The sequence below is a fragment of the Hetaerina americana genome, unplaced genomic scaffold (assembly GCF_022747635.1).
Source record: "Hetaerina americana unplaced genomic scaffold, ioHetAmer1.1.p SCAF_37, whole genome shotgun sequence".
In the NCBI taxonomy this organism is placed as follows: Eukaryota; Metazoa; Arthropoda; class Insecta; order Odonata; family Calopterygidae; genus Hetaerina; species Hetaerina americana.
The window spans coordinates 763581-1051938 of NW_027286952.1; the positions used below are offsets into that span (position 1 = coordinate 763581).

The 288358-nt window shown below is 38.8% G+C and overlaps 9 protein-coding genes and 1 long non-coding RNA gene across 16 annotated transcripts in view; 2 read left to right on the forward strand and 8 right to left on the reverse strand.

The window, feature by feature from the left end:
* Positions 1–26547, reverse strand: part of LOC139691493 (uncharacterized) — a 38183-nt gene extending 11636 nt beyond the window's left edge. Inside the window, exons 1-7 of the mRNA XM_071589342.1 lie at positions 25933–26547; positions 25738–25862; positions 15671–15961; positions 13017–13151; positions 9068–9182; positions 6116–6256; positions 5613–5797 (exon numbers count right to left, since the gene is read on the reverse strand). Coding sequence (XP_071445443.1) covers positions 5613–5797; positions 6116–6256; positions 9068–9182; positions 13017–13151; positions 15671–15898 — 804 coding nt within the window. The 5' untranslated portion in view covers positions 15899–15961; positions 25738–25862; positions 25933–26547. The remainder of the gene's footprint in view (positions 1–5612; positions 5798–6115; positions 6257–9067; positions 9183–13016; positions 13152–15670; positions 15962–25737; positions 25863–25932) is intronic.
* Positions 26548–40089: 13542 nt separating this feature from the next.
* Positions 40090–41588, reverse strand: LOC139691522 (uncharacterized). Its single transcript, XM_071589381.1, has 2 exons — positions 41434–41588; positions 40090–40522 (listed from the first exon to the last, which is right to left on the reverse strand). The coding sequence occupies exons 1-2, from the start codon at positions 41548–41550 to the stop codon at positions 40241–40243; spliced, it is 399 nt and encodes a 132-aa protein (XP_071445482.1). The 5' UTR covers positions 41551–41588; the 3' UTR covers positions 40090–40240.
* Positions 41589–56195, reverse strand: jumu (Forkhead box protein N4 jumeau; the record flags this gene model as incomplete). The annotated part of the gene is made up of 5 exons (XM_071589343.1): positions 41589–41627; positions 41728–42071; positions 47432–47703; positions 51893–52200; positions 55314–56195. Coding segments are annotated over 5 exons (1845 nt in total), but the record flags the coding sequence as incomplete, so codon positions are not given.
* Positions 56196–63711: 7516 nt separating this feature from the next.
* LOC139691541 (aminoacylase-1-like) lies at positions 63712–99822 on the reverse strand. The gene is made up of 8 exons (XM_071589414.1): positions 99635–99822; positions 99320–99489; positions 98880–99051; positions 94117–94263; positions 92302–92489; positions 72545–72774; positions 64243–64303; positions 63712–64133 (listed from the first exon to the last, which is right to left on the reverse strand). Exons 1-8 carry the CDS (start codon positions 99705–99707, stop codon positions 63990–63992), a joined length of 1185 nt encoding a protein of 394 aa, XP_071445515.1. The 5' UTR covers positions 99708–99822; the 3' UTR covers positions 63712–63989.
* Positions 99823–112492: 12670 nt separating this feature from the next.
* Positions 112493–186295, reverse strand: LOC139691535 (inactive histone-lysine N-methyltransferase 2E-like). 5 transcript variants are annotated; one of them, XM_071589401.1, is made up of 18 exons: positions 171198–171236; positions 170434–170498; positions 169043–169429; positions 166866–166941; positions 161767–162059; positions 159556–159603; positions 159226–159467; positions 155297–155619; positions 154033–154341; positions 153725–153952; positions 150934–151136; positions 146921–147254; positions 143826–144136; positions 141723–142465; positions 134566–135329; positions 130616–130835; positions 123173–123331; positions 112493–114323 (listed from the first exon to the last, which is right to left on the reverse strand). In XM_071589401.1, the coding sequence occupies exons 3-18, from the start codon at positions 169183–169185 to the stop codon at positions 113680–113682; spliced, it is 5040 nt and encodes a 1679-aa protein (XP_071445502.1). In that variant the 5' UTR covers positions 169186–169429; positions 170434–170498; positions 171198–171236; the 3' UTR covers positions 112493–113679. The 5 variants fall into 5 exon arrangements, with proteins under 5 accessions (XP_071445502.1, XP_071445504.1, XP_071445501.1 ...); XM_071589403.1 differs by lacking the exons at positions 170434–170498; positions 171198–171236 and adding an exon at positions 186071–186295 and having other exon boundaries at positions 141723–142462; XM_071589400.1 differs by lacking the exons at positions 170434–170498; positions 171198–171236 and adding an exon at positions 186071–186295.
* A 1618-nt stretch (positions 186296–187913) lies between these two features.
* On the reverse strand, positions 187914–191115 carry LOC139691513 (uncharacterized). The gene is made up of 4 exons (XR_011701601.1): positions 190926–191115; positions 189872–189956; positions 189603–189790; positions 187914–188141 (listed from the first exon to the last, which is right to left on the reverse strand). It is a non-coding gene; the product is annotated as an uncharacterized lncRNA (long non-coding RNA).
* An 86-nt stretch (positions 191116–191201) lies between these two features.
* Positions 191202–213591, forward strand: LOC139691512 (WD repeat-containing protein 89). 2 transcript variants are annotated; one of them, XM_071589368.1, is made up of 12 exons: positions 191202–191322; positions 191459–191551; positions 191637–191766; positions 191873–191983; positions 192173–192282; positions 192364–192557; positions 197796–197927; positions 201502–201672; positions 202751–202842; positions 204576–204678; positions 209562–209669; positions 212325–213591. In XM_071589368.1, exons 2-12 carry the CDS (start codon positions 191521–191523, stop codon positions 212379–212381), a joined length of 1239 nt encoding a protein of 412 aa, XP_071445469.1. In that variant the 5' UTR covers positions 191202–191322; positions 191459–191520; the 3' UTR covers positions 212382–213591. The 2 variants fall into 2 exon arrangements, with proteins under 2 accessions (XP_071445469.1, XP_071445471.1); XM_071589370.1 differs by having other exon boundaries at positions 191207–191366.
* A 2547-nt stretch (positions 213592–216138) lies between these two features.
* puml (pummelig) lies at positions 216139–241188 on the reverse strand. Of its 2 annotated transcripts, XM_071589397.1 has the most exons (8): positions 240894–241188; positions 240495–240571; positions 234296–234541; positions 228378–228552; positions 227328–227482; positions 223324–223441; positions 219559–219745; positions 216139–217525 (listed from the first exon to the last, which is right to left on the reverse strand). In XM_071589397.1, the coding sequence occupies exons 1-8, from the start codon at positions 240935–240937 to the stop codon at positions 217403–217405; spliced, it is 1125 nt and encodes a 374-aa protein (XP_071445498.1). In that variant the 5' UTR covers positions 240938–241188; the 3' UTR covers positions 216139–217402. The 2 variants fall into 2 exon arrangements, with proteins under 2 accessions (XP_071445498.1, XP_071445499.1); XM_071589398.1 differs by lacking the exon at positions 240495–240571.
* A 7452-nt stretch (positions 241189–248640) lies between these two features.
* On the forward strand, positions 248641–270193 carry LOC139691533 (neuralized-like protein 2). Its single transcript, XM_071589399.1, has 4 exons — positions 248641–249228; positions 255012–255210; positions 268667–268975; positions 269617–270193. The coding sequence occupies exons 1-4, from the start codon at positions 249001–249003 to the stop codon at positions 269733–269735; spliced, it is 855 nt and encodes a 284-aa protein (XP_071445500.1). The 5' UTR covers positions 248641–249000; the 3' UTR covers positions 269736–270193.
* A 6875-nt stretch (positions 270194–277068) lies between these two features.
* The window catches only part of dpa (disc proliferation abnormal), a 32468-nt gene continuing 21178 nt past the window's right edge, over positions 277069–288358 (reverse strand). Inside the window, exons 9-15 of the mRNA XM_071589396.1 lie at positions 288120–288296; positions 287078–287165; positions 285701–285861; positions 283287–283404; positions 280112–280353; positions 278444–278666; positions 277069–277291 (exon numbers count right to left, since the gene is read on the reverse strand). Coding sequence (XP_071445497.1) covers positions 277196–277291; positions 278444–278666; positions 280112–280353; positions 283287–283404; positions 285701–285861; positions 287078–287165; positions 288120–288296 — 1105 coding nt within the window. The 3' untranslated portion in view covers positions 277069–277195. The remainder of the gene's footprint in view (positions 277292–278443; positions 278667–280111; positions 280354–283286; positions 283405–285700; positions 285862–287077; positions 287166–288119; positions 288297–288358) is intronic.

The window sequence follows — 288358 nt, forward strand, 5'->3', positions numbered from 1 at the left end:
GCAAAGTGGGATTGGGCTAGGTTACACTTCTTGTCTGTGGGAGGAAAATCACACCAGTGATTTCATCCCCAAAATTCTACATCGTGAAGAAAAAGGGAGGAGGATGGACAAGAAGGAAGAGTTGGAGATCCGGAGAACAATGAAGAAACATCCTTTACTCAATGACATTCTGTTTGAAAACGTATCACCTCTCCTGGAAGCCTCCCTAGCAATAACAGAAAAACAGAACCTCTAACCCCTTCCCCCTAACTCCCATTGACTCCTAACCCGTACCTTTATCCCCATTAGCCATTGACTCAAATTATACCGACCAATGAAATTTTTCCCCTCTCTTAACCCACCTTCCAATCCCCCCCCACTCACTAACGCTTTTCCTGGTGTTTCCTACCCTCTCCCACATTCTTTCGTACCTACCCCCGTACTCCCCTCCCCGCCCCCTCTTCCCACAACTCCCCCACCCTTTCCAGAAGAGGGTATATATACAATGATTGTGACTTTAAACTTTGTACCTGAGGATGACGCCGTAGCGTCGAAACTAGTCGTACCTGTAATAAAGTGGTGGATTGAAACAAAGTGTTTCTTTTTCATTTATTAAAAGACCACATATTTACTCAAATTGATACTTTTCTGTTTAGCACCAAAGCAAGATAATTTGCCCTGCATCAACACACTATCACTACCTGTTAATAGCATTATCAAAAGAATTCAAAATGGTATATGAATTTGAAAAGAGATGAATGCAAAACTAACTCAAATGACACTTATTTCTGCCGAAAGTAATGAGAATTATCGTTTTGAAGCGATATAATCAACGAGAAACATTTCCAGTTACTCACTTTTTGGGAAATATTCTAGGGAAACCATTTCTCTTATCTGAATGAAAATAGTTTTGACAGAAGAATGAAATTAAAAATAATTAATGGATTTGGCTTTCACCAAAACGTTTCAGACTACAACAGAGATTGCTCTGATTGATAACTCGGTTGGTTTTCGAATACTTCCTGAAAAATTTATACTTGTTCTGAAATTATCATGAATTCCAATTAAAACCCAATTACCCAATGGGCACATGATGAAACTATTACCAGTGTTTAATGAAATGTATCATTTAAGATGAGGTTGCATGGTGCAACATGATGAACAATTACGGTGGTGAAAAGTGAGAAAGAGCAATGACAATTAGGGGATAACTAAACTCATCCCCTAGCGCCCTGACTAATGCTATGGCATCACATATACCCATCCCCCTCCTCAATGCAAACTAATCTTCTCCCAAATACGTACTCATTTGCTCTCTCCTCCAGCCTCTTATTCATGACTCCAAGAAATAAATGCCTTTGCCACATGTGAAATAAAACTTAACAGTCCACAAACACTTTACTTTTCCCTTTTTTAGGATGTGTATCAATCTATTACAACAATGATTAGACAGAGTCTTAGTCTGTCTTGAGTCAGCCATCAGCCGGTTCAGACATGTTCATTCAATCTCTCTGTGCTCTCTGGGATCACGCTGTCAAAGTGTAATTCATGAAGTTCTTTCACACTACACCTTCATGGGCAAAAACTTTGTTCAAATACCCAACGAAATCTCTCGCATTAGGCTGTGCTGATTGTCAAAAACGATTCCTTGGAGAGAGTTTACAAGTGCCTCTTCACATTGGAGGGATCATTAACGAGCGGGCAACTGCGGCATTTTGGAGGATACGATGAGTGCCAAATGAATCACAGATCCACTTGATGCCAATTGCATTTTGTTGGTGCATCTAAGCAATTGCCATCAGAGGACCTTAAATGTTTATGAAGTGAAATTAAAACAGATTTGAAAATTGCTGAAAAAAATCTTGGTGACTCAATTAATGCATTGTACAACAGGTTGGATGATTTAACTGCAATTATTACTATTCACACTAGATATATTGGATGAATGCTTTATGGGGTTTGATAATCTGCCCAACGAGAATCTTATGCTAAAAGGGCAAGCGCAGGGATTACAAATAAATGTGATGACATTGAGACTATGTGCATCAAACTAATTCTATTGACATTTCCGGATACCCATCAACTGCCAAGGAAATTTTGCCAGCTCTTAGGAATCAAAATGGAGTCAAGTTGAACGTGGATTTCCTTGATATTGAAAGCTGTTTTCATTTAAATGAAGGATTGATTGAACAAGGGTGCACATGAAATTCATTTGAAGATGAACATGATGACTTTCTCGCTTAAAGAAGAGTAAAAAAACAAGACTCACCGAAGGGTCTTCTTGAAATCATCATCCTGGACAATGATTTATCTGGATTTGCATCAATGAAGTTTTACGTCAAGGCAGGTAGAAGTTTACAATGCATGTGCGAGCAATTATCCATAAAAAGTTTTGCAGCCCCTTAGAAGCAACTTTGACCTTCTCTTGGAGGAACCATACCAAATGTGCACTTGGCTCAATTCTACTGTCTCCCTCCCTCCCCCCCCATGATGGACACTACAACCTTGAAGTGGCGGAAGGGCTTGTGCTTCCCGATGACCCCTAGAGCTAGAGACGGGAGTTATTATCACCCATTCATGCCGTCCACTGCCTACAGTCCACATTTCCTACCGTGTGGAATTTGCCCTTCTTACTTTTCAGTTCTGCATGAGCTGTCTTGGTATGGCGGGGTAGGTCTGCCATAGAAATGGTTGTGGTTCATTTTTTCCCCCTTCTTTTTCAAAACCCAAGAAATATTTTATTGGGTGAAATTAACACTTGTTTTGAATCAAGTCTTCCTTCAGCATGTATGTGAATTTGAGCATTAATTGCTCTTTTTTGGTGAATAGTTTTTCCTTTTCCCTTCCTCTCCCTTATCCCTAACCCATTCCACCCGGTGCTTGCCCCCCATGCCATAAATCTTTCTGGTGGATCACGGGGCAGATGTAGAACAGAATAAAAAAAAGCTAGCTCATGGATTATTGTTTGATAGTATACCATTTTAGGTGAGATTTGGTCGGGTACAAAACTGAACACCAATACCTTTGTTAACCATGCCTAACAAGACAAGCCAGACACCTCATATTACAGCAAACCCTTCTTTAATTCTACATACATTTTATCTCCCTTCGTCCCATCCAACATCCCCATCATGTTTCCACCTCTTCCTCCATTTTCTAACATCCTCCCTCCCATTCACAGTCTTCAACATCCAACTGCCAATCACTATGCTTTGCATCCATCTCTCCTGCCTCCTGAAGATTTCTACCAACAATCCCCTTGTGCCTTTTGCTGGCAGTCGATCGGAATGCTCCGTATCCACCTTTCCTGCCTCCATAGTATCCCAACTCCCAACAATCCCCTCTCCTCCCCTCTCAGCGAGCCTAGCACTTCCTCATCTGTTTTCTTCTCTGTCCACTTCACCTTCTCCATCCTTCTCCGCATTCACATTTCAAGGGCCTCCAACCTATGCCTACCATCCCGCTTCAAATGACCATGTTTCCGCACCATACATAACTATGCTCCACATCAAAGTTCTGATGAGCCTTTTCTTAATATCCTTATTCAAAGTCCCCGTCATGAACACCCTTCTCCTTGAGGATAATTCTTTACCTAACGCAATTCATTCTTCTCCTTACATCCACACTACTTTGTTCATTTTGGTCCATAACGCTTCTGAGATACGTAAACTGTTCCACCTGCTTTAGTTTGTGCCGTCCTATTTTAACGTTTAAATTAGCCTTTCTCTTTCTGGAAACTTCACAACCTTTGCTTTATTTATATTGATTCTCATCCCACATCTGTTGCACTGAATTTCCAATGCACTCAGCAATTCTTATCTACCAATGGCCGACCAAAAAGCTTAAGCTTGATCAACACTAAACCTAACTGAATTTATGGATTGCCAATTGACTTTCAACACATTTCCATTTCATTCCATACCTCCTTAACCATTTCTTCCACATATACATTGAAAAGCAGGGATGATGATGAGGTAACCCTATCTTGCTCCTATTCCTAAACCTGCCCATCCTGACTGCCCATTTGCCAAACACTCCTGAGCAGTTTGATGAATTCACATGTTGTGTCCACGGTATTCAATGTTCCTCTCTAGTAGCAACTGCATGACTGCCATGGGATCACACTGGCCCCTCCCCTTCCTGAACCCAAACACATCATCTCCCAAGTAATCATTTGCCCTGTTCTTAATCCTCTCGTTGATGATTATTAGAACCACTTTTGCTGCATTCATAATCACACTTCTTACTACATAAACCTCACGTAGAGCTGGGGGGCTGAGCTTTTCCTTTACTTCAGATGGGAACTAATGCTGATCTGGGAAAATCTTTTGGCCAAATCCCTTAACTCACTAATGTAGCAAATTATTCCATAAAAACTATTCCTTCCACATTTTCCTAAACCCTTAGGTAGTTCTGCAAAATGTTTTCTATCCCCATGCCATGGATTTCATTATCCTTAAATCCCTTTCCATCTTACCGTCAAACATGCCTTGACCTAAGTTATCCCCATCTACATCTCATTCTCTTTCTACATCTAACTGCTCTAACTCCAATCTCCAACTGACACGATTACACCAACATTGAAGCTATCCACTATTCCATGAAAACGGTTTGAGTTCATCCCCAGTGGCAACTACGTACTATTGTTCAGCCCTGTTGCCTTTGCCGACAACGCAAGCTCATGCGTCACAGACATCAAGGGTTCACTTGTATGGCACCTACAAAGTTGCCGCCACCAAGTGCCAGGGATACAGAATACCAGAAAATTCTTGAAGCATACTGGAAAGCTGGCTTCGGACGAAAGTATTTGCCAAAGGGTTGGTACTCACATATCCATCCACTGTGTTTGGCGAAAGACATTTTACCTCAGCAGAACATGTATTTGACAAAAACATTAATTCATCGTGTTTGAGATGTCACTTGCTTTCTTAACAAAAATTTTAAGTTTGTTTGTTAAAGAAGAATGAATTATTGGATATTTGTGATTCAAGACCCTATTAAACAATGTTCTAGATTGCCGAAATAGTTTCTAAATTGCCTAAAAGTATAATAATGATACAAAATTGCATATTTTTACTATGGTTTACCGTGGCTACTGTTGTACGACTACTGTGCCAACCACTAACTTTAGGTGCATTCTCATTTGAAATGTAAGACAATTACCCCTTATTCGGTATGCCCTACTATTAATGGTTATGTGAAATAGTTTATTATTACAGATATAACTTTTTCAAGCAGCAGTTAAATTAGGAATTAAGTGATTTTCTACAGGAATCAATGGCAGGATTGTAATAATATTCGGTAAAAATATGGAATCAACCCATCACTAGTAATGGCAGGTCAAATTTCACTATCACTTGCACATGGCAAAAATGTCTTCCATTGGTAAAGAGATTAAGGGACTTGCCAGAAAATTTCTTAAATGTTTCAAGCAACCAAACACTCCAAGCATTACACAGCTATGTTTTCAACATTAGGAGCTCGGCCATTTCTTTCAAGGTGGACTTTGCAAGGTAAGCAAGTAAGGTTAAGGTCAACATTTGGTTGACACCCTCAGGAAAAGGAGCATACTCTTGCAGAGTAAAACACACTCTCACGAGCATGCCCTCAAATGGGTGCGGAGGAAAACTTACAGTCCGTTCTGTTGCTGGCTCCAAAAGCTCCACTCGGGAGCCCTCTTGAGGCCTCACCGTAGACAGCGAGGAGGCCATTCGGACCATGGAAAGCTGGCTCAAGATGAGGACGACTCCTACACCAAACAGTGTCACACACAACCAGGCCACAGTCCTCATGATGATACTAGTGAAAAATCCATCATCTACGACAAGAGGAATTGGTTAGATTCTTTCTGCTGGTTATCCATGTTTCAATATAAGAGAATCCAAAAGTTCAAATTCGCTCGGTGCAAATGTTAATTCTTAATGCCACTCATCTAAAAGTGACTTGCTCCTGTCACTCCCGTAAGATGCCTGGCCATTTTTTGCAATAGATCGTGTAATATAGGATGTTAATTCATGTTTAAATCTCATGGCTGAAATCATTTCTGACCACAACAACTCCAATTTCAAGTCATTTTATACACTCCATATAAATAACAGTAGTTGGATTTTAACTTATTCACTACACTGGTGCTTACCCGATGAGGATGCAGTCAAATCTTTGATTGAGGTGGTGACCAAACTCAGCAACTGCTGCATATGAACCACAGCCACTTTCAATATGGAAATCCTGAGGGCTGGGTTCCCTGATTTCACCAAATGATGCTCATAGCACTCCACTGCCCCAAATAAGACGACACATTACTTATTTAATGCACATATTTATTAAAACAATTGTAAATAAATTCAATCATTGATTTTTTTTAATACAGACCACAGATGAAAGTGAAATGTTAAATTATGAGCTAATATAGTAATATTAGACCTATTATGGCGATAAAAACTGAAAGATGCTTTAATGAGGGAAACACCCCATGGATAAAAATTAAAAATGATAGAAATAATCACGGTTTTGTTAATGCAAGATACAAGGGTTGCTATATATATATATACACGAGGGTCATCCGGAAAGTAGTACCCGTTCGTGAAATAAAGACACAAAAGTAAATATTAACAAACATAAAAAATTTTATTTGAAAGAGGATACTTTAAACTACTTCTCAACATAATCTCCAAGCAAATTAAGGCATTTGTCATAACGTGTGACAAGTTTCTGTATTCCTGCTGCATAGTCCTTCGCCGCCAGCTCATTGAGATACGCGAGGGACCCATCTTGCACAAATTTTTGCATAATGCAGATGGTGTTTAACAATTTCATGAACAATTGTTCGAGAAACATTGGGAAAATGCTCACAGATGTCATCAATTGTGACGCGCCGATCGTTCCTCACGAATTCGTCAACTGAGCTCACCAGTTGGTCTGTAATGACAGACGGTCTCCCCGAACGCTCATCGTCGTGTGTGTTCCCCCTCCCCATGTTGAAGTTGCGACACCACCGCCGAACAGACGACTCGTCCATTACATTGTCTCCATACACCTCCTTTAATTGGCGATGAATATCACATGGGCGAACGTTTCTTGCATTGAGGAATTTAATCACTGCCCTCACTTCACAACTGGCGGCGTTCTCAATTTTTTTAAACATTGTAAACAATCACAGAAACAACACAGGCAATGCTAGCGTCACGCAACTTGGCTCAGAGAAGGCAGACAAGCCACTGAAGCTATCTGACCTCGTCCAGCGGCTACTCGCGTCGTCAGCACTTCATGCGGCACGAACGGGTACTACTTTCCGGATGACCCTCGTATTTTGAGACTTGACGACATTATGTGCTTCAGGCAACATCTGATGTTTCCATCTGAAAGTTTCACCCTTTGAACGCTAACTTACTTCAGAGCATTTTGTCGTTTGATCATAACTTGTGTCGTTTACAGGGGCTTGAAAATTTTGACACAGCAAAAAAATGGAGTTAACTCGTGAACACTTTCGTGCGATGATTTTTAACGACTTTTGACGTGGATTATCAAGACAGGAGTGCATCGATCAACTTACTTCCAATTTTGGCGATGAAGTCCTATTCCTTGCCACTGTGAAACGCTGGTATAAAAAATACCATCATGGCCACCATTCGCTCAGCGACGAAAGTCGTGAAGGTCATCCAAAATCAGTAGTTGCGCCAGAAAACATCAATGCTGCGCAAGAACTAGTGAAGGAAGATTGTCATGTGACTTATCGTGAGATTGAGGCATTCTTGGGGATCAGTATGACGAGCATCAATAAGATATTGCATGAACATTTAGCTGCAAAAAAAATTTGTTCTCGTTGGATCCCACATAATTTGACAAAAGCCCAAAAAGATGCTCGTGTCAATGGGTGCAAAGAAATGCTCAGCAAATACAATCGCAGTGCATCAAAAGCTCTGCATAATATCTACACAGGTGACGAATCTTGGATCCATACGTATGAGCCCGAAACAAAACAGCAATTCACTGTATATGTCTTCCAAGACGAGCCAAATCCAACAAATGTGATTCGTGGCCCAAGCACATCGAAGCAAACGATCGCCTGTTTCTTTGGAATAACTGGACACGTGGCAACCATACAATTAGAGCAACCTAGAACCGTGAATTCTGAATGGTGTACGAGCCATTTGCTTGCCAGAAGTGCTTGGTGAAATACGGAAAAAGAAGCGGCAACGAAGGATCATTCTTCATCATGAAAACAACGCAAGCTCTCACAGATCGGCGGAAACAACTACCCATTTGACCGGCCAAAATATCGAATTGATGGGTCATCCTCCTCACAGCCCTGATTTAGCACCAAATGACTTCTTTTTATTCCCGTTTATTTAGAAAAAATTGTGGACAACGTTTTCCGGTGCCTGCATAAGCCATTTATGTATTCAGAAACCACATTTTGGAGGTACCTCAAACGGAGTGGAAAAAGTGTAACGAAAATTGGCTCAAGCACATGCAAAAGTGTATTGATTATCATGAAGAATACTTCAAACTACAATAAAGCCATATTCAACAATAAATTACTGTCTTTTCATCATTAGACAAAGTATAAATAGCAACCCTCGTATCAATGATTTCCAGGGTGAGATTTTCCAAAGTCCAGACCAAATATAAGTAATTGATGACACTCATTTGAGTTGTAGGCATACGTGCATATCTAGTGATGAGAACTCAAATCAAACCAATAGGAATTAATGGCTCAGTCTGGCGTGGTTTTAGGCCGGGGTTGGTTGTAACATTTTTGGAAGTCCGAGCGTGTTCAAGAACTCCTTTTCACGGAGAAAAAAAACAAGGTATGATTTTTTTATGAATTGTAACGATTTGGTTTTCTGTATGAGACCATCTCTTCCGATAACATCCATCCCTTCTTTTCACCCTTGGGTATGTACTTCACTCTTTCAATTACATTGATATTAGCTGCAAAACTTTTAACTCAAGGGGTCAACCCTAATTATTCTTAAATAAGTTCAAGTGAATCACAATGCTGAATTAAATCTAAAATGCATATCTATGTTTGTATCAGCAAACATCATGGAGTCGGCACAAATCCAATGAAGAGGGTGATAAATACCTTCAGCCCTGCGGCTCAGAATCACCTCCCACCATCCTCGGTTGTCCATGCCTATACAATGCTCGGGAATATTTCCCAATCGCAACTCTTCTGAATACTGCTTCAATTTCTCTTCCTGAAAAAGGAATAAATGTTGACCCAATTCATTGATTTTTTTCATTTAACCTATTCATATTCAGCTTTCAGTCATTGAAGGCAACCATCAGACGCAACATATAAGATACACAAAACATGCAGAGTCAATCGCATGCAGGATTCACTGGTCATAGCTCACATGAGCACAACCATCTCGCTCATTGTACGTACAGCGACCGCCCAAAAGCCAATTGCCACATTGCATTGTCCATCACAACATCCTCCCCCTTAAACCCTTTCATAAATGTCAATAGCTCTGCAATTAAACAAGGCATCACGTGTGGAAGTAATCAAATTATGCACAATGGGTTACAAGGTAGAAGTTATCAAAGAGAATGATGACCGAGCAGCAATCACTTTGCGATGCTCTCCCTCCTTAAAATCCATTGACATCATGAACTACTTGTGTGCGTGAAATGGCTATTTCAGAAAAAAATGCCCTCAAGAGAACAGCATCTACTCTAGAAACTGAGCTTGATGAGTGGGAGGAAAAGAATAATAAAGAACAATTGGAATCAAATTTTGAGCCAAAATTATGATCTTAAAAAGGAGGACCTGAGAAAGGAGTGGAAAATATAACGCAGACTTTAAATTGCAAAGAGTCATATTGATTTTGATTATTGCTGTCAACCCAGAGTGATAAATGAACGCGTTGGCCCACTTATCACAGTTGAATTTGCAAAAGAAAAGTGCTCCAGTCAATGCCATTCGTCAGTTTAAATTCCTTAGAATAGATTATGTTTCGATGAGAGCAAAAATTGGGCCAGGAGATTCAAAACATATTAATTATATTATGAGCACTTTTCTTATATCCAATCTAATTTTTGCTGGAGCACATGTAGATCTCAGATTAACAATTGGTACAAAGTTGCACGGACCAAGAATTATGTAACTCTAATGAAAAAGTGAGTCATCCACTGGTGAGCACCAAAAGAAATGAGAACACTTGCATGTGTGCCCTTGAATGTTGGCTTTGACCTCATGGACTAAGGAGCAATGCGAAAGTGACCATGGCTACTCAGGGACATTGCATACATGGTAATTCATCACCATATCTTGTCTCATTAACACCCCAAAAACATCGCACATTGTACAAGGAGTTGTCCTTGTGCTAGCAAAACTGGCTAAAGCACTTGGTGGGACATGAGTGATACGGCTTCAAATCGTGTTGAAAGGGAATGAGGTACACGTTGTGACAATTTATACAACCATAATGTTCATTAATTAAAAATAAATCCGGAAAGTTTTCATTGAAACTCTCCTTGCATTCTTTTGATGTGATGAGTTTCATTGAAGCTTGGTCGAACATCCCAATTACAATACAGAATTGTTTGATCCTAGCATGAGCTATTTTCGTTCTGGTGCTTGCAGTAAGGTCGCCCAGCAAGAAGGATTGTGGTGAAGTTGTGATTGATATTCAATGTGATTATTGGTAAATGCACGAGTGAGAAAGATGGGGAATTTTCAACATCTTGCAGAGTGTAATTCATTAGTTTCAGTTGTGTTTACCAAAGTCGTGGTGAAAAGGTGACGGCAAGTGATTTGTCTCCAAGTGAGAAAGTAGCTTTCTGGAGCAGAATGGTTTTTTAAATTTTCCAGAATGACGAAGATTAGCTGCTGCTCTACAAGTAATCAATTCATGAACTGGGCCATTTGTCTTGAACAAGGAGACAACCTTGGATACCATCAAGGATTCACAGAAAATTCGTCTAAGAAAGGAACTGTTAGTGTGTCGTGATAGAGGGGGGCTTTAATACAATTGCACGACATGAATGAGATCATTAGGGTATTCATCAGAACCTGAACAGAACTTGGAACCAAACTTGGACACAATGTTAATGGGTTCAGACTCAAAGCAAGGATAGAGGAAAAAGGAAGGTGATGAGGAGGAGTCTTCAGAGGAGGAGAGGTGCTGCAGAGGATCAAATAGAATAACACCCAACACCCTTCAGCTGAAGCAGAGAGGATTCATCAGCACGATCAATTGAAACATCTTCGCGACGACACTGGTTTTGCTCGAGTGTGAGCAAACGTGGCATCCATCTTGCACAAGGCTTTCTCATGTCCAAATTTTCAGTCAATATGCGATGTACTGCACTTTTTGAAATGCCTACTATGCCTGCTAGCTCACGCACTTTCAGTCGACGATCATCCAGTATCACTTTGTGGATATCCTGTGTACCATGTCTGGAGTCGTCACCTCATTTTGTTGGCCAATGTGATGCTCGTCTTGACAGCTCATACGGCCTCGTTTAATCTCTGCTACCCAATATTTTATTGTTGTAAACGAAGGAGCAGACTCACCCAGAGTACAATCCAGTTCAGATTCTATATTGATTGGGCTGAGGCCTTTCAAATTTAAGTATTGCATCACATAATGATGACCAATTTTCTCCATTTTCACAAATTCACTGAAAATTTTCACTATTGAGGTCAGCCAAACAAATACTAAACAACATAGCATCTTCAAACTTGAAACATATGCTTTATAGATTGCATACTTTCTAATACAATGATATTTTTCAAACAACTACCGCCATCTTTAGGTCAGGCCAGGTAACACCCTCGTACATCCATGCAGTGGTTGGATATTCTCAATGATGTTGAAAGGTTGCTTCTCAGATGGATAAGCGAAAAGCAATTGTAATGGAACACTATTGGCAAGAATATCATTTGTGAGAAAGGGAAAGTGATTTTGGGCGACCTTTTTAAAAAGACGTCAGGATCATCGACAGCTGAAGAAGTACTTTATGGGAGCCATGCATGGTTTGAGAAGCTTAATGACAAGAACCATGACAACGTGAGCCATGGTGAACAATAAGCCCCGAGTCAAATGCAGGAGAGAACTTTTTTGGCAACTTCAAGAAACTTGTAGATTCTGAGCGTTACCTGCAACAAAAGGTTTTTAATTATGGCAAAGCGGGTCCCTTCTGAAAGAAGATGCTCAAGCGAACCTATATTCATACATGTAACAGTAGATTAGAATACATTACCCGGCCACTAGTCAATGAAAGGCCATTTCACGCAGCTATTTAGCACAAATGCAAACCGTAATTATCATTTAGAAACTCCAAAAGCATTCAAGAAATTCAAGTCCCAAACAGCAGGCTTAATGTGACGGGGAGGTCATGCTGCATTGTGCCATGGGTGCGAGGCATCACCTTAATAAGGCAGTGGCGATGCATGCCAGAAATTTATTGAATGATAATTCTGAGTTGCATTTTTTAAAAATTTCAAAGCATTGGCTAAAACAATTATCTATAGACAGCGTCCTAGTACAAATGAATTATGTATGTACCATAAATAATTAACTATTTCTTTCAATTCTTTTTTGTTTTTCATATCAAGTTCGCATTCCCAGATGCTTCATCCTGGGATAGAAGAAAATGTGATTCACGATCCTAAACAATGTATGTAAAAAATTTTCTTTGAATAAACCTTTCCCCATTTTTTTTCAGCATGGAACGCATTAATGTATTTTACATTAATTTGTATGGAAAATGTTTTTGTATTTTGCTTTACAAGAAAGATCGTGGAATGCATTACGCTTGTATGATGAGGTTTGACTGTATATACACATATACGAGTATGTGTGTGTGCTTGTATATCAATAATTTTGCCTTTAAACAACTGCATGATCCAATGGATACCATTGGGTTATAGACATAGAAAACACCCTCAAAAGTGGCTGGCATATTCATTTGAAAAACTTTGAATACCCTAGGGAAAAAGGATTAAGTACATGATTAAGGCATCTATGTACATAGCTAATAAATAATAATAATAAATGAATTATAATTAGCTGGTCACTTACCTCCATGAGCCTTGAGAATTCCCAAAATATAGAAGGCAACAGGAAGCATAGAAATATATTCATCAAAGAGAACCCTCGAGTCAGACTGAGTTTAATGGACCAAATGATATAAGCTATTGTTATCATAAATACCACCTAAAAAAAAAGTAATTAGACCCATTAATTGAAGAGCTAAAATTTCACTACATTCATCACAAACATCGATTAAGGTACAATCCACCACTTTAAGTACATAAAGTGGTGGATTGGAACAAAGTGTTTCTTTTTCATTTATTAAAATGAACTTCCACAAAGTTGAGGCTGAAACTATTGAGTATGTACTCTTGTTTAAGAGGTAGATCAGTATTGCCAAAGTGAGGTGTGAACTGGTGAGCATGACTTCTGATAATACTAGTACTTTGCTGGTGAAATAATTCTCTCAGAACAAGTAATGAACAGTTCAGAACAGCAACTATGAAATACATAGTTTAAGGAATGAATGATTTGGCAGAATTGAAACATGTTAATGAGCAAATAATTTCAATGTATATAAGTTAACATTTCTTTTAACCCACATTCATTAAAAATTGTCATTTCCCAATCTCTCTCCCTCACCTCCACTCTTCCACCTCCAATCTTTGTCCCTTCTCTCTCCCCTTCCAAGTGCACTATTGGCTAGCGGGGGAGGCGACTGAGAGCCAAGGCCACATGCACCATTAAGGGTAGGTAGACCTTTGGGAATGGGCATGGGATATTCAGGGAAGAGAGGAAGGGCAGAACGAAACCCTGCATTGGCCCACACTCAACCAAAGGCACCCGTTCGCTGTGCTTGCACTTTACCACTTGCAAGTGCCCTCCACCACTGAGGAAACCTGCCACCTCTGAGATTCAGACCCAAGCCCTCTGGTTCGGAAGCCGGTACAATACCAACCACACCCTCCCCATTCCCCTGCCTCTCCTCCAAAATAAAATTTGCATTTAGATGGTACTTATTCTCCTTCTGTTCCCGAAGATGCTGCATTTCGAGCATTGGAACCTGGTCAGAAATAAATTTGTGAAAATTGAAATTATGACGCCATCAGTAAGAAACTGCCACTTGTCAGCATTCACATTAGTCAAGATGAGAAAATCAAAAATAAAACCCTAGCTTGTAGCGCGTTCACATCAGAATGTGAAAGATAAAAAGATGGAAGAATATAACAAGAACACAAGGATGAAAGAGAGATCGCAGAAATGTGTAAAACCAAGTGTACTGTTACCAAAGGATTAGAAAGTTTCATGTGAGATTAGAAAACAATTTGATACACTCTACCACACCTGAATTCTGAAAACAGAATTTCTAAAATGTTTTCAATGATTAAAAGCTTGTAAATAGATAGTAGTTTGTTACATTAGTTCTATTAACCTGCTTATGTATTGGGTCAATGTCAAGTAGAATGTGTCAGAATAAACTTCCGTGGAAAGAGATTTATTAAATAGTAGTAATGGTATATAAATAACATGGGACAAGGTAGTCCAGGTTAGAGTGTTAGACTACTGACCGGAGGGCCCAGGTTCGATTCCGAGGAAAGTCATTTGGGGCACATTCCATATGGAGCCTAGTACTGGGTGAACTCACTGACCAAACTGACTTTTGGGTTGACGACTGTGGTTTATTCAGTTTATTTATTACTTATTGACAATGTTGTGGTCCACACTCAGATGTAAGGCAGGAGTTAATCATGACCAAAATCATTTTGGAGATCAAGTCTGCAGAGTTTTGCCTCAATGCTTTCTACAGAGATTGTTAAAGATGAGATACATGCAGAAAATAGAGCAATCATCAATCACAGTGGGTCATCCGCCTGCAGTTGGCAGGTCCTTGGAGGCCTCTTCTCCGCCATGTTTTCCTTCCCTGTGCCCTTCTATTCAAGTCCACCTCCCATCATCACCCATCCCTCCTCCGCCCCACTCCTCTTGCCTGCCCCAACTTCCAGCACCTAGAGGCACTCCCCTTCCCTTCCTTCCACCTATCTCCTCCTCCTCCTCACCCAGTCGTTCCATTTAAAGCTGCTCCGCGCCCACGTCTCCATCTCCTCTGGCCTTTCCCTCTTCCACGCAGTCCACCATGTTTCACACCCGTGCATCATGACACCCAACTAGTCTCCTCCTCAGCCCAATATCCATTCCGCTACATCATACTTTTCTCTTCCTGCCGAGTGCTTCCTCAGCCATCGCCATCCTCATTTCCTTCTCACTCCTACGGCTTTCCATTGCCTCAGAGATACTTGCCCCTCTCCAACTCTGCCGGCCTTTTTCCTTTCATCTCAATCTCATCCATCTCATCTAAACATCCCCTTCCCCAAAAAAGCTCAACAAGTTCGCTCGAATGTCAAGTTGATGTTGACTGATTTTTTTGATGCAAAGGGAGTTATGCATCACGAATACCTACCTAAATGACTGGCCAAATAGTCCACATGAACTACTTACTACCTGGGAGTTATGAAAAGCCTAAGAGAGAGTATCAGGCACAGAAGGCCCAAACTTAATAGAGGAGCGGCAAGTGGTTTTTTCACCAAGACAATGTGCTGGCTCACTTGCGTCTCTCAGAACTCATGAATTCTTAGCCGAAAACAAAACCACTGTGCTGTGCTTCCCCGCACCCCATCCCCCAAATCAGGTGCATGTATACTCACCACTGTGAAATCTATCCTGCTAGTTATGGCGTGCCATGTGTTCTCAATGCCCTTGGTCCAATTCCAAATTGATTTTTGCAATCTGCACCATATAAAGTCCGGTTCCTTGGTTGATATGAGGTGTGTTAAAACCTCATCCAACTGTCGTATGCATGCATCAGTGTTTTTCTGGCCAAACTCAACCAAAAATTGAATTTCTTTTGGACTTGCAGACGTCACAAATGACATGAACAGTTTAGACTCCTCTGAACTTGAAATGGAATCCAAAGGCACAGCATTCCCAGCAACATCCTGTGAAGTCAATTGATATTTTTAGCATTTTTTACAAGAGGCACACTGATTCCACGAGAAAACACCTAAATTATCTTTGAAAGGGAACACAGCATGCCAATGCACAAAATTTCCAAATGCGTCCACTGAGATTTAAATGGTGGATATGCCTTTATATTGGGGAGAATGACAAAACTAGAATGGAGAAGGTAATCTTTTGCAAAATGGAAAAATGTATGGTCAATAGAGAGATGCCACAGAGTAACAATTTCCTCCAGGGAAAGATATATTCCTCAGAGAGGTCATTTATCACTTACAACATTATTATAACCCACTGACTTTGCAGTAGGACAGTGTAAAATTCAATTCCATAACAGGTCCCCTATACTATAATCTACAACCAGCAGTTTACAAGCCAAAATATTGAAAGACAAGCATACTGCAAAGTTAACATCACAGCAATTTGCATTTCCACTGTGTGATAGGGTCACTTCATCTCCACACATCCCAAGAAATAATTAATATTATTATTGGCTGGTCTGCCATTTAAGGAAGGCGTTTGGTGACACAGAGACTGAACACTGCCACCACAGAGTATACACGGAGGGAAGTGTGAGCTTTAACTTCAACGTGTGCTTCCAGCCAAGTTCTTCGTTGCTTAACTGCTGGATGAGTAAATGAGAGAGGTGCAACTTTTCCATTTTCTGACAAGCGAGTTTGAGGAAGTGTTCCCCTTTTCCCTGCATCATTGGCAGTACACAATGGCTGAAAAGGAGGATTTTCTGAGAAATAAATTGCTAAAATAACTCAGGCATGCCGAACATCAAACACAGTTTTTTCCATTTCCCAAAGGACCTTCTGAGGTGAGCAAAGCCAAAATATTTCTATATTTATCTATTTTGCACTGTTTTCATACTTGGTTGCAGTAATGCAAATATTTTTCAACTTGGGAACATGTGCATGCGTGCATGACACATGCAAGGAGAGATTTACACAATCAAGCAGGGAGGATTTGGAAAATTGCAAGTGCTAACTCTAACTGCTCACAATTGCTGCAAACTTGTAGTAAACATTTCAAAGACATGATGCTTCTTATTTAATCAAAATATAATCTGAAGAGCCATTTACAACTGACATTATTTGAAATGCACAACCCGACACCTCTTATCCATACATTAACCCTGCTACTACCACGGTTTGCCATGTGGAATCAAGAGGCATTCGAGAAACTTGTTAGAAAGGGAAAAGTTAATAATACGTAAAAAATTGTTTTCACTGCACTATCTATATGTTGCACCTCATTCTTGACCTAAAAGTATTAATTGAAATGTGCTGGCATCTTAATTTTTAAATAACCCCCTGCCCACAGAGTTGCACTTAGTTGAGATGGGAGGTCATTTTCACATCATTCAGAGACCAATTAGATGTCGTGAGAAATGAGGTAAAGATAATTCAATTCAAATGTACTGATGTCTTTATCATACAGTGCCTACTACTTGTTCCGTTCCAAGAGCCATCCCTAAAATAAAGTTCTAAAATGCACAACCTATGCTGCTCAGAATAAAACAAGCCAAATCATTTTAATAAGATCAGCCTATTTATTTGGAAATAATACTAAATCTATAAATACCTTCACACATGCTTTGCTACTTCAACTTTTCATGACATTACTTACTCTAATATAAATTTGACCTTTAAGTAACAGCACAAGTCAAATTTTCTACTTTAAATAACATCAATAAATATTAAAGAAACATTTTTAAATCATGATACGTGGATCGTTTACAAGTCTTAGGAAACAATAGAAAACCAACGGTTTTGGGTGGATTTTCTTTCATTCTCCTGAAGTTTCTACTTGCAGAGCTCAATGCACTTTCCCCAGTGCTTCTCTAACTTTTCCAAGCCATCCAAAAAGTAGGATTTCTGAAGGTCCTCCAAATAGACACCTGTGCTGGCAATCACCTTCTCGCTCTACGAGAATCGTTTTCTGCTGCACCATTTTGGCAATAAAGAAAGGCACTCTGTTCCAAATCTCAAATATACAGTGGATGTTGTAATGATTTGAAATTTAATTCCATAATTTTCGCCATCAAAACTGCACACGTGTACAAGGGGTGATCAAAAAAAGACCAAACTGATTTTATTCTACACTAACCGTTCAACGGATCGAAAGGCACAATGTGAAGGTCATGCTGGTGAGTTTCTTTGATTGGCAAGGGCTGATTCATAACGAATACAATCCTTAAGGTCAAACTGCCGACAAAGATTTATAAGGTTATGAAGAGGCTGCCGGCCGCAGTGAGCCAAAAGAGGCCAGCCAGATATGTGGGTGGGGAAACAATGCATGGCGTTTCCACCACGATACGCGCCGGCTCACACAGTGCTGATCGTGACAGAGTTTTTCGCCAGAACCGGAACTTCCGTGATCCCGCAGCCACCCTACTCTCCAGACGTGGCTCCATCAGACTTTTTTTGCTTCCAAAGTTAAAATCAACCATCAAAGGGTGCCGGTTCGACTCTATTGCGGACATTAAAGCTAATTGTATGGTGGCCTGAAGAGGATCCCTAAGGTGGCTTACCAGGCAGGGTTCGAGAGCTGGAAGAAAAATTGGCAAAGGTGTATCGTCAGCTAAGGCATGTACTTTGGGGGCGACAAGTTTGATTAAGCTGTATCCCTCGAAATAAACAAGTTTTAAATTAGTCCTGTCTTTTTTGATTACACCTTGTATTTACACCCATGCATTGTCTTGATGGAAGAAAAATTTTTTTTCTTTGTTCCCGGGGACATTTCTTCTTGATGTACTTGCTCAACTGAGCAATAACATCCCACAATCCTATTATATTAATCGATTGTCCTCTGCGCAAGTAATCAATGAATTCTGCATGCATCCCAAAATACAGTAGGCATCACCATCTTTGACATCACCCGAGTTGGATCACCTTTAGAAACCCTCTGTTCCACCACTTTCAAGTCTCTGGGGTGTAGCCATGTATTCATGTTTCTTCCACTCTCACGTATCAATGAAGAAACTCTTCAGGATTGTGATGGAAAAACAACAAACAAGCCTCCGCATCGATCACACAAGTATGCTCATCAACCACTGAGAGGAAACGCAGCACCCATCTTGCCAAATTTTCTTTCGCACCCAATTTTTGGTGCAAAACTGAAATTACTGTTTCTCACATTATGTCTGTGGCCTCAACTATTCACCAAATTCGATTCATTGATCACTCATAACCATATCATCAATTTTGTCACCCACATTGGAGAAAATCACTTCCACTGGACGTCCAGGATGATGTTCATCCCATTTGTGTGCATAAACGGCCACGTTGAAACCCATTTACCCAATTGTAAGCAGTCGCGAGCACAGAGGGAGATCAACTTCATCCAGCTCTGCTGTTATCTCTTTCCAAGTTGAGCCACTTAAACATGCTGCAGTCTCATGCACTTAAACTGCTTGAGCCCCTTTTTTCCTGTTTATCTAAATAAAAAAAGTTTCTTGCCTCAATCTACTATGAAATAGAAACCATGTGATTGTCATAGCTGGAAATTTCATAAGTCTAGCATGAGACAAGGCTCACTTAAATCAAATATTTACCCTTGGATTTTCCAAAGACTCGCATGGGCAGTCTGAAATCTTTCCAAACTATTAAATAAACAAGACATTTTTCTATGAAATTTACTTTTCAACAAGTCTCCTTTTATGTCCTTGCACTCTGTCCAGTGAATTTCCAACTTTGTTAGCCTTCCAAATAGTAGTTGACCGCAAAATGGGTGTTTACGCACAGGATAACCTCCTCATCCAATGAAAATCTCTGTCCTCCGAGCGAAACTTTAAGGTTAGGAGACAGCATAAGTCGCTGGGGGTGGGATCCGGTGAATCCGATGACTGGTCAATCAATTCAAATTCATGGCTAGAATTCGTGAATTCTATCCATGGCGACTGATGAAGTATGACCAGGTGTGTTGTCCTTGTGGTAAAGCAATTTCTTCTTCTTCTTCTTCAAATACAGTCATTTTTTACATTTTCCACCATCATCTTGTCAAGTAATGATGTGAAATACACTTCCATTATTTCTTTTTACCTTTCTGAAGACAATCAATTGACACAATTCCGTGACTATCCCAAAAAACAGTCGCAGTCACCTTCCCGACCGATGGAACCGCCTTTGCCTTTTTCATAGCAGGTTTACCCTTTGCAGTCACTCCACTGTTCATTCATCTCAGGAATATGGTGGCGGATCAAAGATTAATCCACAGCTATGAATCAACGCAAAAACATCCAATTCGCTTTGCTTAAACCACTTGCTCCAACAGGGCCCCTCGGAAACCTTCATTCGAATGCATTGTTGGTCCAAAGAGAGCAAACACGGCAGCCAACACCATAACTACCAGTTCATGTTCTGCATGCATTGCATGTTCGATTATTCTTCAGTCAATACATGACAAATGCTTTCTTTCGATATGCCCGTAGCTTCTACCATCTCTCTAACCCTAATTTGATGGTCGTTCAGTGCAATTTGGTGGACGTAATCGATGCTATAGAAGGTTGCCTCAGTTTTTGGCCGTACCGAACGCTCTTCATCAGGCAAACTGGCAAGGCCACGTTTAACTTCAGCTGTGCTCAACATTTGATTGCAGTAAACGATGTTGCAGAGTCCTCGTACACGACGTCGAACTCATCTCTGACTTGAGTAGGCGTACTGCGACTGTCAAAAACAAATACTCAACGAGAGCTCGATACTCTATCTTTCCTATTCTCTCAAAAAGACTCTCTATATTCACCCTATTAGTGCAGAATCTCACCCACAAAGTGCCCTCCAGAAAGTCTGCTTCAGCCTGTAGATGCATTATCGGGGTAATGGCCTTCCTATGGCAAATGCTTCTCCTCATGCAATCATGAACTCCACCAATGTGCATTTTCATTGGCTGCAGGGTTCCTTCAAATAAACACATCAGTGAATGTCATAGTTAAGGGCATGAAATCTAATTTATTCCTCCATTTATCTGTTTTCTCTTGAATGCAAAAGAGGCAATCATTTGATCATATTTTTCCACGCCTGTTTTGTGAATGGTGTCAATAAGTGGTTGGGATGGAATCAACTACTAGCAGTTTCAAAACATTTATTTGCAAGACACCTTACCACATTATTTTTCAAGTGAACGTGAATCCTACACCCTTCTCCAACTTCACAATCAATTTGTGTCCCCGATTGGATGAAGGGCAGCCCCTCTTCCCTCTCTGGACATTCATTGGGAATCATTAAGCTTATGTGGCATCGGACACTTTTATGATCTGCGCAACTGATGAGCGCAAAGGGCAGAATCAAAGCCTTTGGTCCAAAATGTAGCAAAATGGCACACCTGAATGGCACCCGACAGCTTCACAGCAGGTCGAGCCAAGGTTTTCTGATGCACTGAACAGACACAGAAGAGAGTGCATCCGTCCCAGCACACAGACTCACAGTGCACGTGCATTGCGATCATTACCTTGCCCTCTGGCAACTCCAGACAATCAAAATGCAACACTAGGGCCCTGGGCCATGCCAGAATCACACACAGGGATTATTCATCCAGGCGACTAAACTTCCCCTTGTGGAAACTACCCACCAATTAGTCAATGGGCTACCTTTCCTCAGGGGTTTCTGCACAGCTTTTTAATTGCTCTAGACTCTTTGGGACACTAAAAAGCAAATGTCATTTAAGAGTAATAAAAGAGCAGGAAAGACACCTAATAAATTTATTATGATGATGAATGCATTCCATAAATAGCTTCCAAATAGGAATATCCATTCCAAGCTCCGACTTTAAATAAGGCCAACAAAAAGAAACTGTTTTAGCTGTTACTTTGTGGAATTTTTCCATCGTATAGAAAGAAAGAAAACACATCAATTCCACCATGGTCGTCTGAATAAAGTGTAAATGTGGAATTGATGTGTTTTCTTTCTTTCTATAAGAGGTTGGATGTTTTTCTCCTCCACACAACCCAACTGCATTCCCCGAGTGAAAGCTTCTCTGTTCTCCACAATTCTCTCCTTGGAGCTCCCTTGACAAACACCCTCATCTAACTACTTACTAAAAACACAGGGACAGTTAAATTGACCCATTTAATTAAATTAATATGGCTTACGTCTGCTGCATTATTATTAGTAGTAGTTGCATTCTACTGCTTAGCAAATTTTTTGGACAGGAACACACTATTCAATGGTGCAATGATACATTTCTTTAATCCCTCCCTCCCTTCATTCTGTCCAGCAGGCGTGTCCTATTCCTACCCCTTCCTTGTTTGCCCTTCTTTCCCACCTTTCTCCCAACAATCCCCTCTCCTCGCCCACCATGCCCAGCACTTTCTTATTTGTTTCCCTCTCTGTCCAATTCTCCTTCTCCACACCCACATTTCAAAAGCCTCCAATCTACGTCTATCATCCTGCTTCAGTGACCATGTTTCCATGCCATACCTAACTGCACTCCATAACAAAGTTTTTACGAGTCTTTTCTTAATATCCTTACTCAACGTACTTGCTATCAACTCCCTCCTCCTTGTGAAAGCCTCTTTGCCCAGCGCAATTCTTCTCCTTACATCCCTACTACTTTGACCATTTTGGTCCAAAACACTACCGAGATAAGTAAACTGTTCCATGTGGTTGGTGGAACAGTTTACTGATGCTAAATATAAAAATAGGAGTTTATGAACACCATTTTGATATTTAACTTAGCCCTCTTCTTTCCAGATCACCATAGAACATTTGTTTTGTTTGCATTGATTCTCATCCCATACTTAGTGCAGTGAATTTCCAATTCACTCAGTAACGCTTGCAACCCTTTTGCTGACTGACAAACTAAAGCTGGATCATCCACAAACCTAACTCATTTTATGAATTGCCCACCAACTTCCATTCCTACTTCCAGTTCTTCTCATGCCTCTTCAACCACTTCCTCCACCATGCATTGAAAGGCTTGGATTATATACCATAGTGCCACCTACCCTCGAGCAGTTTGACACCCATACAGTATACAACAAAGGTGCCTATCCCTCCTATTTATTACTAGTAGTTTTTAGGGGAGGCGACTGACAGCTGAGGTCATTTGCGCAATTAGGGATGAATGTGAAAGGATGAAGGGTGGAGAGAAACCTGGTATCAGTATTAGCCTACTCTTACTGAAAGGTGCAAAGGGGTCCCTTCCAACGGATGGCGTACTCACTCAAAGTGCTCTCTACTAAGCACCTCAAGTAGGGATCGGGATACCAAAGAAATGTATCTGCCCCTGCCGCCCAATTTATTCCCATTTCTGGCAATATTTTCATTAGTTTTCATAACATTACTCTATCAAATGCCTTCTTGAGATCTACAAAACAGACAAATTCATCCTAATGATATTAAATGTTCCTCTCTCTTAGTGATCTCATTACTGCAATGGCATCACGCGCGCCTCTCCCCTTCCTAACCCAAATTGATCATCCCCTGAATAATCAATGACCTGTTCTCCATCCTTTCATTATTGATCAAAAGTACCACTTTAGCTGCGTGGATAGGAACTAACATTGATCCTACAAAACCTTCCAGCCAAATTCATGCCACCAATTAGTCAATTAAAAGCTCTTCCTTCTACATTTTCCTAAGCCCTTTAGTAGCTCCGTGGAAATATTATTCATCCCCACAGACCTATTTTATTTAAATTTTCTCCATGGCCTTTCTATCTTGCCATCAGTACCTCAGCTACGTCCATCTACACCTTCTTATCTTCCCATTTCTATGATCGCTAGTCTAATGCCTTCATCACATAGTTCCTCCACATATTACTTTGATAGCAGTAGTTTTAGGAGAGGTGACTGACAGCCGAGGTCATTTGCTCCGTAGGAGACAGGTGGGAGACGAGGACGGGTGGAGAGAAACCCGGCGATGGCATTAACCTACTCTTAACGAAAGGCATCAAGGGTTCCGCAGTTTAACGCCCCATCTGATGGACGGTGTACTCACTCAAAGTGCTCTCCACTAAGCACCTCAAGTAGGGATCGGGATACCAATGAAATATATGCGCCCTCTCCATTGTACACCCCCTGGTCCTTTGGATAAGATATTAGCACTTTAGCCACCGCACCATTTTCTTTTCATCTCTCTAGAATATTTTTCATGGTTAGATTACAGTTTTCCTGACTTAATCTTTGATTGTTTGAATGGATTTTCTCTTCTCCTCACTGAATAGCACACCAATTTCATACTTCTATTGTCAAATTTCCTTATGACAACCCTTACTTATAGAAACACAGTCCCCTTATCTCGACCCTTTGTCTACCCACATGTTCCAATCCTTCATCAATATCAATGGTTTAGTGCCTGGAATACCTGCAATAAGTTTCTCCTTTTTACCATATGCTATTGCATAATATTTGACATGAATAAATAATTATAAAAATAACTACAAAAGTATGTTCCCACATTGGAATATCCATTAATAAACGTCATTATGAGAAACAGAAATTGTGTGCTCATGCTCCAACAAAAGGTTTGGCCCAACAGAAAGTACAATTTATTAAGTTTTCCAAAACTACTCCAAGATGTTTCCAGTCCCACCAAACCTACCCCATCTGTTCCCCGTCTTTACGGGGTGGAAGGTCATCCGCCTGGTGATGTGTTGGACATGCAGACTATTACTCAAAAATTATTATTTTCTATACACAAAAATTGTCTCCAAAATTTTGGCATCTTATAAAAATGTTTGATTTTTTTATCCAAGTTGTTTAAGGAGAAATTCAAAAATATTTGAAAAATTTGATTTTAAAAATTCAATTACTGGACTGAGAATTACACAAATATACCATTATGCTGTGATTTTTATCTTTGATTCTATGAAAAACACTCATTATAGTAGATCTATAAAGAATTAATTATCAACTATGACCTCATGTCGATTCTATACAAGCCATCACATGATAAAAGTACCCAAGTGGTAGCAAAGGCTTCATGGCATAAAGCTTGCAAAATCTCCAATATCTTGAGTTTGACCATGTTCCTTGCTTCTGACCATATATTCTCAAGTGTTCCAGCTAGCATATTCACTTCCACTTGAACTCTAACTGGAACACTGGCTAAATATTGTTCAGTGGAGCAGTATGAACCTGTTGAAAGCAGAAGTAATGCCATCTTCATTCAAGCATCAAGGTACGGTCAATTACCAGGCAGCTTCCACCTTGACTGTGAACTTGCTAAATTATCTGACCTTAGTACTCGAAAAACCTTCACGCCACTCCGTGAAGCATATTTCAAATGCAAACTTTCCCCAATAATTAATCATTTAATTTTATATCTAATAATTCAGAGTGGTCAAAAAGTTTCCATGAAATTTGGCTCCGACAGAGTAGGACATTTAGAAAAACTAAGTGACAATGTACACAAGCATTATTTGCGTGCAATCAATACACACCAACTAGTATACGTAATAATTGATACAAACATACTTTTCTTAATTATTCCAACTCCTCAGACATTTGAAACGTGCCAATGAAAAGCTTCAATAAAGCAAGATAGCTTAAATACAAGCAAGGATCCCAATGCCTAGCCTAGGCTTCACAGCATTCACAGTTTTTTGTTAATTTCCAGAACTGGTTAAAAACGTTTTTTCTTGTGAGATAATCCTTTTTAGCCAATTACTTTCTTTAGTTGAAGTAACGTGATTTTTTTAATTGGAGGCCATATGAAATCCCAAACCCAAGTTGACACGGATTCAGTATCTTTCATGCGGTATTTATTCAATAAAATTATATGGCTCCATATAAGCACAAATTTAACATTACCTCAAAATGCGCCTTTTCAAGAAGAAGGTTGATGAATCTTCTAAGGGTCGCGTAACCTACTCCAGTTTCCTCTGAAAATCTTCTTGCCTCGATAGAATCACGTTCAAGTTCATCAACTTCGCGACCTAAAGACCAAATTGAGAAAATAAATATAACCACAGCACAACTGACCCTCCCGGTGTTAATGTAGCTTACCGTAAGTTATGAAGTCAATCCGCTTATTAGGTTCGGAGTAGCTGAAAGAACAAAGATTTGCAGTGGTTAACTGTTTCTCCCGGTTTAACTAATACTAGAGATATAAGCGCGACTCACTGAAGAAAGCAGTAATTGAGTGGAAGACGCACTGATTTGCATAAACCTAAAAGCAGACTTAGAAGAGTTGGGTGAAAGCAACTCAAAAGCGTTTAAGCATACATACTCGTTCTGTGACCAATCATTAGGATTGATCAATGTGTTCAAGGATTTCATACTCGTAACTAGTTCGTCGGACTGGGAAGAAAAACTAAGCAACTGGTAAACCAAAACAAATAATCTGGCCCACATCGCTACAATAATTCGAACTACGGATTCACTTCAGCAATACGGAGAATCTTTTGTTATCCCCCTTGGAGCACACATTCGTTCATGAAACTCCGCGAATCTTATGATGATATCACCGTAAATAGATAATGCCGATAAAAACATTACGCTATTCTGACCGCTGAGCCCAACCGACCCTCAGTATCCAAACTCAACCAGCAACACTTCCTTCCCGAATTCAAAGAGAAAGTGGTTCATAACACTGAATTGAAGAACTTTCAAACCTCCTATTTCAACAATTTCAAATGTAGTGGCGCTGTTAGTCGCGTGGTAAACCGCAGAGTACTATTTTTTTTCCAAAGAGGGTGCGCGAAAAGATGTAAACACGTTCTTTCCTGTTCAATCGTTTTTCTTTGAGTTTCGGGAGACATTAAAAATTGGGCGCGCGGAATTAGTCACTTCCCACCGCACAACGCCTAAACTCCACTAATCATAATTACGAGTCAGTGGGTCGGAATTTCACTTCAGTATCAGGGGTTGAACTCACAAGTCTCCGGAATTACATGAGCATGAAAATATTCACGTTTGTATTGTCCGAAGATGTCATGGCCTATGGCAAATATACAAGGAGTGGACGACATGATACAAGGGAACTTTTCCCGAAATATTTTCAGTTGTAAATGTATTTATTCATTAACTATTCATGCAGTAACAATAAATTATGTGGCAACAAATAGAAAATTGTCGTTTGAAAATTTGTTAATTCATAAATGCGGTGGAGAAGAGAAACGCTATGCCTTCTTAGAGGGGAAAATATAACTACACATATCCATCATGCAATCACACTCCTACTTGTAGGGCAAAGAAGGTGAAATAAACTATTATCCATTAAAACATTGAAATTTGACTATAAAAAGCAGTAAAAGGCGGCATTAAAAGTCACTCACTCCTAGTTGATAATATAAAAATTATCTGAAGGTAATTGTCATGGTCTTTGGAGAAAATGGGACGTGACGATTCTCGACGGCCACGGTCGGTGGATCAATGATCAATCCGTGGATTATGACAATGATATGCTACTATAAATATTTTACAAAACCACAAACAGTAATCAACCCAGAGGTCGGTTTGATACGTGATTGTGGAGTTCAAGCAGTAAGTACTAAGTCCGACGCTGTGTGCAATTCACACATGAGCCGGGTACGGGGCCAGATCCTTACCCTGTGCCGGTTATGGTTTCTCAGCAAGTCATGGTGTGTGAAAAATCACGAAACTCCGTGTCCATATGAGAGAATGTTGAGGAAAATATCATTTTATATTTTCAGCATAAATTATGGATTTCATATGTTATCCCTGCAAGAGACTCTTTCAGAGATATCTCCCCCTCTTTTGACAGATGTTCAATAGAAGGTGTTGGTGAGCATAGGAAGGATAACGTTTACTTAAGCATTCCAATTGGAGGAATAGGAACTGCAAGAAAGGGCCAATCGTGTAATGCCCTACATCAAGATGGCCAAAACTTCAATCTGACTTCTTCGACCTGAAGGCTCTAGTTGGAATACCAGCGAAGCTATTGTCAACATAATGGTGAAGACCCAAAAAATGGTAAAATATTCTACTGATAGACACTGCAGAAAGCTGAACTGAAAGAACCACGAAAACATGAGGGCATTGGAAAGCTGAGGGAGTAGGTGGATGGAGACACTTTTGTCCTCTGTGGCCCTCCTCCTGCACTGCAGGGATGCCGATACCATATTATCACATGTCAAACTCTAGCACCAGAGCTGAGAAGAGGATACTGACATACACTAGAGAGGTATTGCTGAAAGAATACTGTAACAATTTTCCATGTACCAACAATTCATTCCAGGCTAGTTTTGATGTGCTATATTCATAACGTGGCTGATATACACGTATTTTATTTATTTATTTAGGATACATTGCTGTTAAGCGATAAGCCAGGTGGCAATGACATGATATAACAAGGGCTATAAACTATGCAGTAGTCAGTCTTAAAACATATCATAGTGTCATTTAGTCATATAGTAGACTTACAAAATAAAAAAAATAAGAAAAAACAATATATTGTGATACAGCCATACACCTGCCGTATTGCATTGAACAATCCCATCATGTATACCTTTTACATTCACGCCTAAATGATTTAATGCTTTTGGGTAAGGGCTTAAAGAGTTCATCGGGCAGCTGGTTCCACTCTTTGATTCCCATATTTAGGAATGAAAACTTGGCGGTGTTTGTCTTTTGGGGCATGTATTTGATTTTAAGCGGGTGATCATTCCTGCCGAGATAACATGGCTTATTTACACTCTCGTTCAGTTCTTTCCAGCCTCCATCAGCTTTCAATATTTTAAAAATGGCACACAGTCTATTCAGCTTCCGTCTGTTCTTTAGTGACCCCCATCCTAGTGAGCCTAGCATGTCGCTTACACTGTCAGTCTGCCTATGTCGCCCTAAAACGTACCTGGCAGCCTTCCTTTGCACTGCTTCTAATTTTTTCACATGCCCTATTTCAAAGGGATCCCATACTGTGGTCGCATATTCGACAATAGGCCTTACAATTGTTTTGTAGGCCAATTCTTTAGTTGATTTAGTGCTTCCTTTGAGGCTCCGCATGACCCAGTGAAGCGATTTAAAGGCCTTGCCTACCACATAATCTGTGTGAAGTCCCCACCCTAAGTCTTTACTTAGGTGTACCCCTAGATATTTACAATTATCTTTTGTTACAATCGTTTCTCCCATTATTTTATATACCCTTCCCTCACCTGCCTTCCTTTTGGAGAATGAGATATGGATAGTTTTTGCAATGTTTATCTCCATTTTGTTGATTTTGATCCAATTAGCCACGTTATCTGTGTCACCCTGCAGAACGTCGCGATCACTGCTGCTGCTGATTTCCCTATAGAGTATACAGTCATCAGCGAACAATCGTATTTTGGAATTGACACATTCAGCAAGGTCATTCACGTAACAAAGAAACAGAGGAGGACCAAGCACGCTACCCTGAGGTACTCCGGATGTGACACGGGTTTCTTCTGAAATTATAAATAAATATTATTTTCACATGAAACTTGAAAATGACATAGTGCATCGAAACTAGTCAGGGATAAATCTTTAGGAAGTGGAAAATTGTAATAGTACACTTTACACTTTTAGACTTCACTTTGTGGAATTGTTTAATGTCCATATTAAAAGAGTTAGTAATTTTCCACAGACTTCATTTCACAGTAAAATGCGTTTCACCAACTTGCAGTATCATCAGGTAGAAGTGACACAAACAGCTGTAGTTGAATATGTGTACCCATTGGACAGAGGAGAGGGGGGGAAGTTGAAGGTGGGAGGGGGGTTTACTGGGACTTCAAAGTGGGTAGTAATGGCTTTTTTGGTGCAAGGGAGAAGAGGTGGTGGCACCTTGGTTATGACTAAGCATTGGGTCTCGTCCGGGTTTATTTGGGGGGGGGGGGGAGCTAGGAACGGACAGCTACTTAGACCCATTGGATTTGTTTACCCCCGAGGAGAGGCATGGCTGTGTAGGGTCGGTAGATTTTTTGGAAGTGAAAGTTGGTGGTTGAGGAAAGAGAGAACAAAATGGAAAAACAGTATTGACTTTGTCATGACATTGCATAGTGTCTGGTCAAGGTGTAGATGAAACTGACTCTGTTAAACCATTGGGTTTTCTTACCCTCAAGGTCAATTTTTTGGGAAGGAGAAGGGAGGGATGGGCGTATACTTTCTCATTACAAAGTATTGTATTGGGATCTGCCAAGTGCCTTCGAATCTCAATTACCTCTACAGCATCCATTTTCAATCCTTTAGGGAGTACATGTAGTAATAGTCCTCATCTCTATTATTATGGAACAGTTCCACCACATCACACCTGAATCTGTAATTTCTATAAATGCATACACCACACATGCAATGCCCTCGGCATGTGCTCTGTACAACTGTACACTCTGCATCTAGAGTTGGGCAAAATCCCTAATGCCGATGAAGGGGATACCATTGAGACGATAACTTACGACCCTTCCTGTTTGGCTCATGACTTGGACTATGAAAAGCATATCAAGAAATATGAGAAGGCATAATTCACCTGCTGGCCCCGAAAAGGACCATTTGGTATCAACCTGATGGAAATACATCAAGATGGTATCACCACCTCAATATTGTCAAAGGGTCTTCACTTCGGTTCCTACATCCATCCAGATGGAGAAAATCATCACCAGGGTGGAATCTGCCATCTGAAAGCTAAGACTGAGGTAGATGAAATCAGAGAAGACATAGGAGCTGCACTCCACAACATTAGACCCCCAAAGCCAAATGGCAATGGTGCTGAAAGACTAGCACTAAGAAAATTGTAGAACATCCTCATAGAATCTGCAGACAAGGGCAACGCCATTGTCAATATTAGCAAACAGGAGTATAAAAAAATGATGCATCACTCCTCCAAGATGTGGCCAACAGAAAACTGAAGTTTGATCCAATGCCAAGAATAGTTTAAGATGCAAAGGATATCATAAAAGATTCCTTGATTCTAATTGAAGAGGAACAGGGCCTCTCGAAATTCCCTCCTTTACCAAGCCACCCAGCTAGCCTAAAATTTGTTGTCTCTGGTGTAACTTTAAGGAATTTGCATAGCATATTGAAATGAAATAATTAACTTTGTAATTTTGCACACTTTATTCAAAAACACAACCCAGGTTTTGAAGTTGAATGTCATCATCAGGTGGTCCTCATAGAAGCAAACTTGGTATATATACCTTCTGATAAAGTGAGGGGGGTTGGTGAGAGAGAGAGGGAGGGTGGAGGGGTAAAAATGTTACAATGTAGCTGGGAGGAAAAGAGAATTACAGCTTTCATTGGGAGGGTTACAAAATGTCATTGGCAAGTTCATCTTTGCAACAGATGCATTTCAAAATTTCCAAATGCTCCAAAGCATCAAACCTTTGACCTTGAATGAAGAATTTTAGTCACAAAGTCACTTTAGGGGTCATTCTCGAAGGGGTGCTTCGCGAAGAGGCATGCTATGTTCTTATACTTTACACATGTTTGGTGTTCTTTTGTCCGTTCTTTTAATTTTTGTCCCATTTGCCCAATATATTTACATTCCAAGTACTTTAATTCATACACTTCACTCCTCTCGTTTTTGGGAACTTTGTCTTCATTGTGAGAAATCAAGTTCTTAAGGCATGAACCGCGGTAATAGGTACATTACATTTTTTCTTTAGCGACCCTCTACATAGTGCTCGGAGGAGGGTCCTTTGAGAAAGAGGCAACTAGGAAGTAGCTATCTTACAGTAAACCCTATACAAAGTAGGAAAAAACTTCAATCCCTTACCGTAGACCTAATGTTGCTGGTTGGAACACCAGCAAAACTGTTGTCAGCAATGTCAACCATATGCAGTCAAGACCTGAAAAATGGAGAGAAAAGAATTGCTGAGTCTATTGGCATGAAAAAATTAAACTGGTTTCACTACCAGTTTTTCTGGGAGATATGCTTTGGGCATTATAGTGCCTCAAAATGTACCAGATGGCATAAGAAACTGAAAAGACACATGATTTAGTTGCAATACAATGCTAGGTGTCTCATTTTGGTTGCCATCTTGAATAATTGGAATGGCAAGTTGACAATAGGCAGACAGTGCAATTGATAATGGAATTGGCAATGATGCGATGGAGTTTGAAAATAGAAAAAGGCAACAGCAATGATGATCTAGATAATGATGTATAGGGATATGAAAGTGATTCAGGAGAGAAAGTGATTATGACCCACAGTGCATCCAGTCACTGTTCAATGAAATGGTGGAGAAAAATGGTTTTCCTTATGATTCTCATGTGTATTTCCAATTCTTGCATAATGTACAATCTAGTGAAACCAAAAAAGTACCAGTCGTCTATTACATGCAAAATAATGCCAATGACTTGGCTGTTTCTCAAGATTATCTGAATGAAAACACTACTTGTTCTGAAACCATTCCATCATGGCTAATAGGGAGAATATATAATTATAAAAAGCATGAAACTTGCTTCATCACATCAAAACGATTCTGAATCAAATGTAATTTTATTTTCTTCAAAACAATTTACAAGTTGGACGATGTATTGCCCTAGTCGAAACGGCAAAGGTGCTCAGACTCTCTCTCATGTGCTAAATTGCCCTTAATTAGGTATTAGGGAACGTAAATTACATTCTAATTGACAATGGAAAGGGGATGCAAGGAAAAGTATTTTCAATTGAGGAGAAGATAGAATTTTGAAATAAGAAGTTAATACTCACAATGGAACCCTAATTGATCAGGCGAAATGTCTACAATTGCCGGTCTCTAACATGAGTGCCATAGTGATTCTGAAATGTGACATATCCAGGCATTTGTCTATAAAAAGAAAACTTGTCAAGGACTTATGTTACCACTATTGATGTCAACAATAGTGGTAACATAACTGACACTACTAAAATAGGAGATGCATTCCATATTTCATTTCTACTTCTGCCCATTACACCTACACCCACTTCAAGGGAGACTATGAAGTTCTAAATAACATTAAGCAAGACGATGTTCCTCAATCCTAGCAGTGAAAGTGAGTTACGCTCGTATCTTGGGAAAGCAGGACTTAAAGAACTCAACCAATATAAACAGTGTTCCAGATAAGGTTCTCAGAGAATCACAAAAGTTTATCCTGACCCCTTTACCATTCCTAGAGTATCAATCTCTCTCCAATGGTGTATCTGACTCTCTAAAGGTGTCTAAGGTTATCCCAGTTTATAAAAATAAAGGTGACAAGAATGTGCTGAGTAATTAGACCAATATCAATCACCCCAGTTTGGAAATGTCTTTGAGTATCTCTATTGTCAAAGGCTTATTAAGAATCTTGAAAGCAACAACCTTTTTTCTGGGTATTTGTTTGGATTTCCAAACAAGCTCTATTCGATACAATTAGTTATATTCTAAATGAAATAAATATTAAAAAGACAATAATAAGAATCTACTTTGACTTTGTCAAAGATTTTGATACAGTAGATAACCAAATACTACCAAAAAATGTGAGGTGCTCGGCAAAAGAGGAGTTGATCTGAGTTGGCTACAGATGCACTTACTGTATGTAACTGGCAACAGGTTTTCTACAAAGATGGAAATATTTTTCTCTCATCTCCCCTCCAGGTGACCAAAGGAGTACCTCATAGGTCTGTGCTAGGTCCAGTACTATTTTAATAGTAGCTAATGATCTACCCCAATGACCTAATAAATTAAATGGTTAACTGCAATAAATGTGTTATGCATGCTGATGATGACGTGCATGATGAATTCCTTTCATTCGTTGAATAACTAACTGGATTCTGGTGAACTGGAGATAAATGCAATGTATGACGCAATGGTGTAACAGTAACTGCAAGGTCCTTCAACATTGTAAAACACAAATGATGATGTTTTCATCAAAGTAAGGTCTAACTATCAAATTTGACTTGAGGAGTGAGATGTGTGATATCATGGTGGTAGAAAATTCAAAATATTTAGGGTTACACGTTAGCCAACATCTTAAGAGGGGTGAACATATCTCACACATCTCCCAGGCATGCAAGGAAATTAATTCAGTTTACTACCAGAAATCAGTTTTAGAACCCACTCTGAGTTTCTCATCCTAAAAATGATATATTGTGGCTAGTTCTACTCTGTAACTTCTCTTGGAATTGTAATCTGGGGACCATCATCATCATCAAATCTAGCATTTTTAGTTAAGAAAAAAATAGCAAGACTCATGTGTAATCAACCTCATTGTGTGCATTGTCTTCCCCTTCTTAAATATTGAAGAATATTAACTGTACCTTACGTTGTACGCATCTATCATGCAGCAACTTATGCTAAGAAAAACAAGAGTGACTTTATAAGGAATAATAGTTATCACTGTCACAATACCAGAAGATGTAAAGATATACATACATGTGGAAACATCAAACCTGTCTATGGTAGCTAAAGCACCAACATCAACGCGCACGAAATTGTTTAACAATCTGCAAAACTCTTTAAAAAATGAGACTAAATTTTCACCAGGCAAGAAGAATATATTTACATTATGGTTGATGAGTGTTATTACAGTATAAATGAATATTTTTGTAGAACTTATGTGCATATTAGTTTCCTATCATAACTTTATTGGTATTTCCATTTGGGAGTAATGTGATCAATGAGAGGGTGGTCCCAAAGTACCCGGCCTGATCTAGATATGGCGGTAGTTGTTTCAAATAGATCACTGTTTTAGAAAGTACGCAATCTACAAAGCATATTTTTCAAGTTTGAAGACGCCACGTTCTTTAGTATGAGTTAGGCAGCCATCACTAGTGAATGTTTTCAGAGAGTTAGTGTAAATTGAGAGAATTGGTCATTGTAATGTGATGCAATACTTTTATCTGAAAGACCTCAGCCCAAGCAATATAAAAGCTGAACTGGATTCTACTCTGGATGAGTCTGCTCCTTCGTTTACAAGAGTAAAATATTGGGTAGCAAAGTTTAAACGAGGCTCTACGAGCTGTCAAGACGTGAATCGCATTGGTCGACCAAATGAAGTGATGACTCCAGAAACGGTGAAGAAAATCCACGAAGTGACACTAAATGATCGTCGACTTTAAGTGTGCGAGCTAGCAGGCATTTCAAAAAGTGCAGTACATCGCATGAAAATTTGGACATGAGAAAGCTGTGTGCGAGATGGGTGGCGCGTGTGCTAACACTCGAGCAAAACCAGTGTCGTGAAGATGCTTAAATTGAGTGTTTGAATTGCTACCTCATGCACCCTATTCGCCAGATTAAGCCCCCTCGGATTATTTTCTGTTCACAAACTTGAAAAAATGGCTCGGTGGTCAAGGATTTTCCAACCGTGAAGAAGTGATGTCGGCAGATGACGACTATTTTGAGGAGAAAGACAGTTCTTATTATAAAAAGGGTATCGAACTTATTGGACATCGCTGGGAAAAGTGTAAAGAGCTGAAAGGAGATTATGTTGAAAAATAAATAATTTTTTACCCAAGTACCGTATTTTCCCATCGATACCGCGCGTGTTATCTGGAAAAGTATAAAGAGCTGAAAGGAGATTATGTTGAAAAATAAATAATTTTTACCAAAGTACCGTATTTTCCCATCGATAACGCGCGTGTTATCTATACAAAATAGTTGTGACGATGCGCGTTATGTACTGAAAATTGAAAAAACCCTAACATTTACCGACCTATATACACAATTATTTATAGAAGAGTTTCGCAAAAATAAATTAGTCTGGAAGCATGTCTTTCTAATTGCATTCTATTTTATACAGATCTACTACTGGTACAGTTATTTCATCTCATAAATCCATGAGAAAAAGAAGAAACATACGATATAATTCCTTGTATAGTTTCTTAACGTCATTCATTCTAATACTCAATACTTCTTCATTCTAATACATAGTACTTCACGTATACGTAGAGTACGTCGTATTATATACACGAACGTAGAAATATAGGAAAGGTAAATACTTGAATCAAAGAAATTCGTCAACTGAATCACAATATAATTAAGTGCATTTATTATATCTTGAGAAACATCACCGAGTTCACTCTTCGAAGTTAACTCTTCCTGATCTTCTAGCACTGGCGTTGAAATATTGTCTAAAGCTTTTTTAAATTCATATTTGCATAAGTCCCTCGGACACCCAGCCAACTCTCCAGGATCCACCTGCTTATTTCTTCATGGTATACTTTTTAATCCTTTCCGATTCGGTGTAGTCTTTCATACCAGACTTCATCCACCTTTCCCACCTAGAACTTAACCTTGATTAAAAAGATTTATTTATGAATAAATCCTGGCAGCCTCGCGATTTCCTTTTTCTTTCGCGAAATTGATGACTTATAGCTTAAGTATCCCTGTACGCGATTTTCTTCTCCATGGGCAATTCTCTTCAGAAAATTCTAAACTATAAAAGCTTAACTCAATTCAGGTTTGAAACTTGGAGGTTGTCTATAACGTCTGATTGTCGATACTAACAAAGCGAAATAAAGCAAGCAAAACAAGAAAATTCTAATTCATTCATTCTATTACTTTTTTATATTTGATTTGACGAAAGTTAATTTGTATAGCGAATAAAATGGCATACAAACCTATGTCTCGTGTCGATTCAGGAATCATAACGAAAAAGGAATAAGGCGTCATTGTGTTGGCTTGTAATATTGTTTATTTTTTGATCCTTCTGTTGTTTGGAATTAATTTCAATCACCTGGCTATAATCCTATGTATACATACGGTAGATATAGCCACAGGCAATTATGATTCCATGTTTTCATTGGTTGTTACTATCTATTAGTGCATGGATATAGACGTATTTTTACACTCAGTACATAAATACACACACACACAGATGCGCGGCTCTATACACGTTCAAGATAGCTATGAAACCCCGGGCGCGCGATATCTCAACAAATTCATGTTGACTACCAAGTTGTGGGTGCGCGTTATACTATATATGGGAAAATACGGTATTGGATCGGGTATTTCTGGGACCACCCTCGTATATCCCAATGATGTGTCCTATACGCCTGCCAAGCATTCTCAATACAGTATGCTGTGCTTGCTGGACAAATAAATATATAATTATATTGCCTTCAAAATACAGCCTTGAGCTGCTAATAAAATGCTACCAACGTTTGTATCAGCTTTGGAATACTTCTTTCGGGATAGCCTATAAGTCTGTAGTACAATTTCGGAGGATGTCTTCAATATTTTCAAATTGGCGCCCTTTCAAGGTGGATTTCAGCGTAGGAAATAATCCATTGGAGCAAGATCCAGAGAGTAGGGTGGCTGGTGGATCATTGCTGCACTGCTTCTAGCCAAAACCTATGTAACAATCAATGATGCGCACTCAGGTGCATTGTTGTGATGAAAGCACCATGACTTTTCTTCCACATTTGTGATCACTTCTGCAACATGACAGGTCATGACCTCTACATAGTGCTGCCCGTTCACTGTTTGTCGTTAGGGGACATATTAATTATGAAGAATTACTTTCCAATCAAAGAAATCAATCATCATTACCTTCGATCTTGACATCCAAGCTTCTATGGGCCTTGGGGAAGATGGGCCCCAAACTTCCCACAAAACTGTATTTGACTCATAGACATTCATTGCCAAATGCCTCTAGTACCATAGCATGCATAAGTTTCAGTTGCACCTTTCCTAAGGTTAAGACAAAATTCAATGCGCAAAGGCAACACCTCAATTCTCACATACACAAGAATAGGTACAGCAAGGATGTGCAAGCTCAGACAAGAATGGCTGTTCTGCAGAGACAAGTCGAGAGAGGGTCATGGGCAAGCCAGTGTTTTACTTCTTAGAGATGCCCCTAGAAGGCGACACTTCATCCATCAAGCAGTTCATCCGTACAAAGACCAGTCTCATCTTTTCATGAACAGAGCTGGTACAGGCAAATATTTGCAGTTTCCCAAGATTTTTGATTCCCTGCAACTCACTTTTTCCTTGGGTTCCTAGAGAAGTGTAAATGAGAGGTACTACTGTACTTAGGGATCCACATGGTTTTAGAGGTTGAATGTGATGAGATGCTGACAATCTCCATAAAATTGCACAAAAACTACAAAGGAGTTTTGAAAAGAAAGGCTGGTTTGGTGGGTGATGTTAGAGTTTGCCCAGGATTAAGCCCTTTACAGCAGGTGACATTCACATTCAGGGTAGGGGGGCCAGTTCCTTTCCCTGCGCCAGCTATTGTTTCCCAGGAAGATCTGGTGCCCGAAAAATCACACAGCTTGGATGGAGAGCTGCAGGTGCCCAGAGAGGCTTGCCCCGGAATATAACATTGGCCCTCCAGTCAGTAGCTCTACCCCTGGACTACCACGACCCACCTTTATATATATATATATAAATAATTCACCTAATACTAATCCCTATACAGCGTGTGAAATTCACACATAAACAGGGGGGCCAGTTCCTTTCCCTGCGCCGGCTGTTGTTTCCCAGGAAGATCTGGTGCCCGAAAAATCACACAGCTTGGGTGGAGCTGAGGGTGCCCAGAGAGGCTGGCCCGGGAATCGAACCCAGGCCCTCCGGTCAGTAGTCCAACACTCTACCCCTGATCCCATCCCCATGATAAAAAAATATAACCTCACATGTTCAGACTTAAACACTGATACAAATTAATAGTTATACTACTACTAAATGGGCAAATCAGAGTTGAGGTACAACAAAATAATTACAATCTCCATATCAATGTGAAAAATGCTTTTTAATGTAAGAAAATTTGGGGAAACAATTCATTCCACAGACAAAACCAATTTGCACTGCATTATACAAGATTATATATTACAAAATTGATGAGTCATTGGTTAAGGTTAAATAATACAGGCAATCATTATTTCAATATATATACAAATTTGATACTGTGAATGAACTAATGTAGAATTAAAATTTCGTCATGGCATAAACAAACCAAAGAACATTTCAATGGATGGTTCATTTAGAATTTCATTAACAATCCCACAAGAGCATTCTACTCCCAGTCCATTGAGATCACCAAGATCATTAAACAGCAAGCAGTGTCAGTGTACACATATCATGTTTTGGCAATGGAGTTCCTTCAACATAGGCACATTGACTGTAGGTCTCAACATAAAGCCTTTCAGTCTCTAAAAAGACAATGCATCTCCAGAGAAAGCAAATATTCACCTGAACTACTCAAATGCCTCACTGACAACATTCTCAACTGCATTTATTATGAACACTTAACTTCACTATAATACGTTCCAATTTGTACTGTTTTAATGACTTGAACAACAAACCCCCTTTGGGTTCATCAAATGTTGACATGCAAAAAATATATATCGAGAGAAATCATAGTCGGAGAGATATCACACTGAGCTGCTGCAATAGTATAAAAGTCAAAAAGTTCTCTCCCAAAGGAAAATCACAAAGTTCCAATTGAAGAATTTAAGAAGACCAACTCTTGGTCCCTTCCCACTAAATTACCGCTAACCATAGTAATAGCAAGAACTACAATCAATTGCAATGCTGCACAAAGTTGTTGCAGATTAAAATTGTATGTACACATTTGTCAAAAACTAGCCGTGTGATAACAGATGAAAATCCGAGGATTAGCCAGGACAGGCAATCTCACCGACATTCATCCTGCAAGTTTAAAATCATTATAAATATACAAATGCTGATTTCTTCACAAGAGATTTGAATCCATAGATTTGACGGTTTCACATTCCAGAGGAAGTACCTACATACACAAAAATACATCACATAAATTACAAAAATATTAAAAAAAAAACCCTGCGGAGAGTTTTTCATGAAACCTCCACATTTGGTCCCTTAGTCAATTGCGAAGGTACACAAATCCTTCACTAAAGACCTCACGTTTGCACACCCCTTCTTTTTTTGTACACCCAACAGTTACAAACACACCACAGCAAATTCAACTTTAAAATATATTAAATGTACTTCTATCCAACCTGACATGCGCATCATTGCGGTGGAACACAAACACTAAAAGAGAAGTCAACATAAGGGTCGAGAGGCATAGAAAAATATAAAAATATTAAAGCAGCCAATCTCATATTCAGGGGATCCATCAAATGTCAAATTATGAGTAGAAAACATGTAGGGGATTGGACGGCAGCGGGAAGCCCAGCGAGGAATTGACTCGGGAGGCACGCACAGACACAATAAAACGCTGCCTCCCTACACCCTGGTGTGGCAAGGGAGAAGATCCAATGGTACATGCGGCACCCCCCCCTCCCCCTCCAGCGTGAACGAATGCACACACGTACGGTACACAATTCCAGTCCATTGTCAGCCATTCCCCTCCCTTCGCTGTGCCCATTACAAAGTCCCGAAAAGAAAAGCTTTGGTAAATCAATTGCCTCAATGCAACCGGATAATCTGAAAAGCATTGACGTTGACTCAACTGTTAAATTTCATAAATACACATTCACACCTCACAGTCCATTGAGCTTGTGGGTAGCTCCCGTGGTAGAAGCAGTGAGCAGAAGTGGACCGCCTGCCTTTCTCCTGGAAGCTTTGTACACGTAATTCCCTTGAATGGTGGACGTGGAGAGGGGTATGATTGTGGTGGGGGCAAGAGTGGGAGCTCCTCTCGATTCGGAGACGGTGGTGGTGATGGTGGGTGGCGTGAGGAGGCGAGAAGATGATGAAGACGTTATGTTAACGCCGAGGTTGAGTCGGTCGTCACCCAATTCCTCATATATGCCATCAGCCACCTGATTAGAGGAAAAAAATGTTATTTAACCACAGGGCAGCTTTAGAGCAAGATTCAGGCACTTAGATCCACACAAGCAATTTTCTTCACTCAAGAGAAGGTCAAAGTTGAAGGGAGCAGAAATATTGATATACAAAAGACTTAATATCAGGCTCAAGTATTTTAGAAACATCACTTATATACACATGGCTCGAGGAACAATAAATGACAAAACATTCCTGGGTGCAAAAGTAAAATAATTTGCAGCACTTTGAAAGACCATAGGTGAACGTGCAACGATTAAGGTCACAATCCATGTCCTTGATTGCCATCTACAGCAAAAGAACTTTTTCGGTTGCTCTCACTCAGCCGCGACGGCACAGGGACAGAGGGAGTAAAATTGCCGAGCGTCGTGCTCAGACGTTGGTTTGGTGAAATATTTATGAGCATACGTATGCTGTCTGTCATATAACTGTCAATTTTCAAAAAACCAACAATAAATTCTTTCTGACCACGTCTAGCGTCTTACCTATCAAGAGCGATTCACCTTTAACAAACAAGATAACACCACACGCACTTGTAATGATTCAACTGATATTAATAATGCAAAATCATCCATAACACATTCATACTTCAGTGCAGAGGTGTGCCAAGAGGAAAACATTTGCTTTAGAGGAATACTTTGAGGAGACGATAATGCAAGCATGGCCAAATGTTACCTACAAAGTCATTGAAACTAATGAACGTAGGTATGTACGTGCATACGTATTCGCATATACACGTATAGAAAAGTGTGTGTGTGTATATGCACACAAAGTAAAGCTACATCACAAAAACAAAATAATAAATTAATATTCACTGCAAGTGACATAGACATTGTTCCTCCTATTCTTCTCTCTAAACCCACACAATGTTGTTTTTGTGGTAACTTACATCCAGGTCAAAGTCTACAATGTTGGTGCCATCCAGCAGTTCCATCTTAATGTCCATGTAGTCACCCATGTCATTCTCAGTCTTCACGTCATCCTCAAGCACCACTACACCCTCCATCACTCCGTCGTCCTCGACAACCACTTCCGTCCCCTCCGTCATGTCCTCCATCTCGTCCACCTCCTCCTCCTCCCCCCCTCCCAGCCTCCCCACCACCACCAAGCCACCACCACCACTCCCTCGCCCCCCCTCCTCCTCCACCCCCTCCTCTTCCTCCTCCTCCCCCCCCACAACCACCTCCCCCTCCTCATCCTCATCCTCCTCCCTCTTCACGCGCTGCATGTGGCTCTGCTGCTGGGGGAGGCGCTGCTGCGGCCCTCGACGCTCCACCTTGTGCTTCACCTTGCGGAAGTAGCCCCGGTCGTTGGACAACACCAGCCCACTGCTGCCCCCACCGACCCTCCTCCCGGCCACCAGGTACGTGGTTGTCGCCGAGCTGTTGCCGACGGTGGTCGCCATAGACATCGGGGATGCCGGCACGCCGGTGCCACTCTCCTCATCCTCACTCTCCTCACACGACATGCTGCCGGCTAGCGAGACATCCCGCTTCATGTCACCGCGTTCCAACAGCTCCAAATTATCTGAAATAGGACGGCCGTCAGAAAGCTCAGCTCCATTCACATGCCATGAAAACACTAAATTGACTCCACAGTGAGGTTCTGACGTCAAAATAATCTAGACGCAATAAATAAAACCTTAAGTAGAGTTTATTACTCCATGACTACCACGCAAAACATATCAGTCACAGAGAATTAAAATAATGCGCCCACAGTTGCCACTCTGGATTCAATATAATTGATGGTTCCTGGCGTAACTTTATGGAACCGATTCATTATAAATAAATGAAAGGACTAACTTTGTAGTTCCACGCGAATGATTTATTCACCTGATGATGAAGTTTTACTTCGAAACCCGGGTCGTGTGAATAAATCGTTCGTGTGGAACTACAAAGTTAGTCCTTTCATTTATTTACTCGGAATTCAGACTGATAGTTAACATCAATAGAAAAATCTCAACCATTGCATCGTATCCTGAATTCACAGGCTACGATGGCACACAACATGCCCCACTTTCGCCTACGGTCTGCAAATTCACTATGCTCAGGGGGACTTCTTTGGCTCTTTCACTTCCAACCGGACTGGGAAAATTCCAAAGTCACCATGGACCAGTCGTGATCAAAGTCCCCATCTAACACTATTTCAAGTTACACAACTCCACAGATGCAGAGTAGGACAGCAATGAGACGAAACCTATCGAAATAAATTTAACAAAACAAAAAAGACTGGCATGTCACACAAATTCAGTCAGTTGCACGTCTGCTCGACTGATTGATGGCAAGTACAAGTGGGAAGAATGAGTGATCAGTGTAGACACTGCTATACGTTTGCCTCAATCGTCAAAATGCAAATGTCTCCCCTATCAAAGCTTACTACACCTAATTATGTTATCTTTTGTTATTAAATAAACCTCAGGATGGGCATGCAATAATAACGTCTAACAATCCTCATGCATACTGATGGAAAAGAGAAACTTACAACAGGTAGTTGTGTGATCAGGAATGCGAGGGAGTGCAATCTGAAAATATGGTATTTGCAAATGTGAAACAGCACTGCCTGGGAAACAAGTTCCTCGTTCCAACACTCTCCACGCTGATGCCTCTCACCTCACTTGAGGTCTATTGTTTCTCAATTTCTTGAATCCCTTTTCAATTTCTCGAGTTTTTCAAAAATTTGGTATTTTTTGAAGGCAGAGATAAGGAAACAATAGTTTCATTCGCAGTTTCATCAATGTTTTTTTGGTAGACTAGTCAGGAAACATTAGACATTTCTATCGGAACCTGGTAATTCGGTTTCTGTTAAGCATAATTAGACTTGAATTATTTATTTGCTACTATTAACAAACAGCATTTAAATTGTATGTTATTTCAAGTGACCTTGGATATGTTTGCAGTAGAATTTGGAAGATTGTACCAGTAAATTTGATCCATCAACAATGGAGAATATACAATAATTATTCAAATATGGCACTTAATTTTTCAAAAACATCAAAATTTGACAGGAAATATCGATTAAAACCCTTGTAAATTACTAAAAGAGAGATGAATGCAAGGCTGAATATTTATCATTACATACAATTCAATAGCGATTAGAATAATCTCTCTTCCATTGTGAAGATTGTTTTTTGTGTAACTATGATAATACATACAAATGCTAAAAAAATGTTAAAGGAAGTAAAATGGTGGATTTTCATTACAACTAGAGAGTTACTAAGAGAGAAAATCGATCTTCATTACTCTTTGTGTGTATTTATTGGCAATGATTTTATTTTCCTTAAAAAGAAAATGCTCATTAAATTTAAAATAGTAGAATTTTGAGCATCATAAATTGAGTAATATACAAGAAAATACTATCTTATCACAGAAAACCTTTACTCTGGTTTCAAAGAAAGGTCTTGCATTAAGTGAAAACAAGTCTGGGAATCCTTGAAAAGCATTTAAGAAGACAAAATTGCAAATTATCTGAGAGCTGACGTGATAATTATTTTTGCAAGTTGATTTTTCTTGACCTTACTATATGAACATCTGTGGTTTCCCAACAAATGCTTGATTTCCCATTTACAGGTTCTTATAATAAATGATAGTGGGAGAGGGTGATAGCGGAAGAAGTACCCCCTTCCACTTCAGGCTAATTTACCTACCAACCAACTTACCTAATGAACCTACCAACATTGTGTACCCAAGAATGACGAAGTAACGTTGAAAGCTATGTCAAAATATATTTTATTAATGGTGGAATGGTGCATTATCATTTGCTATGAATCCACCATGTTCATCTTCCACAACAATATGCCTGAATCCACAAAATTGAGCAGATGCGAATTCTGGGGGCATCAGATGTAATAATAAAGTCGATTGAATTGGTCATTGCTGACAACCTTTCGCCAAAAATGTGACATCTCATTGTTTTGTATTCAGGAGTTAGCAAATGATTATCACATGGTGTCATAGAGTTAAGAGTCAGTTAGCTTAATCAGCTGAAACATTTTATATAAGTTATACTGACCCTAATAAATAACCCTTTGTTCATAATAACTTTGTCTTATTGGTGTAGATGAACTTAAAAGGGCATAAATCTAAGTTCAAAATGATTAGGATTTGCATCAAGACTGTAAATTCCATTTAAAGGAGAATTAGTGATTTTACGGTCACAATGATATTTTTTCCAACCACCATACGAAAAGAAACAAGCTGGACTTCTTCACACAGCCCTATGCCCATGGAAATTTATAATAGCATTCCAGTACTTTTATTTTGCAGTTCAATCTCACCTTGTTTATAACATGGAGTGGAACCTCCCTAACAAGCCCCTCAGACTGAGAAACTTGCATAATGAGCAAAATTATTTGACCAATAGTGACTTGCTTCAAGAGCGAATTTTGCATGACATGCGATGAGGAGAGGGGATTCCCTGGAATCATTGCACGCCTGCTTCTTCAGCTTGCCTGCTAGCACTCGATCCACTCGCATCTAAGCATCACTGGTGATCACACATTTTTCCAAACTTGTGCTCAAACATGTTATTTGAGATTTTTGTGGAGCAAAGTATAATAATATTTTGTGTTTAGTTTTTAAAATGTCACTGAAGAAAAATCCACAAGAAGAGAGCCGCAAGAGATTAAGAAAAACCATAGAAATGAAAAGTAAAATCATTGGAAATCAAGGAACAAGATGTGAGCGTAAATGATCTTATATGCAAATGAGCATTAGTTGACATAAAGATTAGCACTATCCTCGAGAACAAGGGCAAGATTAAGGTGATAGAAGCTCTAAAGAGAGTGACAAGAATATCTATTCAATGGTTGTGTATTCTCAAACATGTTGAAAGATTGCTTCTCATTTGGATAAACGGAAAGCAAGTGCAAGGCATCGCTATCAATGAGAACATCATTTGTGGGAAGGCCACAGTGATTTTCATCACTGATCTAGTTACAAAAATGCCAGAATTATCACAGGACGAAAAAGAAGCATTTTAAGAGAAGCGTGGTTCGAGAAGTTAAAGAGAAGAACTGGCATCCACAGCATTGTGAGGCATGGTGACGCAGCGAGCCCAGAGTCGGAGGCTGCATTGAACTTCAGCGGTGAATCAAAAAGCTCTCAGATTCTGAGGGTTACCTATCCCAACAGGTTTTCAATTGTGATGAATCGGGTCTCTTCTGGAAGAAAATGCCAAAGCAGAACTTTTTAACAGCAGAGGAGAATGGATTGCCTGACCACAAGCCAATGAAAAGCCATTTCACTCTGCTATTTTCCACCAATGAAAAAGGCAATTTGAAAATGAAACCACTTCTTGTTTATCATTCAGAAACTCCACGAGCCTTCAAGAAGAGGTAAGTCCCATGCAAACACATTTTCACCGAATTTTGAAGCACCGACAAAAACAAATCTCTTAGACAGGTTCCCAGTAAAAAGGCATTGGATACGTCATATCATAAATAAAATTTATTTTGATTCTTTTTTGCTTTAATAAATCGAGTTTTCATTCCCAGTTGCTTCATTCCACGAAAGAAATAAAAGATTGACTAAATCTAGTTCATCATTTTGTTCCCTGCATGGAATGCATTATGGAATTTTACATTTATTTCGATGCAAAACGTCGCTTCACTCTACGAGAAAGATAACGGCACGAATTATGTTCGCTGCATACGTTCCACTACACTTGCCTGGGGATCACCACCTCGAGCTGTAAACACATTTAAAAGACAAAAAACACCAGTTCATTTGATTGCCCATGAAGCCTGTCATGCTCCCTTAGTTGAAAAATTAAGCATCTAACCTGTACCATGAGTGTATATTCTAAAGTGCTTGATATGTTCAAGATCTAACCAACAGGATTATTCATAGAATTCCAGCACACATAGCTATGGTGTGAAACAGCAGAAGGACCAGCATGTACCACATGTCTACACTAAGAGGACTGCTATGGGTCCCCAAGTTATGAGTTTGCATATGTATTGTTAACTGGTTTTGGTGCTGAAAGCTCCCGTTTTTGAAGGCAAGGTAAAAGCTCTCCCACTTAATACATTTTTCCATGGTGTTCAGGAATTCATGGAACAATGAAACTGGATTACAATATACATATGTACTTCTAGTATTTATGCTTTAGCTTATTTTCTGCAAGTTGCCATATGATATCCCTTACACCTGAAAAATTGATAGCTGGGCAAATTAAGTATTATAACTATTACCCTCCCTATTGTTTCATGGCCACGGCAGAGGCCTGGAGACTACAAGTGACATCTTACGGGCCACAAAGTTGCTCCCTCATAATTTATCCACGTAATGTCGCTAAGTACATAATCAAGTGATAATCTGCAGCACCACATGCATCTGAAATAAAGAATATCCGGCAACTTTGAGGGCGAGCTTTCACTTGCCTTCTCCCAGCACTGAAGCCACCCAATCAGTTCCAAGCATGCACTAAGGGCCAGTTCTACTTTATTGTAAATTCCACTTCTTTGAAACGCTCTATCTTCAAAACAATTTTATCACAGTCCCAAGATGCCCAGGGAAAGTTAGGATTTTATTACTATGCTAGGGAAGGAAATGTAGGGATGAGAGGAAACAACAAACCATTATCTGACGGCAAGTCAAAATTCATTTGGCTGGCATTCCACCAAGGACTGCAAATTGAATTTTTGGCAAAAGATTTTCACATGCAAGGAGAAGAAATTTTACGGTCAAGTATCTCAGGGAAGAGTGGATGATGAAAACATGTCATTCTCACAGCCTTTGGTTCCTCACCTGGCGTCTCAACTTTAAGAATTAACCCAATCCATTCCCATTTACCATTTTAGCCGTGAATACTTGCCACACCATGACAAAGTTAATGGCATGGATGCCATTTGTCTTCAATTCCATTGAGGCATGAAAGAGTGTGCATACCTGGACATATCATAGCCTTCCTAATTGCATTTGGATCTTTCCGTGACCACTTCTGCACTTCTTCATCCATTTTCGGAATTTTGGCAGGGTTCATGGCCCATAAACAGCCCTTCCGCTGTTGGCTGCCCACACCCGACGATGACACAGATGATGATGGTGATGAAGATGAAGATGGTTTCTCTATTTTCTCAAAGCACTTGTTTAGACTCAAATTGTGCCGAACTGAGTTCTTCCAACCATTTGGAGCAGTCTTGAAGTACGGGAAATGCTCACTGAAATGAAATTGAATGCAGACATTAAAGATGAAGAAGAACGCCCTCACAGATTACCATCGATTGAGTGATTGGCGTCTTTGAACTTTAGCCAGTCTATGCATTGTGCATTCACTTTTGTTGACCCCAGCCCACTCCATTCATGCAAAACATTAAATGAGTTCGCACACTCAAGATTCGGAAGATACGTCAGTAAAGTGATAAATATAATTTTAATCAAATAATATTTACCTTTGAGGATGTTCATTTAAACATTTACTCCTCTGCATCAAGAAGTTATAAACACACCCCCTCGTAGAAATGCACACACACACACACACACATATATATATATACAGGGTCCAACATAAAAAGAGTAATGCGCACTCTCAGGGAATAAATAGATTGATCCTACTTGTACAAATGCTTAAAATTCTTCAAAATAATTTCCCCCTGCATCGATACACTTGTGGAGATGTGTCTGCCGCGTCAGGAAGGCACCCTGAAACTCCTCTCGACGGGAATGTCTCTCTCGGGAACATTGAGTAACATGCTTTAAGTTGCTTTCTAAGGTCTTTCAATGCTCTCCCTTCAGTCGGGGGAACAAAATAATCATACGGAGCCAAGTCATGACTATAAGCCGGCGGGGGGACCACCTATTAGGGGTGATGATGCTCTGGGCCACAAAGTTGGTAATGATGAAGGATGTGTGGCTGGGGCATTGTGGTGGTGGAGCTTCACCGCGTGTGTCTTTGGCATGCTACAAAGTCGAAAAATACCATTCACGCTGAGGCACGTCTTTCCGCTCGGAGCAAACTGGCAACCAGCCGCGTTGGAAGGTAAGATCCCCCACCACATTTCCCGACCGGGTTTAACGTGTGGCCATGGATGGTCCCATCACAATAAAATCATGCACATTACTTTAACAATGGTCTATGCATGTACGGGTGTGCACATGTATGTATACATAATAAAACCGTGATCCCTTAGGCAAGATTTTTTTGCAAAAACAAGGACAAGATTGACCCCGTGTCTCATTCAGGAGTTAATAAAGAAAGAGCAGTGTGATTCTTGTGCCAAATGTTACATTGGTCGGACAGGAAGGAGATTTCGCACGAGAATAAAGAAACATGCTGGGAAACCAAAGACCCCTCTCTCCCTTTTGGCAAAACACCCCATTGTCACATTTGCAACACGTGCACAACCCTCAAGCAATGGTTCTTCGTCCCGAGAGAAAAAGCCCTGGATTGGACATTCTCAAACAATTGGGATGCGTACCTCATGGCTCCATGCTTAATGGCCGAGTGCTTACGAGCCATCTTCCCCTCCACGTGCCTCTCCTTCCCCAAAGCACCAAATCCCTCCCTTTCTTTTTCTTTCCCCCCTTGCTTCCCTTCCATTACCACGCCCCCATTCCAGCAGTGGCACTTCCACCTGCACTATCCTACCCTCGACACCCCCCTCCCACTGCCTCCTGTTTCTATTTACCCCTCTTTGCCCATATACATGCATACATTAAGAAAAAAGATGCGCAGGAAATCAAATCAAGTTTAATTTGGTTATTTTCTTAAAGGAACCTCTATCACAACGAGGGTTTCTCAATAGGCCCTTGGAAAATAAATATTTTGGGTGAATTTTTTCTCGTTTTCAACATCAACTCTCTTTAGCTCTATACACTTTTCCCAGTGTTCCTCCAACTTTCTCAAGCTGTCCTAAAGTAGTATCAAATGTAGGGGGCCAAGAGTAAGTCAAATGGTGGGGGCCAAATCTGGTGAGGACACTGGTGGATTATGTAATAATTCAAACTTGAATTCCATAATTCCGACAGCATGTGAAATTCACACAAAAGCAGGGTAGGGGGGCCAGTTCCTTTTCCTACACCAGTTATGGTTTCCCTGCAAGTTCTGGCACACGAAAAATCACCCATTTACGGAGAAGCTGAGGGTGTCCCTGGGAATCAAACCAGGGCCCCCACATCAACAGTCAAACACTCTACTACATTCCCTGTCTTAAAGGAAGTGAAGCCCCTACCACATCCCCCGCCTTCCTACCAATTCCATGGTAGGAATTTGCGATCTCACCTTAAGAGTGAGGAGAGAGAATCATCTTTCCCAGGAACCACATGGCCTTGCATGGTGCTGTAATCTCATGAGGGATTCATTACAGACACACAGTGGAGGATACAGAAACCATAATAAGGGATGACAAAGAATAGCTCAAGTGCACTTGGAGTCACATAACAAAACTCTCTCATTACAACTTTACCTCTTCAAATTTTGCTTTTGAAGTTGAGTGGTTAAAAGTGATATTCATGGGATGACCAGGACCACTGAAGAACAATTTTTATTATAGAAACTAGGTTAGCCTGGATTAACTTCACTAATGCTCCTTCACTGCACACACATGGGATGCATTACTTGTTAGCGTCTAGCTGAATATATAGTTGATTCAAAGCTGCTAGCACACAATTTTTGCATTTATTATTATTTATTTTTGCATTTTTTTGCACAAATTATCATTCACATTTCATTAACAGAAGTACTTGGTTTTCAACAGCCTATTGTCTACATTCCAGTAAAAAAAAATAATTCTCCACAATTTCAGCCCTGACAGCTCAATTGCAGTGTTTTTCCAGGATTAAGTTCACAATTTCTCATGTTTGGTGGACATTATGCAAAAATTGTGATTTTACATCAAAAGATCAATGAATTATTGTCACAACACATATTTAAAAACTATAGATATTGCTAAAGCAAAGGTTTTTAAAAGATTGCCAAAATATTTTTATGCACTGATTTCTAAAATTTCTCATGCATTAACTAATGAGTTAATTTAAATTGCAGTGCTAACTTGAAACCTCATTTCTTAAAATACTGGTCACTGATTTATTTTTTAATTTAATGTAATACATGGATTCTTATAGCTTAATTTTCAACTGTTTTAAGTTCCAACCACGTTCTCCAACATAACAGAGTGTTTTTAAGAGCTAGATCTCCCCGTGAATGGCATCATCATCCAAGAAAAAGCACTGCACATTGACACAAGATTGGGAATTGAAGACTACCTTACACATTCAAAACGTTCAAGAAGCTTTCGCTATTTTCCCTCATCACATATAAATAAAGGAGGAGAGCTATGGTTTAACAGATAAATAATAATCCTTCCTCTTTTACAATTAACGCCTGTTTCTTATTATTACCTTTACTCCAGCAATTAAGCATGTAAAAGTGCAAATGCGTGGCAGTACCGTCTCTAGATGACGAACGCATTGATTTAATGTTCCCTCCTTGCAGAATTAAATGAATTTAAATCTTGATTCTGAGATAAATGTGCTGCCATATTTGTGCAAAAAAAGAAATTTTCTCAATCTATTTAATTTCCTTCCTAAAAAATTTCCAGAAAAGTATACCCAAATTGGACCTAGCCTATGTTCCTTTCAGAATTTTTACCATGCAAAAAAATCAGACACCCTTACTCTGTACTGTCTTGGCAATTTATCTCCAAACAAACAACAAAAATTAATCATTACATTAACATATTCTCGGGATGAATCCAATTAGAGATTACTTAAAGAAACTGCGCGAGATGCATCGACAGTGACTTTTTGACAAAGTTATCTGCTAATATGCATTACAATGCAACAATTGCAGAGCGTAAAAATCATTCTCCTTGATTGGCATTCGAACCTGGATCCCTTGATGTCCGGCCAAGTGCTTTAGCCAGTTAAGCTATCGAGGTGTCCTCCGACACTCTGAAATTTTGGGGCTTTAAAAGGAACAAGATGTTGTGATGAAAAATCGTACATACAATGTCGCAGGCATGTGTGCATCGTTGTGCATGAAGTGCCACAGTAGACGAGGTCAAAGCCAACTTTCAAACACTGAGGGTGTTTTACCTTTGACAAATACGGTAAAAACAAAATATAAACATGACTTTAAGTTCCAGAAACTACATTAAGTTGCCACAGTTTAAAGATTTTCATGCACCAAAACCAAAAATTACCTTGACTTTCCTTTCTGCTGCGTGTGCGTGGATTTACTTGGACCACCTGCCAATCATAATCCGAATAAAAGACAAATAGTTTGGATTCAGTCTTTCAATAACTGCCATTGAAGACGGGAATGCATCCATGCTTGTGAGAGCTACTAATGCTGAGTCACCGGCCACCCACAAAACCTTGTTAGGAGGCCAAAACATTCATCTCACTCACCACATAAAATTGTAGATTTCAGAGACTGGGAGGCTTCCCGTGGTGCTGTTCTTCAGCGCCATTGCAATGAGACACGAGTATGAGTAAGCTGGCTTTGGATACGAGCGCCCAATCTTCTCCGATTGGCTGTGAGAGTTACCACTCTCATCCAACGAGTCAGTTGAGGATGATGAAGATGAGGTGGGGATGTGCTGGGTGTACACTCGGCCGGCATTGATGAATCTCTTCTGCTGCTGTGACGCACTTCTTGGCGAGCCAGACGCTGTCGAGTGCAGAATATGATTGCTGGATGGTGTGGTTGTGGTCACCTGCAATGACACCGAGCGATTAAATCACACCAAAATTACCTCCACGTATTAGACCCAAGGGCTGGTAAAAATGCTAAATCACTGGTTAATTTATAGAGATGAACTTTGGATTAATGAGCTAGATGAGTCTCTACATCCAACACAAAAACTGGAAAATGCAGCTTTTACCAAAAGAGAGTGCCTGTTTTCATTTGTGTTTGTTAGCAAAAGCTGTTATTTCCTTCGTGTAATACTAAAAGAGCCACATTTCAATGGTGATGGCTGCAGTTGAATTTATCAGAATGGTTGGAAATTCTTGTGAAAGTCACATTGATAAGTAATTCGAGAAAAGAGAAAAAATGGGATTTCTGAACAGTCTAATGAGTAACCTTTGTTTGAACAAGGTTCAACTAGGCAACATGCCTTTCAAAAAGTTTTTTTGACTTTTGTTTTCCTATTGTTCTAAAATTTGTTATTTTAAATATCTGAAAAAAATTATGAGTCAATAAAATATTATTTGTGTGTTTTCTCAGGAGAGAAATGTGCTGGTTCATGTTACTTATTCGGATGATAGTGAGTGAATCAGAGCAAATGTGATGTAGTACATACGTTCAGAGCATGATGTTCAATGCTTCATGCTTCATGTTATAAAATAACCATACATCATGATATGTAACCTTGAAGATACTGTGCTGCTTCCTTCTTTACCAGGAAACATTATTTCAATTTTGATGACACATGGATTTTAAACAATTACTTGTATTCATGTCTTTGCATTGCATGAACTCATTATTGTTTGTAATTTAGCAAAGTACACCCAAACATTTTATTCTGTTATCATTAGTTAATTCCACAAGCCGGAGTATCATTACTTCATCTACCATTCAGGAATTCAATTGCTCCACACACCTACTACTAGAAACTACTCACTTGAAAGGTATGCTGGACTAAAGTGAAAAGGGTTTAACAATTTTGCTCAATAATATCACTGCTTGTATTTTTAATCAAATTTTTCCAAGTGTTTGGTTGGTAAAACATATTCTATATTAAATCATTCAATTAAAAAATATTTGGTAGCATGACCACTTGAAATAAAAACTATTTTTGGTTCATGTCCAAACAATGAGAACCAATTCCTGATCCTCCATGAGCAGCCATTCCCCTTTGACATGCTGAATGTATTTTCTTGCTCGTGTAGCTCTCTATGGACAGCTTGATATCCCAAAATTATGAGAGAGATAGAGATTTGATTCTAAAACCATCCTCCAGCTCTTAAAGTGAACCATCTAAATGCTCAAGTTTATCATCACAGTGGGTCATCCGCCTGCAGTTGGCAGGTCCTTGGAGGCCTCTTCTCCGCCATGTTTTCCTTCCCTTTGCCCTTCTATTCAAGTCCACCCCCATCATCACCCATCCCTCCTCCGCCCCACTCCTCTTGCCTGCCCCCCCTTCCAGCACCTAGAGGCACTCCCCTTCCCTTCCTTCCACCTATCTCCTCCTCCTCCTCACCCAGCCGTTCCATTTAAAGCTGCTCCGCGCCCACGTCTCCATCTCCTCTGGCCTTTCCCTCTTCCACGCAGTCCACCATGTTTCACACCCGTGCATCATGACACCCAACTAGTCTCCTCCTCAGCCCAATATCCATTCCGCTACATCATACTTTTCTCTTCCTGCCGAGTGCTTCCTCAGCCATCGCCATCCTCATTTCCTTCTCACTCCTATGGCTTTCCATTGCCTCAGAGATACTTGCCCCTCTCCAACTCTGCCGGCCTTTTTCCTTTCATCTCAATCTCATCCATTTCATCTACTCCACCAACATTCATTTGCCTTGGTCTTGCTCCTGTTCATCGCCAAACCATTCAGATGCTGAAACATCCCATTCAATTGATTTTCTTTCTCGGCCACAAGGATCATGTCATCAGCAACCTGATGCACACAATCCTTCTTTCTCCCGTATCTTCTCTCGAGCACGTCCTTCCACATCAAGGTTGAAGAAGGCGCGGGAGGGGGGGGAACAGAGGGAAAGCACCCCTGCCGTCCCAACAAAATCAAGCCAACCCCGTCCTCTTTTCATAAATATTAATGCAAACCTCCTGGTTAACCAACAAATTTCCAATCAGTCTTCTGTCTCCCCAGTTACACACCTTTTTCCTTTAGGATTTTCAGAAGTTTTTCCCATCGCACAAAGTGAAAAGTTTTCATTGAATCAACTAAGCACACAACCTTTCCCCTTCTCCACACATTACTCTCTGACCGTGCCAACTACTCTGATCGCATCTCTTGCGCTCATTCCTCTTCCGAAGCAAATACTCTCCCTCCACTCTGTTCCCATCCATGATTTTGTTTTGTCTTCCTCACAGCACTCTTGACAATATCTCTGCAGCATACGTGATGACGATTATTGCACGCTGCTCCTCACATAATCTTGTTCCTTTCTTCTTTGTCCTACTCTCAAGAACAAATTGAGTAGTTTCAGGCATGATGTGGTGGAAGTCAAACATAATGAATAACTGATCGAAGCAATTTTCCACTTGATAAAATTTTTTTTAATTTTACGACTGGGTCTCGATGTATTACATCATCATCAGGTCTGATTACCTGATGATGATGTAATACATCGCAACCCAGTCGTAAAATGAATAAAAATTTTATCAAGTGGAAAAGTGATTCGATCAGTTATTCATTAATCTCAAGAAATTCAGCCGCCACTTTCCACTCCAGTAATTTCTGTTGCACACGGATATTTTGTTCAAGTTAGTTTATCTCTAAATCGCTTCCTTTCCACTGAAATGAAGACTGAAATTTGGTACTGATAAAAAAATATTAAATTTTGGAATTTGATTTTTTGTTACCAAGGGCTTGTCTGAGTCCTTGATTTTTTTAATATTTGGACTTGGAGCTACTGTATGAGCAAATAAAAAAATCATGGCTTAGAAACACAGCAACAGCAGGGGCTCTGAAAAGGTTAATTGAAGTATTTTACAGTTTTCAGGCTTTAACTACTTCTGGGAAAAATTGGTTCTCGCATGCCCAAACATTCTCCCAAATATTAGTTTTCCTAAGTGGTCATTCGACCACTGTTGGTTGATTTTGTATGAATGTTTTATCTCTGGTAGAGGTTTTACAGAACTTACAAGGGATTTGGCATTCACCTGTTGGTACTGGTGCTTGGGGGAAGACTGTAGTTGCCTTGATGAGGATATTGCAGTCCGAAGTAGGGGAACACCATTAGTGACGGCAATGCGATGGTGATTACTGCTGCCTTTTGTGAGAACACCTGAATTGGTTACAGTGTAGCTCTTTATGTGCGCCAATGAAACCGTGGTCGTTGCAGGGGTGGATGAAGCTGCCACCGTGGTGGCTGTCATAGGCAAGGAGATCTGCGATGCCTCAGACACACCACGTTTTTCTGTGTCCGAGAGGAGAAGCACAGAAGGGGGAGGGGGGGGCTGCTGCTTAGGCTCCTGCTTCTGGCGCACGATGGTGACGGGCATCACGCTGCTGGGGCTGACCATCATCCCGGCAGCATCCAGGTCGAGTCCCATTCCACTGCTTCCACCCCCACCCCCACTCCCTCCTCCACCCATCCCCACGCTCCCCCCACCTCCAACCACACTCGAGGTCATCCAGGAGACCATGTCGGCAGAGGAGGGGCCACTGATGCCAGACAGTTCAAGGGGGCTGAGCATCATCATACCATTGACACCAGCACCACAAAGGCCACCAAAGCCAGTCCCATCGAGGGAGGAGTCGAGCAGGTCGAGGGGTGGGAGATCTCCGAGCCCGAACTCACTGGACCCCCCTCCTCCCCCGAGCAACACACTGTCGATCTCTGTTTTGATGTCACAGTCCAGCATCTCCTGAAGGGACAAGCCCCCATCTTGAGGGGAGAGGTAAAGGTCCATTATGGAGGCCACCACAGCACTATGGGGTGCGGGGGACACGTGTGTGCAGATGCAACCGCTCCCCCAAGACAAGGTGACAGGGTGTTTGGTGATGCAGATCAGAGATGTGGGTCACCCCACAACACTCCACCCCAGAACAGGAAGACAGTTTAAAACGCTTAAGGTGGCCCATAAACTATAACTGAAAAAAAAAGAAGAGAAAGAAATGCATCAAATATCCTGGGGCATATTTATGTCACCACCACAAGAAAAATCTATTTGATTTGAAACAAGTTATCAATTTCATTCATCCATACTAAATACCAGCATTATTATTTCTCCATTTGGCAGTTTACAAAGGCTTCACACGATTTGTTCTCCGACCTGCCATCTCTCTTTCCCAATTATCCTGACCACAGCTTTATTGCATATTTCTAATTGCGCCAATGGAAATATGAAGAACTGCACGCTGGACCCTGACCCCATGCAATGCACAATTGAAAATAATTGATTGCTTTGCCCTAGCACGTTGGACAGCAAAATGTTGTGCTCCTCTTTAGCACAATGCTAAATTTGAGGCCATGGAACTTGACAATAAGACTTGTGAATAACTGACCTTTCCCAATGACCCCATCCAAATATGCAACTGCAGCAATAGAACATAGATGCAACGCCTTGCATTTACAAATTGGAAACAAGGTGGAGTGAGGGAAAGGAGTTTGGATATGGAGGCTCCCTTGGCTCATTATTGAACAATTTCAGCAACAGAGTCGGCTAAGATTTCCCAGAATAATTCAACTATCATTATAGAGGAGAATTAGGAGTAGAAAGATGGAGATTGGTTCATGATAAGACAGTGTCATTGCATAAGATAAGCATCATTGCATTCCATCATTTTCTATGCTTGCATTAACCTACCATTTCCCTGCATTTGTAAACAAATTTGTGATCCTTTAAGCCTTAAAGGTTATTTCTAGCTTAGCATTATTTAACCACTAAAGAATGAGTTCCTTCAGCATATATCACCGGGAAACTTCATTATGCTCCATTGAGACCCATATTCCAGGAATTAAATTTGCAACCCCATATGTGTTTTTATGCTGTTTTTAATTCCTTACACAAAAAATAACATTGTAAACTATTCCCTAAACTCCCGACTCCCATCGTCATTACACCAGAGGAAGGCACAACATCCATTATGGCAACATTGGAACTCAAACATTGAGATCAAGGCCCAAGGAAATGGGCAAATAGATTATATAAAAAATTACCCAAATGTATAAAGGATACCAAGGGAACTACCCCTTTACTACATAAATTAAAAAGATATCCACAATGTAACATGTTCCACTCGGCTGACCAATATCCCAGACCAGTGAGTCCATACTTCATAGAAATACTCCGTGATTTCGAATGGATATTGAGGTGTACGTTACATTTAATGTGTGTGTGCACTTGTGCAACATTTAATGCAATTGTTAGCACCATATTTTGTGTCTCAAGTGAGCCTGTATGCTCTTTTTTGATGTGCCTCATATCATCCACCATCCAGCTGGTGTTTTATTATTTGATCTTTGCGCAGAGAAAATGTATTCTTGTTATAAGGAAAATTTCTCACGTTGATTCTGCATTAAAAATTGAGATTAGCTTTTAACTTCTGAATGATACAATACAATACTTTCATAAATAAAAAAAAATTATTTCCAAAAAATACAATAATTCTATAACCATGGAGCCTTCTAATGTATAAAATAATACCGACTATTGGGACATTTTATAACAGATTTTTGACATTGAGACTGAACAATTTATATAGGATTTGCTCAATACAACACATTCCAGCAGGTTTAGGGAGGAGGAGAACCTACTCCCCAAAGAAAGACTGCTGATACCATTACAAGATAGGTCAACAACTGGACCAAGCATATTTACTTATCAGTAATTACGTAATGACTGCGCCTGAAGTTATTTGGTTTGTGCCTCCCTTGAAAATGAGAATGTGTCGAGTGCGTGAAAGAGTGCGAAGGCATGATCACAAATGTAACTCCTGTAAATTTATGCATTCAACGATGCTCAAAACCGAAGCATTTAAATGAACAACCAGTAAAAAGTGATTGTTTCACTAGTTGAAATAATATAAATTAGGCATCTAAGGAAGCTGTCTGTGCCATGTTCAGAAGCCTTACTCATGCTAAGTTAGCCCTGTCTTTCGGACAGTTGCATAGAATGTAATTTACATAATTGCTGTGATGTATTATATTTCCTTTATATTTATTATGGACAAAATTCTGATAATCTATTAATACATGACAAAAGTGACTAGTGCAATATTTCGACCTGAAAGACATGAAGCCATCCAGTGCTAATGTAAATAGCAAGGCAAAATATGAGAGTCATCATTGCTTATCTAACGGGCAGAGCAGCACACCTCAAACCTGGACTGATGAGATTAATTACTCGCGCTGTAGGCCATTTGTTTTCAACAGCGACCATTACGTCTGTGCATTTACATCATCACTCTTTAGTGACGTTTCCCTCATGACTCACAATTGTTTCATAGGAAAAAAATGGTATTTACGGATACTCCAGAGGGGGCACCAAGTAATAAATGAGGGTTTCTCATCCTAACCTCCCTCGCTCCCTCCTGAGCAGGGGGCACCAGAGCGGGGCATACACCTAGCAGAAGAGTTATAAGTATGCCAACAGCACTCAGAAAAATGGCAATTAAATGACACTGATGGGGCCATGAATTAAATTCTAATGCTTGAATCAAAGGATGCTATGCACCAATTAAACAATTCTAGAACATATTTATCTGAAAAATTCACTCTTTCAGATCCAGGGGTGACTTTATGGCAAACAGTACAATTCGAAGAGGACATGCAAATTCCAAACAGCCAAAATCAATTTTATGGCACATGTTGAAGTCAACCAATCAAGATAAATTATTCCAAAGAACAGGTGTTGCATTGTTCTGCTTAATTCTAACTTAATTACTCCCGAAAAATGAGTTAAAAACCCTAAGAGTGATGACACCAATTCCACCAATAGTCATTCTATCCATCCATCATTTCAATGTGCTTGGCCCATCTCAACGGCATCATTCAAGAAAGAAAACATCCCAAACAAGCCAGGCAATGAACAGTGTAGCAAGCATGAAATAGTCACGACAATTTTCATCGTTCATTTCCCCAGGCACCCCTGCCACTGTTCAAGGCTTTCAACATCAGAATTCGGTGACCTATTTTAAATGTAATGTTATCATCATGCACAGCAATATTTCCCTGGATCGCTTCACCAAAATTTGAAGTGTTATTTGAATGAAATAATTTCCCTTCAGCTTTATCAAAATGTTAGTGGAAGTTATAATGTTATTGCCTGAGATGCCATTATAAACTATTTGACACCTTTCACATCAACATCTGAGGGCTCCAATAAATGCTTGAGCATGCGTGGCCCAATCCTGGGTTGTCGGAAGAACAGTGATGTGTTGTGTGTCATTAGACCTGCCCGAGTACACCTCAGCACAAATAATTTAAGCTGCTTCACCCCTTTATACAGGGGCATTAAAACTCATTTCTAGAAGGTCTCTCCCAAATTGGGCATTCCTTCTTCTTTTGGCTTTCTACATCCGGTTCTGTAAATATTAGCCTAAACTGACAAAACTTTGTAAAATTGTTTGTAACCAGAAAGGGGGTGCATGTTTAAATGATATTGGACTTTATGGAAAACAGACATTCAAAAGTTATGTGGAATCAGCTGGGAAAACCTTAGAAGTAAAGGTTCTTCAGTTCATAGAATGATTTCTGCTGAGGCCTATCAGATGGGTAATAAGAAACAGACCACACTTGGTTTCCTCTAGAGAGTAAATTAGTATTGTTTTGATTTACTAACAGCTATCATGTTTCATTCCATTGCACTTCCTTGAGAGCTTCTGATATCTAGGTACTTGGAACAATATTTAGATCAAGGTAACTACAACCATCAACAATTAATTGTGAGATAAATGCAATCATGACAAAACATGAGTTAGTAGCATTTGATGTAACATTACTGGGGCAACAATTTCAAGAGTGTACAAATCATTTGCCTTGACCAGTGAATGATTTTTACACTCTGCATTTGTTGCATTGAAATGCATATTCGCAGATGACTACGTTTAAAGTTACTGTTGTGGCATCTACCGCAGTCTCTTGGAAGTTACTGGGGCATTTAATAAGCACAAAAAAGCATCACTATTAATGAACCTTCTATACTGGGGTTTGGGTGTGTGAAAAAGTTGATGAAATTTTTTTCGGGTTTGGGTGTGTGAAAAAAGTTGATGAAATTTTTTTCGGTTTCATTAGATACCGTGTAATTTAAAACCGATTGAAATGTTTAATGCCCTCCAAAACGATAAACGGATCAAATGATTGCAATGCATATTTTAGCAATTACTCCCAAAAAATGACGCACTTTCACTCAGCCACTGTTATTGCCTTTTCATGACTCTATGAACATTTTATTCTCAATTATATAAATTTGGTTGCGAGTAACCTGTACAGTTTTTCTCTAAAATAAGCGATCAAATTATAATTCATTGATAATTAAAGGAAACACTTTAGGTTTCGTAGCTATCATTACTCTACTCAAAACACGATTAGAATTCTCCAAAACGATAAGAAGTCGTATAAATGGGCAATGTACTGAGGGACGTGGAATACGAGGTGGGCCATGATTTTCTCACACAATCCACCTAGTGTCATCATCTTCATTTCACGTTCCTTTAATTTAAAATGTAGTGGTAAGCGGACGGCTACGAGAGGGCGTGAAAATCCATTAAAATTTTACTTTAAAAACCGATTCCTTAACAGAACAAAAAGAAGATACACATAATTATAAGAATAACTTTAACATTTTGAACGCATACTCAAAATTTAATTGCCATTTAAATTCATAGTTTTCGACGAAAGAATTAAATGTGTTTATTCACACAATTTCCTTCATTCTCGCATTAGTAGAATATTATAATAAATAATGCACACCATTAACAATGAACTGTGCAGTGGTGATCTATGACTCCAAAATCATAAAACTTATAGTGACAACCATTACATATTGCTAGCGGAAAAGACAGGTTCGCCCTTCTGGTGTCGCGGATATTAACACTCTCCAAGAAAACGACAGCAGAATGAAATAATGCCCCACACATTGACTTTACAAGTTTATGAATTTACTGTCGCGCCGATGTGAGGGAACTACGCCGAGCGCAGAAAGTGGATCGATTATGCGGCGCGAAAAAACGGGACGATTACTCATCGCCAGAGCCTAGGTGGAAGGGGGAGCAAGTGGGAATTTTTCTTCGATAATCGCGACAAAGTTAGTAACCGAAATCGAGTGTCAATTTATCAACTATCTTCTTCGAATTCAAATATGATAACGCGCCCGGGAGACGAATAAACATCTTATGGACGTTTAATAGCTTCCCAAAACGTCTTTTATGACTGCTTCATCGCCGGTCTTTCCTCGTCGCCACTTCATTGGTATTTAGTTAAAATACAAATGTAAACTACGAGAAAGAAGTAATCTATCTATGACATCCGGAAAGTGCATTCGTTTCAGTTACACCCTAGACAATCTAACTAAAGATTAGCGCACGACGAGCGGGTCAGCAGTGCAAGGGAGGGTGAAAGAAGTGGTTAGCAAGGGAGGGTTTCGAGAGGTCGGTAGCGTCCGCCATTGCTATTGGTCGCGGGTGGGAGGAAGCGAGAGGGGATGGAAAATTATGGGGAGGAGGCGGTGGGGAGGGTTAGGAAGGGGAAGATCTGCAGGGTGGAGGGGATGGGATACCCGGGGTGGATCGATACTCTGGTAGAAAGGGAGTCATCCCTCCCCACATCCCGCCCTCCTGGTATCAGAAAACTAACCATAACATAATGACTAGGATGTGTTTCTTCTAATCAACAAAACTTTAGTATTTGGATCTTGTTGAAAACGTAAGTCACTTACTGGGTATGAATGCCAGTACGAAATAACCAACACAAACTAATGACATCGCGGTGCATCCGAACCGGTGAAACAGGAGCTGTCGTTCCCTAGGTACTTATGTATCTATCTCTAGACAACTAATGAAATAAGTCTAGGCAACGATGGTTTCCTGCAGTAATGGCTCATATTAAGTTGTAGAGAACAACCGAAGTTTATAATTTTCACTTTTATTGTAAGAGGGGCTAATATACACAAGCACACTGCTTTAACGATTTATTTCAAACAAGGGTTGATCAAAACACCTAAATAATAATCTTCTAAAATCAATATATTAAAAAGTACGAAATCCTTTCACGGGCAGATGATTAAACCGTGAATTGAACAAACTCAAACCCTGCAAAACCTATAAATAATTCACAAACGTATATGATACACACACAAAAAATAAACGCATAACAGCGTAGTAAGCTTACAACGCAAGTATCCCTTACACGCCTTTAACTTTCAAAATATTATACTAGATCAAAGCACAACACGACTACAAAATTCTCAGGCTAGGTATTTTACACGGGACGTTCGATTGCATTCTCATTTCCGGCTATGCCAAGGCCAGGGTTTTATTTCCCTCGAAATATTGTAGCACTATCAAAGAATAACATTAACTTTTTGCACAAATTCACTGATTTGCCGTTGCCATAGTTACGGCTTCTTCCATAGCAACCTTGAACATCATCAAAATCTTCCCGCCGAGATGAAACCACCTCCCCTCTCGCCGCCTTCATACTTCATACACGAATTATTAAGATTACAACCGATAGGATTGTTGTTCACGAATTACAGCTTATCCGAAGGGCACCATATTTTATTACACATATATTACTAATTAAAGGAACACAATAATACACCTTTGAGCATATACTTTCAAAATTGGTGATAACAGTAACGAAACTATACTCCTCTCTGGCGGTCGGATTCGTACACTTCAAATACTAACATTAAATAACAAACAGAAGCCGCTGGTTTCATGCAATACTTACAAGTTCACACAAAATCGTGTCCACCGTTAAACTGGGAGTACAATCTTCTCGTATCACTTTATATTAATAATTACGTTCAGCACTTAACGTCACGTTCAAGGTTCTTCAGATACACAGTACAGTCGTTTTGTTAGCTCACGGACAAAGACAGACTAAATTTGAAATTTAACGAAACTCATTGGATGAACCCAATCACGTGGTACATAACAGAGCACGCGATTGGCTCGTTCCCAGCATTCTGTAGGAGCCATGCTGTAATCGAAGTTAACCTCCACATGCTAACAACGGAAATTAATCTACCGTTTCGAGCGGTTTCCCCTTAATTTTTATTATATTATGACAGAGAGGCTACCAATCGACCATTGCAAAATACTTGTCGTAATTGGCTGCAAATTTTGTGATAGAGTTTTACTGAGGTAAGACTAAATTTGCTATTTTAATTCTGGACAAACGATTCTCCCGAGAACACACCCTTAAGGTTTAAGCCTCAATATGGCGCTCTACTTATGGCGGCAAACTATGAGGAATTATGCGGCAATTATTAGGTTCAGAATTTTGTCATTAAAATGTATGTCATAATGCTTCATATATTTATATATGCATAAAAATAATTTATTCGTTACTTTAAACTTTATTCTTACTGTTTTATACTTACATTACAATGGGATAGTCCATTGCAATTCGCAGGGATGAATGACTCGTCCAGTTTTTTTTTCAAAATTGCAATCAACTTTGGATTACAACTAACTTTTTATTAAAAGGTAACACACAATAATAGATATTGAAATAAGATCCCACTTCTTGTTTCCACACAAGAAACTACAGTTTTCCCTAGTATATGCTTGTAGGTAAACATTGACTGTAAATCCGATGCTTTTATATATGAATTCTTGTTCTTCCTTATAATACACATTTTAACCCTTTAAACATTGGCAACAGCCGGGATAATTTTTTGATATATCTCAATTCCTTTCAAGAAAACCGTCTCGTTCAAATATTCATCGTGGTCGTGTAGGAGAATCGGGGTACTATTAATGGGAGAAAATCCAATTGCTGGGATCCCCACCTATAAAAATTAAACATAAGTTTATTTTACAATAAAATCCCCAATCTGGGATCTCTTAATATGATTCACACAATGTACAACCACCACGTTACATTTTATGCTATTTTACCTCTCTCACATATCGGCTGTCTGTGCCTCCTGGAAATATCAATGTCCTCAGCTTAAGGTTCCTATAATAAAAAAAGACAATTACGCCAATATTCCGAGTTAAACCATTACAAAATTTGGTCATGTTTTCGAGGTCTGAAACCATAACTGTGGATTATATTTATGCGGCAGCTAAATCGTAGGATTATAATTACGAAATCCATATTTCATAGCCGTGCAATTAACTGTATTTGTAACTTTTACCTGGTAGAGAGTTTCTTATTACCAATTCAACCAATAAAAATTGTTTGAAACCGATCAAGTCAGATTTTGATAGCACTTTGCATGTTTTATCTCAACTAGTGAGTTCAGTCACCATATGAAATTTCTCTCGCTTAGCTGTAATACATTTACTTTGTAGCCCTTGATACATTTTGCTCCACGTCAATTTCTTCCCTTTCTGAAGCTTGTCACACAATGTCAACGCTCCCCAGAAAATTATACCTCGTTCACTAATCAATCGTTAAAAAATAGTAGTTAGATGTATCAGAAAATGTTCAATCTAGGGAGAACATGCGTGTGCTTTTTAATTATCTGCTTGAGACCCACACCAGTATTTTATGATGCTTTAGAAACTGAAGATGGTTAACTATTGATTTGATTATTCTCAAAGCACTCTTTGATATTAGAAATCATGTGCACAATTTCACTTACTCCTCACCTAGAAGTCATATTATGAGAGTTGCCAACAGCAATGATAATATTGGCCTATCTTCAAACTCCCCATGTTCACATACAAAAATGTTCTTAATAATTCCTGAAATAATTTAAATACTTAACTTTGACATTGATTTCAAGAAAAACTAAGATATTAAGCAGACGGTGGAACAATGGCAATGTTAAATTTATTTCATAACATAGCAAGATATCAGGTACAAATTTCTCTCCCACAAGAATCCTCAATATTTGAAATATATTTCCTCATGAAATAATTACTTGCGATGATATTGCTTGCACTGCACATGAAATGTATACACTCACGTGCGTGATGCCAGGAGGGTATGGGGGGAGAGTGTGAGGAAGAAGGGAATGGAGTAGATACAAAAACCATTAACAAAGTAATCAATACAAAGGTTAAAGTTGATGGTTTCTGGCGTAACTTTAAAGGACTAACTGCTATTTATTTTGAATAAACTTAGAACTTGGTATACTTCCACAATATTATTTTTAATTCTTAAACGACCATGGTTTCGACAATTAACATAATCTTCAACCCGGTAAGGTTGGTTTGGTAAATGTCACTAGAGTTCACTCATCCGGAGGACACAATGCACCTCCCTCAAAAATAGACATTTAGGAATGAACTTGTTTTTTTTCATGTGAGAACCTGACCCCCTTCACAAAAAAAAACCTATCAAAGCACACAAAATACATTGCATTTCCAAGAAGACACCCTCACTCATAAAATTTAAGGTGAGGCAGTACACGTTTGAGAGTATAAAAATACTAGAAATAAACATTTCCTCTTTCTCACTCAAGGTGGTTTTCTTTCTGACCTAGATCTCACTAATCATGGTTCGCTGAAGCTATTGAAGAAAATTTTTGTTAACTTGCAACTTATGACAATAATATCATTTGTATAAAATGTTATCAATTTATATTATTTATCTTTTTTATACCAAAAATCACAATTATTTGGACCATATGCTTTTAGCCATTACTGATTTAACCCTTCATTGACAAGTCCCTTAGAAAGTTACAAAAACAGTTGCGTGGGTGGGTAAAAAATTAATTTAGACACCATTGGTGCCCCAATTAGTTTTATTTTCAGTGGTATCCCAATTCCCACTTGGGGTGCTTTGTGGGGAACACTTTGAGTGGGTACGCCATCTGTCACATGGGACGTTAAGCTGTGGACCCATCCGTGCCTTTCGTCACTAAGAGTCGGCTAATACCAATGCCGGGTTTCTCTCCACCCTTTCTCCTTTCCCGTCCATCCCTAATGGCGCAAATGACCTTAGCTGTTGGTCGCTTCCCCTTATAACTATTAACTTCATGAATCATATACTCCAAAATTTGAAAACTTGTACATAAATAGAAGGAAAATTTGAAAAAAATCCTGAACAGTACAGGCCACTAAGGGATATAACTGTTTTGAATTTTTGTTGACTCAAAGTCGAATAATTTGGAAGTTTTTCTTCTCATTGAAACTCAATTTTAGACCCGTATACACGTCCATGCAGACAAGACAACTGGCAAGAAGATCACACCATTTAATCATGACACAATGAAGGTCACTATCAAAATTTTCTGATACCTTGACTTCATCTTTGGCAAATATCTATGTTCATTCACTTCAAATTCTCCATCACTTTCTTCTTAACTCCTAGCTACTCCATAGGATTTCAAAGGAAAAAGAATCAAGTTCAAATGTGTCAAATATATATTGTTTTTTGAAAGTGGTGTTCATCGGTGTTACCAAAGGCCAAATTATACATGTTTTGATGGAGTGATAAACATGAACAATTGCAACCGGAATAAACAGCTAAGACTTAATCATTAGTGCTCGACTCATATTTCATACAGCACACTCCCCACTCATTTATTAAACAATAAGTGAGAAAAGTAAGTAAGAAAAACTGAATACATTTATGGAAATGTTGAAATGAATCCACAATATCTATTGCATTCATCAAGACTGAATCAAGATTTTGAAAGAAATTTACCAATTCAGCAATTTTATTTTTTCATAAGAATAAAACCAAAAGAATTTTGTATGTATGCATGGCATATTGCAATGCTAGACACCAACTGAATAATTTTACTAAATATTGAGTGACTAAGCACAACACAGTAGGGTTAAAATGGCTGTAAAATGCAAGTAAAAATAGCTACTACAAATAGGAACTTGAAATGATTATATTCATATGAAAATATATATCATTCTGCTTCTTCATACTGCCACAATGTGACTCAGTGAAGAATATTGATCTTTTTTATGGTTTAAGAGAAAGATATTAGCCATTCTATAATTTTCCATAATGGTATTGTATTTCTAATGGTATTTTTTCTACTGTTAGGAGTTAATTATCCTTTGCTATTAACTATTGATTTAAAGTTTCCATCTATAACAAACATCAATATGGCATTTGTGGCACTTCAGTCAGCCAAGGGAAATCAGGCAAGGGGGAGTATTTTACAGTTGGCAACAAGGGGTATTAGCTGCAGGTGCCCACATTAATGCACTGTCCTTCTCTTGAGCCATAACTCTTCCACTGAAAATGGACTTCTACTCCAGCGCAAGCGCCGCCAAGTTTTGTCAAGTTTTGCATATTAACATTTCCAGGGTAGTTTACTAAATTGCAAGTCAAAAAAACAGCCCAGAAGGAAATTCAGTGTGCTGACAGGAAGGATGGAGTTATGTGTTTCTATATTTTGGGGTTTATTTGAGCGTAGTAACAAGAAAGTGATGTCTAGTTTGATAAGACTTCCTCAGGGTATCAAATTTGGGTTCTAGAGTCAAAATGAAGAATGCTACATTTGGAGCAGAGGTGGAAACAAATGTGATCCCCTACAACATTCCGGAATATGCAAACCTCATTGCAACGTCTGTTCCCATTATATCAATGCTTATATTTCGACTAAATTCAACATTATGAGCCAACAGAAAGATATTTAGATGCCATTAGAAGTTATAAGTATGGTTTGTGACAAGTTTAACACTACAGTAAACAATTGATATCATCCATGTGCTAATGGATGCACGATAAAGCAAAGGTAACTGAAAGTGGAAAATATGGTCGTTAGGTACATGTAAATGTTCATGTAAACAGAGTGTCATTCCTTGAGATTAACTGGTTTTTTTTTTAACTGTGGAAAGTACAATTTTTTCTGATTTTCAGCCAATTTTATAATGGTGGAATTATAGCTTCACGAGAACTCAGAACTACCATCAAATAATAGCAGGAAGTATTTTCCCCAGAAAGCTAAACCAATCAATCACATATCCGGGGGAAAACCAAATGACTGATGAAAAACTAATATCTTCAAAGAAGCACTGAATTGGATTCATATGCATTACATGATACCCGTTAAAGGACAACTCTTTTGTAGCATAGTAAAGCTTATGCATTTGCCCAACTTAGAGGAGAATATCAAATTCTCAGGTCTAATGAATGTGAGGGAAATGATAATGGGAAAGTAAAAAACAATTTTAAAATAAAACTTTAAATACTATTGACAACTTCTATTTAATGAAATTTAATACTTTTAAGAAAACTCTGATATTTCGACCTTGTATTTGCTAACATTATATCAAAATTTCAAAGCAGTCAATTATATTTATGATTATTATTTTATTAAAATTTTTAAGTTTTGGGAATACAATAGCACAGATAATCCGCACAGCTGTAATTGAGAGTTTACTGTATTTTAAATTTTGGCATACATTCTCTATGATTTATTAGGTTTCAAAACTAATTGATAATTACACAAACATATAGAAGCTCCTTCATCGGGGAAACATCAGAAAATTCAAATTTTAGCGCGCAAATATGCAGAGAAATAGGCCCTCGGCTGCAATCATGCAAGCAGCAATTGATACACCTACTTCTTCTTCCCCTCCCTGCGCTCCTGGCCCACTTCCATTTTCCTCCACTACCACCAAACCCCCTACTCCAACCATTACCTCTACACATACAGGCTGTTACTTAGGGTAAATAAATTAGCAAGGACAGATTTTGCAATTTTAAACAGGTTTCATCTCCTGATAGTATGCCTAACACTCCTTAGTTATGGAGTTAAGACAGGAAAAAAATTAACAAAAACGTTTGTTAGCGACCGAAAAATGCTACATTTTTCCTACATAAAAATCAATATTAAAGGTAGGAATCTTATAACATCCTTAAGCTGAAGATATGACTACAAGAGTGTGGCCCTTTTCTGGTTATCATCCGAGACTTATGAGATAAAACCTGAAATTTACCAAAATTACTTTCGTCAAAAAACATTTTTTATCATTATTATTGTAGTAATCTATCAGTTTAGGTAAGTCCCAGATGGACACAACAACCAAACAAATATTATGTTCCCCCTAGCAAAACACACCCCAACATCCTACTCTTCAACAAGTCCCTCTACATCTCTGGGTACTTCCTTTCTCTCTTCATCCTATCCAACACCCCTATCCTGTTCCTGCCCTTTCCTCATTTGCCTAACGTCCTCCCCTCTATCACAATCTTCAACATCCCACTACCCATCAATACGCCCTTCATCCATCTTATTTAACATTTAGCTTAGATTTTGGATTTCAATAAAAAGAAACAACCATTCTTTTATTTCCATTTATTCTAGCCACATATATATGGTATTGAATTTCCAATTAACTCAGCAATGCTTGTAACCCATTGGCTGATTGATGAAATAGAGCTTGGTCATCAGCAAACCTAACTGATTTTACAAATTCCCTTTAGACTTTAATTCCTACCTCCAGATCTTCCCATGCCTCTTTCATCATTCCCTACACACATACATTGAACAGCACCAGTGACAACGGACAATTCTGTCTTACTTCTCTTCCAAAGACTACCCATCCAGACTCTTCATCCCCCTCTTGCACCTGAGCAGTCTGAGACATGCACAAGTTGCGGATTGGCCTCCTTTCCCTCCAATCTATTCCTATTTTATGCAATATATTCATTCTTTTCTTAATTTACATTATTGAATGCCCTTTTAAAATTTACAAAACAGGCAAATACTTCCTGGTTATATTCTATGTTCCTCTCTATTAGTGACTTCATTAATACAATGGCATCACGTGTGCCTCTCCCCTTCCTCAACCCAAACTGATCATCCCCTAAATGATCATTTGCCCTGATCTCAATTCTTTTGCTGATGATCCTGAGAACCACTAAAACTGGATGTGAAATCAAACTTATTGTTCTGTAGTCCTCACATGATGTAGCCCTTACCTTTTTTGAAACAGGAACTAACACATCCTACAGTCACTTCCGGCCAGATTCCATTCTCATTAATGCTAATAATTAATCCATAAAAGCTCTTCCTCCCATATTATCCTAATTCTTTAAGTAGTTCAGCAGGAATGTTGTCTACCCCAAGGCCTTATTTGATTTCATTTCCCTAAATGCCCTTCCTATCTCAGCGAGTATGCCAGGACCCCTCATTTACATCATATTCTCTTTCTATTTCTAACTTTGTTGGTCTAAGTTCTTTACCATGCAGCTCATCTATATATTCCTTCCATCTGTGTTGGATCTTGCAACTATTATCTTACCTGAGTTATCTCTAACTGTTTGCACAGATCTTCCCTTCTTACTTCCCAATAGTGTTTTAACCTTCTTATATAGTGCACCAATTTCACCCTTCCTCTGTTAACTTTCCATATTCTTGCACTGCATCTTCCATCATGCTACTTTTGCTTTAACTGTTACTCATCTCAATTTATCATTTAACTCTTTGGACTACCTTCTGCCTAGCTCTTTATTTACATTCTTCCATTTCCTTCCCTCATTTACCTTTCTACTCATCTCATCAGTGACCCATGTTTTTCTTGCCCTTTTCTGATCATAGCAGTTGCTATAGTTTATTCTGTAACTTTAGATATGATTTTTTGATATATTTCCATTTTTTCCCTATACCACTCGCCTCTTTTCCCTCATACACGATTTTCTCTACAGCCTGCTGAAACTCCTTCCTTTCCAATCCATTTAATTTTCTGCATTCCATTTCCTAATCCACCTCCGCTGCCTATTCTTTTTGAATCGGACACTACACTTCATGACTACTTAATGGTGATCAGAGCCCACATTCGCAGAGGTATTTTCCATGTATACCCACACCTTTCGTGGTGCCTGAACCTAGTGTTGGTGATGACTAACACCTGTCTCCTGCAGAAGTCAACTGCTTTCTCCCCGCAATCATTCCTCGTGCCTAAACTGTAGTCCCCCACCTCATCACCATCTTTTCCTTCCCCTTCCGTCGTATTCCAATCCCCCATCACTATCAAATGTTTCCCTGCAGGAACACACATGATTATGTCCTCTAACTGATCGTATACCCTATCCACTTCTTCTTCTCTACGATTACTTGGTATGTATGACCTGAACAATGAGGTTCGTCGGTTCTGCATTTATCTCTACTAGTAATTTTCTATTTGTCGCTTGCTCTATGTTGACTATGCTTCTTCCTACCTTTTTATTCAATATTATGGCAACCCCTGGTAGGCTCTTGCCCCCTCTGCTATACATTATTCTATCACCATCACTTCAGTAATCCCCGCCATCCTTCCATCTCACCTCGCATAGATCTAAAATATCTCTACTTCCTCTTTCCATCTCTCGCTTTATATTCTCTAATTTTCCTGTCCTCAGCTTTGTCCTCACATTCAAAGTTCCTATTATAACTCATTCGGTCCACTTCTTCTGCATCTTCTTGGCTGCTGCCGAACGTGTTTGGCAAGGGTTTCGTGAGATTATGACCGCAGAAGCCTTGCCTCTCCTGCTGCCAGGTACGTCACATGGCTGATTCCTGTAGTTGCCAGGACTCATTTTCTCTATACTGTTCATTGTAAAAATCATGGGATTAATAATTGAGGTGGTTTCCCGGTGCCTTCCTCAATAGTATTTTTAACGTGACAAAATCACTCAAAGGCCGCATTGGAGTCTTTGCAGCCATCTCGCTGAGGAACAGAGAAAGTACACCCTTAAAAAATGAAATTTTCATTCCCTTGATAATAATACTGTTCCCATAATATGAATAGCACTACATAAGAAAAGGATGTACAATTGCATCACGCTAAACTCACTTCTGTAAAAATAATGTTTGCTTAGTTTATTATTAGAAAAACTTTTTGTTTTATGGATTGATTTAAAGTGTTTCGTTGATAAGGCTCCTACAGAGGCCATTTGTGCCACAACTTTAAGTGAGAAGATAGTTATCACCCAATGAGATTACTTATAAATTGCCTTAGCAGATAATCACAATTTTAAACATCATCATGTAAAAATACATTTCCAAACCTTAAATATAGAAGAATTCTGTTACTGGAACTATTACATTTTTATGGTGCATGAAATTCACCCATATCACCTGTTGGTTAAAATTCTCTCATTTTCAGCAAATTTACATAGCACATACTCTTTGGAGCACATAACGAGCTCAATTAGGCATGGCTGCAACCCTTTTGCAACTCTCCCTTTGGCTGTAATCAACTTGGGGCATTTATTTTTCATACTTTAGCATCTCCATTCCTTCGGGGAAAATTTTGCTCTGAGATTTTTCACTTAGCACGGAGTACATATACTTACATGGCATCAGTCTCTCTCTTGAATGCCACCCACCATGGGTTTGTTTCATCCAATGGTGTTACAGAAACCTTTGGATTCCTCTGCATAAAAGAGAAGCTAGTGCCAGGGCCAGCCTCTGAGCACCACTTTTCAATGGTGGCCAGAAAGGCCGCATGATCAATCGTCACAGCCAGTCTCACATCAAAGATAACCTGCAGCTCAGGAGGCACCACGTTCGGCTGTACACCACCCTGGAGAGAAAAATGAAGATCTCGCAAACAATGACAACAGGCATAAAATGCATTCACTTTGAATTGTTTATTACTCAACTTATTTATACTCATAGACACTTTCACAGGGAGGGTTGATTGAAAAATTTGATAACATAACTTGTAACTTTGTTCTTAAAATATGTAATGCGGCAACTGTAACATTGGAACTAATTAGGAAAATGCTTGCCACTGCCACTTGCTGAAGACATGGGAGAGTGATTGTTTCACTTTAATTTTACAAGAGCGTCAGTGAACACTGCAGTTGCCGCAGAGCATCATACCTTTCCTCCATCCACTGTATGTGTATGGAAAATCAACCATGAGAATTAGTATTTGATTATGAAAAGAGCCAAAGGGGAATTTTGATTGCTACCAACACATATTGCATACTTTTTACTTCAAACGTTTACCACAAAAAACGCTAAACCCAGAACTTTCTTACACATGCAATAGCAAAGGCTATATTGCTTAAGACATGCCATTAACCACTTACATTTAATCATCCCTGGGGAATCTGCAAGCAGCTCAAGCATGGTCACCAAAATTGGCAGAGTGTAAATTGCAAATAGTTTACATTATTATGGTACAGCAAAACAAACATGACATGGTCAATTTGATAACCAATACTGATGTGCATTGACACAGCACAAGGGGGTGACTTGAGGACAACTGCTCTTAACTCGGCTGTGCTCGCTAAGAGCCCTTGTTATGCTGATATTAAATTGCCAAAAGCATTACCGAGAAAACCAAGGGAAATAGAAATTTATTTGTCATTCCAGTCTTAACTGAATCAGTTCCTGGGAGAACATCAATTCTATACTGTGGGTGAATTCATGTCTCTCTCTGTCGATGAATAATTTTATTCTTACACACACTGTAACTGCTCCTGTTTACTTTTTCATTTGCGATTATCATTTGTATTCAAACTCCAATTGCATTTGTGTCCATTTGGAATATTTGCAAGCAATGTGATGTATTGCATACATGTCTCAAACATATTTTAGGAACCAATAACCATCAATTAATTATCTGAAGCTCAGTTTTAGTCTCTACACTGTCAAGCCCTGCCATTTATTTAATAGATTAACAAGCACTCCTTCCACCTTATTTTATGCTCATCTGGCGACAAAATTTATGCAACATACCAACATTGAGCTAATCTTTGTGATGCAGAAAAAGGCAGTCCGTACCTTATCTAATTCATGTCCACTTGAACACTGTAGACCTCTCTTTTTAAATTTAAAAATTATGACTGTCTACAATTTATATATATTCTATTCATTAGTTCATGTAAAAGAAAATACGAGTATGTACTCCACTGGGGCTGACGTTCACAGCCATAACACCAGAGCAAAGTCTAATATGGATTTTCCATACTGTAGGCTAGACAGGACTTACAAAGTTGAAGGTCTACCTATCAAATTGTTTAATATGCTTCCAAAATCTGTAAAGTCAGCCCGCAATGTCGTGTTCCGCAGGGTGCTGCCTGATTGGCTTACCTCCAATCCTTTATACTCAATACAGGAGTATTATGAGCTCGACCTTACTAGCCTAAAATTATAAGGTCTAGCGTGAGTAGAATACTAGGTGTATGTACGCAAATATTTTCAAATAAGTATTTTATGTGATTGTATATTGTGCTGTGTACTATATTATCCAGGAACAACTGTATGTTCCTAAATGACGACATCTAGCATATGTGAATATGATTATAAGATGAATAAAGTATATTATTATTATTGGCTACCAACTGAAAATGAATTTGGCAGGTACATGAAAGCTGCATATATTTAAAATAACACCATTCTTTTATGTTCAGGCAAATCCATTAATCAATAAGACATTGAATTCTGGAACCCTACCATTTTGCAATAAAGTGGAAAGCAGTCAGGAAAAGAGTTCTTGTCTGAAAAATTGAAAATATGGGGGAAACGGAGTAAAAACATTGATGGCACAAATACACACAGTACAAATACACTAAGGGCTAAGGTCACTAGTAACTCAACTAGATGTTTCAATAATATTCAGAGCATTCCCTTTCAAGTTAAAGGAAACAGGACAGGATCATATATTTCCATAATTGTTACATGTGGCTGTGAATGGCATTGCTTTTAAACAATAGGAAAAACTTCTTCCAGATGTCATAATTACTTTTAAGTTTCATTTATACAGTACCAATTCAAAAAAATTAAATATGCACCAAAATAACAAACAAATACCTTATTTTCCCATCGATATCATGCACCCAGAACTTTATAGTTTATCATGAATTTGTATAGATACTACAAGCCCTGGGCTTCATAGTTATCTTGAACTTGTATAGATGCCGCGCAACTGTATTTACATATATATATCACACATATACATACATATATATATATATATATATATATATATATATATATACACATATACATACATACATATATATATATATATATATATATATATATATATATATATATATATATATATATATATATATATATATATATATACACATATATACATACATACATATACATACATACATATACATACATATATATATTATATATTTTCAAATTTTTCAATTTCCCCCATATTTTCAATTTTTCAGACAAGAACTCTTTTCCTGACTGCTTTCCACTTTATTGCAAAATGGTAGGGTTCCAGAATTCAATGTCTTATTGATTAATGGATTTGCCTGAACATAAAAGAATGGTGTTATTTTAAATATATGCATGTATGTATACATACATATACATACATACATATACATACATACATATACATACATACATATACATACATACATATACATACATACATATACATACATACATATACATACATACATATACATACATACATATACATATATATATATATATATATATATATATATATATATATATATATATATATATATATATATATATATAAATGTGTGGGTCACGGTTGTCCAGGGGGTAGAGCGTTGGTCTACTGACGGGAGGGTCCCAGGTTCGATTGCCGGGCACTCTGGGCACCTGCATCTCCACCCAAGCTATGTGATTTTTTGGGTACAAGGTCTTCCTGGGAAACCATAACCGGCACAGGGAAAGGAACTGGCCCCCCTACCCTGATGTGTGAATTTCATAATTATATATATATATATATATATATATATATATATATATATATATATATATATATATATATATATATATATAAACCATAAACACAGTAATCAACCAGAAGTTACGTTTATTAGGTGATGGTAGAGTTCACCCAGTACTAAGCCCGATGGTGTGTGAAATTCACACATCAGGGTAGGGGGGCCAGTTCCTTTCCCTGTGCCGGTTATGGTTTCTCAGAAAGACCTTGTACCCAAAAAATCACATAACTTGGGTGGAGCTGCAGGTGCCCAGAGTGCCCGGCAATCGAACCTGGGACCCTCCCGTCAGTAGACCAACGTGTATATATATATATATATATATATATATATATATATATATATATATATATATATATATTTTTTTTTTTTTTTTTTTAAGGTTATCTACCGGTTAAGGTAGGTTTTTCGATGGACACAACTACCAAACAAATATTTTGTGACTACTAACAAAACACAACCTTAAATTCTGCTCTACACCAGGTCCCTCTTCATCTCTGAGTACTTTCTTCCTCCCTTCATCCCGTCAAACATCCCTATCCTGTTCCTTCCCTTTCCTCTTTTGCCCAACATTCTACCCTCTATCACAGTCTTCAACATCCCACTGCCGGTCAACACCCCCTTCATCCACTTTTCCTGCCTCCATAGGATTGCTCCCAACAAACCCCTCTCTTCGCCCACCATACCAAGTACTTCCTCATTTGTTTTCTTCTCTGTCCATTTCACAAAATTTCAAAAGCCCCCAATCTACGTCTATCCTCCTGCTTCAATGACCATGTTTCGGTGCTGTACATGACTACGCTCAATGTCAAAACTTTTGACGAGTCTTTTCTCTTTTCTTAACATCCTTACTCAAAGTCCCCGTCATCAACTCCCTCCTCCTCGTGAAAGCCTCTTTGCCTAGCGCAATTCTTCTCCTTACGTCCCTACTACTTTGACCGTGTTGGTCCAAAACACTACCGAGATACGTAAACTGTTCTACCTGCTCTAGTTTTTGCCCTCCTATTTTAATGTTAAGCTTGCCCTTTTTCTTTCTAGAAAATCGCATAACCTTTGTTTTATTAATGTTGATTCTCATCCCATACCTGTCGCACTGAATTTCCAATTCACTCAGCAATGCTTGCAGCCCCTTGGCTGACTGACAAACTAAAGCTTGGTCATCAGCAAACCTAACTGATTTTACGAATTCCCCGCCCACTTTCATTCCTACCTCTAGTTCTTCCCATGCCTCTTTGATCATTTCCTCTGCATACAGGTTGAACAGCAACGGTGATAATGGGCAACCCTGCCTTACACCCCTTCCTAACACTGCCCATCCTGACTCCCCGTTTCCCACCCGCACCTGAGCAGTCTGAGACATGTACAGGTTGCGGATTAGCCTCCTTTCCCTCCAATCTATTCCTATTTTCTGCAATATACTCATTAGTTTTTCCCAATTCACTCTATCAAACGCTTTTTCGAAATCTACGAAACAGGCAAATACCTCCTGGTTGTGTTCTATATTCCTCTCGATTAATAACCTCATTACTGCAATGGCATCACGCGTACCTCTCCCCTTCCTAAACCCAAACTGATCATCCCCTAAGTAATCATTTGCCCTACTCTCTATCCGTTTGTTTATGATCCTGAGAACAACTTTAGCTGCGTGGGATATCAAACTAATTGTCCTATAGTCCTCACATGACGTGGCCTTTACCTTTTTCGGAATCGGAACTAAAACTGCTCTCACAAAGTCTTCCGGCCAGATTCCCTCCTCATAAATGCTACGGATCAGCCCATATAGCCTCTTCCTCCCACATTTTCCTAAGCATTTTAAAAGTTCCACGGGAATGTTATCTACCCCCACGGCCTTATTTAGTTTCATCTCCCTTAATGCCCTTTCTATCTCATTGTCTAGTATGCCTGGACCTAAGCTGTCTTCCTCTACGTCATTTTCTTTTTCAATGTCTAACTGTGTTGGTCTGAGTTCTTTACTATACAGTTCTTCTATATACTCCTTCCATCTCTCTTGGATCTTTCCTGCGTCAACTATTACCTTACCCGCCTTATCTCTAACTATTAGCATAGCTCTTCCTTTCTTACTTCCCGATAACGATTTAACTTTGCTGTACAGCGCACCGATTTCGCCCTTCCTCTGGAGACTTTCCATATCCTCGCACTGCGTCTTCCACCATGCGTCTTTTGCCTTATTTGTTGCCCGCCTCAATTTATTGTTCAATTCTTTGTACTTCATTTTGCCTAATTCTGTATTTATATTCTTCCATTTTCGCCGCTCATCCATCTTTGTAATCATCTCATCCGTGATCCATGGTTTCCTAGTCCTTTTAGCGTTAACGGTTCCAATAGTGTCTTTTGCGGCTTTAGACAACCCTTTTTTGATCATTTCCCATTCTTCTTCGATAGTAATAAGCCCTTTACCATCCTCCATTATTTTCTCTACCGCCTGTTTGTATTCCTTCCTTTTCAACCCATTTAATGCTTCTACATTCCATTTTCTAACTCGCCGCCCCTGCCTTATCTTTTTGAAACGTACGCTACATTTCATAACAACTAAATTGTGGTCTGAGTCCGCATCCGCTCCCGGAAAGCTGTGGGAATTTATCACACTATTCCTAAACCTGTGTCTAACCAGGATATAATCTAGCTGATATCTTCCTGTGTCACCTGGCATTTTCCATGTATACCTGCGTCTTTTGTGGTGTCTAAACCAAGTGTTGGTGATGACTAACCCCTGTCTCCTGCAGAACTCAACTGCTTTCTCCCCGCGGTCATTCCTCGTGCCTAAACCATAGTCGCCCACCTCATCACCATCTCTTCCTTCGCCTACCGTCGCATTCATATCCCCCATCACTATCAAATGTTTCCCTGCTGGAACACACGCGATCATGTCCTCTAACTGATCGTATATCTTATCGACCTCTTCTTCCTTATGGTTGCTCGGTGGCATGTATACCTGAATAATAACTAAGTTCGTCGGTTCTGCTTTTATCTCCACTAGTAGTATTCTATCCGTTACCTGCTCTATGTTGACTACGCTTCTTCCTACCTCTTCATTTAATACTATGGCAACCCCTCGTTGGCTCTCGTCCCCACCGCTGTATATTATTCTATACTTATCACTCCAGTAATCCCCGCTATCTTTCCATCTCACCTCGCATAGACCTAAAATATCTATATTTCCCCTTTCCATCTCTTGCTTAACATTCTCCAATTTCCCTGTCCTCATCATTGTCCTAACATTCCACGTTCCTATTCTAACTAATTTTGTCTTCTTCTCCTGCGTCTTCTGTCCTGCTGCTGCTGGTTTTCCCTTGCAAGGGTTTCGTGGGATGACGACCGCGGAAGCCTTGCCTCCCCCGCTGCCGGGCACGACACACGGCCGATTGGGCCGAGCCCCGTGGTTGCCAGGACTCAAATTATCTCTATTGTCCATCATATTTTTCTAGGGAATGATAATTGAGGTGGTTTCCCGTTGCCTTCCTCAATAGTGTTTTTAACGTGACACCATCACTTACTGGCCGCCCCACTGGGGTCAGACGCCATTGCAGCCGCCTCACTGAGGAACAGACGCTGCGTGGACTACCTTTCGTCTGGCTCCTAACCTTCGACCTATCTGGCATGGGTGACCCTACCAGGAGCAATAATTATTACTCCCGCCAGCACAGCTCTAGGGGTCATCGGAACGCACAAGCCCTTCCACCACGTCAAGGTTGTAGTCCGGGGAGGGGATATATATATATATATATATATATATATATATATATATGTAAAAACACAGATTTAGATTTTTAGAATATAGAAACACAAAGAAAGGACACTCACAATTTGCTATTTGACGTTTCGACAGCACGGCTGTCGTCTTCAGAATCTTAAACGTCAAATAGCAAATTGTGAGTGTCCTTTCTTTGTGTTTCTATATTCTAAAAATCTAAATCTGTGTTTTTACATATTTGTGCGTCGCCGAAGAGCGTTCCATTTCGAAGATATTTTATATATATATATATATATATATATATATATATATATATATATACACATATATATACATATATATACATATATATACATATATATACATATATATATACATATATATATACATACATATATATATATGTGTGTGTGTGTGTATACATACACATATACATACATATACACACACAGACACACACACACATATATATTTCTATATATCTATATATACATATATAATATATATACACACACATTCAATCAAACGGCATCCTGCCAAACGGCAAACAAATACTCATTTATATGGAAACAGATATAAGGAAAAGGGATAGGAACACACATGAAGGACGAACACAGGAGAGGTCGGGAAGGCGGAATCAAATAGATCACCAATGTAAAAATATTTCCTGGACCGGGATTTGAACTCCGAATCTTTCCACTTTCCAGACGGAGGCTCTTAACCACTTGAGCTAAGGAAACTTTAATTTACAATGAGATCTGCGATGCTTTATGCAACCAAGTGCCCCGATTCTTTGGCCAAGAGATGGCATTAGGGCCATCTCTTTATTTTTACACGCACACACACACACACAGTGTGTGTGCGTGTAAAAATACGTCTTTATCGGATGTGTGCGCGTAAAAATACGTCAATGTTTAATTTTTTCAATTTTCATTACATAACACGCATCGTAATTTTTTGATCATCTGAACATTTTTGTATGGATATAAGCGTGCGTTATTGATGGGAAAATACGGTAAATCAAAGCAAAGTAACAGTAGACATGGTGTCACATCCACACTATGCTTAAACCCATTCTTTTCTAGCTTGCAATGTTTTCCCTTAGGAACAGCAGATTTCAGAGAAATGATGTTGAAAAGGGCTTTGTGCAACTCACGGAGACACATTTTATTTAGGTACCGTATTTACCTATCCATACAAAAATGTTCAGATGATCTAAAAAAAATGACGATGCGCGGTATGTGATGAAAATTGAAAAAATTCACATATTTACACACCTATGTAAACAATATTTTAAAAAGGAATCTCGGAAGAATAAATTTGTCTGGAAGCATACCTATCTAACTTCATTCCATTTTAGACAGATCTGCCACTGTTATAGTTATTTCAGCTCACAAATTCGTGAGAAAAAGAAAAAACGTACAATTTCTGTATTTAATTTATTCTGATACGTAATATTCTTTTATTCCAAAACACAGTACTTCACGTATACGTAGAGTACGTCGTATTATATACACGAACGTATACATTTATGATAGTATAGGTAGATCACTCGAATCCGCGAAATTCGTCACCTGAATCACAATTAAATTAATTAAGTACATTTATTATTTCTTCAGGCACATCATCGAGTTCTCTCTCCGAAGTTGGCTCTTCCTCATCTTCTAGCACTGGCATTGAAATATTACCTCAAGCTTTTTCAAATCCATTTTTATGCAGGTCCCTCTGACACCCTGCCAGCTTTCCAGGATCCACCGGCTTATTTCTTCATAAAACACTTTTAATCCTTCCCGATTCTGTGTAGTTTTTCATACCTGACATCATATACGTGTCCCAACTGGAACGTAACTTTTATTTAAAAGATTTATTAATGGATAAATCTTAGCAGCCTCGCGAGTTCGTTTTTCTTTCCCGAAATTGATTACGAATAAAAGGGGCACACAAACCTATGTCTCGTGTCGACTCACGAATCATAACGAAAAAGGAATAAGGCGTCATATTGTGTTGGCTTGTAATATTGTTTATTTTTTGATCATTCTGCTGTTTGGAATGAATTTCAATCGCCTGGCTCTAATCTTCTGTATACTTACGGTAGATGTAGCCACCAGCAATTAGATTTCAAGTATTCTTTGGTTGTTACCATCAATTAGTACATGGATATATAAGTATTCTAAGGCACAATATGTATAACTTTTACGCTCTAATATAAAAACAGATGCGCGGCATCTATACACGTACAAGATAACTATAAAGCCATGGGCGTGCGATACCTATACAAATTCATGATAACTACTAAGTTCTGTGTGCGCGTTATCGATGGGAAAATACGGTATTATAGTTTTGAACCTAGAACACTGAGAATGTCCTCAAAAGAATGGGAGGGAAACAAGTGGTCGACTGTGGAAATGCATCCCACTATGAACTGCCCCAAGAAGAAGATTAAGAGGGTGACGTTTGATTCTTTGTGCAGAGTAGCAAAATCTTTCACAGATACATTGAATCGGCACTGTCTTTCACCACCAAATTGAAGGTGCTCTGGTTTGGACTGCCAGGCGAACAGCATTCCCCGGTCATCAATGCTGTTCTTTAGTTTTCAAGAATTTAATATAATATTATTGCTAGGGTCATAATGATTATACCGACAAATATTTATTGCTTTCTTAGATAATTTCTTTAATGCTTTATATAGATCTGACAATAACGTGAGGACCAGACCATACACTGATACCATTGATTAGGGTTTGCTTACTACCTGGTAGGATAGAAAGGGCATTGGGGGAACTTAAATTCCTATTTCAAAAAAGGGAACGGCAGCAATATTTTGTACAAGAAATCAGGACTACAGACAATAAGTTTGATTATGAACGCAGCAAAAGTAGCTCTCAGGAGCATCAAAAAAACGATGGAGAGCAGGGCAAATGATTACTTAGGGGATGATCAGTTTGGGTTAAGGAAGGGGAGAGGCATGCGTGATGCAATTGCAGTGATGAGGCCACCAATCGAGAGGAACATAGACTACAATCAGAATGTATTTGCCTGTTTCGTAGATTTTGAAAAGCCATTTGATAGAGTGAAATAAAAAAACTAATGAATATTATATTGAAGGAAATACTAGTAGATTGGAGGGAAAGGAGGTTAATACACAACCTGTACATGTCTCAGACTGCTCAGGTGCGAGTGGGGAATGGGGAGTCCGGATGGGCAGTGTTAGGAAGAGGTGTAAGGCAGGGTTGCCCATTATCACCATTACTATTCAACGTATAGTATATGTGGAGGAAATGATTAAAGAGGTATGGGAAGACTTGGAGGTAGGAATTATAGTCGGTGGAGAATTCGTAAAGCCAGTTAGGTCTGCTGATGACCAAGCTTTAGTTTGTCAGTCAGCCAAGGGGCTGCAAGAATTGCTGAGTGAATTGGAAATTCAGTGCGACAGGTATGGGATGAGAATCAATATTAACAAAACAAAGGTTATGCAATTTTCTAGAAATAAAAAGGCTTAGCTAAACATTAACTTAGGAGGGCAAAAACTAGAGCAGGTAGAACAGTTTACGTATCTCGGTAGTGTTTTGGACCAACAGGGTCAAAGTAGTAGGGGCGTAAGGAGAAGAATTGCGCTAGGCAAAGAGGCTATCACAAGGAGGAGGGAGTTCATGACAGGGACGTTGAGCAAGGATGTTAAGAAAAGACTCGTAAAAACTTTGATATGGAGCGTAGTTATGAACGGAGCGGAGCCATGGTTACTAAATCAGGATGATAGACGTAGATTGGAGGTTTTTCAAATGTGAATGTGGAGAAGGTGAAGTAGATAAAAAGGAAAACAAATGAAGAAGTGTGGTGGAAGAGGAGAGTGATGTGAGAGGAAATCACAAGGAGGCAGGAAAAACGGATGCAAATCATATAGTACTGCAGTGGGATGTTGAAAGTGATGATAAAGGGGAGGAGGTTAGGCAAACGAGGAAGGGGCAGAAATAGGATAGAAATATAGTACCAAATGAAGGAAGGAACAAAGTATGCAGAATTGGGCCTATTGTATGGTTCAATGCCATGTTGTGTTTTGTCAACAGAGAGAGTAACTCAGGGACCAGAGGGAATGGTCACTGTACCATTTAGTAGCTTGTGTCCATCAAAAACCTCCCTTAACCAGTTGATTACTAATAATATTTCATGAGTTCATTTGCTTCCAAGACACCTACTCAGTGGAATGCTTAGTTTCACTTAAAGCATATGGTGTATTCATTGAATGTTGTTTCATTAGTATTGATAATATTTTAATTTTTTTAAGGAGATACTGTCAAAGGAACTTTAACTATGGGAGAAGAGTGTTTGAATGTTCAAAAGGTGTTGATGTTTATGCATTTTTATAAATATTTAGCCTCAGAACTATGAACCAATTAGTATATGTGTCCTACAGGACAGGATTTAAGGTTACATCTTCATAATATACATCAAGATATTATCACTCGGTCATGAATGTACACTACTTTCATGATGACAGAAGTGGCACTGAGTTGGCTAACAAATAATTAACTTGCATGCTGTTTTAAAAAACTAAGGGCATTCAGTCTTAGGTAAAATATGAGGTGTCTATCTTAAATGTCTTGGAAGAAGGCGTGTAGAGAGTATTCATAGTATTTCCTCTGCATCTCCTGATAAATCTTTACCCAGGAACTGTGCATGCCATTCCAATTTATAAATAACCTCAAAGTTTTGTATAGACCAAGTTACTTCAGCAACACTCATAAAAATTTTATGTTTTAGCGACTTTTGAGTCTACATATGTTAAACAATGGGTTATGTGAATGACCTTGAAGAAATTGTGTTTTATAAATTAATAATTATTACCATTTAATCTATTTTACAGAAAGGGGATGTTCCTTGGGAATGCATTCCCTGGTGAAGGTGTCATGGAAGATAGCTAGGTGGTTTCCACAAAACCAATATGTGGTCAATATATCACACTATTGAAATTTTGGCTGCCTCTTAATATTTTATCCTGGTATTTTGCCATTAATATTAAAATGTTGAAGTTCCATTTTATCTCATTCTATTAGTGTCTTCTTACAGACAATACAAGTACTGGGCATCACAAAATAGATGAACTTATTCCTAGATGGATAGCCCTAAAAGGTAGGTTAAATAAGTCACTTATATGGTGTGTCAACTTGATTAAAAATACAAGAATTTGCATGGTGTCACACATTAAATCTAGAGAGCTTTGTCGCCAGTAGCTTACTTATTTACTAGAAGCAACCTGAATATTTGCAAGGGAAGTAAGTTTGGCCAATGGTGGTCTACAATGGACAACATGACTGATTAGTCTCGGTCATTCCACAGCAAAAAATCTTATAGGGCTCTAGATGCACTATTTTTACAGCCTCGTGTACCTATCCTGGGTGGGTTGAGTGACTTCAAGCTTTCAGGACTTTCTTACCTTATTATGACAGGACTACAAACTTGAGCGAAATAAATAGGACAAAATATTCCCTCTTCAATTGTAATTTAATCCAACTTGAGACGAAAATTAGTATTAAGCAGCGGGTATCTTATGATGGAAGAAGTGATTTATTCATTATTCTGTTGGTCACGAATGTGACAAAGAACATGTCATAAAGCTATTTTTGAATGATGTAAGAAAATAAAATAATAACAATAAACAAAAGCACACTTTAAAGAGATGCAGCAGTCAATCCTAAATAAAATTTAGAAAAATACAATGAAACACTACATACCCACCCCTCCATGTAACACAGATGAGAATCGCAGGTTATCACTCATAAACTCATCCTCAATGAAATAGCCCTTGATTAATAGTAGCTTCTTGAGTTCAGTTTCAAGCCCATGCACAGTGGGTTTATTTTCTCTATTCATTGGCAATTTGTTAAAAAATAGGTGAAGAAGAGAGATGAGGACCTCTCTTAAATAAAAAACAAGATTGCTAAATTAAATGCAATCGCCTCACCCACGAGTGATATCACAATGTATGGATTAGTTTGGTAAATATAAACCTGAATTTTTTTCAAAGCAAAGTAAATTAAAAAATATATATCCAAGCTAGCATCGTTACTTTGTATTAAAAAAAGAGTATCCTTCCGGGAGTTCTGATGGATACATTCCTCCTCCAAGCAGGAAAAAGTAACAAACTGGAGGCCCACCATTCAAAAGTTTGGGAACCTTTTCAACCGACCATGCACATTCACCTGAAAGGGTCTGGAACAACCAGACAGGCTTATTCCCAAATAGGTGTACTCGGGCCGCAATCCTGAGAATTATGTCAATGCATTGAAAAAGGAGTCTTGGGCAGAACTCACTCAACTCTTGAATCTACTTCTTCACTTATTTTTACTTAAATTTTTGTTATTCATATGAATGTACTATTCTTACTATAAGAGTAAAAAAAATTATTTGAAGGACATAAAGAAGGAAGTCTTGGCTGTTGGATGAAACTATTGCACTCTAGAGAATAATCAAGGAAAAAGCTAGATTTTGTAAATTGTCAAATACTCCTGAGGTGAGGTCAGATTATCTCAAAATGAATACGAAGAGTCAAGTTTATTCATCAGGAAAAATAAGAGATATAACCAATAATAAATCAAAAGAAGCATGGAATATAATAATCAAGGCAAATATTAAAAGGGTAGATGGCTCAATTCCTTATGTTTATGATCGTTGTGGTACAATCAATACAATGTGGTACAATTGTGGCACAGACCTCTCTTTCAAAGCCTTGGCATCTTAACAGTCCCTAGTGTTTTCATTTATAATTCGATAATTTTTGTAAAAAAGAACATGCATCTATTCCCATCAAATAATGGCACGCACGCCTATGGGACTCGGCCGGCCTCGGTGGCGGCGGGGTAACGTCCTCGCCTACCAACCCAGAGGTTGTGGGTTCGATTCCCACCTAGGTGGATTTCCCTCCATCTAGGGCTTGGTTGTATGTGATTGTCGTCAAATGTCTGTATTGTAGGGTTAGGTGGAAGAAGGGACTATTAGTCCCAACCTCGCCCAATTAAGTTGATAATAATAATAAAATGGGACTAAGGACAAGAAATCATCTGTGTGTAGTGACTGCTAGCATGACAATGATGTCCAAGGGACCTCGTTCTCTGTGCATCCAAATATTCAACAGGCTTCCCATTAGTTTAAAAAATGAGAAATCACTCTATTTTTAAAAATAAGTTATTGATGTACTTAAATGAAAAATGTTTTTACAGTGTGAATGACTACTTCAATTCTGGGTAATTCTGAATTTTATATTGTGTAAATCCTTAACTATGTGTGTAGGTGTAATTTTATTTTATTTTTCTTTTCTCTGGCTAGTAATCCAGTTACTGTACTTCTTCACGTACCCTATACGATTACATAATTGTATGATATTCTGTACCATACTATGTACTTGTCAATTGGGGAAATAAAATTATTATTATTAATCGTCACAGATTGTGAATAGAGTGAATGAATCTTTTATAAGTTTTATAAAAATCCAAGAAAATAGTCTAAAGAAAAAAGAGCTAGCTGTTCATCACCCAAGCACCCCAGGAACATTGCATCTATATCTCTGGGATTATAAAGAGGTATCAGTTTGTGTTCAGAAGATTTATAAAAAACCTTCTCCAGGGATGGAGGGAATGCCTCAAATATTGTTGTTGGAATGCAGGGATTACATTAATAAACCCCTAATTTATAAAATAAATGAATCTTAGGGGCGTGAAATTTTTCCTAACAAGTTGAAATTTAGGTAAACTATTCCAGCATACAAAAGTAAAGGGGTAGTAAAACCTGATAAAATAACAATGTATCAATATCTCTTTGGCCTCATCAACGTACACATATTAGTTCAGTTTTTATTTGAGATTAATAGGGTTTCTAGATAAATTCATAATTATTTCTGATTCACAATGAGGAAAGGCAGATTTACGGAGATAGCATACATGGATGTTTTCAATTTCATAAACTGTTCCTTGGATAACCAGAATTTAGTTCCTGCCTTGTTCCTATATGTGACTTGTGCCTTTGACCTCATTGAGCATCTATTGTCCTCATGTCATTGGCCTACTTTTAATTTAACCAGGCAGAGTGGGTGATAAAGGCATAGCCTTGCAATGACCAAGATAACTTAAGTATTTATTCCATAACATTTTCAAATCATTCAAACCTAATCATTTATGATTTAAGTAGTCACAGGTTTCTGGTTAATAGGCAAAATGTCTTAGACAGTGTCTGGATGTTGGTTTACGACAACAGACAAATTAAATTGCAAAAAGACACAGGTCCTTGCATTTAACCGTGCAACATTGCAAGAGTGTATTAATTTTAATCTCAATAATCATAGAAATATTTTTGCATCCAATATTAACTTTTTAGAACTACAAGTTCAACAAACTGGTGTGTACAATATTCATGTCAATAATTTCTGTTCGAAACTGCACACTGTGATGTAAACTATTCGGTTCCTGCAAACCACAGTGCCTCCAGAAGTATTAAAGCTCTTGTATTATTATAATTATTTCTCAAGAGCATCATATGGAATAGTGTTCTGGTGATGCTGCACAAAGTTTTTTAATTTCAAAAAATTAAATGATCTTACCATTCCTTCCATGTATATATGCCACGTCTGTCTTCATCAAAAATAATATTATTCTCCTTCACAATAATAGTGATATTCAACAAGAAATCACCACAACAGCCATAGAAGATACCACAAATCCACAATTTCATATGAATGGCCAATCGCAATGGGAGTCGGAATTTTTAACACATTACCACTCTCATTGGAAGTGAGCGATAAATTATGCAGTTTAGCATAAAAATGCAAGAGCCTCCTTCTAATGAAGTGCTATTTTTTACTGAATGAATTTTTAAAGGACAAGCAATTGTAGTGTGTTGTGTTTTTATTACACATTTAACTGTGTATATTCTTTTGTAAGCATTCTTCATACGGTTGAAATGAATGTGTATTTTGTACTCACAATTCTGCTTGATGACCTACTCTATAACTACATATGTATGGTCAGTGGACATTAATATGAATAGAATGGTTTCAGGCGTCACTTTCAGGGAGCAATTCATATCGGAAAAGAAAATACTTAGTTATTCCATATATATATATATATATATATATATATATATATATATATATATATATATATATATATATATGTATGTATATATATATATATATATGTATATATATATATATATATGTATGTATATATATGTATATATATATATATGTATATGTATATATATACATATACATATATATATGTATATATATACATATATACATATATATACATATATATATGTATATATATATACATATATACATATATATACATATACATATATATATATATATATATGCATGGGTTCGATTCCCAGACAAGGCACTCTGGGCACCTGCAGCTCCACCCAAGCTATGCGATTTTTCGGGTACCAGGTCTTTCTGGGAAACCATAACCGGCACAGGGAAAGGAACTGGCCCCCCTACCCTGATGTGTGAATTTCACACGCCGTATAGGGGGGCTTAGTACTGGGTGAACTCTACCATCACCTACCAAACCGACCTTCGGGTTGATTACTGTGTTTATGGTTTATATATATACATACATATATATATATACATACATATATATATATATATATATATATATATATATACATATACATATATATATTATTAAACGCTACCTAGGTTTCGACTTACATAGGACCTGATGATGACTTCGTAAGTCGAAACCTAGGTAGTGTTTAATAAAATATACGTGGAAGAACAAAGTCTTTTTTTTTCCAACATTAAATATATGATTATTTACATTATCTCATGACATCACTTGCCCCCACATGTGGGCATGGTCATCAGTGGCACGTGATGGACCCTCAATTTGGCTTATCCCCTGCCTTGCGAGCCACCCCCCTCCCCCATGGAAGCGAACCCCACTCATAAACACACTTTTCTCAACTGCCATGAACAAACAACAAATTCTGGGAACTGCCACACTTGCACTAAACTGTAGGGTTTGCACCAAGAGGCACATTACCATTTACTCAAGGGTTTTCCCGAAGTCCTACCAACGTCGAGGTCATGAAATCCTAAATACTGCTCACTCTGACCTTCACACTGAGAGGTCGTGCTGGGCAAATATTACGTACAATAATCGAGGAGCAAATTCACCTCTTTCCGTTCAATTTTGGGGTGAATTATTAATTTTGTGGAAGAGTAACAGTTGACCTGACAATGAGGAATAAATTACTTGAGCAAAATACAATTTCACCAAAAGTGAAAATGCAGCTCCAACAAGCAAGATTCAAAAATGTCACCTGCAAATAACGGAATGTCAAATCCAACTTTTTCCGCACCCACCAAAAATCATTGAAAATTAACCTGTGTGTTCGAGAAAAGCAATTTTTAAAAATCAGATTAGGAATGCTGGTTTATGGCAAAAAATGGGGACTCAGGTTCAAACAAGCAAGGGCCTAGAATGTTGTTGATTCTGGTCCTGTTCAAAGGAGGACACTTAGAAGCACTTCAGTTCAAGATGCTAATAAATACGAAGAAATTGCCACGGTGGAATACACACAGCAAACAAAATGGTTTGCATCATGAGAAGCACTCGAACAGACAGGTTAAGGCATTCAACGGGTGCTTCTCGCAGTGGTCGCACAAAATTGCACTAAATGTTGACAATGCAATTGCACATCCCAAAGTGGAATGTCATGTTACAGATATAGACAGTTTAGTGACCGAGGAAAGATATGATATGCATTTTGACACAGTATATATGTAACTCAAAGGATCAGAAAACATTGGGCAGGCATAGCACAAGGTTCAGTCAACACAAAACTTTCAGAGTGGTCCCGTACATTTCATATTGACCAGTCTCCACTCTATGTAAATGACCTCATCATTACAAAATACATCATGACAATTATAGACATTCAATACTTACATTTCTGTGAAGCAGCATGAAAATAAAAGGTAAACGCTGAGATAAATTGTTATTTCAATTATCAGTATTCTTGCAGCACTAATAATAATACTTAAAATAAGGATGGAAATATCATAATTTTGCTATCAATTATTTATCAAATATGATACTGTGTTAAATTTACATTAAATAGCAGGCAATGTAAATATTCTTACTAACAAATGATACTTTTTCTTTCCAAAGAAACTGCGGGAGATGCCGCAACAGTAACTTTTAACGGAGTCATCCGCTAATGTGCATTTCAATGGAAATATAAGCAAGCTTTCTTAAATATACTGAGCAATATTCCCTTTAAATGATCGTGGAAATGCTAATGAAAATAGTTCTTTTTTTCACATTGCCCAGATATAACTCATAATGACACAGAGATGAACATTGACATTCCTATGCAAGTTTCCCCTCTTGGCATTAGCTACAGCAAACTATCGATGATATCCGTGGGTTAATGTATGCCTGAAGAAGCACAGTTGAAAAGCACACAGATAATCAAAATACATAGAAAAGGGGTCATGATACTATCTACAAATTCGATTCTCATGAATCAAAATAGTTATTAAAAATAAGAGACTGTGATTTAGAGACAAATGAGTACTCCTTATTCATTTCTCACGATTAATTTGAGCTGTTTTAGCAATCGCCAAAGGAATTTCTTTATCCAATTTTCAGCCATTTTTATAGAAGGGTTGAATTATTGAACATATAATTGGGGCAAAGGTTTCGGCAGCATTGAATTGCATGTCTCTGCATTTTCAGGCTCTCCATACGGGTTGGTTGTCTTTTGGTAATGACAGTTTTGCTGGCCATCCTGCCTGCATCTTCAGGTCAAAGGTCCTTTGACCTGAAGATGCAGGTGGGCAGGATGGCCAGCAGAACACTCGCCACCAAAAGACAACCAATACGGATGAAGAACCCGGAAAAGCAAAGACAAGCTACTGAACACATAGTTTAAGAAGAGCAGAAAACAATCAGTTAAATAAGAGGCTAGCGGAATGTATTGCCTGAAAGCTGAACAAATGGCGTGTCCAGGATGAGCCACAACAATAATGATCGGAGGACAAAAATTGACAAAGATGGCCGATATGGATTCTCATTGGTTGTGATGCCCATTAATACAACACAATGTTGGTAATTATTGACTTATTTCTTACACACAGTGAAATTATATATTTGCACACCTTTAATGAGAACAAGGGATTCTCAACGAACGAATGTGAGGGAAACGATGATGGGAAGGCACAGACTCCACAAAAATGTTTAGATTAAAATATTCAACACTATCCCCAACTTTCCTTTTGTGGTCAAGATAAAAACTTTTAAGAGAGCCGAGGTTTTCCAAACTTCTGCTATTAAAAAAATGTATTGACGATTTAAAGAATTTGATTATCTTTCCATTTATAATTTCATCAAAAAATTTTGAAGTGCTGTGAAAAGAAAATAGCACGGATAATCAACAAAACAGATAATTGTCAAATTGATAATTGAGAGTATACCGTACATCAAAAGCAATCGCTTTTGGATTTTTTTCATCGCAACTGGACATTTTTAAATTGCATTTATTTATCTGCAGGCTATGTATCATCCATCTAAAGTCAGCCTGAGACAAACCAAAATACCAATGCAAATTGCATGGTTAAACTCAAAATTATTCTAACAACTGCAATAATTACCTTGATTTGTGTGAGGTTAATAGTTGTTACATCACCAACAGTAAGATTAGGATTGGCCTCTAATTTCTCCTTCTCCTTCTGGCGGAAATCCATAAATCTGTCGATTATAATACGAAGTTTCTCCCCAGCAGTCATGGGATGCATTAAAGAGCCATGCCCAGGGGTACCAGGGCAATTTATGCACACATCTGCAATCAAAAAGACAATACATTCAGAGAACTGCAACCGAGGAAATATCATTTGAAGAGCATGCATGCTGCAGCACAACAATCTGAAAAATTTATCAATGAAAAAATTGAAATAACCCATATTTCAGAATGGACCTGACCAATAAAAGTGCACAAACTATCCAAACCCATAGTGATTACCACTAAAAGGGATACAATTAGAACCAGTTACCAGACAAGTACCCCGTCAGTATTCTCAGCAAAACTTCACACAAATGAACTTTAGCTGAGAATGCATCAGTGGTCTCCTTAGTGGTAAATAACATATTTTATTTACAATTAATAAAATATGATTAAAATTAGAGCAGTGGGAACAATTGCCACAGAAAATCGGCAAGTAACTATGCAGGAAATAGCCATTATTTGGGATAAGAATGTCAGTTCAGCATATCATACGGACCAAAACTGGGGTTTTGACTTTTGTGACACCTGGCGTGTTCTTTGATCCTAAAAAATCAAAACTCCCCAATTCCCTCTTCGCCAAACAACTCGTAGATTGGAAACAAAATAGCAATTTGACCCAGAAATACTGCATATCCTCCCTGAAGGAGTAAAAATGGATGCTCTCGAGCAAATCGAGATTCGAAGGCACTTGGCAGACCAATTATCCTCCAAGTCACCGTCACATGCCCCGAAGCCCTTAAAACTGCTGAACTCCCAAATGCTTCACCCACTCACCCACTTGAGAGAGATCGACAAGATCCCGAAAATGAAGGAAATATTTTAGACAGCATGTAAATACCTGGTCGTATTGTTTTTAAGTAATTATCACCAAGAAGTAACCGAGATATCTGGATAAAATTTATCCTGCACATTAATTGATCCAATGAACATAGTGTTGTAAATGACAGCTATTAATGTTGATTTGTTTGGTTTCAGAAAGCCAGAGATGGAAGTAACTCGCAGTGTGGAGAAGGTAAGAAGCACCCTCGGTTTTCAAGGAAGAAACTACATGGGTGCTTTGAACTGCAAGAATACTCACCCGTTTAAATGTTTGCAACTGCATTTCTCCACACCCAGTAGCAGGGAAAATGTTTTCAAGCCAATAGCAATATTAAACCTTGAAAAAAATCAACACTTTCCATGATATTCTCCAAATGGACTGGTCCAATTGCAGCAATTTGTCTGCCTTTTCTAAGATTTCCTCTTTTCCTATTCACTCTCCAACCTGATTTCACATCAATTTTATGTAAACCTATTTAATGCACTATTTCCTTTTAGACTGACTTGAAAACAATCAACATCCACAAGTAAGCAAAAAAGCAATATTTGAATGGGATCCTCACTGATATTCCTCAATGGGATCCGAAGGCCTCGAAAAACATGAGCCACCACTTACGAAATTCACCTTATCCCTGCACATCTTATGTCCACTTCTAACATTTACATCACTCATGGCTCTATCAGTCATGATTCATCCGGGTTTGGTAAATATCCAGGACATTTAATGTACTTGAACACAGAGAACACTTCATTTGCCCACACACTGTTGCTTTGTGGATTACTAGCCCGAGTCAAGGCTGCTTGGGAAATGAAGGGCCCTCATAGCAAATGCAAGTGGAAAAGTAAGAATAAGTGAGCCACTTACGCCAAATGCTCCTCTCGCCATTGTAGAGCACAAATTCCTCCGAGGGGCTGGCCATGCCCTCATCAAGGGAAAACCCTATGTTCAGCTTTTTAAAATCTTCAGTGTGAACAAACTTCTTCATTCCATCCGCTCCACCAATCTCCTCATCTGACAAAACCAAGCAAGAGAGGTGAGAGAGGCTTGCTTCAGAGGAATCTTCTATTAATCAAAAAGAGAAGTTTCTACCATGCAATCTATCATTCTACTATGATACCAGGTTGATCCATTACAAAATGTGGATTGCTAAGATAATGCATTTAATGTAAAATATGTTAAAGGGCTCACATAGTGTTGAAAGACAACCACCACTTAGAAAGTCACAATATCAACCACTATTGCTATCACTACCTTCGTTTCAGAGTACTAAAAGGATTTAAGGCACAGGCAGATCTTAAAATTGAAAAAAAATAACATGATGCTGTTAACTGTTAGAAAGTTTGAAAAAATAATGAGTGAGTATGCAAACAAAAAAGAAATATGACCTTACGTGTATCACCACAAAAAATATGGAAGACAATGTGCAGGCATCAAATGAGACTAGCCTATATATCTTTCAGGGCTGCAGGATTTAAAGGTATTCACTGAGAATATGCTAGAAATAAAGATTCCTTCACCCCAACACTACTCATTGTCATAATACAGTCAAAATGTCATTGCAAAGACAACACACATACATAAAATACATTTATACTGAGCAAAATCAATAATATTTTACATACCATACGACTGAAAATTTCCTGATAAACAAGTCATCATATTGGCAGGAAGAACCAATCAATATCTGAATCTTTTGAAAAAGCCCGATTATTACACACACACTCACACACAAGGATCTTTCTTTTTCCTCAACTCAAAGCTAGGGGCAAAAATCCAGTTTTCTCCATGAAGAAAACTTGATTTTTTCAAGTTTTCTGAAAAACAAACAAAATAATTAGGATAGATTTCTTCAAGGTAATTAGGGCCCTACATCACAACCTTGAGCTATGTGTGATTTATTCCTTTTTTAAATATATTTCACTTATGATAACATTACTGCATTGAAAATTATTTTGACACCAAACAATCAACAGTCAACACCTTATTCATGACAACGCACCAATCCACAGATCCAAGCAATATACTTATTATTCGTATGTACATATATTCTCCAGCAAGAAAACCATCATTTAATACAATCTGGTAAATTTTCAATGCATAATTATAATTTACAAAAAATCAACATTTTACAATATTATTGGTTCATAATTAATAACATAAACATGTATATATGCATCATTGCATATGTATACTATGATTACAAGCTAAGTTTTGAAGTTAACATAAGATTAGGGCAATACTACACTTAAAATGCACTTGGCTATACAAAATATGTTTTTCGTACAAACTACTGTCCTGAATCTTGCAAACAAACCTGAAAAAAAACACTGGAAGATTGGAAATGTATGATTATTTGCAATATTTCAAAACCACATTCATCTTAAGGATGAGAGTGCAGTCATTAACTTCCCGCACTGCCCAACATCATAGCAAATGCCGAAGTCTCACACTTGCTACACACATTAATATTCCCCTTTGCTTTAATGAAAAACTTTTGACCATAACACAGTTTCAGAAAATAGCAATTTTGTATTTGAAAAAATTTCAATAAAATTAACTTTTTCCTTGCAAATTTTTTGGTCGATCAATTCTTTAGATATAGTAACTAATAGAATTTTTACAATTTAACAACTGAAACTCTACAAGTTTAAAATAAACACATGAATGACAACTTTAACCACTCCTAAGGACCAAAAAACTGAGCCCGAAAATTGTAGGCATGAGATCAGACAAACAGAGCTCACAATATCAAGCCTCTCCCACTAATATTTTAAGAGCTGGGGACACCTTACTTTGATTCAACAATTTGTCGATTTATGGGTGACTGGGGTCATGAGTCCTTTACATATATTCATTCAAAATCTGATTAGCCATTATCTGGCTAAAATTCAAATAATTTTCTTTTGAAGAAAAATGCAACATTTTATGGAAAATAAGTCATGCAGCTGCAAATTCTCACTTTTAATTCTTCGCTACCATTTATCAATACAACTACCTACAAAATACAAGCATGCCCTCGGCACAGAGGAGTGTCGGATAAGGTAAATGTGCTCCTTGGAGCTGAGTGGGTCAGTAACTAAGGACCCCTTCCTGACACAAGGCTTCCTCATATGTAGTAGCCCACTTAAGATATTTGTAAGCAGAACTATAGGTTTTCCAAATTAATAACTGCTACAAGGGTTCAGAAGTGTCCAATGTCCATTAGATCCAACGCTATGAATGAAGCTTAAGGCAGCAGAGAAATGTAGTTAAGAGCTCAAAAAATAAATTGATCATCGTAAAGTGGAGTTTTAATTCCAAAGAAACTGCGGGAGATGCCGCAACAGTAACTTTTAACGGAGTCATCCGCTAATGTGCATTTCAATGCAACAATTTCAGAGCGTAAAAATCATTCGCCTTGACTGGGACTCAGAGTTTTTTTCTCTCACTCAGGAAATTTCAGAGTTTAAGAGGACGCCTCGGTAGCTTAAGCGGCTAAAGCACTCGACCGGATATTGAGGGATCTGGGTTCGAGTCCCAGTCAAGGCGAATGATTTTTACGCTCTGAAATTGGAGTTTTAATCTTAGTGTCCGAGAGCTTACATCACTCCCAGTTGATTTCTCAAACCATTTCCTGAATGAAGAACTAGCATTTGAATCTAGCGTAATGCTGATTAATCTGAAGGACTATGACTTCATTGTCACTACTATTTACCATTCTCCCTCCAGTAATTTCGAAATATTCCTAACCAAAATGATGGAACTATTGGAAATAATTCATTATTCTCTCCAATGTCTTCTACCAATCATAACCGGTGACTTTTAACTGTGAACTTCCGATGAATTCCAGATCAAAGTATAAATTCCTCCATTTACTATCATTATTTAGCCTGCATACCACCACAGATGAACCCACAAGAGTTCAACCTTCCTCTGCAACCCTCAATGATAACATTCTAACCAATATCGATACAGGACTAATAACCACCAGAGATCGTGAGTGAGGGTAACGCCTAGGTTGAGTCTACACATTCCATTTTGGTGTTCCCAATGCAGTAGGCATTCTAGTAGAAATTCCTCTTTTTCCAAAAATTAATCCCTACACACTTTTTTTAAAAATGTAATTCTAACTGTGAAGTGTCGCACCAGGGTTGTAAAGCATCAAAATCATCTGATAAAGCTGCAGTGTCCCCAGGATCACGGATATCATGATAAACCGCTGAATCAACAGCAAATAAACGTATCTTACTGGTGACTACAGAAGTTCACATAAAGTAGTCATATAAGACTCCCAATTCAATGCCATCTCTTCATCTCACCTCACACCAGCCCTAAGTGCGTGCCTTCCCTGATCTCCTGATAGCTGTTTCCCTGCCCTCGGCCTTGACTCCCCGTCCCTATTTCATCTGGTCAGTTCCTTTTTCTTGTTCTCTTCACTACTGCCATCTGCTGGACTGTGTAAGGATTTCTAGTGGCAATAACCTCCTTACACATCCTTCCAAGCATGACACTTACCCCATGGGCTAATTCCATAGACGCACAGACTCATTTCTACATTTGGTTCCATCATATTTTCCTGAGATAAATAGATGTATTTGAGGTGACTTCCCATTTCTTTCCTCAGTAGTAGTGTTTTCTACATTATACCATCACTCAATGGCCGCTCCAACGGGGTCAGATGTATTTTGCAGCCACCTCGTCGAGAGACAGATGCTGAATGGACTATCTTTTCCTGGGTCCTACCTGCCACCCTATGGTGCAGACATGGGTGACCCTACTGGGAGCAATTACCATTGCACTCCCAGTAGCACAGCCCTAGGGGTCATCAGGACACAAAAGCTCTCCATCCAAGTAAAGCTCATGGTCCATGAGGAGAATAATAGATTTTATGGAAATTTTAATAAAAATAATTCGGTGATGAGTGTTTATCCTAGGATATAATCATCCCTAAGTGGTCAAGTACAAAAAGAAGCAAATTCGCCTCCATTACAGTACCACCATCATGAACATATCTAAATAAACCCTTATAAAAGTTATCAATACATCAAATTTGGGCACGGGATTGGCAATGTATTAGCCTAAGCAGCTGAAGGATATGGAATTAATTAAAATGTTAAACAGAATTACAGCATTAGCTTGAATATACCTACTTCAGAAGGTTCTCAATTCCAGAGATTTATAAGGTTTTTAATTTCCTTTCAAAATCCATATCAACAAAACATTAGTCTTATTGCTATATGATCCATAATTTGGACTTCAAATCACCCATTTGCACAATATTATGGGCAGAACTAGAGTTAAAAATATACCCATATCACTCAAGTTTTAGATAACACATGCAAACCACTATCTCAGAGTTTTTGAACTTAATAGCTTAACTTGAAAAATAGTCGATTACACTCTCAAAAATATTACAATTTCTCCGTTTCTCAGGAATAAGTACGCAATCACTGGAATTACGCATTTTCAGTAATAAAGAACTACGTAATTTAAAGTGGGTTTCCCCACTTGGAACAATTGAACATTCTTGATTTTAAGCGTCTTGATTTTATGTGTGCACGAACGATATTAATAAGTATGTAGTTAGCAGGCGTCAACGTCGTCAGAAATTCATCAAAATATATAATCATACACAATAAAAAACCTACCGGGCACAAATGACATGTGCAGCGTTCGCCTCAGTTTAACTTCGTGGAATTTGAGTCTTCGTACAGCTTCAATATACTGAATGCCAACACATTTCATGTCCTGAGAGCCCCGGGCATAAATGTTACCATTGGCATCTTTGTCAGCTGAAAATGGGTCATGAGTCCACTTTTCCTGAAGAATAAAATAAAGCTTCAAAAATAAAGTTTTAAAATGCAACAGAGTGATTCTAGTGCATTTGCTACCGATAAAATTCATGTCCCCTGGAAGTCAGGCAGTGTCACAACGAAATTGCTTAAACGTGGACACTTACCTTTATTTCAAACGAAAGCTATTTTACTACAAAAATCCTGGTCAATCAGCGAACGACACAAATACTATTAAAAATGTAGACATATTGCACCACCAACTATGTACCGAACATAAAGTTCTTCATACTTACGGGATAAACAGGAACGACGTCCATATGAGAATTTAGCAATACGGTAGGCAAATTGGGCTCTTTCCCTTCCCATGTTATTATTACAATTGGTTTTTTAGGAACTACTTCATAAACCCGATAAGGCAGCCCTAAACTCTTAGCTTGTCCTCGCAAAAATTCCACGCATGGTCCTTCGTAAATAGACAAAATAAAATAAGCATATTGAAAAACAAGAATTATTTAATTGCTCAGTTCGTTTTTCGCGCATTAATAAACGTCTAATTGCCATTACACACAACAATGAAATAAAATAGAAGAGTAACAGGATGTAATTACCGTAGTCAACATTTGGCTGTACGGAAGGGATTCTTAAATAAGTTCGAAAATTTGCTACGGCCTCGTCTTCCATTATAAGTTAACCTCTACCGCTTGGCCCAGGACAGAATGAGAGCTGGAAAGTTACATTTACTCGCTTTTATATGAAGCTTCCCTCGGATGGGAACGCATTGCAGACCGGCAGCTTGCGCAACTGTTTGAGAGCAACAAAGACAAGCAACCGCCCCCACGGAGGAAATGAAAGATTATGGTTACTCGCGAGAGTGCTGCATTACGGTTCATTCATTCCACGGAAAGCATCCGACTTACAATGAGGTACTAGCCAAATTTCCCTTAAAGAGGACATGAGTTAAATAAAGAAATATCACCCCTTACTCTGCTTCCTATCCAAGCCTTTTTATTAATACTAGATTCTTACAAATGATTTATAATTATACATCATAAGGCCCTAGAGAATTATCTTAATTTGCTTAATTCACGGAATCTCTTGTGTGAGAACGTATCAGATTTTTAAAAAGTCTGCAAAGAATCTCTGGTATATTTCTTAATAATCTTGCGTGGATTTGTGAATGATGTCCGTTAAGGTCCATGTTGTGTTAATATATTCTTGCCTGATGAGTCCTAAACATATAATCTGATCTCCAAATAGTTCAGGTTCAACCTTGCAGCCGGAGATTACTTTTGTGATTACTTATCTTAAGTACGACCTTCGCCTGAAAATCTGATAGTGGAACGTTACAGACCATTTCTATTTTTTTCTCCAACAATTCCATCCATCTCGCTCGGCTGTCATAGGTATTGAGCATAGTGATAAATGCCATATTTATCTTTTAATTTACTGGTTTTTATTGCTACTCTAAAACATTTTCTTGCCTACAACATATACTTCCAAACTCCCTTTCAAATATTTCATTCCCTTTTCACTTCCCAATGCTCCAACTGCCACCAGTATTTTCTCTTATCGAAAGTTAATTTTCCAGCACTATTATGCGTGCGGCATCTAACGATTTTTTACTGAGCCAAACAATATTTTCAATACTTTACAACAGATCGAAGTCGTGCATGCGAAAACCAAAGCATATGTTTCATTGCTTACTACAGTAAACGAGGTTCTTCGCCGTCAAAATCTTTTTATATTAGTATTCATAGCACACCACTCATACGACTAACTTGCCGTAAATTTCATTACACGTTAATAATGACTTTTTGAGTAACTTAATTTGGAACTTATAATTCAGTAGGTGCAAGTAGGTATCTAATGTCAATTTAAATAAATAAACTGTAGGAAATCATCCCTTTCCCTTTAAAAACAAGGGTATGTCTTCGCATGTCAGTCGTCTTTTTTTATGATAAAAGATGGTCACAATGCACCTAAAATAAAACGTGAGAATATGTTAACTGTCTGGTAGCATGAGAGAATAGTCCAAATGGAAGTCACTTTAACGAACTCTTTTAATTGCCCTCTTTATTTCAGCAATTCCAAGGCCAGGAAAAGGTTTTGTTCCCCTTGAATTTTAATGAATAGTTCATTTATATGAGCCTGTTACTGTTACAATGAGGGAATATTACGCTACTGGAATAATCATGATCATGAGAACATTTTGTCGTGAACACGGAGCATTAAGGTCTGAATTATCCTCAGCGATGTCTCCGAAAATGACGAAAATTACCGACGTAATTTTCATCATGATCCTTTCATGATGGTAGTAAGATTCTAATTCACAGATTGATTGCATCGTAATAATGAAGATGGCTATTACGTAATGTTGTTGATGTTCCATCTGCAAGACGGGAAAACGGCTTGAAGCAATCGATGAATGCATATACTTACGTTCTCGTGCTCGTCTTCGAGGATCAGTCTCTGCAGAGCCAGAGAAATGATTTAGGTGGCAGTCAATCAGCGAGTGTTATTATCACTACTCGTTTTCGTATCCTGCGCCCCTGAGGTTGACATCTCGTACAGTAATATGACTTGTGCATGTTAACATTCAAAGTCATTATAAAAGGCTCTTGAAATCGTAATAAATTTTTGACTCATATCTAGCTTACGTCATCAAATATTTATTCCAAAATCTGAACAGATAATCATTATTACCAAAGTTTTTAATGTAAATATGTCTTCAGACTGCAAGGATCGATCTGATGTCTTGTAAATTCAAGCAACTAACCTCCTCAATCATGAGCTTGCTCTTGTAGCCAACCATTCCACTTCCACATTTAGTATTTCCCATTTCACACACGTCCTATGATTTCTTATTTTTAATCTCTGACCACTTACCTTGTTGTGTGTGCTTTTCCTATTCAATTATTTTATCCAGTATTTTCTCACTTACGCTGGGCTTTGTTAGACTCCAACACCTGGGAATTTTTTAACTTAACTGAAAATGAAACTTGCTCTCATGTTTTTAACGTTGATGATTGATCCCGATACCAATTTTATAATTTCTAAAATGCATATTAAAAAAAACCTTAAACACAGCAATACACCCGAAGGTTGGTTTGGTAGGTGATAGTAGAATTCACCCAGTTCTAAGCCTGATGGATTATTTTATGTTACCTTTCCTAAATTTAGAAGAAGAGTAAAAGCTTGCCCCTAGCAACTCTTGGATTATAAATTAAATTCACAGTTTTAAGAATATGTTAAGGATCTTTGTCATACAATTGCATTAAATCCACTCTCTTCAAGGTTATCTCTTTTCAAGAATTAGGGCCATGTTCATGCATTGAAAACCTATTTACCAATAGTTATTTATAATCAATTTGGAAACATTTTTGACCTAGAATACTATGGAAAGGCACTTTGATATTATTATAGGAATACTACCGCTTAAGATAGGTTGTCAATTAGCATACATAATACAATGGTGCACAATACACTTTCTTGCCTCTTCTAACTAAACACAGCCTGAATTCTGTCTCCACAATAAGCCCCTCCTCAATTCTACATGCTTACTCCCTTCTATCTGACAGACATGCCAATCTTATTCCCCTTCCCTTCCCTGCTTACCTAACTTTCTCCCCTATCACAGTCTCAAAGACATCGTTAAACAAAAAGCTCGGCAAGCATTTTCCCGGCCTTTTTTGAATTTCTCCTAAACAAACCCTATCCTCTCCCACCATCTGAAATCTTTCTGGAACCCCGGACATTTTACATGTATCCCTACATCTTTTCTGCCGTCTAAAACAAATCTTCATTATATTTTGGCCCTTGCACCTGCAGTATTCTATTGTGTTTTCCTTGCAGTCAGTTCTTGTTCCTAAACAGTAGTCCCCCACTTCACTACCATCTCTTCCTTTGCTTACTGTTGTGTTTCCATCCCCCAAAACTGTCAAATGTCTCCTTCCAGGAGCACCCGCAGTTATGTCCTCTAATTGATCATATGTCCTGACAATCATATACCCATCCCACTTTACCATATACCTTTCTGAGTCGCCTGGCATTATCCATGTATACCCTATATACCTTTTGTGGTGTCTAAACCAAGTTTTGGTTATGACTATCCCTGTCTCCTGCAGATTCAATTGTGTTCTCCCTGCTGTCATTTCTCATTCCTAAACTAGTCCCCCACCTCACACCCATCTCTTCCTTTGCCTACCATCACATTCCAATCGCCCATCACCATTAAATGTTTCCCTGTGGGAACACGCGATTATGTTACTGATTGTATTTCCTATCGACTTCTTCCTCATGATTGCTTGGTGCCATTAAACAGGAGCAATCACCAAGTTCATTGGGTGTGCTTTTACTTCTACAAGTAATCTATCTGTTGCTTGCTTGACTACGCTTCTTCCTACCTTTTTTTCAATAATGGCAACCCTTCGTCCCCTCAGCTGTACACTTCTCAATAACTATCACTCCAGTAATCCCCGCTCTTATCTCACCTCACATTGACCTAAAATATCTATATTTCCTCTTTTCATCTCTCACTTTATATTCCCTAAGTTTCTTGTCCTCAATGGCATCCTAACAATCCAAGTCCCTGTTGTAATTAATTCAGAACATTGACTTTTACGGCTCACAAATTACTATTTAGGAGAAGAGTAAAATTAGATTTGTCGCACTAGTTTTGAAATCCAAGGCAATAGTGGCTGTTGTCTCCTAATTTTGAAATTGCATTTCTGCTGAACTGAGTAGCTGGTTTTCCAACAACATTTGAAGCCTGAATGTTGAGAAGCCCCTAATCATTTGCTTTTAAAAAAGTGTTTATCCTGTTGTGATGAGCCAGTTAATCCTGAAAACGAAAATTCCTCATGCATCCAGAATGAAATTTCTAGGGTTAGATTTTGATGCCTCACTAAACTGGGAGCCTCATACCGATACCTTGGTTTCCAAGTCAAGTGACAGATGCCATTTAATAAGAAGCAAATTATGTAAATACACAGAAAACCAATTGTCAGAAGTGTTGAAAATAATTTTAGAAATATCAATTTTTACATATGCCTGCCATGGGTGACCCTACCAGGAGTAAATGTGGCATTGCTCCAGCCAGCACAGCTCTAGGAAGCTTCGGAAGGCACACACCCTTCCGCCAAGTCGAGGATGTTAGTCCATGGGGGGGCAGAAGCATATATGGAGAAATAATAATTCACCTGGAAGGCCTATGCTAATTAACTGGAGAACCAACCAAAGAAGACTAAGAAAAGTGTACCCATAATTTTAACCCATTTTTTTAACAGCAAAATGAAGCAAAGGTTCTCTTATCAATGGAGAAGATATGCAAGTGATGTGATGTGATGATAGCCTTGATTTATTTTATTGGAATAGAAATATCTCAAAGGATACTCACATATGTTGGATGCTGCACACATCGATTACAGCAGGTTACTGGCATCATGGTAGGATTAGATAGGGATATAGCGAGTAACAAATAGGAATATCAAGGTAATCATTGGCTTAATCAGAAGTCATCATAGGAATAGCAATCTCAATATTTACCACAAGCATATAAAATCAGAACCATGTAGTCAGGTGAAAAGATTATCATATAGTTTTTGCACTCGCCTGCAATTAGTTTTTGTAATATATCATGTACATTTGATGTACATACATTTCCTGGATAAGTCCTATATTTGTATGTACTAACAAATAGCTGGACAAAAATTATTATTATTCAATGTTTAAAAATATACTATAAATGGCAACATGAACATAATTTCATCCCATAAGTCATACAGATTACATATAAACAAGGGTAACATGATTTCAGATAAACTTTTGATTTGCCTGTATAGGTGCACCTGTTATTAAATAAAGATATTAAATGAAACAAAAAGGATTTAAATAGTACCTTTACAAGTAAAATGTGTTTCTACTTTTCTTAAAATTATTCAGACTAGTTTTCAATCTTGTTTCGAGTTGCAGATTATTGAAGTCTTCTTAATTGTTCTACATTTATTGTATAGCAGTATTTAGGGCAAGTTTGGTTGGGGCAGTCCGAGAAAAGTGGGAGTCCTCATTCCTTTTTTGATCAAGTCTACATGTACACCTGGTTTGGAGGTGGAGTTGACATGAATTAACTTTAAATATGATTTTGAATATAAATGTCAGAGCATTGAGCTTGGTTAAATAAGTGAGAGAGAGAATGTTACTTGGGGAGAATGATTGTCTTTGGAAGTGACAAGGGAATTTAAGATTCCATGCAGTGAATTCAAAATTGGCGTCAGTCATGCGAGCACATTGGTGGTCTGATGATCAAGGGATAGTCAAGGGAATGGGATAATGCAGAGAGAGGGGATGGAGAGATGCCTGGAGTGAGGAAGGCCAAGAGGAGAAATTTGCAAGCACAAAGAGAGGTTCACTGATCATAAAGGTGTATGCAGAGCTTAATCAAACCAATCTTAGATTAATGACGATAAATGGTGATCCTCTATGTTTTGTTGCAACTGAAGCATTGCAAAACTTTTGAATCATTTCATTACGATCTAGCATCAGTCTTTCATTTCTCTAAAATAGATGCTTTTTTTAGCTTAATTTTGGAATAGCTATGTCATCCAAATCAATCAGCAATGGTCAATGAACAAGACGTTTTAATGAATTACAATGTCAAAAATTAATGGTAGGCATATGCATGAAAATTGCATCATGCAATTGTAGGCATGGTAATTGATCAGAATTGATATTTAAAATTCCATATAGATGCACATTGGAGGAGGTTATCTGAACTAGGTGAAGCACTTGGCACGTTTGAATCCTGGTCCAGGCAAAATATTTTTCCCCTCAAGGTTCTTCATTGTGTGACTCATGAAGTCACTTACAATGAAGGAATGCATAAATTGTTTTACTTGCTCCCTGGATGCTACTAATTTTATCTCCAGGCATGTATTTAAACTTCCACCACTAGTCATAAAAGATTTATACACCCGCAGCTATCTTATCTCTTTATCACATTGGGTCATATTTCAAAAAATATGATATCTCTTACGTAAGACCTTAATTACAGAAGAGATAAGTGGGCCCACTATGAGATTTAAAAATGGTTTTTCCGATACTGCATCACATAATTTATGGGTAATATAATAATATTTAGTCACAAGGATGAGAGAACAGTCACTCCCACCACCCAATTTCAATGACATGGCTGCCTAGCTCTCTTGACCCCGCTGCCCCTCACAAGGTCACTTCATCTATCATTTATGTTGGGGCACCAGATATGATTCTCCTGGAAATAAGATGCAGAGAGTGCTTTAAACTTGGAGGTAAACAAAATACTTTCTTTTCATGGCGTATTCAAATATATTAAATTACTTAAACCAGTTTTGTGCTACGTACGATATCACTCCAAGCATTCCCCTGAAGATTCGAATTCATTGGGGTGTCAGAATTGTACAATGTTGCAGTTTTCATTAATTTATGTTTTTTTTAATACCCAGAGTTCTTTTTATTATTAATTCCTGGATAGTATCACAAATAATAATTTATTTACCCATTTTGTCAGCACATACACATATAGGACACATAAAAAATATACATAAATAAATTTACAAACATTGCTGTATTAACCCATTAAGAGAGTTGAAAATATTCTTTTTAAATTTATTAAGTTGTCATTGCCTAAATGTTGATGAAGAATTCCAGTAAAATGGTTCTCTGACTGTTTGCGGTTCCCAACCAATTGAAAATTTAAGGACTATTCCTGGAACACTAATTCCAACCATTCAGGTAGTATTTTCAAACTGCTGAGGGAAGACTCATTGAAAGATATGGGGAATGCTCTTAGAATGCGTTTGGATTGAAACCTGGAGCCCAAACTGCACTGCGCTAATTCTCGCAATTATGTAGGAGGATATTGTATTGGGTCATTCGGATGTACCCTTGTGATGCATTTCATCTGGAGTAAAATATCCCCGAGATTATTTTCATCCTTCCTTGGTTAAGAAAAATGCCTCACATAATCTACATTTTGAAGATAAACAAATCTTCCCTTTGGCTAAATAAGCATTAAGATGAAAAGCAATACCGAGACACAATGCATGAATAACTGAACTGGTCTTTCTACACGTGAACTGTTTGGACGGATCACAATCAGCGAGGTGTCGCCTTAAAGCAGCATCTTTGAGGAGCATAACAATGGCATTTATCTCTACTTATCTTTGCGCCACAGCGATTCTTGTCTGAACTTGCACACGCTTGCAGCACAAATTCTAGCGAATGAAGTTGTTGGAGAAGCAGCGCGTGTGCATTGAACTTTGTTTTAACCTTGGGTCAAGTGCACCTGAAACTTATGCAATGATTCAATAGGCATTTAGCAATGAATCTATGAGTCGGGCACAGTGTTTTCGTTAGTACAATTGCCTCCAGCCTGGACAAACTTCAACCAATCAAGAACCAAGAAATGGACGATCGTCGACATCAACAGTGTGAATGATTTAGTGAGTACAAACCATAGGTTAACCATCAGGGAGGTTGCCAATGAAGTTTAATTATTAGTGTTCGATCAAGTTTCACCATTTTGACAGAAATTTTTGTAAACGAATGAACTGCGGGAGAAATGTCTTGACATTTCTCCCTCAGTCAGGAACTGTTCGATCGTACAAACAATGACCAAAACTTCTTAAAAACAATCGTCACAGATGAAAAAACCTGGGTTTCGGGTTTTGATATGGAAACCAAAGCCCAATGTGCACAGTGGAAGGAGCCATCTTCCCTAGGACCCAAAAATACAGATTTTAAACTATTGAAGACATCCAACAAAATTGTACATCAGACTTAAAGGCTATTCTGAAATAAGCGTTGCAGATGCCATTTGAAAGCTGGAAAAACCTTTGGGAGCATATTTTTGGCATCCAATGGATGTATTTTGAAGGCGATAAGTAAGATTGAAGGGCAACTAATTTAATCCAAAAAGTGTTAATCTTCTTTTGAACAGACCTTGCATGTCAGCAAATAATGGCATGGACATCAACCCAATATTGGACCAATGTCAGGTGGTAACATTTATCATTATTCAAAATGACGTTCATGACCAACATTTGCACATTGCTGAGCCAAAATTAGAGTAGTTAGGCAACCCATTTCATTAGCATTTTTCAGGCAACATCCATAGTTTTTATGTTGACATTTTCATCATAATAATGTAGTGCCACTTCTTAATTCACAATGGCCATGTATTGGACATTTAAAATTGGGAAAATATTTTCCTTATTTCTATACGGTTTTCCTCAATGCGATTACATATGTACACCAGCAGGATTATGAGTTTCATTTTACCAGATTGACTTTGCAGAGGAAGTCAACTTACCAAGGGCTTTATTGGGAATGAATAATGCAAACTTGGCTGAAATGAAACGTTGCTATAGAAAAAAATATACTCACAGCCAACACATATGTTTCATGCATGCCGTGAATTATTTTTGAAAGAATTAAAGGCAATTTTACCAGGAGTTATATTTATTATCAACGATGTAAATGAAATATGTGAATGATATTATTATTAAAATTACAAACATTATGTCACCATTTTCAATAAAACAATATAATCAGAAAAGTAAATTAAAAAGAGTACTATGAACAAACTCAATCAATCGGCATTTTAATCAAGTCACCTCTACATAACTGAAAAAAGGGAGTGATTGATAAATAATTCTCAGGATTAACTATTAGTCAAAAGAATCACAATTTTCACGTTTAACAGAATAAAGTAATTATCAATAAAAATCTTTAATTTGGGTATAATAACTTGATGCCACATTAAATTCAGTTCATGTGAACATATCAGGGATCCCCACAACAATTTGGACAATAGTGGTTAAATGAATTGAAATTAAAAGTCAGACAATTATTGTCCAGTGGCACTGCAACGGAAAGCCCAGAAACACTCCATCCATTCCATAGAAATGAGAAAATCTTCAATTCACTGAAAAATTAAACAAAGAAAATAAATTAGCCTTGTGCAGTAGCAAGCAAGGAGGAGGAGAAATAAGATATTAACCCTCAGCCCAGATACTAATGAATAACGAGGGAATGGATGCATGCCCGTGACGTTTACTTACCCAGACATCAACAAGAAATTCCTCTTCTCCCCAAAGTGTTTTCATCAGTCACTTGATCAACTCTCACCAATGGTTTCCACTGTTTATTCAAAGAACTACATGAAAATACCTATGCAGCTATAATTCCATTAATTCCTTTGTTACTTTGAACTGAAATTGGGATGGTGAGGAGGTATGGAGCAAAGGGAATCATCAGGATGGTTGGAAGTGTTCTATGCAGTTTCACTCTTTCAAATGTAGCGGTGCCAAGAAGGCCAGGGAAGGAATAGATTTTATCAAAAACTGTACAGAGTTCAGTGCTCCACTGATGTGCTGAGGCAAACTTATTGATATCCGTCCGCCCTGGTGGGAGGAGCAATGGGATACTAACTGGAGGGCCTAAGTTAACAATGGAAAGATGCCTCAGAAAACTCCTTGCTGGCCACAATTTGTGCAAGACTTTCTGGATATCAGAAATTCTTGGTAAATCCCAGGGAAAGGCAAATGGAATAATCATGAATGAATCAATGTCACATGTCGTAGAGCATGCTCAAGTTGAAAGCCATGATTTGAAGTCATGGCAAGAGTCAAAAGTTGCAAAAATGTATGCTCGGAGCTGCAGGTAAGAAATGTGAAACCTCACCATGCAAAACAGGAAAGAGGGCTTCACAACACTCCCCAGGCTGGCATGAGAATTTCCAAAAGGCTGGGAATTTTAAAGAGTGAATATTCATCCAAGGCAGCAAATATGGCAGAGCATAAAAGCATATGCCTCCCCCGCATTGTTCTATGGAAACAGATGCAACAACTAAATGCTGTTGGTGTATTGAGTGATAGTTAAATGAGGAGGGAATGGGGGTTTGATGCATTGGTAAGAGAGACATGAATCGTGCATGCTGTGCTATTTCAATCTTGTAGAGAAGAATCATTGAACAGGCATGAGAGATAAGTAAATGGTGCAGTGAGAGGAGGAGTAGCCCAAAACAGTCTTAGATTGATGCGGTTGAGGAGGCTCAAGGCAAGGGATATTACAACTAACAGAAGAGCAAGTATGAAACATTAATGGATTCATAGGAGGTAAAAGAATACATGATGATCATGCAGTATTGAGGAAAGTCCTGGAATACCTTAGCATCAGGCATAATGATGACCAAACTGTAACAATTTTCCACCAACTTTTTTAAATGGAAAATTGTCACCATTTGGTGATAATTATGCTCAAAAATTCCATCATTTCACACCAGAAACTATGTCATTTGTTGAAATCAGGCATTTTACACTGCCAATCCAGAAAGGGAATGGCATAATAGGTGTTCATTTACAAATTTGATTCTAAAAATAAATCTATTCATTGTCGTCAGAATGAGAAACTTGCCATCAACCTTCTCTAGTTACTGAAAGGGGCATGTAATTTAGCATCTCATCCAAATTGAGTTGAGAGAAATCACCAGAGTTACAGAGTTAGTTTACTTGAAAGGATCTCAATGAGAAGCAAAATTGTCCTATGAAACCATCTATACTCTGAGTCGTACTGACCAACACCGTGGGACATTAACCATAGGTGTGAATACATTCATCTGGATAAATTCTTTATATTTGTCCTCTTTAGCTGACATTCTTGCCTTTACCTGAAATCACCTCCCAATTTGCTATAATTGCCAGCTCCCTCCACTGCCCAAACCATTGTATTCCCAAAAACTTAGAAGAGGAGCCCACAATAGTTTGTATTGGCAAGATAATAATTCCATGCACTAGAGTATTCAGGGTTCTACAAACACCTCCACACGAGGAACAATAATTGCTCATGCCATTTTCTTAAGTAAGGTTTTTTACTAAGCTAGTTTCCGTTACCCTTTAGGGGTTGACCCAATGCCCATTTACCCTTTCATATTGTCTTTATATTTCAACAAGATGCATACTTTCTTTTTATGATTTAGAATGGCTCACTGTTCCTCTTTCAAAACAATATGTAGACCTGAACTCCGAGGAAGAGCTGTAATTTTCTAAAAAATTTAAAAGTATCCAATACTAATAAGGTGGAAAGAGGCATCAATAAATAGATTGGCAAGATTTTTGTACGTAAAATTATATAGATATTATTAGCAATCAAAAGTATCATTAAGGTTTTTCTATGATAATATAAGAAAGTCTACTGTAATTTCAGACCAAGGTAAATAGGCATAAAACACCACGAGTGAAAGCAAGAGCTGTTCCAAATCAGGATGCTGCTTAAAAATGTCTCATGGCTCCATTATTCACCTGCATTCCGCAGTCATGAAAGGCAACGATGCACAACCTGCAACTTGGATGGGCATCATTGACCAGGTCCACATCATATGCCTTCAAGGATCCCGTAACTCAAAATCAAATCGTAATCTGGCTAATTGAATATACTGCAGTCACCTATACATTGTTTGTAAGGAATGCCATTCCATTCAAATATACACTGTAGGAGGATTTTCATTGACTCTCAAGTAATTTCTTCATCACTAAGCTATTCATGGGCTAAATTTTAATAGTAGTAACTCTATTGTTATTCAATATCAATTTACCCATCAATGCTCCTTTATCCTATAAAGCAAATTATTCATGTGAGACTCTGAAATCAATAAGTTTCCAGGATTTCATTTCTCTTCCAAGAATCTAACCTATCATTTTATTTTATTTATTTATCCATTAGTCCGAAAACAGCACTCTGGCCTTTACATCGGACTATTAACAAAGAATAACAATGGAGACGATTACAAACACCCAAGCCCTAGGTGGAAGAAAACCCACCCAGGCGGGAATCGAACCCGCGACCCATGGATTGGCAGACGAGGACGTTACCCCGCCGCCACCGAGGCCGGCTGTTTTATTTGTCCATTCTCTCCCTAATTTTATGGATTCTTATCATTTTGGTTATTTTTCATATCTTTGGAAATTTCTTGAGGCAATTTGAAACTCAGAAGTGTCATTATATATAATTCTAACGTAGCCCACTTCTGCACGCTTTGAAACTATTATTTGCACGTAAATTTTAGTCCTTTGAAAGACTGAATTGATTCACTCTCACTATGGCTCACCCCAGAGGAAACTGATTAACAATAATTGAGATGTCTTATTTGGAAGAAAATGTGAGCTAGTGTTTGTCCCCTGACGCAACCTTCCTTTGGAACGTAAGCACTTCAATGGAAGACATATTGTACCTTGTTTGAAGGGTTTTCACACATGGATACATGCCGAATGAATTCCATTATTAGCAGACTATTCAACCTCGTAACCAGGTTCCTGAAACATGTTTCCAACTTCAAACAACAAATGCAAACTTCATACTTCACAGTGTAGTGTGAAACAGTCAAAAACCACTTACTTCAATGAATGAACCAACACTTTACTTGAGAAGGGCCTTTTTTATTCTATTTTCATCCTTCAAATTTTTTACTGCATTTTCTCTAAAGAATGAATTTTACATTTTAAGAGCAGCAGTAGAGTAAGAATTTAACATATTTACAGGAAATAACTGGAATTTCAAGAGACACTGTGAAAAAAATACTAGGATGAACTGCTGGTATTCTCTGAAGAAGCTGTACACCATAAAATTACTTCATGCTATGAGCATTTTGAACCAATTTCAATTAAAAACAAGATTAAGGCATTTGACAACAACCAGAAGTTCAGCCTAGCTTCTATTTACAAGTTATATAAAATTATTTTGTACTCCAAAGTGCACCAGAAAGTTCACAGCAACAAGAAGAAAAACTGGATGCAACTGAACATGACAAAACAAACAATTCAGATTTTCTTTAAATTAAAGCCAACACTTTTCACAAATTGTGTCCATCACAAGGTACCACAAAAATAATAACTCTATTTTAAATGCAATTATACTCTTATTAACAGAGGCATGAGTAATTAAGTGTGCCATTTTTAGAATTCATTCAGGTTTCATAAGAGGAAAAAGGCTTTGAGGTCTTTGAATTAGAGGAAACATGTAACCTTAAAGAAGCATACTTATGTCCATATCCCATAATTACAGCTCCTTAAAAGTCTGCATACCTTTGAAAGTCTCAAAAACATTTAATCACCATTTTCATTTCATTAAAAATCTTTCCTCTCTTTCATTCACACTCGAAACATACCACACAGGGGGCGCGCACACACACACACACACACACACACACACACACGCAGACTCACATGCCAGCTCTCGCCCGTGGCCACTACGCTATTCAGAGACAGCTCTTCTCCCGAGCCAATGTATATCACCACCACTACCTCCCCCCCTTTATCTCTCTCTCGTCAATACACTCACTGAATGGGTTGAAAATCCATATAAATAATTTGTGATTCATCTCATATATTGCAGCACATGACAAACTTAAAACATATATAGTACGTTTCTGTACGCACATTCATCTCAACTTCATTGTTGTGAATCAATGAGTAAATACTTCCTTACACAATATGAATCAGGATATGCTTTTCACCGAAAAACCTTTGAACATTTTTCACTGGACTATTTACACTGAAGTAACTGGATTCCATATTTCCATGAGTGGGGGCAAGGGGGGGAGGGGGGGGCAACAGGTGACGTGCTATGTTCGGGAGGGCAGGAACCCTTGTCCAAAGAATGTTTTCGATGTGGTGCGAAGAGATGGAGAGACAATGATATTTCCGGAAGCATTGTTTGTCACTGCAGTCGATGGTGGAACGATGGACGGGGCTCCCAAGTGGGCCGCTGCCTGGCCAGGGGCCCGCGATGGCCTGCCCACCATCACCACATTCGCTGAGTTGGCCGCAGCCACGTATGGGTGCGCGAGGGCCAGGGGTGGGTACTGCGTGGGAGGCGGAGGCAGTGGGGGAGGAGGGGGGGGAGGCAGAGAGACTGCGGGCAGTGCGGCCACCCCCTGGTACCCTCCATAGGAGCCGATGCCCGGCCCCCCACCATTCACGGCGTACGCCGTCTGAGGGACTGCTGACTGCACCGAGGTCATCGGGACTGCTTTGATGAGGGAGGGAGGGGGCAGGGCCCTTCCTATGGCCGGGGGAGCAGTGAGGAGGGGGGAGGTAGGGTGTGGGGGGGGCGGAGGAGGCGGGGAGGAGGACGGGGGGAGAGGAGGGGGTGGCGGAGGTGGGGGCGGGGCACTGGCCAGCGTCTGGACCACCAGCATGCGGGAGCTCAGCTTAGCCTCGCCGCCTGCCTCCTTGCCCAGCACCTTGTCCACAACCTCGGGAATCCCTGACGGGAGCAAATGACAAATGAGCATTACTCGCACGCACACTCCGTGGCGCATGAGGACACCTCCTTATCCAATTACCCCAGGCATAATTCACAGGTGGAGATAAAACACACTTTCAAGACTGACTTGCCACCCTTGGTCAATTGAAACGAGCCCACACATTCCATTCCCAGCATGCACGTATGGATAAAATAAATGCCAATTGTTAAATAGCTACATAAAAAGGGACCTTTTCACATCTTCTCCTGCCCGAGGATTGCCAATGTACAAGTACTTGTAACTGTCCGCCACAACCACAGAATATTGCCATTTATACCAGTGGCTGTTAGTCATATTTAAAAAAAATATACACTGTTTACATGTTTTTCTAGTGTGAGTGAATGGTATGGGTACAGACAAAAGCAAACATAATAATCTGAGGCAAGTTATCAAGTTGGAGGTATTCAAAAGCTAAAATTACAGCCAATTGCCTAGTGGTGTTTGTCACCACATGCCTCTCCCAAACAAATTTCATTGGTTCAAATTACTGCCTGGAGTTTCCTTCTGTTACAAGGGGAAATTATGAAGTTTTGATTATCTCTAAAAAATAATCACGATGAAAACTTAATTGTTACTAATTAATCTTGAGCTTTCTCCACTTGGTCACCATCCAGAGTTAAATCCGGCATTTCTTGACCTTTCAAAGTCCATCAATGATGAACTCAGCAGATTCTGTTGAGAACCATTGTTTCTCCTCTTGAATGACAACATCTGGATTGTCAAATCTCAGATCTTGCAATGGTTTTGTTAGTTGTTGGAATAAGAGAGAGTTGCTGGGGGCGAGATTGAGAGAATAGGTTGGATGTGGCGAAATGTCAAACCACATTGCTTTTGATTCCTCAACCGCACCTCGAGATGAGTGAGCTGAGTCATTGTCTGAATTTGTTGGGTAGTGTGCAGTAATAGGCTCCAGTGATGGCATGATCCTTCTCCAGGTCCGTAGTCTGTTCAGACAGACAACTCCAAGACAGTCCCCAAAAACAGACAGCATGGCTTTCCCTGCAGGTTTGTGCAGCTTAGCCACCTTGGGGAGGGATTCCACTCCTTGCTCTTTGATCTCTCGATCACATTGATGGAGTGAAGATTCAACCAATGTCACCAGGCAACCAAAACAATCCTCCTCGTCCTGTTCCAAAGGGTTCAACATCTCTCTCCCTTGACTAGTCTAACGCCCTGTTTGCTCCTGATGAGTAGTCAGTGGTCGTGGCACCCAGTGTGCTGCCTGACACCTTTGACAGTTCTTTTCGAATGATTTTCCACACCCTGTCGAAATGAAGGTAAGTCTCATTCATGACCATTTGGATGGTTTCTCTTCAGCCTTCCATTCATATTCTCAGGGGCAGCATAGTCACAGCGGCCGATGGTATTCTTTGAAATTCCTTTTCCACCTCACAGCTTTGGTGAATAATTATGGCTATCATTTCCATAAGCAGCCATCATTGTGGACTTGCCGGATGCTGTAACCTTTCCAATGAAGGAACTTAATTACACTGCAACCCTTTACCTCCTTTGCACTGCAAATTATTCAATCTATGGATTCTATGAATCAAGTTTAATAAGTCATTTACAAAATTATGTGCATTGGGATAAATTAATTTGTAGAATAAATTTTATCCTGATATCTTGGATATTTCTTAGCAATTATTAACACTTTACAATACCCCCTTAAAAAAGAAGATTGAATTCGAACAAGCAAACTGATGCACTCATAAAGTTAACCATTAAAGAAATAATCTGAAACTATTAAATTTTGCAGCAGCTGTTTAGAGTTTACAAAGCTTTGGCTCAGCTGTCGGCATTAATCATTATACAATTTTATAAATGATACAAAATAACTAGAGAAAGAAAGCAACATATTCACTCCTGCATGGCCCAGTGGTGGGTTACACTAGTATCAGCCTCCCTGGCGGCGTGACCCACCACACCATGAATCACTCTATCGTAAGATGTTTGAGAGCAGCTGTTGGATGATGAGGCATATTGAAGTGTCCCTTGACATATAAATAGTAGTTCCGTATTCATCTCTTAGTTTCTGATTACCACCTAATAATTTCAACTTTTGTCGCACCTTCATTTTTCTTAATATAATGTTGCTTTTTCTTTAATGCTAGTGGTGTAGCAGTAATCATAGGTTGATCAAGCAGAGTGGAAATTATGTTTTCGGGAAATTGTAAAATGCTTAGCTTTTTCTGGCAACTTAACTTGTGAATGCACCAAATATCTACCAACACAGTGCCACACATTAGCTCAATGACTATCTTTTTATATCACTTAATCGCCTGCCACAAAGATGTGTAATATGAAGACTTGAATGGTTTCAGGCGTCACTTTGTAGTATTTATTTTCTAATATGAAGACATTTGGTAACCCAAGTCCACGTCTTTCTAGACAGCAGTGTAACCAAAAATAGTATCTGGTTTTTCTTAAGTTGTGCTGATGCCAACTGAAGTATAATTGTGAGTTCTGTATGCTGTCAACTTCAAGTACAGACCTCTAGCCTGTCTATTTCACAAATTTTACTCTCTGACTTTCGTAGGCCTAATCGATCACATCCCTTTTTTGTTTGATCTTTAAGGCCTTGGGTAAAAATTTTTGGTTGGTTCATATTGTATCACACATCTTTGTATTTTTATCCAATAACTCTTAAAACAGAGGAATACTTATTAAGAAAGTGTCGATACATAATGTGCGACCTTCACATAGAAGTTAATTCGTTAACTTCATCACTATGCCTTGAGCCCTTTTCTGATGAATACTCTCTTTAAACAGTGCATGCAACGATATTAAAAACGTAACCTTTGGGTGGGCAGAGCTTATGAAGTTGACTCCATAATTGTATTATTTATATATAGATGAAATATCAGATGCACATGCCACGGAACCATGCTTTCATTAATCAATACTCCCAGGTTTCCGAAAATCCTCACTTATTTTATGGAGATGAGAGATAAGAAATCTTTTGCAGACGATCTTCACATCACGCCAGATTATTATCACTAAAGGGCCAACACCTCAAAATGGCTAGGATGCAATCCCGAGGCATTATATCTTTTACTAGCGCACCCATATGAATTGGGTCATTTGACCAATAGACGAATTTCAGGGATATGAACAACACCCATGATTAGCAAAATACCTATGAATTTATCCATTTCTCCTTGGGTAACTATACCCGCTTTTGCTGATGCCTTCGGGAATTGCCTGCTTCCTTTTTAGGATGCAGATCAATAATTTCTTCAGCATATTTGTTAGTTCCCTTTACTATATACACCAGCATATCACCTGCAAGAAACAACTTGTACATTGTAAGTGGGCTTGAGCAGTCATTTTCAAGCACTAACAGCACCAACATCTAGGCAGTATCCTAGTGAGGAAGTATACTGTGTCACTGGGCCCCATGCAGCGTTAGACACTTCTTCAGTAACATCACCACATGAATCTAATGCCTCTTAACCTACACTACTTGATTCAAATGAATGGAGAATTTTTGCACGTGCCCCCAATCTATGTGAACAACTTGGTTGGTTCAGATAGTCTACAGAGACCTCCTCAATAAGATAATGGACACAAGTCTGATTCAATCCCCTCTTCATTTAGCATGGAACCTAAGTGTTACACAGTTAAGAGTGAACAGCATAAACGTGCAGCAAAATACCTCCCAATAATTCAAGTCTGTGTTTTCTCAATCTATGAAGGAAAGCAATGAAAAATATTCAATCTTCTGAATTCCTCCACTGCTCAATTCCAATACAATTCAATAATTATCTCCAGTCAGATTCTACGCTTTTCAGGCATATTATTATTGCATGTCTTAGTACCCCTAATAAACCCTTTCAATGAGAAATAAAACATATTTTGGGAAACTATAATTTTTCAGGGCAGTCACACATTACCGCAAATTCCATAAAAGCACTCACTATCTTACCTTTTGGGTTGAATTATCCTTTAACTAGCTATATGCTGATTCGATCGCCATGAAACAAAACTGCCTATGAAGCATGTATTGACTGATCTAATGCAATGAGAGGAGAGGACTGCGCAGAACAGAAATAATTGTTCTTAGCCTACTTTGAAACTTCATGAATAAAAATGTTTGAATGGAATATTGAATGGAAATCTCATATTCGACCGCGTCAGTCCAGAGGGGCAGCCCTACAGTTTCCCCTTGAGGAGAATTGGCATCCTGCATCAGCAGCCATTTCCTCCAAATTTGTGAGTCCTGTGATGGAGTGACGGGTGAAGGTTAGGCTGGCACACTTTGGGGACATTTAAGATGACAAGTGCCAATGGAGCTTTGGCGCAAGGGTTGTTGTATTATTGAGTCGCTACCTTGCCCATCACAAGCCGAAGTCTCGAGGTGTGGTCTCTCTCTTCAGCCTGTTAGTTTGTTCACTAAGTCATGCCATCTTAGGCAAGCCTAAAAACCATCTTCTCGCAAGTAAATATTACAATATCAAGTGCTAATTAGGCAGCTGGTAATGGGTACTGCTAATTGTTGCAAATGAGCAAGATTGCATGTAATATTGATAAATAGGTATTTAAACAAAAAAATATAAAAAATAAAAATCCCCAAACCTCTCCTCATTCCACCAACCCTCCGCTCCAACATTTCCATTGGAACTAATATCCGGACAGTGTATTCAGCTTTGAGAAAGGGGTCACTGCTCCATTACGGGAATTAAGGGGAGAGCCCCCTTCTCAAAAAGCCACTAGGCAATGCCTTCCTGAATCACCAGCATCCACCGTTAAAACATATCGGATGCCATTAAATTAGGCATCACGTGTTTGATGCTTTAACTGCTCTAGTTTATTCCTACCACTCGCAATGACAGCGGAAGCTCTATTTCCCTTTAACTTAATAAATTTTCTTTTAAGTTAACTGTGCATTGTAGAATATGCAATATTATACTTTAATTTTCATCAAGAAAACTAATTAGTACTCATCTTAAGATGTTCATTTGACATATTGGTTGTCAAATTATACTCTTTAGTGCTTCCTAATTGGATGAGTTAGCCCAGTGGTTGGGCATTAGACTGCAGACCGGAGGACCCGGGCTCGATTCCTTGGCACACTCAGCTTCACCCAGCACCAGAATTTCCTGGGAAACCATCGCCAGCACAGGGAAAGGAACTGGCCCCCCTTTATTACCCTTCTTATGTGTGAATTTCACATACCATTGTCGGACTTAGTCCTGGGTGAATTCGAACATCTATCACCTATCAAACTGACCTACGGGATGATAACAGCATTCATAGCTTTGATGTACCCTTGGATTGAGTCTGAATCCACCAGTGCCATGCAGTTCAACATCTCAACATTTAAACTTCATTATCCATTAAAGATGAATATTGATATTTTTCGACCAATGTGCTTCTTTAAATCGATATATTCTAATACTAATCTAATTTAATAGAAAAATACACTCGGCTAACATTTTCTTTATATAAAAGGAACAATGCCAATAGAATATAATGGAAATCTAATTTTGCTCCATAAGGCATTTTCTATCTTTTGGTTTGGTATCAGATTAAGTTGCCCAATGACCACTTACCACATCTGAACCTTGCAATATAACCCAAACAAATATGCACCCAGCAGCACCCCAAGGAGGGCAAATAGATTATCACAGTGGAAGATTTTGATAACAATTTCTATTTTCCCATTTCGCCTATGTCATTAGAGCCTCCTCTATACCTTTTGGCATGAGCATTTACAATTAAAATGCATTATTACTAATGTTTAAGGTATTTAAAATAAGGGGCCGGAATGTCCTTCCATTTCAACAAATGACGAACATGCCAAAAGAATGTGCTGTGTTTCTTTGAAACCATCGGGAAAATTGCCTTTTGGGGGGATGTCATGAAAGGATCTTTCCATTAAATTTTGACTCTTGAACTTCAGAGAGATTGCATCACAGGGAAATTGGTGCTGGATTATTTTACTGATGTGCTTAGCTGTCTCCAAGCTGATGCATGCCCACTCCAAATGGAGGGGGTCAAAGACTAATGCTCATAGCCGACTGGGGAGTGTCCGTTCCCTGTCAAAATCTTGTCAACGAGGACACACACACAATAAGGATTATATCAATCCTCATATCACGCAAAGCAGGATTTTAGGCGCTCTCACATTCAAACAAATATTGTATAGCATTGATTTAAAGACAGCATGGATGATGGGATGAATAGACTAGGTTTTTAGCTGGGGGTCTTGCAACGAACAAAACTGCAGTGAGAATTCAATGTCAGAATATATAGTGCCATACTACAAGGGTAGTCTGAAAAGTTTCCAACCTAACATATAGACGAGACATTTTTTCCTTCATATCCATTTCCATCTTTCAACACAGACTCCTTTCAAGTCAACAAACTTTCCACCCATACTTTTTTCACTTTCCAAATCGTAGTTGCGTCTTTCTCCACAAAATATGCATTTATGTAAGCTATGACCTCCTTGCCTGATGCAACCCCTTATTGTCCGATGAAAACCTCTGTCCTCCAAGCAAACTTTAAGGTTGAGAAATGGGAATAAGTTGCAAGGGGCCATATCTGGTGAATACAGGGTTAGGTCAACCAACTCAAAGTGCTACTTGTGAATTTTAGCCATGAGTACCTCCTAAGGATGGGTATTTGCATTGTCCTCATGGAAAAGCACTCTCTTCTTCAAATACGGTTTTTTTTGGAATTTCTGCCTTCAGCTTGACAAGTAATGATGCGCAATACTCTCCCATTAATGTTCAACCTTTCTGAAGTTAATCAAAGGATATCGTGACTATCCCAGGTAACAGTCGCTTTCACCTTTGCAGCCATTGCAACGGTCTTTGCCTTTCCTGGAGGAGGTTCACCGTTGGCAGTTAGTCCTCTGTTTTGATGTTCACTCGTCTCAGGAGTGTAGTGGCCAATCCAAATTTCATCCACAGTAATGAATCAATGCAAAACATCTGACTCACTTCACTTAAACCATTCCAAGAGGACCTTGGAAATGTTCATCCACCACATGTGTTTTTGGTCCAAAATAAGCTAATGCAACACCCAACACATGGATAGCTTATGCATGTCCAATTCTGCAATCGATCCTGATACCCCCACACCCTCTACCATCTATCTAACCTTAATTCGACCATTGTCCAGTACCATTTCGAAAACTTTTCAACGTTAACAGTGGTTGTTGCTGTTTCAGGCCATCCTAAACACTCACCCGCAACCAAGCTCTTGCAGCCACATTTAAATTCAGCTTCCCAAAATTTCACGGTTAAAAATGATGCTGCAGAGTCCTTGTCCAACTCTTCTTTGATTTGCGTAAGTGTAGTGCCTTTCAAAAACAAGCTTTAAATGATGCTCGATATTTAATTTTTCCATTTTCACTAAAGTCTTCACGACAACTCATTCAAACAATCATCAAACGGCAACTGAGTCTGTCCAATAAGTTTAAAATTTTGGCGAATACCATTCAATGCATGCATGAACACATTCCCTAACTTTGCTTGAGGAGTGCCACCATCTTCTTGTTGAGGTCAGAAATGTTTCAGACAACCCTCGCACATTGGAATTTTGTTTGAGAACAAGCACTGTCAGTATTTTTCCATAACCAAATAAAAGTGAAAAAAAATGAACAGTAAACGTACAGGGTCGCACCCAAAAGTGGTAGGACTGATTTTCTCTGGCGCGAATGGAGCGGTGGAGGGGGGTCTGCCTGGCAGGGTAAGGTGGAGGGGGCTCTTAGCAACAGACAAACACCAACCTCAGTCGCCTGCGGGCTGTCGTTGAGTGAGGACACCGTTTTTAGTGAAGCAAGTTTTTTGTCCGCGTCGAAAAACAAAATGAATCTGAATTTAGAGCAACGTTATTCCGTGAAGTTTGTGCAAAACTCGGGAAGACGGCAACTGAGACCCTCGACATGATCAAGCAGGCTTACGGGGACACTGCCTTAAGCCGTTCCACAGTATTTGAGTGGCACAAGTTGTTTGAAGAGGATAGGGAGCTCGTTGAAGACGACCATCGTTCCGGACGGCCGTCTGCGGCAAGAACCGACACGAATGTGGACAGAGTGAGGACACTGCTGAACACAGACCGACGCTTAACCAGTGAAGAAATTGCAGACCATTTGGGTCTGTCTGCATCCAACGTCCAACGCATTATTTCACAGGATTTGGCCATGCGCAAGGTGTGCGCCAAGATGGTGCCGAAAATCGTGCCATGGCGCGCTCGTCGTCAGACAGCTCCTGGCCAAATACGGCGTTGCCACGTTGCCGCACCCGCCCTATTCCCCCGATCTGGCACCACCGGACTTCTTCTTCCCCCTGATGAAAAGACAGCTCAAGGGACGACGTTTTGACTCGATAAAGGCCGTTCAAGAGGCTTCGACGAGGGTCATCAACGGCATCCCCAAAGAAAATTCCCAGCGGGCGTACGGGGAATGGGAGCAACGTTATACTAAGTGTGTAGCAGCTCAAGGAGCATACTTTGAAGATTATTAAGTCGATGTAAGTATATTGTCAGTAAAATTCTTGTAAAAAAATCAGTCCTACCACTTTTGGGTGCGACCCTGTAGATACCCTATGGCTCTCTGTTATGCCTCAGTCCCACAGTATATGGAAGAGGGAAGACTTTCTACTAGTAATGGGAGAATAGGCACCCTTTCCAAACTTGACAAGGGATCATCAGAAATGAGTCCAGGATGTACATTTAGGTCCTCATCTGAGGAACTCATGTGTCTCCCTCCCTCCCTAAGAATGTCCGCTACGCCACTATTTGCAAGGCCACCTTGCCTAGGTGGGAATTTCAAAATGACCAAAGTCACATGGGGGCATACCAAGATGTTTCCTTAGTTTCTCTTGCTCCTCTTCATCCCCCACACACAACCCAAACTCTCGCTTCAGCCGCTCCGTTAGATTTTCACGCTGCCTTTCAACCAATGTGGGTGCTGAATTCCACCTCGTGTAACACAGTTCTGATGATTTCTCATCACTCCCTACAAAGAAAACAGAATATGAAAAAAACCATAAGGGTCAATCATTGCCATTTGGTACTCTATTGCTACTCTACCTTATGATGCATCCCATGAATCAATTGCAAAAAATAATTAAAATAAAATCAACCTAAACAACTAAATCTAATCAAAATCTCCCGTAACCTACACCATTAGTTGTCTTCTATGACATGTAATGGGGTAGCAGCGGAGATATGACAAGTATTTCAAGAAGAATGATACTTATTTAGCCGTTGGTGGGAATCGGGATGATTTTGCCTCAAGCATCTGCATCTCAACTAAATATTAGCATTGGTCTCAACTCAAAAGACCAACATTTTGCACCTGTGGAAAGGTTTTCTTTTACATTTGACAGCAATTAAGGCTCATTTAGGGGAATGGAGGTAATGCTCATTTGAGGTGCATGATAACTGAACCATTTGTATGCACTTTATTAACCCTTTTGCAGCCGTGAAGCAATAAAACCAAACTCTCTCCGTGATGCATCATCTAACCTTGAAATTTTGCTCATCAAAATAAGTTAACACAAATTTTTCATTATATAAACAGTGAATCTTGATTATTTCTATTTCTTAGCTTATTTTATTATTTCGGGAATCGTTTAAGCAACGGAGCAATGATAACTTCCCTTTCCCCCCACAAGTGAGGAGTAGGTTTCCCGAGAGAGCTGCAGCGAAAGGGTTAAACAATGAAAGATTAAAAGAAATTCAAACAAAAAAATGTGCACAAGGACACAATGTTGCAATTTGTAAAAAGGAATGTTACCCATATTAGCTGCAGTTTCATTAAGTGGTTTTCATCATTTAAGACTAAGTAATGCAGAGCATCAAGCATAATGTGTCCATCAGATAAAATGACAAAACCTTATTTTGCAAAATCACTCACCAATATAAGTTTAATTTTTTCAATTTGCCACAATTTGGCAAAATGTTTCACACATTTACATCAAATTAGCAAATGAATAAGACAGCTAACGACATTAACTTGTTGATTCCATTGCAATTTCAAAGCTGAAACATCGTCACAATCATTCTATTAAGAAATACAGTGATAGAATTACTAGCAGCAATCACAACATCATGATAGCAATATTTATTTACACAAAATGAGGGGTGGAAAACATTTGAAATATATGCATAAGAATTTTACTTTCAGTTCCTTAACATATTTATGGTGACTGCCGTTTGTTTAGAAAATTTTGTGGTCACTTGATCAAAACAATACAAGTACAAGAATGTTGTTGCAAGAAAGAAGAGAGGTTCTCAAGTACTGATGCAAAAAAAAAGTGTGGCAAAATGTCAAATTTTGACTGAAAATGTGCCAAGACATGTTGGAGAAAAGGATAATAAACACCGACTGAAAATGAAAAATACATTTAGCCAAAAGAGCACTGGCTTCCTTGATACATTTACATTTTGCTTTCATATTAATACTCTTTTATATTTCATACTAATGCACACCTTTCAGCAAGTTTCATTCCTTCTAATAACTTACAGTTCATTCCAAATGTGCACTGCTGGTGGTGATGGCTTTCATATATCTATCTGCTAAGGCTAGTTATTTATTATTTTCAACAATATAATATCACAATAAGTCACATTTTCATTCTTTAATGCTATATTTCACCAAACAATTTCACTGAACATTTTTATATAATTCAATATATTAATGGGATTTCCAAGAAAGGATTTTCAAGTACGGTAAACCACTCTTGGACTTCATTCATGTACACACATTACATCAGTAGCAATGAGCATAAATTAAAATGTATAGTAAATCACTTGATTATTGCCCCATACTTAGTAAAATTTCAGCATAAAAAGGGTTAAAGTTATTATAAGGTTAAAGGTTACTAAAGCATTAAAGTGCACCAATATGGATGTGGATTAATCCTCCTTTGGTCCCACTGAGCAAAACTTAATCCTCCTTCATTTCCTCTCTTAACTCCTCCTCCTCGGTATCTTTCACTTCTTCTACATCTGATTCGAATATCACTTTCCTATATATTCACCTCCAGAACAATAAATTTAACACCTCAGTCTACATTAAACTGACCCACAACCAACAATACCTCCATTTCAATAGTTGTCGCCCATCACATAACAAACGCTCTATCCCCTTCTCACTCTCAGTCCGTGGCTTCTGTCTCTGCAACAACACCCCCTCCCAACAGAAATACATGGACCAACTTCATGACTACCTCAGAAAATGTGAGTACCCTGAAAAACTACTTAACAGTAAAATTCTCAAACCGTCAACCCAATACACTGCTCTCCCCGAACACCAAATCACCACTTTTCTCCCAGGAACCCACAAAATTAAACATATCATCTGCAAACTCTTCCCAATTATTAATAACAGTCAGTCCACATCACTTTTATTGCCACATTGTCCCTCCGTTTCGTTTAAACGCCCATTGACCTCATGAGACATCTTCAAGTCTACAGCGCTACCTGTGAGTACCCCTATCCATTGCATATATTGCCATCTAATAAGACCCTCCACCTCCCTTACTACCTATTCCCAACCTGACACCACCTACACCTCAAAAAATATTATATATCTCCTCCCCTGTAACTTCTGTCCAGCCTTATATGTGGGTGAATGCACCACCACCCTTTCCTTCCACTTGAAGAACCACCGCTATTCCACCAAATCTCATATCTTCCTAACTTATCCCATCTCTACTCACATTGCCTCCCACAACCAATCTTTCGATGACTGCTTCTCCATTTCCGTGATTGAAACCCTTACTTTATCTGCAAGCAGCATAGAGGTGAGAACCCGCAAGATGAAGCATATCTGGGTTCTCCAGTCATTTAAACCTCCTGGACTGAACTAAGCCCACTGAATGCATCCAATAGCTGACTACATATCCCCTCCCAACTCCCCCCTTGTCGATTTCCTATTGGTCCCCTACCTCTCCTCCCATCACCCTTCCCTTCCCCCACACATGTCCACTCCGCCCTTCCCTGAGAATATCATTCCGATGAAGACCATCTTGCCGTCAAAACATCAAAACTACAAATGCGAGTGTCCTTTCTTTGTTTTTATATATTTCAAAATTCTATATCTGTGTTTTCTCAAATTTGTGCATGTATGTGTATATATACACACACACACTCACAAATATACATCTAAATATACAAAACAAAGTCATTAATCGTGTTAGCAACAAAATTTATGACACGATAACTGCTGTCCCAATTTTAATGATATTTGGTTTTTAAGTTTCGATCAGCCGAGGATAGCAAAATAACCATTAAAATATCGTCAAGTATCGTATAGCTTCACCAAAGAAATTTCAACGTCCAAAGAAAGGTGGCGTGGTTCCTGGTCATCTTGATGCATGTTCTACTGATACTCTAGGCCATCAGTATTTATACACTTCATCCGAGGAATGATAAAGGCTTCTATTTGCGGTTGTTACTGGTGAATGATCGAGGGCCAACATTGTTCGAATCCCTACCATCTATTTATGGTAAATGTGCCCAACATTTCGTGCTGCATGTCAAGAACTCAATTTGCTTGAAAACAATAATCATTGGGACACGACAATTCCTAAAGCAACTATTTCTGCATCTATAAGTCAGATACACACATTATTTGCTATCATCCATTCGACATGCTTCCCATCCAATCCACGTGACCTGTGGAACAAATACAAGGATGACACGCCAGAAGACATTTTACATGGAATTCATGTAAGTTCAAGATATCTCGATACTGAGGTTAATGAGGAGATGCATAACCAGGCTTTGCTGTTGATTGAAGATGTGTGTTACCTCATGTGCGGCATTTTATTATTGAAGTAACGAATTTTGCACCAGATCTTGGAATGACCGACGCATTTAACCCTCTTAGTGCGGCGGGCCGATATATCGGCTCTTGCATAGGCTATTGTTTAAATCGCTGTAACTTATGGTTTTTCCTTTAATAATTTATGGTTTTTGTGCTATCGATAGGGTGAAATCCATACAAGAATATAAAACATTTTTTAATTTTTTAATAGCAATTTTAAATGCTTTTCAAAAAGTTTAATTCTTACTGTAATTTTACGTTCAGTTTTGTACATGTTGGGAAGCTCAGCCTAATTGTCGGCTCGTTTTTTTTTCTGAGTGGTCTTTCCACAATGAAAAGCCACTGAAAGGCTACTAATCTGTTTTCACCTGTAATCTCTTGAATGTGTTATGGTGTGGTGCTGATATATAACTGCTTATTCAGACTTGGTTGATACGAAGGAAATGAGAGCACTGCTTTGTAATCATTTTGGTTTCTCTTGCTGTCCATCTTATCTACTCAATTGCGCCCTGTGTAATGGATTAAATTGTCAGCAGTTCTCCGTGAGTTAGAACTTGGTTTTTTTCCTGCCTTTAGATTGTAAGCACATTGCCGCAGTCTCAAGGAAAGGGGAACAGTCCCAATTTGAGTCATTGAGATCAGCCTTTTCAACAAAATCGAACTATGCAGAGACTGACAAAAAAATTTGCAATTCACTGGTTTTTATTTATTTATTTATAATTTTTTCTACATGTCTTTTTGATTCTTTCTTATATTTAAATATGGTAGTTTTATTGAAAAATGTTTCAAAAATATTAGTATTGTGTCTAAAAATCGAAATATTATTGCTAAAAGAATATTCTTCAAATTTATAATACTGTAATAAATACATTTATTTTTCAGATGATGTAAATGTATAACACCATTATAAACTACAATATTTTATTTTAAAATAAAAAAAACTGCACATGGATATCTAAACAAATAACTTCATAATGTTTTTTTTCCTAAGGTGATACATTTTCTTAAATTACCCTTCGCACTTCTCACTAGTACCCCTGGAATCCCCGCCGCACTAAGAGGGTTGATCAGGAATTGGGGATGAATATGATCGGCATTAATTAGACCAATCAATAGAAAAGAATGTACCCCTCCTGAGCCCCCAACAGAAGGTAGTGCATGATACATTAATGAAGGCAATGTAGGATTTAAGATGGAAATGGTGGCTTATTTTTCCTGGATGCCCCTGGTGGAACTGGGAAGACATTCCTCATATCATTGCTTTTGAACACTGTTCGTGCGAGATCGGGCATTTTGGTGGCAGTTGCTTCTTCTGGCATAGCGGCCACATTATTGGAAGGATGCCGTACGGCTCATTCAGCAATAAATTTGCCGTTTAACCTACAAAATTCTGAACAAGTGACACTCAACATTTCGAAGCAGTCCACAATCGAAGCAGGCCAAAATTTTAGTAGACTCTAAAATCATCATATGGGACGAATGCACGATGGCGCAAAAAACGTGCATTGGAAGCACTTGACCGGACATTAAAAGATCTGCGCAATGTCTCGAGGTGCTTAGGTGGCGCAACGATTTTACTGTCGGACGATTTTGGCCAAACACTGCCATTCATTCCAAGATCGACTGCTGTCAATGAAATAAATGCTTGCCTCATATCATCAAATCTGTGATGCTATGTGAAGCAACTTCAACTGACCACAAATATGAGAGTTGCATGGCTGAATGATCCATCTGCTGAAGATTTCTCCATAATATTGTTGACCATCGGTAACGGCCGTGTTCCTATTGACGAATCGAGCGGATTGATTTCATTTCCTCACATTTTCGAAATTTTGTTTCATCGAAAGATGAGCTCATCAACGAAGTGTTTCCGAACATCATTGATAGCACAAAAATCATAAATGGTAGAGTGAGCAAGCAGCTTTGGCAGTTAAAAACAATGATGTGGATGACTTAAACTTCATAATTCAGAATCAAATCTGTGGCACTCTGCATTCAATCAAATCTATTCACTTTGTAACAAATTAAGATGAAGTAACCAACTATCCATCAGAATTTTTCAACTCCTTGGATGTACCTGGCTTACCACTACACAATTTACAGCTGAAGGTTGACTCGGAGGTCATGATGCTTCCAAACCTAAACCAAACAAAACTATGCCATGGAACACGTTTATGATTTTAAAAAACTGATGATCAATGTGATTCAAGTGACTACAAGGAAAATTCAAAGATGAAGTTCTCACTCTGAGGATTCCCATGATCTCAACTGACATGCCTCTCGCATTTAAATGAATTCAATTTCCAATTCGCGTCGCATTCGCAATGGCGATTAACAAATCACAAGACCAATCTTTGAGTGTTTGTGGTCTGAATCTATAAAATCCAAGTTTTTCTCTTAAGGTCAATTATATGTGGCATGTTCACGTGTTGGTAAACCACTTGCTTTATTTGTTCTTGCATCTGAGAGCAAAACAAAAAATGTTGTATATTAGAAGGTGCTTGACTCAAGAGAATAAACCCGAAAATATATATGTATACATTGAGTAAAGAAAATGTCTTTCTCACAAGCCATTGTAATACTTTGTTTTAGTTTTATTGAATTTTTTCCCCTTGCATTATTATAACGCATCAAATATGATTCAAATCGGTACAGTCGTTCTTCATTTATAAATAGTGTAACTAAATTGTTCATTAATTTGGTGCTATGAGGATCGTGTGTTCGAATCCCTAATCCTCATATCTATTTCCATGTGAATGAATAATATGTGTGTGTGTATAAACACTGATATAGATTAAATATATATATATATATGTATATATATATGTATATATATATATATATGTATATATATATATATATATGTATATATATATGTATATATATATGTATATATATATGTATATATATATGTATATATATATGTATATATATATGTATATATATATGTATATATATATGTATATATATATGTATATATATATATATATATATATATATATATATATATATATATGTATATATATATATATATGTATATATATATATATATATATGTATATATATATATATACATGTGTATATATATATATATATATATATATATATATATATACATGTGTATATATATATATATATATATATATACATGTATATATATATATATATACATGTATATATATATATATATATATATATATATATATATATATATATATATATATATATATATATATATATATATATATATATACACACACACACACACACACACACAGCCACTTTCACAGCTTGGACAGCACTGAGACTGGTTTCTCAGCCAAGCTTCGTGTCTCCCCACCTAGTCTTAAGTGGTTAGATCCCACTCCAATCCCAGGAGCAGCGTGGGAAATCCAATTGCATTACTTTTGGACCGCTAAAGGGAAAAATTATCAAAGACTAACTAATAATTATCACATTACTCACCTTTCTTTTCATACTCGAACACCTCAAGAGCTGGCATTGCTGGTTTGATTTCTTCCTTGATGCTGAGGAATTGATCACCCTCCCCCACCATGTCCAACACACCACCCCGTGGCAAGGGGGGTGGTGACCCACACGCACTTTCTTTATCACATTTGCTGGCATCGGGCTTTTCATCCCCACTGGCACGCAACTTGCGCTTCCTATACTCTGAAATAGAGAGCTGAAGAAGATGGGAAAGAGAATATTAGGCCACAATAATATGAACTATGCATATTCATTTATTCATAATTTTTTATTCCTTCTTCAATATTTTGTTAAATTATAAATTAATGTAAATAAAAGAGGAAAATCAAATAATAAACAAATAAATGGTGTTGTCACAATTCACCAAAACTCATAGATTACACCAGTATCTTGAGGTATACATTAATATTGGATTGACTGCAACAAGACACAAAAACTAAAGCACTGGACCTAATAAAATAATTTGTAAGTGGCGCTTTGACAAGTAGATTTTACAGCAGTACTTTTACATAAGGCTAACTAATTGAGCACGAAACTCCATTGGATACACACAATGACTGCCATTGAGCAGAGGTAAATTTGATATATCTACACCGATACATGGCAGGAAGGGGTTAAAGCGAGCACATGGCCGAGCGTTATCAGGATGTCTGCCTACTCTTAGTATAATTATGTTCTTCAATCGAATTCTTCCAGCATGAGGCAGTCACATCAGGAGCCCTGTTTAGTCAGCCTTGGTATTATTACACCAATGGAGTAAGTAATATGAGACAAGAACTTTAGTTGAAACGAAGAGCATATCAAAGCTTACATTCATATTAGATGCAACCAGTGACATTTATTGAATATTTTCATTGAAATTATTTACATGGCAGTTTAGCCAATAATTGTTTCAAGGTCCTTTACAGATGTTTCAAAATTAATAATTTAGAGATTCCAAATAACTTCTAAGTAGTTACAAAAGGATTGCAGGCTTGTGAAATTTTTTCAGTGGATGACAACAGAAATCTTCTCTCTTAATTTAGAATAGAACATTATATAATCCAAGGCCTTGGCATTCTTTTAGCTTTGTCAGAAGAATTCCTTTTTTGGAAAGTTAAATAATCAAAAAGGTGACTTTATAATCATATTATTTCAAAGTAACCACCATAGTGATCCCTTTCCTGGAGAAAGACTCGTTACACAATAAACCTTCTTTTGAACCTGTCTAATGCCGTCCTGTGTAATACACTGGGGGTGACTAATTAGGGCGAAGAGAGGCAGCAGTGCTGCTGAAAAGTATTTAACTTGAAAGTTTCTACCAATATGGTTAAAACTAAATGTTACATTTCAATCCATATTCCAGCTGCACTGTGGCAATTATGAATAAAATCTTATGAAGTATACTTCATATGCTCATGTAAACACTACACATTTTGCAATCACAATATCTGTTTTTCAAAAAGATGCCTACATGGCTTGTTCATATGTGTTTGTGCATCTCAATACACCTATATATTTGATGAATATGGAATGTTCTGGCAAAAAAAGTAGAATTCGAAGAAGTAGGATCAAAGAATAGAAGTAGGCATCAAAGCAGAGTTGCATTAAAAGAAAACTAAACTCTTGAGCATTAGGAAAGCATAAGTTTCTAGGGAAATTGGATACAAAAGAGGATTGAAAGTTAGGTATCACTTTTAACACTATCCAACGAGGAAAGCATGACCGTGGTCTATCTTTTATAAGGAATTTATAGAAGAATTATACTCAAAGAAATTTACGCCAGCAAGTTAAGACATACAAAAAGAATATGATATTGATGAAGTAGCTTAGGTCCAGGCATCTCGATGTTGAGATGGAAAGGGCATTAAGGGAATTGAAATCAAATAAGGCCAACATGGTAAATATGGACCAAATATCCGTGGACGACTTGAATTCAAGAAAATCTGGGAGTACTAGTTGTTATACTATTTAGTTGATTAAATGAGGGGGATTTGCCTGAGAAATTTCATCACCTCACTTTTAGTTCCCATTCCAACGGCAGCAATTGTGAGGGCAACAGAACAATAAGTTTTATTTTGTACACAGTTAAAGTGGATTTCAGCAAAAAGAGGTTCAAATCAATAAGAGAAGCAGGGCAAATGGTTACTGAGGGGATGATCACTCCGTGATGGCATAGCAGTAGTGAGGGCACTAATAGAGAGGAACACAGGATACAATGAGGATGTATTTGCCTGGTTCATAGATTTTGACATGGCATTTGATAGAGTGAATGGGGCAAAACTAACGATTGTATCGCAGAAAACAGGAATAGATTGGAGTGACAGGAGGCTAATTCTCAACCAATGCAAATGTCTCAGACTGCTCAGGTGCAAGAGGGGGATGGGCAGTGTTAGGATGAGGAGTATAGCAGGGATTCTGTCTGCTATCATCTATGCCATTCAACGTACTTATGGATTAAGAGGGGAGAGGGGTATGAGAATAACTGGAGACAGGAATAAAAATTGGTGGATAACTTATTTAGTGAGCCAGTCAGCCAAAAGGGTTGTAAGTATAGCCCAGCACATTAGAGAGGCAGCACCATAGGTAAAGCATCAATCAATGCAAATGAAATAATGATTACGCAGTTTTTGAGAAAAAGAAAAGCAGAGTAAAATACAAAAATGGGAGTACATAAACTAGACCAGGTGGAATGGCTTACCTATCTTGGATGTGTTTTGGACCAAAATGGGCTATACAGTAGGGACAAAGAAAAAAGGGTTGCATTTAGCTAAGAAGCTTTCACAAGGAAGAGAGAATTGATGACAGGCATGTTGAGAAATGTTCAATGATAAGATTGATTGAATTACTGTTTTGTATGCTGCGAAAACAAGGTAATTGAAGCAATACAGATGGGAGTTTATACAAATATCTAACCCGATTCTTTAGCCAGGAGATGGCATTGGGGAGCTATTTCACTCAACAAAGGAGATATGGACAAGGACACAAGAGGAAAGGATAGTATGGAAAGCAAACATACAATGCCATAAAAAATAGGAACAGTGCATTCTGAGGGACACATAACCAGAAGAAGGAAATGAGCCACATTGGCCATTCAAACATGAAAACCTGCCACATGGCAAATACATTCTTTCATATGGATACAGATTTAAGGAAAAGGGATGGGGACACAAAGGATGAACACAGGAATGGTGGGAGGGGTGGAATCGAGTAAATCAGTAAGAAAGTAAACTAGAATTGCAGATCTTTGATTACTGGGCCGATGCCCTAAACCACTTGAGTTATCGAGGAACTGTATTTTACACTGTATTTCATTCCTGCAATTGTCTTTCAAGGGTTTTCCTATTTATTTTCCTTATATCTATATCCATTCCATTCTTTGAAACTCGTGGAACATCTTCAAATCCACAAGACCAGCACCTCAGGTTCCCCAGTCCCTTCTCCCCCCGTCTACGGATGTGAATAATAAATCAAACAAGGGAGCGAGATGGCAGACATGTAAAACAACCTTATACGTGGATAAATATTTCAATGGAGAACTTACAATTGGGTTTCCACCACATTATCCATTATTTACAATTACGGGGAGAATTCATACCATTGATTACCTTGGTTATTAATTTTGATAAACTGCATATAAAAATACAGTGATTATTACAATAATTTTGATGTGATCCACATCTCCAGGACCAGTTCTAAAATCTTAAATTTAATATCATGAAGGATGTGACATTGTGTACAATCAGCATGCTCTAGGTACATCCATACACCATGAAGTTTTCTGATGCAATGAATGACTGCAACTTGAATAATAGTTACAAAGCATGGCGTCATGGAGTATGTCTATGACTAGCTTCAAGCAGGCAAGACTTATGTTAAATTTTCATTATGAATTGAGAATTTATGCATACATTCAAAGAAAAATTAAGTCACAGAGTTACACCAACCTTTCTTTTTGCAGCTGGTTGACTGGTTGATTCCTTCACTTCAGGAAATCCCAGCTCCTTGTGAGAAATACCATTTTTCCTGAAACTTCCCAAAATGCTGTCACTCTCCTCCGGGCAACACCCACCACCGAGGGTGCCACTCCTCTCACCTCCGCCACCCCTTCTCCTCCTCCTCCCCCCGCCTCCTACCTTGCCACCACTCTCCTCCCCCTCCTGTTTCACTCGGTCCATCAGGTCCTTCCCATCACTCCCAACCTCCTCGGCATTCGAGGGCACTTCCGAGGAACCACACAAAACGGTCACTTGCATGGCTGCTGGCCTCACCTTGACCTTTGCGTGCCCACTTGCCTCCTCTGGCCCCACCCCTGCACACAGTGGCGTGCCGTGGTCACATTCCGCGGCACCCCCACCACCCCCTGCTGCCACCGCACCTGCATCTTCCTCCTCACCGCCCCCCCCTGCATCCTCCTCCTCCTCCTCCCCCCCTTCCTCCTCCTCCTCCTCCGCCCCACCCCCTTCGTCCTCCTCCTCTTCCTCCTCCTCATACTCCTCCAGCATGGCCGAATCGTGTGCCGCCTTCCCAGCCAGTGAGATCACTTTGCTGCAGGGAGGGGGGGAGCTGGAGTTGTTGCCGGGGTCGTGCTCGCAGCCACCCAGGGGAGTTGTGGGAGGCGTGAACGATTGCTCCGAAGACATGGACTCTCGAGCCAATCGACGCTTCTTCAGAGGAGTCACATAATCAACCGCTGAGCACGGTGGAGACCCTAAAATTGCAAATACCTCTTACTTCCTGCCAAATAACTGAATTATATCATAATTTAACACTTATAACATATTATTTACAAAGTAATCGCCCTTATGCGGTGGGATTTTTGACTGGAAGTAGAAAAAGAGACATTACAGAAAAGTCACCAGGGAAAGATGGGGGTGATACATACCCAAAAAGTTTATTTCACCTAATATTGGTTATCTGGCAACAGTTACTGATGGCAGGGGTTGCTCATGAAAAGGAGGTATCAATGTGAAGTCAACTTTTATGCCATGTGCCAAATTAAAGAAAAAACCGATAAGTAACCTTTGAGAGTTTTCTGCCCGAGGCGAATATGTTCTACCATTTGCTATGTGATAATTCGATGGTTTCTGGCTCAACTTAACTTTGTGCAAGCTCATGTTCATCAAATTAAGAACAATGTATTTTTCCACTGTTCTTTATTTTAGTACTACTAGTTCCAACGCTTAGGCATCATCATCGGGTACAAATAAGTCAAGTTGCAGTCCTTTTATATGCCACTCACGTGGAGGAAAGGGTGGGTGAGAAAGGGTGAAGGGTGGGGGTAAGAGGAGGAATAGTGATCGACGTTGATGGGAAAGAGGGTGAGCACCTTAAATTCCCAATGCAAAGTAATTAATAATGCAAAGTAATTAATTTCACATGTGGTGATAAAAGATATTGCGGTGATGAATGGGCACAAAGAAGATTTAATATAAAAAATACTACTCAGAAAACTTTCGGCTAGAATATACAATTTTTGGTTTAAACCAGTGAATATGGACGTATAAGATTACGAATGGTATAGACTCCCTTATTATGGACTGATTTCGCAAAAGATAGCCAACCTCTTCCCTAAGGAACAATTTTGAACAGCTTTTTACAATGTGAACAACCTAAAATCATTGATGAATACTATAACAGAAGTGGGAAACAATATAACAAAGTGAAAAAACAAAATAAAAGTGGCATTTATAAGGTAACTTGTAAGGACTGTAGTGCTATATATATAGGTCAAATGGGGAGATGTTTGAATACCTCTCCCATATCCTGGAAGCATCCCCTTCCTTGATGGAAAGACCAAACTACCCCTTCCCCCCACTGTGAACCCACCAATCCCCTTTCCTGATGCTTAACAACCCTCTCCCTCTTCCCATCAACACCGATCACAGCAACCCCTCTCCTTCCCTCCCTCTCTCCTTCACCCCTCCTCTCCCTCATGAATGGTATATTAATGGATCGCAACTTGACTAATTGGTACCCGATGACGACGCCTAAGCGTTGAAACTTGCAGAACCAAAATAGGGGACAGTGGAAAAACACATTGGGTTCTTCATTTAATATGATAGTTCTGTGTTTGTAAATCTATAATTCCAACCTTATAAAAATGCCTGAAAGATTGAAAAATGTACTTTGTATCGCTGAAAAACTTGAATTAACGTTACGGAGTAACAAGGAAAGTTTTCATTTGTCAGTCTATACCACTACCATATATTTTGCATATTTCAGTTGTTTTTCCGTGCTTCATCATGCATCCATAAGCAAATGGAGTCAATTGAGAGTTGGGTGTGTTACGATTTGTGGTATAGTTTTGAGGTACTTACTCGGCAAGTTTAAAGAGATGGTACACTCTTCTCAATGCAATGTACAACTGCTCCTCAAAAGCCTCCACCTTCTCCATCAAAAACATTTACACAGCATTCGCTAAATATACTCAATGCTGCTTACAGAAGTGCTGCCATACCCACAGCCAAACACATATTTCTGCTTCCAATAACTTCAATGAACCATCATTTACATTTCAAAATGATTATCACAATTCTGAAAGGTCACACATAATCCTGATTGTAAACCATAATCTTTTAATACTTGCAGGGTACAATGGAAGCTCGCTCAGTGAGCACCTCGCATAGCAAATTATTCTCATTATGAGCAAAAACATTTTTTCCAATTTACTCAACTTTCCTCAGAAAGAGTAACACGAGGAATTGCAGGAATGAATGATTGCTCGCCTGCCACTTCATCTGGTGTTTAGCACTCGCTCTGCAAGCAGTGTCACTGGTGATCATACATTTTCTCAATCTTGTGCTCAGACATTGTGATTTCATTGCGCATGATTTTAAAATGTCCACATATAAAAAGACACCAAGAGACAGTTGTAACAGAAGAAAAATAACCGTGGAAAGGAAATATAAAGCCATTGAGAAGCTAGAACGACGTGTGGGCATGGCTGATCTAGCATGCCCCCACACACTATCGGTCAGCATCAATGATTTGTGCTCTACCCGAGAACAAAATGAAGGAGATACAATAAAACCATGTGTTTGCACTTTTCTAGGGACCCCAGAAAAAGATTATAATGTGGGAAAAGGGGAATTTTCACTTTCACATGCTTAATTAATGAAGTTATTGCCTTAAGTATCATCATCAAAAGTAACTTCAACCGGAATTTCTTCATCACACTCAATTAAAATCCTGCCTTCCTAAAGCAGTTTGTAGATTGCTCAACTTCCTTTGAATCATACTTCTCCTTAATTTTGTCCTTGTTCGCCCTTAATAGTTCCATAGACTCCGTGTGTTTTCCTGTTTTAAGTCGGCAATACAGGTATTGTTTTAACAATTGTCCTGGTAGATATGGGGCCCCACACCAAGATAAGGTCAAGAGCTGAAAGACAAGTTTCTTTCAATTTCTTCCCTTCACCAGTGCAAATCTCCACAAATCAGATTTAGTCATTCACGCACACCGACCTCAGTCAAGTAGACCATACTCTTCACAGGAACGTACATCAAAACTTCAAGGGTCCTCCTTCACAGACTCATACCCCCATCCGAGGAAAACAGTTTCTTTGGTCAGTACATGTCCTGAATTGAATGTAGAGGAGATAGTCTGGCATAGGTTAAATTTTGATGCCTGTCAGACCTATCTATTCGTCATTGTTGTGTCATCATGGAAGTGCCAGAGAATTCCTTATTTGATCAAATCTATTGCAGGTAATAGTCTGCGAAATTAGGGATAACAATTGAAGAGGATCTTTCAACAAAAAATCTTTCCAGCTATTTTTCTTGTTTTCCCATTAGAAGAATTAGGCTAAAGAATTTCTTTCTGTAATTTTGTGTACCGGGAGATTACTTGAGTGCTTTAGCCAATGATTTATGTTTCACAAAGGTGTAATCATGAGAAGTGCAAAACTCCTTGCTAAACATTTCAAACAAGACATTACCAAACATCAGGCGAGTCACAGAGGTGACAGAATCACAGAGATGAAAATGAAATGACCCCGGGATAACCTTCACGCATTGCAAAGCATGGTGGAATATCAATTTCAGACCAATAATTACCATCACTACGACAAAAAAAATCATTCACTACAACAGAATCACATTCACCACTCCTTAAGAGTTGCAATCACTTGGGAACACTGCAACCTTACGCTTATTCACATGGTTTTATATTGTCTCCGTCACAAGGATTGTCCTCACAATCATCAAAACATCCATTTTAGAGTGTCATCCGCCTGTTCATTCTCCCTAATGACATCTTATAAATTATTGTCAACTTCCCTAAGTATTTCAGCTTGGTTCATTTCCTTCCGTTTTCTGAAGAGGCCATTTCTGAAAGCACAAGGACCTTGAAGGTGAAGGTAGTGACTACCAAATTACCAAATACAATCATAACTAGTAAATAAGCAAAAAAATCAAAGGCAACTAAGTTTAATACACTGACTATTTATATAAATACCTAAATTGACAAATCAGATACAATATATCAAATTAGGTGGCATCTAAGGACAGCTTGTAAAAAAACAGAGGTTACCCTGTGATCCATTTAGAACAGATTGTCTGTAAAACACGAGTTAATTCGTGATCTGCCCTCAATGCGTAAAGAAACATACTTCTATGCACAACAGAGTTGATCTTTTAGAAAAACTAAGGATCAGGTGTATTTCATGGAAGGGAAAGTCTCGACAATCTTTCAAATTAAAAAAAACAAAAGTTTTCAATCCTGTAAATTCCCAATAAAATGATAATAAATTTCTTATGAAGTGTTATGGCAGTGGATTATTTTAAATAGTTTATAACTTAGAGGTTACTGCATTACTGAGTTTTCTGGAACCAAAGTAAAATAAAAATTTTTGATAAAACCAACTTTAGCAGACCCTGAAATGCCAAAGCTACATGAAAAGGAGCTTTAAAAAGTTAAGAAGTTTAAGGGCGTTTTGCTGTCACATAACGGGTCAACACACAAAAAATCTTTGGGTCAATGGGCCCAATCTACCTGGCTGCCACTGTCCATAACACGACAATTCCTTAAGACGCATAAATTTATCATGAATATCTCAAGGTAACTTTCAAGGCATTCAGTAATTCAAAGTGTTGATAGTGCTTTTTATGCTGTCATTATACAAATCCCTGGAAATTAAGTGACCTTACTCTTCAAACTAGTACCCATTCATGCTCACCCTCAAAAATATCTTTGGGTTCTCACACCGCTGGCCACATTTTATAGATGACCAAATCCCTTGAGCTGCATCCAGACTCAACATTCAGGCATTTGAATTACTCAAATTTAGAGATGATGCCATCTTGAAGGATGGCATCCTTCAAGATGGCATCCTCCTCACTCGTTATAAAGCAAGAGGGAACAAACTAAGGCCCCCAGATTGAGGACACAAAAAGTGTAACATAAATACGCCTTTTTGCAACCTCATAAATCCAAGTGCTAGAAGCTAACAAACAACTAGCTGAAGAATAATCGCCATGGTGGGAGTGTTTTATACCTGTCGGTCACAATAATATTTCTTCCTCAATTATTTCTTTAAGAGAGTGAACTTTTACTCATTGTAAAAATGAAGGGCTATATGGACGCAAGGTGGGAAAAAGCAGAGCTTTCCAAAGACAAGTGAAATTTGGTGCCTTCCACATGAATGCAGTTTAATTCTTGTAATAACTTTATTTTATCAAGTTATTGGATACAGATATTTGAATATAGAGATAAGACCATATTTCTTTGTTTGGTGCTTAATTTCATGACAAAGAACACTGTCTTTTTCATCGTTTTTGTAACCATTCCTTGTTTGTGTGCTTTTTAAATTTTATTTTGGTATATTTAAATCACAGAAAATAATCTTCAAGCATAATGTTGTGTTCGGAGAAGTGTAAGCATTTAGTAATGCCCTTAGTAAAAATAAAATGCCAAGATGGATTCATGCAGACAGCGTGAATCCAACTGGGTAATCACAGTTCATTCGCCACACCTTTGCAAAAGGAGTCACTACGGAAGTCCACAAAGTAGTAAAACCAACAGAAATGAAAATGCACAGTCAAAGACTATTGAAGGATAGATATTTCATTGATACTAAGCTTATCTTATAAATATGAAACATTTAGCAAGAAAAGTGCGCATAAATATAAATGAACTACATATGACACAAAGAAAATCTTAAAACAATTACTGACAAGGGTTAATTACCGAAAAATTACCCTGGAGTAATATACCATATATTAGGAAAAAAAGTTTTAAATTATTGAAATGAATCACCATCTGAACTAAAGAGTCAAAGCAAAAATCAAAACATGGATAATCTAGAGAGTTAGATATAGTTTCATAAGAGAAAATTAATACGAAACTAGAGCCAAAAATTGCCCAAGTTACTAAATTAAAAGGAAGAATTGGAAAACTTAAATAAAAGACTGAACGAATGAATTGTTTAATGAACTCAGAACGATGCAAAAACCATTACGCAACTACACGCAAATGTTTGCGCAATTTATCTCAAATATCAAAATATTTACATTCCAACATCATCTGTTTAGCTCCATAGATGGCAGTACTATAGCGTAGGGTGTCCAAACTCAAGCTGCCTTACCATCAGGCACCTGAGAGCATGCTCCCTTACGCCTATTGAGTCTGGACACAGCGTTACTGATAAATTGAACCTTCCTTCAGGCAAAGAATTCATATAGCGGATAGATAATCGACCTAACATTTGTGCTGTTATTGCAATGAATGCCTTCGGATGGTGGTATACACCTTGATTGCATTTAAAGTTAGTAATCAAGTTTCCATTTCAGTAACATTCCATGACAAATGCATTGAGTTGGTGGAATTTTATCTCCTTGTGCTTGCAGCCAGGCTAATGAAATTAGCCCAACATCAAAACCTATGTAATATAGTCTTTAAAATGATGCACAAGAACAGATGGAATTCTGAATTCCTGAAAAATTTCATACCCAATAAATGACCAACTGATGAAGGGGTAATCTGAATTTGAGAAAAATCGAATCCATAACTTCACCACAACAGAAACATATTAAACCTAACAATTTTAACAGAAATGAGTCAATCAGTGGAGGGGTTGAAATGAAGTGGAAATCTTGGATATGTTACCTGCCCTGCTGTTTGGGCTACAGCAGGTGTTCCCTGCTGGGAAGTCCGTTTCATCCCTGATTGCCTGCCTCAGCCACCTCTTCTTAGCCGAGCCGACTCCAGCCTCGGGAGTGGTCGCGGCCCCAGGAGAGACACTCGAAAGGGGCGACCCTATGGCTGCCGCCACCAGTGCACACGCCAAACTCTCCCGCCCAGACGACAAGGGGAGCAGCCCCGTTGGGCCCAAGCCAACGACTGCAGAGTGAGGATACGAGCTCACCTCCACTTTGCTCGCTGGCAAAGGAGACTGCACCGCTGCCAATGCCTGCCCTGTTGGCACCACTGAGACGGCCTCGGAGGGTCCCTTATTCAGCCACTCATTCATGAGGACCTTTTTTGTCTTGGGGAATTTGAAACCGGGAGTAAGAGGGCCCGCAAAGGCAATGCTGTTGATGGGACACTGGGAGCCATAAGGGAGGTTGGAAATGGGCAGCTGGGGGTTGGCCGAGGGGCTCGAGGTGCTTTCGCAAGCCCACGAGGATGAGGGAGATGTGGGAGAAGGAGAGGGTGGGCATGTGGAGAGCATGGACGGCATTGAGGTGGCAATGGAGAGGCTGCCCACTGATGGGTGCGGCTCTGAGGGTGCCGGGGCAGCGGGAAAAGCGGGCCCCTCATCGGCTGACGTCAGATCCGATTCCCCATCACCCGACTGGACACGTGAATTGCGACGCAGAGGTGCAGATAACCGCCCCCTACCTTTCCTTCTGAAAGAGTAATTTAAATGCCATTCTCAGTGGAAGTTAACATGAACTGTCTACAGCATCTTAAAATCACAAAAATGATTGATACATTACGAGGAGATTTTCACCCCAACATAAGCTATTTTCCACACAGTTCAATCAATTTCCCTGAAATCAGTTTTTCCATGAGAGACAATACATGCTCATGGAAATACAAATGTATTCAGATGTGTAGAAGCCATTAATGGCCATAAAACAATGGGGGACTATTGAAATTATTCTGTCTTGTCCCACGCGCCTTGCTCAGATGCTCATCTTGAGTTTAGGTAATCGCTATTCGACCAAGGAGTGTGCTTCTCATCTAAGCCTTTCTTTACATGAATGCTTCTTTCAATAAAGCAATCCTAACATACTGTCTAAATGGGAGAATTGCTGTTGATCTCATTTTTACTTAACATATATTGTAATTTGCTCAGACATAAACCAGTTAGTCAATTAAAACCATCAATTACCTGTAATATCCTACTGAGGATAACCATGAAAAAAATGGTGTTATTTCCTGAAGAGCATCAAATCTTGGAAGCTTTCAACTGATCATTTACACTGCTTTGGTAAGGAGACTATAGACAATTGAATTTTGCTATTTTACCAACATTTCAATGAGAAGATGATTTATTTTCTACATCTTTCTAATTTTATCTTTATTTGTATTTATTATAAGTGCTTTTTTCTGGACTAGTCTTTCATGGTTTCATAAACTTTTCTCTCTGTAATTTTTAAATTAAAACCAAGCCTACTTCAGCTGCAACTGTTGAATAGACTCAAGGCACAGTATGGACCACCAGCAATGTGGTTTTGAGGCAAGGGTTGGTGTGTGTGTGTGTGCCATCCTCTTTTCAATCGCAACACTCTCCTTCTCTTCTCTCCCCAATTGTGAGAACACAAGCAGCACACAGGCCATTTATGATGGGAAAAATCAATACGCCATTCTGGATGCAGTTGCCAAGGGACCAACAATAACCTCCCCTCCTCGAGCCACACTATCTAATATCCCAATCCACATCTGCGTGATCAATTGCCATGCGATACATGTTTCAGCAGAATGAAAAACATAAATCATCCTAGAAAGAGTTTACACAATTTCAAACGTGGGGTATTTGAGAAATATCATTTGCCATTAATTAAAAATGTTAGTTTTCAAATATATGATTTAAATCTTCAAAATCAATTAACAGTAACTTTCATTTAAAATAGAGCCCGACTCTTCATGTGAGCCATCATTAAATGCATTACACAAATTAGTAGTGAAGTAATAGAGGTGTAATTACAAATTCAAACATTACGTTGATTACAAACCACGTTAAATCTAAAATGAGCGACCCACCCCTTTCTCCTGGGCCTCTCTGCCATGGATGACGAGCCGTGCCTCATCTCTGCCCCGTCGCCCTTCTCATCCTCGTCGTCTTCCTCCTCCGTGGCTGCCGCCCTCTTCGATGCCACCACGGCAGCAGCGGCCACCACGGCTGCTGCCACGGCATCCTCCTCCCTCCTCGCACGGCTGCTGCTACCCCCATCACCAACATCCTGCTCCCGGCGCTGCGCCTGCCTCGCCAGCACCTCCTGTCGCCGCGCCTCTGCCTTCTCCAAACGCTCAAACGCCTTCATTATCGCTTCCATCTTACGCTCTTCCCTCGTCTGCAAAATGCCACATTTAACTATCAAGCAGAGCCGCCAACTGGCGGCAAACAGCTTGAAAAAGAGATCACTATTAAGATACACAAGAATAATCTGAGAGCTCGAGTTTTAAAATTTGGCTTGCAGTCAACTGATTCTGTTCACCTACTAAGATGTATTTTCAATGATTAGACCTAATAAATTACATTTCTGGAAATTCTATTCCCATTTATTTTTCAAGGCAATACAAACCTTAAAAATACACAGTAAATTCACATGAATACAGACCAGTATCATCTGGACAGTTTGTGTCCTTTGAAAGGGTCCTTTCCTCACTGAAGATATCTTTCCTCATTCTGATGACCCTTTCACCGAGTCTTTCCTGCACATCCACGTAGTGGGCAGCATTAGCTGTCTGCCCTTGATGAACTAACTCCTAATGGACCACTCCTTTACTACAGTCGAAAAAGACAAGGAGCTATGTTTTCGCTTTTGATTCACTCATTCCGGCCTTTTTGGGCTTGGGGGACTGGTCAGTGCGCCACTCAGAACTTTGGCGTTTTGTTTCTGGGCCAAATCCAAAAACCCAGGTTTCATTACCAGTGATGATGACATTGTCCAATTAATCAGGTTCATTTTCAATACGTTGCAAAAGTTGAAATTTCCACCCAGTTGGTCTTTCGTGACACGGTCGGCATGCAGAGGTTTACAATAGCTGACGTCCTGCCGCTTCCACTGTTTGGAGAGCACTGAGACTGGTTTGGCGGCAAAGCTTATCGTCCCTCCCATTTACTCCAAGTAGTTTGATCACACTCCAACCAATTGGAGCAGCATGGGAAATTCAATTGCATTACTTTCTAAACACACCCTGTATTAGCTCAAGCCAGTTTGCTGGAAAAATTACTTTTTATGAAGTATATCTTCCCTTATCAAGCATAGAAAATGGTTGCCCTGATTATAAAATTGTATAATATCACTGTTTTGAAACAGTAGTAAGCAACAAGAGTTTAAATATTTTGTTGAAAATACTTGCAAAAACATACCCAAATAAATCTTAAATTTATGCACTGCAGCGTTTTTTTGGTCACATCTCACCTGTGGTGCTGCTGCAGCAAAACTTAATACGCATTAGGCAAGTGGGGATGACGCTCCTCTGCAAATACATGCACACATTGTATCCCCCCCCCCCTTGATGAACTCAAAGGGTCCACAGTCATCTAACCTTGAGTAGTAGTAGTATCAGTGTCTCGTATATGCATAGATAATGATTGCTTTTATTACAAATTTCAATAATAACAAAATAAGCAGTAGTTTTTATAGGCTAAGATCATTTGTGTCATTAGGGATGGTTAAGGGGGGGAAGGGTGGAGAGGAACCCGGCGTTGGCATTAGCCTACTCATGTCGAAAGGTGCCAAGGGGTCCGCAGTTTAACGTCCCATCCAACGGATGTCATACTCACTCAAAATGCTCTCCACAAAGCACACCTCAAGTAGGGATTTCTCCAGGGAGAGAGGTCTCCAGGATTTGAACCCAGGCCCTCTCGGTGGAATATCAAAATAATAACAGAAACTAAGCATTGCATAATGAGTTAAAATCATAAAAACCTCACTGAATCAATATTGAAAAGGTTGCCATAAAGTATTGCATTTAAACCTGTAGCTACAAATTAAGCTTCAGAACACGGAAAAAAGGTAGCTGAAAGGAGTTTTGGCACAGTTATGTCGAATTTCTGGTTTTCTACAATGAATAAACTTAGACATGCGTGCAGCTCCTTGTTTTTTAATGTATGAATCAAGTTTCCTTTAAATAAATTATAACATTAATTACTTCGTTCCATTTCTTTCGGGACAAAGAATTTTTTGTAAATTCTGAACTGAAGAATCAGGGTGCATCTTATTCAGCGGTGGGTCTTATAAACCATGAAATATGGTTAATTTAATTTTTTTTAAATGACAGGTGGGTGCAAGAGGCCGTTCACTGGGGGTATCGGCATTCGTGATCACATGAACTAGAAATGCATGGCACTGGCATACAAGATACCACATAAAATTGTCAAGCACTTCAACAAGGGAACTTCAGGGCAAGCAGTGGTTGACTATGGTTGTTTAGGAAGCTTATCGTTTATGACAAAGGTGCTGATAGTGGCACTGTGAAACCATTTACAGAACATTTACAAATGAATGAATATGATTATCAACAATATCAGCCCTATTATTAAGATGAAATGGGCGAGTAATGAAGAGCTAGACAGAAATCATGCAAGACTTATGAAATGAATTAGAAGTTGCCAAGGTACAAATCAGTTAACAAAAGGGTATCCGTACTTATGCTTGCTAATGCAGATCAGAGCCACAAGTGCTCCCATGAGATGACGACAACCACCTCCTCGTACTCTGAGGGAAAGGGAACCAAGAGAATTCGATAAATGCTTACTTAATCATATTGTCACAGAGTACTGGTTCTTTCATGGAAATTTCGTAAGTTAAGGTATATTGATTGATGTTCTGAAAATTTGTCAGGAAGAAATAAGTTTTTTTAATAATTATCAGCTACAAGGGCAAATCTTAAATAATTTATTTCCATTGAAATAAAACTCAACAAAAAATGCAAACATAACCTCTTACTGCAATATTAATTTGTCAGAAGCTGATTAACTCCATTAAAACTTTCACCTGCAGAAGCTTCGCTAAAATCTAATGCAATTTAAGTACCATTAAACCAAAGTGTGTTGCAGCACCACTTACAGCCACATAGAATTTTCTAAAATAGATTATCATCCGCAAAATTGGAAATAAGACGCTCACCAGTTTCTTCTTGTTTGAAATTTCAGAGGGGTCACTGTCGACACGTGTGGCATCACTCGAGTCCTCTTGCATGCTGTGAGGGGCAGGGACCAGGGGGGGCAACACAGGGCCAGCGGCGGCAAGGGTGGCAGTAGCAGAGGAAGAGGAGGACGATGAAGAGGAGAGTGGTGCAGGTTGTGGCACCACTGGCTGCACCTTGGTGGGGGATTTGGGGCCCCTCCTGGCAATGGAATGTTGAACTGGGGACTGGGTCGGCACCGTGGGGGTCAGGGGGGGCTCTGTGGTATCCCCTTCGGATGATGCTGTCCTGCGGCCCCTTCTCCGCCTGTCCCGCCTGGTAGATGAAGGAATGTATCACTTCAAAGCATTTGATCACTTAAAGCACCCCTTAAAAAGGCAGAGGGAAAAACTCACTCCCCCTTTCACACCTGTGCTGCCAGGGGCTTCTAAAACCACTACGAGTGCATTTGATACCCATGAACAGAATGCAAATCAAAGTTTCAATGAACAACCATTTAAGAGTCAGCTAAAACTACACAGTACGTGCTAGAAATGGCATTTCGGTTTGGATAGATAGAATCTGGCATTTAAAAAAATTGTTTTATTAAGCACTAGTCATACATCTAAACACAGAAAAAAACAAAAAAAGTATTATACAAAGTTAGTTTCCTCTATTGGGGATGGTTGATTTGTTGACTTTCATGAAATATTATTAATAATTTATAAATTGCATGCAAACCTGTGCACAACCTATCCCTTAGATCTTACAAGAATGTTAGCACACACACACAGAGAAAATGTAAGGAGGGTGACGACACACACTAAACAAAATAAAAGATTAGTAATATCATCAAAGAACTACTATGGCAGAGCACCATGGAAAAAAGAAAGAAAAGTTTTCATCGTTCATCACTCTAGCACCAAACAGATCTCATTTATCAAACTTCTAAATTAATGTATCAGCCAAAGCAAACCTTCGGTCAATCAGATGAAGGAAAAATGCCCAAGCATTAAAAATGAAAAATATAGATGAAAGTAATGCCCCATTTCAAAAATATTTTTACGTGGTCTCTAGATAAAATTTTCCAACAAAAAAATCATATCTCATGGGTGACATAAAAATATCAATAACAGCCATTGACAAGGGAAATCACTGTCATGTTCATGTTTTTCCAAAGGTGCCTACCGACTGGCAGAAGCTTTTATATGAAGAAGGTGAAATATGCTGGTATTATTCCACTTTCTCATGGAACAAGTAATTATTGTAAACCACAGTAGCCTTTATCAACTGTTCAATTTAGGAGCTATGAGCGCTTATGGAAGTGCTTCTAGCAGCAATGTTAACACCAAAAAATTTAATGATTTATTTATTTACACAATTACGTTACAATTAGCGGCGATTTTCCTGGTGGCAACGGTCAAGTTTGGTCACAGTTATCTCTTACAACGAAAATTACATACGGACACATGTAAAAACAGATGAGAGACAAAATATATTTACATACAATGACACTTCCACATCACATACAAACAATATTTTCATATCTACAATAAAGTTTATTACCCAGTGGCTACTTAACATTTATTTTTTAAACTTCTAAAATTGGATGGAAAGGGCTCAAACAAACCTACAGGCAGCTGGTTCCAATCAATTACGGTTCTATTTCAAAAAGTTTTTTCTTATTTTTTTTGAGTCCTTATTTTTATTTTGAAATTATGGTCTTTTTTCCCTTAAAGTTAGGCTTTTCTATCCCTCGCCATAAATCTTCCCACGCTTCGTCCTTTTTAACAATTCTATGCATCGCGCCTAACCTACTCCTTTTTCTTCTATTTTTCAAACTCTCCCATTTCAGTACATCCAACATTTCTGTGACACTATCTGTTCTTGTGTACCATCCGAGTACATATCTTGCTGCCTTTCTTTGAACTTTTTCTATCTTTTTAATATGTCCCACCTCATATGGATCCCATACTATGGAGGAGTATTCTAGGATAGGGATAACCAGTGCCTTATATGCTTTTTCTTTTGTGGCTACGCTACTTCCTTTTAAATTTCTCATCACCCAATGCAATACTTTAAATGCCTTCCGTGTCAAATTATCTACTTGGACTCCCCACCCAAGATCCCTAGTTAAATAAATGCCTAAATATTTGCATTGACTAGTACATGGGATTCTTTCTCCAAAGAGAGTGTAAATTTCCTTTTCTGCATTCTTTTTATTTGAAAATTTTATATGCTTACTTTTACTTATATTAATGCCCATATTATTATTTGTAACCCAGTCACCAAGGCGATCGATGTCATTTTGTAATATTACGTGGTCATTTACATGCTCTATCCGTCTGTATGTAATGCAGTCATTAGCAAAGAGTCTTATTTAGGAATGTAAATTGTTTGGTAGATCGTTTACGTAAATTAGGAAGAGTAATGGCCGTAGAACACTGCCTTGTAGAACTCCTGCTAAAACGCACCTCATTTGAAAATATATTCCCTAATTTTACTTTTTGAGTTCTGCCTCTAAGAAAATTTTTTATCCATTGTTTTACCCTCAAGTCCAATGGTAACGAATCCAACTTTAACAATAATTTATCGTGAGGCACTCGGTCAAAAGCTGCCGAAAAATCAATTACTGCATCCACTTCCTTTCCTTCATCTATTGCGTCGCCGATGTATTGGCTAAATCCCAAAAGCTGCATTTCACAAGAGTATCCCGTTCTAAACCCATGTTGATGTTTGAATAGCCATCTATCTCTTGCCCACCATTCCTGAATGTAGTCAGCGATTCTTTTTTCCATTATTTCGCAAACAACTGCGGTTATGCTTACCGGTCTATAATTGCTGGCAATTGTTTTATCCCCTTTCTTGAAAATTGGTGTAATATTTGCTATTTTCCAATCATAAGACCCTCTTACCATTTACTTTACATACGGGTCATTGAATATCTTCTTGGAGAATAAAAGGGATCGCTTGCAGTATTGGAAAAGATTTGCTTTTATGAAAGCCTCATACCTCACTAGGCAGCTGTTTTGGCTATATCCATCATTTCAGTTGGTCCACTTTCATAGTTAATTGAAGCAACATACTTTAGTTCACTTAGAAGCATGGAAAAATAATAGTTCCTCTTGATGATTCAACATGTCACATTTATAAGGCTTAACATCGAAAGAGATCAAAGCCACCTTGGATGACGTTCAAGGCACATCTGCTCCTGTGTTTGCGACTGTACACAGTCGGATTAAATGAGTTTAAACATGGACATTTATCTACAAATGATGAAAATCTATTATGACATTCAGTCGAAGTGATTTCCTCCAAAGTGAGAGACAAAATCCACCATATATTATTTACAGAGATCAAAGAATCAATTCTTGAAATAGTTGAGGCTACAAGCTTATGTATCACAAGGTGCAATGTTTTCAATTTTGTATGGAAAATTGGGGGTGAAGAAATCTAGTCAAGATGGGTGCCACATTTGCTCTCAGTGAAGAATAAGTGCAATCATGTCGTTGATTCAGAGGCCTGTTTGGCACTTCCCTCATCACAATCTTCAAGAGTATCTGCCATGACATGCGATAACTGCAGACGAAACATGGAAACACTGCTACACTCCATAGACAAAGGAAGTCAGAACGGCGGCTTTCTAAAGGTGACCCAGCTTCGTAGAAGGAAGTGAGTGATGGCGACAGTATTATGGGATTTATGCGGAATACATTGATAACTTGCAAAAAGGAATAGTAATATGCCTTAATAGTGCACCAGTTTAGCTAAGAAAACAAGACAAACTATCCTGATTTGGCAAAAAAAGAATTTCTCTTCAAATCAAGCACAGTTTTATGCCATCATTATACCATTAAAAGATTAATTTTAAAGAAAAAAAGTGAAGTGTGTTGGAAAAATTCTATTCACTAATTATTTCCTTGGAATGTATTTAGTCATTCTGAGGAATGCATCACACTAACTAACTTGGGGACACTTTGCACGAGGGCTATAGTTTCAAAAGGGCTCCACTCACTCAGTCTCCATAAATCCATTTAAGCGTTTGTATGGAGCCGGAGCTGTGCAGTCCTTGGAATTGCAGGCACACATCAGGTGTCCATGGGCATCAAGATGCTGATGATGAGACTCGTGCAAAATTGTAATTTCTGCATTCTTCTCTATAGTGGAGGTTGTTACTATGTACAAGTGAAGAACACCCTTCTCTATGCAGTGCCGCACCTGCAAATCAAAGATCATGAGTTTCCCCCCAAAACAATGTCACTGAGTTACGGATAAGAGTAATTATATCCGCAAGGTCTATCACTTGATCCGATTCGTCACAGTGACTCTTAAATGTAGTGTCACATGGCAAAGACCATATTTACACATTTTCATTGATTTGCAAATCATTTCTCACTTTGAGGAATAAAAAACGACCAAATGCCGATCCCCGAATCTGATGGATTCAAAATTTTTTAACACATTCACCATAATATAATAGACCTTGCTTCCTATTCATGAAATTTAATTTCATCAGATGAGGATGAGGTCCCACCACATCATTGTATTTTAACTTTTTCATAGGCAAATATCAAAAAACACAGTCAACTGGTTTGCTTAGAGCACATAGCATCGATTACCTTATGTTCTTCAAAGGCATTGAGTATGTTTAGGATTACATTTTCTAGTGCCGATGTAGTTGATTTTCCAGAAATAAAATCAAACAGAGTGTGAGAAGGAATCTTGTTGACTTCAAAATTATTGCTTCATTGCAATACCATTCGCCTCTATTATTGGAGGTGTACCAATCCTATTGATCGATATATTTCCACATTATTTCGGTCACTTTTATTAAATTTAGGCATTGTCACCTTCAGGTTGTCACTTTTAAGATACATAGAGCTTCACTAGAATGATAGAAAATCACCAAACCTGAGACATGCAATTATAGCAGTAGTCAATGGATGTGCTTTACATTCAATAGTTTCCTTTGGTGAATTACTAAAGAATCAACATTTATCTCCACTACTTGAGCTTTCAAATTTCCTGACGGCTTTCACAATCTCATTTGGTCATACTAGTTTCCACTGAAAATAGAGTGATGCACTTTTAGATTTTTAACCAAATCTTCCGGATTCAGAACACATACATTATATGGCACAGAATATACTTACTGGATATAAAATTATTGCCTAGATCATCAGTTGATGATATGCCTCGCTTAAGATGATTGACATTTTTACGGACTTCATTTCCGAGCACATTATACCTACAATGAGGCTATTAAAATTTGAAATACTTGTACATGTACACTCCTTTTTCTCACTCATATCTAATTTTTTTTAAAATCTTTGTAAATAGTTAAGAGAGGAATTATTGGCCTTGAGCATTGAATGTAAATGCAAAGCATACTCTCTCATCGCATCAAACTCATAATTAAACCAGCTTAATTGCCCTTTTGGAGTGACTATCTCTGGAGTACATTACCTCTGGAAGTAATGTTGCCAAGGTATTACTCTAAAAATTATCCATATACATAGCGTACCCTTTATTTTTTGAGTGCACTGAATGCCCTACACTGCATATCAAGTCTTTGGAAGCAATTTAAACAATCTACAACTTGCTTTAGGAAGGAAGGATTTTATGTTGATTGTGATGAAGAAATTCCAGTTGAAGTTATTCTGATGATGATACCAAAGCAAATGACCGGGATCCTCTCAAGGCAAAATCGCATATTCTTGGAGTTTATCAAATTATTCTCGTGTTACGATGACCTTTTCAAGGAACACTGGAACACTAAGGTGAAGGGGTTGACCATTTGCCTTCATACCAAAGAGACAGTGTTTGCTATTCCCACTATATGAAATGATTTATCAGGTGGTAATTGTTGTGAGTAAACGCTTGACAACCCGCAGATTATTGAAAACAAAGTGCATGATGTCAACAGGCACAAGAAGTTCAAACAGTTGAAAATATGACTTTACTGTTAAACACTCAAGTTGATCATTAGTGTGAATGGTTCCTAATAAAAAATTAAAAACCAAATGACTCTCTGTCTTCTTTATTCCTTCCAATGTTTATAATATATTAATTCATTATTCAGACCTTGATACACATTATAATACTGCAGGCTACACACACAGGTGCCTGTAATGTGCATTTTCATGAAGTTGTTCCTTTAACATTTATTATTACCTGTTTCGTGATTTTGCGCAATATGATGAAGTCATCTCGCAATATATTTTATGTTCCGACAAGGAAGGAGGAAATAATTTAATTTTACATATTTTATGCATTCAAGATATTTACAGTGTTTCTCTCATTTACATCCACCGTACATAAGTAAATGGGTGGAGCTATAGTTTAAGAGGTAAATAATAATCCCACTCTCCAACAGTTTATTCCAGTATTTTATTTTAACCTGTAATCCAGGAAGTAAGCATCGGGTATCAGTGAAAATTCTGATTTTCCCACAATTTGCATTTTACTGCAATTTACACTTTTTTTCCTCAGGTAACAAGAAATGTGTAACTAAGGGGTTCTCGTGTATTATACAATTAGTGATGTGCAGAAACTTCATCTGATATAACATGATCTTTCACGAATCTCATCCTTAAGAGCTACTTGAATAACTATTCCCTTCAACCTGCACCATAGTAAGGGTAAAAAGTAATATCTTACATTATTAAGAAGAACTATATATTGTTTATAGCTGACACGGCTCATTTTAGAACTGGAATTTCGGCTTCAAGAAAGGTTCGGAATGACTATTATTGACTAAAGCTATAATTTGTTTAAAGTTGGTAGTATAAAGAAAGGCTTGTTACCTCAGCATTTGGTCTGCACGATCGCCGAATGAATCGAGCCGCATTCCCATAGGTTCGCGCATCAACACATACTTCAGTGCCATCTTTGGGCAGCTCATAGAAAAAGAGAAACGGCGGATACCTCTTGGCAATGGATGGTTGCTGCCGGTGCTGAGTGCCAAGCATATATTTACCCCTTATTTCTATTACAATTTGATTTGAGTGAAGATATGATGATGCAACAAGGGCCTGAAACAAAATAAACCACAGTCAACACGATTTCAATCACATCTTTCTCGGTGAAAGCCTTAATAAACCACAATAATTACCCTTATTCCTGGTTCTAACTGTGTGACTCGACATTTCGATGCAGAACTATGATTTGATGAGATATTTAAAGATCCTAAACCATTGGTGCCACTATTTAAACCAGAATGAATCCCATTCACTCGGATTGCTGAAAGCCTGGCCCGCAGTTCTGGAGAGTAATGATTGGTCACAGCCTCCTCATAATTGTCAATCCACCTCCGTAATTGAATGGCGCCAGAGCTTCCGGAATTGCCCACCTCCCACGAATCCTGCGTCTCCTCATCACCCATCACTTCATCTGCACCCAGCGACTTAGCTGCTGCCTTCCCCTTGAAAATAAATTAGGAATTGAGAACGTGGCAATTATGTACAATTATTTAATCTCTTCCTCACCAAGAAAATTTAGTGGCACATAAACTAGCCTGTTAATAATTCACCATGGACATATTAGTTTACCAGCTCATTGACCCTAGGTCATACATAAGTAGATTGGTCAGATATGAGCAACAGCTTCTAAAATAATAAACATTCTCAATAGGTACATACACAACGTGCATACACAACTACAAACTTGTAGTTCATCAATGACAACCAAAACAAGATTTCTCCAAATATTTTGCTACAAATAAGATTTCAAAACTGAATTCTAGGGAGTGCCCGAAGCATTTGGTTATTGGGAAAATGAATTCAATCATGGCTGCACAGCCGCTAACTTTTGCCATTTAGAAATATGAAGAGTTTCTTGCAGCGATTTAACACATTTGAAACGTTTAACACCGACAAAGAACTAAGGACCAATTTGAATGAAGTTCAGGGCATATCTGCTCCTGTGTTTGCCACGGTTAACGAGTTTAATTGTTGCCGTGCATCTACAAACTAAAAATATCATTTGGGACGTCCAGTGAAAGATTTATTCCGAAATCATTCACAAACTCCACGTTATGGTTTTGAGTGAATTAAAATTCGTGAAATTGTTGGGGCCAAAGGAATATTACACTGAAATTGGCATGGCAGATTTCCATGCAATATGCCCGTAGAAGCAGAGACGATGAGTGGGTGTTTCATGCAACCAAGTGCTCCAATTTTATATGCATTCCTATCCTGGTCATGCGTGCCACAAAACGCAACATAGTCCCCTTCCAACCGTCTTCATCTACACCATACAGATGAACAAATGACACGGACGATGAAATTATCAACTTTCCTCAGCACCTTCCCACTCATTACCCCCAAGGACTCACACCGACATTCGACCGTACATAGCATGGCCATGGACTCACTCACCCTTCTCTTGGCCGTTGCTCGCTTGTACTCGGCCCCTTTCATACTGTCCCTCCGTTTACGCCTCCTGAGTGGGCGCTGGGCTATGGCACTTCGGCTGCTGCTCTCTTTTGATGGAATCTGTGCCGCGTGGACCCCAATGCTGCCGCTGCCCACCACCTGCTCCCTCATCGAAAACTCTTGCTTCTTCCGCTTCAGTGCGGCACCCCTCTTGTTCTCTGTCTTTGCCCGGGCCGCCGCCGTGGCTGCTGCCACACCAGAAGAGGCCGATGTCCTTCTCTTGCGCCGAGCCACCACACCCTCATCACTGTTGTCTCCACCTATGCCTGTTCAAATAATTAGTATTGCCCCAATTATACTCCTCCATTACATCTTCTATCACGAGGCATTAACAATACGAAAAGGGTGGGCTGGGTCAAGGGCACACAATAAATTTATACTCTCTATTTAATCTGCTCCCACAAGTTTCCAAATTCTTACACAAAATTAAAACTTGTTCAAACAATATTTAAACGGTACATTATTGATGCGTCAAGTCATATACACAGATATTTATAAATCACACTTATGACGATTCCATCTCGTTGTTAGACCCTAGATTCTAGATTTACTAAGGACTAAGCTAATGCTCCCAGCATATGGGTCAAGGCCAAGTGCTTGCCGCATATTCAGAGTTTTCATAATACCTTTACAATGACTTCTTACGAGTCCTTTTCTATGCAAATATAATCACCTAAGGAGTAAGGCAGGGTTCTCCATTATCACCTGTGCTGTTCAATGTACATGTGGAGGGAATGATTAAGAGATGGCTCTACGGCTATCCACTAAACAGCAATTCACCCGCCAATAACCAAATCTACACAGCAGCCGACAAGGATAATTCCACATTGATACACGGATCTTCAGATCTACAGGTTGCACTGCATACATCAGAAAGTTTCAATAGAATGTTATACTGCCTTTCCAAGTACAGTAGTTCCTTATCTGCACTTTTCTATAGACCCCCCCGAAAAAAGATTAAAATGCAGGGATATACAAACAGCTGGAAAAGGAGAATTTTCTCTTTCACGTGCTTAATTAATGAAGACTGTCTAAAGTATCATCATTATCACAATAAATGTCTTCAACTGTAATTTCTTCATCACAAGCAACATAAAATCCAGCCTTCCTTAAGCAGTTGCACAGAGTTGTCGAGTCCCTTTATTTGCTTTCAAGCCCATGATATGTTTCGTAAAGCAATCAGCTCTTTGAATGCCTTCATTTTCATGACATGCATGCATTTCTTCGATAGTGGGCCTTTAATAAGTGAATCATACCAAAATAATTCAGAGGTTAGAGCTCACGGTTTGCAGGAAACATATGTAACTGGACTGTACATTTGGAGGATCGCCTGGATGCAAATCAATAGAGAGCAGAATTTTCCTCTTCCAAGACCCCATTTCGGCATCTGGAGCATCAAGCACATCCTTGAATATTTCAGAGGTCACTTGTGCTTTGGAGTTCACTATACATCTAGTGGGCAACCTTTTCACATGCTTGAAACATTAGAGCTCTTTGATATACCAACCAGAAGTGGCTTCTCACTGGCATCTGCAGTTGTGATGCATAAGACAGTTAATTAGTTTTTTCAGTGAGGCAACCAGAAGCTAAGGTCATTTGCACCACTGGGGTTGGATGGGAAAGGAAGGGCTGGGAGAAACCCAGCATCAGCATTGGCCTACTCTAGTCAAAAGATCCCAAGGAGTCCACCACACTTTTTAAAGTCCCATCTGACGGATGTCGTACTCACTAAGTGCTGTCCACAAAGCACCTCAAGTAGGGATTGGGATACCACTGAAAAACTTGTCTCCAGGATTTGAACCCAGGGCCCTCTTGGTGGGAAGCCTGTATGTTAGCCACCACACCATTTCGATCCCCCTACATAAGACAGTAAGCCTTTGTTTGCCCAGCAACCCTTTATTACACTGCTCCCTTCAGCAGCACATTGAACAAATAACCCTGTCTTGCCTGCACTGCAAACATCTTCAGAGCCAAAGCCTTCAAAAAGTTTAACAATTCAGGCATTTCCACCTAGTTGCACTGTAAACATCAACACCTCCACTTTCACTACGCATAACCTTGTATACAGCTTGTGCCTATTTTCAGAACTATCCAGCCAATTATTGGACGCTTTTGAAATCTTTTATTCCCATTATTGTGGGAATGTGCAATACTTGCTCTCTATCATTACACCATTCATGGGGACATTTGGGTATCTATCACTTAAAAATTATTCTTTGGGTATTCGATCATATTTGGAATTCAAAACATTTGTTATGTTCTTAGACAAGTGTCCACACCAATTTGCATGTTTCAGAGTTGAATTGTGGTTTTTCACTAGTGTATTCAGGGTAAGGGTATGCCATTGAAGATGTTCCGCCGGATAAATACAGCCATTGCCATAATGAGAATAATCAACTTAATCCAAAATTTTCATTTTGCCTTCAATTGAAAATATTTTTTTTGCACCTTTCCATAGGCAGGCAGGACAAAATATACTTTTTCACGTAATCAAGGAAAACTTAAATCATGTAAATATGGTATTCCATTTACGTTGGAAAAATAGAAATTTGTCAGGATGTGATAAAATTGTCGTAAATTGGGGGCAAAAAAATTCCAATAATCCAAACATGGTATTTAACTGCATTTTCTTACTTCTACAAAACTCACCACAGACCCATGTCAATTTAATTGTGATGTGAAGATCGGGGGACTTTCAGGGATGATTGCCGGCAAAATTACACCAGGTGTAGATGAACCAGTTCTTTTCATTTTGAACACTAACTGCCTGCCTTTAATGATAAGCCTCGTATCAACTCTTTTCCTGCCTATCTCGGGTTTGCCTGCCAGAGCAGCCATCAAATCTAAGCATAAGATTCCCTCTCTCTTCATTGTCACGCGTCGACAGCTGGACACTCCCCTCTCATTAAACTCAAATGGACACATCAAATTTTCCAATGCTTAACCCTGCACCTCCAATCTGACTCTGGCTGACTGTTGAAAATCATCGGCCGTAATTGTCCATCATTTTTTGAGCAAAATAGTCATATCTCAAGATAGGATGAATCTCACAGAAAAAACATATGCCAGCGCAAGCGAAAATAAGGGCGACAGTCAAAACATTCAGTTGGCATTGTCAACCCCAGGCCTACTGCTGCGCACAATAACAATGGAACAGCACTCGTGCTGGATTTCAGGAATACACGCAAGCAATCCTCAGGTGGCAGAAACATGACTGGGCACCTCACCATAGGTGACTCCTTGGTTCCTTCACCCTCTCCATGGGTGGGATTTGGTTACATTCCACAAAGAAAACCTCTTCACTCGTTCCACTCCAGTCATTCCCTATGGTAACCTACTTGCTGCCGGCACTGGAGCAGAGCAAGAGGGTTAATGGGGTGATTCTGCCAATATTAACTTGATTACTACACCCAGGTTAAATTAAGGTTCAACACAATATAATGGCTCAACTAACAGAAATTTCTGGTTTGTACTACATCACATGTTGGATTGATTTCTAGCAGTAGTAACATGCCCAGGTTTGAATAATATGGAATTGTATCACAGGATCAGATTTAGGAATCAGCTTTCAGAATTGAAACCGTTACCAGAAATTCAGATTAGTGGATCCATCCCTGCAACATAATCAACCACCCCAGCAACCCGCTTCTTAATATTAACCAGTGAGTCCGTTGGTAGCCATGATGGAGCACGCACTTACCAGATCACCAAGAAGAGAGTACTTGTGGTGAAGCACATTGCTAACAAGGATGAGACAAATTATGAAACATTGAGTGGAGCTCACTCCTGAGGTGGCAGTGACTCCCCTAAGGTGGGCGTGCCACATGTTTCCCCGAGAGTCAGTCATTCAATGAGTAAGACATGGACCTCACCAGTGCTCGGGCCATTGGCGATGGAGTAAGCAGAGGGGGCGGGGGGCACCGGAGAGGACGACGACGAAGACGAGGAGGATGACGACGAATCCGAGTGATGGTGGCTCAGCTCCTCCCGCTTGCGCAGCTGGAGGGCACGGGCCCTCGTTCGGTCCACCCTCCGAGGCTGACAACGCTCGCACTGATACTCGTCTGGGATATTTGAGCGGTCAATGCCCATGCAATCCACATGTTGCCATACACTGCAAGGGAAATCACGTTAAATAGGCTTGCCTGGATAATTTATCACTAAAATATATATAGTCATAAAAATTTGCAAAAACTACTTACAAGCACTTGTCACAGCAAATCATGTAACCATCATCATGCTCAAAATTACTGAAAAAAAATAGTAAAAATTAGACTTATAAATGCCAAACACATTACAAGTTGGTGATGAGATACTGAAGAGATATATACACATCAACTATATCTCATAGAAATTTAAAAAACAATTTGATAATACTTTATCTGTGTAAATGAATGACATCCAGCGATGAGGATAGCAAGGATATTAACATTCATAGACTGTAAATGTTCAAATGAATGCTTTAAATCGTGAAATATTTTCGTTGAATGGGACATTTGACATAATCACTGATCACTGCCAGTAAATTACAGGAAATATGAATAACCATATTTTTACTAGTACTCAACCAATTTAAGTGGATTTTGGATGGGTAAACAATACTGCTGCACTTCATAGCTACTTCCAACAAAACACAACCCAACATCCTACTCTACAACAGGCCTCTCTTCATCTCTGTTTACCTCCTTCCTCCCTTCATTCTGTCCAACATCCCTAACCTACTCCTGTCCTTTCCTCACTTGCCTAACATTCTCCCCTCTATCAGAGTCTTCAACATCCCACTCGCAATCAATATGCTTTTCATCCATCTTTCTTGCCACCTTTGAATTCCTCCCAACAATCCCCACTTCCTTTTGACGTATTCTACTTGCGGTAAAACAAGAGATGAATTTACTAAAAAAGCTAAATGAGGCAAAATCATTACGTGGACATGTACCATTCTGCATCATTGCTCAATTCCCAAACAATTTAAATTGCAACCATTGCAACGTCTGGCATTCACAGCGCACATGCTATTAATAATGATTTCATTTACAACCATCGCAGTAGAAAAATGTTTTTTAAGAAATTAAATAAACACCATTCATATTTAAGTTGATGTATTATCTATACGAGTGCAGTCTTGTACATCATTTCTTAAGTGTTAAGTGCAACAGCTGCCATCTTACTTCTTGTCAATTTTCATATATTGTGGGATACCTCAAAAATCAGAACTGTAAATAAAATTACATTCTAGGGATTCAAAAATTGCAGGGAGCTGAAGAAAACTCATAATTATAAAGAGGAAATGAAAACACGGAAGTCGTAAAAGTGAGATTTCATGGACATTTTAAAAATAATCTGCACCATCTAATGTAGTTAAATTTTATTTATTCAGTTTTGGTTATGTTCAGTATCCTGTGTGGCTCCGCCAGGGTGTGTGGCAGGGGGTGATTACCCACCAGACTACCCTTGACCCAAAACACCTTTCCACCCTAGCCATGGGGGCTGGCGCAGTCTCGGGCAATGTTACTTTATTCCAATCCCTAATCATTTGTGGGAAAAATTACATCTTTAATCTATCTGTTCTGCACTTTTATCTCTCGAATTTTATTAATTGACCAATCGATCAACTTATACGAGTGACACACTTGAAATCAAAGTAACGCGAAGTAAACTCTCCTCTCCACCAACCAGCTAATATTTCACAAACCCGAATAAGAAACAAATGATATGCACTAAACTCTCTATAAGAATAAAATATTAGTAAAATAAAATATAAAACAGTTATCGCTGCAGCTACAACACAGCTAGTAGTTGATCAAAGCCACTACTCAACTGGATCATCACCACAGGGCGGGTGGGGGAGATTTGCCCACGAAGATAGTCGACATTTTTAAGTCCTTTAGGCATACATAAAAGAGAGCCATAAATGCATATTATGAAAACAATAAAATACGCAATGACAGCTTTCATCCGCTTAAAGATATCTACTCTTCAAAAGATACCTGTGAATACCCTCCAACTTTGCTCGCGGGTGTATAGCTATAAACTCACCATTTATGCCATTTAATTCCTTAGTTGATGGAAAAAATTCAGTTCACTCTGACACTGAGGTTTATTCTCCATTAAACATATTGCCTTAGGGACAACTTTGGAATATTAATGATAGGGACGCTTCAATCAGGTGAAAAAGGTCGAGCAGGAGGCCAGAAATTTCATTTCCATTGCAATGCTACTCATTTGCATTCTTTTCACTTCCTCGCCAATGCAGAAACGAAAGACACAAGAATTTTCATCAAAGCATTACTAATGATACCACGAAAACCATGATACATTCATTCTGGTCGCAACTTGGCTCGATTGCGCACACTCCCCAGCCAGTGGGTGGGCAAATTGCTCCCAGCCCAGGCCTGTATCCTGACGCCCCTTACCAAATGCAGCGTGTCACACTGTCATCATCCTCGCCTTCAGGAGCCGTCTCCGTCTCCTCCCCCTCCTCCGGCTCACCCTCCACGTGCCGAGGGCTGCTAAGGTCACTCCCCCTCGAGTCCTCATCATCAGCTTGCTTCAGCGCCACGCCACTGCCGAGAGTGACTCTCTCCATGAGGGACGATGGTGCTCGGTCAACGCTCGGCTCGTCTGGATCAATTTGCCGGTTGACCGTTGGGGACATGGGAGGAGTGGGCGGGGGGGGAGCACCATAGTTGTGATCTTGCAGGACGAACTGTTCAAAGAGACGTGGTCATAGATAAAGGGGTATCAGAGAGGCGTGCTCTCTCCTCTACACCCACCCCTAAATACACATTAAAGCATATGAGGAGTCCAAATCATAAAACCAGAGGAATTCCCAACATGTGCTCACCATCATTTAATTATTCCAAAACGAGTGCTCACAATCGTAGCTAGGTAAAATTTTGTACTTTTATTGGCTCAATGATGCAAAATTGGTGGTAAAATTTTTTTAGTTTAAAGGATTGTCCTGATTACAAATGAAATCAACTTGGAACAAAAATATTTTCGATTTTAATGGCGTTGCAACAATAGCATTCAGAATATGATCACATTCATCCTCATTTGATAGGATTACAAATTCAAAGAAATTGGCAGGAGATGCCAGATACTACTGATGCAGTAAGCGTAACTGATGAATTTTAACATAGCATCTTCTCCCTTCAGAGCCCCCAAAATGTCAGTGTGTAAGAGGATGCCTCGGTGGCTTCTCCGGCTGAAGCACTCTTCCAGACAACTAGGGGTCTGGGTTTGAATCTCAGTCAAGGTGAGTTATTTTTAGACTTTCAAACAGTTGCATTGAAAGGACTACATTATCCTACGCTTTTAAATACCAAAGAAAAAGATCATTGCATACCATGCAAAAGGCAATGTTTCTAAATCTCATTGTTTTTATATTTACTCTTTCATTGTTAAATATTATGTTCTTCTCCTGCAGTAAAATATTTACTATATATGGTTCATCAATTTTGCATTTTTTATATAAGAGGCACAAAAAACTCAAATTATTAAGTTTGGAGTACCTTTAATATAAACCAGCAGGACAGGGGAACCTAATCAGCAAATCATCCCTCTTCAGCTAGGAAATTGGGGAGATTAATCTGAATATATAAATAAATAAAGTTAATCCTCTTTAATCCAGTCTCAGCTGGTCCAGGCTACCACGTTATACCATGGCCAGCGTCCTGACGTTTACTGCAGGCGGCTTATTAAGAGGTCACTTGAGGCAGCACTACTTTAATCTTGAAAAATTAAGGTTTACCTAGAGGGTCTCCTGAAGATTCTTGACAAAAATTTTAATAGTTAAATCATTATTCCATCTTAAGCTGAAATTTTGTATAAATTGTTGCCACGTAAAACACAATTCATTTGTTCATCCAAAAGCTACACATTTGCTATCACAACATGTATTCTATATAGGTGGCAGATTCTTCCCATGCCATTTCATGGAACTCCCTTGTGCTAGATAATTATTGTTTTGGGATCTAGTGGCAGAAAAAATTCCATAAAATTTGACGCAAAAATCTAATTAATGTAAAAGAAAATGATTTTTACGCTCTGAAATTGTTGCATTAAAATGCACATTAGCGGATGACTCCGTTAAAAGTTACTGTTGCGGCATCTCCCGCAGTTTCTTTGGAATTTGTCAAAGGGAAAACACCATACGTGTTTAAAGTTGGCTTTTAACCTCGTGGACAGTGGCGCCTCGCGCACGACTACGAATGCATGTGACATTGTATGTACGGTATTTCGTCATAACATCTAGTTACTTTAAAAGCCCCAAAATTTCAGAGTTTAAGAGGACGCCTCGGTAGCTTAAGTGGCTAAAGCACTCGACCGGATATTGAGGGATCTGGGTTCGAGTCCCAGTCAAGGCGAATGATTTTTACGCTCTGAAATTATTGCATGAAAAAGTAAAATTTAACATGGGTATTTCTTTAGAAATAGGTTTCAAGGGTCAAGTTCAGAGTTTGGTATTGATGGCATAATTGATCACATGTGCATAAATGCATTAAGTACAAATGACCATGTGGCACAGACATACAAGATTGAATGGAACCTCATAATATGAGACTAATCTGTTCTGGAACCTTCCTCGTGAAGCGAAAGAACTTTTTGCACATAAATTAACTTAAAATAAGATAATGTATTTATGCTGAAAAAATTAATTAAGTAAAGGGTTTATTCAAAAGGAAATTACAAATACATTGTTTAAGATTGTGGATCATGTTCACTTTTCTTTGATTGCAGAACAAAGCAACCGGGGTTGTCAACTTGATTTGTTAAAATTAAAAAAAGATACAAATTAAATTGCTAATTCTTTATGTCACATTCCTAATTCCTCTTTACAAGGAGACTATCTAGAGACCTTTGTTTTGGCTGAAGTATCAAAATTTGGAAAAATGCAAATTCGAATGATCATTAAATACATTGTGCATCACCACGGACGGCCTTATTAGGGCGATGCCTAGGTACGTGGTATAATGCAAAAGTTTCCCATGACCTCCACATTACATTTAGCCTGCTGCTTTGGAGTCAACACTTCTTGAAGGCTCGTGGAGTTTCTGAATGGTAAACAAGCAGGGATTTGATTTCCAAGTGCCCGCTTGCATTTATTTAAAATAGCAGCTTATCATTGGCTCCTCGTCAGGCAATGCATTCTCTTCTTCTGTTATGCACAAAAATGAAAGTTCACTTCGGTATCTTCTTTCCAAGAAGAGAACTGTTCCGTCATAATTATAAGCATGTTGTGGCAGGTAACCCTTAGAATCCACGAGCTTTTTGAAGTCTAGATAGCATTGAGCTCTTATGGCTAGTAGCAGTGAATGAATGAAAAACTCCAATAGCCGTTAACAGTTTACCTTTCAAAACAAAGTGCAAATGAGATTAGTTGGCTGACGCCACAAGTCAAGGATGGGGTAAAAGGTAAAAAGGAAAGGGATAAGAAAGGTGAACGCGAATACGCGTATTTCGGCCACAAAGTAGCCCCCTCCAGCTTACTGCAGGTGAATCGGCACGACAACACAAGTTTTCCACAACACTTTCCCATTTTCACAAATGATATTCTCATTAATAGTGTTGCATCACGATTGCATTCCGTTTATATGAGAAGCAATCTTTCAACATCGTTGAGAATATCTAACTATTGTGTATATACTCGTGTCACTCTCTTTGAAGCTCCATCTCCTTAGTCTTGTCCGTGTTCTTGAAGAAAGAGCCAATCGTTGATGCTAATCGATTGTTGATGAGTGTACTGGAACAGCCAACCTCTCACCACCTTCCCAATTTGCAATTTTTAAATTTAATTTCTACTGTTAATTTTAATTTTTATTCTCTTATGGCTTATTCTGTCCACTGAGGAAAATGTTTAGCTTGGGGAAGAGATGGAAATGTGATGGAGCCAAATCTGGCGAATAAGGTGGCTGTGGCAACAATTTGTATCTCAGTTCACGCATTTTTGCCATGGCAGTGACATTTGGGAATGGGCAAGCATTGCCTTGATGAAAGATGACTTTCTTCCTAGCCAAACCTATCGCACATCTGGTTTGGCTAGTAAACCTGGGCACCCGTTTAGTGTATCTCATCACCACAGATCTCTTCCCAGAGCACCAGAGGCATTGTATTTACTCATAACGGATTACTATATTTAACCTATTACTACAGAGGAAACTCTAAGGTAGCACCGACATCTGGTGATGATTCCGAGAACCTTTCACACTATCCTCATAAACTGTATAAATAAAAATTACTTAAGCTATGTAAAATATACTGTAATGAATTCAATGCAGCCTTTTAATTAATTCGATCATGTCCAAAAACATGGTTGGGATAATTATGGTTATATAGTGACAAAAAATTCAATGCATAAGAATTTTTCTGTAATATATTGTTTGGAGATTTTGAGTGCTAACAAATGGAAATAAATTTCCAAAAACTTTTATCCATGCAAATTTGGCATGCAAAGGTATCAAGGTATGGTTTGTAGAATCACACTTGTTTTCGAGGTGTGAGAAAAACTTGCACAGCTGAACCTTGACTTTATAAGCATCTTGCATGGTGAGTGATTCTCATCATGCGAAAAAATATTTTGACCCAAAAGAACCCATTTAACGAGCGAACATGCCAGGAGAAGAGGGGAATTCCAGGATTCGTTGCACGCCTGTACTTCAGTTTGTGTTTGGCACTCTTTCCACAAGCAACTTGGTATCACTAGTGATCACACATTTTTAGGAACTTCGGTTCAAACATGTTATTTTTGTGTAACGGTTAATAATGTTTCAAGCAGTGTTTTAAAATTGTTCTCAAAGGAAAAGCCACAAGAACACACCTCTAATAGCATAAAAGCAGCAGTAGAAATGAAAAGTTCAAGTCATTGAATAGCGAGAGCAAGGTGTGAGTATGGCTGATCTAACATGAAACACACACAATTGCACAGAACAATGCCGCTCCTTCAAAGAGCTAATTTCACATTAGCCCCCATAACTAATAAACAAAAGGGTTAAAGGCGGTTACTTCGGAATTTTCTGCAGAGACAAACCTTCTAAGAGGATTAAAAAAAAAATAAAACTGAAGGTGCACTATTCAAAAACTTCAGGTAATTTCTTTAAAAAAAGACCTTGTACAACCAATCCACATCAACAATTTGCACTTTCTTCAAGATCATAATTATGTAGATAGATGCTTCAGATGGAGTGACAAGAATATCGTTGCAATGGTTACGTATACTCAATGATCCTTGATAAAAGAAAGGATAAGGACGGTCCAGAATCCTAAACAATGTATACATAATATCCTCTGAATAAACCTTCTACATAACTTGTTTTTTTCAGCATTGAACATAATTTAATACTTTACATTAATTTATATGGGAAAAGTTGCTTTGCTTAATGAGTGCTTGTGAGATTTCATGAGAAAGATTACAGAAAGAATTGTGGCACTCATTGCGTGTGGTTCTTCTGTAGTCCATCAGAGAACTGGTAGAAAGAAAAGAAGCAGCCAAGTGTGTGTGGCAAACAAATACCTGATAGGGTAGCCCACATGCACCAGGATACTTGGTACTTGGTTTGCTCCTCTGGTAAACCTCTTTCGCCTCTGAACTGTAATGAATAAAAGGACAATAATGAATAAAAGATCTGAATGATGGGAAACAAATTCTGTAAAAAATTCCTAGGGGAATCAGAAAAACTTTATAGAATCCACCAAAATTCACAAGGTACAACAATTGGTTTCCCTAAATCTGACATCTTCAGGTCCCAATATAACCCATATACTCCTGCCCATAACACCATTTAACTTATTATGTGCAAGCCAATTTGCATGAAAAATACTTAAACAAGCATTATTTATAAGGATGAGGTTAAGATAATGGTTACGGTTATCACAAATTGGTGACTAAATCATGTTTTAAGACAGAGGTAAGCAATTCAGTTTTAATTTTTCCCAAAGATACTTCATAAAAACTTTGCATATGAATCAAAAATGCAAACAATCAAAGGAGCTTAGTCATTTTATTGAGCTCCTGGGGAAGCCACCTGCCCAACAGCTAAAACAGTGGAAACTTATAATGCAAGCATAATCCATTCTGCGATCTTTCTCGTAAAGTGAAATACTCCTTTAGTGAAACAACTTTTTCCAAATACATTACTGTAAAATATGATATTGCATTCCATGCAGAAAAAAGAAATTAGATACAATGGTTATTCAAAAATTATGGGTACAATGTCTAGGATCTTGCACCACCATCAGCTTTGTTCAGTGGTGGAATTAAAGTGATCACTGATGTTGACCAATTGTTGACGCGCATACTAGATCAGCCATGCTCACACCTTGTTCCCAAATTTCAATTATTTTACTTTACATTTCTAATTTTATTTTATTCTTTTATAGCTTCCTATTCACTGATTTTTCTTCAGGGCCAATTTGAAAAATATGCAATAAATATTATTAAACTTTGCACCAAAGAATTACTAGTAATATGTTTGAACACAATTTTGGAAAAATGTGTGATCACTAGTGAGGCTAAGATGCAAGACGAACGAGTGCCAGCAGGCACACAGGGAATCTGAGAATTCCCTCGCCTCGGCGCCCATCATGCCACAAGTCGGTCATTTTTTGGACCAATATTTTTGATTTTTGTGTCAATTACTCTATGCAAGGGGCTCGCTAGGCACGGTTCCACTGTACAAGTATCTCTCCCGATAACATTAATGTCCACGGGTGCTCTAACATGGGCATAATGAGAGTATCCTAGAAGATAGAAAATATTTGCCTCCAAAACAAATTTGGATAGCTATGAAGTTAATAACAGAAACTAAGTGTTGTTACAAAGTTAAAATTAGAATAACCTCATGAGATCTAAAACATATATACCTGAAGTACATGAATGTATCAACAGAAAAACGATCACTATCTGTTTAAGGAGCAAAATATTTTGAACTTAAATAGACATTGTACATTGTTACTAACTTAATTAGGGTACTCCTAAGCTGGCCTTTGCTAAAAACGCCCTCTACAAGATTTAAGTACCTACGTACACTGATGTCGACCCTCCCGGCTCTCCCATCCACTCTCGTCTAATGCACTTCCTTCGTTCATCCTCTCCAGTTATATTTCCAAACCATCTCAACACACATTTCCCAATCTTCGACACAACACACCTCCTTTCCCTCCACATCGCTCCCTAAAGGGAACTTAATATAGAAATTATTTAATGATAAATTTAAATTGTAAGTTATCCTAAACATTAAACCATTACAATGATTGACCAACACTAATGTGAACAATTGCCTTTCATATCTTTGGTAAGTTTGATCAAGTTAGCATGCTGATATTTTTAATTAATAGGCACGATCCCTGGTTCTCGTCAATAAGAAGACTCCTCAATTTACTCTTGATTAGATTCATCCTTCAAAATGATATTTTAAAAGAGAGAAAATCATTTCCCCGCAAACCTATCAAATCTCCTCATTATAACCAATCCAATCAGTAAATCCTGCTCCATCCCAAAGCCACTCCCATGCCCTGCAATAAACCAACATGTCAAACATGCCTGATTTTCAAAACACGAATCCCATTCATTCTCTCCCACCGATTCCCTACTCCTCGTGCATCTCCAGCAATGTGGTTCATCCCTTAAATTTCAGTTGAGGCTGCCCAATTCACACTTCCCACAAAAGGTGCAGCGGCTGGGAGACTTACGAGGCAGTGGCCAGGCCAGTGGACACCTCCACGACCGTGTCCGGCTGTGATGCACCGCCCACCTCCTCGAGCTCCGTGGCAACCACAGCACCGAGTTGCACAATGAGGCTCATCCTGCTGCCACCCACCCTCGCCGAGGTCATGGCTGTCGAGGGGGTGGGGGTGGCCACTCTTCGTGAGGTAGGTGACGGAGTGGTCGTCGTCGAGGCTGCACTGGTGGTGGTCCCATGGCGCCCTCCTCCTCCCCCACCCCCCACCACCTCCACCACCGATGGGGCCCACGTCTTGAACCAACGGCCGACACCAATGCACCACTGATCCTCCCTCACCTCAACAGGCCCTCAAAACTGGAAACGGCAGCCAATGCTCCACACTCAATGCTCCACACTGCAAGGAAAGGTCAAGCATGGCTGAGTCCAATCCCTTACACAGCCCCTTCAGGGTATCTCCAGCACTGCAAGAAGACTTTACAGGCCAGTGCCCCCCTCGTGCACACCTGTCTCATACTCCAAGGAATGAATGGTTTGACATTTAAGTATTACACAGGTAAACATATCTATTGGCATAAAATGGGAAGCAATCACGCCAGCCAACTCAAGGTGAAATCATCTCCCTTGATTTCAAACCTTCTACCTCGAAATCCTGCATTTGATGTTAACCAAAATGCCAAATGTGGTTTAAAGCAAAAGCTGTATCAAAATTCAAAGAATATAAAAGAAAATTAGCATTGCCATTGGATTCAGAAGAGGCCCTATGATATTCAGTGAGCAAGGGAAAGCTTCCCTTATAAATACCACCTAATGGTCACAAAACAGGAGTTACTTATTTATCAGTATTTAACATATTTACGTACAAAAATTTCATAACTGGAAGACACCCGAGATAATTCTGTGGGTTTTCCACCAGGTGTCAGTAAACCAAGCAGCCAATTTTTTGAGGCCGACCCTCCCAGTAACATTATGATACCGATCATCTGAGATCTGCTGGAATAGCCACAAAGACTTCACCCACATTTTCCAGGAAAGCACCAAATTATGGCATAAAGTTTACAGAGAAAAATGTGGATTTTCTTTCATTAACCACATTGAAACATCCTAACAAAGGTAGGTTGACCATGACAAGAGAATAATTTTAGAGGAAAGCAGGGAAACTGATGACAAGCCGTAAGAATAAATATCAAATGATATCAAACCTAACCAGAGAGCACCAATGCAAACATGTCACAGGAAATATTACGGTAAAAGGTATGAACAAGTGAAATCGTTTTTTTACTGTTGAAAAAACCAGTACAACTGCCAGTGGTTTCAACGTGCCTTCAAAATGGTCGTGCCAATGGATGGTCAGATGCCTTGGGAGTCCAAGAACTGAGTAACAAAGGTTGAGGAGAATACCTTTCATCTGGTTCATGCCACATGCCTCCCGGGGACCACTCCCGCCAGTTAAAACTCAGGAGTCACTGCAATGCACAACAAATTCCACCACTCTGAAATTTTGGGGGCTTTTAAAAGGAACAAGGAATCCTGGTCAAGGCTAATGATTGATTATACACACTGAAATTTCACCACATCAACACTGACATCCTTGGGGACTCACAGAAACTTTTTCAAGAGCCTTTGGATAATTAGTTATATTCTGAGGAAGAATAAAGCTTTGAAGTCACAGTCTTGAATGAAAATTAATCCAGGACTCACTATGTGAAAAATTTAATACTTTAATTTGAAGAATATTATAAAAAATTCAATTCTCATAACTACTTTGATTTATCAAATGTACACAATCTAACATTAAGAAAAATTTACAGTGCCAACAGAAGCCCAACTTCAATGATTTGTGATGAAAATAAAATGACTTCTGATTCAGAGATAGTGAGTTAAGTGAAACAGACCTAGCTGTCACTCTTGCCAAAACAGGAACCCATCATTGGTCTCTACTTGGGCAGTATGATTCATTGCATTTTATCAATTTGCTTTTGAGTGATTTTAACGAAGTGAACTCAAAAATTAAAAGTTAAATTGGTGGAATCAATCAACCCTAAATCCTAATTGAATTACAACTGGTGATTTCAATTCAGACTTTTTGATGAACTTTAGTCTTTAAATATTGGATCATATCTGCTGATGTCTTTTAATATTTTAATGAATAGCACTAAACTAACCTGAGGTAATAGAGGTAACTCCCAAACTGCTCTAGATTGAATCATGATGAATTTGGATCTGATGCATATTAAAACCAAAGTAATACAATCTCACTTATCTGATCTTTATCAGATATCCTCTTTGTAGAGTAGCTACTTCATGTTCCTCTGAGAGCAAAAATTTTTACAAGAGATGTATATCAGCATATCAGCTTAATGCCCACGCCAACCAAGTCTGATCTGTATAGTCTCACAACCTTTGATGATAGTTTGGAGAACGTCTGTTATCCCTATGAATATTATTTTGACATTTACTCCCCTCGAGTAATTAAAAAGACCAGAAACACTTTGTAGTCAATAGTTGTAGAAACCAAAGAGTTACAGATGAATTTCTATGCTGACTCAAGAAAAACGAAGGCGGCAACCATACTCTATAAAAACAAAAGTGTTCCAGCTGATCAGTTAGAATGTGTACCACTAACGAAAAGATACCACAAAATACTTTGAATTGCAAAAATTCACCTTTCGACAGTAACTTATACTGAATGCAAAAGAAGGCGTAGAAACATGGAATGATCAGTATAAACACAATCAAAACAGAAAAGTATAATACAAATAACGAGACATTATTATACAAGGTCTATTCAAAAAGTTGCTTTTTTTCTGTTGAAAAAGTTGGTAATTTTTCAATCCGGTTGTAGGTGTTGTGTCCACAGACATTTCTCCAAAAGCCGCCTTCACACTTTGTTGATTAGTTATGGCCATTTATGGTAAGTGGTGTTCATAGAGTTTGGCGAAAAATTGGATCCACAGAAATGAGCTCTGTGAAGGAGTAGCATCGTTTGGCGAAATTCTGCAAATCTTACACGAATTTTTGAGTAGATTACTATGGTGTTGATTATTTATGGTGAGGATGCTATGAAACATACGGCGTATTAAGAGAGATTAAAGAAGGGGTGGTAATCAGTGGAAGATGAAGAGCTATCCAGAAGACAATCAACGTCGACTGATGACCACCACGTCAAGAAAGTGAACCATCTGGTTTGTGCAAATCAACGTTTGACCGTCAGGGAAATTGCAGAAGAGTGTGGCAATTCAATTGGCACCTGCTTTGAAATCTTGACTGAAAAAATGAGGATGCACCAAGTCACTGCCAAATCGTGCCTTGCCTGATGACAGCAGACCAGAAGCATCAAGCCTGTCAGGCACTGTAAGATCGAGCTGAAGAGAATGAAACCTTCTTGCCCTGGACTACAACAGGTCACGGGTTTATGGATATGCCATCTTCTCAATAGATTGGTGAAATATCCCCCTGTCCCAAAAAACCTTGACAAATTTGCTCGTATTTTTAAGTGATTTAGACTTTTTCCAATGCAGAAGGAGTTGAGCATCTCATGAGCACCTACCTAAAGGCCAGACAGTTAATACAGAATGCTACCTGGGGTTATGGAAAGTCTTAGAGAGAGAAAAAGGCGAGAATGGCCTGAACTTTGGGGCAGCAGCTAGTGGTTTCTCCATGAAGAGCCACCGGCTCATTTGCCTCTCAGAACTTATTAAAATTTCAGCCAAAAACAAGGCCATTGTGCTTCCCCACCCACCCTACTCACCAGACCTGGTCTCATGCATCTTTCTCCAAACTAAAAAATGTTAAACAGAGGAGCTTAGGAGCATTCATTCTGGAAGAAGCATCACAGGAATGTTCCAAAAAGTAGAAACACCATCAGGATCAGTGGGAACGATGAGGAGGAGACTACTTTGAAGGGGACCCTGACCAAGAATTTGTCAGTGAAGTATTTTTTGTAATATATAAAATTTAAGCAATTTTGAACAGACATCATACATCAGTGAACTTTTCAAATTTCACAGTAAAGCATACACAAAAATTTTGTAACTGCAGTTTATACCTTTGCCATACCAACATACCTTTGCACAAAATAATTGTATTTTATAGTTGATTACACTCAGAGATAACCTATAAATCCTGCTCCATGGCTAAATACACCCCTATAAATATTTGAGGACTATGAACATCAGGGATCATAGTGAAAATAAGTATTCAAGTCCTCCCATCATATTCACAGAAAATCAATTTTGGCCTCACTAGATAACTTACAACGGAATTCGATTACCAAGTATGTTAAAATTAAAAACAGCACTTCAAAATCAATTGGAATTATCTTCATATAATTTTAAAAATTATGAGACATAATTTTTTAAGATTCTGTAAACCCTGATAATAATTTAATGCAACAAGTTTACAATGGAAAAGTTTGAAAGCCATTTTCTCTGAAGAATGTTCCGTAACATTTTGGGTGATTTTATAAAGATAAACATCTAGTCTTAAGGACACAGTGACCTTTAACGATAGTGAAATTAGGTGATTGGAGGCTGTGATTAAGAGGCAGTGGGTTGGAGTCTCAACACGCGTCTGTGTGCAAATCATTGCGTTTATAAGGCCCAAAATTATATTGGCCAGAGGTGAGGCTTCAATTAAAAGAAAAAGTGGTAAGCACAACTTTTTAAAGAATTAGTTACATGCATATTCATTTGGTAAAAATATTGACATGACAATGAATATCAAATTAACTTGTGTAAAATGTGGATGCAGGGGGCCTCAAGATATCGGTGCTGTCTAGTGTATTGACTCCCCACTCAGAGGGCCTGGGTTCAACTCCCAGAGATGGCATATTTTTCGGAACCTTCGGAAGGAGCGTTAAACCGTGGACCCCTTGAAGGGTCATTCATTTTTCAAATTTTATTTACAAAAATTTTATAAAAGAAGTATCAACAATGATAGAGAAATAAATTGGTATGAATAAAATGAACGCAAATAGTGACCCAAACCCAGATTACAGAAAAAATACACACCTCATTAAGTAAACTAAAGCCACACCAAGACCTAATGAATGACCCGAGGTAAATCTCTTGCAACAATACCCAAAATAATAAAATAAGAGGAAACAGACAATTAAAATAGAAGAGAGGCTGCGGTAAACAGAGAGAAGATGGACTGAGGACAAGGAAAGGGGAAGACCTAGAATGGACTTCATGGATGGCAAAAATAAATATATTAACACTTGAATGGGAAAGACCTGGCATTGATCAGTGAACTCCTAACAAAGAGATCATGCATTTCACCCTCAACTCTGCTGGTCAAGTTATAAGTCCTCCTGAGCCAGATAGTAGCTCTTCATGCAGTACTCATTTCTGCCTTCTCCACAAAGATTAATCTATTTACATGTCAGACTCCTGACTTGGGCAACATTTGCACATAATAGTCAATTGTGTATGCATTCAATCAATATTTAGGTTAAATGCATAAACATTTTGTGGCCATCGAGCCTTCCCTTTGGATGATGTACTTGTTTAATTTGTTCTTTCGATCTTGCCATAGGTCTTTAATCATGCAGATGATTTGGCATTGCATTTAAAATGCCTAGGTATCGCTTGAGTCAATCTATCACCGCCTAACTTGCTGAAATATTGTGGAATATCACAGCTATACCTTTCTTGTTTACACATTACTTTAATTCATCTTCAATGTTTCCAGCTTGTTTATATATGTAGTAATTTTCAACTGATAAGTCATACTACATAAAGCTTACTAATGGGGACATTTTTACAAGCAATGCATGTTCTTTAATCATATTCATTTGAGTCTTCAGCTCATCTCACATCTTCATCATGTTTGGAGAGAATGCACATTTTATTTATTTTAGGCAAGTCTTGTATTCCTAGTTGTTTCCCATTACAGTACATCAGATTCAACTGAAGCAAAAGAATCCACATGACATTAAGCCATACCTAATTCTTCAATTAACTCATCTGACAGCACAATACATGCAGCAACCTGCAACAAAGCTAATCAAAACCAATTCTCTCTGAACTTCAATGCTCGGTATTTCCCCACGAGAAACTCTTTTATACACTATGATGAAAATCCATGAGCGAGTGTTGCCCTTGGTTCTATATTACATAAGGTAGTCACCTACATAAATGTCAATGCATCAGTAATCAAGTGGGCTTTGATAGGTGCCTACGGTGATTGCCCCATGAGATCACAATTCACTAGATTGCTCTCTTTAATCATCAAAAAGATACCATTTCACTGTTTTCTTGAATGTACTTGCTATTGAATTAAAATACTTGATGGTTACAAAGAATGTTTAAGCAGTAGATTTGGCACTACACAATGGTGCACCCAAGAATAATAACCTAAGAAATGACATATCGAAACAGTAAATAGCTCACAAATTCTTCATTGCCTCATTCAATTTGGTAAAAGGAATTGTCCATTTATAATAGCATAAACATGACAGGGTAATAATTAGAGTATCTCTTGATAATCAATGGTATTCAACAAGGAATGTCAGAAGAACAGATTTGGCAAATCAAGATTGTGCGCACACAAACAAATACCGATCAAATCACATACAGGGACACAATGTCTCACGAATACTTCAGGGATCGAGATGGTACAGGCTTTCCACCAAATATTTTTCAGAGGTATCTCGATCCTTACTTGAGGTGCTTAGTGGAGGGCACTTTGAGTGTGTACGCCATCCATCGGATGGGACGTTAAGCAGCAGACCCCTTGGCACCATTCGCAAAGAGTAGGCTAATGCCGACACTGGGTTTCTCTCCACCCTTCATCCTTTCCTATCCATCCCCTATGGCACAAATGACCTCAGCTGTCGGTCGCCTCCTTCCCCTAAATACTACTTCTATAGATTCTTCATTATTTATTTCAAAGTGGTTATTTACATCCCACATTCATTAATATGCTCCCTCGTGGATTTAATCTAAACATTACCGTTTTGTTTCGGGCATACTTTGCGATTTTGCTCAAAGGACAAATGCCAATGAAAGCAAAGTATAAAAAATAAAATGTTAAAGAGCTCAGGATTGAAATAAACTAAATATATGCCTCATATATAACATAGGTATTGCTAAACAACATCAATAATTATGTTGCACTAATAAAATAGGCAAGGTCAGCGTAGTTCTAACAAGAACCTTTTTTGAAGAACCAATATTGCTAGCTTCACCTCACATGCTTCTACTCTACCCATCTGGTTATTTTCAATTCAAAATAATAAGTGTTTAACACACTCCTACACTCAAATTTTATGATTTCAATATGCCAGGTGAAGATCACCGATGTAAACAAACTGTATTGAGCATTCATAGCCAGGTGGAGTTTCAAAGGCAGGGGGGGAGGGGGGGGGTTCCCACCCAGGCCAGAGTGCGAGTCTGACCCCTCCGTGGAGTATCACTCCATCAGAGAAACTCATTTCTAGTAGTTTTGGGCAGTGAGACTCATTTCAGACGCTACCATAGCACAGGCAGATGAACTCTGCAGGTGTTAAGCAGTTTGTAAAAGCCCTTGTTGTCCACTGTACACAACTATGGAAAATTTACGGAATAAACACTAGTAACAAATTGAATTTATCAACACAGAATGAAAAACCTATCAAACTGCCTACATGGTGCATACACATAGGATTATTTTAATAAACATACATCATTAAGATGATGTACTTCAGAAGTGGGAAATGTAAAATAATATTTAAACAAATCATGGGAATAGCAATTTCATATACAATGATGGATGATGTACTGAAAATATTTTGAATCCCCTTAGATATTTCACTGATAACCATTTACCAACACTATTGTATCACCTGTTTGATTAATTAAAGAGTGGAGTGCAACCAAACCAATGTGCCATGAAAGAGTGGCACGAAAAATTTAACCACAACGTCCTGTTTATGGGAAAATGGTAACATAGGGCTCCGCTGATGGCAGAAGACGTACACCCTTTTACGCCCTTCTCCACATAGAATTCTACGCGGAAAAGCTAAGTGCCTTCATTCATCATGAAGGATTTCCACCACGTTACGCCAATAACTGTGTCATTGGGTTACACGGCCAAAAGCTTGTAAACTGTGCCTTCACATTGCCAAAATCATCTCATTATTTTGGCAGTCTCTATTACAGGATGAAAAATGTATCAATCTTTTTCTGAGTAAGAGCTCTTGGCAACTTTCACAATTTATCTTGTATATCAATTCAATAGAACGCATCAAAAAAGGAAGCACAAGTCCTTCTCTTTAGCTTAACTGTTTATTCATAATGTATTTTATTTGGAATCAAAAGATATCCGAGATATATATTTTTGTATTTTTGAAAATGGATGACAATATGAGTCGCAAAATAATTAAGGTATAATTTGCAGAGATTAAGCTTGGTAAACGAAGGCATTCCATCATTTATAGACATTTCCCCGCAAAGTTTTTCCTGTTCCAGTCGTTTGAACGCCCTAGTTACAATGCTGGCGGTGTTGAATATTTTTCAGTGATATCTCAATCCCTACTTGAGGTGCTTCGTGGATGGCTCTTAGAGTGTGTACGCCATCCGTCGGATGGGACGTTAAACTGCGGACCCCTTGGCGCCTTTCGTAAAGAGTAGGCCCATGCCGATGCCGGGTTTCTCTCCACCCTTCATCCTTTCCTGTCCATCCTCTATGGCCTCGCAAATGACCTCAGGTGTCGGTCGCCTCCTTCCCCTAAATACTACTACTACTACTCCAATGGCTAGCTCATGTTTGCATTTGCATATATTTTCATTGTATTAAGTTTAATTTTCAGTCACTCAAAGTAATGGGTAAACACTTTCCTTAAAATCAGAGAAATCATCAAATACATGAGCCTAAAAGTAAAATAAAGAGAATAGTGGAACACAGACCATACAAAGAGGATTACACAAAATTTGGATTGGTGTGCTCCAACAATTATTCTGAGCCTGGAAAGGGTTGGCCTCACACAACACTATCTTCCCTCGCCATAGAAGCAACTTACAATATCATGAGAATGGATTGATAGAGCCAAACCACCTCATACAATTAATGAATCACTCATTTTACCAGTTTAGAGGAAATTGTCACCACTGTGCTTAGAATCTAAAAATTTGAAAACAACCCCTTTCAGACATTAGGATCCGCTAGCACACCAAAAGCATGTCAGCATTGAAATGACACTGGCCCAGAAAATTTGTAAAAAATAGAAATTTTTCCTGAAAAATAAATAAAAAGATTCATAGGAATCTTTATATTCTTTGTATAATTATTTTTTATATTTATTTATAATTAGCAGCAGCTGTCAGCTAATTGCACGAATTTTGTTTCCTGATGAGAAATGTTTGAAAAAGAATTATTATTTTTCGGCATAGAACTGGGGATAAAGCCTTGATGGTGATCAGTGGATGCTTTGATGCAAACGAAACTTGTGGAAAAATTTACATGAATGCCTGCACTCATGGCGCAGATGCAATGACAGACAGGAAGGGTCACAGGCCTGACAGCCAAAGTTTGGCCCTAAAACTCTCGTGTTCAAATAATACACTGCTTTAATCATGAGGAATCTGTCATGTCAAATAATGGCCTACAGAATTAACATACACACTTGATAGCTTCATACAAATTGCAAACATGATCGTAACAATAGCATATTTGCCAATTGTTTTTGATGAAATGAGATATGAGCATCAATATTAGCTGTTCTCCACTGAGAGGAAAATGTTCGTCCAGATTCTAGAAACTATTAAAGTTAAAATTAAAAATGTCTTTTAAGGGAAATCTCTTATGATTTAACCGAGTAGGCTGAGACCATTCCTCATTCTAATCTTCTGTATACTTACGGTGGATATAAAAGCTACTCACTCATCCCTCTCTGCGAGGTGATTCTGCACAAATTGCAATGATTCAAACTGTGTGATGGGCTTGAAGAATGACCATAGCTGACAAATTTGAACACCTAAGCGAAATTGATAGAAAGGTCCAAGGACTGCACGAGAATATACTAAAACTTGCAATAACAAAATTAACCAATTCAAAAACAAAATATAACTTGAGAGAGGTGTTTTGAAACATGGCTATCATAAATTATTTAGCCCGTTTAGTCACTGTAATCCTTCCTATTAAAGAACCAGTTTGGCTTTTCTATCAGTGCCTACACAAGTTTGAGAGAAATCTTCACCTCCGCCTTGAATTAAAGGACTCGGATTCGAATGGGTTCAAAACAATTGCACCTTTATTGAATTACATGGTATTCATCTCATCAGAGGGAGAAAAGGAGAAGGAATCACGACTTAGAAGTAATTATAAATTTTAACTGTCTCAATTTGAGGTAACATCAAAAAAGGAGTTTCCACACACTAGTGTAAAATCTATTAACATTTTGTTAACACTAGCTACAACTTACACGTGAGAAAGTCTCTCTTCTATGCTCACTACCAAGAACTTCAAGAGAACGTCACTGAAAAGTCTCAAACATGAATTGCATGTGTCCCTAGTGGCCACGGTTCCAGCTGAGAGAGAAAGTAGTGATCACATAGTCAAGCCCACGTACCTAACTGAAATAAGAAGAAAGTATAAGCGTAACTGTGGAAAAAAAAATTGTGTTGGTGGTGATGATGGAGGGATTTTTAACCTTGACCTCAAGAGAAGCATAATGAGTGTTTAGTTACCTTTTCATACAAACAGGACATGGGGTGATTAGAGTGAAAGAGAAAGAAGCAAAGACATTAGAGCTTTAGAGAGTTCTTCAGCTGCAAATGTTATTCACCCCAAATTGAGTTTGGGAGGGGGATGGAGCACTTGATGCATGAAACAAAATTTTCTACAATTGAATCATGGGTTGGTTTGTTCATTAGTTTTACCTGGACTTCAACGTTAAATTCATCAATAGAAAGAACATTTACCATCAGAAGGTGATTTGAGAAGTTCCAAGGCGCAAATCCAGGCGATGCCTCTGGACTCTGTTCGAATCAAGGAAGCATGATTTTTGCAAGAGTACCACATCTTCACCACGTGAGGCCAGAGGAGGTGCTGGCTCCCTTTTCATTATTGTGCCAACGTGATGGATGCACTAACGTTTCATCTAAGGTGCACTCTCCCCAATCAAGATGAGTCTCAGTATTTAATACCCGGCTAGCGATGTGGGGATTGCTAACGAACCAAAGAATGAATAAGCTGCTTGTAACTGTCTTGATTCTAAAGTACTTCTTAATTGGCATGCACAATATTGTTTTCAATAACAAATGCACACATGTTAGGCATTTGTTTAAAAATATTTTACCGAATAGGGTTTCAATAAAAATATTAGAGCTGTTCACCATGCAGCCGTGATGTGTTTTCATTTTGTCACCTAGACAACCCCGGAGTGGCAACAACCAATGGAAGAATTTGAAGGAAAGGTGCTCAACTCAGGCCCGCTCCGCCGGTATGTTGAGGATATCTTTTGGTGCAAGGCCACGTGGAAAGGATGCCCTCCTCCACCAATTCCTCCTGCATATCAATGGCCAACACCTGAACATCTTCACCCATTCACGTTGGAATTGGAAAGCCTGGACAAGCTAAGCCACCTCAAAACAACCTTCCGCCAAAATGGATACGGTGATCGCGATATCTCGTTGGCCCTTGCCATGTGTATCCTCGGTATCCATGACATTGGGGAGGCACAAAGCAGGGCCATCCACAGAGCACCAGGAAAAACAGAGATTTCTTCGTCTGAGCCAAGGACCCAATTGGTCCAAAGACCCCAGCCATTCATTTACTGGGCCCCTTGTACATGTGGAGACGTCTACATTGGAGAGACTATTGAAACCAGAGTGAAGGAACACCATTCAGCCACCGCTGAACATAGCAGCGGGATGTACCGCTCCATTCAATTTGATGTAACGAAGTTAAATCCTTGATTTATTTGTTACAGAGACCGAGTAATCAAAGAAGCCTTTATACTATGGATGGAGAGTTAGAAGTTCAATAGAGATTCTGGCAATTCCTTCAACAACACGTGGAAACTGGCGCTGCAGAATGTCATAGAAGGAAGGAAAAGAACAAAGTGCCAAGGAGACCAACCGGGAGGCTCCAACATCTTTCCCTCCATCACAAGCCACCTTACCCACGCAGAAAAATATAATATTTGGTTGTGATTTTATAAATTCCCTACCCTCAGGGAAGAGGAAAGGTACACATTTTTTAAGACTGGCATTATGCATGCCTATCTGAAATTACTGACTTTTGGCAAAACTGTTTTTGATGCACTTGTACTTAATTGATCACTTTCATGCATTGCACTAATTAATGATAGACATAAGCAAATTCACAAAACATTAATATAATGACCAACTTGTTAAAAATTAGAAGTGTTAACAATTATTCCACCATAGCAATAGCTATGATGTGTTTTATAGCTCCTGTTCTGAATAGGAGCTCTACATCAAATTTCCCTCCAATACATTTTCATATTGTTAATACAAAAATGGAATTGGTAAAACTAATTTGAAAACAGAAATTTCTGCAAACAACAAGGCCATACATGCCAAATGTTATTAGAATCGGTCCTGGTGGTACACATGTATGAGCCAATCGTGCAGAAATCTGCAAAATTAATAACAATTTTAGAGCCATATTTTTGCCCTGTTTGTATGTGGTCTTCTTAATTCAGAAGTAAAGTGACCTCCATGAAAGTGTGCTCAAGCAAGAAAATCCAAAAATAAGAAAACTAATTTTATAACTACCATACTATAACACGCTAGAACATCTAATAAAAAGGTTCAAGACCCTGTGGTAAGATGAAGGACAAGGAACGAAGAGGTGGCCACAGTTACCCAAAGGGTGATGGCCCGAGTAATTTGGAGCAGCCTACCAATGAAATGAACATGGTTGGCCAGGCTGCTGCGAAATAGTTACAGGAAGCCTCAATCACACTTCTGGACAGCGCTATTCCGATTGAAGTTAAGTTAAGCTGTTCTAATCATGCACATCAAGGGATCATATTAAGAGTTTACTCTATCCATAAATTCTATGGTTCGGTAAGTTAATTTAAAAATAATATAAACTTGAAATTCATTATTATGAAAGAAAATTTACTAAAGTAGGTTTTATAGAAAGGACAAGACTGGACACACACAATTACTTGCCACTTCTAACATATCAAAACCTGACACACTTTTCACGCTCAATTCTCAATACTGTCCTTCAATTACGCATATAATCATACCCTGGTCTGATTTAATGTGTAATTCAATTGCAGTCTGCTTCTACAAGTCTATTACGGCAACATATAGATTACGCTCGGGAAAGACAGGAAATTCTCTCAGTCAACCCTGTGGAGTGGGCTGTGCATGATGCTGCATGAGCATCATCACCAATTCAGAAGATTTTTCTCGACCGACCCACCGAGAGGTGACACAGCTTCCAGACCAACTCCAAACCAAAATGTACACAACTTCTTGCATAAAACTTCCAACACACAACCAATACAATGAGAACAAAGACCTTTCAACTGCTTCAAAGAATTAGACGATCTGCTTTTAATTGTCGAGTCTTTTCACAAAAAAACGTTAAATTCCTCTCTAAACTACAAATTATATTCATTGGTTATGATATTAATAGAATATGACAGCCATTAAGAATAATATAGTCGAAGGAACTGGTACTCAACCTGATACTATTAACACATTTCGGATCACTGGAAAAACATAAGAGCTAACAAAATTGGAGTAGATTGCCTGAGCTCATAGTTTATGGCTTGCGTCCCAGCATAGAAGACAAATATTGATAAAGAGGACACTCGCTCGCACCACCCGAATCCAACGAGCATCCATCGCCCACGATTACTTTTATTGGACAATAACAAAGAAAATATCAACATTACACACGTGCTAGATTTCTCACACACACACCAAATCCAACTAATTAGGTTATATTAGACGTTTAACACAATGACCGCCCGAATGACTCCCCTATGTGATTTCGAAATGAACAAGTCCTCGCACAATCCACACCCTATTCTGAGGGGGGCTCTGTGAGATTCTCATCGGATCGCGAACCATGGAATCATCCAAACAACGATGCCCTCCGTCGCAGCAGGGACATTCCCTCCCCCGCAAGCACCGCAGTCCCTCCCTCGCATTCCTCCGGTCGCGGATCGACTCGCACGCAAAACACCACAACCCCTCTCCTTCCTTTTAAAATCCCAGCCTTTTCAACATCAAAGCCTCCTCTCCCTCTCCGCCTCGGACATCGTAGTAGTCACACTGACTCAAGTAAGCCCTCGAACAAATCCGACACACTCCATCGCAACATCCGACAACGTCGCAGAATAAAATAGAGAGTTAGGAAGGGAAGGTGGGGGGGGGGGGATAATGGGCGGAAAGGGAGCTCCGGTTCACGGAGCGAGGCACACTTGGCAACGTCGGGCACTGCCTGGACATTTCATCTTTCGTTTTTTCTCCTCTCCGGCCGCCCATTCCCTCCCCCCCCCCTTAGCGAAAACCCGTCCGCGGCCCAGGAAACTGCCGTCGTCCAATCCACACACACTCTTGGGTACGTTCCGATTTCGGTCGTCTATATACACATTGAAGTCACTGCAATCCGCCAGCCGACGCGGAATATAATCATTTTTTTCCACTGGAGACCTAGCGAAACAAAACTACTTCACTGCAACACGAAAAACCCAAGGTGGCCAGGAACACCTTAGTATTTTTATCTCGGTTGGAATACGACGAGGGAGATTAAAGATCGATTATGTTGCAGAAAACATAATAGAAGTATGGTCGTCAGACGACGGGAAATTTCTTGAAAGATATTTGTTCATTCCCTTAACTTTTACCCAACGGGAATGTTTCCCATTTTAAATCTAGGGAGTTCCTCGAGTGGACTGGCGCCCCGGCAGGGATGTTACTATTCAACACTAAGGGAATCTGTCAGACCTAATGCATCTAGGTCCAAACACAGTTATGCGGATCATGAAATGGGGAGGGTAAATCTAAAGGCGAAGGTGGCCAGTTTTATGTTATCCGGTTTTTGTTGCTATGAAACATACACACGAATAGAGCATATTGGCGGGCGTTAAGTATATAGTAAACGATTAGACCGGCCGAACCGCATGCAATTGGAAATGCCCGGGGCACAACAAATCTCAACACTATTCAAAGCAGCAATTCGGCAAACCAGCCAGGTGAGCCATAGAATACCTTCTTCAATTTTGACCTATAACAGCCTCTTAAGATATACATGCTGTGGAAATGACTTAAATTATACCGCTCTCTGATAAGTCAAGGACATAAACAAGGAAAAGGAATTAACTCAACCAATCATAATGGTTGTCATAAACACGTTTTCAGCGCAAAAATCAGTTGGCTGAAGGATCGCAAACGGCGTAAAACTAAAAAGAACAGAGGTGAAACTACCTTTGAAATTCTGACCGCTCCACTTAAGTTATAAATACAGTAAATAACGTGTACGTCGCCGTAGGGAGCAAAAGAAAGTACAAATACGATGGTTTGTTGTTAATTATATACAGGAGAAAATGATGCCGATTTCCGTCAAAGGAGAAAACATTTACTGACATATAAACAGATACAAACAAACAAACCCTTAACAAAATAAACCATTCGAAATGCCTATCATTTCCGGATCAATTGAAAGTAATTCTGAAATGTATCTAAAAACCGTTAGTTATACCGACTGCACCAAGTCGTTAATTACAAAAGGTAAAATCGAACGTTGTGTACTGAGGCTCTGAGATTATCGATCCTGACACAAACGACCAAGACATTGATGGCGAAGAGTCGAGAGGAGCAACATAACACACGGCATTCTGAAAGCGAGTGAGCCCACCCCTCCCCACTTCTCCCAACTCCTACATAGCCAAGCAGCTGCCAGTATCCACGACGGCCAGTGACGTCATACACGACTTTCTTCCCGTCCCTCGATATCTCTCTCTAAATTGTGTGGTTCCCCATTCCAATAGCTATTCCTCCACCTCTCTCCTCGCACGTCTACTCGTCCCCTGACTTCCAAGAGGGTCGGTCGACGAGGCTCGCTCGGGATGTGGGGGGCGGGAAGGATGGAAAATCAATCTAAGCGGAGCGTGCGCGCGAACAGTAAACGACGGACTGGGAACGTCAGACGGGGACTGTTTCGTTACCTAGTTAACCCTCGATGGAAGAAATTAAGTCAGCATTATCCATCAAAATAAAGAGTTGCAGCGGCCTAACCAAATTTTCTTTACAACAGCCTAACAACCATTACCAAGGTGCGCCCATAATCATAAGAGAAGGCGGCGGCGGAAAATAAACATCGATATTTTTCGAGTTTCCACGTTAAATTACGGCTGTCGGGACTGACATATTCCGTCACACGTATTAATATGGAATGTTTACGTCAATTCATCACACGTTTCGTGAAGAAATGAGGTAAAGAATTAAAAAAAAAGGAAGTCATTCACTACTATTGTACAAAGGGTGGTAAATTTTGCCTTTAATTGGACCAGAAAATGAACTCCAATTACAGAAGGCGCTTATTTTATTTTTCAGATAAATTGTGCCCCACAATGATAAGGGTTTACCAAATAATAAACTGTGGTTGCTTTCAACTGAATACCTAATAGAATTACATCCTTCAAAATTAGGTTAAGTGACTTAACTGCTCGATGATAAAGATTAAAAATGGACATACAATACCACTATTACATACTTAAGGAAATCCATCAAAGGCAGTCGCTTGACTTGTTCTCCCCTGCAGTTGTTCGCAATAAAAATCATGTTATCCCGAAACTCATTGAATCAAGAGCTAAATTAATACGTCTACTACACAAGAACTGCTCAAAATTCGCAAACAAATACAGCCTAACACCCAGTTTAAAAGCAAGTGAGCCATGCTGGAGTAATCAACATTATTTTTAAGACTGTCCTCCTTCACAGATTTAGTACTTATATAGCCCACATACCACTCACAAAACAATCTTTAGAATTAGTGAAATTGTTAACAAGCACAAGGGTACTTTGATGGGTCACAAATAAGAGAATTAAAAAATAATCCTTACCTGTGACTGACAGCAAATTCGTGATACACTTCAAAAGTTGATGTAAACACTTCCATTTCTGCTGGTACGATGCAACGGCAACCTGGAGATATCCCTTCCTCTGGCAGAAAAGCTCGTTGCAAAGGACGTTTTTGAGATGTTGCTCCTTAATTGTCCATTTTTCCGATAATAATTTGGAAATGTTAGCATCTCTCTCACATATCCAACCAAACTAAAGATGGCGGCCATTCAGATGTCCAAACAAAGGTGCACATAGCTACGTCCACGGACTCTGTTCACATAGCCTCAGACCCAGGTAGATGTAAAATAGTTATTAGATGTCGCGTTTGGTGGCAGCACGTTTCAGTATGACGCTCAATCCAGAACATTATTGCAATCATTACGATTATTACGATGACGGCTCGGAGAAACGTATGTAATCTGAAGTTACACCTAACAGGATAACGCGGAATATCTCGACTTGCTCTAATTTTTTAGAATTGTTAACCAGTGACTGCTGCTGTTCACACTTGCACAAGGCCGCAAATAATGCACAAATATTTATTTCCGTTCGATCATAAGTGCTTATAAATAGAAAAATACTTCTCAATTTGTCTTTAATATTTTTAACACCGATAATGTATGCATCGAATCTGTACGGTTTCAATGTATTTTAAATCCCTCATGTAAATCAGCACAATTTATAAGGAGTCGTAGGTACTTCCATATCCAATATCGGTGATAAGTTGCACTGATAGTGAACTCTTCCACGGATACCTCGGCATCTGAAATAGAAGTGGGTGTCAACGATGCCGTCAGCCGATGCTGCGCGCTTTTACGGAATGACACGATGCCATTCTCGATGCCTTGCGAAGCCTATTGAGACATTGGGTAACTTATGCGTTACAGAATAACTCTTCATTTCCACAAATTCAGCACATCGAATCCAACCCATGCCGAGAGGTGCGGAGACAAATTAGCAAGAAGATTGAAGGTCCGACGGTATGCATGGTTGACCGCCACTAAGTGGCGCATGTTGTCGTGTTTTTGAACGCTGGCCTGAATACTGAATATCAAAATTGTATAGAAGATGGGGAATCAGCCCAGCGGTTGTAAGAGAACGCCGTCTTTCATCAACCGAAATCGCATATACGAATATATTTCCATTGTAAACCAAAGGGTTTCCCAAATAATAATAATAAAAGACCTATAGGCTCGTGGATCCAGAGGAGGAAAACGCCTTAATTTTCCGATGTGAGTGGAGAGGCAAGTTTAAGTTGTTTTACCTAGAAAAAACGACTGCGCAAGCGGATCGCCGATACAAAATAAAATATTTATTTTAGAAACATTCAAACAAATTGCTTGCTTTGTGTTGGTAGATGAAGCAAGATGGCGTCACAATAGAGCGGCGTTGCTTCATTACCGTCTCCCATTCATCGTTCATTTTTAATATCAGTTATTATTTTATCCGGCCAAAACTTTTCAAATCAATTAAGTGATGCATGTAGGAAATAAAAACATCTGAATTGGCATTTATTGAACGTATTTACTGTAGAGAAAAAGACCAACGTGTACAGTTAAAAAACAGTACAAATGGATGTTATCAAAATATAAGGGTTGTATACTCCCATAGTAAGACAATCAATTGCTTTCTTTGGAGAAGTCACGCAAAAATAGCGTTGTTTTATAATGAAGTAACTTCGTAGATACATTCCTGGTAATTAGATGGCCAAGCCATCTTAATAATGCACCATGTCTAATACCTGTATGTTACCTCCCATATATTTCTTGGCATTCTATAATTGAATCATCAATATAATCCATTCATTGTTATCTTATGACACCAAGAAAGAAAAGCCTTGACAGGAGGAAATGACTAGGGCGATGTCCGCAAGAACTGCAACTAAGAGCATTGACTTACATATTTATTGAACGAAAAACTTACACAAGTTTAATTGAGAAGCGGAGAACAAATTAATAATTTAAAACTCGACTTCACATTTTGAAGCATACTTTTTGAAAGGAATGCCAGTTCTTGGAAGGTGGCACTAAAATCTTCCAAAGATGCAGCCGTATTTTCTACGAACTGGCCCTGCAATCAAGGAATAAAATTATATTAGATTGTGGCTTTCCAAAAAACATTGGCCAAAATGATCAGACTTATGAAATATTATGACATATATGAAAATATATGATCTTTGGTTCCAGCTGTGACATGATCTTAAAAAAATAGACCACCACCGAATGGCCTTTCCTATCTCTAGGAAAAATTGAGTGTTGCACCACATAAATTACTCATTATAGTGAAACCCCATTTAGAATAAGGATGGAGAGAAAATATGGTTTGGCTACAGTTCAAGGCATTACATATAGTATGCATACCTCTATGGGCTCTAGGAATGGTCAATACAAAAACTAATGAAAACTATGGTAAAACTAAAATGCAGTTGGAGAACGAATATGAAAGTACCCAAACAGGCTTGTGTAGACTATTTGAAAGATAATAAACAAAAAGTGAATTAGTTTTCTGAGTATCAGATGTGCCATTTAAAAATAATTAATTAATACATTTGATGTGTCTCTATTGGAAAATTTCCAATGGACAATTCAGGGATAAATAAAAAGGATAAAATTCACAACATTAAGTTGATGACAGCGCCATCCTGAAAAACTGAAAATCAATTTCTCCAGGTGGTACTGGGTTCCACTAAATAATTTAATTTTGTATTTTTTCACGTTATACTTCATTCCTCTACTAATGGTTTCGACACACATGGCAACATCATTACATACTTTCCATGATGACAAACATGATAATCCTGCCTATGCGGCACAACCAGTAGGAGTGGAATTAAGTTTAACGTGAAAAATATAAAGATAATTTATTCAACTAGCATGAATTTTAACAAAGTAGGGCCTGAAGCTAATGCATTCAGTACTGGGGATATTGAAGAGGGCAAATTTTTCTTTTCCCTTGAGTGAGCGAATTCACGCCTCGCTACAATGGTGCCTTGGCCAATAGAAGAAAGAAATTTTTCACGAGGGCAGTTTGAATTTTGTTTCTCACCATCTAAAAGAAAGTATGAAGTGTCATTGTGTAATAAATCAGGATCTGTTGCAAGAGTTCCTCTAAATTGGTCATAAGGATGAACCTTGGGAAATGTCTGCACAACATGAACACCCACCCATAAGACTTTCTCACGACGTAAAATCAACTCCTTTTTTGCCATGAACAAGTTCTTCTGCACTGGACTCAACACTTACAAAAACCATCACCAAAAGTCAAGAGAACAGACAAGTCAACATAAAACCATCATCCAAAACATTCCCTTGACCCTGTTGGAAACCAAATTATTAATTAATGCCATCTTAATGCTGTCCAGAACTGCTAGGGGGTACGGTTGTGATTAGACACAATTTTTAATAACATTGAAAACACTTTTGGATAGGGTCTGGGTTTTTTGTACTATTTGGGTTCCAGACCAGTCTATTTTCAATTTACTTCCAATTACATGATAGCTAACCAGTCATTCTGCAAAGGAGAGTGGGGTACCTTTTTCTTTCCCAGGAACTCCCATGACTAGATTTAGGCAAGGCTTAATTTACATGGAGCCACAGGAGAACTCGCATTTCTGACGGCCAATTTCAATTCTCTTGTGCCATCAAAGGTCCATTATCCTATTCAAGCAATCAAAAGTAGAATCCACCAGCATTAGGAACTGTGCAGTGGCCATGAATCATCTGCAAAAACAAAATACAACAAATACAATATATGTGCTGAAAAATTAAGTAAAACGAAAAGGAATTATCTTCATATCTCACCTCTTCCAGCTACTGCATGTACTCCTGTAGTATCATGATGACTCAACACTAGTACAAGCGCAGCAAAGTTTACGCATTTTCTGGACTGACGAGGGAGAAAAATGGGGCTATATTAATGAAATATGATAAAGGTTATCACTACACGTTTAATAATTAATTCACACTAGGATATCATTGAAACAAACGAAATCTAACTTATGGTCAAAATGAAATCATGATGCTGTAAAACTGTAGCAATGCAATATATTGATTTAAGTATTTAAACATTTAAATTTTTTCTTGAGCTTTACGTGACGGATAAAATGGAAGAATATGTAGGAAATGTAACAAAGGAACCTCTATTTCTAATTGGTATCATGTCGATTTATAACCACAGAAATTGACTTGCCACACACACAGCAAACACGGGATAATACACATAAGCAAGTTATAATTAGTAAAAATATGCAATAAACCACTTTCAAGGCTTTAAAATAACACTGATGTCAACTTTTGAATTTCTAACATTCGTACTGTGAAATATCAGTTCACGTCGCGACAGCAATCCACCGGCAGATTCATCTTCTAAAGTAAAACAACTAAAACTTATGCAAACATTTCCTATCTCATTTCCATAAATATCAATAAATGAGTCAACATATAATATAATTGCAGTGGAAATGTGTTGGTACAACGATATCGGGAAAACGGCAAGTAGAACCATTTTCCACTATTCGACATCCTCATGTGTATCATATGATTAGTGTATCTACGAAATAACTTTTGATTGCTAATGCAGTTCACAGTGATTCAAGAACAGATATATTCTCAATTGTTCCCGGCTCAACCTTGTAGAAATTCATTTTAATTAAATGAAGAATACAATGTATCTTTCCACAGTCCTTTATTTGCGTACAACCGGTACGGTGACGATGATGATGATGACGCTTGAGCGTTGAAACCGGTTGTACGCAATTAAAGGACAGTGGAAAGATACATTGTATTCTTCATTTAATTAACAGATAGATTAGCCATGAGTTCGTTAGGTATGAATCTTATAACGCAACTGATTTACCTCCCGGCTCCCCTCGGAAAATGACACTATTTCACCCTCGTGATTCAACAGCTGAAAATACTGCATCATCCAGGTTCCATGGCTGAATTTAAGTATTTCCGCTAAGAAAAGGTGACAGAAATATCAATTTGCATTAAAACTACTATGGCTACCAGGATTCAGTTTGAAATTAAACGGACTCCCCTCCCTGGAAGACGACGCATTGAGGAATGGTTAGTCGTCTTCTCTTAGTTGGGAAACCTTCTCATAGATGGACCAGGACCAGGAATGTAAAAGGCTAAATCAGGGGCACGAGCATGTGGTTACACTCGAAAAGCATGGACAACGAAAGAGAGTGACATTAAAAGGTGCCGCAAACACTGAAGCGTCATCAACGCTTCCCAGTTGGAATATAATGGTAGTGTGAGTTATATCGGACGCGGTGGTCATCGCATTGTAAAAGTAGCCCGATAACTTTTTCTTGAAAAATTCATTGACTACTTGATGTGATGTAGGTTTTGTTGAACAATATTCTTGGGATTTCACCTTTTTAGGACTCGGTTTTTCTTTTACAAGATTGGATTATATTAGTTTGTAGCTCGAACGAGAAACAAGAATGTGTTCCCTGGATGGGAAATGTAGAGCAGGTACGGTTTTTCTTTTCATTGTGGAAAATGTTTATTCAAATTTGTTTGTAGTTTAATTCCAGTGGTTCTTTTGCGGGAAAATTAGATGGTGTGAATGAAGATGATTCTTGCTTTCAAGAGGAAATGGATACAGCTTACAGAATACAGTATTCTCTGGATTGTAACGTAACTGTGACCAATAAGTCCACGTACTTGTTGGAGCTTTCTGGAAACAAGTGCGTTTTTTCATCCCTCGTGAAGTCAATTTTGTATGTAATGGTTGAATGTACTCCGTTACTTTCGCGTCGTTGATCGTTTAACACCTAATACAATTCTTTATAGCAATGGTTTCGTAGCTACAGGTCTTTCTAACCATAATATCATAGTTTATGACGTGGAGAAGGTTAAAGCTGTAGACACTTACGGACATGACGGAGGTATTACCGGCTTAAGGTAAGTTTTGTGTCTAAAGAATATCTGGAGAAAATATGCACCGCTCAGTTCTGGCACCTTCATTGAGTTCCATTTAATTTTTTATAACCGTTTGAATTTTTTTATATTCGGGCGGAATTCTACGAGAAGTGGTTTTAAGTCACGGATTTTACCATTCAACTACCCAAAATTTGTTTGCAACCTTTTCAGATTCAGCCCAAAAAATGATCGGCTCTTATATTCTTCGTCTCTGGATGGAAGCGTGAAGTTATGGGATATAAGGACTAGTAATGGCGAAGGATGTGTATCCGAATTCAGTGGTAACTTTCAAAATTTTCAGTCGTCGTTTAACTATATGATACGGATTTCAACATTGATGCAGAACTGTTACATTTGTCTAGGGAAGTGGAACAACGATGATGGGACGCATACACGGCATGGCCTGACAGCCTTCGATGTTTGCAATCGCGATCGAATTGTTGCAGCTGGTACAGAGAGTGATGGCGTAGACAGCTTCCTTCTCTTCTGGGATGTTCGCGCACCAATTAAACCGGCTGGAGGCTATTGGGAGTCACAGTCTGAGGATATCACTCAGGTAATTTGATACCATGTTTATGGGATTCAAGTGAGTGAAGCCGGCAACTTATTCAAATTTACTTCAGTAGGAGTGTTGTCGCGTGGAGAATTGTTTTTGCCCTTTATAAGATAAGCAACTTGTGTGTTGAAATTACTAATAAACTGCTTTCTTCCTGTGATGTATTTTGAAATCAACTCCATAATTTGTTGTCTCGCTGCTACTGATCGCTTGGGGTCGTTGATGTTGAATTTGGAGACTGTCGTGTGTCGGGCAGGGTGTATCCCTCTTCTTTTCTCGTATGGCGCGTAGTGGTTTGCGATTCCTCAGTTGGTGGCTGCAATTTTCCTTTGCGGGCTACAGAAGAATAAGGTAGCCTCTCCTCGGGAATATATTTACGTATTGTAATGATCACCAGCTGCGGTATGAACACAATTAAAGTGTTCCGCGCTACACTTCTTCTCCTTGGCATTTTCCTCACGAGGCTGCAATCTTTCACATTCCATGAAATTAGTGATCGATGTTTTGACATCACCCAGCATTATACTCAGTTTCTCAGATGTTTTCACTGAGCACATTCTTAGCACGGCTATTTACTAGGACTGATTGTATTATGTCGAGACAGTTCATTACTTTGCCCCGTGAATCGTTTGCTATCCGAAGAACTTGGTCTCCTTTACACTCCATTTTTTTAAAAGCCATCACATGGGCCAAAAAAAACATTTCACACGGATAGAATAAATGCCAGCTATCAGCGATGGTAGTCGCCACTGATTTTGTTTGGCCAACACATCCTTCATGAAAAAATGACTTACAGCCAAAATCTTATTTCAAAGATATCTGGTTTTCAGTTATATTCTCGGGAGCAAATATCACACCCATTATCTGCAGTTGCCATCTTCAAAAATGGGAACCTGGAAAATTGTTTATCATGTGGCATCATCTTTAAAACAGCCACACTCCAGGGATCTTAATGCTTCCACTCTTTTGAACTTCTTTGGAACTTACTCAAGTCTGTCACTGTATAAGTGGAGACTATGCGGGAGAACCATTCTCCGAAAATAGGCTGGACGAGGGTGCAGCAAGTGAATAAGTCTGATGTACATTGATAAATCAAAGGGCTTGATTAGTTATTTTGTCAACATGAGAATTAAAATTCAGGGGTGTATCTACCCTAGCCCCCTGCATTTTTGGCAAATTGAAAGGCTAAAAGGACAACAGTATTAATGGAATAGTACTCCATGATAGGAGTCTCGCTGTGGTGAAAACAATAGGCACACCCTTGTCTGCATTTGAAAACATATAATTTTCCGAAGTTCCCATTGGGAAAACCCATTTAAGATCTTGTTGCAGTTAAGAGAAGCACTATACGGATCGAATTGTCGGGTATTATTCAAACAGCAAACGTCAGAATTTTTGTATTTACTATATGATGACAGAGATCATTCATAAAGAGAATTAATTATCACAGGTGTGAGATGTTGCAGAGATGGGGCTTGAATGGCAGTTGAAATTGTGAAGAGTACAAATAGTGCAATAATCTTCAACCTGCGAGAGCAATGATTCCTCTATCACATTTCCATCCATCACCATTTGCAATCTTGAAATGGTGACACTGACTTCAAATTTCTGAAGGTCTAGTACTCCCATGAGAATACACAGAAATAAGCAATCCATTAAAGGAGAAAACAGCATTGTAATATTTCAACGGGCATAATTAACATGATTAACAATGGGCCAACAAACAATGGTAATTGGGTGGTGGCCAGTGCATGGTACCAATGCTCAGTGTACTTTGGTCAGTTGTAATTATAGGTACTGATATTTTAGAGACACATAAATGCTCTCTTAGCCAATTTTTAACATTGAATGTCCACTGAGGCATTCATTTCATTCCTTCCTTGTCTGCCCTTGGGACTCACTGAGTTCCTGTTAGGACATGTTGTCTGTCTAATCTTACTTTTGCCTTAACATTGAGCTTATTAGATTGCGAAATATCTCATTTTCTACAGGAAAAAGGATGGGAGGGATTTGGTGCTTTGGGGAAGGAGAGGCACGTGGAGGGGAAGATGGCTGGTAAGCACTCGGCCATTAAGCATGGAGCCATGAGGTACGCATCCCAATTGTTTGAGAATGTCCAATCCGGGGCTTTTTCTCTCGGGATGAAGAACCATTGCTTGAGGGTTGTGCACGTGTTGCAAATGTGGCAATGAGGTGTTTTGCCAAAAGGGAGAGAGGGGTCTTTGGTTTCCCAGCATGTTTCTTTATTCTTGTGCGAAATCTCCTTCCTGTCCGACCAATGTAACATTTAGCACAAGAATCACACTGCTCTTTCTTTATTAACTCCTGAATGAGACACGGGGTCAATCTTGTCCTTGTTTTTGCAATAAAAACTTGCCTAAGGAATCATGGCTATAAAAGCAGATTCTATAGCTGTCCGGAGGAAGCTTTTTAGCTAATGCATGGGACAGATCCTACGAATAATAATTTACATCATTTATGTTAGATGGTGGTTTGCTGAGATTAAGTACAGGAATATTCCTTCTCTGAAGAGGAGTGCTCTGCCGTCGAAACCCTGCTTCTGGGCACATCCCTTACCTTTCCCAAAAGTGTGAGTTACAGGACTAATGTCGGAAGAGATTCCACAGTAGACCTGTGAGTGAGTTTTGCTTGTGTTAAGGCATTTATGTATAAGCCCTGGTTGAGTCATGAGTTCCGGCGACCAGCAAGGATCAAGGCTATTTAGTGCACCCAAGCTAAAGAGTGCGTGATTAATTTGCATTTATTTTATTATGTGTGATTGGTGGGCTGCTGGTGCAGGGATGAATTGCTCGCAAGCCCTGTCCTGGTGAGTGATTGATAAGGGCAAAATCTAGTACACCTTAGCCAGAGTGTTTTTTGTTATATTTTGGTTTAATTGTTTTGGGTGTTCTACCTCCCCCCTGTATGATTGTATTTTTATTTAATTTGAATTATTTATATTTTTACCTCTAATTTCCCTCACTATATCCTTAACCCATTTGTAAGAGTACGGCTGGGGTGGATTCTTCCCATAATATTCATATGGCCATAGTTACAGTTCGTTTTCTTCAAATCGATAAGTGTCGAGTTCTCTAGTAAACTTAGTGATCTCTAAGGTAATTAATGGTTTCTGGCGTAACTTTATGGAACCGATTCATTATAAATAAATGAAAGGACTAACTTTGTAGTTCCACACGAAAATTTTTCGTGTGGAACTACAAAGTTAGTCCTTTCATTTATTTATTTTTATGATCTCTAAGGGTAAATTCACTGGACTCTGAGGCGTAGAATGGAAAGCGTCAGCTGATTTATGTGCAGTAGGGTGGCATGAGTCTGAGGGAATGACTGTATCAGTGCAGCAGGGTTCCCTGTACACACCAAAACAGAGCTGTTTGTCAGATCTTCATATCTACGGGCCCAGGGACCATAAACACCGAGAATTAAGCTAATTGAGATAGCATTCAAGTTGCCATGCTTCCCATCTAACAGCAAAGAATGTCATCCTCGTACCTATGCATGAAGGTAACATTTTTTAGAAGTAAGCGTTGGGATTTGAATAGCTGACATTCTAATTGATTGATTAACACTTCGGCCATTAATGGAGAAAGAGGACTGCCAAGCTTTCTTTCTGATGGTAAATTTTTCCATCAAGTAAGAAACAACTTTGTTTCATGCCTAACTTAACAAGCGACAGTAATTCATTAGCACCCCTGGGTTTACGGAGGAGTCTTCCCCCAAGCATTTTGTTATTGCAGTAGTTTTGTCAATGGGAACGGACATAAATAAATTTAGAAGAAACAAATTTTGAGATCCCCGGTGAAGAGAATTAACTAAGTTTTAGGGCCAGTTTGATTGAATTTCCATTACTCTATTTGTGGAGACATTGGTATGAGGAAGGATTAAGTTGTTTCCTTGAGCCGCTGGCCATTTTGCAGAAGGGGGCACAAAGCCAGAAACCTTCCTCGTGTGATTGAGGGAGTCCATCTGAGGTAGCAGATTCGCCCCTACACCCTCCCTTCCCATTTTTCCTCTTCCTCCCCTCTTTCATAAACATTCGCTTATTTTCTGGCATCTTGTGTCTTGCTCCTGAGACAGTCAAAATGCACGCCAGACAATAGATTTTTATTCTGTGGAAAAGTGGTTCAAGGGACTGCTTTTGATCTAGCCTCGTCACTTGACTACTTTGAATCAATTGGAAAACAAGTTTTTCAATTTTATTTAGAATTCATTATGTTAATGTATGATTATTTTTTCAATGGAAGACTTAGAAAATGCTATTGAACACTTTTTTCTCTGTCCAAGGTGCTGGCTACAGCTGTTGAAGCTGGGAACTTAAATTTCTGTGCAATGTCAATGTGACAATATCCATTTTCTTTGAGGTTTATGCTTAAGATTTGTACTTTTTCTTCTAAGTTTGATCATGTTACAGAAAACTTTCTCAAAGGTTTTCTGTTACATGATCTGCGCATTCTTTCCTTCTTTTGTCCATTCTACTCAACTTTTGATTTCATGGTGTGTTACGACATTGTGTTCAGTGACTGCTGCTGGGTCTGATGAAAATGCAAACAAAAGAGAAGTAAACATTAGCAGTGTTGAGTGAGCGCCCATTCCATTTAAAATGGTTAACAGGTGAAGTTAGCACAAAGTGAAATAATTGGTGATTAAGTGCATTTACCCTTGGTGGAAAAAACTAAAATATTAGCAGAAATACCATTTTTTGCTTCGTAAAAATTTTACTAGTCAAAATTGTGCCAAATGAGTCACAATTATGTGTGGATATTTAACTTTGAGACATATGTCCACACACTCAAAGGGTATTAGCAAAATGTCATTATTCACTGCAAAGTGAAATGTCGGCAGCAGTTTCATGTTCTCAAAATTCTAAAGGATACCTGGGATCAGAGCAAAACACCTCGATGCAAGGAGGAGTAGCAATCCCAGTTACTTGCTTCATGAACCATCGTACCAATAATCTGGCTGAAATTGTGTAGAAATAGTGAACAATTTAAGGTGCAGTTTAGCTGCCACTGAAAAGCAATATGCTCATCTTCGAAACTGCACCGTAGTTAAAAAAATTAATCTCTCAGTAAAGTATATTGTTAAGTTATGGAATGGGTCGTAAATAGAAATACATAGATGTCACATATGTATGATAGAATTGAATGGAATCATAATGGAGAAGCAAATCATTCCCCTGAGTGTTGATTGTTCTTTCTGGGCATAATCTATGTCTTCTAGGTCAGGTTCCATCCCAACCAGTCTGACACACTAGCTTCAGGGTCCATGGACGGCCTCATAAACATATTCGACATTCGGCAGACTTGTGAAGACGATGCCCTGGCCAATAGCCTAAACACACAATCCACTGTGGTGAGTATTGTGCATGACAAATGTGCTGGTAGGTTTTACAATTCATTCCAAGGATTCTTTATTCAGACAAGTTCCATCTGGCTCTCTTTAGTGTATAATAGTTTTATTCCATCATTTCAGTTTGAAGAAATTTACAGAAAGTTAGTCCTTGGCTAACTTTGATTCAAAATAGTGTAAATTATTAATCGCAAATGCAAATACATACATATATATATTGGACAGCAACAAACAATATAGAAACACATAAAAAGATCACTCACGTTTCATTTCTTGATCATTTCGATAAAATTCTGCTCCGTCTTCATCGGAAGATATAGAAGTAATGACTGCTGGAATGGTAGAGGTGAGGGATGGGAGAGAAAGGAAAGGGGGCCAGGGGAGAATGGGAGCAGAGGAGGGGTGAGAGGAATGGTTGGGGAGAGGAAGTGGAGAGGAGAGGCTATAGGGGAGCGGAGATAGGGAAGGAGGGAGAGGGAGGAGGTGGAATTGACTCAAAATATGAAAAGAAAACAATCTGCTCACCACAACTATTGCAACATCCGAGGCCCAGGTTTCAGCATACAAAGTCGTGATCAAGACCGTGCAAGTCGAAAAAAAGGCCACGCACACCAAAACTAAAGCGGAAAAACAAAGTATTCAACTCTCCGATATGCATCGCTTCCACAAAGTGACAATTCAGGCTATTCCCATCAGTGAATGACACTGAGGCCCGGATGCTGATAAGCCATACAGAGCCAAAGGAATGCCATTTTGAGAGTTTTTAATTCTATAGGGTTATCGGATGTGGGAAGGGACGCTAGGACGGAAACAGTCCTATCTGGATCAGAATCAGTATCCGGGCCTCAATGTCGTTCACTGATGGGAATGGCCTGAATTGTCACTTAGTGGAAGCGATGCATATCGGAGAGTTGAATACTTTGTTTTTCCGCATGAGTTTTGGTGTCCGTGGCCTTTGTTTCGACTTGCACGGTCTTGATCACGACTTTGCAAGTTAAAACCTGGGTCTCGGATGTTGCAATAGTTGCGGTGAGCAGATTGTTTTCTTTTCCGATTTTGTGTCAATTCCACCTCCTCACTCTCACTCCTTCCCTATCTCTTCCCTATATTGTTTGTTGCTGTCCAATTTATTATTCGGCACTTCCATGTTACGTCGACGAAATCATCTATATACATCCCTCCCCGGACGACAACCTTGACATGGTGGAAGGGCTTGTGCGTTCCGATGACCCCTAGAGCAGTGCTTGCGGGAGTAATAATAATTGCTCCTGGAAGGGTCACCCATGCCAGATAGGTCGAAGGTTAGGAGCCAGACAAAGGTAGTCCACGCAGCGTCTGTTCCTCAGTGGGGCGGCTGCAATGGCGTCTGACCCCAGTGGGGCGGCCAGTAAGTGATGGTGTCACGTTAAAAACACTATTGAGGAAGGCAACGGGAAACCACCTCAATTATCATTCCCAAGATTTAAATGATGGATAAAACAGAGAATATAAGTCCTGGCAATTACGGGGCTCGGCCCAGTCAGCCGTGTATCGTGCCCGGCAGCGGGGGAGGCAAGGCTTTCGCAGTCGTCATCCCACGAAATCCCCTTGCAAGGGTTTGGCCTTGCAAGGGAAAACCAGCAGCAGCAGGACAGAAGACGAAGGAAAAGAAACCAAATTAGTTAGAATAGGAACGTGGAATGTTAGGGCAATGATGAGGCCAGGGAAATTGGAGACTGTTAAGCGAGAGATGGAAAGGGGAAATATAGATATTTTAGGTCTATGCGAGGTGAGATGGAAGGATAGCGGGGATTACTGGAGTGATAAGTATAGAATAATATACAGCGGTGGGGACGAGAGCCAACGAGGGGTTGCCATAGTATTAAATAAAGAGGTAGGAAGAAGCGTATGCAACATAGAACAGGTAATTGATAGAATATTTCTAGTAGAGATAAAAGCGGAACCGACGAACTTGGTTAGTATTAAGGTATACAAGCCACTGATCAAACATATGGAGGAAGAGGTCAATAGGATATATGATCAGTTAGAGGACATAATCGCGTGTGTTCCTGCTGGGAAACATCTGTTAGTGATGGGGGATTGGAATGCGACGGTAGGCGTAGGAAGAGATGGTGACGAGGTCGGGGACTACAGTTTAGGCACGAGGAATGACCGTGAGGAGAAAGCAGTTGAGTTCTGCAGGAGACAGGGGTTAGTCATCACCAACACTTGGTTTAGACACCACAAAAGACGCAGGTATACATGGAAAATGCCAGGTGACTCAGAAAGGTATCAGCTAGATTATATTCTGGTTTAGGAACAGTGTGATAAATTCGCACAGCTTCCCGGGAGCAGATGCGGACTCTGACCTCAATTTATTTGTTATGAAATGTAGCGTCCATTTCAAAAAGATAAGGGAGGGTCGGTGGGTTAGAAAATGGAATGTAGAAGCATTAAATGGATTAAAAAGGAAGGATTACCAACAGGCTGTAGAGGAAATCATGGAGGATGGTAAAGAGCTAAGTGCTATCGAAGAAAAATGGGCAAGTATCCAGAAAGGGTTGTCTAAAGCCGCAAAAGACACTATTGGATCCGTTAACGCTAAAAGGACTGGGAAACCATGGATCACGAATGAGATGATTACAAAGATGGATGAGAGGAAGAAATGGAAGAATGTAAATGCAGAGATAGGCAGAATGAAGTAGAAAAAGTTAAACAATAAATTGAGGCGGGCAACAAAAGAAGCATGGTGGAAGATGCAGTGTGAGGATATGGAAAGTTTGCAGAGGAAGGGTGAAATTGGTGCGTTATACAGCAAAGTTAAATCACTATCGGGAAGTAAGAAAGGAAGATCTATACTAACAGTTAGAGATAAGGCAGGTAAGATAATAAGATAGTAGTTGACACAGGAAAGATCCAAGAGAATAAAAATCAATTAGGTTTGCTGATGACCAAGCTTTAGTTTGTCAGTCAGCCAAGGGGTTGCAAGCATTCCTGAGTGAATTGGAAATTCAGTGCGACAGGTATGGGATGAGAATCAATATTAATAAAACAAAGGTTGCAGCAGTTAACTCTTGGTTCAGTACTAGCAGTACTTGTACAGTACAATCGAGCACTACGCATAGCGAGTAATCACATATTGAGCAAAAATATTGGTCCCAAAAATGTCTTGCTTAACGAGTGACTTATGGTGATCAGAAAGAGTGCCGAGGAGGGGGGAATTCCCAGAATGATTGTGCATCTGCTACTTAAGTAGGAAATCAGCAGTAATAAGCCTTGCATTCATCATGGATTAGTGAGAACCATGTTTCCATCTTGTCCTCTGGTCTTAGATTCTCTAGTAGTCAATTTTTTTTTCAACTCTTTTCGCTGTAGTAATAACCTTAAATGAATTTGATGAAGTCAATATAGTTGAGCTGAGTACTATAGACTTCATCATAAACGTTTATTTTTTCTTGAATAAGCCAAAAGCCAACTCTTTTGAACTGAGTTCTAGTAGAATATCAAATTTTTAATGATTTTTGTTTTGTATTATTTGCATCAAGACATATGTGGTTCACTTTTTTTGCACGCGTTAAAAATCTCTAATATTTTTCAGGACAGGCTTTCCTGGCTCAAAAATTACAGAGCCTGCGATTCGGGTGATGATTGCAGCACTGATATGTTCCTATCGTGTGTAACTCACGCAGAGACACTTCAAATTTGGCAAACTGAAGAAGTGTCTCAGCAGCATGATTTTAGCCGCAGTGACTTGGCTGAAGCTCTAAAGGTGAGGGATCTAGACTCATTTGTGAACGTTTGAGTGCCCCATCCCCCTCTCTACAAGCTTTGGAATTATTCTTCATGGTTGACTGCTGGATACAAACCTTAGAGGAGCATGTAGCTCTCTTTTTGCTTTCCATTTCAAAGTTACCCTTTTTTTTTCATTTTGTTTGCATGTTGCAAAGGTGACCTAATTAGTCATGATAAGTACATCAGTAAATGGTATGTCTACAAAGTAATGTACTGCATTTTGATTTTTATGCTTGCATTGTTAGATTTTTATGTGTGTGAGGACATAAGTGCTTGCATCCACAGCACGCTACTTACTTCCAAATGGCTCGCCCATGCAAAGAAAGATAATTCCCTAGATATGTCTGATGCAGTTAGGTGGTGGTGGCTGCACTCCCCTGAGCAATGGTCTGCAGAACATGCGCCTCCCCATCAAATGTTCTCCCGCATCCATTGCTTAATCATTTGCGTTCCGTTGCTTTGAAAAGGCAACATTATATTGCATTGATCGTCCTTCAATTCATCATTTTCCCATACTCTGTTCTGAGTATCCAGATCCAAAACTTAAGTTTAACACTTGAATGGATCCGATCCATCATGTGACTAAAACTTGCATATCTATGCTGGAAAGGAAAAACCTCGGTGAGTTTCATAGCTTCAATTCCCTTGGGATGAGATTTCCACAAAGTCAATCAACTGGAATGGAATTTGAGCTCATAATGTGAAACCTTGGCTAATCGCAAGGCTAACCTTAGCTGATGAATGAATGAGTAGTTGTATTTGGGCTTTCACACGAGATTGAAAGAGTTTGCTTTGCCCATCCTTATTAATTTAGTTTTGGCAGTTGTACATTTTCTCGTGTCTTTGCGCTAACCTTGTGCACCCCACTAGCGGCAATGAGTCACGAAGAACAAAGGACGTGAAGGCATTGCAATTGCTGAGTTGCACCTGCACTGTTAATGTGTGAATTTCAAATGCCGTTAGGCCTAGTACTAGGTGACCTCTACCCTCACCCATAAAACAAACATTGGAGTTGCTTGAAATAATTTATATAGTGTCCATATTTTCCATTTTAGGTTACAACAGCTGAGGATTCCTATATAGTTGATGTCTTCTTTGATGGAGAGTTTCAAGACGATGTATTAGTACTGGGAGGTTCTCTTAAAAGGTTTGCCCATTTTCGGCTTTTGTTCAATCGTTCAAAGTGGAAATAAATTATTTATCTTTACCAGATTCTAATTTTTTAAGGTAGTTGGTAAGGTTCTCAGAATCACCACCAGATGTCAACACTAGTTCAATGAGTTTCCCCACTTGGTCATGGGTAAATCTTAAAAAATTGCCCTTCGTATGGTTATTCTTACGGTCTTGCCTGTGACCTGAAAGTTTCCTGTTTTCCATGCACAGGAGCCCTCTCATATGTTCTGCAGCAATCTCATGTTTCCTTGGTATAATTTATCCCAGAAATGTCTGCTTTCCTTGTGATGATTGGGTACATTTATTAGACATCCCCTTACCTGGTCCAAATTTCATTACAAGAGTGCGATACCATCAAAGATTTCTTGTCCATAAGCGGCTGCCCTATGATTGATGAACTCCTTAGGAAAACCTGCAAAGAACTGATAGTAGATGCAAGTATACAAGATACAAATAGACAAGAGCACGTACCGGCTGGACTTAAAGAAACGTCATTGGGTAACTTGCGGTTTGAAGTCCCTCCCCTGACATAGCTTTCATGGATATCACTGAACTCTTTCCCAGGGAATCCTTTAGATTTGGGTTTCATAATGAGAAAAGCCTAGGCAACCCTTTGAAGGGCAAGATGAGTCCTTAAAAAAATCAGGAATATGATAGCTCGCATGCCATGACTTATGATGACTGATGCCATCGATGCAATCGCAAATTGCATCGAAACGTCGAGGTGAGAGCAAAAGATTCCTTACCCAAAGCCTTCCACATATTTCAAGGAATGTGATTGGCCGTGGCCATTGCAGTGATATCTCACCCATTCCCTTCCCGTTGGAGGGGAAAGGCATGGGACTCAATCGCCTGGAGCAAATGGAGGCTCTTCAAGGAAATTGGATTATCGTCTCTCCTCCGTCACCACCCTCTTCTCGATATGCCACTGCGTTTCCCCCTTTCCATGCATTCCCCAACTACTACTTCACCCAGCTAACCCGTCCTTGGAAGGTCTTGGCAGTGACCTTGGGTCAGGTCAACTCGTCCCACTCTATTCTACCCTGGCTTCTATAATCTCAAATATATATATGCTTTGCAGCATCTATTCATCATGGCCATTGTCCAAGGATGTTTTAATGCTATCAGTGGTTTAGGGCTCAACTTTGTCAAATCTGACCTTGAAGATTAAATGATAAAGTTGTGGTTTTTACCGAAATGGTTTGATATGGTACAACCATTCTCATCACACGGGTGGAATCTTCACGCATCTGATGTGTCACCTGCATGCACGGTGGATTCCTTAGTCACCTGAAGATGCCGCTCAAGTGATGAAACCAGACATGCCGCATTAAATTTATCAAGAAAAGTATTTTCTCATTGTCTTGTCATGTAATCATCAAACCATTGAGTGGATGTTAGTTGTGTCCGCTGGTATTGGGAGCTTTCTGCCTATTTTTCAATGTTTTCTTTAATTAACACTTACATGGGGCATTGCTTCCAATATACTACACTTTGCCATCTGAGTCAACCATCCAGTTTAATGCTGGAAGATTAACCTTCATCACCATTTCACATGGAGACCATTCTCCTCTCTGCATGTTGAAGGGTGACAGGAGTAAGACTTAGCTTACAAATCATTTAAATTATGAAATGTTAACGATTGTGTTTTTAGAGTATTTTGTATGAATTTAATGTATTTATATATAACTCAATTACTTCATTCAGTGAATGTCTGCGGATACTTAGCCTTAGAGATGGAGAGTTGCAGCCTTGGGCCGGTTTAAAAGGGTCTAATCAAGTGGTGAGATGCTGTTGGGGGGAACCTAAGGTAAATTCTGTTAAATTTCTTTGATATTCCAGCAATAGTGTTGTTAGCATTCCCTATGCTTGTGCATATTTGGACCTGAGTGTAAAAGTTTATTATATACATAATTGAAAATTAGGGGTATTTCTCCGGCTCCTATGATTATTTAAGCCTCTTTGTTGTTTAGTGTTTCATCAGTAAACCTTTGCTCCAAAAGATTTATTAAAAAAATAACAGCTATGCTACAAGGCATGCGTTTTTAAGCAAGTACCATTTTTAAATAAAAAACAAATATACTTTTAATAAAAATTAAGAATACAAAGTACGAGGGTCATCCGGAAAGTAGTACCCGTTCGTGCCGCATGAAGTGCTGACGACGCGAGTAGCCGCTGGACGAGGTCAGATAGCTTCAGTGGCTTGTCTGCCTTCTCTGAGCCAAGTTGCGTGACGCTAGCATTGCCTGTGTTGTTTCTGTGATTGTTTACAATGTTTAAAAAAATTGAGAACGCCGCCAGTTGTGAAGTGAGGGCAGTGATTAAATTCCTCAATGCAAGAAACGTTCGCCCATGTGATATTCATCGCCAATTAAAGGAGGTGTATGGAGACAATGTAATGGACGAGTCGTCTGTTCGGCGGTGGTGTCGCAACTTCAACATGGGGAGGGGGAACACACACGACGATGAGCGTTCGGGGAGACCGTCTGTCATTACAGACCAACTGGTGAGCTCAGTTGACGAATTCGTGAGGAACGATCGGCGCGTCACAATTGATGACATCTGTGAGCATTTTCCCAATGTTTCTCGAACAATTGTTCATGAAATTGTTAAACACCATCTGCATTATGCAAAAATTTGTGCAAGATGGGTCCCTCGCGTATCTCAATGAGCTGGCGGCGAAGGACTATGCAGCAGGAATACAGAAACTTGTCACACGTTATGACAAATGCCTTAATTTGCTTGGAGATTATGTTGAGAAGTAGTTTAAAGTATCCTCTTTCAAATAAAATTTTTTATGTTTGTTAATATTTACTTTTGTCTTTTTATTTCACGAACGGGTACTACTTTCCGGATGACCCTCGTAACTTTCCACTGTCCTTTATTAGCGTACAACCGGTTTCAACGTTCAAGCGTCATCATCAGGTACAAATTAAACAAGTTGCAGTCCATTTATAGACCATTCATGAGGGAGGGGAGGGGTGGGTGAGAGAGGGGGGAGAGGAGGCAAAAGAAAATGGAGTTGCGATTGGCGTTGATGGGGAGGGAGAAGAGGGGTGTTAATTGTGAGGAAAGGTGCTTGGTTGGTGTAGAGTGGGGTGGGGTGGGGGGGTTTGTCGGGTCTATCTGTGAGGGAAAGGGGTACTTCCAGGATTGGGGAGAGGTATTCAAACAATAAATCATAAACCACATAACCCGTTTTTAAGTTCTTTCTGATTTCAAGTTCTTCCCCTGGTGCTATATATATAGGTCAAATGGGGAGGTCATTAAAGACACGGGCGGAGGAACATAAACGCTGTTTTAGAACTTGTGACCTCAAACAATCACACTTGGCTAAACATCTATGGGAAGAAAACCATGGGAGTGATTTCAACCCAGAACTGTTACATAAGAGTGAAAAAGGAATGAGGATGGACAAGTGGGAAGAACTTGAAATCAGAAAGAACTTAAAAACGGGTCATGTGGTTAATGATTTATTGTTTGAATACCTCTCCCCAATCCTGGAAGTACCCCTTTCCCTCACAGATAGACCCTTTCTTTTATCCCATAATGGTCTTTCCTGAGGGTCAAGTCACAGTAAGCCGCTAGATGTTTTAATTGATTGATGGAAATTGGAATATAAGGTATATGAATATTTGATTCCTTTCTCAAGTGGATCCATCTCCTATTGTTTGACCTGGTGTGGGGATAGGTTGACTACACTACGCTTAAACTGCCAATCCATCGCCACACTCACTCCATTTTCCTCTGTGCGTGTGGGTTGGTGTGTCCAGTTCTTCATAAATGGTGGCCATTATCAATGCAATCCCACTCGCTCTCTGGCAGACTTAATCATCGACCGATATCCATTCAGCCTAGTGGAGGGTCAATGGAATGAAGAGGAGCGTTAGGTAATGAGAGATTGACTGTCTTTTTGTGAGCTAATCGTGGAGCTCCACCCAGCTGCTAACTTCCCTGCTGAGGACTCAGGCTTGCACTTGATGTTCATGTACTTAGGGGTTTCCTCCACGGGTGAGGCAATTACTGTTGAAGATGTTCAGGGATGCCATCCAGTTGATGATCAGTTTCTCATTGATGCTGGCTTTTTCTGCTCTGCTGGCACACACAACATATGGTGCTGTTTCAGCCGATACTCAATGGAATCTGTCCATTGTATAGATAACAGAAACACAGCATTATGCAATTTATATTTATTGACGACCATGGTTTCACCACTTCACCCAAACACATCACTCCTTCACACCCTCCCCCCTTTCTTCCTCACATTGTACTCATGTCACACGTACTTTGCCTCGTGTTGTATCCGATTATGTCACGCAGTGATGAAACCATGTTCTTCAATAAATATTAATTGTGAAAATTGCTGTTTCTGTAATTTATAGTTTGGAGAAACTCCCATGTTCTTCAATAAATATTAATTGTGAAAATTGCTGTTTCTGTAATTTATAGTATGGAGAAACTCCATGAAGTAATGGCTGAAGCAGTATTATAAGGTCGTAATGTTCTTCAAAGTGACTGTATGGATTTTTCCAACTAACATCCACCAACAAAATTGAAGCGGCCTCGAAGCGTTTGAAAGAAAATTGTGGCAACTTTCTTCTTTAAAAAGCAGTCATGCAGCAAGTGTTCTCATGGAAGAACAAAGAACTGTCATTGCTCTATGTAGCCACAACAGTATGTCTACCAAAAGTTTTTGGAAAACTTCAAGAATGGTGGCTGAAGACAGGACTGTCCTCTACCATGACAATGCATCTGCGCACACAGCCTACCTTACCATGCATTTCCTGGAGTCGACAGGGATTCAACTGATGACTCACCTACCTTACCATCCTGATGTGGCCCCATGTGATTATTTCCTGTTCCCTACAGTCAAAAATCATGTGTGGAAGGAGGTTAGGTGGGAGAATGTCATGACAAGTAATTTGAGAAAATATAGCTATCAAAATTATTTCAAGTTTCTTTGTTTTTGGGTATCTCAAAACTGTCTTAGCAGGCCTCATAACACCACCATTTTCTATGGAATGTCTAAATTAATGTAAAATAGGATAATGCATTCAATGCCATAAAATAAATAATTTTCAAAGGTTTATTCAAGGAAAATTAAAAATGCATTGTTAAGGATTGTGAATCACGTTCATCTTTTTCTTCTGTTGTGAAATGAATCAAACCTGGAATGCAAATTTTATTTGTAGAAAACATAAAAGAATCAAAATAATTTGTCCATTATGTTACATCCCTAATTCTTTTTTACTGCAAAGCTGTCAAGGACATTTGATTTTGCCGACACTCGAAAATTTTGTGATGATGCAAAGCAGCATTATGATTGAATGAATTTCTAGGGTGCATAGCGAATGCCTTTCTAGGGTGATGCTTTGTGTGTGTGATGTGATGCAACAGTTTTCCATGCCTTCCTCATCACATTTAGACTTGGCTCTCCTTGAAGGCTCTTGGAATTTCTGAATGGTAAATTAGCAATTGCTTGTTTTCAAATTCATGCCAAATGCACTGGCACAAAATAGCAGCATATTTCATTGGCTTTAGGGCAGGTAATGCATTCTCCTCTGGGATTATATAGCTTTGGTGCAGCATCTGTTTCCTGAGAATTTCTATCCTGTCACAATTGAAAACCTGTTGCGGCAGGTAACTTGGAGAATATACGAGCGGGTTGAAGTCACCAATGAAGTTCTCTGCTGCTCTTAAGTCTCTGCTTGTTGCTTCACCAGACCTCACAGCAACGTGGATGCAGGCTCTTCTCTTCAACTTCTCAAATACTATATCAAATAATATCTCGATAGTTCTTCAGCTGTTGATGATCCTGGAATCTCCGTGGTGGGGTTGGCAAAAATCACTTGCATCTTCTCGCAAATGATGTGCTCATTGATAGCATCGCATTACGATTGCTTTTCATTTACGCACATGCAGAGCAACCTATCAACGTTGTTGAGAATATGTAATTGGTGCTTAGATGTTCTTGTCGCTCCCTTTGAGTCTTATATCTCCCGGGTGTTGCCGTTGTTCTTGATGATGGTGCAAATCACCAAAGTTGATGGATTAAACGTGCATGCTATGCTCACTCCTATGAGTTTACTTTTAATTCTTAGTGTTATTCTTATTATCTTATGGCTTTCTTCTTGTGGCTTTTTCTTGAAGGCCGTATTATAACTGTGCACAAAATATTATTAAATTTTGCACTAAAAAATGGCCCATAATATGTCCAAACACAAGTTTGGAAAAATGTGTGATTACTAGTGACGCGAAGATGCTAGCGGAATGAGTGCTAAACGTGAACTGAGGCAGCAAGCATGCAATCAGTCCAGGAATTCCCCTCTACTTATCACTTGTTATGCAAATAGTTGCGGTTTACGTGTTTCATTTCTTAAACATATTGTTCTTGTTTTGCCAATTACTGTCTATATGAAGGGTCCTAGTTAAGCGAGGTTCAACTGTATTATAGGATCTACCTATACTCCTGGTAAGGCCTTAAAAATTTCCCCTCTGTCAAAAATTTTACTATGGCTTAGGTCGTTGTCGAACGCAACAGTAATGGCTATTGCTTTCAAATTCAGTCAGATATTGTGGTCAGAGGTTTGGCTTCAGAGGCCTGGATCATTTAAAATAGGGAATTTCATTGTAAATAATATTATTTCTTTATGTCTGTGTTGAAGGGTAATGATTTGTGTCCATTGTGTTCAGTCTGGCCTGCTGGCAACGGGTGGTGAGGGTGGCATGCTGAGCCTGTGGAGGCGGGAAGGTCGGGACGAGCAAAGCATGTGCGAGGACCATGCGGAGGTGGTGGACAAGGTAAGGGAGAGGCTGTGGGAGGAGCAATGAGTGTGCAACCGCTCCCAAGTGGGTCCATGTTTGTTTCTCTTGTGCGACTCATCCATCGTCCTCGGCAATAATCAATTCAAAGGTGTCATTTCATCAAACTTAAGCCTATAAATGTGCAAATTTGAGGAGGTCAGGTGGCCGTCAATTGGTCGGCTGTCATGGTTCTCGCTTGAAATATCCTGCAAAGCGGTATGTGCTTCTTGTTCTTCAGGAAATGCCCAGAGTGAGCCAGAAAAAAATTTTGAGGAACGACAAACACAAGGAGATTCTTAAAACATATCACTTTGTTCCTTTTGTTATTTTGAGGAAATGGGCATTACTGGAAATTGCATCATATGCTTTCTTGGGTTTCATTTTGATTTCATTTGAGGTATTCTACCTAATGGAGAGGTTTTTGGACAGCCCTCCATGGATCACAAGAACTGCACACCATATGCCCAGCATCATCTCCTTAGTCTGAAAAGCCCACCCCACGGCGGGCTTTTCCTCCTTTCCTCCCATCTGTCACGGCCTTCTCGCCACCCCACTCTCCTCCATCCACTGCTCTTCTCTTCTTTGGATTTCCCACGGCAACTTCCTCTCTCCACCCACATCTTAGAAGACTCCTATTTACATTTGACCCATGCCATGAAGCACTTCGCCCAGTCTCCACATCTCAACTTTGCAGTCTTTTGTTCTTTGCCTATTGCAAATTGCCTTTGCCGCTCTCACTTACTCTTTCCTTGCGTCCCACTTACCATGCCCCTTTTCCCCCACAATGTGGACAACCACTAAATGGACCCGCTATAGTTTATTCCCTTCAATTTTCAAGTTGAGCAGCTTCCTTGTTTCTCAAGGAATCTGTGCAACCCTTACCATGTCACCCTTAACATTTCCTCTGCATATGTGCTGAACAGTACACTAGTGGGCAACACTTTTATCCCAGCCATGCCCAGCCCACCCCGATTCTCTCTCTGCTATGTTCTTGCCTTTTCCATCTGATTCATGTACAAGTTTTGAATAAGTTGCCTACCCATCCGGTGCACTTCCACATGCCAATTTTTTCCCTCATTTTGAATACTCATTGACATTTAATGATAGTATCGGATTCTGCAAATGTTAAGTGTAATGCATAATGAGCCGAAAGTATAGAGAGTTGAATTTGCATAATTTAGTATAACTTTGTTCATAATTGAGGATAGGTTACTCAAGTAGGTTTGTGTGTCCGTGAGGGAGCTACGAGGACGATGTTATCTCCAGGTAGAGGCTTCCAATCCAGGCGGGTCAAAAATTCGGACCCAAACCAAAGGTGGGGCCCTAGTCCTCCTGGTTGGGGATTTTATTTATTTAATGACTTCATTGGCATAAGATTGAGACTTAAAAGTGCCCTTCCTCCTAACCAAGGAAGGGAAAACCCACCCAGGTGGGAATCAAACCCACGACCTCTTGGGTTGGCAGGCAAGGATGTTACCTCACTGCCACCGGGGCCAGGATTTGATGCGACCACCTTGTTAGAACATGTTATTTGTTATGGGACCAAAAAATCGCCCCAAATGACAGTTGAATAAAGAAATACAGCAACTGGTGACTAATATGGTCTAATGACATGTGCTGAAAGAAATTTGATAAATTAAGTAGGACATTCCCTCAAATTGAGAGCAATGCTAGTCTGTGGAAACTCCCTGGTAATATGCATACCCCTTGTACTTTGATTGTTTGGCAAATGTTAGCAGTGTGCACCTAATTTCTTCACCGCCTAATCTACACAAGGTCCTGAAACCGTGAGCACAACTTCACTCTGGGGAATATGCTGAAGGAAGTGAAATAATTTAGATGGGCTGTGGGGATTCTAGCTGCCCTGGTCACTGCACCACCCTGTATGTTTAGGAGTGATGCTTTTCATATGAGACCATAGAAAATCTATGTGGAGACATCTTAAGCTTTCAACAGTATCGGCCCCTAAGGATTTTTCCATAAGGTTTAAAAAGTGGGAGTTCCCAGGTTCGAGCATTGACTGGATCAGGGATCATTCAAAAGATAAGAGTGTGGGGAGCCTCAGTTTCAGAAACACTGCTTTTCTCTTTCTCTGTGTGTATTGGATAGAATTGTTTTCATGATAAAATTTTGATGCCTTGAAATAAGTCCGAAGCCACATGAAATTTGCTCATTCGGGGTAATAAGAGCGAGGGGATGTAGCCTTTTCAGCCACTACAGTGTCCTAGTAGTCTGAAAATTACATCAGATGTTTTGATGGTGTAATCAGAAGACATTCCTCGGAATTGAACCAGCCAACAGCCAGACATCCATGTTCACTAGGCCACAATGCCCCATTTGGCTTAGTTCTTGCTCTTAATAACATGCGGCAAGCACCGTTTGCGGGCATGTGTTTGTACATTAGTTGACGCAGTTACGTGTGCGTTGATTTTGATTGAACATGGATCCCGTACATTTTCTCTTGTGGTGAAAAGGCCCAAGTGTGTTTCATTCTAGTTTTCACATTCATTTTGCAATTCCATCTCTCTATATATATGTGTGTGTGTACATAATCACTGAAACTCATTATTTAAGACTACCTTTAAATATCTCATATTAACTTTGGTTTAAATGGAAATTAATTTTGTCAAATTTTCCTCTTCTTTTTCCCAGGAAACTCACAAGATGAGGCCGAAGAAAAGAAGCAAACCAAATGTTAATCCTTATTAATAACATAAACCCAATTGCCCGGCAAGTCAATAGGGATGCATACAATGATTCTTTGAATTTCAAGATACTTTTGGACAAGTGATCCTGTTATTTTTGTAAAATGTAAATCTTAAACACTTTTTTAATGAAATAATGTCAGCTTTCTGCAGTTGACCAAAAGCATTTTACTGGTTATGTAATGAATAAATCACTTCCATCAGTTATAGTGTTTTCTGAAGCACTAATAATTGAAACCAGCAGTCTTACCTCGATTTTGTTTACATCCAGAGCAATTAGATTCCTCTTAATACTTCTACCACTTTCAATGAAATTGTGTATCGCTGTCAATGGTTGAAAGTGGAAATATATAGGAGACCCATATGGTGTGGTGGCTATCGTACCGGCTTCCCACCCAGACCAATCCCGTCAGCGATAGATATTTTTCAGTGGTGTTCTGATCCCTACTTAAGGTGATCAGTGGAGGGTACTTGGAGTTAGTATGCTGTCCGATGGATGGGATGTTAAACTGCAGACCCCTTGGTGCCTTTCGTTATTGGAGTAGGCTAATGCTGATGTTGAGTTTCTCTCCACCTTTCATCCTTTCCTGTCCATCACTAATGGCGAAAATGACCTAAGCCGTCGGTCGCCTCACCTAAAAACTACTACTGGGAACTAATATATTTCCAGGCCCAAAAGATGCACTTTGGCTTTTCAGGTGAGAATGTGTGAAAAAGACTTTGATCAGAAAGGAATGGATAAAGTGTGTATTTTGGCGGCTCTTTTACCAGATCATAGAATACTAGAAATTTGACATCACTGGTCCAAAATAAATGCCTCTCAGCTGACGTGTTTCTGTGTACTGAAGCATAATTAATAGTATCAAGTTGGAATGCAATACTGTTTGATAACCTTCTCACTTAAGATCCCATTGAATTATTATCTGGATAAATCTTTATGTGACTTAGTTTCTGTTATTATTTTGATTTTATCAAAATTTGCATTAGAAGTAACCATTTCCAATGCCTATATGACGCATTCATACTACTTGAGGATGGATGCCTATAGACTCAAAATTTTTCAGGAGATACATTGTATGTATGTACATGGAGTGGATGTATATCTAGTATAATTCATTTGGCAATCTTTCTCGTAAAAAACAACACTCATTTAGTGAAACAATTTCTCCAATATAAACCATTGTAAAACATGATTCCAAGGCAAAAGAAATAAATCATGTGCAAGTTTTATTCAAAGAAAATTGGGCATATATTGTTTAGAATCATTTCACCCTCTCTTCTATCATTGAATGAGCCATTCTGGAATGCTAACTCCATTTTTTAAACAAAATGGAATCAGAAATATTAAATTTATTATTTATGATACAATCCCAATTATTTTTCCGACAAAGATGTATAGAGACATGTTTCAGCTGGTGCCAGAAAGTTTGAGACTATGTGGCTTGGCATTACCAATAAATAAATTTCTAATGTGCATAGTCACTGCCTTACCAGGGCGATGGCTTGAACGCAAAAGTTTCCCATGACCTCTACATCACATTTAGCCTACTGTTTTGGAGTTAACACTTCTTGCTGGCTTGTGAAGTTTCTGAATGGTAAACAAGCAGGGGTTTGATTTCCAAGTGTCCACTTGCATTTGTTTAAAATAGCAGCCTTTCATTGGCTTCCAGTCGGGCTCTTCTAGTGTTATGTGAACAAATGGAAGGTTCGCTTTGGTTTCTTCTTTCCGAGAACCATCTGGGCATAATTAAAAACATGTTGTGGCAGGTAACCCTCAGAATCTACAAGCTCTTTGAAGTCCCAGATGAAGTTCTTGCTGCTTTGCCATGCCTCGCACAATGCTGTGAATGCCAAGTTCTTATCGCTAACTTCTCGAATCAGGCAAAAATCACCTTCCCCTTCACGCAAATGATATTCTCGTAAATAGTGTTGCATTGCAATTGCCTTTCTTTTATGCATATTGAGGAGCAACGTCACAACATCGCTGAGAGTACATCGCCATTGCGCAGATACTCTTGTGACTCTCTTTGAAGCATCTATCTCCTTAGTCTTGCCCGTGTTCTTAAAGAAAAAGGTCTAGTATGAACATCAACCATTGATGTTTGTACTGGATCCAGCCATGCTCTCACCTTGTTCCCGATTTCATTGATTTTAACTTTTCATTTCTACTGTTATTTTTTATTCATATTCTCTCATGTCTTACTTGTAATGGATTTTTCTTCAGGGTCAATTAAAAAACTGTGCACAAAAAAATTGCTAATGATATGTCCTAACACAAGATTGGAAAAATGAGTGATCACCAGCTGCTCTACTGATGCCTCATTGTCTCCCCAGTTGCTGACAGTGTGGACACCGTAACAATAAGTGTTTGTTTTCCATTATTTTTTAATTCTCCAATGTCCCTAATGTCATAAACAATGGTGTGCCAACTCTCAGATAGAGCACAACAAACTTTATTGACAATAATCATTACATTCAAATTATAAATTTTTGTTACAATAGGCAAAAGGTCCTTTCATATAGGTAAGAGAATACTATTAAACAGTTGGGTTAGGTTCTTGTCCCAGTGATATGAATGGAAAATGTTAAGGAAGAATCACTTTCTGGAACTGTTTGAGACTGGTGCAGTGAGGGTTAAAAGTCTGTTCAGATGGGTTGTGTGCCAGCACCCCCAGGGGTACAAATGCAATTGATGGGTTGGATGCTGCACCCCAAGCCAAACAGTGCAGAGAGCGCACTTGCAATGAAGGCATTATCAATGCATGTCTCTCGGGCGTGATCGGGGCATGGTTGGTCATGTCCTGCCTTGTATCACTTGTGTTTGTTTGCACACCCATTTAATCCCAAAGATTATTGAACATTTACCAAGATCCTCAGGAATAGTTGTAATCATGAAACATTCTGAAATGAAGCCTTCGAAGTCTTGCTACGGTAATATTATTAAACATATCATTTCAAAATACTTGCTGGGTGTTTGAGGCCATGAGTATCAGGCCAAAGACAGCCGTGTTGACACAACAAACACTCCCGTACTGCACTGCCCCCATTGTGGTCACAGGTGTGCAGGCCTCCACACATGCGTGCCTGTCACCAAAATGCTTTGGAATTTCTTAATTCAAGAGTCTGGCATACAATTTCTCTTAGCTGCACTGCACATTATGTTGGCAAGACGCAGCCTTGGCGGAGATACATTGCGACATTATAGGTCAATGGTGACGGGTAAATACTTATATGAAACTTAGATAAGAATTACATGTATAATTCCAAGCTAAGAAATGTGAAAACACACTTGTGAATTTTTATTGGTCTTTGAATTAGTTTTTCATGAATTTCAGATGATAGAATAATAACGCAGGTTTCTTTAAATTAATAGCATGCATATCAAATATAAACTTTAACAGAAATATAGTTCTTTAAGCAATGAAACTGATAACATATTCCTCAGCTTTGGTGCTTGATAAAACATTAAAATAACTGTAGCAGTAACAGCATCTCATAATAATCTTCCCATAATGAAATTGCACAAGAGTGAATTTGCAATTTTCAGTGATGCTTTTCTCAGTTCTTGTTGGTTCTTGTATAATTTATTCTGTAAGGTCACAAAAACTAAACTTGCATGGATCCTTACATTGCAAGTTCACCAAGGCATATTTATTGAATCTACTTAATCTATTTCATACACTAAATATACTCTTATTTAACTATTTAAAAATGATTCAACAAAACAAAATTATCACAGTTAATTCATTAAAACCCATGTCCTTACTTAGGAAATTTAATAGAAAAGTTGATTTCTACATGTAGCATCCTGTACACCTCTCTAGGAACTTTGCATTGATTCTCTCACATGAAGTAAAATACATCTTCCTTGTAAGTATAATATATACTTTTTGTTTCATTTACACAATATGTTGCTACATTGGCAAATCATGCAAGAGTCTTAAATCATAGAAAGGTGTATAACGGAATATAATCACAGAAAGGTGTCATAACATCAAAAATATGACTGTCACACAAGATTGTATCAACATGAAGGAGAGCAGAAAGCAAAACAGAGGTGAGGAGGCACCCACCTCTTGGACAGAGCGTCCTTTCACAATTGGTGCCGAGAAAAATCAAGGGAGGGGAACAACTTAATCTCCGTAAGACCAGGGTTCTTTGGATGCCAGGTTAATCATTTACGTTTTTAATTTTTTCATGGCTTTAATCACAAAACAATTGAGGAGCTATGTGCATTTTTCAAGGAAAATAATTTATAAAATTTGCCCTATTACCCTCATCTATACCGATTCATACTGCCATGAATTCCTCGGGTTCAAAATACTGAATAAGGAAGCAGCATATGCTCACGGTATAAAATGTGGGAGACATGTATTGAGAGTGGGATGCCGTAAATTGGGCCAATGGGAAGGACCGCAAGATGAGGGTGGGACCACAAGTGAAGTCATCAATGGAGAGAGAGAGAGAATGCGGGCCATCAAAATGCTTCCTCTCGACTTGTGCAAATGAGGCGCTCCTATGTACTGCGCATAAGTCCAATGAAAGGTGATCACCGATAAACGGAGGGATGCCCCTGGTCTCATGTGTACCCATTATGGGACAATTACTAAGGACATGCAGGAGGCTTCTTGAACATCATACCAAGAAGGGAGATGCAGCCGCCAATTCCACTGGCATGCAATAACGGGCTTCCATGGGTATATTACCACTCCTAACCATCTTAAATAAAAGTGGGTCAATCCAAATAAGATGGGATAACATTATAGATGTATGACCTGAGAATTTTCTGTTCATGACCCGATTTTATTAATTTAGTAATTTTAATGAAGTTACATCAGCTAGAGACTCCTTGGGTCGCTCGAAACAACCAACTGGTCCAGAATCCAATCTTGGATGTCGGCGATGGGCCATTGTCCACTCACCAATCTTCATCACAAGGTACCTTCACGGGGCTAGGCACGCCCCTTGCACTCACCCCAGTGCCTCCTGCTCGTCCCTTGTAGGGTGCCTCCATTGCTTGCAGCCTCAGCGGTTCGCCACCGTCTTGGAGGTGACAGATGGATCAGAATACTCGCAGGCCTCGACCACGTGCTTATTGAAGGCCTCGCTCTTGTCTGCATACACATGATGCCCAGCCCCAGATATCACCTGCAACATATAATCCAACCACAAATCATGGTGGCGTGCACCATTTAAGGACACCTTGGAGGTAAGCGCACACATTATACATAGAAGCCATGCTATACATCATGAGCGCCACCACTGCAAATTCAAGGATAATGCAAATGTGGCAGTAGAAACATTTCATGTGATGATATTAGAGTATTGAGGATTATTGTCTTTTAATTAAGTCAACAGTCTTGCATTCGCTTTGGCCAGTGCTGAGGTTTACAGCATGCAGTTAGTACATTTAAGGGTAGTCTGAAAATTTCTGACTGACCAAGTAAACAACACTTTTTTTCTTCAGATTCATTTACATTTTTCAACATGCTCTTCTTTTACGTCGATAACACTTTTCCCAGCAATGCTCTCAACTTTTCTTAACCCGTACAAATAATATTTGATGTCTTTCCCCACAAAATATGCGTTTACATGACAACCTCCTCGCCAATTCAAAATCTCCGTCCCCCGAGCAATTTAAAAACTTGAATGCTTAGAAAGAGGAAATAGTTGCTGGGAGCCAGATCATGTGAATAGGGTAAGTGGTCAAGAATCATAGCCACCAACATTAATAAATTTAAACTCAATGGATTGATGATATGAAATAAATTATTAAAAAGCAAACAAAAGCATAAGGAGAGAATCTTGATAGTCTTCAAAATCAAAAATGGAAAATAACTTCATCCGAAAAGTATTTTACACCAATGATATTACTAACTGCATTAAGGTTTTGGAAATTCTAGGGATTGTTCAGACAATCCTAATCTTAACCTTTTTTATAAATCTCCTTTTAATTTGCATAATACTGGCCTAGATTTAAATTTAAAAGGTTCTTACTCACGGAAAGATATCTTAAGGTAGCGTAACAGAAATATTAAATGCCTAGTTACAGGAGTCTTTTACAGTAATCTAGTGTTTTGTGGAACTTGGTACTGATGCATCTGCTTTGTCCCAAGACCAGGGATGGTGCACGTTTTGGCGATTGAGTGCCAACATTTATGGTCGTAATAAGGCAACACTCGTGACTGGTGTGCCAATGCATCCATTGATCACCGTGAAATTGGCCGCAGCACCCAGCTCTGCGTGTCAGCCCTCTGACGATCTATGTCCTGTTCTTTTGCTGTTAGGGCAGCATTTCTAGGGGGGAGCCCCAGAGACACACCAAAGGTGGATAATTGGATGCAAAGCTAGCAGGTCGAAATGTACTCACCCCAGAGTCAGACAATAGCTCAGAATCATTAAATTATACTGCTGGCATAAGGAGGTTTATTTTCATCAAAGTTATTCTTTACTGATGAATCTGGAAGCTTTTGTCCAGATGCACCCAAACCAACAACAGTTCAAATGAGTAGTAGTAATAAATTTCTATGGTTTGACCCATGGCAAATCCATCAACATTGAAACATACCATGCCTTGCTGGAACATGAGTGAATGCTGAAAATTAGGCAAAATCCAAAAATCCTTGTCATTGAATTTTACAATATATGGATAAAAAAGATACCATTGGTAACCCAGGAAACATTAATGCCTCCTGGGTTACCAATGGTAATACCCATGTTAATTATACTTTGCAGCATAATTAATTTGCTTCAGCAACAAAATGCCTTTGAATGCTAACTACAAATTAAGCATTCGAAGGCAACCTACACACACACTCCTCGTGTTACTTTCCAAATGAAGACTGAAATTGAGACTTTTAAAGGATGTGATTAATGCACCATATTTTATACTATTTTCTTAAAGAGGCATTAAGTTTTCTTTAGAAATATTTCAATAGCATCATAATCTCACCTTTGGGATCAATATAGCCTTCTGCTAAAAATACTTCATATTTTGATGATTTGGTTTGATTAACTTGTGCCACAGCCTACTTTCCACTAAGAGCCAATTGGAATAAAAAAACAAAGCTGGATCTAGGCCAAAGAACTACTCCCACCTCGTGAATAATGGACATGAATGTGAAAAAATATTTAAAAGGATGTTTGGGCTCTGTCAAATTACACTGCCTGCAGCACCTCACCTGGACATTGACATACGAGCCTGCTCGCCTCTTGCGGATCTCCTCCCCGGCCGTATTGTCCACCCATGACCTTGAACCATACAGCAGGGTCACCGGAACATCTTTACTTAAGCTTTCCATGCGTGGTGCCATAGGATTTTTTGCCCAGCCAAATCCTGACATCATGGCATGGAAAGCACTCTCTCCTCTTTGCAAAAGATATGGAAAAAATGCAGCTTAAGGTTTATGACTCTAGAATGATCACATGACTAAAGAGACAATAATAGCGAAGTAGTAATAATGGTGACACTAATACAGGAATTTTTACTTTAACAATGCCCTACCTGACTGGAACATAGTTTGAGTAATCATCTCAAACTTCTGCCACCATAGGGAATTCAGATCACCTAATAGTGAATTGAATCTATGCTGATAGAAATTTATGGTGTAGGGTATGCTGTTCAAATTTGATTGCAAAGCAATTATTACTAAAGATTTTAATGTTAACATGAGCTCCACAACCAAAGAGAAGTTAATACTTGTTAATCAGTTCAAATCATGATTTTTTTTTTACTATTTCTGAACCAACACAATGGTCTCCTTGTTTAGACAACATTGCTACTGATTATGAAGTCATTACGGTGAAATATTGCGGAATGAGTAAGACCTGTAGTACGAGGTTCCACTCTATTTGAGTTTTCAGTAAGGGATTACTTGACATCTGATCTTGTACAGGGATTAATCATTTAAGTTGAACTAAAGATAGTGTGTGGTAGAAAAACTTCTAAGGTAAGGCAGACAAATGTGGATAGTACACCGTACTGTAAATATCTTCTGCTAAGTACAGCCTAGGAGACTTTTCAGTAACTGGTAACGGTTGCTTGAACTTTTAATTACTCCCATTACCTGTTGATACAATGCGTTGACAAATGTTTTCCTCTGAAATGTATGCATGGCAATGATTCCATATATTGAAAAAATGGTCCTGAACAGAACTTGAAGAAATGAGAAAGTGGGTAATTCAGTTATATACTAGACAGTAAAGTACAAATGGTGAATTGTTAAACAAGCAATAAAATGATGCCAAGAAAGGTTAGAGATTTTAATTGGCAGATGAAAAGAGGAAGGCCAATACAACTTACATCTCCTAAACTAAAATTCAATGTAAAGCTGCTTGGTGAATACTAAGCAAAAGTACAACTTCCAATGCCAACAAAAGTGACAATGTCAACATCTCACCTGACAAATTCATTAACTTTCTTTGTACTCTTCGGAGCATATTCTCACAAATATAAACCCCACTAGAAGATTCAAGTCTTCTGGGATTTACTCCGCATTGGTCCATAATTCTGGCGCGATAGTTTCACCGCTGTTGCAGTCAGCATCTTCAAGTCAGAAGTGCTTGATGCTGGCTTTTGCCAGTCTTGCCTCTCTCCTCTGCTTGTGCTGGCTAATTGCATACCTATCTGCTCTCCAGTTGAAAACATGTTTCCAGGCAATGAAAAGCAGGTAAGTGTCTTCCTTATTGAAGTTGTTTGATTTCATGTGGATTTTTCTGGTCTCCCAAATGAGTTGTGGAAATTAGCGGCTTCATTGCATAACTATTTCAGCATTTTCAAAGTTACATACCTTCTCAAATTTTTCCACAAATAGTTTAGTTGTAGTGTGGGTTTCTCGGAAACCCCCACTATCGGTTAACTCTCCCTTGTTGCTACTATGTAGCTACTTTGAAGTCCCTCCCCCCAAAGGCGCGATGCTATATAAAGCAAGACGCTCCTGGAGCAGGACCCCATTCCTCACCTGATACCCTGCCTCTGAGTCCGTCGGTCGAGCCTACGACCACACCAGAGACAACCCATTCCCTTCCCCACCCGATACCCTGTCTCTGAGTCCGTCCGTCGAGCCTACGACCACACCAGAGACAACCCATTCCCTTCCCCATTCCCCACCCGATACCCTGTCTCTGAGTCCGTCGGTCGAGCCTACGACCACACCAGAGACAACCCATTCCCTTCCCTGCACCTATGCTGATGACCCGACTCCCTTCCTCATTCCTCACCCAATACCCTGCCTCTGTGTCCAATGGTCGTAGGCTCCTACGACCACACCGCTCACTCGTCCCTACTCCCCGAGCCCCATTGCTTGATAAGGGTTAAATAAAAGATGCATAAACTGAATACGGCCCTCTCATTCTGTGATGATGTCACGGCCGCCAACCACACGACATAGTGATCACCGGAGATAGGGGGAACCTACAGCGGCACCTTTTTGTGGTTCGTAAAATTTGCTATTCCATAAGGAAATAGGCGTTCTTTAGGCTAAACAATGCCATTTTTGGGGCATCTTCCTCAAGTCCTTGATCTGACCATCTTCATTAGCTGCCCACCACAAAATCCTTCACAAGGAAAACCCTTTTTACTTGTCCAGATGATTTAGTTCGGAATTGCAAATTCTAAAAGTGCCAATACAAATGGAAACATTTAACTACCAAGGACATCCAAAACCATAGGTAATAAGTCCTAAAGCTTTATTAGCAAGGTGATACGCATAAGGCTTCTCAATTAAACTTCTCAAGGAGTAGACAGTATTTATTCCTCAACCACAGGCTACAGTCACAGACGAGTTTGTGATAGAGGGAGTTTCCCCAGACACTTTTAAGTGCAGCTGGTAATAGCAGTTTTTGTAAAGGGAGAGACATCGCAACCAGCTATTGCCCCAGATCTATTGCGCCTATACTTCCTATGCTCCATGAATTTTTTTATGCCAACAATCAAATAATGTACAAGGTTTATTCAAAGAAAATTACTTACACATTGCTTAGGATTGTGATTCACGTTCACCTTTTCTTCTATCAGGGAATGCAAACTCAACTAGTAAAAACAAAATGGAATCAGAAATATTTAGTCTATTATTTATTATACAATCCTAATTATTTTTTCCTAGAAAGCAGTCTAGAGACATTTGTTTTAGACGATGCTTCAAAATTATGTGAAAACATGACTTGGCATTATCATTAAATAAATTTCTAATGTGCGATACACTGCCTTATTATGGCGATGCCTCATACGCATAAAATAAGTCAAAAGTTTCCCGTGACCTCCAAATCTCATTTAGCCTGATGTTATGGACTTACTTCTCAAAGGCTTGTGGAGTTTCTGAATGACAAACAAGCAGGGGTTTGATTTCCAAGTCTCCACTGGAATTTGTTTAAAAATAGCAGCCTTTCATTGGCTTCTGGTGAGGCAATGCATTCTCTTCTGCTGTTACTTGAACAAATATAGGTTCGCTCTGGTAAGAACCTCGACGAGCTTCTGAAAGTCACCGATGAAGTTCTCTGGTGCCAGAGTTAGTTTTGGTGACAAAAGGTGACCGAGCAGAGGTTCACTGTTGAACGTCCCATCCGACAGATGACCACTCAAAGTAATATCTACAGAGCACTCCAAATATGGATTGGGATACCACTGAAAAATACCTGCCCCCTCCAGGATTCGAATTCAGACACTCACAGTGGGATGCCAATACACTAACCATGGCACAATTTTTTAAAAAGAGACGAAACATTAAATTTCATGTTGAGTGACAAAATCAATTTTTCTTCATAAAGACATTGAGAATGCCTATGGCCTTGCCCTTCCACTCTTTTATACAAGTATTTTTAATATATAACCGTTTCTTCCTCGAACCGTATATAATCATTTGAAAATTATTTCCACAAAGCCAGAGTTAATCTATGATGTACAAAGAAAAACTTCATCATAAAGAATTTTTCCATTAAAAATAACTTACGTGGGATTTTGTACGTTGCATTGATAAATGTACTGTGATATGATCTGCTCATCATTTGGAACAACATGAGAGAACTTGCTCACCAAGTCAGGTCGAGTCTTCTGAATGAGCCACTGACCTGAACAAAGAAATGAAAAGAATTAGGTTGGGTACAGCACCACAGATTGATAATGATCAAGTTAACAGGGTACATCAAATTTAAACCACCACCTCCACACTCCATAACGACCAAGTGACAGTTTTTTTAATAGTGAAAACACACAAAGAACAGTTAACATTCTAAAATGCACAACAGAGATGCATAATCCAGAATGCACCATTTTAACAGATCTGAATCCAAAGAATCAATGCACGTCCATTCTACAGGTCTCTGGATGACAAACATTATTAACCATAGAACGGCAACGATACTTTTTTCACCCCATTCTGATAACAATTCCCAAAAATTTGTATCTCATGCCCATTATGACCATGAGAGTCCTATGGGGGCTCATTTTTTTTGTTTTTCAAAGTAGAATCATGTGACACAAAGATTTTTTTTTCAAAGTTTATCGGATGAGAGAAAATTTATTTTATATAGCGATATTTTCATCCACTCTGGAGTTTTTCTTTCACCCCAGTTACCATTCTAGGGTTAAAAACTGAACTAGTTCAGGAAATCAATGCTTTCTCATCCCAAAACAACGATCGTGACAATATAATCTTAAAGTTCAATCTATTGATAGGTGCACATTTATTTTGAAAAAAGGGACCAAAGACAAAGAAGAACAGCGAGTCACAGTTACATTCCTTAAAATTGAACTCCATACATCAACTTGTCAATTCACCACACTTGGCCCGATAATATTCTTGACTTTTTGGCAACAAACATACCTGAAAAACTCTTAACTATAGAAATTATTAAAGAAATTAGTGGCCACAGAGCAGTGGATGCTATGGGTCCGAAATATGAAGCCTATAAGAAATATTTACCTGTACAAATAAAGGGGCTCTAATAGGTTTGAGTGCATGTTACAGAGCTCATTTGCAAATTTTAAGATAGATAGTAAGCACCGAAAAACTGACGATATGTGGAATCACGTCAAGGAGATTAACGCACTAGGTAGTCAACAAGTTCATTCTAAGCAAATTTATGAAAGAACCTAGATGGTACAATGTGGATGTTGGAAATCCATTATGATGTCAAAGGCCACATCAAGATGCAAAATATAAGGAAACATATTCCTGGCGACAAAAAAGGAATGAGATTACTCGTGACTATAAGAGATATCTAGTGCAAATGCCGAGACGGAATTTTGGAAAACATTAATAGAATTCAAAAGGAAAAGATAAGCTGAAAAATATAAACAGGAGTCCAAAATCATTTTGGCTGTATGTCAGAGATGTTTCAAGGAAATAAGTCTACAGTTAATTCACTCAAAAATGATTGAGGCAAAAGAGTAACCAGCAATTTGGAAAACGACAACTTATTAAATTCATTCTTTCAAAGCATTTTCAGCAATGTCTCAAATAATGCCTTCGATTGCTTAACTATTCATTTCTGCCAACCGCTGCCAAGATCTAAATTTTACATACTGTAATAGAATGTTTGCTCAAAAATATTAACCCTAACATAAAATATCAGCTTGCGTATTTTTGGATCTAGCAGGGGAAATTGCACCTTCTCTAGTAATCATGTTTAAGAAATTTCTAGTAGATCACAAGGCTCCCAGAGATAGGAAAATGGCTAATGTAATCCCTATAGTTAAAACTGAGAGTTAAGAGGAATTGAGCTATTATAGACCTATTTCCCTCTAACATACACTTACTAGTTCGATAATGAGATGCCTGGCCACTCAAAGAGTTATCGATGAGAAACTAGCACGGTTTCCAAAAGGGTTGATTCTGCAGGACACAACTTGTGCTTTTTGTTCACGATGTTCATATTTCGGGAGAGAGCAATGTTCCAGTGGACGCAATTTTTCTAAATTTTAAGAAAGCCTTTGACAAAATACCTCATTGCAAACTACTCACAAAGCTAGAACTATATGGCATAGACAAAAATATCCTGGGTTGGACTAAAGACTTTTTGAATGGTCTTCCTTTTCTTTTCTAGTATGGCGCGTAGTGGTTTGCCATTTCTCAGTTGGTGGCTGCAATTTTCCTTTGCGAGCTACAGAGGAATAAGGTAGCCTCTCCTTGGGAATATATTTACGTATTATAATGATCACCAGCTGCAGAATGAACATAATTAAATTGTTCCGTGCTCCACTCCTTCTCCTTGGCATTTTGCCCATGTCCATTTCACGTTCCATTGCATTAGTGATCGATGTTTTCGCATCACCCGGCATTATACTCCACTTCTCATGTGTTTTCCCTGGGCACCTTCATAGCACGGCGTATTTCCTTAGTCTGATTATTCATTATGTCCAGACAGTTCATTAGTTTGCCTCCCTTGAATCGTTTGCTGTCTGAAGAACTTCATCTCCTTTGCACTCCATTTTTTTTAAAGGCATCACATGGGCCAAAAAAAAACATTTTCACACTGATGGAATAATAAATGCCAGCTATCAGCTATGGTAGTCGTCACTGATTTTGTTTGGCCAACACATCCTTGATGAAAAAATGACTTACAGCCAGAATCTTATTCCAAAGATATCTGGTTTTCAGTTAAATTCTCGGGAGCAAATATCACACCTATTATCAGGAGTCACCATCTTGAAAATCAGCACTGATGTCCACTCATCATGAAAGTCATGCATCCTCGTAAGCCTTCCACTGCCAGCAGTGAAATTCTCATATGCAAGTATTTGGAATGTTTTTCATGAAGCTTTGTACATTGGTGCCGTTCGTTCCTATTTCACTTAAGGCACATACCACCTTTGGTTGGCCTCATGCTATCTTTCAGCTGTGGGTAACATAATTTACTGAACCTGCCATTCCATGATGTGGGAATTTAATTGAGACCCAATAGTTAATTGATGGACCTTCATCAGATCGGGTGGTGTGCAAAGCAATGGCAAACTCCTGAAAGGAATCTCATTTGCATCCAATTTCTCAAATAACTTCACCATGCCCAATGCTCAAATTTGCATTTTCATAAACTGCCACTCTTCTTTGGTGCTACTGTCAAAAGATATTGACAGCGGTTCTGCCAAAAGATCCCACAATCTTAATAATCTAGGTTTATGAAGATTCAGCAAATAGCAAGGAGAGAATTAGCTATCTATTTCAAACATAAATACCACATCTGCAAAACAAGCAGCATTTGCATGGCCATATTTATAATGCTTCTTGTACCAATAGTTCATTCATAACTTTGAATGGAAAAAAGTACTGTTTAAATTATTATCACTATTTTCAACCATATTCACTAAAACTTGCAAGTTAAACATATTTTTCATCAAAGTGAAGCAGTGCTTTCTCTCATGATACCTTCATAGGCAACCATCAGTAAATGACCAGACTCCGAATGGATTGTTTGGGGGTCTACAATGGCCACGCCAAGATTAGCAATACAATGTGTAAAAAAATTTCCCACGCATGAATATCAACAATATTCAAACAGGGAGCTCAATGCTGAAAAATGAGCCATAGATGTGTACCATAGATGTGTATAGAGTGAGTGATATCATAATAATTCACTATTTTAATCTGTGAGCACAAGAGATGCAAATTATGCTCGCAAAATCTGCCATAAGGTACAAAAAAGAGTTTTCAATGAGAAACAGAGAAACAGCCAATGACAAATAGTACCAACAAATCATTGAAGAAATTTGCTTTTTAATCATAAATAAGATATAAAACTCATGAATCACCATTGGATGTGTAAATCCAGAGGGGGCTTTAGCAACTATGGAGAGCCCACGGCCTGGTTGTTTAAAAAATATTACTTTTGCACGAAGGAAATTTGATTACCCAAAATTTTCTTGACGTGGACTAAATTATTAACCCTATCAAATTAGACAGCATTTATTGTGTCTTCAAAATCTGACATGGAGAACAATTAAAAATCAACAACATACCAAAGGGTCCCGCAAAACGAACAGCCCACAAGGGATTCAATGGCTGCACCAAGTACGCTATCGCCTGCACCCACAATGGAACAGCTGTACGGCGCTGAAGATCATCAGGTTTCTCAGGAAAACCCCAAGGATCTGCCAGTATTAAATGCTTAATTCTGAAAATAAGTTGACTTTGGTGATTCACTTAATTATAATTCGTTCCAGGTAAAATCTTTCCTGAACACACTCGATTTTTTTAATTTCCTGAAAGTTAGCTTGGGAGCAGCACCATGCAGGTGAACATATCAAAATGGAAATCAGAAAATCTTTTGCCACCACCCTGGACTCTGAGGGATGCATTTCCAGCAATGCATGCACACTCATCCTTGGCAGAGAGTCACACAAAATTTACTCTATCACAAATTGCAATCAGATGACTAACATTGCTATGGTGACATTTAAATTCCATATAAATATTTGCATTAAAATTAAGAAATAAAATCTTCCTGAAAGAAATTTCAAAATGACGGCGGATTAAGGTTTAATTTTTTATACAAAAATCATACATTAATACGGGAAATTCCTACATAATGGAAACGATTTTACCGTATATACAGTACTTTTCTCCTGAAATATTGCGATTTCATAAATTTTTATTTGAGGGAAAATTTGAGTCAAACAGCATATAGAAAAGAGAAATTAGTAATTAACCATGCACTTAATATATGATTGTGCAGTACATAATGCTAATTTGAAGCACGCAAAAGTAGGAGGCATGAGAAATATGCTATATTGGATAATTGGAATGGGTACTATTTGATTTAAATCCATCGTCCTTTTGAACTTCACATCAAATCACTCAAGTCAATTTGCAGCAAATAGAGCTGTATGCTCCACAGATTGCTAAACAGCTTACATTTACGCCAAGTGACATTGGTTCCCCATGAACGTAGATTTTTGTAATTCGAATTCACATTTGTCAGAGACTCAGTGCACCTTGAATTTGTGCAAATGAGAATTCAGAGAGACTTGACCTGACACTGTAGTCAAGCGCTTTGTTCTTGGACTCACCTCTGAGGATATCTGATTGCATAGGAAGCAGCCAGAAACCCACCCATACTGTGCCCAAGCAGGATCATTGAGTCCAACTGCATTTCTCTTCTCCACTCTTCAACAGACTGCACTAACTGATTTTCAGCCTCCACTGAATCTGAGCTGAATACGGGGCGAGAGCTCCGACCAAATCCTGATGAAAAAATTCAACTATTTACTTCAAAATATTTCCTCCCACAAAAATAAAATAAGTAACAAATTTCATAAACTGACTTTTTTTGGAAATAATAGGGGTGTACATGATGCCATGAGGTCACAGATATAATGGAACTGGATATGGTAAGTCTATTGAGAATCTCTTCATAACAAGTAATACCCAAGATACAGTTTACATTAAAAATAAATCTTGTGGTGGAAAGGAGTATGGCTGGCATCCACTTCCAGGTTAAATATTCAGACTGATTCAATCTCCGTATAAAAATGGAAATTGATGAATTGCCACTTCACTTTTTGGCCTAGCACACAAGCATTTTCAGCCGTCTCCAGATACCTGTTCATAATTTGTGAGCAAAGGGACCTTCCGTGGCTTGGTTTTTCAGGGGGGGACAGCAGATCAGGCTGTCCATGGCACTGCCATTGCTTACAAGTGGATTCAAATGGAAATTCCAGACATCACAGAACCCTCCTTATCCAATGCATGATATCCGCATGGTTAAGCAGCAGTAAAATCTATTCAATACGTAAAATACACATTGATGGCTATAACATCCTGAAAAGACCCGAGGATTGTCTAATAGGAGATTATTAAATTACCGTCAGCAATAATGAGAGTTTGTTATGATAAGTGTAGAGAGCTCTCTTTACATTGAGCCTCAACCGTGTACTTAGCAGATCTTGAGAGGACTTTTATAAATTAAACTGGTGCAGTTAATGAATATACTGCAGAAGATAAAGAGCAGACTGGAGAAGTAGGAGACTTTTAAAAAGTTGTAACTACATGTGAGACTGTGAGGGTATTGGATGGAGAATCTGGATGGGCAGTGGGGATCAGAGTATGTTGTACTTTTCAACAAATGCATGCAATAAGCAATTAGAAAGGCATGGGAAGAAGACCAAGTGATAGGAACGAAAGTAGATGTGGGCATCATCAAATCAGATTTGTAGATGGATAGAATACTTAAGTTAGCCAGTCAGCCAAGGCTAAGTTGAGCTTAATGTTGGAGGGCATGAACTTGATCAGGTAGAATGCTTCACCTATCTAGAAAGTTCTTTAGATGAAGCCGGGCACTGTCCTGAGACCATCAGAACAATGTTTGCATTAGCTAAAGAAGCTTTGGTAAAGAGGAGGATGCCAATGGCAGGGCTCTTTTGTAAAACTTAATAAAATAAGGGAAAATGTTGATAAACAGTTAAGTTTTGCATGGTTTGGGAACTTGATTGCTGAGTGGATGGATAAATACACATTTTCGAGACATGACTGTGTACAAGGGTAGAAAACCTAACGTGGATGGTAATGAAGAAAAGGAATATGAAATGTTTATCATCATCTATTTAATCACAATTCAACCATGCAGACGGTAGTTGATTAGCAGCACAATAGTTGGATTAAGAATGAGTTTAAACTCATACACTTCTGTCAACCCTCAGTCAATTCGATTTCAGCCTTTGGGAAATTCAAAGAAGACACCACTTTGGTCCCTCTTTTAAATCTGCAGGAGTTCAACGAAGTTACTCCAAGGCTGATCTCAATCCAATCACACGTGACAGTGAACGTAACCACATATGCCAGTCACTATTAAGGAAAATAAAATTTTGGTTCTTCAGACCCCTTCTCGTATGAGAATGGTTATGTTTTTTTATAATTGTTATGATCAGTAATCTACAGGTTAAGGTAGGTTTTCCGATGGGCACAAGCTACCACATAATTCTCGTCTCTCCTAGCAAAACACGGCTCAACATCATCCTCTACAACCAGCCCCACTTCAGTTTCGCACACTTCCTTCCGTGCAGGCCACAATTTTAATAACATCACGAATAATTGAGTAGAAGAGCAAATATGTTTCCTCTTCTGAGGGTAACACTCCAAGGAAAGCCTGTTTCTTTGATTTTCATTCCCTTTCTGAGATGGAGCAGGGGAAGTTGTTTCAATTTGCACTTAAATTAAATTAATAATCTCTTTACTCATCAAGATTTGAGAGACATAAGGTGCAGTTAGGGTGATAAAGCCTTTGTAACGAGACCTCCTCGGTTGTTTTGAAGTGCTCCCGAGGTAGCCATGGCACACCTCAATTGATGGACAGTATTGGAAGCGGTGGAATATTGTCAATGTAAAAACTCGAATGCATTTTAAGAGATGTGAGGATATGTTAGCTTTCAGACAGGCAAACAACAGTCAGCTGATTTTTTTATAAAAATACAAATTTTCACTGGGCGGAGGTGGTATGGAGGCATTCTACGTCTTCAAAATTTGGGCCAAAAAGAGACATCTCTATCACATCTCTCTCCTTTGGGCTTTGACCGAGTGGGCACGCTGGGAAATGAAGCTGCAGACCGGACAGATAGGCTCTGAGGGTTTGGCCAGATTCGGATGTTGAAACGGCACCCTTGGCACACCCAAACTCAGTGCTGCCAACCTATCAGCAGGATCAAGCACAACTCATACAAGCTGAACTTTTACTGTCAGAGGAATTCAATTTTTACCACACCATTCACTAACCTATTTTAGAGGTTGGTCATGTAAAGCGAATACAAGTTCAGAACTGAAAATGGCCCTTAAAAATGATGGCACAGCTATTAGAATCTTTTTGCATTCACACCCCTTACCCTAAGTCCAAAACAGCTGAGTCCATGGGACAGAAGAATAATGAAAAGAAAATTTCCAAAAATTTATACTGCATTGTTAGAGGAATTAAGGATTTGCCCTGCCCCAGAGAGACTGAAGGGAAGAGGGGAGCATGTTGAAGAATAGTCTAATTTAGCATGGGAGGTCAGGTTGGGTTTTGTCATACAAGAACAAGAAAAGTAGGATGTTTAGTCTGTGTCCATTCAAAACCTACTTAAAACGGTAGACTACCAAATAAATAGTGTAATTCATATTTTATGTCAAACACACATCAGGAACAGATATTGGAAAATATTGGCTACACCAATGCGTTGACCTAAAAAAATTGTAGTTTATTTATTCCGATGTTTTGAGAAAATACAGTGGGAAATATCTCCCATCCCTTCTCATGACCTGTATACAGATCCCATTTCCATCAATTAGACCGACTCCAAACTATTTGCACTTTTCACAAGCACACGCAGTTTGCCCTGTATTCACATAATTGATTATTGTTCCTTTTTATACTTTTTACCTGAAATATTTACTGCAAATTTGGATTTTCCAATTGGCTGAAAGTTAATTTGTCCCAACAGATAAAAATTAATACTCAGGCAACAAGGTATAACATACATGAAAACCACAACACATGCATGAGTTACAACTTTCAGCAATAGATTTAGCACTGGCTTTTAAATGTGCCCTGCAGTTATGGGATATCAAGACTTCATTTTAACAGGTTTGGCAAAATTTAAGTACTGACAATGAGCAGCCAGAGATGCCTTAAATTATAAGTGGAGTGATAAGAGGCAAACAAATTTGGAACTGTAAAATTCTTACATATAACCCCAGGGCTTGGCTTTGCACAAGGGTGATTTAAAAGAAAGATTTCTTGTCTTTGCATACCAATATCCTAGCTCTGCATGAGAGGAAATATATAACTATTATTATTAATAGGTAATCTACCGGTTAAGGTAGGTTTTTGGATGGCCACAGCTACTTATTAAATATTTTGTGACTCCTAACAAAATCCAGCAACCTACTCTACATCAAGTCTCTCTTCATCTCTGAGCACTTTCTTCCTCCCTTCATCCCGTCCAACATCCCTATCCTGTTCCTTCCCTTCCCTCGTTCGCCTAACATTCTCCCCTCTAATACAGTCTTCAACATCCCACTGCCGGTCAAAACCCGCTTCATCCACTTTTCCTGGAAATATACGATATTCACATGCAATCCAGCATCAATAACGTAGAAATCCTTAAATAAGTAACTTTTGCAAAGTGAATAAACTACAACTATTACATGTTCCAGTGAACGGAAATTTTTTAATGTATAGGGAATGCCTTTTCAATTTATACCAAATTTTTTACATCTACATCTTCACCAAAGTCTGTCGCAAGGGTGTATGACAGGCGGTGTTAAGTGACCAGCCATTTTGCTTTTCCATAGCTTCCATTAGTACATGGCAAACCCCGATCCCTCCGAAGGACATGTGGAAATGGGAGCAACAAGACATCATTCTCCTGGATGAAACACATATGGCAAATACATGGACAAGCTAACAAAAAATTAGGATTTACTAGTAGAGTACCGGGCAAATGTGATGAAAAGGTCAAAAAGAAATGTTATGCTTTGCTGGTTAGGCCTTATTTATAGAATATGCTGCAAGTATATGTGATCCTCACAAAGTTGGATTGATTGATTGCCAAATTGGATTGCATGCAGTGTAGAGGATGTAGATTTGTGAAACGTTGTTATGATAAACTTAGTAGCGTATCAAAATAATAAGAGGAGCTAGGCTGAGAATCACTCGCAGAGCAAAGAAGGGTAAATTACAGATAAAATCTCTTGCATAAATTGGAAGGATGCCTCTTTAGCAGTGATGTTGAAAATACATTATTACCCCAATTATATTATGGTAGGCGAGAAGATGTCGATAAAATTAGAGAGAATAAGTGTAGAAGAGATAGATTTAAGATATCATTTTTTCCACAAACGATAAGGGATCGTGATAACATCATTCAATGGCAGAAAGGTCACGTTCGGGTCAAAACTAGTCTGGTGTGTATTCACACCCTGCCACACACCCTAGCAGTTGCTTGCAAATAACTTAAATATCAAAAAGTTCATTGTTGCTCTCAGAAAAATGGTTTAACGTTAAAAAACTGTCTGTACATGTACTAAAAACAAATTATATGAAATTTAAAAAAGAAGGGAAGTGCCTCAGTCAGACCTATGCTTAAAAGGCAAACCCATAGAAAGGGTATGTACACAGCACCAAGTTTTAAGGTTTGTCTATCGATGAGTCCTTAAACTGGGGGATCCATACCAATGGGCTATGTTCCCCTTGGGCAAAAAGCAGATTTATTCTACAAAATCTTACAAACATTGTAGATTTTAAATAAACTAAAAATGGTTTACTATGGCAACTTTCAGTCAAATATGAACTATGGAATTATTTTCTAGAGAGCATCACCTGGCTTCTGTAGTTTTTATAATGCAAAAAAGAAGTATTAGGTCTAAAGCAAACCAAAAATAACCCTGGAAAACTTGCAAACACTATTTTTACCTTGATTGTATATTTATTACTTATGTATGTATGCTAAGGATACTATGAAATAACTAATCAAAAAAGCTCAAGTACATGGGCATATAGTCAACAGAGTGTTGATGTACATTTATTCTGCCACTTTCTGGTTTGTCACATAAGAGTCCCTTTCATGTGGCCATCAAAATTTTCAACTCCGCCAGGCATAAAAATCTGCTCCTTCTACGGGTACATTTTAGAGATATCTCAAGCATTTTCTAATAGATAAATACTATTATAGTGTGGACAAGTTTCTGGAGTCTTCGGAACACTGAAACAGCTGAATGTTTGTTCAGTGACTTGTCTATATTTTACTTTGTTAAGTGCTGGGACCAGTAAATATTATAATTATAATTTATCTCTTTGTCAATCACTTACATCTACATCTACTTAATACCCCGCAAGCTGCCGCAAGGGCGTGTGGCAGGGGGTGTTAGGACACCACCCGTAATTTAGAAAAGAAAAAGAAAAAAAAACCGCATGCAATAACCACAAAATTATATATCCACAAAAAAAACATAAACTTACCCAACAAGTCAATGGCATACACTGGTCTAGATACTGCAAGTGCATCGAAATTCAACACCCAGAGTGCAGATCCCGATCCGAGTCCATGCAGCAGGACCAAAGGCACTCGCTGCTGCCTTGTGCCATTGCCTCCCTCCGAGGCGCCACCCGCCTGTGCCTGATTGAGGCTCACCGTCCACACACGGTCCCCCTCGCCCACGACCGATCCTATGTCCACATACCAACCCCTGTAGGCAGTCTTTAAATCTGCAAGGAGGAGAATGCAAGCAATAATACAGGCATGCGCATGGCCACTCAAAGCAATGCAGGGCCAGCAAGGCCAAGTGATTGCCATGACTGCGCATTAAGTATTCTCCGTAAGGCTCGGGAGAATGGTACACAATCACAGGAACCAACCGCGAAGCTGTATTTGATACACGAGGGCAGGCCTCTCCTCATACCAAGCCCAATGACCCGTGCGGAAACCTTATATCCATCCAGGGTATTTCAGAGGAACATCCAGCACAGTTCAGGCACACGGAAAATCAACTTGCTTCTATTTCAACTCCATGGGCATCCCACACCACATCTGAACACAAGATTCCCTGGCTGGAAGCAATCACTATTCGCAAGGCAACCATGCTGCCCAGGGAGAAGGCTACATTCTAGATAATAGTCTAATATTTCTGAATCAATATTGATCACCCATGCAAAGAAAGAGCAATGCAGTAAACGAGAAAAGGACAGGACCACAAGTTTGAATATAATATTAATATAAATGGTATGAATAATCTCCATGAGAATGCAGGATAGGGGAAACAACTACTCACGGTTAGATCAACTTAGGTTTTGGAAGGGAGAAGGAACATACATATTTGTCAAAGAAGGTATGAGTTTATGGACATAAAGGCTCAGCAAAGGGAAGATTTCTACTTGCTTCATGGACTTTCACAAGGACTTCAACTCGATCAATGGTGGGCAAGATGGTAACAAGTGGAGGATCAATATATTGATGGTGGGGCTCAGATCAGAGCTGAGGACACTTTATGGAAATGGCCACCACAACGAAACAATACTAGCAAATGGAAATTAAAACTGAAGGTCAGAAAGTGTATGGACTTTGTTTGAAGTGTACGCACAATAGGGCCATAAAAAGCAATGTCTCACCCATATCAGCACGAGTTTCCCTTACTAGCATCATCAGCATTTTCATCATCATGACTTTCTCTACAGCCTACAGATGCTCCTTTTTATTACTCCCGTTAATGCTTCTACTTTCCATTTCCTATATCATCTTCCTGTTTTATCTTTTTGAATCATTATCTTTTGAATCATTTTTCTACATAAATCTCCCTTGACTTCAAAACAATTGGTCCAGCATTTCTCCAACATCACTTCCTGGATGTGAGAGTCTGGAAGGCTGTGAAAATATCCATATATGGCCCTCTCAACTTCTTCATTCCACGAGAAGTGCTTCCCAGGAACAAATTTCTTCAAGCTTGATTACAGATGGAAGTCTGAGGGTGCTAAATCAGGAGAATAGGGGGGATGGCCAAGCAAATCATACCCCAAATCTCGTAGTTTTCCAATCGCCAACGCACCTTCATGAGCAGGTACTTTTTCCTGGTGAAAGATGATTTTTTTCTTCTTCAATCCAGGCAAATTTTGGCATCCAGCTGGTCAACAAGGTTGGAATTATATTCGCCTGTAATTGCTCCGCCTTTTTCAAGGTAATCAATTAACGGAATCTCTTTGGCATCCCAAGACACACTCGTCATGACTTTCCGGCAGATGCCATTGACTTTACTTTCTTCGGTGCTGAACCACCAGCTTACACCCACCGCTTTGACTGCTGTTTTATTTCTGGTGTACAGTGGTAGGCCCATGTCTCATCCATGGTGATGAATTGCCACACAAAATCAATCCTTTCACCCTTGAATCGATTCAAACATTGCTGCAAAGATCGTTTGAGAATTTGCTTTTGATTGGCATTCAGCAAATGCGGCACCAACCTTGCGCAAAGCTTTTGCACCCCTATTTATTTGTACAAGATGTTTTGCACCCTTTTTTGCGATATCCCCCATGGCCTTAGCTATCTCACACTCACCTCCAGTCTCCTATCATCCAACACGATATCATACACCTTTTCGATAGCTGCCGGTGTGGTTGCGGTTTTTGGCCATCCTTCACGTGGGTCATCTCCGAGGGATGTGCGACCATATTTAATATCAGCTGCCCACTTTTTAACGGTTGATATTGAAGGAGCTGGGTCCCCATACACTTTTGTCAACTTTGGATGAATTTCCTTATGGAGTTATTCCACCCAAAACAAAGAATTTTATGACCGCACAAAATTAAAGTTTTTCTGTTTTGACGAAAAACATGAAAGACCTCTCCTGCAACAATGTGCGTTGTGTTATATTACAATACGTGTTATGTTATGCTACAATATTTATATCAGTTTTGTGCACAAGTGAACATTGGTGCAGAGAGGAAGAAATCATTTCCACTCAAGTAACTAGCGATAAGTTAGCTGACTATTATTGTCCTTCTATATTTAAAAATGGTGGACCATGTATTTACGTCATAAATAATTGCCAGCAGAAAATTTTAGAATTTCAAAAGTTCATTGTCAAAGAAAAATTGAAATTTTGGCAAACGAATTGTTGAAAATACCAGGGGGAAATACTTATGTGATCTGTTTGCACACACCCCCCAAGTGGAAGTTTAGATGAATTTTTTGATCAAGTGTTAAAATTCATGATGGAAAAGAACAAAAACTGCATCGTCTGCGATGATCTTAACATTGATATGTTAATTTAAAGCTAAGTTTTGCTCAAACTGAGCCACCTATTAGAATTTTATGGTCAAATATCTTTGATACACTTGCCTACACGACCAACCAAAACCACGGCTACCAATATTGATTATATAATTGCTAACGATAAATTGGCTGACCAAGTTGATGTTTCTGCAATTGATCTAAATCTACCTAACCACTACGCTCAATCGGTGGTGGGGACTGCTCAAACTATAGCAAACCTAAAAGATTTTACACATAAGAAAAAATCGAAAATTTCTGTAATATATACAGTCAAACATATCCTGGGCTGATTTGCATATCTTAACATCTGCACACGGAAAGTATAAATTCTCACTTGAAAATATTAAACTAGTATTTGATAGCTGTTTCTCAAAAAAACTTATTGCCCCACATAAGGCAAGTAGAAAATTTTGGGTAAGAAATTTAGTTAAAGCAGCAGGCCAAAAACTCAAAACAGTTAGATATGATAAAGAAATTGAGGGAGATTCCCATCCTTGAAGATGAATACAAGAAGGCCAAGAAAAAATATGCTTCCATTCTGACAAATTCCAAAAAACTAGTTATAATTATTTCCTTGCAAATGCCAGAAATAAAACAACAGCTATGTAGAATATTGCAAACTGAGAAACTAAAAGAAAGTGTAGAAAGTATAGAAAACTTAACGATCAACGATGAAAATGGTGACCAAATTTCGAATTCATAATGTTTGGCTAACTTTATGAATACTTACTTCATAAACATATCCCAAACCTTAAAAAAGGCCCAGCCTGTTGTCAATCGCTGATTTTCAATGTAAAGATCATGAATCCACCTGTATCTTTATTTTCCCAGTCACAGAAAAGAATTACTGAATGTTGCATATAATCTCAAAAAACAAGCAATCTACTAGAATTGACAATACTCCAGTCATGGCTATTAACAAATGCGTAAGTGTAATTTTCAAGCCATTTGTTCATATCATAAATGAGTCTTTCGCAAAGGAAGAGTTCCCAGACCTGCTTAAAATATCGATAATTAAGCCTCTGTTTAAAAATGGAGACAGGGAGAATGTTGGGAATTCTCAGCCAATATCGCTACTGCCTGATTTCTAAAATAATTATAGAATATTTAACAAAAGAAAGGCTGATCTATTTTTTGAAGTTTTAAATTCAGCCCAACATTGTTTCCAAGAGGGAAGAAGCACCAGATCTGCTTCAGCTTTTCTCATCAATAAAATTGGGACGGAATTAGATAATAATGAATTCACTGTGAGAATCTTTAATTATCTCTCTCTCGAGCCTTTGACTGTGTAGAACACCCTTTGTTGTCGGAAAAATCATAACTATGTGGAATAAGGAGAATAGCAAACAGATGGTTTAAATCCCACCTTGAAAAGAGAGAGCAGGTATTGGAGGTTATAGGCACCTACTCCAACAATATACAAAGCAGTTGCTTATTCACTACAGAATACGTAAACTTTGTTGTGCCACAAAAGTATTCTAGGTCCCATACTGCTCTGAATTTATATAAATAATTAAACAACCTATGTAAAGGGCGATGAAATAATTCTTTATGCAGACAACACAAGTTTAATATTAAGTAACAAAAACAACTCATTGCTAGAGTATAATGTTAATGATGAGCTTACAATAAATTTTGAAAAAAACAAACTATACACATTTTAAGAAAATCAAGAAACCACTTAAATGCGATCTTTACATCAAAGATAATCTTCTGAAAAAAAGTTAGCAGTACTAACTTTTTAGGTTTAACAACTGATGAAAGCTTAAACAGGAATGAACATATTAGGCACTTATGCAGTAATTTTTCCTGAATTTACTATGCAGTATGAAACCTAGCAAAGGTTGTAGATTAAGTAGTTTTAAGAACAGCCTACTTTGGTAATTTCCAATCTTGAATGCATTCTGGAATTATCTTTTTGGGCTCTGCTACAGGTATTAACCAACAGTTCATCATGCAGAAAAGTTATTAGATATATGGCTGGAATTCCAAAAAGAGATTCATTTAGACCACGTTTTATTAATCTTGAAATCTTACTTGTGACATGTCAGTACCTATATCATGTATGTATGTTTGTTAGCAAAAACATGTGGCTCAATTGTTTACAGCTCAACTTTGTGGAAATTCATTTTAATTAAATGAAGAATGCAATGTATCTTTCCACTGTCTTTTCTTCATGTATAACCAGTTTCAACGCTCAAGTGTCATCATCAGGTACAAAATTTAATTCAGGTAATTTGTACCTGATGATGACGCTTGAGCATTGAAACTGGTTGTACGTGAATAAAAGACAGTGAAAAGATGCATTGCATTCTTCATTTAATTAAAACATGTGGCTGTTTAAAAAAGTGAGATTGTCCATTGATATGCCACAAGACAAAGAAAGAAGGTGTATGTAATGCAACTTCACTTCTCTGTTTCAAAAAGGACCCCTTTATCCTGGCATTGATCACATTTACAATCACTTACCAGCAGGCATTAAAGATAGAAACTCATCCCAGATGTTTAAATTAAGATTAAAATCTTTTTTAATCGAGAGTTGTTTTTATGACCTGAATGAGTACTTTGCATCAGGACTTGACAAGCTACAATCATTTATATTTTATTATGACCATTTGTAAGTATGTATACATTTTTTGTATTTTATACCAAAAAATGTATGCATACATATATTTTAGATACCTATATTTTAGCATAGTAAAATAACGAGATGAAATAATAAAGATATTAGTAGTAACTAATTAACTTGTAATGCCTAGAAAATGCTTTTGTATCGCAAACCTGGTACACGGTTTACATAGCTATACGCCCGTGATGATTTGTGATCGAGAACATGCGAGCTTTCTTGAGTAATACCGCAATCTAGTTTTCTACAGTATTACAAACCGTTATCAGTAACCTAGCCCTCAATCGAAAAGTATAAGCCAGATTTTGAAGGAGATACGAATGCCTTCGTTCTTAGTAGCATCCGTATGTAGGGAACATGGTTAACGCCACAATAAAACAGAAGACCCCATAGTTTGGGAGACTTAGATCCTGAGAAAGACAATACCATACATCTGGATGATGCCACTGCCATGAATTTCACATTTTAGAAGAAGATACAGAAACCTCGGCCTTTCTTCATATTTCTAGTAGGTAACCAAGACTAAATATACCAATCTCGACATGCGATAAAGCAGATAATGTATACTTTTGAAAGTTTGCCAAAGTTCATGTAATAAGAACGGGGGGGTTGCCCACATTTCAGGACTTCACAATACGATGTACATACATAATCACACACGGAATAGGGGTTAACTAAATGCAATAACGAACACCGTAATTGAAAATATCCATACCGTCATAAAGCACGAAAAACCAATATTCTCAGCCCCAGAATACTTTCATACTCACGTGATAAAATTTTTTTTTCAGCTGATCGTAGCATAGCATACGAAGTCCGGCTCCAGCGGAACCAACTCCAGAACCAACTTGAATTTGAAAGAGAATGGCAATTTAAGTTGCACCAGAAACTTTATTCAATTGATTAACTATAAAAAATACCGTTGACCCCTTATTGTATGTACGCACGAATCATGTCAAACATTATAACAAGCGAGTAGTGTCTAGCTAAACACAGGTTTCTGTTTTGTTGGTAGAAAATCTCGGACAATGAATTAAATAGGTGGATACCTCACGTGTTAAGACAGTGACCGTGATTACTCTTTTTATTCATGACCGCAACATGGGTAAATTTAAATATACGATGTACGTACACAATTACATTTTTAATGCATTCATTCATTTGCTTACCTTTCTTTTCCAATTTCAGCATCGGACATAGTGACTAGGGCCATTACTACTACAAATTGCGAACTTCTGTGACATTCGAAACTATTATCATGTAACTATTGGTTAAACCAACACCTTCGCGCGCGCAATGGGCAATCGTTTCCTCGAAGACATTATTTCGTTTTTGATGAGCAATACTTTCCCATCCTTCTTTTCATCTTACTATCAGAAATCCTTATAACATTGAAGATAACATGATAATACCGAAGGTGACATCCACTTCTTTCAACACATCAACTCAAAGAATGTCGAAATAGTAGGTTTTTGCAGCGTTGTCGGATGGTGAAAACAGCTGAGAAGCATATATAGGAGGTAGGGAGAAGACAGTAGAGGCTATACCGAAACGTTCTTCAACAATGAAGATGATGAACTACCATAGTTCTTATCATTCTAAGATGAGCTAAGGGTATTAAATGAAGACGATATACCTTCAGAAAGGCTATTTAAAAACTCGTGTAGTTGGATTGAATTAGTCTCGGCACATAGTCTCTTTGGTGCATCAATAATAGAATGATCCTAAATACTAACAAGTGTCAAACAATATTATTGCAGAAAACAGTTTTACTCGCTACTTAATTATACTATTTGCACTTATATCTCGGGTAAATCTTATCTGATTTAGGTGTTCTCTTAGTTACTTACCTACTTCCTGCATTCAAAAATAGGTGAGAAGATACTTTGTTGCATTTCCTATGTTAAGGATATGCATGATGTTTATCTTTGAAAAATTAAGTCTTGACAATCCAGTTTTGTAATATACTACGCAAGTGTGGAGTTCCAATGATGTGGAGTTTCCAACTCGTCAAACTCTCATTGAATTTTTAAGTTAGATTTCTCTCCTCCCTATTTCAAGTTCTGACCTATTGGTAATGGCTTTTATTTATAGTGAAATTATGGGTTGTCACATTTATTAAAACACTCTGGATATGGCATCATTAAGCAGACCTAAGTTTTCACTTAAAGTTATAATATATGGAAATAACCTAATTGTCCATCGCCTAATTGTAATGAGGGAAATCCCAATTAGTTAAGCATTGATTTCTGTATTTTCAATTGTACTCATACTTCCTGTAAACAGAAAAGGCTGCAGTAGAGCTGCACAAGTATGCTAGCATTACGTATGCATTATCTTCAGTATAGCTCTATAACGAATTATGTTGGACATACTCATTCCAATTACTCACTTTCTTATTTGAGTTTTGGTACTTCTTTACCCTTTACATCCCCCGTTATTGTATTTCCCCTCATCCCTCTGCCAACTAAACTGACACCAAGCAAACCTTTTCAAATAATGTAGTAACCCCTCCTCCCAGCGTGCTACTTAATCACCTGACTAATTACCCAGTGTGGTTCTCTCCGTTCACATTACCCACTCCTCTGCCAGGCAAACTTTTTTCAACATTGTATTAATCCCTCCTCCCAGCCTGCTAACTTATCAATAATGTCCAGAGATATATAGACTGTTTGATCTGTAATTTTACCAAGTGATGTTATACCATAATGAAATCTAGGTAGTAAAATTAAAACATTTTTTGTAGAACACCCAAGTTGTTTAGTTTCAATTTTAATATGAAGATTTTCCACCAAGAGACACCAGAAACTGTTTTATATATTTATTAATAATCTTTAATAATGTATGTAATGGCACTGTCTGTTTTCTCATGAACGCTCTATTTGTTGTTGTCTTTCTATTTCCGCTTCTATGACATTTTTATGGATTTATTTTTAAATGCTTCAAATTTACTGCTCCATAGCTAGTAGTTTTATTTTTAAAGTATGTACATTCTAAGTTGCATGAGCCTCCCAGCATATAAGTTCAATGGCAGTGGTCAAACATGAATATATTTTGTGAGTGTATATCTTAGGGATTATGGCAAAATATCCAAAATTACTTGTTTTATTTCACTCGTTGTGAAAAGTGGCCTTTTTGCAAGTGTGCTAAGTGGTGCTCATCACCGAATTTAAGTTTTTTCATCATATTAACTATCGTGAATGTAGTTTTTCCCATATGATTTCAAAATTTTGATGATGACACATACGTGATTGCACTGTACAGGTGATTGGAGCATAATCATCTACATCTACAGGTACACATTTTTTGCTGCAGTTTGGGTGCTTGTGTCAAAAAAAAAAGTTTTTAATACAGATAGTCAATAGTTCTGCAGTGAGGAATTATTACGTTAGTTTGATGAAGTAAAGAAATTCTCAAGTTCCAGAAATCAATTACAAAGTTATGACCTATCTTCAAGCTGAACGCACGAATAACTATGATGACGCTTGAGCGTTGAAACCGGTTGTACGCTAATAAAGAACAGTGGAAAGTTACTTTGTATTCTTAATTTCATTAACTATGGCTATTATTTGCATATTTTGTTATGCTGAAAATTGGAAATTTTAAACTGGTTTGTTATTCGTTTCTTATTTTGTGTCCCTCTCTCCTCATGTTTTGGGTGGCCATAGTCCAGGGGGTGGATCTTAGGGGTAATGACTGCAGGGCCGGGGTTCAATTCCCAGGCAAGCCTCTCTGGACACCTGCAGCTCCACCAAAGTTGTGTGATTTTTCGGGTACCAGATCTTCCTGGGAAACCATAACCGGCACAGGGAAAGGAACTAGCCCACCTACCCTGATGTGTGAATTTCACACGCCGTATAGGGCTCAGTACTGGGTAACTCTTCCATCACCCACCGAACTGACCTTCGGGTTGATTACTGTGTTTATGGTTTTATGTCCACATATTAATTTTTCATTCTCTACTTTCAACATTTAATCGTATGACTGCCATCAAATATGGACTAATAGGATAGCTGCTAATGAATGCCCACCAAGTGTTTTGGGAGCTCTTCTGCAGTGCTGATGACATCCATTTGCAGCGCTTGTGATATTGAGAACTGGGAAGCTTGAAATTGTTGGGCATTATTTTGAAGCGCAGAGGAATGCCCAATACTTTCAAATTTATGATACACATGCACGGCAGCATTTTGTGTGTACCGGCACGCTCCCATTACTCGCCTGTACCATAGTGATGAGAAATTATAATGCAATACCAGCAATTTGCATGATATGTCTCTTATTTCTATCAAAAAACTCAACAGTCAATATAAAACAAATGATAATAATTCCAGACTCTTAGGTATGATCTCATTGTACATGTAGGTATTTTAATTGTTTTCTGTTTATTTAATTTTTTATCCTGATTATGTAAGATGTTATTTTTTATTTTACATTGTGAAATATATTCAATTTAATCATTGCATCAATAATGTGGCAACTATTACATATTTAGCAATTTTAGGGTAGTTTTTAACTTTCTCTTAACTTTGATGAACATATTGATATGAAAACCAAGAGAGTTTATAAAATGCTTGGTTTCAGACCAAGACACTCCAAAGACAGGATTCAGCATTGAAACAATGAAAATGTGTTTGTAACTATAGTTTGAATTAAGTTGGAATATGGCTATATTTTCTGGTCCCCATTCCATGAATTGGCAAACGTACCGATGAATCACATAAGCTGGCTTGAAAAGTTTGAAAGATAGATTATCAGAATTTACATGAAAACCTAGTACATTACTCAAAGAACATCATATTTCAGATGAGAAATAATAATTATTGCCTGACACAGGTGCATCATAATGGTGATTTTCATGCTCACACATTCCCTTAAGAAACCTTAAAATGTTTTGAGAAGTAATGATAATAGTGGGCGACTTTGCAATGAGGTGGAGATTTTTTAATGAGGAAGGACTGTGTAAAGGATAAATAGGAAATGGCATCCTGGAAAATGAGCAAAGATTTCCACATGAAGAAATAGATCCGTAACAGATTTGATCAAGTCCTCATGAAGTGAAAGCATATTTAAGCACGACGAACAAATCTAAGACAAGGTAAATCCCATGAGCAACTGATTAAAAGCTAGCTGGATGACACTGCCAAAAGTTTTTGCCCAAGGAAGCACTTCATGAGAAAACAAAGATGTTAAAATGTAATATGAACAGCCATTAAGCATTTTATCAAAACTTATGCATGGATCGTGACATTATACTGGTTATAAAGCCATGCCACGCTAGAAAATGACAAGAGGAAATTCAACTTTTGGAAACGTGCAAGGCACTCCAAAAATTATTTACGTGGTACCAAGACAAAAGTTTGGACCTGAATTTTGAAAATTCACTACTAACATACCAATACATAACCCACAAAAAAATAAAAGATGACATAAATATTTTACTTGGAGGAAAATATATACTTAAACATCTTTAAAAGTAATGAAATTAAGAATACAAAGTAACTTTTTACTGTCCTTTATTAGCGTACAACCGGTTTCAACACTCAAGCGTCATCATCAGGTACCTGAGGTGACGCTTGAGCGTTGAAACCGGTTGTACGCTAATAAAGGACAGTGGAAAGTTACTTTGTATTCCTAATTTCATTGAAATGAATTTCAACAAGGTTGAGCCAGGAAAAATTGAATATCTTTAAAAGTGTTCCTAAGAGCGATAACTGGCCACTTCACATTATCAGGGCAGTAAATCTGTTCACAAATGGTTGTATTTGTTCCCCACGTCAACCTCTATTTGATGTGGATGAATTCTTAGAGGATGGTAATTTGTTCTAATGTATTTTTAATTTGATAACACAATTTTTTTTACTTATTTGATGCTGGTTTTTAAATGTTTTTCTTTTATTTGACTTACAACACTGAAGTGACCCATGATATGTAATGTATACATCATAGTTATGATCTCTGGACAAATTAGCAGTGTTTCTCTGGGTAAGTAAACACAGCAGAAGTTGAGGAGAGTGCGAAAGAAAAGTACCAGTTTAGGGAAGCAGTAGAAAGTGTAAAAGCCAATCTAGTAGGATTCTTAATTAGGCACTGCTTTTGATGTGCAAACTTGTTGAGAGAAGAACAAAAGCAAATCCTGTGATGGAATTAATGGATGCAAGTTTAACAAATATATACCCACATGGATGTCATTGAAGAATTGGCATCGAACAGTAAATCCATTTCAAAGGCAATTTGCTAATTCCACCTGCAACACTTGTAGGTTGAAGAGATGGAAGCAGTTCTCCCGAGACACATACTGGCTCCATCTGTGATTATTGTTTTTGCCTCATTCATTCAGAATGATATATTCAAATATTGTAGAACTCTTGATATATCCATAATTTTCACATCATATAAAAATGTTTATCCACTCTAAAAAGATTCAATACATTAAAATGTTGCAATCATTGATGGTATTACTTCGCTAGTAGTTGCCCCTTATTTATACATAAATATCGTCTTAGGAATTTAGATAATGCAGATGATTTGGTATAGCATAAAAAGCTTAGGTATCAATATACACCTTTTAGAGACTCTCAAATCACCGAAATGTATTGGAATACCATTGCTATACGTAATATTTCTGATTTGATGTAAATTCATACCGTTTTAAACAATTGAAAAAATGTTCCACTTTTGAGACATGCTCTGTAAATCTTCCTTTAAGGGCAATATTAGTAGGTTTTATATTTGCATTTTCTTTTAAGCATTCAGCTATTCAGCATCTTTAGCTTCATTCTGACGTATAATTATCACCTAATTTGTAGAAGATTATACAACTTAATATATATCACAGATAATATTTGGATAGCCCAACCTGATGTCAAACCAAAACAGATTCTACCGAAGCAGAATAATTAATCTTCAAAAATCTCATCATTGGTTGTTCAATCATGAGGTTGGTTGGCTGCAGCCCTCCATCCTACCCTATCTGGTGCTAATTGGCTTACTTCCTGGTATTTTTGGCAATGTGCTCTCTCCTTTATTTGTCCCATGCATGTATTTATTCCTCGGCCTTCCTCTTGGGACCTTTCCCTCTATATTTCCTCATATTACGTTCTTCATGAATCCATTGTGCCTCAGGGTGTGGCCAATCCATCTGGTTCTTCTCTATGGTGTTCCATACGGTCAGTTCTTTGTCTATTCTTCTTTATACTTCTTCTTTTATCCGTCCATTTGATCCTAAGCATCCTCCTTGAGCACCAGGTTTCAAAGGCTTCTTGACTTTTCCGGTCTACTTTTCTGATGGTCCATGCTTCTGATCCATAGTGCCATGCTCTATACGAATGTTTTCATGTATTGTTTCCTCGTCTGTAGTTCTATCTTCTTTGAACACAGCAGTTGTCTATTCATTGTGAATGCTCTCTTAGCTTGAGTTATTCTTCACGTAATGTCTGTTTGTACTTCTTCCATCCCATGTGATAGGTGAAGGAATCCACTAGCTCCAATTTTTGTCCTTTCAGTGTGACTTATATTCTGCTTCTCTCCTCCTTACATTCGGATTTTAGTCTTCGCCTTGTTTATGTTCATCTTTGTAGAACTTGATCCAAAACATTTCAAGAACTTTGAAGATCCTCATAGTTTTCTGCTATTATTGCAATATCATCGGCGAAGCGTAGCATGTTTATCTCTTCTATATTGATCCTGATTCCGTTTCATCCGAACCTTGTACTTCTTTTATTGCCGTCTTCAGGTAAATGTTGAACAATCCAAGTGAGAGGTTGCATCTTTGTCTAATTTCTTTGTTAATTTTAGCCCCGATGTGGCTTCCATCTCTCATTCCCATTGTGACGACTTGCTTCCTGTATAGCTGCTAGGTTATCCTTCTGTCGTTGTATTCTATTCTGAGTTTCTCCAGCAGTCCATACATTTTGTTCCATTCCATATTTTTGAAGGCTTTCTCCCAGCAAAGGAATGTCACATACAGTTGCTTGTTCACATATATTGTTTTCTCTATCATGATTTTCAGACAGAATAGCTTCCCTGGTTCCTCTGTTCTTCCTAAAGCCATAATATCTGCATACAACAAATTCTTAACATGGTATACTTAATAGCCTTTCTGAAACTGGCTATATGACTTATTACAATGCTCTTTCAAATTCAGGGTTTAGAATTTATATTGAAAAACTTGATTAAGCCCTTACCATATTTTATAGAGAAATACATTAAAGAGCTTCATATATTCATCATAACTTTTTTCAACGCGGCTACTTACGTCCTGTATACATTTTCTTTTGCATTTGGTTGATTCATTCTTCAACAGCAAGATATAAACATTGTTAATTCATCACTTTCCAGTTTCGACCCAAGGCTCGAGAGGTAAATATTAATAGTGAAAAAGTATAACAGTGAAATGAAATAAATATAAGAGAATGAATTTTAATGTACTTTCACAAAATTTGATATTGCTTGGCAGATTTGATTACATTTCCTACAAAAAATACCGCTAACATCTTTACGTCCGTATATGTAATGCTTTTAATACACTAGTAGAAGACAAATGATGTAAATAAATTACTACCATACTGAAACCGCCGCCTCCCACAAATCTGGAGTTGGCTATATTGGCTTTCTACTGCCGCGCCCACGTTTGAAATCCGCGCAACTTTCCTGGTCAATGTTTATAGGTCATCACATGCGAAACACTATCGCAATAGAAGAATTAAAAAGAACGGAAGTATTAAAGATGTATTTTCATAATTTATGCCGTAGAAAAATGTTTTGTTGACAAAAAGAGTTCTCATTTTCACCAGGATCAAAAGTCGCTTACCAGAGAGGCATTTGTTAAGAAAAATTGTTCACACCCTAGTTTGGCAACGTGGCTTAACTTTCGCGCTCATTGGAGGAGAGCGAACAAGATTTGTTGAATGTTGATGACATCGCTCCCAACTCAAAGTGGACAGTTTTGGTTGTATCAGTAGTGTGTATATGCTTTCTTCTATGGAAGGAATCGGCGATATAGTGAAAATATGGAAAATTGGTATTCCGCTGAAAATTTTGAGGAATTTTGTGTAAAAGGCCAATTCAGGAATGGAGGAATTGTTATCAATCTGTGCTATTTCATATGGTAATACGGAGACGGTATAACTACATAAGTTATTTTAATGTGAAATGATATAATATGAACGAAAGCCTAGGTGACAGTATCAAGTTGTGTCTCCAGTCAAAAATGTGGTTTTCAATATAACCAATTATATTTGTGCTTCCCACGGTATATGTTCCTGAAGTTTGATTAGAATGAGTGACAGTGCTCGAATGTCTCGCAGAACTGGGACAAGATTTCATCCTCATCATGGAGAAAATATTATTCTTTTCGAGGATTCAACTGTAGCACTTCGTAAAACAAGCTTTGCGAATGCTTTAGCATTTTCTGAGAGACCACTTCTGCCCGGAGAGATATTTCTTTTGGAAATTGAGAAAAATGAGAGAGGATGGAGTGGACATATGCGATTAGGGCTAACACAGGTACAATGATTAAGTTCATCCTATTAATAATTTTGCTTGTAAATTTTGAGATCCCAATTCAGCTTCGGGCATGATACAAATAATTGCAGCCCTACACAATTTTTCATTACTGAGTTGGTAATTGTTGCACGTTTTACGATACAGGCTTGACTATCAATGCTGTGGTGATTATTATTATTATTATTATAAGGTAATCTACCGGTTAAGGTAAGTTTTTGGATGAACACAACTACCAAATAAATATTTTGTGACTCCTAACAAAACACAAAATCCCACAACCTGCTCTACATCAGGTCCCTCTTCATCTCTGAGTTCTTCATTCCTCTATTCATCCCGTCCAACATCCCAATCCTATTCCTGCCCTTTCCTCATTTTACCTAACGTTCTCCCCTCTATTACAGTTTTCAGCGACCCACTGCTGGTCAATACACCCTTCATCCATTTTTCCTGCCTCCATAGGATTTCTCCCAGCAAACCCCTCTCTTCGCCCACTATACCAAGTACTTCCTCGTTTGTTTTCTTTTCTGTCCATTTCACCTTCTCCATTCTTCTCCACAACCACATTTCAAAAGCCACCAATCTACGTCTATCCTCCTGCTTCAATGATCACGTATCTGCACCGTAAATAATTACGCTCCAAATCAAAGTTTTTATGAGTCTTTTCTTAATATCCTTACTCTACGACCCTGCCATCAACTCCCTCCTCCTTGTGACAGCCTCTTTGCCTAATGCATAAACGTTAAATAGCAATGGTGATAATGGGCTATCTTGCCTAACACCTCTTCCTAACACTGCCCATCCCGACTCCCCATTCCCCACTTGCACCTGAGCAGTCTGAGACATTTACATGTTGCGGATTAGCCTCCTGTCCCTCCAATCTATTCCTATTTTATGCAATATACACATTAGTTTTTCCCAATTCACTCTATCAAACTCTTTTTAAAAATCTACGAAACAGGCAAATACGTCCTGATTGTGTTCTATAATTCTCTCGATTAGTGATCTCATTACTGCAATGACATCACATGTGCCTCTCCCCTTCCTAAACCCAAACTGATCATCCCCTGAGTAATCATTTGCCCTACTCTCTTTCCTTTTGTTAATGATCCTAAGAACAACTTTAGCTGCGTGGGATATCAAACTGATTGTCCTGTAGTCCTCACATGATGTAGCCTTTACCTTTTTCGGAATAGGAACTAAAACTGATCTCATAAAGTCTTCCGGCCATATTCCTTCCTCATAGATACTACGAATCAGCCCATATAGCCTCTTCCTCCCACATTTGCCTAAACATTTCAGTTGTTCGGCGGGAATGTTATCAACCCCTACGGCCTTATTTAGTTTCATCTCCTTTAATGCCCTTTCTATCTCATCGTCCAGTATGCCTGGACCTAAGCTATCTTCATCTACGTCATGTTCTTTCTCTATATTTAAACTTGTTGGTCTAATTTCTTTACTATACAGTTCTTCTATATATTCCTTCCATCTCTCTAGGATCTTTTCTGTGGCAACTTTTATCTCATCCACCTAATCTCTAACTTTTAGCATAGATCTTCCCTTCTTCCCTTTCAATAGTAATTTAACCTTATTGTAAAACGCACCAATTTCACCCTTCCTCTGCAAACTTTCCATATCCTTGCTCTGCATCTTCCACCATGCTTCTTTTGCTTTATTTGTTGCCCACCTCAATTTATTGTTTAACTCTTTGTACTTCATTTTGCCTATCTCTGTATTTAAATTTTTCCATTTTCTCTTCTTGTCCATCTTTATAATCATCTCATCCGTGATCCATGGTTTCTTAGTCCTTTTCGCGTTAACGCTTCCAATAGTGTCTTTTGCAGGTTTAGATAACCCTTTCTTGATCCTTTCCCATTTTTCTTCGATAGTATTTAGCCCTTTACCATCCTCCATGATTTCCTCTACCGCCTGTTTGTACTCCTTCCTTTTCAATCCATTTAATGCTTCTACATTCCAGTTTCTTGCCTATTGTTACATTCCAATCCCCCATCACTATCAAATGTTTCCCTGTAGGAACACACGCGATAATGTCCTCTGCCTGATCGTATATCCTATCGACCTCTTCCTCCCTATTTTCGAGAGAGCGGGAGGATAGAGTGAGGAAGATTGGAGAGAATGGGTAAAGATAGGCAAGGAAAGGAAGGCGGATTGGTTGGGGCTAATTGGAATGAGGAAGGAGTGCCCATAGAAGACTGATGGAGGGAATAATGTTGCAGGGGTAGAGAGGACGGAGGAGGAAGAGGTTATATGGTGGTGGACATAGACTGGGGTAAAGTATGAAGAAATGATGAGAATGGCCCGAGACAGGAAATCATGGAAGCCACTGTGAGTGAACCTACCACTCGGCAGAACAAGCAATGATGATGTGTTGAAAACATAGTTGTCTTTTGTAATATAGGTTTTGGGCAGGCTTTCGCCTCAGGCAAGTGAGAGATGTCATAGAAGCTGCAAAATATTAGAGTAGACTGGGGGATTATTATTTTTAGTAGTCCACCGGCTTAGGGTAAACTTTTTGTGGACCATGGCATTACTTCCTACTGTTCCCATCATCCATAACTGGCATGGCACGTAAAATCCTTGAACCTAAATACATACTAGTATTACATCAGCTCATGATTTAGCCCAGCAGACTACCCACTTCCCCAGTTTTGATTCATAATGCCTGCTCATTCCCTCCCTCCCTTGCTCTCGCAGGGCCCTTTCCCCCCCCCCCCTCCCCCCCCCAAATCACCCTCTTCTCCTCTTCTCGCTCCTATCCCTCATCCTGCCTTCTTTGAATTTCTCCCATCAACCTTCTCCCTTCCCCATGCCATGCACAGAACTTTATCATTTGTTTTCCTTTCTGCCTACTCTATTTCCTCCACATGTTGAAAGCCTCCTATCTATCACTATCCTCGTGCTTGAAGGACTAAATTTCCTAGACTTTTAAAACTCCATGTTATAGTTTTCACTCGTGTTTTCTTTGTCTTCACTTAAGGTGCCTACCACCATCTCCTCTGAAACTCATCCCTCCCTAGTGGGAATCTTCCTTTTATTCCATGCTAATCCTCCCGCCTTCCTCGTAAACACTTTCTTTATAGCTGAACTGTTCTACCTGTTTCAGTTTATGCTTCCAAACTTTCTTATTTCTGCATATCTTCTTCTGGAGAAGCCCATTGCATTTGTTTTCTCATGATTATTTCTTATCCCATACCTATCGCAATGATTCTGTAATGCTAAGTAATGATTAATGTAATAAAATAAGTAATGATTAATTAATGTAATAAGTAATGATTGTAAACTTGGACTAAACTGGCTAAGTAATGCTTGGTCAACCACAAATCTGATTTGAAGAGTTTCCAACTACTTTCACACCACTTTCCTCCCCTTCGCATGCTTTGCTGATCACTACCTGAGCGTCTATGAATCAGAAGGTGCGATAATGGACGTGCCCACCCCACTCCCCTGCCTAGCCCTCCCCATTCCGTTCCATTCGTTATCCACACCTGTGTAGTCTGTCACATGTATTCGTTCTGGATAACTAGTCCAGTCTACTTCTTCCTGCTAAGAAGTGTTAATTAATTTTCCCAGTTTATCCTGTTGAATGCCTTATTAAAATCATCAAGGAATGCTGCTACTCTGCGCTTGTACTCAGCGTTCCTTTCTACACTATGACACCCTCATTGCTGTGGCACCACGTGCACCCATCACCCTGCTGAACCCAAACAAATACATTATCTTAAACATTCACTAGCTCTCTTTTTCTGTCCAAGCCGCCACTCATTCCACGGGAACCGGTTTCCCCCCGGCCCGCCCGTGAGAAAAACACCAACCACTCGCCCTCCAGAGGCATCGCGGCCCATACTCCGTGCCATTGTCTCCTCCATGCCCTCCTCCTGAAATATCGATGTTGGATTTAATTTTCTTAAATTTAGATCTTGTCTTTTCTTCTTCCAGAAACATTCCAGCCAATAGCTCATATTTTCAATAGTTCTCTTCTTCATTCCTCTGTAATTTCTTCATGATGTACTTCAAAATCACATGAAATTAGGGTTAGAGGTCATAGAATTATGCTTGCCTAGAAGTTTTATTGTGCATTCTATTTAACTGGTTGCCTGAGGAAATTATGTTCTCTACGAAAGGAATTACCAAAGATTTACGTAGAAGCTGGTGATGAGATTTTTAAGCACTGAAGATAAATCATTAGAAGTAAAGGGAAGTCTTCAGATGTGAAACTGTCATAAATAAGGAATGGGTTAGAAAGGCAAGCATTAAAGCCAATTCACATATTCGAGCCGTAGATTCACTGGAGAATGGGTGCGATAAAGATGACTTGAGGAGGAATTGGTGAGGAAGTGCCATTTACAAAATGGAAGGAAGTAGCCATTGGGGGCTATATCTCAATGGAATGAAGTTGGGATTTCAAGGAGAGGCTAAGAGAGACTAATATTGAGTTGCATTAGAAACTTGATCTCAGATAAAGGAGAGAGGTTGAGTGTTGGTTCGAGGCTGTTGAGAGGTTGGTATGGAAAGGAGGGATGCATCGAAAGAGGTGTTGGCAGGAAGGAGGAGGAGAGGGAAAATGTGATGGAAATGGCAGGAATCTGATGTATAAGATACTGAGAAATATTAGAATACTGAAGATTGTGACGGAATGGGACAATGTCAAAGGGAAGGGGCCAAGAAAATAGATATTTTGGATGGGAAGGAAGACACAGATATCACGAGGAGCCAAGTAAATAGTTTAAGGAAAAAAGCTGAAGCAAAATTCTTGTCATGCTTGGTGTGTGGGCCCACAGTGGTCAGCAAAAGTTTTTTATGATCAACTTCATTGCTAATAGTATCAGTATAATTGTTTGAGATTTGGATCACTGCTGTAACCACCTCAGAACAGGTCATCATACAAGAGCTGTCTGGAAAGGATAGCCTTCCATAGGATAATGAGGAGGCCTTAGTTGTCCCCTTCAAAGTATTCCCCTTGGGGCCTCACACTCTTTTTCAAGCATTTCTTCCAGTTTTAAAGTCTATCGGCGAGGTCCTTTTTATCGCAATGGTCAATGGAGCTGCCTCATCGCATTTCCTCCTTCGTCTCTATGTCAACATCAAGAGTTTCGTGCTTCGGTTGAAGGGGACTTAATCCGAGCTGCAAACGGTGACCCAGGTTTTCTAAAATTTTCTGTCATAACTGGAAATGAGGTGGGGTCTACTACGGCTGTGACCCTGAAACAAAAGCCCAGTCTTCCTGATGACAGTTGTTTGATGAGTTACGTAAAAGAGAGAATGCAACAAGGCAGCCAATGACCATTCTGAAAGTGGATCTTGCCGATTGCTTTGTTGAAAAGTGGACGCCGGGATAAGTGTGTGATGTCCCAAGGGGGAGTAGTGCTTCGAAAGGTGACCCATATGGCCTCCTCATTGCTCTATGGTAGGCTATTTTTCTCAAAACATAGCATGGCTGGATCCTTTCCGGGCAGACCTCATGTTAACATCTCCATATTATGATCCATAGGAATATCACCTCGCAGTGGTGATATTCCTGTATGAGAAATATTGTAGATGAAGATTATGAAGTTGCTGCAAATGTAGGCACCCATATAATGGTAGTTTAAGTAATGTATTTCATTGTGATTTACACTGGTATGTTAATGCTAGGGAATACTCTTGATTCATTGATTTTTCTAACGTGTCACTAATATGGAGGATCCCTGGAATTTAAACATTCTTTTGATTAATGATACTGATTGTATTATTGATATGGGTGTTTGATATTTATCATTATCTTTCAGTTGGATCCAGCGACACGGTTTCCGCTGCCACAGTACGCTCTTCCTGATCTCACTAACCTTGGGACTTCTTGGGTGTTTGCAATCACCAAGTCCAATAACGGTGTGTTTGAATACGACAGTAATGGAAGCACCACGGCAGCAGGTGTGGCGAGTGTCGATGACCCGGAAACCGTGGAGATGGAACACTTCCGGCCCCTCGGTAATACTGGTCACTCTGAAATGAGGCCCCCCCTCCCACGCCCCAAGGGTGGTCTAATCTCTCTCCGAGCTCCCTCTATTGGCACCAAGTCCCTTGCTGCAGGTGCACCTTAGTGATTTGAGATGGCAGACGTCTTTCTTCTCTCAGGAAATGATTCTGGGTGAATGGAATTCATTGTGCCTAGTAAGATTTTAGACAGAGGTGAAATTGGATGCGGGAGGGATTCGCTTGGCCGAACAGGGGACACATGCCTTTTGAGACAACATTGTCGTGGAGCATATTGCCTATTGCCAGGCTTTGGAGTTGAGACGGATTTTTGTATGGTTTTCTTTTGTTTCCAATAAACCTCATTGGAAAGATATTTTCTCTTCTCACGAAGGACACTTATCAGAACTGTTTATACTTACCTTTCCTCAGAGTGGAATAGATGATTTTGAGGAATACATATGTGGTCGGTTTGTCCATGTAAGGGTGATGGTTGCTGGAGGAGACATTTTGATTATAGCTTTGAAATGCTTTGTCGGTTTAAAATATGGGACTGCTTGAGTTCACCCTGGGAAATCAAGAATTTATCACAATTTTCAAATGCCTCTGAGAATAAAGCGGAATAAGAATTTGCTAAATGTCTGAGACCCATTCTTGGAGTTGTGCATCTTCCCTTTTGTATGCCCTGGTCGAGTCCACTTCATTTGGCACGAGGGACAAGGCTACCTCCACTCTCCTCCGTGGGCTCCCTTCATTTGGACTGCCAAAACAAAAGTTGGCCTGCCCATGTTTACAAAGGCCTCCTTTTCATCGAGTATTAAAGTAAAATGGCAGAAGTGAGTTGCATGCACATCTTCAACTATGAATTCATTTGCTATGTTTTTGATGATCCATTCAGTACAGTCATTCAACAGCATATGGGATGAACAAAACTCCAAATAGGTAGTGATTTATTTCAAAACTTTTAGTTTTTTGAAGAGGGTAGTGGTGGACATTACGGGGGTAATCCCAGAAGTACCTGACACAATAAAGAAAACACAAAAAAATTGGAAAAAAGTATTTATTTTTCAACATAATCTTCTTTAAGCTCTATACTCTTTTCCCTGCAATGTTCATTAAGTTCGGTTCTTCCTTCTTATTATAATAACTGTCTTACTCCTTGAAATAGCTGTTAACTGCCGACCCACTTCTTCACGGTTGGAAAATCTTTGAACACAGCCATTTTTCCAAGTTTGCGAACAGAAAATAATCCGAGGGGGCTTAATCTGGCGATTAGGGTGAGGCATGAGGTGGCAATTGAAACTTTAATTTATGAATTTTGGCGATTGCGCAATAGTGGATTTGTGAGCTGGTGCTGCATTGTCTTGATGAAACAACACTTACTTCTTCGCCAAATGCAGCCTCTTTTGCCTGATTTCTTCGCTCAAACGCTGCAATAAGTTTGCATAATACTCGCCGTTTTTCCTTTTTCAAGATAGTCAATGAAAATTATCCCATGCACATCCCAAAAAACTGACACCATGACCTTGCCGACTGATGAAATGGTCTTTGCCTTCTTTGGAGGTGGTTCTCCCTGTTGAATCCATTGTTTTGATTGTTCTTTTGTCTCGTGAAGGTGGTGTGGTGTGAAGTAATGGACCCATATTTCATCCATGTGAAACTGTGCAAAAATTCTGCTTTGTTGCTGTGAAACTTTGATTAACACTCAATTGAAACATCTTCACGACACTGGTTTTGCTTGATTGTGAGGGAATGTGGCACCCATCTTGCACAAAGCTTCCTCATCTGAATTTGCAGGTAATATGTGATAAAAAGGCACTTTTTGAAATGCCTACTATGTCTGCTAGCTCAAGCACTTTCACTCAACGGTCATCCTGTATCACTTTGTGGATTTTCTTCGCCGTTTCTGGATTCGTCACCTCATTTGGTCGACTAATATGAAGCTCGTCTTGACAGCTCGTACGGCCTCGTTTAAACTTTGCTACCCAATATTTTACTCTTGTAAACGAAGGAGCAGACTCACCCAGAGTAGAATCCAGTTCACCTTTTATATTGGTTGGGCTGAGGCCTTTCAAATAAAAGTATTGCATCACATAACGATGACCAATTTTCTCCATTTTCACAAATTCACTGAAAACGTTCGCTACTGATGGCTGCCTAACAAATACTAAACAACGTAGCATCTTCAAACTTGAAGCATATGCCTTATAGATTGCATACTTTCTAAAACAGTGATATTTTTCAAACAACTGCCGCCATCTCTAGGTCAGGTCGAGTACTTCTGGGACCACCCTCGTAGCCTATAAATGATTCTCCAGTGAACATCAATGGTCATGGTTTGCGGAGTCCATCATTAATCACTGAAATTATTTACAGCTCCGATGGTTTTCACTCATGGCACCAATCTGGTAAGTTTCTTCTGTCATTGAAAGGGAAGTGTATTCACATGTTTTCCCATGGATGCATATTTCCATGACGATACCTACCAACACTTTACCCTTTGGAAGTGAGCGAAACCACTGTTGTCAAAGACCTGCAAAATTGTTTTCCTGTAAATAAAAGATTCTAGTATACAGTAGTATCGTGTGAGTTCTTCTATTGTGTAATTTATAGTCTCTTGTGCATCCAGCTCTCTCCTTTGGTCAGGTTGAAATAACTTAACATTTGCACAGCAAGGTGAATCCTTGTCATGTTTCCGTCTATATTTTGAAGTTAATTCTCTTGCCCGGTGAACAAATGCCGTTCTAGCTATTGAATTTCAATATTAAAACCAATAGAATATGGGTTGCCTAAATTTTTATCCTTTTCAATTTTTTACTGATTTTATGTGTGGTGAACTTGTGGTATGTGGTTATCTCCAACATGAAAATGGTTGGCAGCTGAAAGTATTTTTGAGCAAATTACGTAATTTTCAGAAAAAACAAAGTGGTACCCGAATTATCAAGTTTCTAAGTGGGTATTTAAACTGGAGTATTACCTAGATTGTCGTCATTAGTGTTTAGTAGTTTTTGTTGACCATAAGTTAAGAAATTGCCTGAAAGCTGTTGGACTGGTTGAAATTAACAGTAACAGAAGGAGAAGTGATGAGGTAAATAGTTGGTTTCAATGAAATATGTGATTTGCCTGTTACATACAGTTAGCTGCATTGGTTGCACTCATATTATGTCATCTTAAGGGGGAGTTGTACAGGAACAGTAAGGGTTAATTCTCCATGAATGTCCTGCCTAGTATCAATATTTTCCAATAGTACAAGGATGCCACCAACATGAAAAACCTAGTATAGTCAGGAAATACATTTAGGTTATGGAATACTGGAAAAGTGAGAGAATTTAGGAAAAATGAGAAAACGTTTTATTTGTTCCTTACTCATCCTATTCAACACAAAATGGTGCCAGAGGAGTCGGATGTTTATGAAGGAAGGTTGGGTGAACTTCTCATCAGATTTTTCCATTCATGTATCTCACTAGTGAAGAGTCTATTTATGGTGAGATTACATTATGCTGAGATTCCAATGCAAATGCAGTGAATTTCTTAAAGAAAATCATCAAGTTAAGTATTTAAAATAAAGGAAAGGTCCAGAAGCATTGAGTATGCCTCTTCGTACGATGTGGAACTCCTGGTTTGGATCTAGAGATTGACGAAGCAATTTAAGATCCAGCGGAATCTTTCAAGGCATTGGAAGATGGCGTCACCCGTTCAATACAGCGTTAGCCGGTAGGAATCAAGGTGAGAGGGCACGCTCCAGGCTACTTGCACACTGCAATGAGTCGTCCCCAATGTACGAGAGTGGTCTGAAAAGTTCTCGGCCTTGCCCCTCACTACTCACATGATTTTTTTCCTGCGTGTTGGCAAAGTTGTGAGTAAATGCCTTGTGAAATGGCCAACAGTTCCATCCAGCACTTTGCTGCGGGCAGTTGTTTGAATAATTTGCAAAATCGAGTGCCATTCAGTGATACATCGCTTTGTAAAAAACAGTTCCACGCCGACTGGGATACATTTGAGGATTCTTCATGTGTATAGGGGCTCTTCTTCGTCAATTTCCAGCATGAAGAAATTGGCGGTTGAGTTTAGACGTGGCCATGGAAGCCTCCAAGATGATCCACGTAAAGGACATTTGAAAAGTGCAACGACACCAGAAATTATCCATTAAGTCCACCATATAATTTTGGAAGATTGGCTTACGAAGGTGAGTGAAATTGCTAATGCTGCACGTATGTCAAAAGAATACATAGATTACAGATTGCACGAGGAATTGCGCATGGCAAAGCTTTTTGCAAGATTGGTGCTACGAGTGTTCACTGTGGATCAAAAACTCATTCGGACGGCACTTTCCAAAGAGTTCTTGCCGCCCTTAACGGAAAACAAGAGCTAATATATGCATTGATGTGTGATGATGGATGGAACATGGATTTGCCATTGCACTACAGAATGGAAACAAGAATCCATGCAGTGGACAGAGGCCGGTTCTTTCTTCAGCTTCGAAGAAAGGCAAAGATCGGTGGGAAAGGTCATGGCGTTGGTTTTTTGAGGTGCGGAAGGATTTCTGTCGATAGACTATCTTGAAAAGAGTAAAACAATAACTGTAGAGTACCATTCTGGCCTTCTAATAAAACTGTATGGGAAAATTCACGAGCAAGCAGACCCGGAAGAAAAATACCATCCGTACAATATATGTGCCCACTAAAGGGTTTAGGCTGCGGGAAAATTAAGGGAACTGTACTGTGAGGTGCGGGAACAACCACCCCCTATTCCCCGGATTTGGATCTCTTCTCGATACTCAAAATGTTTCCTCTCTGGCCGATGTTTTTCGTCCAATCAAGAAGCAATTGTGGCTGTAGAAGAGTACTTTGCTGCACCTGCAGATGGTTAGCCTTGAGTCAAGCCAAGCATCCCTTTGAGCTGTGATTGGCTTCCAATAAAAGCCCAATTATGGGACATTGAGAAAGCTTGACTTGTACTGGGAGAACGGAAACATTTAAAGTCCCCCAAGGAAACACAGTCCAATCTGTTGGTTCAATATTTAAACCTGAATGTGTAGTGACAAATGAAACTGCTGCAGAACTTAAGTATTTTCGAAAAATGCTCCATCTTCTAAGGATCACGTCACTGCACTTGTTAAAAGCCCACAAAACCCTTGTGACAGCAGCCAAGGAACAGTGTGCTAGCAAAGATTGTAGGAATATTAGAGGGGTTCTCGCAGGACCCACGAATGGAATGCCCGGCTTCATGCCTGTCTTCCAGTGTCTTCAATTCGAGGGTTTCTGGGTGAACTCTGAAGGATATTTCTCTTAGTGCATCCTGTGTGATGAGCTGCAGCATTAGGGGGAGGAGACTGACATCATCTGAGATTCTCACAATGATAGCATTTGAATAAGTTAAATTAATATGAAATGTTTAATTAACTATTTCACAGTTCTCTCACAAAACTTCTAACAATCGGCTTCCATAAGAATTGAACAGTAGCATTTTCAGTTCAAGAGATGGAATCCATGAAGTTCAGCCATGGAATGAAATGATGAAATGAACTTGTAAATAAATATTTGTTTTTCACATTAATATAATATTTTGTTGATCTCTAGTTGTGCTTACATTTTTTATTTGATGGAAACACTAATTTCCACAAAGAAGAGAAATAAAAATTAATGTTCTTAATAACTCACTTGGTTTCTATTTTCACTTCACAGTTAGTTTTGCTGCATTGCTTGAGCTTTTGTCTGACTACGCCAAGGTTTTTGCTGGCGAATCATGGAAACCATGTGAACAGCTAGGCTTTGTTTTAGAAATTTTTAGAATTCACATGAAATGCTACTCGGAAAAAGACATTTTAGATTTTGCTTTAGCTGGGTAAGCATTTAATTTAATTTCTTCTAAAATATTTTACTATTTAAGGTCAAAAGAACTGTGATCTCACCCTTACGGTAGTAGTAGTATTTAGGGGAGGTGACCAACAGCTGAGGTCATTTGCGCCATAGGGGATGGTCAGGAAAGAATGAAGGGTGGAGGGAAACCCAGCGTCGGCATTAGCCTACTCTTTATGAAAGGCGCCAAGGGGTCCCATCCGATGGATGGCATACTCACTCAAAGTGCCCTCCACAAAGCACCTCAAGTAGGGATCGAGATACCACAAAATATTCAACACCGCCGGGATTTGAACCCGGGCCCTCTGGGTGGGAAGCCAGTACGATAGCCACCGCACCATCTCGATCCCCCCACCCTTATAGTAATAGCAAAACCAACACTGTAGTCTGTACTGATCCAGCCAGACTGATCCGATCTCCAAAATTCATGTACATTATATACAAGGTTGCGAGTAAAATTATGCAATGCTATTGATAATAGTTTGATGGAGACTTGGTGTTTGCATACTATCTAGATAATTTAAAAACCCTCCCATGGACTACACCTTGATCCTGGTGGAAATGCTTGTGCGTGCTGATGACCCCTAGAGCTGTGCTGGTGGGAGCAATGTTCATTGCTCGTGGTAGGGTCCCCCATGCCGGTAGGTCAAAGGTTTGGAGCCAGACTAAAGGTAGTCCACGCAGAATCTCTTCCTCAATGAGGTGGCTGCGAAGGCATCTGACCCCAGTGGGGCGGCCATTGAGTGATGGATGGTGTTACATTGAAAATACTATTGAGGAAGGTAATGGGAAACCATCTCAATTATTATTCCCAAGATTGCCATGGTTGACAGTATAGAGAAGATGAGTCCTGGCAACTACAGCACTCGGCCCAATCGGCCATGTGTTGTGCCCGGCAGCAGGAGAGGAAAGGCTTCCACGAAATCATCATCTCTATAAACACTTGCAAAGGAAAATGAACGCATCAGGGCAGAAGATGCTGAAGAAGAAGATCGAATTAGTTAGAATAATAGGAACGTGGAATATTAGGACAATGTTGAGGATAGGAAAATTAGAGAATTTCAAGCTAGAGATGGAAAAAGGAAATTTAGACATTTTAGGTTTATGTGTGGTAAGATGGAAGGATAGCGGGGATTACTGGAGTAATAGATAATAGAGTGATATATAGTTGAGGGAACCAGAACCAATGAGAGGTTACCATAATATAGAATAAAAAGGTAGGAAGAAGAATAGTTAACACAGAGAAAGCAACTGATAAATTATTACTAGTATACATAAAAGCAGAACCAACGAATCAGGTCATTGTTCAGGTATACATGCCACAAAGCAATCATGAGGAGGAATAAGTCGATCACAGTTTAGTTTTTATGATGTGTAGCATCCATTTCAAAAAGATAATGCAGGGGTGGCAGGTTAGGAAACGGAATGTGGAAGCATTTACTGGATTGATAGAAAAGGAGCACAAGAGGGCATAAGAGATAATCATGACTGAGGGAAAAGAGCTGAGTACTATCAAGAAAAGATGGAAATATATTATAAAAGAGATATCGAAAGTCAAAAAGAAAAAAGAGATGATAGGAAAGATAGCTGAGTACGATCAAAGAAAAATGGGAATGTATCGAGAAAATGATATCAAAAGCCACAAAAGAAACTATAGGAACCATTAACGGGAAAAGGACAAGGAAACCATGGATCATGGATGAGATGATTATGAAGAGAGATGAAAGAAGAAAATGGAAGATTGTAAACACAGAGTTAGGCAAAAGGAAGTACAAAGAGTTAATTAATAAATTGTGATGGGTAACAAATAAAGCAAAAGAAGCATGGTGGAAGATGCAGTGCAAGGATATGGAAAGTTTGCGGAAGTAAGGTGAAATTGGAGTGCTACAGGGTTCGTCCGGAAAATAAGTGTACTGATATTTTCCCGCAGCTCCAGGCGCGCCCAGCACCGCTCTGACGGGCTGCGATTGGAGGGGGGATATGTTGGCAAGCGATGCTGAAAAAGGCAGTCGGCTCTGAGCTGTGGTTTAGTGAGGAGCTCTGTTAACGCGAACCTCCACGCTCGACCCACGTCACGGAACGCGATGCCGAAGTTTTTGGAGCAGCGTTATTCCATCAAATTTGCGGTAAAGCTTGGGAAATCGTCTACCGAAACTGTCGGTATGATTAACCAGGCTTACGGGGAGTCAGCCATGTCCAGAAACATGATCTTTCAGTGGCACAAGATGTTCGTGGAGGGCAGAGAGAGAGAGAAGAGGTCGACGACGAACCACGGCCTGGACGCCCATCAACGACACTCACCGACGAAAATGTGCGAAAAGTTCGCGATGTACTGAACTCTGATCGTCGTCTTAGTGTTCGGATGATAGCAGAGCAGTGTAATGTGCCAAAAACAATAGTGCACGAGACTATTAGGGATCAAAAACATCTGGCGGCTGCATCACGACAATGCGCCGTCTCACACCGCGCTTGTCGTGTCGGACTTCTTGGCCAAGCACGGCGTGGCAATGCTGCCGCACCCGCCCTAGAGCCCGGACTTGGCACCACCGGACTTCTTTCTGTTCCCGAAGATAAAGAGGAGTTTGAAAGGAACGCGATACGGGACTTTGGACGTCGTCAAAGAGGCCGTGACGACGTGTCTTCGAGAGGTTCCCGATGATGCCTTCGCGGGAGCGTTCCAGGAATGGGAACGCCGCTGGAACAAGTGTATCGACTCACAAGGGTCCTATTTTGAGGAATATTAGCTTAAGATATGTAAAAGTGCAATAAATTTTTTTTCCTGAGCTCAGTACACTTATTTTCCGGACGAACCCTGTATAAAAGAAGGTTAAAATACTATCAAGAAGGAAAGATCGTTAACAGTTAGAGATAAGTCAGGTAAAATAATAGTTGAAAAATAAGACAGATAGAAGGAATAGTATATGGAAGAACTGTATAGTAAAGAAATTAGACCAACAAGTTTAAATATGGAGAAAGAACATGACGTAGATGAAGATAGCTTAGGTCCAGGCATACTCGACGATGAGATAGAGAGGGCATTAAGGGAGATGAAACTAAATAAGGCCGTGGGGGTAGGCAATATTCCTGTGAAACTACTAAAAGATTTTGGAAAATGTGGAAGGTTGAGTCTATATGGACTAGGTTGTAGCATCTATGAGGAAGGAATCTGGCCAGAAAACTTAGTGAGTTCAGTGTTAGTTCCTATTTCAAAACAGGTAAAGGCTACATCATGTGAGGACTACAGCACAATAAGTTTGATTTCCCATGCAGCTAAAGTGGTTCTGAGGATCATCAACAAAAAGATGATAGCTGGTCAAATGATTACTTATGAGAAGATCATTTAGGTTTAGGAAGGGGTTCGGAGCACGCGATGGCATTGCAGTAATGAGATCACTAATCAAGAGGAATATGAGGGTAAGGTGAAATGTTCTCGGCCTGACCCTCATTGCTGCAGTAGACGTCTCTCATGTTTTTTGTCAAAATGGAAAAACTTTAATTTCGTTTGGTCATAAAATTCTTCGTTTTGGAACGATTAACCCCATTAGGAAATTCATCCAAAGTCGACAGAAGTGTAAGTGGACTCTACTCCTTCAATGTGAACCACTAAAAAAGTTGGCAGGTGAATATAAACATGGTCGCACATCCCCCGAAGATGACCCACGTGAAGGGCGACCAAAAACCGCAATCACACCGGACACAGTTAAGGAGTGCGTATATATTGAAGCTTCTGGTTTTACATTTACAGGTTTAGTTTTTGACACAAGAACTGAAATTGCAGCAATGCATCGGAAAATATATCTTTTGCTTACTTATAGTAAATGTGCAGGTGAATATTGTCACATTCATGTTAAAAGACCACATGGTGTCCAATCTCACCCCATCTGCCAATTTATTTTTGTCTCAGTTTTTAGTATTGCCTCAAATTGTGGAAAATGAGCATGGAGTGTATGAAATTCAATTTCCAAGGCCTTGTATACTTTGGGGAAATTAGTTTTTCAGTGTTATGATCGAATGAAGTTTTGTGGAAGACCCACCTGTATTGTGAGGAACGTGTTGTGCCATGAATTGTGGCATTATTTGACTCACGGGATTCCTTGATTGAGGCAAATTAAGTTGATTTAATAATATAATGATTATCCAGTATATTAGGTAGTGTCAAAGCATGAAAATAATTGATTCTTGTGGCATTTAATGAAAGGTTTTGCTTAGCTTTTAGACTCTCACTTTTGCAAAGAAAGTATCCAGTTAAAGGAAAAACAATAGGAAATTACTGATAATAATTACAATGAGTTTAAGAATTATATTACAGACAAATTAAACAGCAACATATTCTATTGCTCTTTACCTCTAGGTAAAAGGTGTAGCTAAGTGATAATATTTTGAACTACCTGTAAATTCATTTTTTCTGGAACCTGTAAGCAGAAAAGAATTAAAAACTGTTCTACATAAAGTGGAAATTATACATTCATCAGGATTTGAGTTTTTGTATCCTCTCCCTCACATCGTCAATGAATTTCTGGTTCCTCGAATGTTTACCTCCTCCCTGAAACTTCATATCGTTACTCCTCTGTTTGAGAGAGAGGAACAACTTGCATCAAACAGTCGCGGGTCCAGGCTACCTCATTTTCAAAAATCTTTGAACCCTGACCACAGGCCCTGACTGGTAGAATCTAATATCCGACATAACAGATGTAACAAGTAGAGTATAATGAGCAATATATTGTGGCAAGTGCTGTATATTTTTTAACAATCACATGAATCATAGATTAAAATATAAAGGTTGGAAACACCCTTTGATATTAACGGAGAAGAAAACATAAAAGATACATAATTTTCAAGCAATAAAATTGACAGTGATGTAGTACATCGAAACTAAATCTTTATTAAGTGGAAAATTGTGTGTTTTTATCTCTGTTATTATGGAACAGTTCCACCACATAACACCTGAACGTGTAATTTATACCATTTGAGATTGTATATATTGGATGCCATTATAGTGCCTTATAAATGTAGAAATTTCATAAATCATTAATGTTTACTAAGTGTGATACAGTAGAGAAAATAGTTACTGCAACCTTTCAAAACTGTAGGTTCAATTTACGAGGGTCATCCGGAAAGTAGTACCCGTTCGTGCCGCATGAAGTGCTGACGACGCGAGTAGCCGCTGGACGAGGTCAGATAGCTTCAGTGGCTTGTCTGCCTTCTCTGAGCCAAGTTGCGTGACGCTAGCATTGCCTGTGTTGTTTCTGTGATTGTTTACAATGTTTAAAAAAATTGAGAACGCCGCCAGTTGTGAAGTGAGGGCAGTGATTAAATTCCTCAATGCAAGAAACGTTCGCCCATGTGATATTCATCGCCAATTAAAGGAGGTGTATGGAGACAATGTAATGGACGAGTCGTCTGTTCGGCGGTGGTGTCGCAACTTCAACATGGGGAGGGGGAACACACACGACGATGAGCGTTCGGGGAGACCGTCTGTCATTACAGACCAACTGGTGAGCTCAGTTGACGAATTCGTGAGGAACGATCGGCGCGTCACAATTGATGACATCTGTGAGCATTTTCCCAATGTTTCTCGAACAATTGTTCATGAAATTGTTAAACACCATCTGCATTATGCAAAAATTTGTGCAAGATGGGTCCCTCGCGTATCTCAATGAGCTGGCGGCGAAGGACTATGCAGCAGGAATACAGAAACTTGTCACACGTTATGACAAATGCCTTAATTTGCTTGGAGATTATGTTGAGAAGTAGTTTAAAGTATCCTCTTTCAAATAAAATTTTTTATGTTTGTTAATATTTACTTTTGTGTCTTTATTTCACGAACGGGTACTACTTTCCGGATGACCCTCGTATATTGTTTAGCCAAACTCCATTTTTATACTTTTTGTGGTTCAACAAAGCTGGATTTGTATTTGGTTTGGATAAGTGAATTTGTTAGAGGCATATTACAGTGCTCCATTGGCAGTTTGTTCTTGCAGACCCAAGTAAAGAAGCATTTGTACATGGGTACATAAATCCAAGATGTGGAACTTGCAGTATTGAAAAAGGTTTACTTTTAATAAGCCTCATCTCTCACGTGACTGCTATTATAGTGTAAGCCATATCGATCATTTTAGAGATTTTATTTTCATAGTCAATTGAAGCAACCAACTGTTTTTATTTAGAATTGGATAAATGAGGTTAAATGCACAATGCATCCACAAATGATGAACTTTGTCTAGTCCAGGGACATCCAATGGAATTAACTTCCTCCGAAATTGACAAAATGTATGATATGGTTTTGATAGATTGTTGAATCAAAGTTTGTGAAATAGTTGAGGCCACATCCATCTCGCAAGGTACAATGTTTTGTAAAATTTGGAACAAAAAATTGGGTGTGGGAGGAATCTCAGCAACATGGATGCAGTGCTTGCTCTCAGTTAAGAATTAACACAATTGCGTGGTTGATTTAAAGGCTCGTTTGGCACTTTTCCATGGCAAACCGTGTCGACGCATAACTTTTGGAGGAAACATGGATACTACTGCTATTCTCTCATAAGAGCAGTCGAAACAGAGGGTTTCCAAAGATGGCGAAAATAATGTAATCAGCTAACATAGTAAAGGTCACAGTTTTTTGTAATGCAAGGGCAATCATCTACATGGATTACTTGCAAAAAGGAAGGGCGATACATGGAGAGAGTATTATGAGCCGTTATTGCACTGGTTGAGCAAAGAAATCAAGAGAAAATGTCCTCATTTGGCAAAGAACGAAATTCTCTTCCATCAAGGTAATGCATGGGTGGCAACTTCGGTGGCCAAAATTATGGAATTGAAGTTCAAATTATTACAGCATACACTGTATTCATCAGATTTGAACCTAAGTGATTTCCAATCTCTAAAAATGGTACTGCGGAAAACGATTCTCGTAGAACGAGGTTTTCAGCCCCAACCGGATGTCTATTTTGAGGACCTACTGAAATCCTACCTTTCCAATGGCTTAAAAGTGTTGAATAAATGTGGGAAAAGAGTGTTGAGCTAATAGGAGGTTATGTTGAAAAATTAAATAAAAAGTCCTAAATAATTTTTTCTAAGGACAACCCTTGTGTTGTTAGCAATATCAAAATTATCATAGTAACATGAAAATGTAGTACTTTGCTGAGAAGAATGATTATTATTTATGAAACGTAGTGTAAATAAGGAGAAGTGTGTTTAAAAATTCATACCTTTAAGTGTACACAAATATGTTTGAGGTTTTCCAGTTTGAGTTTACAAATATTTTTTACCGTCAATGTGTCATGGGAATGAAGAGCAAAAAAAGAATCTGGGGTAAGCTAAGAAAAAGAATTAGTTCAGTAAAATATTTTAAACCTGTAAGGCCAATTTTTTCATCAAAATAAGCATGGTGATCCTTTCATCCCCACAGAATATTTATTGGACCGTAGGGGTAAGAATGGTCCCCCCTAGAAGCCTATTTGTTGCTGCCAAGTGCGCTTCCTAATTCACGTCAAAAGGTGTGGCAGGTGACACCTAAGAAAACTTTCATGGTGTCATTGAGCAGGCGATTATGTGATTATTGTTGTTTTTTAGTAGCTTTCTTCACTCCTTTCTCATCCAACTGCTTGGCTTTTCAGTCATGTCTGATGAGTCGGGCTTGGTGGCCAATGGCCGCGATGTGCCTGCTTCGAGTTTGGGCCCCGTGCGCTCAAGTGCCCTCCTCAGCGAGGCCAACCCTCCATCGATCCTGCCGACAGACGTGGGCAGCAGGATTGGTGTTATGTGGGTTGCCCGTGGTGATGAGTGGGGTGAAATGCATTTCATAGTGAATGGAGAGGACCAAGGAGCTTGCACGGCAGACATCCCGCTGCGCCGTGGACCCCTCCATGCTGTAGTAGATGTCTATGGTACCACGAAGCAAGTGAGGCTGGTGCAACTGTATGGAGGTAAGCCCAACTTTAGCTGTACTCGCCTCTTCTTGTGTGAATCCATTTACCCTTCCCAACAATCCATGCAGATCATGGGGCCTCTCATTTGACATTTCATTTGTTGGCATTCGAAGGCCATGATATTATTTTGTTGCTAGAATTTGATGGCGAGTAAGACGTGGCACAGAAAGAACTCATCCCAAGTCCCTAAAAGGGTGGTCCGTAAAAGGTCCTCTGTGGCCAACTCGAATGTAGTGCCCAGCCTCATGTAGGGAGACTGCCAATCTGGGGATTCCAGGAAATATGGGGAAACCCAGAAATGTAGCTACATGGGAAAAATTCTGGTAAAACCAAGGAAACTTGAGTGGGATTGGTTGAAGTGGGTAGAATTAATGAATATAATATATTATAGCAACAATAAATGAAGATGTGGGTGATTCATACATTTAATTTGCTGAAAAGTAAAGTTTGGACCAGAAAATCCGAGTTGTTGTCATTGTTAAATTGCGTTTAATAAGCCAATGTAAAGTACTAGTTGGTCGCTGAAAAAAAACTTGCATATTTCCTTTTGTGGGTACAAAAGGTAGAAGTAAGTTACTTTTTAAGTTGAAAATTGTGATAAGCATAATTGACTTTTTCTGTGCTCTGGCATTTTACAGCAGTGGAGTCATTGCAGAGTGCTTGTCGGGAAGCCATACTGCAGCACATCACAAAGCGGGCCGTTCACTCATTGCCCCTGCCTAGGATGCTGATTGAATATCTGCTCTACAAGTCTTAAAGTTTTTCTTCCATTGTCCAGACAATCATTTGTTGCATTGGCTGCTTTAATGATGACCCATTGAAACAATGTGAAATGTTTTATGCGGAGAATTGTGTGTATGTATATAAGATTTACGTTAGCATGTACCAAAACACATTCACGTGGACAACTGTCCAAAGGAGTTCCATTTGTTAATGTGTGTGAAATCTCGGAAAATGTCATGTAAGTGTAATTTTATGGCATGGTTGCTTATCGTCTCAGTTATGGAGTGGAGCATTAAGTTTAACGATATACCATAAAATATTCAATTGCTCTGCAAACAATTTGCCCTCGTTGTATTTATCATGTTTTGATGGTTATGAATATGGTGCTTAAACGTTAACTAGAATGTAAATGGAATGTTTTTTTTTTTTTTTTGACCTTTGGAAAAATGTCTTGATTAAAAAGAGAAAATGAATAATAAATAATTACTTCCATTTTTATGGAAAATATTTTGAACCAACTCCATGTATACCTCAGAAACACCTAGGTATCCTTTCTATTGGCAGGTTGAACAATTAAGCTGGACCTGAAATTATTCATAATTTCTTAATTAAGAAATTGACCTTCCATGTCATTGAAATAATAATTTAAAAAAACAATTTTAGTTGATCTTTAAATTACTTATTTCTTAAAATTTTTATATATGCCACACTTCCTGGCCCACTAGACGCACCTTTCCAATTCCGAAATGTGCCCTAAAGTCAGCTTGCATCTTATGGGCCAATGGGCCCTATAAACGCCAGCCTAATAAATTGAAAAATATGTACGTTTAACTATTTCCCTGCATCAGGCACAGCAAATGGTTGCCCTGATTATAAATTAATATAGTATCACTGTTTGAAACAGTAGTAAGCAGCAGAGTTTGAGTATTTTGTTGAAAATACTTGCTAAAAGAATACCCAAATAAATCATAAATTTATGCACTGTAGAGTGCATTTTAGTCGCATCTCACGTGTGGTGCTGCTGATAAACTTAATACATTTTAGGCTAGCAGGTATGTCACCCCCTCCACCAATACCCACTCACATTTTATCCCTCCAGATAAACTCTTGAGTCCACGGTCATCTAACCTTGAGTTAGTAGTAGTATGAGTGTGTCGTAAATGCTTGGAAAATGAGAGCTTTTAATACAAATTTTGATAATATCGAAATAATAGTAGAAACTAAGCATTGCATAAAGAGTTAAAAATCATAATAACGTCACGGAGTCTAAATTGAAAAGATTGCCTACACTATAGCATTTAAACTTATAACTATGACAAATTCCAAAGAAACTGCGGGAGATGCCGCAACAGTAACTTTTAACGGAGTCATCCGCTAATGTGCATTTCAATGCAACAATTTCAGAGTGTAAAAATCATTCGCCTAGACTGGGATTCGAACCCAGATCCCTCGACCGGATATTGAGGGATCTGAGTTCGAATCCCAGTCAAGGCGAATGATTTTTACACTCTGAAATTGTTGCATTATAACTATGAATTATGCTTCAGAACACGGAAACAAAGCAATTGAAAGGGGTTTGGGCCCAGTAATGTCAAATTTCTGGGATTTTACAATGATTAACCCTTGAGATATGTCTAGCTGCTTATTTTTTAGCTTAACAATTTAGATTCCTTTGTAACAAGTATTAAAATACTTTGTTCCTTTTCTTTTGGATCAATGTGTTTCTCATAAATTCTAACCTGAAATATCAGGGCAAATCTTAAGGCCTGGTAAATACAATAACAGACTTCTTAGAAATCACAAGATACATGCCTCTGTAAAATTTCATACGAAATTCTATGTCAAATTGTATTCCCCCTTTTTTAAAATGATGCATCGAACCATACTTTTCAATTAGAAAAATATGGTGGTTAGTTTTAATACAATTCATATTTCTACTGCAAGTGTTAAAATGACAATCCTTAATGCCAAGAGCTAGAAATATTGGTTAATTCAATAGTCCTTTACCTGGTCCGACCTCCTAGGCTGAAAGGTAAAGAATGTGACTCCAATTTTTTGAAAATTGTTTAGTTTGATGTTTGCAGTGGGTAGCTTCTCATAAAGGTTGAAACTCAGTACACTTGAAGCAAATTTGTGGACTCTTTGAGGGTATAATCCATTCACTAGTTTGGTTAATTCTCTCCATATGGTCACTTTGGTGATGGCATCTGGGACCAGAACGGTTTAATGCTGACTTCAGATGTTCTTTGCTCGGTACAAGTCATGCAGCAAAATTCTAATGCACTAACTGTAATTAACTTTTTCAAAAAATAATGTTTAAGAGGAATGGAATTTTTTCCTTTAGTTAAAATGAAACTGTGCTAAAGCTGTTTTGTTACTGTACATGAAAACTAGGTTATCACCATCATTTATTCTTACTGTCGCAATTTAGTTTAACTTCTTCAAGCTAGAAAATATGTATAGAATTCAGGTGCCGGATTACCTTCATACACGGACTAAATATCACTACTAAAGTAGGAGGAGGGAGGGATTTAAAATACAAAAGAAACTGGAGAACCAGAATGAATCTTTGAGGGACGACTATGGTAACTTCTAAATGGAAAAATGTAGCATAAAACACTGCAATAGTTCTTCTCTGCTTGTGAGTTCTGTCTCATATAAATGATCACTTCCAATGATTGGCAATCCCCGAGATGCTATGTCTCCAGAATTATTGTAATCCCACGACCAGCGGTCATATGCTTTCCTTTGACCATAAAACATTCCGTGACATGGGGATAACATCATGCATTTACTTGGTTATAGCAATATCATCCGACCTTTTTCTCATGAAACCAGTTTTGGAATGAATATCAAATTTTAGAAAAATAATGCTGTGTTGTTCATGGCTTGCTCAAAAACCTTGGGAAGAACAGAAATGGGTCTATTATCATTTGAATCAGAGGGGTCTACACTCTTGAGAATTGAGACAACATTAGCTTGCCAGGAAGATACAGTACCCGAAATGCTGAACACCCCAGGTGAAGCTGAGAGAGCAGAGGCTGGCCTGGACCCTCCGGTGGGTAGCCCAACGTCTAGCCATGACTACTCCTCATTAGGAAATATACCTGATGTTGACTCATTAGCCAAGCGTATTAGTGGTTAAGGTAAAGTTCTTTTTGCAATATTGACCAGTGTGTCATTATGACCAGGAGTGTTTCTTACTTATTTTCACCAGAATGCTGCCAATTTATTTCTCACCAGTGGGAAAATGCGACAAAAATTAGGCATAATGTTTTATGGAGTTAACAGTATCAGGTGGATTTTGTGGAATGCTGTAACGTCCTATAATCTCATCTGAAAAGCCTGTTAATTGGGATATACTTGGCTATAGCAATATCATCAGACCTTTTTCTCACAAAACCTGAGTTTTGGAATATGAAATTTTGTTAATAAAAATAATGTACAGGATTCTGTGGAATGTTGCAATGTCATATTGGTCCAGATGGCATGGTGTACCCTAAATTATTATTGCTGGTACAGATATTGGTGAATCCTCTGGACTATTTACTTAATTCATCATTAAAAAGGTGTATTTGCTTGAAAAAGTGGAAGACTATCTTGAACACTGAGAAGATTGATGTGTCTAATTACATGCCCATAATCATCCATAGTAAATTCTTAATCAGAAGTGTTAATATTAATATGGGTCCAGTAAAGGGTGCACATGACTACAAGCCACTTAACAAAAGGGTGTACTTAGCCCCTGTATCCAATCAACTTGTTCTGGTGGACCCATTAATTCCAGTAACCAAATGGAGATTAGGGTCCAACTCAGCGGGAGCCAGGTCAGATAATGAACAACTGAGGTGGGCCATGCTCACTTTATGGGATAGGCCCCCTTAATTCGGGAGTCATCTGATCTACTGGAAGCCATGTTTGATCGTGACACGGTGAATCTCTTTCACCAAGCACTGACTTCCACGTACTTCAAATACGATGGCGAGTTCTTCGAGCAGACCGATGGGGTGGCAATGGGATCTCCCCTGTCTCCTGTGATCGCGAACTTCTTCATGGAAGATTTCGAAGAAAAGGCCCTAATATCAGCCCCTCTCAAACCTAAATGTTTCCTCCGGTACGTGGATGACACATTTATCATCTGGCCGCATGGATTGGAGACCCTCAAGCAGTTCCTGGAGCACATGAATAGCCTGCACCCAAATATACAGTTCACCCTGGAGGTGGAGGTCAACAATAGCCTTCCATTTCTCAATATACTTGTCCACCGGAAAGCAGACGGGTCATTGGGACACAGCATCTACCGCAAACTGACGCACACAGACCTTTACCTCAACGGAAGAAGTCACCATCACCCCTCCCAGAGAATGGCGGTTCTACCAACGCTTATACACCAAGCAAGAGCAATATCTGACACAGAAAGTCTTCACAAGGAGCTGCTGCACCTTAAGAAGACTTTCAGGCAAAATGGCTACAGCGAGAGAGAAATCACGTTGACGCTAAAAAGGACCGTCAAGCCTCGGGCCTCCACACCGAAGGAAGCCGAACCAAAACCACTGGCAAGGGCGGGTCTACCCTTTGTCTCCACGGTCTCGGGCAAGGTCACGAGAATACTGAAGAGGTACAACATCGACACCTACTTCCGTCCCTGTAACAAACTCAGGGACGAATTAGTAAGGGCAAAGGACCCCTGTGGCCTCATGACCCCTGGAGTATACCGGATACCCTGCGAGTGCGGCCAAGTCTACGTGGGAGAGACCGGAAGGACCATTGCTACAAGGTTAAAAGAACACCGGAGACATCTCAGACTGTGCCAACCTGAGAAGTCGGCCATTGCAGAGCACAGCATCATCTCCGACCATAGCATTCGGTGGGAGGAGACAAGGATCCTGTGCCGAGAAGAGAAATTTTGGGAAAGATTGACTAAGGAAGCAATAGCGATCCGGCTCGAAAACAAATCCATTAACCGAGACAGCGGATACTCCCTCAGTAACGCGTGGAAACCCATTTTGAGGAACATCAAGGAAAACAAGAGGCGGAAAGCGTCCGACCAATCAGACATGACCTGACCTCCTGACCAAACTGTAAGGCGGCCAAATACCTGAGTAACGACATGCCCTGAAGACGATGGACGACTCGGCCATCGAAACGTCGGCAAACCTACGAACGTGGACCCGGTGGGAGACCCGAATTATCTTGGAAAACATTATTCGCCGGGAAAGTACCAGATCATTCGACCCATCTGTGCTTTGTGGATCATCAAGCTGTGCGTACGGTGCCAGTTATGTTACTTTCTGTTGTTCCTTGTTTTTACTGTTTCTCAAAAATGGAAATTGACAAAATTATGGAGCAACTAATCAACATCAAGTTTTTTGGCAAAGTGCGGTAGAAGTTAGAAATTACTGAAATGTTGACTGCAGCTGTTTACGGCGATAATGCTGTCTGAAGGGAACGTCCGTTTTCAAGTGAATTAAGCGTTTTAAAGATGGGCGACAGGATGGCACGGATGATGATGCAAGGCCGGGATGACTCCTCCAACCACCTGTGTTGATGACAACATTGACCGTGTGCGGTCCCTTGTCCTAACCGATCATCGAAAAACTGTCTGAATGATAGCTGATCAATGCACCTGCATATTCAGCTTTGATTGTTCGCCAGTTTCTGGCAAAAAATTCAATCACCATCCTTGATGATCATCCTCATTCACCAGATCTCGCCCCCTTCGACTTTTTCCTATTCCCCCTAAATGCAAAAATGTGATGAGGGGACATCGGTGGGAAGATGTGGAAGACACCATAAAGCAAGGAACAACGAGAAGACTAAAAAGCCTAACTGCCGAGGATTTCCAAGGGTGCTTCATTAACAGCGGAAAAGAAGAAGATGGAATAAGTGCATAGCCATACGAATGGAGAGTACTTTGAAGAAGGGGACAAATTTGATGCAGACTAAATTTTGTAAAATAAAGTTTTCATGGCCTCCAGAAAACCATTTTTCAAAACTCAAAATAAGATTATTTTCAGCAGGCTAAGCATTACACAACTTCACATTTTTCAATAAATATCAAATACTGATCATAACAGATACACACGTAGGCAGTCTTGCCCAAGGTATAAGGTGCTCAAGGACACAGCAGGTAACACATATGATTAATCATTCACCGTATTGATTCCCAAGATTCTTGGCTTAGAGCCAATGACATGACATAACATTCTGAACAGGAACACTCAGTCCTCCTTCCTCCAAATTTTTCTCCTCCTGGTAAGACATTTTGTTTTGCAGTGGCTGCAAATATTTCTCATTAATTAACACGAGGTGTGGCAAATGAGGTCACTATGTTAAATTCACCAACATAGCAATGTTTTAACCATAGTTTCAATAAAAACCTGGTAACGATAAAGGATAATATATCTCAAGCAGTGCCTTTTCCCTTCTTTTGGAAATAATTTCAACTCTCTGGAACCCTTCCTCCAAGACTCGGTTAAATTCAAGGTATGAGAATCTCTCATGGTACATTTTAACCTGGGCTTGTATGACTTACAGCCTAGGCCTAACTCATCTCCCTCAGCTAGAATGGACAATGATGCTCTCATTGGAAATTGTTCCTTATTCCCACATCATATTCCAAGACTTAAAAAGAACTCTGCCTTTTTCATATTTTATGACAGAATTTTCAATAAGTTGAGCATTACCAAGTTTTTCCAAATTGCACGGCCTCAATTAGCACCACCAACCAAACCTCCAAGAGGCATCTTGACCTGCATGAAAGAGGAGATGTAAGGTATGCTTTGCAATTTAGTGGAGCACATTTAAATGCTCTAAGAAAAAACTATAAAAAGAAACTCTTAGCACTTGAAAACCTGGAATTACGAAACAATGAAAACCAACCATAAACACAGTTATAAACAAAAAGGTCGGTTCGGTAGATGTTGGTACAGTTCACCTAATACTAATCCCAATACAGCGTGTGAAATTCACACATAAACAGGAGGGCCAGTTACTTTCCCTGTGCCAGTTATGGTTTTCTAGGAAGATCTGGTATCCAGAAAATCACACAGCTTGGGTGAAGTTAAGGGTGCCTACAGGAGCTTGCCTGGGAATTGAACCCGGGCCCTCCAGTCTACGATCTACTCATTTGACTGCCAATTCCCCTACAAGACAATAGTTAGTATACTTTTGCAAATTTGCTCCACTATCTATGTCTAGCTCTGTGGGGATGGCATATTCTTTTTAACATTCAGTCCGACTACATTTAACATGCAACACTGGCCAATTATACCCCTTCAGTATAAGATTTTCATGGCAAGCCATGCTGTTTCTAGTAGGTTATAAGATGTTAATAGTATAAGTATTTATTTCACTTGTTCACCCAACCAAACGCTATAAATGGGAGTAATCAAATGACAGGTATATAATCATATTCATGTATAATTAATTGAGAAAATAAGAAAAAGAACAAAATTACACACAAAGAAGAACATGGCTTCCTGCATTTCCATTTTAACAGACTCTTATCGAAGTTCTTCCAGTCACAACAACAACACCATCATCTTGAAGGTCTTTCAGAGCATCTTCAAACATTTCTCGGGTGATCATCTAAAAAATAAAGAACCCATGACAATAAAAAAAGGTGAGAAGGAATGAATGCATACAATTCATTGATTACAATAAATCAAGGCTGAATTAAATGCATAAGAAAGATTTGACAAGCCTTCTATACACAAGAAGGGAAATAAACGAATTTAAGGCAGTTCTTTGGGAAATTTCTACGGACACAAAACCTACAAGTGGATTTTTTAAAATAAACACCTGAAGGCATTATATTGAAAAAGTTCAGGAACATTTTGAACAGACCTCATATGTGGCATCCCTGAGATATTAAAACCACTGATGGTAGGCTCAGGAGGTTCAAGGCATTCATAATATTCAGAATCACACTTTCTGCTCATTAAACATCAAATTTAAAGAAAATCTCCTATGACCATAATAAATTTAGCGCCACTAGTTCAAAAGGATAAACATTAAGTGTTGTGATGGTTTGGGGGAGAAGGGATTTCAAGACAGTGCAAGTAAACTCTTTGGCCATCCCTTTATTTCTAGTCGTCCTCCATGATAAACTCCACGGCCATTTAAGATCAATAAAACTTTATAGTTTGAGCAACCAGCAGTAAGAGTTATACCATCAGCCACATGAGAAACCTTTGAAATTTTGCTGTTTTTCATCGCAATTGTGCTACAAATTCAAATAAATGAAAACATCATTTTAATCCTCAAATAAATATATGCCACCCTAAGGAAATGTTGGGAGCAGTGGAGACATCTAAAAAAAATTCTGAAGACTATCATGTGGGTAGATATACAGCAATGCTAGTGACTTTTATTTTTGACTTATTATTTAACTTTTATTTATGCACAAATATTAAAACACAGTAACCCTTAATGTCATTGATCGTGAGCCAGGATGCTAGCCTTACAGAGCTCACAACAGTTAGACAAAAGGCACATTAGCCATTTAAATAAATTAAATCTGTTTTTTTAATGTTTACCAGGAAAATAATCCATGCATCCATGATATTGAAGTTGAATACCTGAATACATCAAAACCTTAAAATAACATTATCGGACTCCAAAATTACAGCCTTGGGCAGATTGTAAATAGTCCATATTCTTTGTAATTTCAAAAAATACTCGGTAAATAAGGTTGAATACTATGAAAACATGCATCAAATCAAATAAGGAACTGCTTACTAATTGTGATGTTTCCTTGAGTTTCTGCAGTGTGTTCTGGTAGTTGAGTACTGCTCCTGCAGATCTCCCTGTGCCCTTGGAGGAAATAATTTCCTTGAGCACCTTAGCAATTTCAACTCTCCTCTGCCGGGCAGCACTACTTAAGCCAGTCGTTAGAATGTTTACATCTATTTTTCCAGAGAGAGGATCGGTGGCAGATTGCTTCAGTGCTTCCCGATGGAGCCTACAAATATTTACAAAATTCACTCACTATTTCATACTTTCAACAACCACCACAATTTTATGAGCTATAAGTGTAAAAAATAGACTTTAATTGAGGAAACATTAATTCCTATTTCCTATAAAAAGGTTTACAGTTAATGCCTAGTTTAAAAGATAAGCATTTTGTGAGTTAACTTGGTGTAATCCCACCTTGAAGAGCGAAATAAAACTTCAAGGCTAGTATAAAGGTGTAAGGGTGAGTGATAGAGGGAGCCAGCATGCTCTGATGACAGGATGTCCACACATGGAAGGAAAATGGAATTCCGGGTTATTCATGGATTTAAGGAATGCGAAACAATGAGAGCAGAGTGATAAGGGGTTGAAGGAGAGATCTGCTTAGATAGATGATCTAGGGTTGTATTTTGATTGTTTATTTATTGGGAGGGAGGTGGAATTTAGAATGGCCTGTAATGGAATAAATTTAAGACCACCATCTGATTCCGCAGTTTCCTTTCACGTGTGGAATTTGACGACTGCAAATGGTGGTATAAAATCCCTTGCCTCAGGGGATTGAGTGCTCATAAATAAAAGGAAGCCAGGCTCATCATGGGGGATCTTGCTTGTGTGGAACAAACATGCACCAGTTTGTTACCTTACGATCTTATTCTGCAGCATCTGGAGCTCCAGAGATGTTTAAAAGATAAAGGTGCCACCTTTCAAGATTATATGACAGGGGGATGGATGATTTCCATGCATGAAAACTCTCTCATGGAGAGAGTGAAGTGGTTGAGATAGCTTGAGATATTTTGATATGGACATATTGGAAAAAACATTCAAGTCTGCAAACTAAAGCTTATCTGAGAAATTGAGTGATTTTTACTGGGATGCCCATTTCCTTGAAATGGAGTGGAGGACAAGTAAAGCGTGGTGCTTTCATACATTGTGGTGTTTAATGCTCTCTTGCCGTAACACACAACTCTGGAGGTAATAGCAGCAGCTGAAAACCAAAAATGTACACAGGGGATCCACAAGAATTGGAACAACAAGAAAATTGACAGAACAACAAAATATGCTAGAAATAGTGGAAAATGCACATTCTGATAACACAGACAACTGCATGAATACCATCACTACCTCTAAAAACTTTGTTACTAAATATGTCACATCTACAACGCAATTGGTTGTACCAGAACAGATTCAATCTTAGTCCCTGGTCATATATGAGGTCCTACATAGAGGAGAGACTCAAGATTCCATGAAAAATTCATAAACTCAGATTTAAGGCTGTGGGAGAATAGCTAGGCAGTTTTAGAAGATCTGGAGAAGTCAGCAACATTAAAGGCCAAATTTTTGATTGTTTCATTTCTGAAAGCTCTCTGAGGAGCTTTCAGAAATGGAATGGAGGAAGGGGATATTCACACAACAACCAGTGTGCACATGATTTTCCTTGTTGGTCATCTCACACACCTCCATGCTTCTTCCACGTCCAGAACCTCCACCACACTGGACAAGCGCACTTTGGCGTGTGCCTCCGCCAATCGCACCAGTGACTCCAGCTGCCGCGGATAGGCGCTCACCTGACCGTGCCCACTCCCTGCCTTCCTCATCTCCACGTACGCCTTGACTAGGCGCTGACCAGCTGCCTCGCCTAAGGTGGGGCTTGTGTGCTCACGCGAGTACGCAATGTAATCACGCAACATGCCCATGTTCTGTGAAAGAGGCAATGCACAAGGGTCATCAGAAATTGCTTTACCACTTTAAGTGCAGTTTTACAGCATTTGAGAGCATCACATTAATATATAATACCCTCAAAGAAAAAAGCTAAGGACTATGGCTTAACACTTTAAAAACAATATTGATGTTTCTGAAAATTTTCTCAGTACATTTGCATACAAGAACCTTTGAAGTAAGCTTCTGAGGAAAGGATATTCATATTATCAGTGACAATTACTAAGAGTTTCTGTGTTCATTCATTTCAAAAATGTTTGCAACTGGTCTGAAATAATTTAAGACTATTTTTGATTAGTGCCAGTTCTCAATAGCCAGACAAGTACTTAAGGAGAGCCATTGCTAGTTTGAGAAGTTAACAAGAAGAACCAGTTTCCACCACATTATGAGGCATGGTGAAGCAGCAAGCTCTAAGTCAAAGGCAGCAGAGAACTTCATCAATGGCTTCAAAAAGCTCGTAGATTCCGAGGGTTACCTGCCACAACAGGTATTTAATTATGACAAGACGGTTCTCTTCTCGGGAAGTGAATGCCGAAGAGCAAACCTATATAACAGTAGAAGAGAATGCATTATCCAACCACATGGCAATGAAAGGCCATCTGATGCTGCTATTTTACGCAAATCCAAGCAGCGATTTGAAAATCAAACCCCTTCTTGTTACCATTCAGAAACTTATTTAACAATAATTCTTAGTTGCACTTCTACCTATTTTGAAGCATCGACAAAAAAAAAGTCTCTAGACAGCTTTCTAGAAAAAAGGAATTATCATAAATAATTGACAATTTACTTTGATTCTTTTTTGCTTTTACAAATCGAGTTCGCATTCCTGGTTGCTTTATTCTGCGATAGAATAAAAGATGAACATGATCCATGATCATAAACAATCCATACATAATTTTCTTTGAATTTAATTTTTTCAGTGTGGAATGCACCATCGTATTTGACATTAATTTATATCAAAAAAGTTGTAACACTAAACGAGTATTTTGCAAAGAATGAGGAATGGATTATGCTTGTATTATGAGGCTCCACCATATTTATTTTGTAGTTGCATATGTTTCAGACATGGATGAGCTGGCCACCAAACAGTTCCTAATTCCGGTGGATTCTACTTCTGATTACTTGAATGGGATAATGAGCAACCAGCACAAGAGAATAAAAGTGAGCAGTCAGAAATGGGAGTCTTCCTGTTGTTCAATGTAAATTAAGCCTTACCTAAATCCAGCCATGGGAGTTCCTGGGAAATAAAAAGGTAACCCACTCTCCTTTGCAGGATGGCTGGTTTGCTATCATATAAGTAGCAGTGCTGTTTTGTGGACTGAATTGAAAACTAAGCTGTTCTGGAACCCCTTATAGTACAAGAAACCTTGACCAAGACCCTATCCAAAAATGTTTTCAATTATTTGTCAATACTGTGCCACTAATCAAAGCAGTTTATCTGAAAATGGCATTTTGTGATGGTATATGAACATATATATATATATATATATATATATATATATATATATATATATATATATATATATATATATATATATATATATTGGCTTTGTCCGTCTCATTCAAGTGCCTTGATTAGATACAGAAAAATATTAACATCATAATTTATTTTTAAGATGGTCATAAGTAATATTGACCAATATTTTTTGTAATACCACAATCTAATTTTATTTTATTTTTTAATTGCAGAGCTAGGGCATAGAAAATACGGCAACATCTTTGGAAGATTTTAGTGGCACCTTCCAAGAACTGGCATTCCTTTAGAAAAAGTTTATTCTAAAAATGGTTATTGAAATGGGAAGTCCAATTTTAAATTATTAATTTGCTCTGTCTTTGAATTGAACTTGTATTGATTTCTTCTTTCAATAACTATATAACAGCCAATGCTTATGTTTTTCTTTCCTGCAAACATCTTCCTCAAGCCATGGCTCTTATTTATTTGGTGCTATACAATAATAATTAGTGGGGGAAAACGGGAAATATATGGAAGACGGTGTATGAGACACGGAGCAGTAATGAGATGCCACTGCCATCTACCAACCAAGAACATTGCAAAATTATGCCCTCTTCAAGTATTTTCCCCGAGAAAACTGAGTTAAAGGTCTGAATACATGAGTAGGCAATCCTTCCTGTTGACGATTACATTTCACACCCAATTGAAGGCTTAGTACACGCTAGTAACTATACTCTCAAAAAATCAAACCAGCATTTGGGTCAATTACTGTTAGTTTTTAGAGACAAAACGGTAGGTGCTGTTTTCATGAAATGTTTGGAAGTAATGTGCTCGAAGATCAATTCACTGCTAAATTATAAAATTTCACATTAACACTATCTCTATCAGCTGAATAAGACAATAGTTGTGAATAAATATGAGTATGATCAACAAAAAACAAGTCAACTCACAAATCTGGACTATATGAAACAAGGGTTTATCTAGATCAGATTAAATCTGCAGCATCCGTAACTTGCCGTATTGAAATATATCAATTTATGGAGAATTGTCCTCCACTAATTTTCTCCGGCACAGATAGCTTTTAATGATTACATATGATGCGATAAAGCAAAGTGTAAAGCAGCCATTTAAATATGAAATGGTGTTATTGAAATAAATCCAAGATTTTCCCAAAAAAAATTGGATAGAAGAACGGTAATGTATACTAAGGTAGAATTATTTTCACTATAGTATGGTTATTATGGTAAAATCCATTTCATCTAAAGCTATTCAATAAACTTTTTTGTAATAACTCATCAATAATCTTAAAAAAGCCTTTATCCTCTTGTGAGTTGAAGACCTTTCTCACTTTTGGTCGGCACAGAGATTTCTCTGCCAGCACAACACAACTTGAATCCCAGATTACCAATCAAAAAAAATTCTTCGTTGATCGAGTGGGAAGTGTGGGCAAGATTGTCTCACCATATACTCATCCTCCTCTTCTTCCTGTGTTCGGTAATACAGAGACACAAGATGCCTGGCCAATCTCTGATCATATATTTCATTCTGAGGATCAAGCATGAGGAAGATAAGATCAAACCTGGGGGAAAAAACAAATAAAAGGAGAGTTTAATGCAAAACACAAACAACGCCATCTTGCCTGTAAAAACCCCTTGCTACCCAAGCCCTCTCATGTCACAATTGTAAATATTTCTTCCATCATAAATGTAGCGGGCTAAGGGTCATTGAAGAAGCTGCACGTGTGTTCTGGTGATGTTTAACTCGCCGATCAGCCAATGGTACCAGAGTTGACAAAATGGCACATTTGAACAGAATGAGTTTCTGAAAGCAGAATTGTTAAGACACAAATTCCTCAATTGAACTACCTAAACATCTAGCCAAGAAAGTGACCTTTGCAGCTAAAGTAATCAACTCTTCATCTAAAACTTGAGGTAAACGTGACCAGGGACATGATGCCACACGGAACCAGGTAGCCATGTGAATTCATTAAAATTCACCAAAATTTGTAAACATAAGCAGTCCAACCAAGATGCCAATGTGGGACCAGGTACACAAGGGAATTAAACGAGCTTCAATGATGATGCGAACTCCAAAAACATGCAACACAAGAAATGGAAGACACATAATCTCTTCACCATAGGTCGAGGTGAGCCAAGCAATAGTTCAGGTAGTCTACAAGCTGCCAAAAGAATGACCTATGTTGGCTGATTGGCCAAAGAGACTACTGTAGGCAAGGTAACTGACGATGTTTTAAGTAATTTCGATGTTGAGTGCAAATCTTTCAAAATAATTACAGAGAAAAGTGATTTATGATTGGCATTGATTATGTTGATTACAACAAGTTTACAAATTCGCTCTGGTGGCCCAAAGGTCATTGTAAACAAACTTATTAAACCCAGAAATGAGCAAGGGTCTACTATGCGACATTCTGTCACCTAAAAGTGATTCAAAAGGTGCAATTCAGAAAAGAAATAATTGCTAGTTTTAATAAGAGTAGTTGTGACTCTAATCTAACCAACTTTGAAGTGCCTTCAAGTCGTTACATTTAAAAATTCAGGGCATAGAATCTAAAATGAATGTTCTCTAACTTTTCCTAATTGATCACCTGACTTTGGCTTTATGGTGTCTGTATTTCAGAACACTGGCAGAACCCAAACGAAATTAAAATTGCCAGCAACCAGGGTTTTAACTTTTTCTCACATTTTTGAAGATCAGAACAAAGAAATGGCAGTGTGCTAATTTATATGAAAAATTACCTAAAAATGCAAAATATTCATCGTGAAAACTAAAGCAAGGAGCTGATTGAGTGGAGTGCATTTGTCATTTGGTGATATAAATGTTCCTCTTGTGTGTGTTTACAGGTCCCCTCCAAGTGATTTTTCTGTCTTTATGGACCTCTCTCTCCAGACATTGCATGTTTATACTAAAAATTCAGTAAATATTATTATCGGTGGTAACTTCAATGTTGAGTTGGGTTCCTTATATGCTCAGAGAAATCACTTAATGGTTACCCTAATGACTTTTAAATTATCCCCTTCAATAAATGAACCTACTAGGTTCCTCCTCCTCAATCATTGACAACATCATCTCCAATATTGAATGTAATGAAAGTCTAAATTTGGATACATATTTCTCAGACCATGAAGCTCAGTCGCTCAAGTTTACTTTCAATACTGACTTGAGCACATTTCCTTGAGGGGTCCCATGCAAGTATTTTTACTCATTATGAGGTCAATCTCTTTTCCAACTATTACTCCAAGAGCAATCCTTGGATTGTGTCTTTACAAACGACATATTTGACACTAAAAGCAACACCTTCCATGAGATTTTCTTGCACAGATTCAATGTTTGGATGCCAGTAAAAACTCCAGTCCCCCAGAAAAGAAACTAAATGGGCAACTCAAGAAACTAGGGTTTCTTCTGCTAATCTAAAAAAAGGCCTTCAATAATCTGAAGCAAATGACTCTGCCCCATTGAGATCATATTATAAGTAAAAAAAAATAATAATAATTTGGTGAAGAAAAAGAAACTACAACATGTACGTCATTGATTTCTCCCAAAATCATAATCATCTGGCTAGGAACTAATAACTTCATCATTAATGCTACACAGCCCTCAAAATATCAGATCTTGATCTCATAGCAATGCTCTTGTTACCAACCATTATGACATTGCCAGGCTACTGAAAGAAAATTGATCACCAATTCCACCAATTGTGAAATTATTATGATACCCAGATGGCTGGACTGGTACATCATCTGCCCAGGAAACCAACGTCAGTGGTTTGGATCCCATTTACATTTCTCCAACACGCACATGCATGAACAATTGTTAAGGCTGAATTAAACCTAGCAGATTCAAATTTTACTATTTACCTGGACATGAGGGTGTGAGGGAGCTGAATGTTCTCTATAATAGTTTTATTCTTATTCCACTGGGATTCACATGGGTTTGCAGCAGCCAAAATGGATGTCCTAGCATTGAGCTGACATATAATCCCTGCTTTGGCAATGCTGAGAGTCTGTTGTTCCATTACCTGTACACAATGTAATAACAACCAGGTATAATTTCTAATTACAAAAGGAAAAATAATCATTACTCCCTTATTTAATAACAGGGAGTATCTATTTTACAAAAAAACTAAAAAAGTAAACCATAAATTTTTCACTCAGTCAATGGCCAAATCTACAAAGAAATTAAAACAGTTCTTTCATGATGTATTTTGGATTGCGTGTACATGTATATTTCCTTATAACTACATACATTCACATGGATCCAGATATGAGGAAAATAGATAAGAACACACATAGAAGACAAACAGTAATTAGAGGGAAAGTGGAATCAAGCAGATCACAAGTGCAAAAAAGATGCCTTGAATGGGACTCAAACCACAGATCTTTGACTTTGTGGGCCGATGCTCTCCAATGCTTGCACTATTGAGAAAATGTTAATTACACTGAAATGTCCTGTAGAGGGGTTTATGCAACCCTTTTGCTCTGATTCTTTGGCCAGGAGATGGCACTTGGAAGCTATTTCACCCACCAGAGGAAAAATAGACAAGGACCCAATACGATAGTCAGGAAAGCAATCATACAACGTCATTAAGGACAAGAACAGTTCATGTTGTGGATGGCATAGCCAGAAGGTAAAAGAGCCTCACTGCCTAAATATACATTCAAACACAATAACCCAATTAAGTGCAATCACATTTTCATCCACAGGGAAATAGATTTAAGGATATAGGGATAGGAGCACAGGATTGGTGGAATCGATCACAAGCATTAAAAACATCAGCCAGGCAAGTCGAAAGATCCATGGCTCAAGTCTCAATCAAGGAAACATTTTCACGCTTGTAACCTACTCGATTCCCCTTCCCTACCAATCCTGTGTTTGTCCTTTATATGCATTCACATCCCGAATTAAGGTATGTTTGCCATTGGGTGGGTTTTCCTGTTTGAATGTGTCTGTATACATATATAATTAAACGTAGAAGCAAGATATTTACTAAACAAAAACACAGAGAAGCCACTGAAAATTCAGAATACGGGTGAGTGTCATTTGTAGGTGTTTCTCTGTGCTTTTGTTCACTAGCACGGCATCTCCTGCAGTTTCCTGGAAGCTATCTAGCTTCTCTGTTCATATTATATATATATATATATATATATATATATATATATATATATATATATATATATATATAATGTAAATATAATGACTGCATAAAAATAATAGCCTAAATATATTATCCATACCTCATGCAAGACACTTCTGGTAGAATCATTCATTTTATCAAATTCATCAATGCAACAGATTCCATTATCAGCCAGAACCAGGGCACCTCTGTGGAGAATAAATATTATTATAAACAGAATGTAATAATATTTAAGTACACTTAATTGACAGTCAATAGTGATCTGTGAACACCCAGCATATACGACAACTTTCAGACTAAACAGCCACAGTTGAACACAAAGCAAAAGGCAAAATGAAATTTACTGAAGCACTGGTCATTAAATGGTGGTCTGACATTTAAACGCCCAGAATATAAACATAGAATATTTATGCTTAAGTGGCCTAAAATAATGTCTAAATTCGACCTTGGGCATACAAAATGATCCTGCGAGTAGGAATCAAATACAGACTCGAGTTTGATCACTATGGGAATACATACACACAATTTCACAATGTGGCCATGAAAGATAGATAGTCAACTTTATATTTGGGTGAGATTGAGACTATGGAGTCTCTTCTACTGCCTAACCCCTGCTCAGGATATCAGAGACATAACAAAGGCCACCACCTCAGGTGAGAATATTTGAATAATAATACAAACCAGGGGCATTATGAACATAATAATAATTATTTACTTTATTCATCTTATAATCATATTCACATATGGTAGATGTCATTTTTCACATAGCCAAGAGATGCTAGGGTTTTAATGTTGCATGAAATCAAAACGCAATGCATCTGAAACTATTTCCTTGCAACTGAAATTAATGCCAATTATTGGGATAAATTAAATGGAAAACTATTTTTGTATTAGTATATATATAGTATATTATTTACTAAGTTTGAACAAATAATTGCTTTCCCCCAATGTGCATCTACAAAATGCAATTACATTTCAAGGGCATAGAGCAGAGTGTAAACAAATCACATTATTTCATTAACATTATCATTCTTATATATATTATTATAACACTTATTGTTTTCATTCACCTACTAATAAAGGACACAACATTCATTCAAATTCAACATATTTAGGAATTAGTTCAAAAGAAAGTGGCATACGTCTGCAGCACAAGCTGTCTTGTTTCTGGATCTTTAGTGACATATGCCGTGAGGCCCACAGCAGAAGATCCCTTTCCTGAAGTATACTGCGATCGAGGCACCAGATTGTAGACATATCTCAAGAGCTGTGATTTGCTTGTCCCGGGATCACCACAGAGGAGAATATTGATGTCTGCCCTGTGTTAAGACATACTTATGTAAATACATGATGAGAAAGTCTAGAGATTGAAATAAGAGAA

Bases quoted from the DNA above. Each gene is read 5' to 3' on its own strand.
- LOC139691522 (XM_071589381.1), bottom strand. From the start codon at position 41,550: ATGGAGGGTGTAGTGGTGCTTGAGGATGACGTGAAGACTGAGAATGAC. The intron at 40,523-41,433 runs GTAAGTTACCAC...TCCTCTAATCAG, and splicing joins TTGTAGACTTTGACCTGGAT to GTGGCTGATGGCATATATGA.
- LOC139691541 (XM_071589414.1), bottom strand. From the start codon at position 99,707: ATGGAAGACGAGGCCGTAGCAAATTTTCGAACTTATTTAAGAATCCCT. The intron at 94,264-98,879 runs GTAGGTTTTTTA...TGGTTTTGTCAG, and splicing joins GCACATGTCATTTGTGCCCG to ATGAGGAGATTGGTGGAGCG. The intron at 72,775-92,301 runs GTAATTATTGCA...TTTTCTCTCCAG, and splicing joins TTAACCTCACACAAATCAAG to GGTGGTGTACAGCCGAACGT.
- LOC139691535 (XM_071589400.1), bottom strand. From the start codon at position 169,185: ATGACCTCGGCGAGGGTGGGTGGCAGCAGGATGAGCCTCATTGTGCAA. The intron at 159,468-159,555 runs GTAAGTAGTTTT...TTTCCCTTGCAG, and splicing joins ATTTGCTGTGACAAGTGCTT to TGTATGGCAACATGTGGATT. The intron at 155,620-159,225 runs GTGAGGTCCATG...TTATTTGAACAG, and splicing joins CGCCAATGGCCCGAGCACTG to GCATAGGTGGAGACAACAGT.
- LOC139691512 (XM_071589368.1), top strand. From the start codon at position 191,521: ATGTGTTCCCTGGATGGGAAATGTAGAGCAG. The intron at 192,558-197,795 runs GTAATTTGATAC...TATGTCTTCTAG, and splicing joins AGTCTGAGGATATCACTCAG to GTCAGGTTCCATCCCAACCA. The intron at 202,843-204,575 runs GTTTGCCCATTT...TACTTCATTCAG, and splicing joins CTGGGAGGTTCTCTTAAAAG to TGAATGTCTGCGGATACTTA.
- puml (XM_071589397.1), bottom strand. From the start codon at position 240,937: ATGGCCCTAGTCACTATGTCCGATGCTGAAATTGGAAAAGAAAG. The intron at 240,572-240,893 runs GTAAGCAAATGA...TTCAAATTCAAG, and splicing joins GCTGAAATTGGAAAAGAAAG to TTGGTTCTGGAGTTGGTTCC. The intron at 217,526-219,558 runs GTGAGGTGCTGC...TATATGTTGCAG, and splicing joins GCTCGTATGTCAATGTCCAG to GTGATATCTGGGGCTGGGCA.
- LOC139691533 (XM_071589399.1), top strand. From the start codon at position 249,001: ATGAGTGACAGTGCTCGAATGTCTCGCAGAACTGGGACAAGATTTCAT. The intron at 249,229-255,011 runs GTACAATGATTA...ATTATCTTTCAG, and splicing joins TGCGATTAGGGCTAACACAG to TTGGATCCAGCGACACGGTT. The intron at 255,211-268,666 runs GTAATACTGGTC...TTGGCTTTTCAG, and splicing joins GGAACACTTCCGGCCCCTCG to TCATGTCTGATGAGTCGGGC.